General features: G+C 39.2%; 4 protein-coding genes and 1 long non-coding RNA gene across 14 annotated transcripts; 3 read left to right on the forward strand and 2 right to left on the reverse strand.

Moving 5' to 3' along the window:
* The first annotated feature begins 3,847 nt into the window (after positions 1 to 3,847).
* Positions 3,848 to 26,974, forward strand: slc1a4 (solute carrier family 1 member 4). Of its 4 annotated transcripts, none has more exons than XM_042432794.1 (9): positions 7,923 to 7,938; positions 13,861 to 14,030; positions 14,196 to 14,238; positions 17,520 to 17,585; positions 22,094 to 22,260; positions 22,413 to 22,646; positions 23,739 to 23,933; positions 24,028 to 24,162; positions 26,571 to 26,974. In XM_042432794.1, exons 2-9 carry the CDS (start codon positions 14,002 to 14,004, stop codon positions 26,800 to 26,802), a joined length of 1,101 nt encoding a protein of 366 aa, XP_042288728.1. In that variant the 5' UTR covers positions 7,923 to 7,938; positions 13,861 to 14,001; the 3' UTR covers positions 26,803 to 26,974. The 4 variants fall into 4 exon arrangements, with proteins under 4 accessions (XP_042288725.1, XP_042288728.1, XP_042288727.1 ...); XM_042432793.1 differs by lacking the exon at positions 7,923 to 7,938 and adding an exon at positions 13,475 to 13,604; XM_042432791.1 differs by lacking the exons at positions 7,923 to 7,938; positions 13,861 to 14,030 and adding an exon at positions 3,848 to 5,459.
* Positions 26,975 to 32,435: 5,461 nt separating this feature from the next.
* On the forward strand, positions 32,436 to 145,015 carry LOC121911388 (stromal membrane-associated protein 1-like). Of its 6 annotated transcripts, none has more exons than XM_042432796.1 (11): positions 32,436 to 32,750; positions 53,303 to 53,436; positions 56,329 to 56,414; positions 63,445 to 63,520; positions 77,743 to 77,811; positions 81,003 to 81,080; positions 106,827 to 106,890; positions 118,342 to 118,463; positions 133,455 to 133,647; positions 136,872 to 137,107; positions 141,481 to 145,015. In XM_042432796.1, the coding sequence occupies exons 1-11, from the start codon at positions 32,633 to 32,635 to the stop codon at positions 141,625 to 141,627; spliced, it is 1,323 nt and encodes a 440-aa protein (XP_042288730.1). In that variant the 5' UTR covers positions 32,436 to 32,632; the 3' UTR covers positions 141,628 to 145,015. The 6 variants fall into 6 exon arrangements, with proteins under 6 accessions (XP_042288730.1, XP_042288732.1, XP_042288731.1 ...); XM_042432798.1 differs by having other exon boundaries at positions 106,830 to 106,890; XM_042432797.1 differs by having other exon boundaries at positions 77,746 to 77,811.
* A 93-nt stretch (positions 145,016 to 145,108) lies between these two features.
* Positions 145,109 to 200,354, reverse strand: b3gat2 (beta-1,3-glucuronyltransferase 2 (glucuronosyltransferase S)). Its single transcript, XM_042432803.1, has 4 exons — positions 199,353 to 200,354; positions 170,960 to 171,104; positions 157,774 to 157,922; positions 145,109 to 147,011 (listed from the first exon to the last, which is right to left on the reverse strand). The coding sequence occupies exons 1-4, from the start codon at positions 199,884 to 199,886 to the stop codon at positions 146,925 to 146,927; spliced, it is 915 nt and encodes a 304-aa protein (XP_042288737.1). The 5' UTR covers positions 199,887 to 200,354; the 3' UTR covers positions 145,109 to 146,924.
* A 29,994-nt stretch (positions 200,355 to 230,348) lies between these two features.
* ogfrl1 (opioid growth factor receptor-like 1) lies at positions 230,349 to 239,423 on the forward strand. The gene is made up of 7 exons (XM_042434409.1): positions 230,349 to 230,692; positions 231,881 to 231,967; positions 232,149 to 232,227; positions 232,540 to 232,618; positions 232,947 to 233,013; positions 234,224 to 234,369; positions 235,360 to 239,423. Exons 1-7 carry the CDS (start codon positions 230,507 to 230,509, stop codon positions 235,910 to 235,912), a joined length of 1,197 nt encoding a protein of 398 aa, XP_042290343.1. The 5' UTR covers positions 230,349 to 230,506; the 3' UTR covers positions 235,913 to 239,423.
* A 3,241-nt stretch (positions 239,424 to 242,664) lies between these two features.
* On the reverse strand, positions 242,665 to 244,630 carry LOC121911274. 2 transcript variants are annotated; one of them, XR_006099808.1, is made up of 3 exons: positions 244,391 to 244,630; positions 243,421 to 243,587; positions 242,665 to 242,825 (listed from the first exon to the last, which is right to left on the reverse strand). It is a non-coding gene; the product is annotated as an uncharacterized LOC121911274 (long non-coding RNA). The 2 variants fall into 2 exon arrangements; XR_006099809.1 differs by having other exon boundaries at positions 243,421 to 243,598.
* Positions 244,631 to 260,028: the final 15,398 nt, after the last annotated feature.

The following is a 260,028-nucleotide window of genomic DNA, read 5'->3' on the forward strand; positions in this document are numbered from 1 at the left end:
TGTTTCTTTCACTATGTTTGAATTTTGGAGTGCTTATTTTTTGTCAATGAAGTTATTTATTCATATTGGGGTTTTTTTTTCTTTTCTGTGTAAATATATTTATTTTTGATGTGAAGTGAACATTTGGATTGTAAATGCGTGTACAGAATGTGTGGTAGGAATGTACTCTGCTCCAGATAGGAATGTATCTGAGTGTGGAAATATGGGTGGAAGCCATTTTTTATATACATAGGTAGTTATATTATCTTGTTTATCTGTTTGTTTGTTGCTTTGTTATTGATTTTTTTTTTGTGGGGGTGGCGGCCACAACTTTTTACATCTTTTGTACTCATTTGTTCATCATTTTCCAGTTGAAGGCGAACAGTTCATGCAGCAATACTCAAAAACACGTCTCCAACCTTCAGATGTCAAGACTCCAAAGCCTGTCATAGACACTTCAATGCCAAAAGTAATGTACATAGTATGAACAACATTCGAACTCCTGAGACTTTTTTCGATCAGTGTTTGTTACCGAATCTGCTTTAGCGCTGTCTGGGTGTGCGGCGGTTTGACTCGCCGGGAAAGAGTGACTGCAGTCGAGGCTGATTTCCTCTATGAAGGCTGTATTTTTCACAGACCTCAGAGCTGTGCCTTTTTCTATGCAATAGAATACACAAACACACAGAGAGAGAAACTATCAGCTGTATTGGGATCCAAATGTGGACTGTAGATAATATATATATATATAGTATATGAGATAAATGGACTGCTGTCTATGAATTTGAAACAGTCTTACTTTTGTAGTTTTATATATATATATAAATATATATATACAATAAACTGTAAAAAGAGCAAATGTCTGTTGTGGTTTCTCTGTAACACTGTGTACAATCTTTTTTTGTGATACACATGAACACACTGACCTTCACATTTATTGATATGATATTGACAAAAAAATCTTACCTCATGGTTCACTTACTAGCTTTTTCCACAGCTTTCAGTCACTTCTCTGGATTGAACACCTGTCATCTCACTGAGTAAACTCCATCTACTGATGAAGACAGTTGAGTTGCAGTCGAAAGCTCTGAATAAATTTAGTTGAGTGGATCTTGATGTTTTTTTTCTTTTACAAACTACAATGTCCAAAGTCAAAAATTAACTTTCACACTCAACAGATACTGATATTACTTATAGCATATTGAGGACATATATAGCTGAATTGATGCAAAGAAATCCCGAAGGTCTAGTGATACTGCTTATGTTTTGTACTTTTGGAAGGGATTATTATACCATCTCACAGAGCATGTGTGGGTAAAATTATGAAGTTATATCTTGAGTGTAACGTTTGCTCTTGAGCTTGGAAACAGCAGTTTGTTAAAAAAAAATTTCTCAACAGAACCTACACTTACTTTAGTATGAACTTAATCTAATTAGATGTGAGGCATTAATGTAAAAATAAACAGTATTTGTGTAACAAGTCTTTAAATGCCATGTAACAAAACCAAAACTTATAACACAGACAACATGTGGATGACATACAGGATTGGGACATATAAAGTAAATATAATAGTGTTAAATAAAATTTTCTGGAAATGTATTTCTCTACCTGAGGGTCTAAATCCCATTTGAAAGCCTTCTGCTTACAGAATTGTCCATTTTATTTTGGCCTAAAGTCTCTGATTTATTACTGGAATTAGTCAGTGTAAATGAAATTCGCTGTACCCAAAACCCCCATATTCCCAGAGAAAACATGGCATGACCTCATTGTCCTCAATATCAGTGACGGCCCTGTCTCCACACACAGGCTGCACTCTTTTACATTCACCACCAAACATACATAAGATGTCTGACTGTCTGATTGTTGGCTTTAATTTCCTGTTCAATTACCCTGCAGCTAAAAAATGATGCACAATTAAGAGAAAATTCTCAGAACAAGCTGATTTGCATTGGAAAAACATGAAATCATCCAATTCTATTCAAGGCCTTTTGCTTGTTTTAAGAAAGATAAGTGACTCTTTCAAAAGGATATTTACAGCGGAGTAATTTAGAGGGAAATGTCCCCAGGCTGAGGGCTGAAACAGCACATTTTACAACTGCCAAATGAATGACAGTAATGATTGGTCTATTATGGAGTCCCAAAACTGACAAAATGTAGTAAAAGGTTATGAGAAAATATAACCAAATACATCATAATATTGTTAGTTAAACAATAATAAGGCAGTGTAACTGCCAGTCCCAGGCTGTTGTAACCTTACTTCTATCGTAATATTGAGATATAATGTCTGTTGTCTTCATCAACAATAAAATAAGTCTTGGACTTCATTGTGCTATGTTTGACATTTTCATATTCTTATAAACAATACTAAACACCTCTAATTAGGCTAATAAAGGAAAGCTAAATAGCTAAATAAAAGAAAAGCATAAGGCTTTGTTTTTATACTCCATTTAATTAACAATTTAATCAACTAACAGTATTATATATTCAACTCCTACAATAATCTTTTAGCCTGCTGCCTTTTGTGAGTTTTATGGCTCCATATTCTACAGCTTTGAGTCTCACTGGCTGTATAGGTAAATAGTAAAATGCATAAAACACATTTGTTGCATTTGATAATAATGTTTTAAGTGTCTTTAGTGCCTCCATGCACTGTCTGTTTTTTTCTTTGCACTGGATCTGGTGTGTGTCTTTGGGTAACAGTTCAATAGTCTCCATTATAAAGCTCAGCCTGTTTTGTTTTTTTCTTCTAGTTGACAGCGGCACAGAGCCAACATTTGCCACTGTTTAACAGCCATGACTCCTGATCCGCAGGCCGGTGGTTATTTCCAGCATTCAGGCCACACAGCTGTGAGGGGAAGGGGGACAGTCTGTCTCTATTGGTGGAGGGAGGGAAAGTTTAGCTCAAGTTAGCAACAGCCCAGCTAAGGTCACTGAGGACAACACAGACCAGTCAGCAACAGAGGGCAGCTTCTCTCTCTGTCTACTTTTGTCTTCTCTCTCATTTCATTGGATTAACATGACTTTTATTGCAGATACTGTAGAAAGGCTACTCATTAAAACATCACGGTCTTTTAAATATGCTTTCATAATATGCTCAGCTGGTTTGAATATCAGTCCTGTTTCAAATGTTACTCCCACCCACCCCACTCCCCACCAAAAAACTTGCAAAAAGAAAGAAAAGAAAGTGGGTGAAAAGCATCAGTGATTTTATTATATTTAGACATACAGTGAATTCATAGAGTGAAATAGTTACAACCCATTAAAGATTCATGTTTTAGGGTGATAATAATAGTACAAAAAACTTTCTTATATAGCACATTTCATACAAAAATGCAATATAAGCAACGAAAAATGGCAAATTCACATAAAAACACACATTAACATAAAAAAGCACATTGGATTTTCTGGAGACAACAATATATGACGTAAAAAGAACAAATAAGGTAAAGAACGCCTGAAATTAATCATTAGGTCTCATGTCTGAGCTCACTGATTGAACTTTGGCTCAATATTTGTTAATAAAAATCCTTCCTAGCAGAGCCAGCAGTTTATGTATTACTGTTTTACTCTTATGCGGCCCACCTTGGTCTGCTGTGCATACTATAGTTGATTAACAGCTTTATTATAGTGCCATCTAGTGGTCAATATTCAGAGGTGCAACGAGGAGTCACATTTAGAAAACGAGGGACACATCTGATGGCCATAATGTGCAATGTACCAGTCCTTACCTCAACACAGGGGAGCACTTATCTGCACGCTCTGCCGTCTAAAATAACCATTAATTCAAGAAATGATCAATCTCCCTTAAATGCTGCTGGTCTGTTCAAATAAATTGCCTAAAAAACAAAGAAACCCCCCCCCAAAAAAACAAAACTACAGCGCCCTCTAGGAGGCACAGAGCGCTGGCCATGGTGCTGACAGCCTGTTTTGGTCTCCATCCATCATCCTCAGTCTGATATGTCACTTACTTTGGGGCCAAATCTCATCTCACATAGATTCTTAAATGCTTACAAAATCTTAAAGTGCAAAGATCTGTAAGGTGAAAATAATGAATAAGGAGCAATGTTGTTAGCAAAAGAAAATGACCAGTATGCCAGTAGTTACTTGTCATGATAATTTATTATAAATGTATTATTATCTGCACTGAATGGGTCTGACAGGTTTGTGAAAGCATTATACTTAATCTCTTTGTCATACCAGACTGCTGAGAAAGAGCAGCCCTGCATTTCAACTGTCAGTCAGTGGATGAATGTCCAATGCTCACACTAGACATTCAGAGAAAAACCTTTAAAATGGTTCTTTTGTCTTGAAAAATAGCATAATCCTTTTGCTTCTGTAAAGAGCAGCGCCTCTACAGAACCATAGGACCTAAGAAGTGTATTTATACAGTTCAGTAGAACCGACAAACACTTGGAAAACCCAGCTTTTATCTATCATTTTGCGCCAAAATTTACGTTTACATTTTAATCTGCCAAACTGCTTCCATTCCAAGGAAAATATTCTCAAAGAGTAGAGGAGATAAAAGGGGTCATAGTGAAGCCTTGTCATCCTTATACAGCTGTATAGGTTTTGTTTTTGTTTTTTTAATGTTATTAATATTTAGAGGAATCCCCGGACAGAGAAGGTGCCAAACATTTTGGAAGCCTTAATCCTTCTGGTGCTCTTACCATAGAAATGTTTCTTATTCAACGCAGGGAAATGTGTCACATTGCCAGAGACCCCGGCAATCTCCCCTGCTCTTGCATCATTTTCTCACAGTATAAAACGCCAGCTTTTGTGCGCATGTTCCACTGGCTTTTTGTGTCGTCGCTCATTCTCCATTGGCTCTCCGTCCGCTCTGCGCTCAGCCTTTACGCCGGGTCCAGCCTTCGCTGTGCAGAGTGCGTGCACCGAACGTGCGAGAGTACATCTAACCCACGCTGCCTGGAACCGGACTGGGCTTCCCACGCTGTTCTGCTGAGGAAAAGATGGAGAACAAGAGCGAGATCAACGGGCACGCCATGCCCGGCTCGGCCTCCACCGACCGGATCCTGGACAAAAGCGGGCAGAAGAGCTGCAGGGAAAAGCTGATGGAGTTTCTGAGCAAGAACCTGCTGGTGATCATGACGGTGTCCGGGGTGCTGGTGGGCGTTGGGCTCGGCATGATGGTCCGCAACATGAACCTGACCAAAGCGCAGATGACCTACTTCGCCTTCCCCGGAGAGATGCTCCTCCGGATGCTGAAGATGATCATCCTGCCCCTGGTCGTTTGCAGCCTCGTATCCGGCGCCGCCAGCCTGGACACCCGCTCCCTGGGCAAGCTGGGGGGCATCGCGGTCGCCTACTTTCTGGTGACTACACTGATCGCCTCGGGGATCGGGGTGGCCCTGGCCTTCATCATCAAACCCGGCGTGGGCGCAGGAGCCCTCAACACCAACAGCCTGGGACTGGAGAGTGTCAGTAGCGACAAGGAGACAGCTGACTCGTTTTTAGATCTGGCCAGGTACAGTAGCAACTCTTTAATCATTTTTGCACAAATTAAACACCCATATGTAGGCCACTGTTGAATATGAAGCAGCCTGATGTGATTTTTGTAGTGGTTCTGAGGGGAATTATGGCACAGCATGCCTCGGGCGCAATGGGAAGGTACACACATGAGCTGGAGACATCCAAGCGTGCGCGCACTCACGCTTGTAAAAGCTGATGGGTGTGGAGATATTTCGGAATATTATTGTTTTAAAACACCCAAAATTAACCTTTGAGGTTGTCAACTTTTTGTGAATTAATGTAATTCTGTAGGTGGATGAAGCATCATCTTTTGGCTAAATGTCATAATGTCATAATGAACTATTTCAACAGTCTAACTGTAGCTGTAGAGCCGGTCAGTGTGGCCTGCAGTTTATCTGATGATAGTGATGTTTGTTTAGTTATAAGCGGTCAGTTAAAGATCTAGACCACTGACAATATAAGCTCTCCTCCCTGTTATGTTATATGTTATGCTATAGAGAATTCGCATAGATGACAATGTCTACCTTATGGTTGCTTTAAAAGTTAACTGTGTCTAACTCCTACAACTGAGACTCCACAAACTGCATGAGCTATAAGTTGCAGGAGTTACACACAGCGTAAAGTGAAGTGATGGATGGAGTTGGATAGACTGCATGAAGGAGCACACTGTCATTCCAGCATTCATCACCTGCAGGAGGTGAACTTTACATGGAAACAGCTACAACCATCTTTTTCCTCCAGATGCATCTCAGTTAGTGGTGGAAAGTACATTTACTCAAGTACTTTACTTAAGTACAATGTTGTGGTGCTTTACTTGAGTGCTTCCACCATGCTTTATACTTCTACTCCACCTCATTTCAAGGGAGAATATAGTACTTTTTACTCCACTATATTTATTTGACAACTGTAGTTACTTTGCTGATTAAAATTTACACACAAAACATATGACAATCTTATGAAATATGATGCATTGTTACAGATTAAATGACACAAAAGTATATAATGTAGTTATAATTAGCTCCACATTGACCAGCTGCAACAGTAAAATACTGCTTACACATTAATGCATCAACAATGATAAGTGCTTTTACTTTCAATACGTTTAAGTGCATTTTGCTGATAATACTTGGAATATGGCATCACTTTTTACTCCAGGATCTGATTACATCCTCCACCACTGAGCTCTGCATGCAGTGGAAGGAAATGCTGAAGTGCTACTTACTTACTCAGTCATGCTTTTGAGATAGATAGATAGATTCTTTATTGTCCTTCAAGGAAATTTGTTGCCACAGTCTGTACAGAGCCTCACATAAATACAGATACATAAATGCAGTACACATCCACAAGATTACTACATGAAAGACATGCATACATACATACATCCACATTCATACACACAGACATAGCACATATACATAAGTTACAGTCATTGGGGTATTTTGTTTAGCAATGCTATGGCAGAGGGGATGAAACTCCTGCCATAACATCTGGCTTTGTCCTTTAAGTGGAAAAGGAAATGTGGGAAAGGAACAGTGAGCTTTTGCAGATGCATGTCTAGATCTTGGGGACTGATTGATATGGATTTTAACTAACTTGTTTCAAGAGTTAAGTCAGTGTTCAAGTGTTTGGTAGGAGCTGGGTAAACCTCATCAGTGCCATTCACAATGTAGCAGGGCCATTATTACATGCATGGCCTGCTATCTGCCATGTTACACATAACTAGTTCTCAGACTGCAGAGTGCGGGCCTCTGGGGGTCCTTGAGGGATTTGTGTTTGATTTACATTTCTAAACGTGAAAACAGTTCACATAAAGTTAAAGAATATAGCTTCTCGCAGCCTCAGCCTATAAATATCAGCATGGTTACCAGCGTTCTGTAACCCATACACATACATGAGATGTCCTAATAATAAATTCTCAGTGTGAGGGAAAGCTGACACCTGTTGAAAGCATGTATTTTGAGGAGCAGCAGCACTGTGGTACAAACTCAACACTGTCTGCTGCTGTCAGCACTTATCTGTCTGCAATTGGCTTTTATTTCTCAGCCTCAGACACTTCTATATAGATTCTACATTTTTACTGGTCACCACATTTCACTACAGATTTTGACAGCTAGTACTGATGGAGTTTTTTTTCTTATTTTTATTCTCATGCTGACAGATTTGGACTTAAGTTGACAGTTTGGAGGATGTTTTAAAGGAGACATATCCTGCGGATTTCCAGGTCTATATTTTTATTCTGGGGCTCTAGTGGAATATCTTTGCATTATTTGTAGTTCAAAAAACTCCTTATTTATCTTATACTGACCCTTTACACAGTCCTTCAGTTCAGCCTGTGTCTGAAACAGGCTGTTTTAGCTCCTGTCTCTTTAAGGCCCCGCCATCCAATGAGCCCACTCTGTACTGATTGGTTAGCTTCTGGAAGCTGCGTCTTGGCTGACTTCCGCTGGCTCCAGAGTCTGCGAAAACACAGCAAGGTAGAAAAAACTGTCCCAAACACATTGTTCAGGCAGGTTGAATACTGGCTTTTGACTTGCAGGGAGCATTTCTACATATGTTAAACTCAAGTTTTGGAACTTTGACCATGTTTAACATAGATATCTGACATTATAACACTATATAAATAACAGAAAACCAGAAAAATCATAATATGTCCCCTTTAAATTTGAGTCTTTATGCTATGCTAAGATAATCTGCTGCTAGCTTCATATTTAGGCTACACACATGTGAGTAGTATCATTCTTCTCATCTAGACTAAGTCTCAACTAGAAAGTGAATATGTCAAACTATTCATTTAAGTCAGGCAGTTGCTAGTCACACTGAACGATGAGCAAAATTCTTCTGCTGGAATGATTTCTCCTGAAAACTTGTAGTCAGTTTATTAAAGCTCTTGTGTTTTTGTTCTCTGCTAGTCTTTAGAGGGAAAATCCTCTTACATAAAGTGATGTGTTCCATGCTTATAGAAACAACATGGAAATAAATACGGAATTATAATACGAAATACGAAATGTGTGAAAGAAACATGAATTCATTAATATTACAGTATGTTGTGCCATACTGCCAACACAAAGAGAGGTGACTAATTAACCACAAGGGTGTTACCAAGTCCAGGAAAGTAATTGCAGATTAATGACATAAGTACTCCACCGATTACTCCAAGTATGAATGAGTAAAAGGTATCAAAATTGATGCTGCAGAACCAGAGACATAGCTGTTTTGATTAAAAGCATTTTTCTTCCTTGTGAAAACCTGATACCGACATTACCCACAATGCAACTCGATCACCGACAGTTCAGCTCAGAGATCAGAGAGAGGTGTGTTATGCTAGTAGTGGCTAATGTAGCCTGGCTAATGTAGCAGAGATGAGAAGCAATTACAGTGGTCTGCTAACCTCACTTTCTTTTAACTCCACTTTTTTTTTTTTGCTAATCTCCCTCTGGAGTCACAAAAGATTTTATACAACTTTTTTTCCCACTTTTTTCATTTACAGTCGCACTCCCCCACGCATGTAAATACACTTTGATTTGTAAAATTGTTGTAAAAGAGTTCCCCTTTAAACATGATTTTGACTGAGCCACAAGTACAAATTTGTAAGTAAGAAGTGACAACCAATACAAGAGACAATACTGATTATATCAAGACCAAAAACACTAAGTATACAATATTACCCTCCTAATATTGTGAGGAGGGTTGTTGGGAGGGCACATGTTTCACTAGATATGTTTATTAGTTTTAATCAACACATTTGATGTATTTCTCCTAACCAAGCTCCATTCGCTCAAAACCACTACTAAACTCATCATCTCACAAAACTAACTATTTTATTAATTTACACAAAATGCAAAACTACACAAAAAAACACTTTTTAAACACTGCCAACAAACTCTCAAACAAAGTCCTGCAAGACGCACATACATGATACTGCCTGCAGTGAACATTTTTAAGCAAATTTCCTCTTCCATTTCAATACCTTATTCAAAATCAAATTTTCCTGAAAACTTTCTAGAAAGTTGTTAGAGATAAAAGGTAGTTTAATGTTTCCAGATTTGCCACACATCGTTATCGTATCATGCCAAAGTCTGTGAACATTTTGCTTACAATGAAGGAAAACATTTCATAAACAAATTAAGGATAAAAGTCAATAAAAGCAAGTCTTGCAGAATGACTATTTCTTTTGTTTTCTTGTTTTGCACAGTAACATAGCCACAAGTATTTGACTCAAAATTTAAGGCCACAAGCCACCAAAAAGACAGAAGCACTCCAGCATCAGCGGAAGAATGGCTGTTTGTGCTGCTTTGAATTGAAAGGATCCTGCATGATGTTTGGCTTCAATGAATTACGAAATCAAGTTGTTATGTAACAACTTTAAAAATCAGTCTACAGAGAGGAGGCAGTGGGGCTCTGGGGAGTCTCTGTGGGAAAAGCCTGCCAGCTCTCAGCTCTGGTTCCCCTGGATTAATCCAGATCCTCGCCTCAGTCATGTGATAGGAGGAAACCTGACCTCATTCGTGGGAAGAAGAAGAGTGTGAGAGAAAAAGAGTTAACCAAACAATTCATTTCTTAGCAGTTTTATAAAGGAAAAGAAATGACCAAGTGAAGACAGCATGGCTACCTGCCAGTGTGACCAGTGGAGCTGACATATTAAACAGCTGAAGCGGCGTTTGACCCTGGACTGAAGGCGCAGTTGATAGGGGTCAGGGGTTTATGGGCTGAATTGCTTGGCTGTGGTCTGGCCATGGGAATAAAAGTGGGCAAAGTTTGTGTTTCTTTGCACAATGTAGTGTGACCCCGAGGATAATGTTACCACAAACACACACTAATACATGGAAAAGGCCTGCAGGCTTCCAGTAATCCTCTGTGTGCTTTACTTACAGTAGTGAAAATAAACTCCGTATGGTGCCTATACAGACTGAAGGAAAAAGTTTTCATAATGGATTTATAGTAGTGGCCAAAGAGATGATGCACCAGCTATATGTGAGATGAATAATGAACTTTCTTCAAGGCTGAATGTTATCATTTTTTCCATTTTGTAGGAGCAAAACATTTTAGGGTTTTCTCCACAGGAAGTAGTATGGTCACCATGCATAGAAATCCCACATAATTTTATTTATGAGTTTCAGCTTTAGTGAATAATAGTTTGTTCTGCAAGCCTTTAATAAAATATGAAATTCCATTTGTGTTACAAATGTGTTTATGGATACGTTTTTCGGATAGTTGCTATTGTTTTTTAAATGTTTGAATCTTTACACATTTCTTTGCTCTTATACATTGCACATCATTTCTCTTAAATGTTTTTGATTTTGTCTCTTAGTTATAAAGTTTAGTTTGTGACAAAACATCATTGATGTATACTTTTTTGATATTCACAGCATATATTAATAACTGGAGTTTATATTTGTCTGATATCCCACTGTTTTAAGTGGAGAGATGTAATTTTTGTTTGCTAGAAGTATAGTCAAGTAATGTGCAAACAACTAACAGAAGTTATGGACAAAGTACAGCATAAGTGATGAATTAACTAAATCAAGACAGTGTACAACAGCAAAGTAATGTGCAAATAAATACGGAAACCTTGAAAACAGGATGTGTCAAAATATACAATGTTGATAACTTGCTATTTTAAACCCCTAAAAACACATTTAATTTAAAAATGATTATAATTTAGTTAAGGTAGAATTTTTAAACCATTTGAGGTGTAATAAATTGTCTTAAAGCAAATACTTTACTATGCTGCACCCTGACAGGCAAACAACAGCAGCTCATGTAATTCAAATGAGGTGAACCAGTCAACTGGATGCTTTCCAGTTCAAATGCAAACTGGCCGGATTAGAAGGATTTCAATCATTCTTAAGTAAGGGAATCCAGTTCAGTTCAGTTGTGATGCCTTTACAGCTCTAACCAGTTCCCGAAAATACATTTTACTATACAAAAGTTCTTTAATGTCTTTTATTTGTATGTATTGGAACATTTTAATTCCTATAATGTGGTTCCTTTGATGCACACTGCAGAGTTTTTGCAGATTTGGAGTATCAACATTCAATGAATGAGCCAAACCAAATGTTGTACATCTTATTCATGGACATATCAACCTGGGCCTGTACAGCCAGGCAAATAATACCCCCATTTTTGTTTTGTTGATGATAAATAATATTCACTGCAACCTTAAACCTCCAGATTATGACTTTAACTCTTCATCTAAACCCATCCTTACTCTTACCTAAACTTCAGTTCTACACCTGAAGTAAGCCTGTGGGAAGAGAGGACCAGTCAAAATGCCCATAGCTGTAGGCCCACTGCTTAGATGTCAAACTGGTTTGGATAAAGAGAAAAGAACAAGGGCAAACATGCACAAATGAGGCTTTATTAACCAGTGACAGTGCCATGACACTAAACATGCTGTTTACACTCATGCATGATTGGCTCAGGTATCTACAAACAACAGAGGACAGTTGTAGACACAGTAAACAGGGTCCAGATGAATGTTTGACCCATACAGCCTTCCTTGTTAATTTTGACCTGTGGTTAACTCTGAGCTTTGGTAGAGTCCAACCTGAAGGGAAGCAAGTGGTTCTTGCTTGACATCCTACCAACACTGTTTCATGTCATTTTAATAATTAATTACATGACCTATTATTTGTTATAGGGTTAAGTATGTTTGTATTAAACCTCTGTAGTTAGCTATAGACAATGACGCAAAATCTGCCCAAAATTTACAGATTAGATTACTCCCTATTTTTATCTAAAGAGGGATAATAAATTATATTTTCAAAGGGAATTCTTTATCCTGCAACAAAATGCAAACACAGTCACATTTATGTTTTTTCTGGTTGCAAATGGAGTCACAGAAAGTAATTTAAATTCTGCTAGGTTCTCCTATCATTTATTTTCATCCTTCAAAATGAAAATCCAATTTTTGGCGGATCGTTCCACTGGCTAATTTTCGTCCTTGAATAATGAGAAAGACTTTTTTCCATGTATGGAAAGCAAGTTACTAGCTTCTCCATACTAACATGTTAGCTTACACTACATTTGGAAACATGCATAATTGTTTGTTTTCTTTCTTGTTCAAGAAATAGTTACAGCATGCAACTCCCCCTTATAAACCACAAATTGTCTTTTTGACATTTATATTTGTGCATGGATTATGTATGTATGTATGTATGGTGCTGGTAGGTGTATTTTTTACCTTTGGAGAGAGCCAGGTTAGCTGCTCTCTTGCTATGCTAAGCTAGGCTAACCGCCTCCTCTGCCGCCTCCTCTGTAGCCCCATATCTAACGGACAAATATGAATGTTATCGATCTTCTCACCTAACTCCTGGTAAGAAAGGGAATAAGCATATTTCCCAAAATATTCTTTAAATGTACCATGGCATTAGATGACTGGTAAAGAGAGTAAAATGAAAACTTCAAACTAAGGTCAATCAATCAATAAATCAATCAATTTTTATTTATATAGCGCCAAATCACAATAAGAGTCATATCAGGGCACTTTTCACATAGAGCAGGTCTAGACCGTACTCTTTAGGTATGACAAATAATACAAGTTGTCATACCAAGATGGCAAAACAGACTCATATGAGTGTTTTTTGAGCTGCTGACCAAAACAGTTTTGTTTTACATATATCATGTATGTATTATTTATATACCTGGTGATCTTGGTTAAAAAGTAATGATTAAGGAACGTTAGGTTGAAAAGGGAACGCCAGTGATTTCATGCGGTCTATTTACAGATTTTGGGGAGTACTCTAGTATATATAAAGTAGTATAAAGCTTTTTGTGTCTTTAGAGGGAGCTGTAAGCATCTGATATTGCCTCAAGTGATGTCATTTGAGTCAGCGTTGGTTGGGGCTGAAGACTACAAGTTTGAAAATGAAACAAATCTCGGGGTGTGGAGTTAGAAATCAGTGAGGTTTCCAGACCTCTGTAGCTGCTCCTCATCTCTACTGGAGGCTAGCAGCTCCAGGCTACATTAGCCGCTACTAGCATAATACAGCTGAATTGTAGGCGTCAGGTTTTGACAAGGGAGAAGAAAACATAGAGTCCAACAATGTTATAGGAGTGCAATGTTAAATCAGTCGAAAACTCTTTTAAGCAATGAAAACTACCAAACTACTAAACCAAAAGAGTTTTTGGAAGAGCTTTTGTAAGCATGTCATACTTCCTCTATGTCTGAAGCTGAATGTGAACAAAGGTTGTTTTTAGCTGATTGAACAAGGAACCAATGCAGTCTTAGTGTAGATGACTGACTACGGGGAAACAAACTAAACCTGTGTGTCATCTTTGTCATTTTACTGAATGCCTCTTGACAAGGAATTAAATAAGGGAAAAATGAAGTGTAAATGAAAGGTCCAGGAATACATAATCCTTGTTAAAACCTTGCTGATTTGTTTTAATAAAAGATGAACCAGACAGTAGATTGGTGCCAGAACAACTGCTCTGTCAGGGAGTTTTTTTGGAGCAGTGGACTTGATGGAGGATCCAGGGAGAAGAGCCAAAGTGCAGGCAGTGTGTGATCACAAACCTGCCCTGTGAACAATTCAATGTTCAGATGGGTTCACCACATCGCTCAGTAAGGCTTGTCAACTTCTGAGGATAGTGTTGAGCTGTTGTGATTTTTTTTAACAAACCACTGGCTTAAACATTAACAGAACATTTGGTCATTTTCTTGAAATAAAATAGCAGTAGGATGGTTGTAATTTGTGAATCTAACTCTTTTTTTTTCTTCCTCCCTCAGGAATTTATTCCCAGCGAACTTGGTGGCTGCTGCTTTCCGTTCTGTGAGTGCCAGCACCTCACTACACCACACTGTTTTGTCCTCACTTTTTCATCAACTCACCCTTTTCTTATCACCACTTTCTGTCTGTTTATCCTTACCACCTGTGTCCTGTGCGGATTGTTCATCAGAATTTATTTCACCAACCACGCGGATGCCACTCCATGTTCATTTACAGCGGCTGTAAATCCTGGCTGGAGCGCTGAGAGCTTCATAATGCCTCTTAATGAGACCTTCAGAATAGAGACTGCTTCTCTCCCCTGCTTGCCCAAACGCCTCTTTTCCTTGTCCCTTACCAGCCGTTACCATGGTGAAACCATTCCATTCCAGCAAGCCTAGCAACCCACCTCGCCTCGCTGCTCTTGAACACGGCCTGCTCCTCTTCCTAGAATTATGATCGTGTCTGTTAAGGTTAAATAAGAATCAGGAAAGTTCAATATTTGGGAACACAGAGATACAAAATAGGTATGCACACACACAAAAAGGAAGGCGTTCACAAACTTGCACGCACACCTGGACACACAAACTCACATAATCAGACCAATTGCCTTGATAAACTGGCTGTAACCAGGCTAATGAACTATAAACTCACAAACAAGTTAGCGACTTCTCTCAGGGAGAGTAAATGGAGTTTCAAAGTGCAGCCAGGTTACGGAGTTCAATATTCACTCCCCCCCGACCAGCCTGCCTATACTGTGGTAGAGCCCCTGTGGAATGGGTCCAACTGTGGATTAAACCAAGATAGCAGAGGAGAGGGGAGATTTACACAAAATGACAAGCAGATAGGTGTTTAAACAGACATTTAAATTGATGAAATGTAAGATTTAGTTCACGGAGGAGGCTGACCATAGTCACATGTCTCTGCATGTCCAAGTCTGTTTCAGTTTTTACAGAATCTATTAAAGCTGTTGGGAACCTTGATCCTATAGGGCTATTTAAAGAAAGGGAAAGCATAGTAGCAGCTCTGGTTACTGAAAAGACTCTGTCTGAACTTGAATGGACAGTGTTAAACTGGACCCCAATTTCACACACATGCTCACTGCATTCCAATATAAGAGCATGACCATTTCCTAACACTGAAAACTCTGCCTCACAAAATAAAAAAGCACTGATAAGCAAAACAGATATACATCTGTCAGATTATAACTATATTTGTAAATGATTTATGAACACAATACAAAATTATCTTAACCATGAAAGAACCCTTTTATCCATCTACTCAATAGTGACAACATTTAAGATTAAATGGTTTAAGTATAATAATAATAATAATAATAATAATTTTATATGTATAGCACCTTTCATACAAGAAATGCAGCTTTACAGCAAAAGAAATTACAGGCACCAAGTGCTTCACATGAAAAGGTCATAAAAAGATCATAAAAGCATGTAAAAAAACATTAATGTAACATAAGATGGAAAATAAAACCCACTTGATAACATTAATAAAAAATAAGATAAAATAAAAAGAAAATACAATACATAGAACGCGTACTTGGGTGGTGGAAATTTGAGACTTAATAAGCGAAAACTCATAAAGTAGTTCGCCATGTGTACAAAATCTGTAAATCGGTGCCTAGGTCTCTGAAGCCAGAAGCAAACAGAACCTCGCTTTTCCCAACGGACACAGACTGACCACTGGTCTTGATTAACCGAAATAAGCCTCTTTCAGCTTACCCCAGAATGTCTTCCCACAGGTTTAACCTCACTGTGGGTCTTATCTGTGTCAGGCGCAACCCAAAGCTGCCCCAGAAAGAAACCACCCTTAGTGGTGCTGTGGGAGTTAAAAAGACACAACACAGTCTTTTCTCAATTTTACACTCTACTTAGTATCCTGGTCCTGAGTCCTAACATGGTTGGGATATGACATTTATATGGAACATAAAGAAACTTAGTTATTCAGTTCCTTATATACATGATTCAAACAAGGGCTGCAACAATCATTTGATTAATTAATTAGTCCATCAACAGAAAAATAAGCAGCGACTGTCTGGATAATCAATTAAGTCATTTAAAGTAGAAATCCAAACATTTTCTTGTTTAAGCTTCTGAAATGAGAAAATGTGCTGCTTTTCCTTGTCTGAACATTGTAGTACATTGAATATCTTTGGGGTTTTGGACTGTTGGTCCAACAAAATAAGACTTTCAATGACATCACCTTGGGCTCTAGGAAGTTGTCATGGTATTTTTTTTTACTGTTTTCTGATGTTATATTGGCCAATTGATTAATTGATTGATTTAATCGTTAGAGGCAGCAAATCCTCACATTTTAGAATGTGATTTTAATCCATCACATTTTAGACGCTGGAAGCAAAGAATATTTTTGCTTGATAATTGACTTAAATGATTAACTGATTCTCAAAATTGTTGCTGATTAATAATTAATTTTCTGTTTGTCTTTGGCTGCATTTATTGCTTGACTCAGATTCTCTGTATGATTTTCATTAAAAAACTAGCAACAAGTGCCACAGAGGGCTTATCCTCTATAGATTACCATTTCAGAGTTATAATTTTATTTTAGGGCATGAATCATCACTGCATGATTTATCATATTTTTTTGTGTTACTGACTAACTACGACTAATGACAGCTGAAGACATACTTTCACAGATAGGAATCATAAACCTGGATACATGCCACAGTGTGCCAGTGTCTGTCAATGAAAGATAGGGTAGATCAGTATGTGACATGCCTTCCCATTCATTTGAATGAGAAAATGAATGAGAAAGTGTGTCCAAACTTTTGACTGGTACTGTACATGAATGTAATGAATTGATAATAAAGACAAAAAATATGGACACTATGGACTATATTGTAGGTTAATGAAATGATTAAAGTTAGTGTTTGTGAGTAGTTTTTGTTTTGATTATTTGTCTGTACACTGTTCTGTACAATTCTCTTACTAGAGATTCTTTTTATTTGTTCACATAGCAAAATCATTAAAATATGAATAAGCTGGACCTCTGAAACCAGGATATGATGTGTCCAAACAAATAACTGCAGAACTCCAGAAAAACTTATCCAAATAACCAAGATGCAAGTGTGCACATGAACACACTCATTTACTTAAAACTTTCATTAACATGACCTGAAATGCAACATCAGTGGCCTCTGGTTTGAAATTAAGACGTTGTAACCAGGATACAGCACAGGAATTTGCAAATGTTTACATGTCACATAACCAACGTAACATAACCACACATTTCAGCACTAGAATAAGAATTTGTGAATAACCAGCATGAAACAATTAACTACAACAAGTTTTTTCTCGCCCTCTCTGTTGCAGTATGCCACTGACTACAAGATGGTTGCTGTAGGGAATGACACCAACGGGACCACCCTCTATCAAAAGGTAGGAACAGGAATCCTCTCATGCATACAGTGACACACATAACACACACACAACCACATACAAGTACAGGAGTATTAAAATCAAAAAGCAACATGGGAAGAGTTTAAATGTTGAAACACTAACTGTGCCAACAGCAGTCTTTACAGTGGTCTCCTGTGCTCTAATACTAGATATAAAGTATACCAGGGTATCTAATGCCAGACACTGGAAAAAATGCTATGATGCACCTTTAAAAAGGAAAAGAAAGTTAAAAAAAAGATGGTGCTCTCATCTGTGTTGAAATAAGTCAAACAGTTATCTAGGCCATATAAGAGGAGGTAAGGTTACTATTGATCCCTGGATAACATGTTTGCTTTGTGTGTGTGTGTGTGTGTGTGTGTGTGTGTGTGTGTGTGTGAGAGAGAGAGAGAGAGAGAGTCACCCATGGGTACAAACCATACTCACTGAACAAGCACAGCTGGGACTAATGGAAGACTTGGTTTAGGGAGAATGGGTTCAAAGTTGATAATGAAATGCTGACATTTTTAAGAGTGAACTTGGTGATGTGAGCGTCATTTTGTCTTATTGGGCTGTGCTTGTGTTTCAGACTCAGCTCATTGTTCTTTATTTAAAGATTATAAACTCAGGGCACCGAAAAAACATGAGAAGAAACTCAAACTTGCTCACCCAATCATTTTATATAAACCAGTGAAGATACAGCACTGAAGCTTTACTACAAAGGGGGAAAAGGCTTTTATCTACTCTGCTCTTGTGTGCAAAGATGAAAAAGCAGCAGATGAGGTCTTATGTAGCCTGTAAATTTCAATAATCAAACAGTCTATTTGCCATACTTTATTTACATTGAAAGAGTTATTGGTCCCTGTGATCATTCCTCCTCTCCATAGCCAACTGGCTGTTTGTTCAACAACTATGATGTAAAAATCAGGTACAAACTGTTCTCGTTCTTTCAAAAAATGCACTCTAAATTTCAGCCAAAGCTAATATGATGCGTCAGTATTCTGAGTCAGCCTGGTGGTTGTTTGTTGGTTCATTGTCAGTGTTTGGTTGTTCCCTGTAATAAACGTAAAGGTGACTGCCAGAACTTATCTCTACCTTATTGCTCAACAAGGAGATGCTGTCCAGGAAAACCAAATTACAGAGTTTTGTGTTAAAAAGACTGACACTCAGGAAGTTACCCACTTGATTTGGCTGACTCAGACTGCTGAAGCCTCATATTAGCATCAGCAGCATCACGCAATGTTTTCCATGCTACAGATCGTGTTCAGGGGTTCAGAAAGGTTGAGTGCTGTGCTTCTTGGAATGCAGTCACAATCAGACTCAACTTTTTGTGGTATTGTCTATGTGACCGGCAAGACTGAAGGATAAGGTACTAATGGGTAATAAGCCACACATCAACCTGGGTTAAGCCAAGACTAGCGTCTATGTACAGGTCAGCTATACAGATAAGTGTAAAGAAAATTAGACTTTGACTGCAATTGTAGAGGTTTTGCTTATGTAGTCATTAAATGTTCTACATGTAAAATTGTGAAGCAATTTACATGTATTAATGTTTTTTTTATTGCCAATGAGTGAATGGGTAGTAATGTAACGTGAAAAATGAAACCTTCCCAGACTTTCTCGTTGTCTGTCACAGCCTCTGGACTGATTTCTATGTGAAGGACCCGAGCTGGATTTTTTGAAAAAATCCAATGGAAGTGATATTTTTTTGCGCCCCAGAGTACCTTGCCTCTCTCCTGCTAACGTCAACAAATAACCACCATAACTACACAACAACACAACAAAAACGGTGCTATCCGACTAGAAACACCCTGCGTATTAGCTCTCCAGCTAATGAGACAGCTAGCTGCCTCCGTCAACCGCTACACATTTCACAGCAAAGCACCCCAAAGTCACCCATTCCCGAGCACACACAGCTAAAACAACAAACAACATGTCCTTAGCAACGGAGCAGAAAACAAGCTCCAGAGCGATAGCAGAACATAGCGTACCCCTTTTATTTTTCCCGTTGTAATCCAAAGGTCATAATAAGTACACATTTCACAACAAAAGTGCAGTGTGTTGCTCCACAGCGACAGCTCACTGAACCTACTGGTGTTTAGTAAATATGATTAAAAAAAAGTTGGTGGTGTGGATTGGCTCTCACCGGCCAACAGCCACAGCGTAGCAGAAGCCTCTGTGTGTGTCTTTGTGTGTGAGCGTGTGAGAGATGCTTTCCTGAAACACGGTGCAAAACACAACGTTAGAGATCTTTTATGTAATTATGTGAATTGTTTGTGAGGAAAAAGACATTACCTGCAATAGTCTCATGCCGCGAGCATGCAAGTGCGAGCACCAGGATTTTGCCTGCAGCTCATTTAATGGCCACAGATGTCACTAATAAGAAGGAATTTCTGATTCCTACATACAGAACCAAAAGTCACACTAATAAATATTTTTATATTCAAAATTTAAGAAGTGACTATGTGTTATGTGAAAGGTGTCAGTCGTAGAGACAAATCCTCAGAGAATTATCACACAACTCTGATGTTCTTTTCAGCTCTATGGGGCATTTTAGTGTCTTTTAGCTCTTTGTTTTGGTTCACTCTCACTGCTACTACCTACTGTGGTTGCACCAAATGGCAGACAGACAAAGTTACCGACTAGCTGGTGAACACAATGGAGCAGATACTTTCCCTCAGGAGTCAGTGAAGAAAAAACAAACAGCTAAAGAGAGACTGAATAATGGACATTCATCAGGTGGACACAGACACCACTCCAAATCAATGCTAATGTTGCTCCATGTCTGCTGGATTTATGAATAGACAACTATTTGCTAACATGTTTGCCATAGTAACTTTATAAGGTGATAATACGTCAGTGTTCACAGCTTGTTGTGCTATCCCCAAGTGGCCAATTAATCAATTAATGTAGATTTAAAGTGTCTCTTTATGATGTTCTTCTGGATTCACAGATTCTTGAAGTTCTCTGTGTGTGAGCGCTTCAGAAATCATGGTTGGGCAAACATTGTACACCTTGCTGGTCAAGGAAACAGTTTTGGACTTAGCTGTAAACTCTTGATTTGTCACTTCCTATGTACATATTTCACACTAGTAACTGAACCAACACATGACTTCATTTGTAGCCAAATAGAGTTAGAGTCACATTTATATGGCCCTTTGCAGTGTAGCTTCAAAACAAGAGTGGTTAGCTTGACCACAAAACATATCTTTTCAGTTTCTGTAGTGTTATGAGCTTTCAGTCAGTCAGAGTGTTGGCCATTTGACAGGTCAGCTTTAGCCACCAGATAACCACTGGTCGTGTGAGGAAAATAATGTGTTGGTCTAAACAGGAAACAAACACAGCCTGGCAGAGGGCTGCAGGTTACAGATTTCCACTGGGCCTTTGTTAGATGTAGTGGATGTTGGATCAGAGATAAATGCATAATGAGTATGGCCCTTGCTTGCTACTATTGACCCAGTATGGCAGAACAGTTGGAGGATCTGATCTTGGCATCAGCCCACGGTATTTTTCTGTTATGGGTCATGGTGGATCCTCCCCCAAGTGTCAGAGGATGAAGCTGGTAGAGCTGTGGGAGAGCTCAGGACAATGGGAGAGGATTGAGCTCAGGATTTGTCCCTGTCCTTTTTCGTTATCCATCATCCAGTTCACTGAATCCCTAAACTGCCACCAGACCTACGCACCCACACACACTCTGTAACAAGAGGTGTTGTATAAACTACTGAGGGAATATCAACACTATTGTTTAATAAGCTTAGCTCTCCATAATGTCATCTTTTCATGACAGGCTACTAATGAGGTCCCAGTTTTAGTCCACTCTTATGCATACATTTCAGAGCAAATGTGTGAAAGTGTTTCACGATCTAAGAAAACAAAATTTTGTTGTAAGTATGAACACCATGTAGTTTTGGCCACATTAGTTGGTTGGTTAGTCAATTAAGATTGAAATATGTCAACGAACAGTGGATAGATTACTGTGAAATTTTGTACAGAGGCTCATGGTTTCCAGAGGATGAATCCTGATGATTATGTTGATCCCCTGACTTTTCCTCTAGCACCAGCAGGTAGATACTTTTGGTAACGCAAATTAGCAGTGTTTACTGCAAATTAGCAGTGTTTACTGCTAATTAGCATGCTAACACCTTAAACTAAGATGTGAACAAGGTTAGCATTGTGCCTGCTAAACATCAGCATGATAATATTTTCATTGTGAGCATGCTGCCAAGTACAGCCTCACAAAGCTGCTCGCAGGGCTGTAGATTCTCAGTCTTCGAACCAACTTTTGCAAGGCTTTCGTAAGTCTAAGGATGGTTGTTTTTCAAAGTGAGTGAAAAGTGAGTAAACTCTTCATCTCACACAGATATGTAACCTGGCTTATTAAACCTGGAGTCCTGGAGGACCCTTTCCATTAGTCTCATTCCCCATTTTCATCATCACCAACATCATCACAGCCAGCTCTCCTCCCCATAATCTCTTCACCAGTCTCCTACAGACTCTCCTGTGTCTTTTAGGTGCCTGTTGGTACAGAAACAGATGGCATGAACATCCTGGGTCTGGTGTTATTCGCCATGGTGTTTGGCGTGGCGCTGAGGAAACTGGGAGACGAGGGGGAGGAACTCATTCGTTTCTTCAATGCTTTCAACGAGGCCACCATGGTGCTGGTATCCTGGATCATGTGGTGAGTAGAATTGGATGCATATGGGGTTTTAAAGGGGTATTTATAGCATACATTTGGACTGAATTTGATTACAATTGTGATAATGTTCCAGTCAAACTTTTTTCCCTCTGCATTTTCTTCCTTGGTAAACTCTGTCCTCTTGTCTCTCTCAGGTATATCCCTTTTGGCATCATGTTCCTGGTTGGCAGTAAGATTGTGGAGATGGAAGATGTGGTTCTTCTGGTGACTAGTCTGGGAAAATATATCTTTGCTTCGATCCTGGGCCACATTATCCACGGAGGCATCGTCCTGCCCCTCATCTACTTCGGTTTCACACGCAAGAACCCTTTCAGTTTCCTTTCGGGCCTCATCACGCCCTTCACCACCGCCTTTGCTACCTGCTCCAGGTATAGTGTCACATCACAGGGTCCCTAATAAACTGTTGACTGTACCAAGATTTTTGAACACTTTCACCCTTTTCAGCTTTTACCTTTAGATTTAATCTTGACACACTGATTGTTTCTCTAGATCCACTACCAGGTGAAAATTTACATTTATACACAAGAAAGTCAAAATCTGGCAGGTTGCCTTTAAATTTACTGAGCATATTCCTTCTCTGCAGAGGACACACCCTTTTCATTGCATAAGCTTTCCTCTTGTTCCACACTCAAGAAAAATGTCAACTTTTCATAATTAGTTTTTCAAAATAACTTTACATGATCAAATAAAAATATTTATAAAATATAATATTTGGCCCAAACAATATTCCATGCACAATACAATTCTGTCAACCCATTCATAAAATTACCCAACAACATGGTCAAGAATCAATGATTTTTGTGCAGTGTAGCATAATCTAATCTAAAGAGGCCCTTATAGTCTCTGAGATGACATTCAATAGTTCTTTGCCAGGAAGCAGCACATTCATTGTTTTGAACTTCAAAGGAGGGCCATACATACCTTTTCAATGAACATTTCAGTTCATCAGTTGGATTTTGTAATACCATATTTTCATTTTGATAGCAGGAAAACCATTTTGCTCAGGCAGGTAAAATGTGCACATAATGTGCACAAAGTTGTAAAACTGTCTTTGCAAACTACAGAAACCGGAAAAGCTGTTGTGACCTGGAGCCTGTTTCACCAAATTTGCAACCTAAGACAAATTCCTTTCCCCTTTTGATATGTTTATCGAATCAACAGAAACATCGTACATGCAACCCATGCATGAGCGTGTGAGAGCCCTGTAGGACTCGGAAATTGCTGATAGATATGCAAGTCTAACCCTGACAATCTTGCAATTGTGAAATGGGCCACTGGTTAACTGATCCTAACATTGTCATAATCCAATTAGGGCAATATGGACATTCTTATGGCTTATTTGGCATTAGTTTCATCTCAATGGCTGATAAAGATTCAATATTTATATACTGTATATATTCTGCTTCCAAAAATGTAAATATACACCAATAGAAAAATATTCTTTGTCTTTTTCTCACCAGTTCAGCAACTCTTCCCTCTATGATAAAGTGTGTCGAGGAGAACAACGGTGTAGACAAACGAATCAGCCGCTTCATCCTTCCCATCGGGGCCACAGTTAACATGGACGGGGCAGCCATATTTCAGTGTATTGCTGCAGTCTTCATAGCTCAGCTCAACAATGCTGAGCTAAACGCCGGACAGATCTTCACAATCCTGTGAGTTCAGGCGATAAGACAACATTTCTGTTGCTTCTCTTATAGTGGTGTCAGTAGCAGTTGATCATTCATATGATAATTGCATTGTTTCTAGGGTTACAGCCACAGCCTCCAGTGTCGGTGCAGCAGGCATCCCAGCTGGCGGCATCATCACCATTGCCATCATCCTGGAGGCTATCGGCCTACCAACCAACGACCTGTCCCTCATGCTGGCTGTTGACTGGATTGTGTGAGTAAAGCCTGTGAACTCACTGACACTAAAACCTAGAAATACCGCCTTGTGGTTGTATGCCTCCGCCAACCAGTCAAGTTACATCCATGTCTGTCCAGACTCATATAATATTTGTGGTGAAGACGTGAAGGTATTTAATAAAAGGTATTAAATGTGTAAAATGGAAGTTATCACTATATTGACATGTATGGTCCCAGTGAATAATTTCCAGTGAGAAACATGCTGTCTTCACTCAAAGACTATTTTTACAGAGGCATGCAGAGGACTGGTAGAGAGCTTCATCACATGGTGCAACAATAATCACCTGAAACTCATTATCAGCAAAACCAGCTGAGCCTGTAGTGGACTACCAGAGGAACAGGAGGCCCCCTGTTCTGGTTGTCATCCATGGAGAGGAAGTGAAGAGGCTGGACTCATACAAATACCTTGAGAAAGCAAAGTGCAAAGAAGCTACAAATTCTAAAATGTGGATGCTTCACACAAATCTTCAACCCAGCAGCACAGAAGATCTATACAATCACCAGTTTCAAGGTGGGCACCCAAGATTAGTGTCACCAATAATATGGTCACAATCTCCCCTTCTCTTCCTGAGTTATGGTGCTGAATAATGGCTAGAGAAGTGTTTTTGCAGAACATTATGATGTCACAGTGAAGTTGACCTTTGACCTTTGGGATATAAAATGTCATCATTTTATCCTATTAGACATTTGTATGAAACGTTGTTATAATAAGTGTATCAATTCTTGAGTTATGGGCAAAAATGTGTTTCGTGAGGTCACAGTGACCTTTGACCTTTGACTACCAAATTCTAATCAGTTCATCCTTGAGTTCAAGTGGATGTTTGTGCCAGATGTAATGAAATTCCGTCCAGGCATTCCTGAAATATCGCCTTCACACTGCCTCTGACCACGGCTGTCCCCAGCGCAGAGGCATAAAAACAAAACAAAACAACATCTGATCACGTATGCACACACATTACCAACATCACTGCAAGCAAAACTAGATCAGTGTTTCCCAACTGGAGGGGCAACAGGGGAGAAACAAAAGGTAAAGAGTAAAAAAATCACTAATGTCAGACCAAACACACAAACACATACACACACACACACACACACACACACACACACACACACACACACACACACACACACACAACAGCAGGTTAAACATGAACAAGCTGAAATCCATGACTGCTTTCTATCTGAAACAACGATCCTGCTTCATGTGACCCCATTTGGTGTAAAAGTCTGGCTTTTAAAACTCATTCCAGGGCTTCAACAAGTTCTCCAGTTTTGGAACATAAACATCTGAGTTTTGAAGATAAGACACTTGGCATTAAGCAGAGGGAGTCCTGTCACTATTGCTGCAAGTTCATGTCTATGCTGGTCAGGGCTGATAAGGAGTATGTTGTGCTCTTTTTTTATATTAGTTTAGCTTTTATGCCTCTGCACCAGTGATAGCTCGTCCCCTTCTCGTGAAGGCGATATCTCAGGAACACCTTCAGGAAATTATTTCAAATTTGGCACAAATGTTCACTTGGACTCAAGGGTGAACTGATTAGGGTTTGGTCATCAGAGGTCAAAGGTCAAGGTCACTGTGACCTCTCAAAACACATTTTGGGCCATAACTCAAGAATTTATACACTAATTATGACAAAGTTTTACACAAATGTCTAATATTATAAAATGATGAAGTGATGGCATTTTATATCTAAAAGGTCAAAGGTCAGCTTCACTGTGACATCATAATGTTCTGCAAAAACACTTGTCTAGCCATTACTTAAATCCCTAACTCAGGAACAGAAGGAGAGATTGTGATCATATTTCACATTTGGTCGAATACTGAATTGGTGACACTAATCTTGGGTGCCCACCTTGAAACTGTGGTGATTGTATAGATCTTCTGTGCTGCCAGGATATGTGTGATATATGTGAAGTATCCACATTTTAGAATTTGTAGCTTCTTTGCAGCAACATCCATATCTGAAGCTTTGCCTGCTGTCATGGCTACAACTTTTTTTTTACTCAGAATCAGCGTCTTTGGCCAAGCATGTGGACACATACAGTACAAGGAATTTGACTCTGTTTTTTGTTTCTCTCAATGAACTTACACACTAATACACATATGTAAACTGCAACTTGACTGGTTGGCGGAGGCATACAAACGCAAGGCAATATTTCTAGTCTTAATGAAGAAATACTGCACATATGATTCCAAATAAGAGACTATTCTTGTGGATAAAATGCAGGTGAAATGCTCAAAATTCTCAGGTGAAAGTTGATCAATCTTAGGACTTTAAAGGTTAGGAGTTATTTTAACCATGAAATACATTTTGACATGTCTGCTAAAAGTAGACCAATGGTTGTCTGTCTCTTCTGTCCACTTTGATTTATCTCTTTGTACAGGGATCGTACCACCACAGTGGTGAACGTGGAGGGCGACGCTCTAGGCGCTGGAATCCTTCACCACATCAACCAGCAGGAGATGAAGAAGCAGCCAGAGCAGCAAGAGGAGCTGGCGGAGGTCCGGGTGGAGGCGGTGGCCAATGTCCAGGCAGAGGAGGAGACCTCGCCGCTTGTCACGCACCAAGCCAAAGCCTTAGCGGCCATGCCGGAAGCCATAGAGTCAGTCCTGTGAACTCAAGGAGACTTTTTTTCTTGCCCACTGACCTTCCGACACATCTATACTTCTGACGTTGCTGCTGATGGGACACCAACCTGACTTAATGTCCGTTCAAAAAAATGAGGCCACTGATGGTTTCACCTGTGAAGAAAAACAAAGTGCGATAGTTCTAGTCTGTCTAGAGCAATGACAGTCTACAGTGCACCTTGTGCTGCTGATGTGCTTTTGAAATTCAGTCACTTCAGGCCAATTTCTCAATAGCTGGGTTTCCATCCAAGCATCTTAAAGTGGATTAGGATTAATTAATTAATTAGTGAATTAATTACTGAAATTTGATAATTATTCATTTTGCAAACAATATTGCAATTTTTTGTATTTTTTTAATCTTGATTTAAACATTTTGTGATAAACAGAGGTAGAAACACACTATGTGTAAAACATCTGTAAAACATTCCCGTGAATTCTGTTTGTCTCGCGTGTGAGATTCTCCAGGCCATTAGTTTATATGTTCATACATCATGAAGTACATTTGTTTATATCTTCAGACAGCAAATACAATTACCATCATTAACTATGGACCTCTAACAACTGACGAAATGCTGGACAGTGTCTGCCAAACTTAATTACATTTTAATTACACGTTTAGGATGCCTGTGCAGTCACTTCAGCTTAGCCAGTGGAAATGTTTGTATTTGCATTTCATTTGTTCAGCTCATTTGCTTTACAGCATATCAGCTGGATGGAAACAACAACTATATCTTTCAAAGTCAAATAAAGGGATGTTTAGTACCAGGTTTAAAATTGTTTATGCCATAATCCAGAGGGATGTTAAAAAGTTGTGCCCAGACTTGTGTTTGTTGACCGTCAGCAAACATTGTCAAACATTAATCCTTCAAATGACAAGTTAGGACATTGACCTATTTTGTACCAGCCTCTGGCAACCTATTTAACTAGTGACTCATTGGCCTATTATGGTAAAGCATGTCCAGTGTTGGACCATGTGACCATTGTGTTAACATGCATACATTGCCATTATGGCTTTACGTGGGAAAGACCACTATATCTCCCATCTTCCCACTGATCCTATTTATCCCTGAGTAAACAGAACTTTGTGTTATTTACATAACCGTGGTTCTCAGTTAACTGCAAACAGAATAATGTGCATTATGTTTCCTGTCTTAGTTTCTGAGCTGATATCTGCATTTTCCAAGCCTCTAATTTTGTAAAGGCAGCAGTCCATAATTACATTGGAAATTTGCTCCTGGAATCTGTGGTCAGGCGGCCACTTTCAACTAACTCTCAAAAATTGCATATATGCATCAGCCCTTTTTGAATTATACCCCTTAGTGCCACACATTTGTTCATGTTGGCATCATTCTTACTTATTTGTTACAAATACGTTAAGCCTAAACACTAATGTTCCCATAAAAGTAGCTAGTAGCTTTGTTGCTAAACACTTCTGAGGAATATGTCACCAGGGAGAGTGAAGTCTGTTTTGGGCTTTCTTTGCTAGCTAATAAGCCTAATAAGCTAATTATACGAAGCGATGATAACATGCAGCTACCAGTTAGCTACTACTGGTGCTATTTAGATTAAATTATGGTTAGCTAATCTGATGATGCAGCTAGCTAGCTACTGTACTGTAAGAAACTAAACACAAAGTCAAAAAGATTTATTTTATGATATAAAGATCAGTTCACTGTCAAAAACAGAACAGAAATGCCCTTATCTGTTCATCCTGTTGAGATAGCAAAGTAGTAGCTGTGAAAATACAACTCACTAATGTTGCTTGACAGTCAACATGGCCACCAGAGGATGAATTGCATTGTTTGAAGGCTTCTTGGTGAACTAATGGGATACTGTTAAGACATAATTACTAGCTGTAATTACAGTTCATAGAACATTAGTGTGCAAGTACTGTAAACACACTTGTTTGCTTGACATCATGAAAACACTCCAGTCTCCTATTTACTAAAGAACAGACAGTTGACAGCAGGGTCAGTAGTTTCAGATGGTTTTGTTCTCAGCAAATCCATAAGGAATTCACTTAAAAAACAAAGATTCATAAAATGTTTACAGACAAATACTGGACCAAAATGCACAATGAGTTGACATCATATACTATATGTCATTATTTTGTGAATCCATCCTTTGATTTCGGAGAGATTTTTCTCAGTGGTGTGTCAGAGGCTTGCATCAAGAAATTAGCCTTCAGTGGAGGTTATGTGATGTTTGCTATTTGTATTTTAATTGTTTTCTGCATCTGAGGTGATGGCTCAGTGCATACCATGCTACAGTGCCTGAATCTTACCACCTCTAAGACCTCTGAATTTTTTGTTATTTTGGTCAAATTTAAGGGTAGATATTAGCTCAGTAACTGATGACTTACAGCATACGTTTATGCAGTCAGTGTGATAAATTATCAGCTTTGTGGTTGCAGGATTATTTCAAAGGGAACATTGGTTGGTGCCATAATCATTGGCTCAATTGGTCAACTACTCCAAATTACTGCCTTGTGTTTTTAATTGATCTTTGCTTTACATTATTTCGATAGGAACAGTAAGACTGGACTTGCACCGTGCCATAGTTGTTGTCCATGCTATATGATATAGTCTTTGACATGAAGGAAGCTGTGCCAAAGTGTTTGTGGTTTCCCCTTGTAGGACGGACAGGATGAGCCTGTGCTGTCCTCTAGTGGTGACAGGCATTAATGTGAAGGTTTAAAGGGCGATAGCATCTCAGAGCTTGGGTGAAACATTTTTCTGTGTGTCTGAAACACTTGTAAGTTCTCAGCTGGCTTTGTTGAATGATAAGTGTGGTAATATTTCCTATTTATTTGATCTACTATTTAGCATTCATAGGGAACAAAACGTAATGAGACTGCTCCAGTCTTGTGAGGCATGTGAAAGGAATTGAATTCATGTTGCTGTCACCTGATGTCTAAGATGCTCATAATGATGTGCTGGTTCTTTAGTGTATGCAGTGTTGGATCATGGTGTGCATGTTGAGACTGTCTGCTATAAGCAGGAAGTAAACTAGTGTGTTTGAAAATTTCTTACTCAACAACATCATCAGAGATTTCACAAGATGTCTTTTCTAAGCTAACAACTGCTCTAAAAACCTAAAGCAGAGTTTTATGACTAGAGTTTTGTTGAGTATATCTGGTACAATCACATGTAATTACAGGTAATGTGGTACATGTACTATATACATATATATATATATTTGATATTCATTTATTATAATTATTTTAACCTTTCTGTATTATTTGTATTTTCTTCTCTTAACACTTTCCCTCAGTGTCAAAATTTTTATTGTTATGATACACTTTTTAAATGAATTCTTACGCCAATGTTTCTGATAATCTGTTGTTAGAAATGTACTTTAATTTTTAGTGTGTGTATGTTGGTTGTTTTTGGAATAGCTGCTACCTTTCCTGTGCCATGTCACTGTCTAACACTGTACAGCTGCGTCTTTGCTGTTGATCCCACTGTCTGTCAACATTATATAAATTTTTCATGCAACCCAAATGAGAACACCACTGGGTTTTTTCTTCCTTATTGTTAGGTCATAGTATTACTCAGGGCATTATGGAGGAAGGTCCATCTTTGTCCTCACTTGTCAACAAAATCATCACTGAGCTTCATTGACAGTGAACGAAAAGGTGGAGTCAGTCAGGTGTGTTCGATGAACAGGATTTAATCTCTTTACCCTGAAGAAATCAAACAGTACCTCCCATCCAGTACATAGCACTATGACAGTTAAATCAATTGAATAACTTTATTCTGTATATAAAAAGCTGAATTTAGCAGGATTTATCCACAGCTACATCCTTGATACATGAAGCTACAGGGTTATAGTAAAACAAATCTCTTCAACAGCATCTTCTCAGTTATCACTTGAACACTGATCGCAGGCAGGTGAATGAAAAAGGGGAAGCTTTGTTTATCTTAAAGGAGTTCAAAAGCAAAATAAGGGTGTACTGTCCTTTAAAGGGTTTTGTAGAACCAGGCCCACAGTAATATTTGATGTTACACTATTAAAAAGGTAATCATTTTTCTGACATGTCTTACACATCAGTGTGGGGCTGATAAGGTTGTTGTCAGTGATTACTTGGTCTAGTGCTGACGTTTCTGGATTTTTAAAATTATTTTTGCCTGAATTTTGAGCATTTTTCCTTATGTAGCAACTCAAACTTGCCAATGACAAATCTTACATAATTATTATTATTGATCATCATCATCTTCATACATTTTTTTAAAGGAATCTTCTGAAAGTAGATTATAAAAGCATAATTTAATTGATATTACTGTGGTTGCACATAGGCATGAAACATCCTCAGAAAGCACAGATTGGTTAGCATGAAAGACACAGTGTTATAATTTAGACCTCTATGTTGCACAAGCAACACAGGTCAAAATGTCTGCTGTGAGTTTAGTTTGGATGTTACAAGGTGCACAGTTGTTCTGAATGCAGTATAATCTCTGTGTCTGGCTTCAAGGCTTAATGAGGTTTTGACTTGAGGTGCACTTCAATTAAGTGCAGAAGGGCTTAAGCCTCACTGACTGCAAAAAGAGTGAATTTTAAAACAGGGGTTTCTCAGCCCTCTTGTCAGCCCATCTGCATATCAAGTGACCCCTGAAGACGTCCTAAACCCGAGGCTGAGAAATACTGATGTAAGTGTTCTGATGGGAACCTTTGGAGCCTTCCACGTGGATTATAAGGCAAAAACACTCCAGTCTTCAGAACATGAGAAAGGGTGGTGCCATTCATCTGATCAGCAGAAAATGTACATTTTAGAATATTGTTCTTTTCCATTTTCCACATTTAAGTTGTTGAGAAGGTAGTCTAAATTAGTTAGTCTATTTGTAACATATGCATACAAGTATGAATACTGAAATGTTGTTGTGTCAAACTCCCAGGCAGTGCACAATACAAGTACAAGAAATAAATAAAGCTTGGTTAATATTTACAAAAACTATACCTGTATCTGTGAATGGAAGCTCCACCAATAAAACAATAAAAAAAAAAAAACTATTGATGAAGAGCAAAAGTGTAAAGATGGTTGTAAAGTGAACAGTAGATAAGCTGACAACAGTATTTAAATAGCAGTTGTGCAAAATATAGAAGTGATTAGAGCAAAATGATAGAGGAGTAAACATTGTTATAAAGTGAACAGTGAAGGTAAGGAGGCAACAGTATTTAAATGGCAGTAGTGCAAAATGTGCATAGTACAGTGTGGCGTCTGGTTTTAATAACTATGTATTATTATTATTATTATTATTATTATTATTATTATTATTATTATTTATTTATTTATTTTTAATGATTATTATTTTATTTATAGAGCACTTTTTAAAATTCAAGTTGCAAAGTGCTTCACATAGGCAGCAAAATAAAACAGACGAGTCAAAAAAAGGTTTTAAAAAAACAGGTAAAAGAAACACTTTTGTGTATTAAAACCAATTCAGTGTAGGAAAAGGCAAGAATAGAAAAAAAAAAAACATCTCAAGTAAAATAAGGAAAAGCTCTAAGATAAAAGTGTGTTTTCAGAGAGTTTGACATAAGAGACACAAATAATAACTGCTAAAAGGACATTTTTCGGCCACACAGTCATTTTCACACTTCTCCTGCGTTCATATACTGCTGTAAAAATTCCGATAGTCCTGAAGGCAGCACGGATGATGCTGCCTTGGATCCATGTTACCTTGCTAGCAGGTTGCAAGCTAACTGAAGACAGGCTGGGCTACTCGGGGATGTCCCACCCTTTCTAATCCAACCTGAGGACTCTTCGGCTTTTACCGGCTCTACACAAGGCAGGACTACACTTCCAAACTGTAGCGAGATGACGACACGGTCGGAGAGAGAAAAAGCCCAGAAACTGAATGAGCAGCATCAGGCCATTCTGTCTAAACTGCTGAGAGAGGACGACAACAAGTACTGTGCTGACTGTGAGGCAAAAGGTGAGCTCTGTCGTGAACCTGCGTGTGAGAAACCTGACTGTGAAATGATAACATGATGTGTGAACCCGGCTTGCCAAAGACAGCAGCATAGAGACGTTATTCTGAAGGGAGTTACTCATGTGTGGCTGTGCTTCCATCTTTTTAGCTTAGTTTGCTAATACCTAACGTTAAATGTCTGACGTGAATTCAGCTATTCTTTTCATTCAGTATCTATACGTTGTGCAATGCAAACGTGCTAAGTTGTGGCTTGTACAGTCACAATTAATTTAAAATGAATCATATTGAGCGACATTTGTCCAAGTAACCACAAAATACACTCAACTTCCGCTTAGCACTTTCAAAGTAAAACTATCATCGAGCGCTTGTATTGTAACATGGTGGTGATGATGATGGTGTTGGTGATAATGATGATGATGGCGATGGTGGTGATGATGATTGCGGTGATGGTGGTGGTGGTGGTGGTGATGATGATGATGATGGCGATGGTGGTGGTGATGATGGTGGTGATGATGAAGATGATGATGTGGTGGTGATGATGATGTGGTAGTTATGGCGCTAATAATGATAATAATAAATATAATAATGAAAATAAATACATTTTAAGGCCACAAAAAGCAACAGGTAATTAAGTGTATATAAATGATATAAAGAGATCACAGTATGTGAACAATTGTGATGTATCAGTGTAACAGTGTTGATGATGTGGTGATGTAATTAACACTGTAATGTGATGATTCATGTCTGGTGTCTTTATATATCTTTGACAAATTAAATGCTGATCAGCATTAGGATTTATATGTAACATTTAATGTTTGATTGACTGTTTGATTATTCTGTGTATGGCATTTAAGGCACATTTGTCTTGCTCACTGTGTATGAAACTTTGTGCTTTTAGAACTTTTAAAAGGAATTAATTCCAGTTCATTTTTAGGAATACTGAGACGCTTTAACTTTGAAATCAGGTGGCCTCTAACTCCGGTTTTGTATTGTACAACTGTGAACAGCTTGACGCAGATTTTGCTCGACAGTATCGATGTCATGTCCTTGACTGGTTTATTTATGAGCGGAAAACGTGCGTGTCCTGTGTGGGCAATGTTAAATTAGAGGTGTAGGTTGCATTCTGGATGTAGAGAAACATCAGATACTGGAGGTTTGATGCAGCCAGAAGCCTGCAGCCAACACCTCACCTCTGACCAAACACACCCACCAAATCCCATTCAAAAATCAGGACGTTTAATCCTCCCTTGCACACAATCAAATATATCGTTTGTTTGAAGAGTTTTTATAAATCCTTAGAAACCACTCTTAAATTCGGCATTGATCCAATACATCAAACAGCAATGTAGACCAATTAAACGTAAACTTTTTGCTTTTTGCTTTATGTTTCATCCACCAGAATTCCCGGCGGTATCAACTTAAAAATGCTATATTAATGTAAAATGTTTTGCACAACTGATCCAGCAAAAATGTCACGTAACTCTTACCTAAGCGTCTCAACTGATGTGTATGTTTGCCTGTAAGAATGGAAGCATAAAATCCCACTTTTGAGTGGAGTTTGAACGGCTCGTATCGGGGCTACCTATGACTGAGATTAAATGCCTTTGACGTCATCACCATGCCTGTGTTGCCCTCTCATAGCTGTAATCTGTAGTACCAGACCTCCCTCACTCCCTGTCACTTTTTAGTGTTAATGCTCTTTGTTTTTTCCATTCCATCTAAATCTGAACTGTTTCAGCACCTCTTTTTTTGACACTCATCCCTGATCTAGATATTCATGATCCTAGCTTGATGTTAGCTCTCAGCAGGCATACAGTGAAAGATAAACCCCTATTTCCCATTTTTGTGTTTGTAAAATCCGCCACTCGTTCAGGCCAAAATACATCTTGTAGTACTAATACTATATTTGTAATAACTGGGTGTAATATACTAGTTCTCTTAGTTGAATTTACACTACACACATTACACACTGTCAACCTCTGTTGGTGGTGATTAGATTGACATGGCACACCATCAAGCTTTTCTGTCAATATGAATTTCTTATTTGAAATGATCATTTCTTAATGAAAGCATCCTTGTGGGTGCTTTAAATAATGACAGTGTTCGCTGTTCTGCATTGTTAAATTTCAGGTATTTAGTTTGCACAGGAACATCAGTCTTAATGTGAATGAATTTACAGCATTTGTAAAGCACTGTTTCTGTAAATCCACCATTTGTGGTGCCTGCTTGTTTGCTCTGGGTCTTCAGTCCTACGTTTCCTCTCTGTCCTCTGCTGGTTTTTGGTTTCTGAGCATAACCTCACCGACTTTAACACATTTTCAGTGCCCACACCACCATGCAGGTGGTTGTGCTAATCTTCCATTTGAGCCAGTGCATCAGACAGATGTGTGAGGCGTACAATTAACCGTGGTAATTTTTAAGTCAGAAAGAAATTCACAGTGTTGTCTTTTAGGGCACAACATCCCAAAATATTGATTTGGGATGAAAATACCCATAAAGATAGTTTCTTTCCAGCTACTCAAATGTGAGGATTTGTTGATTTTCTCAGTTTTATATCATTGTAAACTAAACATCTTTGAGTTGTGGACAGATGTTTGGACAAAACAAGTCATTTCAAGACATCATATGGAACTGAAGACATTTTAGAGAGTAAATAATCAATCAATTGATCACTCAATCAATCAATCAATCAATCAATCAATCAATCAACAAAACATTGTTAGTTGCAGCCCTAAGTTGGACACATATATGAATAATAAAGTGTATTGAATCATATAAATGTAACAGAAATCACAGTATTTCCCATCTGGCATCTTTTCTGATCCTCTCAGGAATGTGATCATGTTGTGTTCTGTGTTGTTATTTAATGTCACTGTGGTTCTAATGAACTGATCTCCAGCAACACACAGTCCAGTGTTCAGTCAGAGCTGTCAGCTGACCACTTCATTCATAACCACTTCACCATGTCATCATCTGGGTAACCTGCGTCCCAGTCACTGACAGCAGCCTGCTGCAGCTCTAGGATGCTACTGGGAACAATGGTTATTGGTCAGTGCTCCAGTAAATTAGTGAAGCAGGAAAATATGACCAGTTGATGTCATAGTAGTCATCAGATAGGGGGATGAAAAGCAACTGCTGTATGTATGATGACTTGGTTTGAACTTTGGTAGGGACATTCTTATCAGACAGCCAAATAATTGTGTTCTTGCTCTTTATCACTCTTGCCTCTGTTATAGGCTCTATTTTCTCTATTTTTACATTTTATTTTGTTGATAGACTACTTGACTATAAATCTGAGACCAAAATGAATATTTAAAAATAACATATAGACTGTCACAATAAATGTTACAATAAAATATATGTATGGAATCCTTTAGGTAATGTGCTGCTCTGTAACTCACTGCTGGAAGGTTTTCAAACCTCACCTGAGATTCTTCTTCTTCTTTCAACTGTTACTGACACTTTGCTTCTTCTTTAAAAAGGACCAGATGTCTTCATTTGATTTTGGGAGGAATTTTCACCAACAGTAATAAAGTTGTTTAATTAACAGCACGTCTAACACCTGAAATTAAATATAATATCACATGATCTTAGTTTTGTTCAGTGATTTCAGTTCTGTTACATTCAGAAGGTTTAAACTATAAATATTAACTGCTTCAGATTCTCCACCTCACTGACTCCACTACTGCTGCTGCTGCTGGTCAACCATACGTTCAGCTTGAAGTTGAGGGTTGCCAGATCAGCAGGTCAAGTATCCCCCATATCCTGATCTTTCACTCTTTATCATAATAGCACACTTTTTTGCAGAAAACACACAAACCTGGCAACCCTGCAGAGATCTTACTGTTAACATTACGTGGAGTTAGTGGCTAGATAGTTTTAAATTGGTAAAAACATTGGTAGACAATCCAGCAAAACCTTGTTATTAGGATGGACATGTCCCCACCATCCATACCCAGATCTACACCCATGACTGCTGACTTCATACAATCATAGCATCAGATGATTTTTAACGATTAGCAGCATGAAAACAATTAAACTGTGTTTTCTTCTTTAAAGTTTATGTTCTTGCTCACATGCATTTTGCTCACATGCAACTATGATAAAATAAGATGACCTAGTTAACACAATCATGAGTCACTGTAGATAAACAGACAACTAGCGCACAGTAAGTAGGCCAATGTTAGCAGCATCTTTTGACTATTAATCAAATGCAGAATGATGACGCACATAATTAAAAACTATTTTGCCAAATGATATCCCAACATTTCTGATGTCTGACAAATGTATATTATCTGATGGTATATAATATATAAAACTGCCATCAATTGTCTCTGAGTCTCTGAAATTTTTGACGTAGAATTTTGTAACTTATGCTTCAGATCCCACAGAAGTTGTTCTGAGACTGACACAACTTGTTTTTTGATTCAGTGACACACAACCACAGCTGGGAGACACACTGTGACCCGATGAATGTAGAAGTAAAAGACTTTTATTGTTCAAAATGTATTTTTAATGAGGTCAAGTCAAATCTCAAGTGCCCATCTCTCCTGCACAAGTACATATTTTTTCCCCACAAAGACACAATATGTTCTTATTCAGAGTCTATTATATTATATCAATTGATTAAGTAAACATCTGTTTTAGTGAACGGCAGTAAAATCTGATCTTCTGATTGGTGTTTTCTCCATCAGTGAGTGAAACTGCTGCCTAAGGCTTGTTTACTTACGTTAGTCATAAAGCAGCATCATGCAGTCTTGCCCTATGACTCATATTTGCTTTGTGGCAGCTATTTATATCCAAACAATAAGGAACTCACTGTAAGGAAATGACTGTCTGAAAAGTTTAGGAATCTTTCACCAAATGTGTCCAACATGGCCCTTATCAAATGTCAGTGGCTGTCAGCTTTGATCTGTTTTTGTGCTTCCTTATTCCCTCACAAATATGAATGTATTTAATGAAAAACTCTTCATAATGGGAAGGAAAATGATGAAGAGGCTGCTGCTACCCAGAGAAAAAAAGTCTCAAAAGTGATGCAACAGCTGTGAAGGAACTATTGGATCTATCAATGGGGTTTAATGTATATATCTTCTGTTTATTATCAGTTAATCATTCCCTAAATCACCCTCAAAATACAATCAAATAAAATAAAACGACCAAAACAAAAGACACACTGCTTGTTAACAGTCCTTCAGGTCTGTTGTAGTTGTCTTTGCTGGTTGCTCGGCACCTGGAGAGGGTGTTTCCTGACTTTGGCCTCCTTTTTCCCAGTAAATAAACATTGTCCGTAAGATTTTGTTCAACCTACTTTCTTAAAGTAACAAAACTGTTCCTGAATCTCAGGTGGAGAAAGGTGGCTGTGTTCAGTATCAGCTGCAGGTGCCTGTCCTCGTATCTTTGTCTGGGACCTCCTCCGATATTTTCTTTACGTTGACATTTTAGGTTGCTGTCACTTTCCTCAGCTGTCAAAGCAGCTAGACAGCTCTCCAGACACACAGTCCATATCCAGACCCTTGTTAACGGCTAGGTGCAGGTTGTCCCCAAAGCCAGGGGGACCCATGTGAAGTCCTGCTGAAATGCTTTCTGCATACGTGTTATCAGTGGTGATACCAGCCATATTTGACATGTACCATCTTCCATGTTTCATGTACCATCTCCTCCAAAGTCTCCCTCAAGCTGTCCCCAGTGTGTTCAGCTCAATACAAGCCAAACAGCAGCTCTGCGAGTCCCAGGGTTCTGATATAAATTGCGGAGTTACTGCCGTGAATGTGGATGTGGCTCTGCTGCTCCATAGGTCAGCGGTGCATGAAAAGATTCTCCATGATAATATCTTTTGTTTCATTGTATAGGGCAGGCACTTCAGTGTGCATGAAATAATTCTGTGAAGAAAGGGCAAAGCTGTTATTTAACTGTTCAAGAACTTGTCTGAACCCAGATTTCTCCACAGTATACACACTGATCCATGCATACTGCATACGTGCTCTGCCTCAGCTCTGTTCAGTTTGTGTGAGCGTGTTGTTTTCACTGCAGGTCGATTCACCTCAGCTTCTCTCTGGTACTATAAGAGAAATATCACACTCTTCCTTTAGATCAGGCCTTTAAAACTAACTAAACTATCTAATTAAGTAATCTTATAAATGAAGTAAAGTCTGTCTGCTAAGAACAACAACATCTAAGTATTTTGCTATCAAGTGAAACTCAGCTGTCTGAGATTCCTCAGGCTCTGAGGGGATTAGTTTAGCTTTCAGAATTACAAACGGCTGTTGGGCCAACAACAGGTCAACAACAGTTTACTGGGACATATTGGTTAATGCTTGAGTGATATTGAAATGGAAGCTTTCACCAACCTCTCGAAATTCTTTATAGAGGTCAGCGTGTCAGTCCTTCAGTTGCTTTGCTAAATTTGTTGTGTTAGCATCTTTCATTGGCTTTGCTCTGCAGCATCACTTGCATATGGGATTGATTGTATAATAAATATAATACAACTACCGGAGCCAATGAGATGAGTGCGTGAGAGGAGGCGGGGCAATGCGGACACTGCAGCGGTGTGTCAAATCACTGTCAGAGAGGAGAGAGAAAGTGCAACTGGTACCAGTGGATAGTGCAGAAAATGAGTATTGAAACCGTTCCAAACATTAAGAATCAATATGTATCAAAAAATTGATGATTAAATTGATTATAGTATCCAAAGTAGTCACAATTAGCCCTACCTCTAACAGCTGCAACATTAAAGTGATGCTTACACATTCATTCATCAGTAATTATAGTCCAGTAATATAATATTAATTATACAAAAGTGGACCATTCCACACAATGAATGCTTTTACTTTTAGTACTTTCAGTATATTTTAATGCTAATACTTATGTATGTACTTTCATTTAAGTAAAATTGTACTTCCACTGAAGTAAAAGTCCTCCACTCAAAAATGTGTTTTGCTTATTGTTACTTGAGTTTGATGTTTGAGCTTCACCATACAGAAGGATGTACAGTATGTGTAGAGTGATATATGTGACACTAGAAGGCTGTTTTCATATTCGTCTGCTGAAAGGAAGGAAAGTTTCTTTGTGCTCATTTCGAATGTACCTAGGAGCAGGAATTGTGACATCACAACCAGTTTGGAACCAATCGTGTTCCAGTATCTAACTTACATAAGTCTGATGTGGAAACTTTAAGCCTTCAGTGCACATACAGTATATTTGGAAGGAGAGGCTGTTGGCGTGTGGAGTGGTGAGTGGTAAGCTTTTCACCTCAGAAGCTCAACAACAACCAGCTCCATCAGTTCATGATTCTTCTCATGAAACAAGATAAGTTTGTAATAATATGCTTGGTAGTTGTACCATGTAAACCATATATAACATAACAACAATTTAAATTAACAGAGCAAAGCAACAGTGGTCAGAAAACTGTCAATTTCAGAACTTAAATTCTAAAATCTTTAGTCTCTGAGCTTGAACATGATCATCTCCACTGGATGCAGTTCACTGCAAACACAGTGGAGACAGTGTATTAGCTTTTATTGATTTTTTTTTTTTTTTTTTTTTTTTTAAAACAAGCAACCACTCCATGGCTGATTGACCACTCAGAGCACAGAGCTCCGGTTTGATTGATCAGTTTGTTTTAGGGTTTGCCCCGAGAGATACTAGAGATACTCCGTCCTCCACGCTCTCCGCTGCAGTCGGCATGTCTGGGTGTGGCGGCCCGGCTATGACCACTGCTGCAGTGTGGTGACTCACCTTAGCCTCTCAGCTGTAATACCACCCTCACTCCTGCCTCCTGTCTACCTCTCCTATCTACACACATTGCCCTACCTTTGCTATGTGTGTGTGTGTGTATGAGAGAGAGAGATAGAGTCCTTATTGATTGCAATCCCATTTTCCTGTCTTCTTCTGGCATCTCAGTCCATCCACCACTTAGAATCCAGGCTATAATTTTCACCTTTGGTTTTGACACCTATCACCACGGTCACTCAGATGCTATACCAAGCACACACACATACATACACAGTGGCAGAGCTGTGATTTGTGGGTGGGGGGGTTGCTCTGAGCTGGCACATGCTCTCCTCTTTGCTGGCACAGCAGATCTTGGCGAGTACCTGCAGGACACTCAGTGCTTTGACGACCTGTCCTTGGTACCTCTGTGCTGTCGTGCCCATAAAATACTGGCACAGGCACACACACTCACACTTATTTGGGCCCGCACACCTGCAATTGTACACCTTTCAAAGCTGTGAAGGACAGGTTAGATTTACAGTGTGGTCACATTACTCATACTGCATACAGTGTTCAAACGGTCAAGTGGATTGTAAGCAAGCTAGGTGTGGTTTTGTTGTCTATGTTGAAGTATTTATAGTTTCTGGACGAGGGCAGATTTCCATCAGTTAGTGGAAGGAGGCTTCCAAGAATTGATGTGTTGTTATTGTTTGAGTGAATGTCAGCTGTGAATCATACTGATATAAAGACATGTACTTCAGCGTTCTCACTCAACAGCTAACGGCCATGAAACCGCAACAATGACATCGTCTCTGGCTGTAGAGGACGGATTCTGAACATATGAATCTAAAGCCACTTTTAAGTCTCACTCCACTCAAAAAGTTTTTCTTCTTCTTGTTACTACTCTTGGATGTTTGCAGAATGATGTACGTGCAGAGTTTGTTTTCACATTCAATCTGCTGAAGGTAGAAAAGTTTCTCTGAGCTCACCTTAAATCTCAGTTTAAGACGAGTGTGTTTTGTGACATCACGACTAGTTGGGAGCCAATCACTGTCCAGTATTTATGGAAACTTGAAGCCTCCAGTGCACAAACACGGACTTTACAATGACGTAGGAGCAACAAGTCCTCCAAATTAAACATCCAAATACGTTGTTTGACCATGTGACTCCACAATGACACATAGGTTTTCTAATCTAGCACCCTTATCAGAGTCAGCAGTAATCAGCAGGACAACATCATTTGTCTTTGATTTCTAAAACAAAAAATGATTATGTTCATGATGGTGAAGGTCTGGTTAGGTTTAGGGGAAAGATCATGGTTTGAGTTAAAATGATGGCTTTGTTAAGGTTAGAGAAACATGGTGTGGGTTAAAGTTACTACTTCCTTAAGGGTTCCTAAAACATGGAAACACTGTGTCATCGTCCCTGTAGCAAAAAGTCATGAACGAGCTTAGACCAGTTGTTCTCACCTCCTTGGTGATGAAAAGCTTTGAGAAACTGGTCAAACAAGAGATACTCAGGCAAGTGGAAGTGTAAGTTCTTGACAAAGATGTGTGATCCTCCACCGGCTCTCCTCAGGGACGTGTCCTGTCTCCTGTTCTGTTTATCTTGTACACAAACTACCGCAGAAGCACTCATGATCACGTCTCTTAAACGATTACGAGTCTGCACATGGACCGGTTGTTGATGATTTTGTGACTCGGGTGTAACAACTAATCATTAATTTTAGAAGAACACAGCCCAGTATTACTTACACAAGCATTCAGGATGCAGACATTGATATTGTTCCTGAGCAGCGTCATCGATAACAAGCTTTGTTTCGAGTTGAATACTGATGCCGTCTGTAAAAAGGTTCAACAACGTTTGTTCTTTCCAAGGAAGAGGATTTCTTCTCAGGTGTGCAGTGCTCTTATGACTTTACTCTATCAGTGTTTTATTGAATCTCTTCTTCTTTATTGTATTGTGGTTTGGTTTGGCAGCCTCAGTCTGATAGATAAAAATAGGCTGGCTAAGCTGGTCAAGGTGGCAAGCAAGGTGACCGGGGTGCAGCAAGCTCAGCTTAAAGGTGTTTATTGTAAAGGGGTTATCAGAGAGGCTCAACTGATTCTTAACTGCCCTGATCACACTTCTTCCTTTACACCGTTGCTACACGATGCTCAAAACCCCCCCAAAAAAACTAGACTAGCACACCTGCACTTAATCATACCAGGAACTGCTTTTTATTTGGCTTCATATTTGGCGTTGGTCCTGATCTTCCACTTTTTATATACAGGATGGGAGGGTTTCTGTCTTCAATGATCTCAACTTGCGGTTGGAAATGTGACACTCGTGGTTAGAAACGGGAAACTCTGTCGGGTTAATGCAAACTTAATGGCTTTATGTCCTAATGTAACAGTAGTGTATGATGGCATTAAAGAGTCATGTTGACGTTCTCTTTTGTTTAGGCACATTGATAAATTGAGCAAACCTGCCAATTTACTGTGCATCTACTGTAGATTGTTTGAGTGCTGGGGAGGTTTAATTCAAATTCTAACCCTGCTCTCTGTTCATCAGTCAGACTTCTTCTATGGGTGGCGACGCAGTATTGATGAGATAAAACTACCAGTGTTGGGTCGTTAATACTTTTATTTCTTTGGCAATTTGGTGGAAAACCCCCCCAAAGATATTCAGTTTACTGTCACATAAGACAGAGAAAAGACAAGCTGGAACAGAAAATGTCATTTTTGCGCAATAAGTGACTTAAACAATGAATCAGTCATGAAAACGGTTGGTTATTTTTCTGCCAATCAACAAACAGATTAACAGACTAATTATCTTAGATGTCACATCAAGAACACTAGTTTCAAACTGGCCATGGCTGAGTCCACTACACTGCCTTTTATCACCAGCAGATGGAATCCCATCCTCACTGCATCCATCCATCCATTACTTCACATTAAAATGCTTAACAGACAGGCCAAAAGACTCCAAATCCTGTGTCATCACTGTCCTGTAGCAAACAAAGAAACAAACCACATGCCAGAGTTGTTATTTCACCTCCCGTGTGTGTGTGTGTGTGTATCCCTGTGTCTGCTTCACTCTTTTATTACCTCTGAAAATGTTTTTATGTAGAATCCATCTGTGGTGATTTACAGTCTGTCTGGAGCTCAACGTTCCCGCATTTGTTCCGGAACAGTCAATAAGAGCAGATGATGATTTTTTATGAGGTTTTTCTGTTGTAATAATAAAAAGGAGACGCTGCGTCGGAGAGGGAAACATTCCTCCTGGTAGAAGAAGTCTATTCACTCCTCCTCATTACTGCTGACAGTGAATCACAGTAATGGACCAGCAGGGAGCAGCACAGAGCTTTTTTATCTCCCCCTCAGCGTCCTGCCCGTCACTCTCTGAGTCTCCATTCTCCTGAAGATTTTGGCAACCTTCGGGTGATTTACTAAGAGGACATTCTATTAATTAGGAAATGGAGGCTGCTGTAACCTTTTTTTTTTTTTTTTTTTTTTTTTTAAAGGAGAATACCACTGAATTTCAGCTGAGGGATGCTTTATTTCCTCGCTTATAGCTTTTGTTCCTCACAGCAAGAGCTATAAAGGAGAAGAATGAAATTGGTTTCATAAAACAAAACATGTTTTAAAGAAGTTATAAATATTCTATGTAGAGCTCTGGTATAGCTGAGCCTTCTGTGTGTTTTATAAGAGGATATTAAGACAAGTAGTACAATTTAAAAGACGATATAAAACCTAAAGAGCAATTAGAGTAACAATGAAAAGATGATTCATATAGAAAAAGGTGGGGAGCGTGTCTGTGACAGTAGCCAGCAGTTCAGAACAGATAGAGACCGCTGTATTATTAGTCCCACAGGATTTGTATGAGTCAAATCTGACATGGTTTAAGTCCACAAAAGTCTGCTTCTTTCAGCCTTAGAGCTTTAAACTTTGTATCTTTATTCAGTCCCTGAAGTAGGAGCCGGCCCCGCTTCTCTCTGCCGCAGACTTTTGTTCTGGCTCATAAATATTGATCGAATAAGCTCGCAGGAATTACATCAGTAAATTCAGATGTTTCATATTTTATTTTTTCTCACTTGTTGTTTGCCGCTTCGAATTTTTCACTCAAAGTCCGTCCACGGCGTGTATTCTGCAGGATTAAAAAGGAGATCACAGATTCATCTCCACGGAAGAGAGCAACACCCCACCTGACATCTGTGGTCGCTGTCGCTAACTTACAGCCACCGTCACACGCATTTACACCACACACACACACACACACACACACACACACACGTCAGTTGGTGTCCTGACTGTCCTCAGGTTGACAGTTGGAGCTTTAATTTCATGCTCGGCTGACTCCCCCCCCCCCCACCGCCCCCTCCCTCCCTGTTGGAAAGTTCCACTGTCACTCATCGAGCTCCAGGGTGTGTGTCTCTCAGCTGGGATGACTCTGTTTGTCTGACTGTGCACATGTCAGTGTGTGTGTGTGTGTGTGTGCATGTTTATGAAAGTGCATGCCAGTGCACAGGGGTGTGTCTCCTTGTGTCAGTGTACTTGTATGGCTTGTATATTGGGTTGTATTAGTATGTGTGCATGCATGCATGTATGCAGGCTTTGTTCTGCTTGACGTTTCAGTGTTTATGTGTGTGTGTGTGTGTGTGTGTGTGTGTGTGTGTGTGTGTGTGCTCTTTTTAATGGCTTTATTCATAATATGCATGAATTTACCTGCATGAAAGTGTGTGAGTGTATGAGAAGAGCTCATTTGTCTCTAATCAGGTCAGCAGTCTACAAATTAGCACTGGTGTGTTTGTATTGAGTGTGTGTGTGTGTGTGTGTGTGTGTGTGTGTGTGTGTGTGTGTGTGTGTGTGTGTGTGTGTGTGTGTGTAGGGACTGCAGGGCTCATGTCTTCTGAGAGAACTCAATTCAGCTGTCTATTTTTGACTTCAATGCAGAGCAAGTGTAATGATGAATTGCATAATAAACTGTTATTGAATCTCAATTATCCACATGAGACAGATTAATAGAAGCAACCTCGCTGCTTTATCCATGCACCGCTGCATTCAAAGACAAAAGGTTATTTTTATTTTTATTATTAGACAGATTATTTTAAAGTTTGAACAACCAATATATATTTTTTTGCATTTTTCTAGAGAGGCCAGACTCATATATTTCGATTGACATGGTTATATTGCCTTTTAATATTTTAATTTTAACTCTGTCAACTGTAAATTATTGATGGGTTCTGAGAAACAACAGTTAGTGATTCAGAAAAGGTTGGTAGATACAAACAACTAATTCAGCATACAGTAGATTAACAGATACAGACCAATGTGTAGATCAGTGCTCAGGTCAGGCTTCTCTTTTAAACATTGCTGTTAAATTGCACCTGTCACAAAAGATCAGCATTACACCAAAGTGAATGTAATTCAAGCCTGGATAAAGATAACTTGTGTTGCTCATCCAAGCAGAAGTATTTGTCAGTTTAGACCCATCTCTTCCTCCAAACTCATCGTCCTCATTTTTCAAGTTTCACTTTTGTTACTGATGTTAATGAACAGACTAAAACCACTGAAGTTTTAATGATTGGTTAAAAACTAACTTGAACTTGTCGCATATTGTGGCTTTTGGCACATTGTTGGGTTTAGATATGTCACAGACATTAACTGGAAGTGTGGTTAAAAAATGACAAATATGAAAATGAATGACAGTGTTGTTATTATAAATAGGCCCTGCACACCCACACAGGTGATTTCTATTGTGGCTGATTAGACCTCTGCTCAGGTTGAAGTTGGGCAGAGCTTTGCTGGAAATAACATACAAACCAGATAAGGTGTAAGTTCAACAAAACTAACAGGACTGTATTTCAGACTACAAAATTACATATTTGTTTTGCAAATAAGTGTTTTTTTGAATTTTGAATGAAATATTCTTCTTTTACTGATTGGTCTAGATTTAAACCATTTAGGGGACGACATGTTCGTACCCTGCTGTGTATGTTTTTAGCTATTTTTACCTCAATTTAGAGTTAAGTTAAATTGGTCTACTTGGCTCTTAAGAAGCATTTGTTGTGGTGCTCAACAAGGACTCTGTAGCACCATCTTTGACCCTAATACCAAAATGAAAAGTGAAAATTGACTTTTGAAATGATCAGACATGTTAGCCAATGGCCGGACAGTGACTCCATTAGAGCTGCAACGATTAATCGATTTATTGATTAGTTGCCAACTATTTTGATACTCAATTTATCATTTTGAGTCATTTTTTTAAAGAAAAAATGTACAAATTCTCTGATTCAAGCTCCTCAAATGTGAATATTTTCTGATTTATTTTGTCTGGTATGATGATAAACTGAATATCTTTGGGTTGTGGACTGCTGGTTGGGACAAAAGAAGACATTTGGGGACATCACCTTGGGTTTTGAGTAACAGTGATGGACATTTTTAACAATTTTTTGACATTTTATAGACCAAGCAACCAATTGATTTATCAAGAAAATAATTAAAAGACTAATAATAATCAATAATGAATATAATGCACACAAGAGACCAGATTAATGTGAGAAATCAGAATAAAGCAAGAAACCTGATAGCACAAGTCCAAATGTGCAAAGCCAGTTTATATCAAGTTGGTTTTGTTGCTATGTTGTAGCGTATCGGCATATAACTGTATTTAATTGACAGCAATGTTTAAAGAAACCAGTTTAGTGGTGTATTTCTGCCACTTGGGAAGTTATTTAAATGTTCTGACCACCAAAAGGGTGACACAGGAAGAGGACAGCTTTTGTAGGACAGTAGTACACTGTAAGTTAAGTTTAAAGGACCAGTATGTAGGATTTAGTGGCATCTAGCGCTGAGGTTTCAGATTGCAACCAACTGAATACCCCTCCCCCTCTCCCCCACCTTCCAAGCGTGTAGGAGAACCTACTCTCGAAAAACGTGGAAAGCCCTCTCTAGAGCCAGTGTTTGGTTTGTCCGTTCCGTGGGTTTCTGGGTTATAGCTGTGCCTCAATTCCGGGGGCCGCATCCTTCAAAGGCTGCATTTGAAGACTGAATGCATCACAGCGGCGTGACCGAGGCTGTCCCATTTCAAAGACTCTTTCAAATTGCAGCTGAGAAATGTAGCCTTCTTTTCCTGAATTTGGAGGATCCAATGGATGGATCCTTCACAGCCCAACCTATCCCAAACCATTTAGATTCCCAATATGTGGTCAGTTTATCCGAATAACGCCTGTTTGTAAATCTGCTGTGACATTTGGGGAGATGTGAGGAGCCGCTGGCCAGGTGAGACCAACAGCCCGACTCCTGCCTCGTCATCCCGGGGAGAAAATGATCTGATGAGCTGATCTGTGCAGCTCTTTGATGATTTACTGCTGGCTCTAATGTCTCCGCAGCATTTTGGTATATTATATAATTCCTTTTGGAAGATAGATGTTGGTCTCACAGATGAAATCTAATAATTTTAGTTGCCACATTAGTTTGTCTGAATGTAAAGTGAAGCTTCATATTTTTACTGGACAGAACAGCGCTGCCTCTGGAGGTCTATATGTACAGATATCAGCACATCTCAATAAACATAAATGTATTAAAATGAACAGATCAGTCTATATTCAATTTTGTTTTATTTTATTAAGCTGCATAACAGTTTGGATTTTTATTATAGCAACATTACAGACTGAATATCATTTACTGCATCTCTCTGTAAATGAGGTTTGTGAGATAAAAAGTGTTAGTGGAGCTTTGAGTTGAGATTATTTTGTCACAGTACAGTCAGGTAGGTGTGTTAAAGCTGAGCTGCTGCTGTCAGCAAGAACGCTGCTGTTCCAACTGCAGAATGACCGTACTGTGTCCTCCTGTCCTCGTAAGCCAGAGCCACTTAAGAGAGAGAGAGAGAGAGAGAGAGAGAGAGAGAGAGAGAGAGAGAGAGAGAGAGAGGCTGAGCTTCTTCAGATCATGAAGGAAGACATGAGGTTGCAGAGAGAGGCAGAGGGGAGGATTGAGAGAATGGAATACTCAAGAGATTAGTTGAAAAATAAAAAATATTTAATGAATGAATTAAAATTAAGTAATTGTTAAATACATTTACAGCGGTCTTTACAACTATTTACAGCATAAATAAAGTATATAAGAAGTGGAATATCAGGGTGTCTGCAGGTCCTTAAAAAGTCTTGAATTCAGTTTTATAAATATTCAGCCTTAGAAAATGTGTTTATGCATATTTTGGTTGAGCTGAGCAGAGAGTCCCTGGTAGTGCTGCTGGACCTGGATGCTGCCACAATAATAAAAAGTTAAAAGTAAAAAGTAAAAAGTTCTGGCTCCATTTCTACTAGCTGTGTCCCGATTGTCAACTGCAACTGTCAGGGTTGCTAGGTGACAGGAGTGGCACTTAGCGACGCAAGGGTAAGGGTGGGAACAGCTGGTGACGCAAATAGGATATCCTCCATAGAGCAGACCGTCTCATTTAACAACGCTCTGTTCGGCCATTGTGGTCTACGAAGGACCCACCTTTGTAAACCACGTCCTTTGAAGGATGCGGCCCCTGAACTGGGAAAGTTGATCAATCTCAGAGAAAAATGTGATTGGCTGGTTGAAATACGCAGCACAGCTTAGCATGTAACACACATATTAAAGCTTATATTTTTACAACAGAGTGCTTTTTATTTAGAGTGTAATTAGTGTGAGCCATTCACTTTTCTATATACAATCAGACACTGCTGAACTGCCCAATCGATTTTCTTAATAGAAATACTCAGAAAGCCAATGAGATTCCATTATGAAACCTACTCTTTAGAAAATTCCAGTGTACCTGAATGCTCTGCAGCGTACCAGAAATTGATTTCCAGCCGCTGCAGGCATGCCGTGATGCGGGTATGCATGTATGCACACACACATGCATATATGGCTTGCTGTCAAAAGACTGAGGTTAATGGACTGTTTGCTGTACGTTGATGGGATTTTCACACATCATGTGAACAAATTAAGAAGCCCAGTATGTCACTGTATGTAGATGTAGATGAGACTTTTTGATGCATTTATTTTGGGGCATCTTTTAAAAAGGGGCTATCTGAGAGCAGACCAAAGTGAAGTCCAATCCATACTGATAGATATCCAGCAGATAGAGTCCAGCTTACAATGGCTGAGCTGGTTGATTTAGGCTTAACACTCAGTCATCCCTGCTTTAATGCTCCTTTAGGCTGTCTAGCGCATTAGTGCCACTGCATTAACACACTGATGCTCTTACCCGAGACCAGCAAGCCCACTGCACGGCGTGCTCTGCCGCTGCATTCAACAGAGCCCCTTGCACCACCATTATGTCGCCTGGATCCATAAAAGTTGATCCTTTGCACTTGCTGTGTTCAAAGTTGCTTTCAATCATCAAATTGACAGATAGTAAGCCGCATGGTCTGGATGAGGACGCTGAGGGACTGTCGCCACTAGCCCATTAAAATTATCTGACTGTCATTTCCGTGCCATCTCCTATTCATCCCCATGGAGATTTGGCAGAGTGAGAGTTGTTTTGTGCCACTTTATATTTGACGGATGATGCATTTGGTTGACAGCTTTCTATTAGATGCTCTTAACCTGAAGATATTTTTAACAGATTCCACAAGTGTGCATGAGTGTGAGTGGGTTTCTGTTAGTTTTGTGGCTTAAGACTATCAGACAAGCACTTTGTTTGAAACATACTAACAGTGTCTGAAACCTCCCTTAAATGTGGTGAAAATGGGAAGAGCTGCATCTGATAATTTTTGTAATTTTCTGGAGCACGCAATCTGTCAGTCAAGCCCATTTACTGACTTAAGGGGCTGGTATGCTTCAACAGACGTACCTGTTGGATGGTCCAACAGCTTTGTGGAAACCCCTCCTCCTGACACGCTCCAGGATTTAAATTTGGCGGGGCTGCTTACAGCAATTTCTGCAACTTTCAACAATACCAACAATCTGACATTCAAACCCACTTCAGGCAGTGATTGGCCAGGTGTAGGCAGAGTTTGAACTTTTCTACTAAAGCCCCACTTCCACTCAAAAATGTGTTCTTCTTCTTGTTCCTCCAGTTGAATTTTTGAGCTTCACTGTGCAGAATGATGTATGTACAGAGTTTGACACTAGAAGACTAGAAGTTTCTCTGTGCTCATTGAAAATCTGATTTTTGGGAGTGGGCCTACAAAAGCATGATTGGTGACATCACAGTTAGTTTGGAACCTATCGTGGTCCAATACTCAACTTACACAAGTGTGATGTGGAACCTTGAAGCCTCCAGTGCACAAACACTGAGAAAGGACTTTGCAGTGAAATAGGAGATATCTTGTGTCCAGCAGTTAAACTTTTGAAATCAACAATATTTACATATTCAGAGATTCTTAAATTTTTAATGAGGGAGAAGGAGTAAATGTCATTTTAGGGATTTTAAAGTGGTAATTATACTTTTTTGTGGAAAAACCATATGAGACACACATTATTGTTCTAAGCAAAGTATTTCTACGTGTCTTAGTACTTGTCTGGAGGCGATCTCTAAGGTCTGTATTCATTCTTCACAAAACTACCTCTGTCATTTTTCATATGTACAAACAAGTGCAACACCAAGAATGCTTTCGAGGCGAGACTGTGTGTGCACTGTTATTTCACTTGTACCATTTATTGCTATGAGTCTGCAGAAAGGCTATGATGACCGATGTGGCCTTTCGGAACACTTTGACCTTCAGATGTGGTCAAACAACACATCGTACAAACGCAGTAGTTGGTACAGTATCTTATGCTGATGAGGTAAAGGTCATAGAGTACTTTGAAGATGTTAAATGTTGTCTCATGATACTTGTTCTATGAAGGATGCTCATGGCCTTTTTTCTTCTTCTCTATCGGCTTGTATATAACCCCATAACAACCCCATGTTTGTTGTTTCTGCAGTGTTCTCTGTCTAACAAGAAAAGATACAAAATCCAACAGATTTAGTTGGTTTCATCTCTGTGAAACTTTGTACTGCACTCAGAAAGAACAGGATTAGATCTGCAGTTGCCATGCTGCATGTAATGGATAATTTGGATATTTTCCTGTTTTAATTTTGGTTAAAAATCTATGACCCTTGAGTTAATAGAAGCTTTTCAAACCCAGGTTGTTAAACTCAAAACGCCTTTTATTGAGCTATAAAAGCCTTTTTTCGTAATACCTTTCATTTTTGGAAATAAGGTTTTAGTGAGAGTGACATTTTATTAAAGCTATTAATCACTAAAGGAAAGTAATTGAGAACACATGCAATGAAAATGCTTGGATTTTATAAGTCTCTAGTTTAAAGACTTGATATAAAATTATATTAAAAAAGTCTGTAACAGTTTAAAAAAAACAACTTTCTGATTTGGAATGAATTAAATACACAATATGTCATTTCTGCTGCTAGGGCTCTCTCAGTCAAAACAATAACAAAAGATGGAGTTTAATGACGTTGTGAATTAGTTTGGGGTCATGGCAGTTCTTGTCTTGCTAATGTTAAACAACCACCATTGCTGTCATTACAATCAGCTTCTCCCAGTTAGGATTCCTTCAGGGTTCATTGTTCAGGAGGTTTTTATCAGGAGGCAAATGATCCGCAGAGGTCTCCTCCTCCTCCTCCTCCTCCTCTTCCTCATGTTAAAAATCAGTGTTTCTCCAATGCTGTTTGGCAGACACAGGACGTTGAGTTGGGCTGTAAGCCAAGCTGCTGCTAACGTTTGCTCAGCTTGTTTCTCTGACAACTTCAAGATGATCCAGATGTCTGATGACTAAAATCTTTCATCTGGTTAAAAGATATACTTAAAAAAGACCAAGATCCAAAAAGTTTATTGTAATGTGGCTTAAAACTGAATAAAAGTCCATTTAAAGTCCAGTTTGTGGTGGACAACCACAACACTGATGTATTATCTTGTATGCAGATACTCTTTGGTAGACTCCATTGTGGCAAACAACCACCACTTCGATGCATGCACACAGGATGATTATCATCCTGTACGTGTATACTCTAAATGAAACGGACCGTTACCTTGATTAAAATTACAGATTTTTCTGGGTTTGAACATTGTTGGAAACAATTGGGATAATCTAAGGATAATCTTGTAAATATATACAAGAAATACAAGATATGTATGCTCCTTTCCTTTTGCTTCAAAATGACATGATAACTGAAGCATGCTTCTGCTCTTAGAGAGTAGAATATATTTTTTTAAACCACAAGAACTGTGATCAAATGATATCCATAAATGATACAAACTGCACTATGCTGTATTGTGAAATCCCATTAAGATGTATTGAAGGGATTTGAGATTCTACTTCCCGAGCAATATTGATAAGCGTGTCTTCAAAACGTCTCACGATAACCTCAAGTAGAAGCGTGACGTACACAACGGTTTTTCCAGGTGAGACAATATCACTAAAGTAAGTAAAGGCTTTAAATGTTTGGACTTGATCTTTTTATATTGGCTTCTTGGATTTCTGTTCAATTCTGAGAGTACTGTACCTGAATGCAGCTGCTCTATAGAAATCCCTTGTCAGTCAAACAGTTTGCCTCTTAACTTGAGTTCCTGTGAATGGATCCTTGTTCTTAAGACCTACTAGTATCTCAAAGCGCTTATGCAGTGAATGTAGGATGAGATGCAGAAGCAAAACGGGATGTTAGGTATCAAAGTATTTGAAAACTGTATGTAGCTTCTGCAAGTGGCAGTTGGAGCCACCTTTTGAATTTTTGAAGCAGATTTGTGAAGGACTGTTCTCAATTGGTGGGGACGGTATACTCTTCTCTGCAACAGAGTCGAACTGATAACACGGCAGGGTTTTTGGCATAAAATGTTCACCAGTGCAGCTTTAAAACAGAAATATCTTTCTCTCTCTCTTTCTCTTCAGGTCCTCGATGGGCGTCATGGAACCTCGGGGTGTTCATGTGCATCCGCTGTGCCGGCATCCACCGCAACCTGGGCGTCCACATCTCCAGAGTCAAGTCTGTCAATCTGGACCAATGGACCCCAGAGCAGATCCAGGTACACACACACACACACACACACACACACACACACACACTTTGAACACAAAACAGAATAGAAATGCAAGAGTGACAACTTGAATATTAATGTGAAGAATCCACTATAAATGATAATTCACAAGTTGTTACTGTTTCCACTAATCCTAATTACTGTAGCACTGTTTTAATTTGTAAATTTAAAGTAGTCTCTGAAGAACATCACATAAGAGAAAAGTTATAACTGTTATACTGATTATATCTGTAATTTATATCTGATTCTTATCGAGGTCTACAGGCCAATAGAATCATACATTCCTTTATCAAGCTGTTACTGGATGTTCCCATTAAGATTATTTCAAACGGTTTTAACTTTTACATTTGAAATTATATACATTGGGAAATAAACGGCTGGGTTTCTTTATCTCTGTTATGACTGTGAAGGCCATGATGGTCAGATAGGGAACTATGATTTTGAAAATGGGGAACTATGATTTTGAAACTAAAAGCCAAGTCAAGTGACTCGCAGATGAAAAATCAGCATTTTGTGTTTCATGATAACTGAAACTGTCTGCTACTGTTAACAACAATTACTAATGTATAAGGCCCGCTAAAAGCTTAGGAAAACAATCATGCCAATGTAGTTATTGTGTAGTGTTAATCCCTGTATTGAAAGATCTGTCAGTCATTTTATAGTAGGTTTCAGTCTTGTGTTATTGGATCATTTTGTTTACATATAGATTACAGACTGTGCCTTTAAAACCAGTACAGTTATTCTACATGCAGCTGTAAGTTAGACCTCACCTGTTTTTCTGCCTTCTCAGAATTTGTACATCTCTATCCATGACTTGTCTCTTTTTATTCTTCACTTCTTCTTTTAATCTTGAATTAGTTGCACTTTTTTTTTTTTCACTTCCTCCATATTTCTGTCTCCTCTGTTGCGTCCTGCATGTCTGCCTTATCTCTTTCCTCTCTCCTCATCCTTTCATTCACTCTCTAGAAATATGAAAAGTCTCCGTTTTAAAATTCTGACAGTGCACAAAGCACTTCACAAACTTGTAAGGTGTTAAATTAAGCAGCTCTGGAGTCACAGAAGTCTGTGTGGATGTGTAAGCTGTGTCGTTAACAACCAAGCTAACGGGAACTATCAAGTTACGGTCCTGATTTAATGTTTTTTTGACTAATGTTAAAATAAAAAAAATAAAAAAAAAGAAAGAAAGAAAGAAAAAGTCAAAATCTGCTTTTACTTTTTTTTTTTTTTTTTTTTTTTTTTTACATAAAAACTGTCCTAGAACATCTGTGGTACCACTAACATGTCAAGTGATGACCCTACTGAGCCCTGTGATGTCATTGTTTTCAAGACACGTGACCGATAGATCGCAACATGTGTGGAGAAGGTGAAATGCATTATGGGATGCTTTGTTGATGCCTTATTTTTTTCAGCACTCTTAGCCCGTCTTAGCCTCAGGTGGTTACGAGGTTACTTAGGTTTTAGAATGTTTTTTTAGAGGGCGCCCGAGGTCATAATGGGTTAAATGAAAGGAGTGAAAACTCAGCAAAACCAGCCCTGGATTCAAAGGTTCACATTTCAGTGTTATAGAAATACTGCAACATAAATGCAGAATTCAGTATGTATTCCAGTGGACAGTACACGTACGTGCGTAGAGAAGATAGACAGCTGTAATTAGCAGGGGTGTAACTGCACATGTATTCTCCCTGAACCATCACGGTACGGACGTTACAGTTTGGTACATGCAGTCGTACGATGAATAGGCTTTGTGACCTAAACGATTTCATCTCCTCATCCCCCTGCCTCTCTGCGATGGTCGGCTTTCACTCTGCATTTGAGTAAAGCTGTTCAGAACATAAACACATTTGATTTCTGACGTTGTCAGACAAACACGTTGTAAGAACCAGCTCTGAGAGAGAACAATATAGTTGAAGTATTGCAGTAAAAGTAGTGATTTAGTCCCTCTGACTGATATATTATTATATATGACATCATTAGGTTATTAATACTGAAGCATCAGTGTTAGAGCAGCATGTTACTGTTGTAGCTGCTGGAGGTGGAGCTAGTTTCAACTAATTTATGTACAGTTAGACCCTAAATCAGCATAAAACATCTGTCAGCAGGTGTCCCGACTCCCTGCAACTAACAGAAAGGTAGTTTTCTTTTTCCACTGCAGCACTACTAAACTGTTTCAGTAATCGTTATGACCAATTAATTCAAAATAAAAGACCGAAATGTTATTTTCTTCCTTTCTTTTTTTTCCTGCTCTACTGAAATCATACTGAAGCGTGACTTTTGTGTACCATTACGCCCCTAGTAATTAGTCTGTATATATAGGTGTGTGTTTTGTGGATAAGTAGCATGTCACATTGATTACATTACACACAGTACATCAGGAAGAGATATGTGTGTCTGAAACTCACCTCAGCATGCCAGTAATCTATTTAATCATCTAGCAGTTAATACATCCAATTGTTGTGTGTGTGAGTGTGTGTGTGTGTTTCTTCAAGGCAGTGCCTATCCATCAGCTGAGTGTGAGTAGAAAGAGTCTCACTCTGAATGTTAATCACTGTTTTCAATGACTAATTAATTCTGGATGGCTGATTATTCCGACTCCGTCTCCTCCACTTTGCCTATCATCACCCCATTTATCACCCTCCTTTTAATTTAGCCTTGACACATACGGCCAGTGTGTCTTTCACTCCGCGTGTTTGTGTGTGTGAGTGTGTGCATGGAGACGAGTCGAGTCGGGCAAATCGAGTTGAATGCAGATGTATTGTATGAAAGAACTCGCTGTGTGTGTTTGTGAGACACGCTCTCTCAAGTGTTTTACCAATTGCCTTCCATGTATTAAGGACACATTTCTTTCTCTTTTTCTCTTCCTTTTCTTTCCTCTCCTTGCAGAGTATGGTGGACATGGGCAACAACAAGGCAAGGCAGCTGTATGAAGCCCACCTACCAGAGAACTTCAGACGGCCACAGACCGACCAGTATCCTCCTCCTGCCTGCTTTCTGTCATTTGCTCTCACACACTGTGTATTTATTGGTCCCAGCATTCATTCAACTTCATATTCATTTACATAAAAACTTGGTTTCTCACCATAAACCCCTTGTTACTGAACACTTGCCTATAAACCCCTGCTGGCATCGTACATGTGCATAAAATCTGCCTGTCACCATGCATGAATGTAAAGCCCTCCATGTCATCTAGTATGTCACTATATATTTGCATAAGAACACACTATATCACCATATATATGTCATTATATATTTACAAAAAACCTTGAAAGCTCCCCGTGTCGCCATATATTTGCATACAAACTTCATATGTCACCATACATTTGCATGAAAATGACTTTTGTCACCATACTTGGGTCACATATAGATCTTTGACAAATGCAATGAAAAAACAACGTGAAGTTTTTCCCTTTATGCTTCCTTTCTTTTGTCACTCATATTAGTAAAGTTCTTTATTTCACCACGAGCCACCAAAACAGCTTCAGTGCTCCATGGTGAAACCTCTACAAGCGGGATGAACACGATTCTTCCAAAACATATTCCCTCATTTAGTGTTTTGATGATTGTGAGAGCGCTGTCATACCTGTTGCTCCAAAATGTCCCATGGGTGTTCGGTTAGGTTGAGATCAGGGATGGGTTGCACCAACTGATCTTTAATAAGCCTAGTCCTAACTGCTAAGTCGCTCTTTGTTAAGACCAGTCTTTAGAATGGACTTTACGTCAGTTGCACCAACCAAACCTAAGCTTAGTCTTAACTACACCCGGTCTTAGCAATGCCCGTCCATGTGAATGCCCACGCGACTATGGCTATTGGCCAACAGCGTGCGTTGCTAGGATCCATTGTTAACAATCTCCTGCTGTCTTGCTAATTTGTAGCTAATAATTTCTAATTTGCGGCAACAATATGGAGGATCAAAGAAAAAGAAAAGGCAATTTCACGGACATTGAGATAAGAAAATTAATAGAGCTGTACAGCCAGCGCAAGCAAACGCTGACTGCCAAGCAGTCCAATGTAATACCAAATAAGAAGAAGCAGTCGACTTGGAGAGAAATAATATCAATGATTGCTCAGACTTGGGCTCAGAAAATGTTGTACGGAAAAAGTGGAAAGACCTCCTGAGCAAGGCAAAGATTTGAACTTTACGCCTGCTCCTGACTAGGTGTAAGATTTACTCCCAGTCTTAGTGAGTAGAAGGCTTAAGCCTGACTATTAGGTTGGACTTAGAACACCAAGTTAACACCAACTTAGCTTAAGACCAGACGTGAGCCCTGTTGGTGCAAATGGCCCCTGGTGACTGTGAAGGCCACAGCATATGAGTCACATCATTTTCATACTCATCAAATCATTCAGTAAGTCCTCGTAACCTTTGGACGGGGCATCGTCATCCTGAAAGATACCACTCCCATCAGGGTAGAAATGTTTTATCTTAGGATAAACTCACTTTGATCTGGATCCAGAGACAAAGTCAACTGGGCATGCTCAGCATTTTTGTGCATGTCACAGAGCACAATAGAATGTAAATTACTTGATCTTACAATACACCTGTATCTGTTATGTTTCACCACTCATTTATTGAGTTTTTGTCTTTAATTTGTCATCTACCTAGAATACTACATTTTACTCTACATTTATATGAAACTTCTTATGTCACCATTCACTGGCATAAAAGCTAAATTTCTGATCGATCATCAGCCAGCATAGGATAAGGCTGCTGTTATATATTTTTCCCGTTGTCAACAAATCCCAGGAAAGGAAATATCTCAAAATATTTTGACTTCAGCATGTCTGTTGCTCTCAGTCCCAAACTCATTCATGCTGAAGACGTGAATCTTGGAAAAATGTGTCAAAAGTGTATATAGATTTTATCTTTTTTAACTAGGCTCAATAATTTCCTAAAACAAAGGGCAACTGTAGTTTTTAGTAAACCTTACTCCATCGGGAGTAAACAGTGCATTTGCTGAGTTTTCAGCTGCAGAGTTAGCTATTGAGTGTTTACTGCAGCAGGACGGTGTATGTGATAATGACTCTAAATAAACTACAGCGGCTGTATTCATTGTAATGAAGCAACATGTCACCCGGTGCGACAGTGTGTCGAATTGATGTGTTTTTAGCTGTTCTCTGTGGATGGCAATAACAGCCAGTAGGTCCACCACTTTAACCAGACTTAAATATCTCATTAACTATTTGATGGATTACCATGAAGTTGTGTACAGACATTTGTGTTTCGTAGAGGATGGATTCTCCTGGCTTTGGTATTTCCCTGACTCTTTCTGTAGTGCTAGCAGCAGGTTGACATCTTTGGCTTTTAGTGAACTGTCTTGAAAACTATTGGATAGATTTCCATGAAAAGTGGTACACATATTCATGGTCCCCAGCTGATGAACCCTACTGACTTTGGTGACTTTTCCTCTAGCTACAATGAGATTGATATTTTGCTTGTTTAGTCAAGTGTGTTGACAACTATTGAATGGATTCTCATAAAATTTGGTACAAACATTCGATGAATTCCAATAACTTTGGTGATCACCTGACTTTTCATCATCAAAGTATCCTTTACTTTGGTTTATAACTGAACACAACGCAAAAATAATCACATTGCCCCTCAGCCTTAACTGTACTCTCTGTGTTTAGTGATAATTAGCAAGAGTTAGCTATCAGCATTAGCATCGTCATTGTGAGCATGACGGCATGTTGTATGGCTGTAGACACGTATTCTTGTTAATGGTGTTTGGACAACAATGGAGCTCTATGACCATATCAGGGTTTTGATACATAAATAAAATGTGAGATGAAAGTAAAATATAAATGCTGACAAACTGTTTTCATATAGCTGTGATCAGAGTGTGAACTCATCATATAAGATGTGAATGATGCTGACTGCCTAATATCCTTAATTCAGTATAAATATCAGCTGACACTGTAAATTACAACTTGAGCGAGCTTAGTATCAAGACGGAGAAATTACAGCATCCAATCTAACTCATCGCCATCAAACTTCTGCTTCATCGGCACATCCGCAATCATTTCCAGCACCAAATAGGACGTGACAGGCTCGCCACGTCAGCGTCATTCCACACATTTAACCAGGACACCTCCAGCGGTCTGTCTATCCATCGGTGTAACAGCGGTTTCCAGTTTGCCCTTTTCTGCTACACAAGACAAGACAGCTGTGTGGTTAACACAGCAGCATATGTTCATATTTCCACCACCAGACTGAAATAAATAATCTCCCTGTTTGAAATGCTGCTCTAATACCCTATCTTGTATCTGGCAGGCCCATTTGTGCGGGTGGTCATCATTCTTCACTCTTTTGAAGTCCATTAGTCGTTCTGACAGCAGCGCCGCTGGCTGAAAACAGCAGATAACAGACCCAGGATTAGGAGCGCAATGGCCTGAGTGTGTGTGTGAGCGGTTCCTATGTGTGCTTCTGTGTTTTTGTACTCACACATCATTTTGGCCGTGTTATTTACTGTGGTTATATATGTAAATGAGAAGGTGCAGTTTGATTCCCTCTATTTGTTTTTTCGTGTTTCAGCCTCCTACATTGGTGTGTTTGTGTGTATTGGAATGTTTTTACACAAGTGCAGACATGTTTTCTTGGAGTATTTACACTTATTACTGACATTAATGCAGACTAGAATTACTTATTGTAATTCTAATATGGGAATGGGAATATGCTCTTAAAACTATGGGTTTTAAGGACAGTGCAATTTTTATGTTTGGAAAAATTCAACTGACTACTTCTACTTGTAGTACTAAGCTGTAAAAATATCTTTAATTTAGTCTAAAAAGGCATGCTGTTTGTCCAATGTTTATACCAGAATTGCAACTCAAAAGATTATGTGACACTAAAGCTGAATTTTTACTTGATGCAAGCGGTCAACAGCGGTCCAGCTGCAGACGCTGCACCTACGACGTAGATTTTGATTTATAGCTCTGCGTCAGATGTCTCCTGTTGATAGCACCGCTGCAACACTAGATGGATGCATTTACATTATTTCAATTACTTTGTGATACAGAACAACAACGGGCTACGCATGTACACATAGAACCGCAGTTATATCCAGGTAACTTCTGTTTTGCCTTTTTCTCTTTACTGGTTTAGGAGTATTTCTATTGCTGTACCATTGCAGTGTTTACATAGTTTTATTCACTGAGAGAGTAAAAAAGAAAGCAGATTCCTGAGCCTTTCAGCCCCCAGCTTCTCCTGCCCACATGTTGAAGGGTCTTTGATAGTAGTGTCTAGCATTGTGGAAATTTTTATTTCACATGAAACTAGCTGCCTGCAGTATTAATACATCTGAATGCTAGCAGAACCAAGAATAGCTTGTTTTTTGCTCACCAGTATGGCAGCAACTGCAAAACCTGAATAGAAATAATAAAACATATCAGCACACTCAGCTCAGGTCTTCCCGCTGATACCATTGACTTGTTTTACAGTCTAATAAATATGTCATAAGTTGAAGTGTATGACATCATCACAGCTGTCCAGCACTGACTAGACCAGATATGACTGATGTCAGAGGTCAGCAGTGGGCTCATACATCACTCTCTATGGTGTGTGTTTTGCAGATCTTTCATTGGTGTTGCATCTACCTTCGTCTAACGCCCATTTGTAGTCATATATACATAACCACTTTGTCATTTCCCACACATTTATTCACAATAGCCCTCGCCGCTGTGCTGAGTATCGTAATGCAGCATCCTATCCGCTCTGCTGTTTCTAGTCAGCAGTACAGAAATAAATAAGGCGCCGTGTTTGAGATGCAGCCCCAGCAGCAGCCTGCCTCTTCCAGCCTATCTCGTAGCTCGACTCGAACGGGTGGTCATCATTTTTCAATCTTTTGAAGTCTATTACTCGATCTGACAGAAACGTTGCCGCTGAAATAGGGAGATAAGAGAGTCGAGATTAGCGCTGATGTAGCGCCTGGGTGTGATGGTGTTTTGGACTGTGTGAGTTGGAGTTCATGAGTGTGAGGTTCAGTGTGGAATCCTAATGTAAACACCACAACCACACATAACCGCTGTTATTGATAGACTGATGGAATTAAGTTAACTGACTTTGATTGGACAATATTAATAATGTCAGTGCGGTTAGTTAAGGAGATACAGATCTGATGGCTTTTAACGGGGTTCTCAGTAATCATGACATTTTGAGAGAAGCATTGCACAGCCTTGCAAAAAAAAATAAATCAGGAAATACTCTGAGAAAGGCAAAATCAGAGTATTCAACTTGAATATACAAAGGGGGTGGTTTCAGGAATATACTGCTCTTCTTCAAATTCATTTTCACACGTTTTAATTTGGTTTTCAGCTGAACATTAACATTTTTAGGTCTTGGGGGCACAGACTGTGTGATCGTCTCCAAGCGCACCTACAGTGCATAACAACAATGAGTCATCAAACCAATCGGCTTCTCCAGAAAATCATTTAGTTATCTGAGCAGCATGACATGAACACACAATGACAATAGAAATAAAGATGTAAAATAAAAAAAAAGGTTTGGTGAAGCTGTTTATATGATCATGTCAATCCAACGCTGATTCAGCATTAATCCTACTTTATCCCAGGCATGTTGTAAATGGTCACATCATATTGTAAAATGTAGAATAAAACAAGAATAAGACATGATATGCTTTTGCTTAGAAAAAAGCAGGATTGATGAGCTCTGGTAAACTGATGTCTCCCTCAAAAACAGGCAGAATATATAGTTATAACCGTCCAATCTGATGTATGATACAGTATATCAGAAAAATGAATGTAAACACAGTGAATGACCGTCCGTAATGACACTGCGCTCTGACGCGGCGCTTCTCAAATTGGAGGCTACAGATTTATCAACATATCTGATCTCCTGCCTTCAGATGCTGCAGGGATTTAATGAATCGAAGTATACAATATAAAGCAGCTGTGGACAACAGATATTGTAAGAATCACCCTTAATTCTTAATAAATAAATGCAGCTCTTGTTGATGCAATCACCAAATCATGACGTTGAGCCTGAAATGGACGTGGTTCATCTACGATCCACAAAAATAGCAGAAACTCACTTTAATCTGCCTCATTTGAAAAAACCTCTTACCTGTGCACTCTGTGCTCTTTGCTGGGCACCAAAATACTATACAGATGGGCAAAGCGAACTTCAAGGTCAGGAAAATACTAAACTGTCAGAGTGCTGCATTTGCCTGCTGTTGTGCCTCCACAAATATAGGGCCCAAGGGCGCGTTAAGACTTTTTTAATGGACTGTTTGCTTCTCTGCTACTGTTGTGTGCTTGCATGCAGCATTATTCAGGATAATTCACAAAATAAACATTCTGTACCATTTAAAAAGTGACCTGTGTTTGAACATGCATTTCATCTGGTAATTAACAGAGAACAGCAAAAAGAAACATATTGGTAGCAGAAGGGCTGGGCAGTATGAAACTAGATATCATCTTAGATTTTGGATAATATCATGATATGGAATAAGTGTTGTCTTTTCTTGCTTTTAAAGGCTGCATTACAGTAAAATGATGTCATCTTCTGAACGTACCAGACTGTTCTAGCTGTTCTATTATTTGCCTTTCCTCAGTTAGTCATTATATCCACATTACTGATGATCATTTATCAAAAATCTCAGTGTGTAAATATTTAGTTAAAGCACCACTAATCATCCCTACAATACTGTCACAATATTAATGTTGAGGTATTTGGTCAAAAATATTGTGATATTTGATTTTGTCCATATTGCCCAGGTAGCGGTGAGACTGGCCCTGGTCTTAATGTACTTTATTAATTGGGTTGCAAGCAAATATTTTTGGTATTGCGTACCCCTATTATCCATCTACCCAGCCTTATGTCAGGTATCTATACATATATAGGTATCTAGATATCTACAGTATCACACACTAAAATTATGAGGTTGTTTTCAGTGATTTTATTACATGTATGTGCATGATGGATATACTACAGTATATTGTTATTCCTGTGCAGTATTTCAGTCCTTAACTCTAACCTTCAGAGCAGTGGAGGTCTTCATCCGGGACAAGTATGAGAGGAAAAAGTACTATGACAAGGAGGCTCTGGATGCTGCTCCTGTGAGTATCAGCAGTTACATTTTTATATTTTGAGGATTTTGCTCTGCCTGTACATGTTATTGTAACAGTGTGCACACAGCCGCCGCAGTTGGAGGCCATTTCATATAACCTGTACATCTGTGGTTGTTTGTTTCATAGGTTTGATGTAAAGCTGTTTGATGCTAGTATCTGTTAAACACAGAAACCAACTTAAATTGAAAATGACAGCTTTTCAATCCTTTTAACTTAATGAAATTTTTTTTTTGTTGAAAGGCTGCCCAGTGTTTTTTCTTATCACCTAAAAAAAAATTACAAAATCTACACACACGCACTTTTCTTTTAGGAAACTTCATATTTATGATTGAATATGAATGATGTCCCATTGCTTGCCCTTTGGCTAAAAACTATATCAAGGAGTGTTTGCATGGTTTTGGCTGCTGTTGTGTAAAAAGTTGAGTCATGCTACTTCATATTTCTTACACATTTAAATGAGTTCCAGTACTGACTTTTCAGTGCCAAGGGCTCTTGGTTGGCTTCCAGCATCCTTGTCTTTCACTCATCAAACCTGTAAAGTTTGTATTTTTACAGCTACGACCTTTCCTGCACTCTAATCTATCACACTGCTGGCTGTTAAGCTTAAATGTGTGAAAAAACAGTGAAATCCTTTTCATCCCTGAAAACAACAGCCTTGTTGTATCTGATCTCAAGAGTTGGTACACACAGTTAGTATAACCTTTCAAAAACACTGTCATCTTCTGATACCAGTCTTTCTCAGTAAGTAGAGATGTCTGTGTGTGTGTGTGTGTGTGTGTGTGTGTCAGAGTCAAGAATCAATCTCCTTTTTCTGTGGATGAAGGAAGAGAAAGGATGTGATTGTGTGGGTGTGTGTGTGTGGTCGGGTGGGTGCATATCTCCCTTTCTTGTTTCCAGAGAGATTATCTATGTAAGTTGTGTGTGTTTTTGAGTGTTTCAGTGAGTTACTCTCATACTGTGAGTTATGCAGGGTTTTGTGAATGCTCATGAAAATATGTGTGATGCAATCTTAGTGTGTAAATTCAATCGCCTGTGTTTCCCATAAAAAACTACGGGCCGTTACATTCGCCTGCATTTTGACTCAGCTGTCCTGGATGTGTGTAAGAAGATACGTCGACACAGGTATCTATTTTCAAAATTTCTGACCATTATTGGGATTAGGATTCAAATTAGGATTATTATTTTATATTTTAAGCCTGTTTTGGATGTCTACAGAGTATTAAACATGGGAAAAGAAATCTGTCTAATTAATGCAGTTGCTTGTTGTTGAAGGTTAGTGAGGTCTTCCTTTGATTTGTCAACTTCTAAGTAAACCAAGCTAGTTTTATATAGACTAAAGCTGGTTTATGGTCGATCAGAACTACTTCACCAGAAACCAGAAGTGTTTATAGTTGTTTGGAATGAGCACACTGGAAGACAGAGTGCAAGGACGGCTGTCATAGAGGAAGGGGAGACGTAATAATGTTTAAATACAGCGATAACGGCGCATATTTCAGACAGTCTCTCCTTGAAGGCTTTCATAGCGTTTCACTCGGTTGTTCACTTGAAAAGTGACTGAAATAGTTGTGTGAAGAAGAGAGCTGCAGAGAGAAGTTCAGAGATCAGCAAACAAAACAAAGCACAGCCCACTCTCTATCTCTCCAAACATCAAAATGAAATGTTTCCTGTGGGACAACACTAACTTTGGCGGAGTGTAAATAATAGTTTAGCCCACTCATGTAATTAATGTAAATTAGCTACAGCTGACTGTGCCAAACGCACCACTGACACTTTCAGCATTTTAACGCTAGCTGATTTTTACTGCACAGTTAAATTTGTGATTTTGATTTAAAATGATTACAGATTTTGCCCGAATGTAAGAGATCAAAGTTATAAAGTACACACCGACACCAACTGAACAGCGTTTAAAAAAAAAAAAAAAAAAAAGTTGCAGAGAAAGGAAAACACTCTGAAGCATAAACACCAAACACATTACATTAATGCGAAATGTCTTGTTCACAGCAGTCTCGCGCATCTTTATCCCTCTTCCTCTCATTGTGTCTCTTTTTGTTTCCCTCATCCTCTCCTTCTTTCTCTCTCTCTCTCTCTCTCTCTCTCTCTCTCTCCTGCCTCACTCCCTGTTTTTTCTCTGGCTTTCTCTGAAGCAATGCCAGCAGCCAGACTGTGATCTAGGATCTGTTTCTGCCACCCACACAGACGGCTCGGCTTTTATATGCAAATTAATTATTAAAAACAACTCATTATCACTTTAAGCAGTTTTCCTGCAAATGAAGAAGGAGAGGCAGGCTACAGTAACCCTGAGCTATATAGTTTGTGTGTGAGAGCGAGGGATGTGTCGGTGTGGCTTATTTGTTGAGAGCTTATAGATGAACAGTCTCTGCGTGCTTCTTCACTGGAGTTACATCATCATACTGGTTTTTATGTATTTACCAGTAGCTCAGGCTATTTACCCTCAGTTGAAAACTGGATTTGTTCAGTGTTGATACTGTAACATGATGAATATTATGATGCAGTTGGATCATCGTTGGTTGCATAACAAATTGCAACATTTTCAAAGTGCTGAATGAATGAAGTGATTTGAAAGTTGTCAAGTTACTGGAAGATGCTCCCATTCTTAGTCTATGATGAGATGTTGCCTAATTTTTACACAGTTTTGGGTCTTTTTATTGTATTTTATATAGACAAAGTTCTATATAAAAGGTAACATGAAACACTACTTGATGTGAGAACTTTGTTTTTTGTTACTATTGCTGAAGTGTTTCTCATATTATAATGGCGTGATGAATTTCACTTCATTTCCCAAGATTATCTTGAGTCTGTTGAGTTAAACTGCATTAGTTGTGATTATTTTGCTACTTGGAGCCAAACAATAAGCTGTAAATACAATATGGTCTCAAACGGTTCCTTATTTACATATCAAGCAGATACAGAGCAACATTATAATTTAGTTGAAGTTATGTTTGTGTCCACCTTGCAAATGTAAATCCATGTTTTTGTCTCAACTAACACATTCATGGGTTCGTCATCACGAGCAGCTCCTTTTATATTTTTGAACCGTTGTTAATGGAGAAATATTGATTAGTGCAGCTTTAAAAACATCATTATTACAGTAGGTGACCGGACTGAGTGAGTGGAATGTGATCACAAGCAGGACACACAAATATAATCTGGTTTTCCTGTTTAATATTATCTGTGACATAATAAAAACAGGAAGCTTTCACACAAGTACTGTAGAGCCATGAAGTCAGCAAACTGGCTCAGTAATGTCAGTTAAACAGCCGTATCTAAGATTTGTTAATGTTAGCTACTATAAGCTAATGCTTAATAAAGAGAAAATAAGACTGTAGCAGCAAAACCCCTGAATGTGTTGAATTGAATTGAATTGAGCTTTTTATTTGTGAGAGGAAGACTGCCTTATTCCTTCTTTCAAAAGTTATGTAGTTTTGCTTTAAATGTTTTTGTAAAAAAAACAAGTTTATATTCACTAAAGGAAAGTATTGAAAAAAAGCATTGCTCTGATATCAATACTCATCCTCAGATTTTACTCTGACACTGACATGAAAACATTTCAAATGATGCTTGATGTTTCATATGCTGTTTGGACATTTTAGCATTTCACTTCTGACACTTGCTTGGAATGAGTTATTTATTGTTAGAAGCTTCAAACCAAATTTATGGCATTCAGAAAGCTTTATTGGTACAAACACTGACTGCAAATTCTTGTGCATGCAAGAGTTTTTTGTGTGTGTGTGTGTGTGTGTGAGAGAGTGAGAGAGATGGCGAATGTGGGAGAGGGACTGTGTTCTTTTGTAACAGGCAGCTTGCAGTACTTTGTTCACAGTGGAGTACATGAGTGCAGCCACTCCATTTCCATTGCCCATGCAGCATGAGCTTATTGTTCTGCCATGAGTGAATCAGTGGTACTGTGTGTGTGTATCAGTATATGGACCACAAATTCACAATGTTATTGGAATCAACAAGGCATCAGAGCTTTGCTTCCTGCAAACCCTCTGTGATGAACCCAGTGATTGGCCTAAAAATGTCACAAGAGAGCAACACAGTCACCCTGGAGGAAGCCTTTGCTGATTTTCACCCTTATTTGCCTGTGTTAGTCATGAGGATGTCCTGTCTGCAGTGTCCACAGAGCTCGCCAGTGTTCTATGAGTTCCTGCAGCCAACTGTGGCAGTTTAGTTAACTTCTGCTATCCGCTGACATATTGTATTCTGACATCAGAGCTGCAGGGAGAGTGTAGCTGAGGTCGTTTGTCTTTTTGTTGAACGGGAAAACTCAGACTCTCTCTGTCAGAGTTCACAGTTAGCACAGACTTGATCTTTTTTCATAATACTTCTGCTGTCAATTTTCATTGTCTCAGCCTGTAGCTAAGTTTACAAGAATTTACCAAATTTTAAGATTCATGTCAAACTAAGATGAACAGTTAGGCTACATACAGACAGCTTTCGTTTTAGCTTGTTCGTAACAGTTTGCTATTAGCTTAACAAGCTGTGGTTGTGTAAAACACACCAGGAGACTGCGGACAGAGCAGGTGGAAATATGGCTTTCCTACATGCTCATGCTTGTTGAACAGGTGGTTTGATAAAGTACATATTGCACTTAGAGTAACAAGCATAGTTCTCGTCAACTCGTATAACTCTTGTGTGTATGTGTGTCACACACAAAGAGGAGAGGACAGAAGCAGCATGATTAGGGTTATGGTTAGGGTTATGGTTAGGGTAAGGGTTAGAGGGTTAGGGTAAGGGTTGGGGGTTAGGGTTAGGGTTAGGTAAATGACAGCATAACGCGGTCTGTAAATGACAGCAAAATGCGGTAGAGACTCTGTTCACTCAGCTTAGGCACTGCGCCTGAGTCTTATAATGGTAGGGAAAACCCTGATTACCTTGACTTTGTGTATGAGCCTCCATGTAAAACGGTGATATATGTTTCTGTGTGACTGGTGGAGGCTGTGCAGCCATCAGCCACTATCGGAGCTAAGTTCTGCCTATTCCGATTGTTTGTAAAACGTCCTATTGGCGCTGATTAATCAGCCAAACTGATTACTTGGTCTATCTGTAGTACACATATTTATGTCCCCCTCAGAATGAACTGTAATCACTTTTCACTAATGCCAACATCGGGTCAAAATGTCAATTTGTCCGATGCTTACACAATACAATACAAAATACTGTGCCTGCAAAACTATTGACATTCTCATTGGCCTTGATTACTTTGTGTTTGGGGAAGTTTAGTGACGTTAAAATGTGGATGTTAGCATTTAGCTTAAAGTACTGCCTGACTAAACCCAAACAGAGTTGTTGTCAGGGCTGTAGACTTTGCTTAAAGTTTAACTTTTAGCAAAGTCAGAAAGACAGAAATGGGCCGTTAGCGTAAGATCCATGTTGTATCTCTTGTTGTCATTAAGTTGTATAAGTACACCCATTTGTCATTGCAAGGAGATTTATGATACTTAATGCAACCGTGCCACAAAACATGACTCAAGGTCATTCAGTTGGCTTAATATTCTATGAGAAGACTGCTGAGTTATATTACAGTTATATTAAACCCATCCCTCAGCCTTCCTAATTCTTGTTTTATTAGTCTCTGTACAACGATTCGACTTTGCTTCAGCGAGTGTCCTCTGCAAGAGTACAAATGAAGCTGTTAAAGGTCTACCCAGCAGACAAGTTTCTGTTAAGATGTTAACCATCTTTCTCTTTCACTATCAGTACTCGCCACGGTGGAGAGCCAGCACTTCTATCTCTAAGTCCTAATATCTATTCAACCTCTGTTCATCCTCTTTCACCCAGCTCGCACTGCTCCTCTCCCTCTTACCCTCCAGCATCTTTTCTCTTTATCTTCATTATCAGTCCATCTGTGCCTGTTTAGTGCTGTGTCGACATCTCCGGCAGCATCAAAGTCGGAAGAGGAGGAAGTTTTGAGAGAGAGAGAGAGAGAGAGAAAAAAAAACCAAAAGACATCAACAGAATAAGTAGGGGGCTAGGAAATGGTCTGAATTCACATCTCAGCTGCGCTCTTTTCACCACCACAGGCAACAAGAGCAAGCAGTCGTTTGATGCCTTAACAGTTGAGGAGGGAGGGAAAAAGATGGAAATGTAGAAAGCATTCATCTGTTCTGCCCTAAGAAAGACACAGCCAGTGTTAGTTTGTAACCTAAGGTAGTTTAGAGAGCCAAAAGGAGCAGGGAAAGAAGGTGGTGAGGAAGGAAAGGAGGAAGGCATGGTATGAAGGAGGTGAGGAGGGGTTGATGTTAGTAATGTAATCTCTTTCTGAGAATTCATTTTTCTTTGGCTGGCTTTAAGAGTTAGCTAAGGAATGCTTGGTGTATTTTATCAGCCATCCAAAACAGGGCTGTAATACAGTTCCATTACAGATTTGCATTGCTTACTTTCATTTAAGCTTCAGACAGAAGCAAATGCAGCAGAGTGTGCAGAGTTATAATGGTGTAACATCCTCTACTACTGGAACTCTGCAGCCTGGCTCCAGGCCAAGCGGCAACTATCAAGGCTTAAGGTTGAAGCCAATGTGGAAGTACACGAAATTCTAATGCTAAATGCTAAATTGAGGCCCTCTAATAAGTGTGCTGGTGGTCATTTTGGAAATTATTGCTCTGTTAATAAGATTTGAAGACTTATAGTAGCTTTGATGTCTGCCGTGTGGGCGTTGATTGACAGCTGTGATTGACAGTTGGCTCACCTGCTGCTCTCCCCGCCTCCGGGACTTGCACTGAGCCAGACTATTGTCGCAATATTTCAGTAAGTTTAATGTTACTTGACTGCAGTAGCTGCCCTGTTAGCACAACTTAGCTAAAGTAGCACCACTCAGTGTTCCCAGTAAGCTAGTGTTTGCTTCAGTCTGAGATAATGTTGTGTTTCCAGAGCATTAAAGGCAACACCTGCACTCCTTATTTGAAACATCCTAGCTCCAACTCTGGGATTCAAACAGCTCCAATGTAAACCAATGAGTGATGTCACACCTTGCTACGTTCATCTTGTATACAGTCTATGTTCCAGACCCTCAAACTGACGAGACACATTTCCAATTTTTTTAGCAATTTAAATAGTAATAATGAGTAATGAAGTAAAAACAAAATTCAAAAACATTGGAGCTTTGGCAACAATGCAGATGAACAACACATACATAATGTCTCCATGAAGAATTGGATCACTAGTTCAGATTTTTGGATGTACAGTACTATGGTATGAGATGATGCTGGGACATTAGTTCAAGTGGTGAGTCTTGTGTTCAAAGATCTTCCAAGCTGGTGGCTTGGACCAGTAATTAAGAATGTTCAACAATACTGATGTTCAGTATATCAGTCAGTGTGAAAAGCTGTTGTTGACATCTCTAAAGTTAGAAAGTATTTCACAATTATAAAAAAAGAACATTTTTAGACCAGTGACTAGAAGGTAATTTAAATCCATCTGCTATGTCTGTGGATTTAAATAATTATTGAATGTATTGTATCTACTGTGTACCAGATCTGAGTGAAATACACAGGAGTTTGCAGAGGTCTGTGTGCACCTCTGTTAATGAGCTGTTCTGAGCAGTTGAAAACACAAACAAATACTATCCAAAGACAACTTTGCGAGTTCTGTGGTTTGGCCTCCATAATCTGCAAGTGTCACTGTTTTTTTTGTTGTTGTTTTTTTTAATATTTAACATTTATTTTTGTCTCAGACTGTTGTGTGCTCCCACCATTCCTGCTACCCCAACTTTTGCCTTTACTACACATGCTAGCAGCCACCACCGAGCCTGTTTGATTACAGGTGCGGGTCAGGTTGTAGGTCTTGCTTTAACAGGTCGGGTCGGTTTGGAATTTATTTAGAGATACAGTAATGAGTAAGCAGGTAATGGGTTGGTTACAGGTTTGCAATACTGGACTCATGCAGGACACCTGAGCCCATGTGTGATTCACACTGCAGAGAGCTACTGAAGTTGGCAATGGAGCTTAATGAAGACTTCCATCAGAATCGTTTTTTCTCTTGGCACTCTTAATCCATTTCAACAAGGACATTGTCACCTTTGTTGTCATTTTCAGTCAGAGACTTGTGCATACCAGCTTCACCATTAGAGGTGATGATAGCCAGTGTGAAGTAGGAGATTTTGTGCGGCCGGTGTCGTGTACCCATGAGCACCATTTTTAACTACCCCTTGAACTACTGTGTATTGGAGAGGTGTAGTTCTTTGATTCCTGTACATTGTATTCAAAATTGTCCTCACAGTTTTTACAGACTTAAGTTCGAAACATATTTTCTGTTTTTGCGTAGCCATTAGGGTTAAGTGACGTAAATTTAGCTCAAAATTTGTGACTGTACCTGGCGTCTATCCTGAACACTGTTTCACCACCATAATAAACTGCAAAGAAAACATACATATTTCAAGTTTTAAAATGACTTCATTACATTCACCATTTTTTGGAATGATCCAATTTGTTCTGCTGTTGCGTTAAGAGGCATAAAGTGAAGACGAGGCACAAATCTCAAGGGAGATATCTGAAGCTGTGGCGCATGTAGAAAGGCAGCAAACAGCCAGATGGCAAAGAATAAACAAGGAAATGATAAAGACGAGGCCAAGGTAGCATCACAATTGTTTAGTTAAATCTGTTGACTAGCATGTCTCATTGCAGCCAGGAAAGATTAAACAATTTCTGTGGTGAAACAGCTGATGGGATATTTATCAGGTTTGATTGGGGTAATTCTGAAAACAGATTGACAATGGCAGTAATTAGTATAGACAGTGTGTGAAGTGTGTGTTCATTGTTTGTTCAGAGACTGCTTTAATGACAGACTTTGTGTATGCCAAGCTGTGGCAAGCACCAGACAGGCTTTTGACCATCTTAAAGAAACAACTTACTTTAAATTCTCTCGAGTCTCCTGAACATGAAAGTAGTAGTAAGCCATGCATGCAAATGTGGTGTTGGGAATGATCTTTTCTTGACCTTATCTTTTTATATCTCCCTCCCGTCCCCATCTTTCCGTCTTTGTGTTTCTGTCCATCTGACACTGTGATAATCTCTGTCTGTGGAGAAATAATAGCTGTCCGTGTGGATAACGACACCACCATCCCATGGTCCTGCTCCGTCACCACTGTAGCTCTTGAGGCTGCCCCTGGCCAGCCTGAAGATCCCTGGATCCTCTTGGGAGCTAAACCCAAAACTCCGGCCAGCTCTACCCCCTATACTGAGCCTGCAGAAGGTTGGTCTGTCATTGGTGGAGGTAAACAAGGTGGCAAGCGGTCTTAACGCTCTCAACAACCTCAGGAGATCCAGCTTGAAAATAAATTCAACAGTGCCGGTGACAGGCTTCTCTGTCACCTCCCCATCTAATGCCAAACTGCTCTTGGGCCTTCCATTAGGGGAGGGTTGTAGCTCTGCTGCCTTCTTTTTGCTGCCTTGGGCCGCAGGCTGGTGCAGCACACAACAAGCACGGTGCTGGGTCCAGCTCCACTGGTCAGGGAGAGCAGCCAGCAGTGACTCACCTGGCTGCTGCAGACCGCCAGGATGCTGCTGCTGATTGCCATGCTGCTGCTAATGCCACCTCTCCACAACATCCCCATAAGCCTCCGACAACGCTAATAATCAGAGACTTGATTATCAGAAACGTGAGAGTTGGAAAGGCACATACTTTCTGTTTCCCTGGCGCCAAAGTGCTTGACATTTCAGACAAAGTTCCAGACATAATAAAATCCCACCCTGAAGTAGAAAAAAAAATCTGCACAAATGACATTCCCAAGCAGCAGTCTGAACTGTTAAAGTGTTATTTCACTCACCTGTTTAACATCCTCAAATTATTCAAAGGTAAAATCCATATTTCTGAACCAAACCCCACATATGGCTATGGAATGGGGTGTTTCAGCAGGCCGATTAGCATGAGCACCTGGCTGTCCTCTGCTTGTGACACTTTCGGTGTGGATTTTATCAATAATTTTAACGTCTTCTGGGAAATTGTTTGGTCCAGATGGTCTCTACCCGAACAAAGCTGGAGTTTGGATGCTATTTGCCACTTAAGCATATGGAATCCTCCGTTCAGGCGCTCCTCACAGAAACCAACCATGTCATCCCGCAACTTTCGAAATGACCGGTCTGTCAGTGGTTCCACATTTAACAATTGTAACCCTTCCATTGGACTTGGACCAGACAGACATTTTCATCATCAACGCCCTATGAGATTTGCAGTCAAACAATCTGGTGCATGCCCCAGGAACTTCATTTCTGTTAATGTTCAGCCTCAAAATCGCCTAAAGCCAGTGCTTTCACTTGACTACTTCTGGGTCTTCTCGTCATTTCCAACGCTAATTTAAATGATTTAAATGATCCTCAGATTTTCAAGACTAGAAGTGGTTTTGGTTTCTTACATCTAAATATGCGTAGTTTACTAAGTCATAACTAATATGATCACTAAAGCATCCTATTAACTCAAACTCATCTGGATGTTATGATTTGAAAAGACTTGGCTGAAGAAAGAGATTAATTATCAGATTGTTTCTTTCAGTGGTTTTAATATTTTAAGAGCAGATAGAGCTGGCAAAGGAGGTGGTGTGGCAGTATATGTAAAGTCATCTCTCTCTGTACTTGAGCTGACAATTCGTAAATATTTGAATTTATCTCCTTGAAAATTGATGTGAGGCATAATAATTTGAAGGAGTAATTGGGGTCTACAGACCTCCTTCTGCCCCCTGCCCTAGAAAAATTTGGTGAATTAATTGCACCATTGATTGATCAAGAGGTGATTATCCTTGGTGATCTCAATTTAGACTGGCTTATCTCAGCATCCAATAATCTTAAAGAACTTTTTTACAATCTTAATTTTACACACACTCGCCCACACCTGAAGGATTCCTCTAAGTCAAGCTTAATTATTATATTAACAAACAGACAGATTGTTTGCATTAGAAATGTGAAACAGAGGAATACTAATTCACACATAGTGGTCAGAAGAAACTTAAAAAATTTTAATGACCAGGCCTTTCTGCATGTTCTGCATGGCCTTTACAGGTCTGCCTGGTCATTAAAAAAGTTTTTTTTAACTCAGTTTTAGAGAAGCATGCACCTTTTAAAAAGAACAAAATGTAGCTCTACTCCCTGGTTCCCTGCTGAGCTTTCCACCTTATTTTATTCAAAGCAACAAAGAAAAAAAAGCATTGGCTCTGGCTAGGCACACCAAAGACCCTTGTCATTGGCTTGCCTTTAGACAGTTGAAGAATAAGTGCACTGCTGCTGTCAGAAATGCCAAAACTGACCATGATCTGCACTCTTTTACTAATTCCTCTTATAACCCCAGTAAATTCTAGAAAATAGTCAAATCTAAAAATTCTAACACTTCTCTACCTGCCTATGTTGTTAATGGCTTTACTCAGATAACTGATAGCTATGAAATTTGTGCTGCTTTTAACAATCATTTTGCTGCATCTTGTCAGGTATTTGACAGTCTTAGGGTTGGTCCTAGTGAATGTGTGGAATAACATAAGTCATCCTTCCTTAATACTACTGCTGAAGTAAACCACTCCTTTATCTTATCTCCTGTCTCCAGTAGGATGGTAGTTGATGCCTTATGCAATATTGATGCGCAAAAATCAACGAATGATGACAAACTGGAACCATTTGCTGTGAGATCCTCAGCACAGCTAATTTCTGAATAACTCATATTTTCAATCTTAGCTCTACATCATTCCTACAGTTTGACTGAAGATTGCATATGGCCTTCCTCTCCATAAAGGTGGTCGCAAATCTGAATTAAATTTAATTTAAATTAAATTGTCCAATCTCAAAACTATCTTGTCTTGCAAAAATACTTGAGTCACTTGTTAATGAACAGTTGAAATCATTTTTATCCACACATTCCATACTAACTCCATTTCAGTCTGGATTCAGGCCTAAGCATAGCACTATTTCTGCAACTCTTATAGTTATTAACAATATAATCTCAGCATTAGATAAGAAAAAACACTGTAACTGCTGTATTTATCGTTTTAATGAGAGCTTTTGACACAGTTGTCCACTCTCTGCTTTTACAGTGACTTTCTTCTTTGGGTTTTGACAATGCTAGCTGCCTGTGGTTTCAGAATTATCTCTCTGATAGATTACAGCATGTCAAGATAGGTAATATCCAGTCCTCTTTTCTCCCCATTACAAAGGGAGTTCCCCAAGGTTCTGTCCTTGGACCAGTTTTATTCACTATTTATATAAACAATATTATGTCTTCATTGTACAATTGTAATTTCCATCTATACGTGGATGATACAGTCTTTATTCCTGTGCAGATTCTATTCATGCTGTCACTCAAAATCTATAGCTATCATTTAACCTCTTTCAAAAACACCTTCATAATTTGAAACTGGTCCTAAACTGTACAAAGACAAAATGGATGTTGTTTTCGAATGCAAGAAATATTGACTATGGTAGTTTTGAAATTTGTTTTGTTAATAACACCATAATAGCATGTGAGTCAATAAAAAAAAAAAACTAAGTAAAAACTTACTTGTTGTTATCAAGGCTGAGATTGAAATTGGGTTTCTTTTTAGAAATAAATCTTGCTTTCCTTATTTACGAGAATTGTTGAAGCAGTTCTCCTCTCTGTTTTGGACAACAGGGATGTTATTTATGGGTGGGCGGCCAGTTCCACTCTCAAACCTTTAGATGTAATATATCACTCCACATTAAGATTCATCATTGGAAATAGTTATGGGACAGACCATTTCCTACTATATCAAAAACTGGCCTGTCTGCTCTATCAGTGAGGAGGGATCAGCATTTGTTTTTATTTATTTATAAGTACCAAAAATTCATACAGAGTTAGGAAGATCTGCTTTCTGTTACTGTGCCCCACATCCTTAGAATATACTTAAAAAAAAACTTCAAGTTGACTTCATTGATACTGTTGAGTCAATTACAAGGTTTAATTGCTAATTTTATTGATTGTAACTATCATTGCTTTTAATTTCTTAATTGTTCTTATTCTTTGCTTTCTTCGAGGTTTAAATAAATAAAATGATGACGATGATGATGATGTTGATGAAAAACATTTTGAGCTTGGCTGCCTTACTGTACATCTGACACAAGGGAAATGTCTATGCACTTTAAATACAAAGGAAATTCCACTTGTAAAGCTGTACTAATCTATATTTTTATATTAACAACTGATTAAATGAGGTCTGTAATTTTATAGATATTACTATAAATATTAAATATTACTATAAACTATAAATATAACTTCTATTAACAAACCCACTGAGAATCTGCATTTCCCCTAAGCTTTACTCATCTTTTTAACCTCTCATAGCTCATTGTTTGGTTTTGTGGCCCATTGCTTTACTGATTTGATTTAGTCTCACTACTCTTATCAGCGTAGGCTCCAGCCACAGCAGGCAGCTGCTTTTAGCTACCCAAACAGCAGACGAAGTTAGCGGCTATCTGGTAAAGTCAGACCTTTTTCATTTGATGGTAATTTTGGAACCTGTTGTGTGTTGTGAGTGTAGAGTAACAGGTAACTCACTGATTGGACAGTTTATTGTATATCAGCATCATCAGCATTTCATGGACCTGCAGGGCAAAATAAAATTCTGGTGGCCAAAACAATCAATGATGCATCTTTAAAGTAAGGAAAAAAGAAATGACTGTGCATTCACCTTTCTTACCGTTCACATTTGTCTAACTTGTTCCACAATGGTCGCAGGGTCATAGGTTTGCCATCACCCTGATAGATCACCGTTTCCCACTCTACAAAACACTGATGAGCAGGGAAATAAAAAATGGCCTGTGAAAACAACCAGCTACTGTTGCTGGTTGACTGCAGAGTTCAATTCAAGCCCTGCTCTCATTCTTTCTCACAGGTCAACGGCAGATTAATAGAGGTCTTCTGCACACGCTATAACTGTGTGTGTGTGTGTGTGTGTGTATGTGTGTGTGTGTTTGTGTGACCTTATTTTGACACCATTCTTCCTGTGCGGCTTTAAGGTTGAATATAACCTTGGCTTGCAGCATCTACTGAAGCGAAGAGTTCTCTGCTGTAGTGGAGAAAATCCTCCTCCATTCCTTCTAATTAACTGGGCTCTCTCTCTGCTTCACTTTCCTCCCCCTGCGATGCTCTCTCTTCCCTCTCTGTTCTTCTTGTTCCTTCTGTCTTTATTTATTTGTCTCTTCTTCTCTTAGTCCCTCGTCTCTGTCTCGCCCTCTGTCTGAAATTCTCTTGTCTTCCAGCAGAAGTCATCTGAAGCTGCTTCTCTCTCCACCTCACCGTCCTCCCAGGCTGACAGGAGCAGACAGGAGGTGCAGGTCTTCTCTGTGTTCTGTGGTGTGCTGGTGACTTGCTGTGGTTTTCTTCTGTTGCTTTGTTGTGGTGTTGTCATGTAGATCTGTTGTGGTGTTGTTGTCATGTCCTGTGTAAGTGTTTTTGTTTAAAACTCAGAGATTACTGAACCTCATAAAATGTTGACATCATGACAATTTTTTTTCTCTTGCTGTCAGCTGGCCGGAGTTTTTGTTTAAAGGCTTTATTCAGACATATTGTATCTTGTCACATGTGGGTAAATGTTGCTCAGTTTAAAGATGTAACAAGAAGAAAGAAGATGAAACATCTTTTTCATTTCTCTTTGTTCTCAAGCAATTTCGTGTTGTACTTCCACAAAGTTGTGACTCGTGAGAGACAGATTAAAGGTGCCCTGTGGAGTTTTTGACTACCACGTATTAGTGCTTTATCACATTACACACACACACACATTACTGCTGACGGACTCACACTGTTCTGCTGATTGACAGTTGATAGTGGTAAGGTCCAAGTAAGTGTAACAATGTGCCCGCAAAGTCAGTGAAGAAGACCGCAAGCGAGCAAACAAGGATGTAAACAATGCAGCTTTGCAAATGTTTTATGGAAAAAAAATGTATTCAACTTATTTATAAGACCTCAAGAATGCACAGAATGCGTTACGTCGACAGGCAGTGAATGTAAACATATCTCTGTTTGCAGGAAAACTCCACAGGGCACCTTTAAAAACAGAAATGTCAAAATTGAAGCAGCTGAGGCTCAGATATCCTGACTTTCTTTCCTTAGTAATGGTCAGGCCTCAAAATGTCGGATCCTACATTTCCCATAATGCAGCCGGTAGCATCTTTTGTTAGACCTCCCCAGGTCTCCCCACTAACTCTGTGCCTCAGTCAGTAATGAAGCCCTTCCATTAAAATTCGTAGCCTTCAAGCCCAAGATGATGTCACTGTGACATCATCAGGGTTATTTTCCATAGTGAGCAGTAACTTGAAACACTGTCATTTGCATCATCGCTAACAGCTGTAGTATCACATTCATTAATTTATAATTTTTGCATCTATAAAATGTGACACATTGCATTGTGGGATTGTTAGCAGAAAGTAGTCCGTGCCATGGTGGATTTTTTTGAGGGCACGGTATATTGCATATATTTCACACTATATTTCACAGAATCCAGACAGTAAAATAAAATGATACAGTACATATGATACACTATATAAGAAATAGAGAGTGATTTCATACATGTGGTGTTTAGAAGTGTGTTGTACATCTCTGCTGCACATGATTATTTGCGCCTTTGCACAGGATCAGTGCTCCTTTAAGTTTGCACTGGCAGTGTAGACATGAAGTGATTAAATAACCAAAGTTAGAAACATAGCCAACATGATATGTGTAGGAGGATCCCATCTGTAATTAGCTGTGTTTTATTAGTGATGATCAGATGGAAGTATAACAGCCTGCTAATGCTGTTGGAGCAAATTGGTCAATGCTAGCCTCATTAGCTCATAGTACATAGAGCCAGAAACTTGTTGCCTCAAAGATTATATACACAACTTTCTGATGGATATATTCACAAATATGCAGCCAAAATATAGCTCACCAGCTGTTTGTATGCAAGAATATTAAGTCAGAAGTCATTGTAGTCATGACCAGTTTAACCAGAATAGAAGCCAGTGTCTTGTAATTCTGTTCCTATGTCAACAGTAGCCATTGTTACCTTCATTCTCCTGTCATAAAATCTTAAGAAATTAAAATTCAAGCATAAAGGAAACTTTTTTCCTCCTTCGCTTGCCTTGACATTTGACCGAAGCCTTATGTGTGTGACTGTTTTTATAATATGCTCTGTTTGATTTTTTAATATTTATAGTCTTAAGTCCAAAAACTTCTGACCCTAAGCATGCTCACAAAAGAGCATAGAAGATAGTGACTCTAGAATAATAATTCACTGCATGTTCTCCATTTTAATTCTGTTTTGCATTATTTGAAATATCGATGATTATGCACTATTGTTTATCATGTTCTCAAGACAAATAACCATCTCAGCATAAATAACAATAAACAAGCCAATAAAGTAATTGTGTTGTGAATTGAGACAGAGGGAGACGCATAGAAAAACAGACTGTTATTGTTACTGTAATGGCTTGATAGTAGGCTTCACCCACTAAGCTAAAGCTTTTCTCTCTGGCGTCCTGACAGTCATTAGCTAAAGCCTGTTGGTGGCTGGCATCAGCGCTGGCTCATTTACATATAACAAAGCAAGACAGATCCATCAACCTGAAAAAACTACATCAACTCTCCGCACGCTAATAATGTCTGCACATTAAATCTGCATCGCGAGCACATTAAAATCACATTAAGGAATGAGATCTAATTGTCTTCAACCTGCTATGAGGTACAGCCAATCTTTACCATCAGGAAGCATGTTTCCTCCCACTAAAGGCTCCTTTCTGCATGCTTAAGCATTATGCTAGTTATGGTATTGCAGGACAGGAACATGTCATTTATTAGTGTGACATACTGCATCTATACTGTATCAGCCTGTTGAAGAAGAGATGTCAGTTATTTCATAGCGAGCAATGCTATTAAACTGTTTCATTTGTTTATTCATTTACACATTTTTTAATGTTTAAAGTGAAATAAATAAATTAGGCTATAAGAACTTGATTCCAACAAAAATACATGTGTGCTGCCTGACTCATTAATCCAACAAATCCATATTTTAGCCCGATATTATATGTTGGCAATTGAAATAGGACACAATTCAAATCTTGCATCATATGCAGCTTTTATTATCATTTATTGATTTTTAAATGCTCAGAAAATATGCTCCCACGAGTCTGTTGTATTTGACTGCATGTTCATGTGATCGAAATCATTACTGAAACTCATGCTAATGGATTTTCTGATTGCCAGATAGTCCATATGAAAAAAAAAGGAATGAATAGTCAAATCTTTGTATTGATCAGCCTAATCCGATTCAGCTGACAAAATTCTGAGTTGGGTACGGCCTTAGTGTTGATTATATCTTCATTGTTTATTAAGAGATTACATATGAATAGGCTGCATTATTATTGCTAATGTTACCCTTAACATTAAATGCTCAACATAGAGGCTCCACAGTAACTCTGCCAAGAATAGAATATTGAAGAGACTGACGGGATCTTACATCCTTTTCTTTCTTTTTATTTCTCCACAGAAGGAACGTGAGAAGAAAAAAGAGGAGAAGAAGAAAGAGAAGGATGCTGATAAAGTGGAGAGACACAACAACACAAAGGTATAAGCACTGTTAATAATTACATTACAGTTAATATTGAACTGACATCATTTAAGTAAATAAACTAAACACATAGTAGAGCTGAGGATCAGAGTGTGTTAGTTAAAGGTTTGCTAATCAGTTTATAATCTATAACAATTGTTCCAATAACTGTATATTATGTGAAAGTCATAACTCATAGTTTCAAAGCTCTCAGCTTTACAGAGCATTTTAGCATCTTTCAGCTCATTGTTTTGGTTTTCCAGCTGGTAAACCTCATTTGAAAAAGCTCTGATAAACCCACTGGACTTAGTGGAAACCAAACAAGAGCTAAAAAGATGCTGATAGTGAAAATAGGCAACTGTCATGTCCCTCCACTTAAACACAACTACACACAGATAGACACAGTGTTGCACCGTGGTTGGGATCTGATGTCACTTCACACTGCATACAGGTTGTTCAAGGCTTTATCTGCCATATATGCTGTGATTTTAAATGCTCAATGAGTTGGAGGAAAAACTAATTATATGTAGTCACACAATTCCACAACTCCATAGTTAGTCATCATATGCCAGATGTTATGTTTTAATCTTGCTCCGCTGCCACATGTGTCCATAAAACCCAGATATTGGATTGAATTTATGGAGGTGCTTTCAGTAATAGCTGCTGTTTTTATCTTTAAGAGCTCTCACGTTCAGTTTTGGCCATGAAAAACTGACACATCAGAGCGTCTACAGTAAAAAGAAAAGTAGTAAAGGAGAATATGAATGAAGTGGAGCGAGTTTAGAGAAATATTGTCCAGCGACACTTATCATGCTTCATGTACGTTGTTGTGGTTTTTGTCATGAAGGCTTGAATGAGGAGGACGAGAAGCCTCGCTCGTATTTGTGTGTGTCTGTGTGGTGTTATGAATGCATGATGTGTGACAACAGAGAGGCTGTGCAGTCGCTCCACCTCTGTGGTGCAGGAACCGAATCCTCAAGGGAAACTCCTCATAAACATTCATGTTGCTCACAGATGCTTTGGTTTACCTCTGTGATCATTTCTCATTCATGCACAGAGATGTAAACATGTGAAGAAAAACTGTTAGAAAAAGGGAAAAGTGTTGTTGTGGTAATAAACTCACTGGAACTTGACCCACAGCTGCAACAAACCAATTAGCTTTACCAACATAACTGTAATAACCGTTACCCTCACAACACTCTGCTTCTTGTCCTTCAAAAAAAAGGCCTTCTGTCACCCAGTGTGATGAGTGAAGCCCTTGCTGCTGGCAGATCTAGCTAAATTTAGCTTTTTAAAAAAGTAGACTGTTAACGCTCACTGCACCAGACAAAGATGCCCTAACATCACAAAGGACAACTCGCATAACGTTGTGATTCAGAAGAATATCTGGAAAGTGATGGAAAGCCTGAACATTGGCGGAATGACTGCTATTAACCAAGATAGTGCAGGTTTGACTTGCATGTAATTCCAGCTCTTCCCGACGTGAGAATGAGCTGCAATTACCGATGTCTGTTACAGAGGTTAGTGTGTGTGTGTGTGTGTGTGTGTGACATGAATACTTTTTCAGTGGAAGACAGAACGTGTGTGTATGTGCAGGCATTGGCTTTGTACTTAGTGTAGTGTGTTCATCCATATCTACTGTATAGTGTGTGTGTGTTCTTGTATTTGTGAGTGAGTGGTGGGGTGGTGGTGGTGGGGGGAGGAGGGGGGAGGAGGGGGGAGGCAGCACAGAAGCAGTGAATGTGTGTGTTTCTGGGTCATGGTTAGTAAATTCATAGTATTTCCATGGCCTGGGAAGCGATGAGGGAATAATGTAGCTCTCAGCGGTGCGGTGCCGCTGTATGCGTGTGTGGTAGTGTGTATTCAGATGCTCTACAGGGAACAGAAATGTAGGCTGTGGGCAACTGTACCCACTCAGAGTGAAATGTAACAACACAGGGGTCTTCACTCTGTGGCATTAACGTTGCTTACTCTACCTCTGTCTTTTCACATACCGAACTCTGCAGCCTGTTTATTACCTTTATATTGTCATCTTTCTTTTCTGTTGCAAGATTTCTGTCCTGACTTCCATCAAAGAACTGATCTACCAAGCTGTTTCCATTTCAAACTCAAAAAATAGCTTCATTTCCACTCACCAAAAACATAAAATACTGCAAAAACGTTTTAACGCTCGGCCGAGGCAGAAAATGTCAATGTATTGATAAAAGCTAAATGCGACAAACTGCAATGGAAACAGACTTAGACAAATAAATGATGATGTATGGGACATGAACATCCAGCAGCAGACAAAAACATCAGACCTGTGTGGAGCGATGAGGAGAAATATCACGTTTCCACCACGTTTTCTACATCGTTTTTCCATCGTTTGAGGTTTGACTGCTGCTCGTTGCGCCTGCTTCTTCTGCGATGGTTTAATGGCCCCCGACCGGATGATAAGTGCTACCAGCTGTTTATCTTGATGAAGCAACTCCAAATATTTGTATAATTGCAGTGGATTGAAATGTGCATCAAATCAAACTTTCTTTTTTGTGATTTTTCTGGAAATTCGGTTGAAATTTGTGCTACATTTGCATGGAAATATAAAAAAACTATTGTGAGTAGCAGTCTGAAGCACCTCTTGAATAATAACAACCTCTCCACTGAGGAGGACATATGATGATTGTGGTTTATAATGCATTACACTGGATTCTATAAGGTTCACACAATTTTCAAAGGTTACTGTAGACTTTCTGTGGAAGATTCTCTGCCTGTAAAGCGCGGGTGAAAATTTCCATGGGTTATTAAACAATTATTGTGTCTACGGTGCGGTTTCTACACTGCCTTTTCTACTCTGCTTATCCTGTGCAGGATCACTGGGAGCCGGAGCCCATCCCAGTACACGCTGGACAATGGTCTATCACCAGGCTAACACTATAGACAGACTCAAGTTCACACCTAGAGGCTACGACGTTTGTCAGACTTCTGTAGAATAAAGTTTCTCATGTTCTTCCAGCTGTATGAATCCTTCATGATGTTTGTTATATTATAAAACAGGTCAAATGTAGTTGGAAGATGATCAGAAGAAGCTGATGTCAATATTCACAATGCAATATATCCATACTTCCAGTGCAGACAGGAAGTTGAAAGACAAAATTAAGGAGTTTGGGCACTACCTTGTCGCTCAAACACATAAGATCAATACAGAGTGAAATGATGTCTTTGGTTTTGAGTCTCAGATGTTGTATTTATTCCTTTAATATCTCTGGATGCATCAAGCCTTTGTGGGCAATGTTGCAAATCAATGCAGGACTGCTCTCTAGCAATATTGCATTTATTTATTATTATATGATTTCTGCATCATTGTGATGAAGATCCTCAATTTGATGTTTTGAATATTTACTATATTATTACTTTCATGTATATGACATTGTTAAAACTGGAATCACAGTCTTAAATCATAATTAATATCATATTATTATCTTTGCAGTTTGTACAACAGTGTGTGAAAATGTCTGTACCTGCTGTTCATCTCAAGTCTTATTTTTAGTGGAGCTTTGAAATCATTCGTGTCGGTGGATTCAAAGCTGATCTGAAGAAAACTGTAGTGCTGTAAAGAATTTGCTGCAGTGTTCTGAGAAAATTGAATGTTGAAAAGAAATGTTGCACTTTGCTTTTGATGTCATAAAAAATAATCAGCATATAATTATTCCCGATTGCTGAAAATGCTATTTCTTACACACTTTTTGAATATTGTTACACTTCCTGTCTTCACATGTAAACCCACAAATTCACTTCAAAAGGTCACAATGGACGGATTCAGCTTGAGTCTTATTTGGCCTCATAGAAAAAACGGATCCGTAATCAAATAGAGCGTTTGATTATTCTCACTAATTCACTTAAAACTTGGAAACTGAATTGAAATTGAAATACAAAGGATGTAAATATAAAAAAAAACAATCAATATACAAATGAATCAGTGTGCGTAAGTGAATTATCTCACTTAAAAAAGAGTGATTTTCTCATAAAGTAATGCAGGTTATTGTGGTGTTGCATTTATTCATTTATGTTCAATGTATATATTATATTTATATTCATTCATCTGTTCAAGTTGTTTCAAAACATTGTTACAGAGAAATTATGTACATTAACCGAGTAAATCCTAGTTTATCCACTATATACCTTAAATTGCTAGGACATTTTTAAAAAAGTACAATTTTCTGATGACATTTTCCAAATGTAGTCGTCCTTGTATGAACTGAGGTTACATAAGAAAAAGAGCAGACAATATCATGTAAGTGCAGAGCTCCTCTTCTACCTGCAGCTCCTGTTCAGCCTGCATGTGCCACCTGTTGGGAGGAAAAGTACAGCGGCGGCAGTTCAGACTAAAGACGGAGAGAACAGTCGAATAAAAGAATGTACGGCTCCCTCTTGTATCTGTCTTGTCTTAGAAGGGCTCATTTACTCTCCTGGTCATGTGGCTTGTGGTCGGTATAGTTTCTCATATATTTTAACTGAGCGTGAAAAATCATTTTTGACCCTAGAAACAGTAGTTCATCAAAATAATGTTGACTCACAGTCAGTTTACAACCACAGCTCATGTTCTGAGAGATGCTGTGTGGGTTTTTTTTTTCTTTTTTAAGCTCAAAGGACAGCGTCTTAACTGTTACTCTAGCCTAGACCAATGCATTTGACTTGACTGCTAACCTGACACTTTTATTGTCAGCTCGTGTGTGTGTGTGTGTGGGAGAGAGAGAGAGAGAGAGAGAGAGAGAGAGAGAGAGAGAGAGAGAGAGAGAGAGAGAGAGAGAGAGAGAGAGAGAGAGAGAGAGAGAGAGAGAGAGAGAGAGAGAGAGAGAGAGAGAGAGAGAGAAAGGAAGACCTTGCCTTGAATCAGAAATTAGGTTGCAGCTTCTCGGTTGATGTATGTGTGTGTTTGCGTACTGCTCTGTGTGTGTGTGTGTGTGTGTGTGAGCAGAGATATGTGGCCTTGTTCATCTCCTTTTCTTCCTCCTTATCAGCTGTGCTCCTGCTGTCGATGAGCCCCAGTGTCAAGGAGATGTTTGAGGACATTTCTGGTGTGTGTGTGTGTGTGTGTGTGTGTGTGTTAGAGAGAGAGAGACTTGTTAGCCTAAGTGTATGCTGACGTGCCGAAAGCTGTTTAATCTCCACTATAGCAGGAAACGTGCTGACAAACATGTTTCTCACTGTCTCCCTGTCTCTCTTCTCACTCTTTTCCCTTGTCTCTCACTCACTTTGTCTTTTTTTCCCCCTCCCTCTCTCACTCTCTCCTTGTCTCACTCTTTCTCCTCCTGTTCTCCCCCTCCAGTCTGATGTGTGCCCTCCTCTCTCTCTCTCTCATACAAAGAAACACTTTATCATGCAGCGGCACCTCTTTCATCTTTCCATGCAGATAATATACTGTACATATCTGTAGAGGAGACACACACACACACACACACACACACACACACACACACACACACACACACACACACACACACACACTTAGTGTGGAACAGTCCGACCTTTAATCAGCAGAAATATTTCATTTCCTTTCACTTCACTTCATTTCCTTTCCTCTTCAGAGAGTTTTACATAAGTAGCACTTTGGCTATTCTTTCCTCTTATTAAAATCGACACAAAAACAAAAAACGAGTGTAAAATACACTGAATGCAGCACCTACTGAATTAATTTACAGTGCAATACAATAATATGGATTTTTCAAGGCTGATTCCAGTATTGTTGGATTGCAGCTGCTAAGAGACAGCATTTTGTGCTTTTAATTTGACAATTAATTTTTGTAGCAGAAAATAACCAAAATATTACAAGAATCCTCACAGAACTGTATGTGTGTTGAGTCAGATGAAACTATGATTAGTTCAGGTTGAGGGTTTCAGACACTGCAGTATTGATCAATTCAATTAGCTAATGATGACTAAATATTGTCAATTAAAGCACACTGTCTTTTAAAGGGGTGCTCAGTTTAGTACTGGGGGGACTCACAACAGACAGATTGGTCAAAACTGAAGCAGCAGATATGTTAACTTCAAGTCTCTGGGACTCCTACATCCTGGATACTGCACCGCCTGGTAAATGCTCACATCATTCAAACTCCACATTATCAGTTTGTAACACAGACTTTCTGCTATAAATTCTTAATCTCCTCCAGAGCCACATAAGGCATTACAGCACAGTTTTCACAAGCTTAAAGCTTTTTCACAAACTGAAAGGTGCCTTGTGGATTTTTATTGCAAACAAAGTTTCTGTTTACCTTCATTGTTGCTCACCAAAACACATTGTTTGTATGCTTGAGGCCTCAAAAAACATGTTGAATCCATTTCCTTCCTCACAAAACATTTGCGGAGACATACTGCACTATAAAGTACTAATACACATAAACTAAGACATCTTCCAAGAGGGCATCGGTGTAGCTCGGGAGCCTGTCTCGCCACTGAATTAAAACAGATGATCAGTCAAAAGAAAAAGCATCATAAAGTAAGTGATGCACCTTAAAACAAGGCAATAAAATCTACACTGTCTCCTACGAATTATTTTAACCTACAAATTTGTTTTCCCATTCATGTTGTCCAAATAAATGTTATTGCTTGCTTAATTTTGTTACCTGGCAACCTCTTTTTCAAGTAGAGGAAGCATTATATTGCTTATAGTACTTGTATTACTAATATATCACTGTTCACATCCTCTGTGTTTAGGCGACAAAAGCACTTTGATTAACAGTAGGGAAAAAATAGTGGTTTTAATAGAATGTCAATACAGTACAGACGTCATATGTCGTGCCTAAACATGACCATAAAGAGTGCTTTCATTATGCTTTGGTTACTATCATGTATTGTGCTGTATTAATGGAAACTGCGGGAAAATAAATGAAATATGTTATCAGTGATTGTGCTGATGCCTTCTGTATCCACGTTGTGTGACATGGAAAAAAAGATGTTAATTAACAGCTTTCACTGACTTAATAGAAAATGTAACTCCGGCAGCATTATAATTCCTTCAAAATGTATCTGCTGTTGCAAATTATATATCAATGTAATGAAATCTTTAAAAACACAAATTATAACAACCATACATATGAAATAAAACCTAGAAAATTCATTTCATAAAAACAACCACAGTATCACCAAAAACTAGCAAATATACCATGACATTCATAAGTGTCAGAACTGTGGAGACTTTATAACTGTTCTGTGGAGCATCTGTAACTGCTACCTTAAAAATAAACTTGATTAGTATTAATTAAATGACACCAATATGGCGGTTGAACTTTGCTGTTCTCTCCTCCTTTCCTTTGTGTTCTGAATAATAAAGAGAAGCAATAAAACAAAGGGATAATAAAAAGTTTTTATGTCCTCAGAGATATTTACTCTAGCGCGTGTTGCACTTGAACCTCTCATTTACTGAACTCCTTGGAGCGTTGTATGTGCTCGAGCAGAGGTAATATTCATAAAATACCATGAAATAATTTAAAAGTAAATTTTGTTGCTGTAGCACTCAGCCGGCTCTGCTTCATAAGACTTTTAATTCAGAAGATGATTGAAGCGTTGGTTATTCCCCTGCAGTTTTTTGCAGAAGTGTTGGTGGGGGGTTATTTGGGTTTTGATTGCTCGTCCTTTTCTGTTTTGATTCAATTTAATTTTGGTTTTGGTGAAATTTGTGTTTGGATAATTGATTATTAAAATTTGGGCTAGTTCTTTTGTACTTTTTGTGTTATTTGAGGACGAGAGAATAAACTGCTGCGGGGAACAGTGGAGTCAAGCATTAGTCAAACTCGTCTACAACACGTCATAGGTTGAATTGCACTTCAGGCCCAAATGAAAGGCTGTGCAGAAGTCAGTTGAGTTCAATAGTTCAGTCTTGCAGTATTCATTCACTTCATCTGTAGAAGTTCATCAATCTGATCCAGAACCTTCACCTGCTTGCTTTTATTCTGGATTATCAGCAGTAAATCTTAAATATAAGATCTAGCTCTTGTTCTAAAGTTTGCAACTATTGAATCCCTTTTCACTTTTCAGATTATGAATTATTCAGTAAGAATTCATTTCACCTCATTAGTTCAGTAGAGTCTGCCTTATTTTTCTGTTGTCTGTGTACCCATACAGCAGTCATCAGCACTGATATAAACTGAATATAAATCGACACGTTGAGGTTTTCGGATGCTGACCTCTCGGATTTTCTTGAATCCTAAACATTTACTGCAGAAAGTCTTACTAATGAGGCCGACTAAAACACACAGCACTGTGAGCTGTACAGTTACATTGATCAGCATATTGCAGAACTATCTCAAAATGAAGGCTATATTAGCCCAAACATGCTGGTTATATAAATGATGCTGTCTTCTTTACTTCTTAAATCAAGCATACAAAATTGTTGATTTTTCCCCTAGTGTACCGTAACACAGGTGTTCAGACAGATGTCGTCCCTTCACGACACGTCACTGTGACAGTGATTGAAACTTGCATGCTGTACCTCGGCGTATTGGTCTCCCAACAGTAGCTTCACTTGTGCGTTCATCTTAACAGCTCTCATTGTATTGTAATGATACAGTAGCTCTGCTTTTATGGCCCATAGTTCAGCTGCCTCCACCAGATAAGGTGGAGCGGGACTAAAGGGGAATCATAGATCTAGAAAGATACAGAGACACATCAAGTCACATGATGTAGATGTGAGATATGACCTAATCAATAATGCAGAATGTGAGAAATGAGGAACTACAACTCCCTGAATATTTATATTAAAATCTATCGCCTGAATGACACTTGCATGTTCTTTTCCATTCTTAGAATTCATTCAAATTGTAAATACTTGTACTTACTATAAAAATGTCTGAATGAATTTTATTGTATTGTGTATTGTGTGATAATGTCATAAAACTGCACATAACTGGCTTGTGACACGTCATACCAAAGGTACAAGACAGACAGCAGATTAAATGTTGATGAGTCCAGTTTTCTCTTGATGAAGAGCTCCTTTGTTGATCCTTCATCAAAAGTCACAGTTGTATTTTGTTACAGTTTCACTTCTTCATCTTTGTGGTTGAAGAAGTGTCCAAACATGACATCACATTCAGTCCTCAGATCTGCACATCCCAGCTGCTGTGCTTTGACTATATTCCTTGTGTCCGTATCGATTGACACAACACTATGTGACGCTGCTGGTGTGTGTTGCACTTGCTCTCAGGCCAGTTGGCAAATGCGATGCTCCCAGTGAATTCCTACACCCGCCTTAAGGCTGAAACATGCTTCTCCGGGCTGCACACTGGCAAACATGCTCAGGGGTCTTTCGGAGAGTCCAGTCAGAAATTTGTTCAACCAACCAGCTTATTTGATGCTCAGATTTGCTTGATGCATCATTGAGATTTGGAAGATGTGCACGTCTGCTCCTCCTACAGTTTGCTATATCATCCTTCACTGGTTTGCAGAGACACTTAGATGCGTACGCTTACTGTACTTAAATACAATTTTGAGGTATTTTTCCATTAGATGCTACTTTATACTTCGACTCCACTACATTTCAGAGGGAAATATTGTACTTTCTACTCCACTACATTTATTTGACAGCTTTAGTGACTTTACCTCTTACAAAAAAGCAGTCTGGTTGGGGCTCCTTGTTAGTTTCAGATGTCTATGAGTTGTTAGCAGCTCCACCAAATAGTGATTTCCACTCTAACCTTCTCATGGTTATCACACTACATATTTTGTTTTTGATACATATATACTTTTACGTAAGTAGTATTTACATGCAGGACTTTTACTTATAATTAAGTATTTTTGCATTGCTGTGTTGGTACTTTTACTTAAGTAAAGGATCTGAATACTTCTTCCACCACTGCGTGCATCTTCTTAAAAGCATAATTCCAGTTTTAGGGTCCCTTCTCAGTCTGTTGTGCCTGGAAATCCTGCTAATGGAATCAGCCAGAGGGCAAGTGAAAGGTGCAATGGTTTAATATCCTTCCAAATATTGAAGCCTCTCCAAATTACTAGACTCCTTACTCTGTCACCCAGATTGAATGCCAGCCACCCTGCAAGAAACTTCATTTTGGTCAGATGTATCCGCAGTTCCTTTGATGAGGTTTGGAATGAAGATTTTTGCTTTGTTGCTCATCCATGTTTTGTACAAGTGCTGAGTCCTTGAGGTCTAGAGGTGGTTATCCTTTCTCTACATCAATGAACTGTTTAATGTAATATATTTTGCCATTGCAGAAGATGTTTGAATGAGTTCCAGCAGAGCATATGGCCTCTAAATCTACTTTAATAGTCTTCTATTCATTGCAGAACAGTGATACATATGAGAGACACTGATGGATTTCTCCTTAAGTTTGTAATATTTTTGCACCACTACTCATTATTTTCACCTGGCCTTTTTACATGCCCTGTTGTATTTGCTTGTCAGGAAGAAATCTCTCAAACAGTGTTTTGACCTTCAAAATCCACTCAAATTCTCTCCTCACAGACTAAATAAATTCTTTACAGTATGTTTTGCAGCTCAAGGGCAGGCAGGGTGATGTATCTATTCACTGACAGGAGGAACGCTGGGATATGTTAGGCATTTAAATGAAAAATTAACAAGAAGCACTGACCTTTCTGCCCAGCCATCTTAAATTAAATAGTAATAACATATTCACCAGCTGTGGTCATACAGAAATCTCCATATCAGAGGTGAACGTCGAGAGAACATAAAATTAAATATACAGCACGATACTTGAGGCAAAGGTATACATGATATGGATAAAAACTGCATACATACATGAATTGATTTAATTGTAGACAGTCATGCACAGACATTCAGCCTGACACACACACCGGAATATCAAGTAGTCATTTCTCTGCATTCATAGGAACCGTTTTTATTCATACCAGCTTGATTGGGGTTGTCAAAGCTCAACTTTGTCTCCTTTTTCTCACTTCCTGTGCCATGCCTGCCTGTAGGCACCAATTAAACTACAATGTTGATTGGACGCTGGCATCTGAGTATGTGTGTGCTACGTACTTGTGTGGTCACACTGATAGAAAGCCAAAGAGCTCCACCAAAATGATGTTTTGCTTCACTTTGCTTCCTGAGGAGTCTTCATTCAGGTTTAAATGTTAAGAAAAGGACTAGGTGTAGATGATGGTACCAGCAATGGTAAGACATGTAGAGATGTTTAATCATGACTGACTGTCAGACTGTCAATCTCTGTCAGACTGTGATTGTATTGTTTTTTTTTTTGTTTTAATTTGGAGCACTTCTTGGGTATTCTCTAATAGATGTGATATAATAATGTGATACGATAATAATGAGCACAATTGAAATGATTTCCCTAGGAATGATGATAAAAATGTATTGCCGCTCTATCTGACAGCGTCAGCTCCTTGATTGATGGCCTATCATACTGCTCAAATACATTTTGGATTGGCTGTAATCATCCTTCGGTCTTTTCAGATCCAGTCTGACTGTCCTTGGGTGCCTTTCAGATCAGGCCTCTTTTAAAATAAAATTATTTATGCATGTCAGGTTCAGATCATCCATTTCAGACGGGTCCAACCTGTGAAGACCTGTGCTCTGAGGCTTTTTAGCCAATGCCAAATTATAGGAGGTGGTTTGGAAGTGGTACAAAACACATTCCCTGACTCACTATATATCATAAAATGGAAGGCCTCCTAGAGCCTACATAAACACTGTCATTCTCAATTGAAGCCCATATGCTAATAGTACCTGATCAAAATGTATGGTTTAGATTCAGGGTAATTCAAGGGTTTCTCACAGCTGACAGCGCTGATCAATTGTATATAGATAAAACATAAATTCAACAATTTGCATCATATGTAACATTATAGAGATGAGCAACAGACTGATTTAAAAGGCCAGCTTTAATGGTGGTGTAACTCCTGATTGAGTAAGTGGGATGATTTGTGTAATATGGAGATTTTTGGATCAGTATTGGGTTGAACCGTATTCTAATTTCAAACAATTTTCCAAGCTGGGTTTGAAAACAACAAACCAAACTAAAGGAAAACCCATTCTTAGTAATTGAAACAGGTCTGAAAATACTCAGACACTGAAATGATGAGTCGATTAAAGGTTTAGCCAATCAACAGAAAATTAATCAGCAATTAATTTGATAATCAATTCATTATTTCAGCTGTTTTTTAGGCAGAAATGCCAAACATTCAAAGTGAGGACTTGCTGCTGTTCTTTGTCATACAGGTAACTGAATATCTTTTGATTTTGAGCTGTCAGTCGGACTAAACAAGATGTCGCCTTTAACTCTGGAAAATGACAATAGGCTTTTTTCATTATTTTCCAACCTTTTAAAAACAGAATGATAAATTGAGAAATTAATCAGCAGATTAATTGATAGTGAGAATAATTGTTAGTCGCAGCTCTGAACGCTGAGATGCTGAAAAGCATTTTAAAACTGACACAGTCTATTTTTTACTGTAGCATTCCCTGCTACCATAATAACCTAAAATAATGTTTGAACTTCATTCATCCAGTCAAAGTCATATTTCCTCCACCTCCCCGCTCCATGTGAATACAGCTAAACATTTACATGCAGAACTACTCGCTAACAGCCGACGGAGCAGGTGAGGATGATACTTCATACGGTTCTGTTCTTCTGGAGGTTTGTGAAGCTTATGGCGATGACAGACGGTGGACGGAGTAAAAAAAAAAAAGTTTATACTCTTCAGTGAAGCAAAACTGAAAAAGCTAGTGGCACTAAAAGCAATGGTGAAGAAGTCTTAACTTCAAGTAACACATGCATTAATGACTGCATGAAACAGAGGCATCTCCTTCATGGTTTCATTAGACCAAGATATGAATCAATTTGACAGTGATGATATCGACAGTTCTGGTAAAATCAGACTGACTGACGCATTTGTGTCCAGGCTTTGACACAAATCTATGATTGACAATAAATCTGCGGTGTGATATATATCACAAAGCTTTGAGCTGTGTAAATGCCAACCAGCTCAGTGGACATGGCTCACTCTGTTTTGAGAGGTAAGCTGGGATATAAGCGTCTCAGTGGCACATAGGCTCTGCTGCATCACAGTGGGGGAGATGTGGTTGTGTGTGTGTGTGCGGGATGGGAGGGGGGATGTTTGTGTGTGTATTTGTGCATCTGTGCATTTATAGAGGGGGAGGGTGGATGTCTTTGTGTGTGTGTGTGTGTGTGTGTGTGTGTGTGTGTGTGTGTGTGTGTGTTTTCTTGGGAAGCAGGCTTGAATCTCTTCCTCCAGCAGTGCAAATCCAGCTTATTGATTAGCCTCATTGTGGCTACGCTATCGATCCTTTGACTGCTAGACCTCAGAGAGCACTGCTGTCCATGTGTGTGGCGTGTGTGTGTGTGTTTGTGTGTGTGTGTGTGTATGTGTGTGACGTTATTAGTCACAGAACGCTGCTCCTTTGGCTGCCCTTCACACCATCCGCTCAAACTAACTCCAATCGACCACAGATATGCTTTTAGCTGCTGCTTCTACTGTGTGTGTGTGTGTGTGTGTGTCTGTGTGTTTATGTGTGTGTGTGTGTGTGTGTGTGTGTGTGTGTGTGTGTGTGTCACATCCAATATCGGGAACCTTCGAGAGCCCAACACAGTCCAGATGTACGGAGCACCTAGCGATAACACACTCCCCAAATCCCTGCACTGAATGAACAAAGATACACACAAACACAACTACACACACACACACACACACACACACACACACACACACTCCTTCATTTCTGTCTCCAACAAAGGCACGTGCCAGTGTTTTCCATGAAGGAAAGCAGCCTCTTGTTCTCTTTGATAATTTATTCATTTATTCATGGGCTGAAAAGAAAAAGACAACATACACCAGCAGTCCAACGGGACGACAGTGATTTAGTGTTTGTAGAGAGAGCGACAGACATGCGGAGAGCTAGAAAGAGAGAGGAGGAGAGAGAGAGAGAGAGAGGGAGGGACAAATGAAGGAGAGATGGAGATGAATGGAGGTGAGGAGAGGGTGAAAAAAACCAGAGAGATAATGAAGTCACCTCTTTTCTAAAAAGCACTTTAGTTCTTTTGTAGTCCATGAGCTCGGAGTACACACTGTCCTTTCTCATCATGTTCCTTAACCTTTATGTGTTTACCCAATGTGGGATAAAATTCCATTTTTTATCAGAGATACAGTAAAAACATAGTTCCTAGTTTTCTCCGGACTCTTTCTTTTTTGTCTTTGGTTTCCATACCAGAAAACATGGAGAAACACCTTGGAGTAGTGTAGTTACTGAACATAGAAACACAAGACTGACCCAGATAATGTAACGATCATATAGGTTTGAATAATGGCCACAAGTTTGAATTATTTCAACATAGTTTCTGAAAAATCATGTTTTTTTCATCAGTTTGGTGGCAGGGACATTGGAACTATTTTCTGGGATAGAGTGCTGTAAATATGTTTGTAATTTTAATCAAGGTAACGGTCCGTTTCATTTGGTCGCCTGTCAATGGCATCTTACCCCTCTACCAAATAGTACACGCACACAAAATGATAATCATCCTGTGTGCATTGTGGGTGTTGTGGTTGTTTGTTGCAATGGTGTCTACCAACAAGATAAAGATAATATGTTGGCGTTGGTTGTCCGCCAGAAACTGTCATTAACTTTTATTCAATTTTAAGCCACATTTTTACAATAAACTTTTTAGATCTTGGTCGTTTTTAAGTATGTCTTAAAAAGTTTAATGAAAAGTGCAAAATCTTAAGTCATCAGGCAAATCATCGGCCTTTGAAGGTACAAATACTACTGAATGAAGGCTGGCTATTCCCTATAGTCATATATCTCAAAAATAAATTGCGTGAAACAGAACATGAGGCCAAATGAAAATAGGCGGAAATAGAAAAATAGGTACCTGCAGGTAGCTCAACTGGTGCATTGAACCTTCAGCATACGTTGAATTAAACTTTATTAACATGGGTCAACAGTTTGTCTTGCTATGTTGCTAAGAAGCCCTTCTTAGCTAAAGATGATGCGACCCGCACTGGCCTGGCTGTTTACATAGTTAAATACGCATGAAGTGCTTTGAGCAGGAGACAGGCTTATCATTTCTGACAATCACATCACTAGGGTATGAAAGCATGTATTCTTTATGTAAGGAAATATGAAAGTCAGACAAATGTAAGCTCTAAAATGTTTGTTGCAGTAAAGAGAAGCTGTCGAAACTGTCACACCCCCCCCCCCCCCCCCCGCACCCTCTACTTCCAACGTCTCTGTTTGACAGATGGCTGAAAATATTGCAATACCCATGAGTGTCAGCTGCCATTCTTATGGAGGAAAAGACAATCAGAGGAGCAAATCAGAAAAAATGAATTCAAAACATTGAGAACAAAACATAACCCTGTAGTTGCTGAATTCATCCACAATCGACCAAAAATTCTAAAGTGAATTGATTTAAGCTCCAGATTGTCCTTTCAATTTTCTCAACATCATCATTAGCTGCACACGTAACACGATTTTAAGTTCGGTGATTGGATGTTTCTTGCCGAACTGCACCTTGGGAGTCAAAATTAACTTCTACCTCAAAGTTTTTATGTACACAGACTTGTACGTTTAACTTTTTATCAAAGAACCATGGCTCCAACATGTACGGATGTATTTAAGAAGCTGACATTTCGAGTATCGAACGGGAAAAAGTAATGAGTTAAATAATGAAGCTTTTGAACTGTAAATCATGCAGATATTCCAAGAGCCCCAGATTAAAGATATATACTTATAAATGTGCATAATATGTCCTCTTTAAAATAGTTACCTCACTGGTTTTAAATGCAGGGAATAAAAAAATTAAATACATACAACAGAGATTCCGGGTTTGTGCTAAAGTCATCTTTCCAACACTGCAACTTTTTCATTTACACTCAAGAGCACAGTGTCGCAAACATACACACGATCACAAGCTCATTCAGGTTGAATGCTGATTCACACATCTAACAGATCAGATGCAAAAACTGTTACTAAAACACCAACTATCTCACAAACACGTCGCTAACACACACATTCAGGCAATTACACTCCTCTCACTTTCTATATTTTAGACACACAAACTAGAGAGTTGTACGTGTGGGGTTATCTGTGCAGTAAAGTTAGGACACCATTCAGTATGTAAAACACTATAAACCCAATTACTTTATGCAAAACGCTGCAGGTGGGTTTCACAGCAACAACATGAGGTCCAATCCTGTTTCTTCTCTGCTGGAACATGAGATGCTATGAGGGAAAAGACTCTTGCAAAAGTAGCCTTAACTAAGCTGTAAAACACTCTCACAGAAAGTTATTAAAACACCAAAAACAACAGAAAAAGTCAGTAGATTGTTGCTCTAGTATTCCATGTTAGCACCAACATGCTAATCCAGCACGTCGTGTGTGTCCCTCCCCCAAATCTGTGTGTGTGTGTCCATGTCTGAGTGTGTGCATACCTCACATCCAGTCTGTCAAGTGTGTGCTTCCCAAATTCAACCCCAAGTGGGTCCCATAAGACTAGCTGTGTGTACTCTGAATCAAAGCGGCCGTTCAGTAAGTGTGTGTGTGTGTGTGTGCGCGTGTCCCTAAAGCCAACAAACAAATTCTAACCTGAAGCTGGCTGCCATTTTCTCAAAATCACAGCCTAACAAGAGTGTAGATGCTCTGGAAGCTCTCCTGTTTAGTGACAAATAAGAAACACTTCTGAAAATACCCTGTTTAAATTAGTGTGTGGGTGTGTGTGTGTGGGTGTGTGTGTGTGTGTGTGTGTGTAGCCAGTGTTTTGATTTGATTAGGTATTCTTTCCCTGAACGGCGCCGTCACGCATCAGCCGTCAGACCACACCGTGACCTTCCTCAAACACTCGAGAGTGTGTGTGTGTGTGTGTGTGTGTGTGTGTGTGTGTGTGTGTGTTGTTTGTGTCTCTGTGGGTGCATACATTTCAAGTGAGCGCCTGTGTAACAATGTGTGTGAGTTCATGCTGTGTGTGGATGCATATTGGCATTATTTCTTGAGTTCGAGTGTTTGTTGTTACCTTTATTTGCATGAGTGTGTGTCCTTTTTACCTGTGTGTGTGTGTGTGTGTGTGTGTGTGTGTGTGTGTGTGTGTGTTAAAGTGCAATGGGTTTTCCATGACTGTCAGATGAGTGTAACTGGGTGGAAGAGATGGTTGCGTGTGGCAGCTTAAGATCTCCCCTCTGTGACAAAACCTTTTTAGATTGTGTGTGAGTGTGCACGCGCATGTGTGTGCATGTGTGTGTGTGTGTTTGCGTGCGTGCGTGTCGGTCTCTGTGTGTCAGTGCCACCAGCTGAGTGACAGATTGTGTTGAATGGTGCAGAACTGCAGCAGCCGGCACACTTAACAGCCTCTGACTTACTGCGGTGACACACACACACACACACACACGCACACAGAGTCTTGTGTTGTGTGTGTTGTAGAGTTGGGGGGCTGCAGACTTTATGATATGGATGTCTCAGCCTGTATTGATAATGCATTTTCAACACACTTCTCCTCACACCATGCACACTCACACACCTAGCACATAAACACAACACACACACACACACACACATCTGGCCTCCTGCCCACTGTGTCTTTTTATCGCCCTCCTCTTCTTCTCTGTCCATCCTCATCTTCTATTTCTTCCATCATCAGTCTTTATGCCATCTTTCTCCTTCATCCCTGTCCTTCCCTTCATCATCTTCCCCTCCCGTCATTTATCTTCTTTTTGTTACTTTTTCCCCGCTTGTCCTCCCCGTAATTCACATCCTCTTCCTCTCCACCTTCACTGCTTCCTAACCCTCTTCATCTCTGCCTTGCTCCACATTCAACACTCCTCTTCCTCCTCCTAATTGTCCCCCTGCTCTCCGCTGTCTTCATGCCTCCATTTCAGCCCACCCCCCACCCCCACACCCCCGGGGCTGACCTCCATATCCTCCCCTTCCTCTTCGGTGAACTCTCTAGTTCTCCTCTTCTTTCTTCTTCCTCCCTCCACTGCAGCTGTCTGTCTTTGGCCTCACTGGCTCATCCATTCAGTGGCACTTTTATTATTCTCTTTTATGTTGTTAATAAGGCAGCTGTCAGCCACAAGAAGACAATCCACTCCCTGCAGCGCTACCATGACCATTAATGTACTAACTGCTCCCACCATAGCAGCTACCACAACTACCAGTAAAAGCCCATATTCAAAGAATCACCAAATCTCAATGGTAGATTCAGCATTATGTATATTACAGTTCCACAGTGCTAACTTCATCACTATAAATAGTAAAGTCCTAGTCCTAGTTACTGTTTTCAACAGATATGGGGTCTGTTTGTGCGTGGAAGTTCATTGTTGACCTTTTAATGTGAATCATCTGTGCAGGAATGTTGTTTGACTGTGACTTAGCTTAACACCGAACAAAAAAACAGCATGGTAGAAGCTAGAATTATGGAAATTATTGGTAAATAGGAACAATATGACAAAATATTCTCAATTCAGAGTTTGCTTACTAGCCTTTGTGGAGCTTTCAACTGCATCTAACAGGTCTATATCAGCCAATGGAACAGGCTCAGGTGTCACCACTTGACCTAAGTGTGGAACAACGGTCATGTGTTAACAAGTGGTTGTATGTGGATGGGAGGCTGTAACCCCTGTCTCGGTTCAGAGATGGTCTTTGGAGGCTGATGTGAATGTTCTCCTTGATCTTTCTAATCAATGCTGTGACTGTTTTTTGTCAAAGCTCCCAAAAAGCTGGTCAGTGGACCTTGAATTGAGATTATTTCAAGAAAGCTGTTCTTATTCACCAATTTAAGGGTGAGTTATTCATTAGTCTCTTTTCAGGTGTTGGGAGAGTTCTACTGCATATTAGGGGTGTGCCCAAATCCAAATATGTTATTTGGCAAAGCACAAATAGTAGGCTTTTTACAAACATTTATTTCGTGCAAATATTTTAAAAATGATTTGTTTTTGGGAAGAAAAACAACCCATGTCAAATACTAGCGTGCAGGTCGGTTACATCGCTATCTCAATCTCTCTCCTCTGTTCTGCTGTCTCAACATCTACCTGCTACATGAAGCACATTTCCTTATTTGGACATAACTCTCAGAGTTGGGGATGTTCCCCAGAGATAAAGCTGAGCTACTGACACGCAAAGTTCTCTCAAGGGACTCTCCATAACCTGTTGTTCCCTCTCTCCTTTCCACAAAGTTAAGTTGTAAAAAATAGGCAATAAATGAAAAACAGCAAGAATCACCTTTGAAGCTCTTGCCTACATGTTACACACTGTGCTGTCTCTGTGTTATGGGTGCATAGACAGGAAGAGGTCTGTCTGTACCATTGCAATGACCAAAGTTTTATCTCAGTAGTCAGCGCAGTCGTCTATGATCTGGGAGTCTGGTTCCAGACCCGATGTAGTGACCTCCTTTGTAAGATAGTTTATTCATAAACATTTATTTTAACACACTAATATCCTAAAATTAAAAGTGTAATTAAAAACAAAAACAGGATTTTTACGCCCATTTCCACTTTTATCTAAATACAAATACAAATATAAATAATTTTGCTGCCTCAACAAATATAGATACAAATACAAATAATGGGCCCTCTGCATATCCCTACTGCATATATGCAAAAGAGTTGTATAAAGCCTTTAGTGTCTCCAGAGAGAGATGTGTGAAATCTGATAAATCAACCTCTGTAGCTGCTTTTCATCTCTGCTGGAAGCTAGCAGCTCCAGACTACATTAGCCGCTACTAGTATAACACATCAGAATCGAATATGAGTCAAGTTGCATTATGGGTAATGTAGGTATCAGATTTTGACAACGATTTTCAATCCTTTTCTTAAAAACTGTCCATCCATCGACAGCGTTATAGATTGCAATGCTAAATCAATTGAGAACTCTTCCTATTGGTCATTTTTAGTTTCATTGACTTGCTTGACATAGATGGAAAAAACAGCAAAGTAGCTACAACTGGATATGTTTAGTATCTGTTGTACTGATGGATTTAGTGCAGTGGACACGTACGTTGTCCTGAATTTATCAAGACACCTGGTAAAAATGGAGCAAGTGTTGAGTTTGCATTAACAGCAAACTAACAACAGCAAATTAAAACGGAAGACGATCATAACACAGAGAGGTTCCTCACTAAACATGAAGAAATTTAGTTATAAAACCAGGAACATTTAGAAACAAAGGTCTCTATAATAAGCATGTCTCAAATAAAAGCCTGTGTATTTTAAATAAAATCTTTGAAAGATAGATAAAACTGTCTTGGAATTGAAGGTGTGGCTAGCACTGCTGCAGCTTCTGCCACCTCTGCTGCTGGTATAGACTTACTTGTCAGCCGCACTGTCTGCAGCCGTCTGTCTTATGTCTCCCTCAATCATCCTCATGTTTATTCTTCCTCATGCTCTCATTCGTCCTCTATTTCCTGTCCCTCTTGTATCCGTCCTCTGTATTTTTCCTCTCCCCGACGCCCACTCGCTCTCCCCGCTAACCAATTTGCAGCCCTCATCTCCCGCTCCTCTCCCTCCACACTATTTGTTTTTCCTCTCCCTCTTTTAGTGTTGTTTGCACTTTGTTTGTTCCATCGCCCCGCTCTGCCTCTCCTCGGAGAATAAGACGTCTGTTTCATCTGCCTCGTACGTGTGAAGGAGGACAGTGGAATGCTGTGTTGCGTAAGGATGTTGAGTACAGTCTCAATGGGTTGCCAGCTTCCATAAAGAGCGGGAGCTGCAGGTGTTTGTGTATGTGTGCGTGTCTGTGTGTGAGTTTTGTGGGTACCGGGTTTCATCATTTGGTGCAGTGGTAGCTGGTGATGCAGTGCTCGATTTAGCATTGTGCTCCTGTAACATTGTCATTGGACTCCCTATGGAGAGTGCTGCATTGATCTTGAAAAAGATAAATATAGATAAGATTTTTTATTCCATGCATTCTTCTTCTTTGTCAACGCTACCTGCACCTACATTCCACACAATGCAATTTGACCACAGACAGTTCAGTGGGAGATTCAGGTGTGTTATGCTAGTAGCGACTAATGGAGCCTGGAGTACCCCCAGATTTGTTTCATTTTCAAATTTGTAGTCTTCAGCCTCAAAAGACTTTATACTAAATATTTATACTTTTTTCACATAATAATAATAATATAATTTACCCACGGCTACAAACCAACCAGTAGGAATACAGCATTAAATGATGCAGAACTGCATGATACAACATCGTGCATGTTTTTTAAAAAGTTTTTAAAAAGTCATGTGGCTATAGCTTATCAGTTATGATAAGCTTATTGTTTACAGTTAGGCACTGCAGATGGATGATGCAAGTTGATGATGTGTCCTCCCTTGGATTTTTTTTTTCAAAATTGCCCCGTAGCCCCATGATTAAGAAGGCATTTATCACATGGTCTGATATGCATCAAAACCGATATCAAACATACAGACACAGATTGCAACCGAGATTTTATTAGACCTATCCTGCGCAGTGTGTGATGCAATGAACCTGCAAGATCTTTGTTACTGCACAGACCCCTGGGCCACTGTGACACCCCGCTATATGAGTGCTATTTGTATAATTCAAAATATAATGAACGTCACATTAAAGTAGCGCACATGTAATAATACTTTATTTGTACGGCACTTTTCTTAACATAATTGCCAAGTGCTCAAGCAAAGAACGTGAGACACGGTAATAAGTTTATACAGTGAAAAATAAAACCAGATCAAATTAAATAAATATTATATAAATAAATCAAACAGCATAATGTGTAGAGATATAAATTTATACAAGTCCATTAAAAGACGAGTACATTTAGCTGATGAAAATAGAGAAGTAGTGGTGCAGGTTGTGAACTGTAGTCATTCCACAGTTTAGTTATAGCAGATGCACTCTCACCCAATCTTGATTTAGGAAGAGTTCTTTTCTGCAGACCTTCCTGTGCTGTCTTGTGCCTATGAGTTTAGTAGGTCAGAGATATAGCTTGGAGCCAATCCATTTAATGCTAAGCAGTAAGCAGCATTTTTGAAGCAACTGGAAGCTAATGAAGGCATATTATGATTGGGGTAATGTGTTCTCTTCTCTTAAAGCCGAGCAGCTGCATTTTGGACCCAACTGCAGACTTTCAGCATGTTGTTTTTTTTTTACTGTGTGTTAAATATAGAGCAATACAACAATAAAGACGGGATGAAATGAAAGCATAAACAGCTTCCTCCAGGTCAGCAGCTGACAGAAATGGTTTGATTTTAGAGATACTTCTCTAAGACTGATAACCCTTGAACTCAGTATTTACTGTGAAGTTCAGATTTGACAAAGCAAAGTGCAGACCTGTGGAAGTGTAAGTAAATGAAGTTCTTTATCCAGCTGTTTCAAAATTTAAGCTCTTTACCTGTAGATTTTGACAGATTTTTTTGAGATTACATTCACTGTTTTGTGTCATATTTATTGAAGATATCTCTTAAAGATCATCTGTTGTTTCAGACTGAGTTGGGGGATGATTCCTGTCTGAGAAACATGCCCTTTTAAATTTCACTATGAAAAGCACATTATGTGCTCATTATTTTATTGTTATTCACCGGCCCTGACAGCAGCCTTCTTTCATGTATTTTGACCTGTTGTTGTGCAGGTGCCGGAGGTGGTAGAGATCTACAAAAACTAAATGTCATGCCATAGTGTGCATGTTCAGTCTGCTGTTTTTGCTTTTAAGATGTCAGCCTGTGCTGTCCTCTTAATATAAGCAGCAAGCTGAAGTAAAAATTCCAGATACACAAGCTGCTGTCTGCTTTCAAACTGCTGCTTATCTGCTCATCAAGCACTTTTTATAATAGCATTATCTCATGCTTTGATGTAATTAGGATGCCACAGGTACCCGGGGGATCTTAGGTCCAGTTTCTTGTACTTAATGAATATTTATATACAGTATTACCATTTCTGGCAGCTTGCTTCCCCGTCTTGATTATTCTAGTCCCTTGGTGTTTGTTTCCGAGTTGACTGTCACATGAATTAATACATTTTTCAAAAAAAAACAACAACAACTGATGAACTCATGGTTTTTGTAATATTAGGTGTTGAGTCTTTGTCATAGTGATTATTGTATGATAAAAGAAGAAAAATGGGATTCACTGTCACTTGTCTTGGCTTCAGCAGAAGCCGTCGTGTACATCAGGGTTGAACTTACAGCAGACTTTGCCCCCGTTCAGACATTCAGCGTGACAGATGTCAGCACATGTGTTTGTCTGGCGTGTATTCTGATGATAGTGATCTGATGTGACAGCAGTCATCAGAGGGGTTTGCTCAGTGGTTTTTCATTCAAACTGGCATGCATCACCATCAACTGAGGACTCTATTCACCTGTTGGATGGGGGGGGTTGGTTATTGATTTGTAGCCTCCCCTCCAATTCCACTTTTTCTCTCTCTCTTCAAACAGAACTGACCCTGACAGCCAATCACAGTCTGTCGCTGGCTGTCTGTCAGTTGCATCATTCAGTGTCACCCCAGATAACTAATTACATGGGATGTCCATTCCTCAATAACCAGTTTGGAAGCAGGCAAATCCAACATGTCTGTCAGAGTTTAGAGATGGATTTTGGCAGCACGTCTGTTGAAATCCTTCTGAACATACAACGGGGAACTTAAGCGTTTTATGCACAGTGATATTTCTTTCTTTCTTCTCTGTCCCACAGCAGCTGTGTGGGATGTTGCATTGAAAGGCTTTTTAATCTGAATTTTGTGTGCGAGAGTCTGAAATGTCTGAAATCAAATGGACATGCTACAACAATTTTTTTTTTTTTCTTGTTGCACTTTACATGCCAACACTCTTAATGGAGGTGTGCGCTTTTCTGTGGAGGATTTTTCAGATTAGTGTTTGACAAATACGAGAGCTTTTTCTTCTTCGGTTTTGTTTTGTTTTCAGGATTTGTAGGCAGCATTTTGCATTTATTCTAGTGCTTTATCCTCCTATCCAGGAGAGAGAGGGAGAGGGAGGGAGGGAGGGAGGGGTATAAATCTTGCTGTGGACATGGCAGTTATATGTTATCTGCCTTAACCTTTAGGCAACGGATGCCTTGACCAATGAGTTTGGTTTAGGATCAAACATATATGTATTTTGCATTTGTATTGTATCAGCTGCAAGATTTTTAGAAGACAACTTTTAGATTTATAGCTTTTCATGACAGTTTTATTTTCCCCAAAAACTTTTTTTGCTGTGACAAGCAGCTCGATAGCTTGCTGTCTGTTGGTTCCCCACACTTTGTAGACCACAGTTTTCATCTTAGGAGGCTGAAATTTGGCATGAAAGTCATGTGTGTGTGTGAAGGTGTGTGTTTGTGTTCATGCCAATTGGCTAAAAGAGGGCGTGGCAATGAGAGTGGCTTATTGCAAAAAGGCAAATAACTTCCAAATGTATTCACAGACTTGCAAGAGATTTTGTGGAAAGGTTGGTCGTGAGCAGAAGGACAGCTGATTAACTGTTCATGCCAACTGGCAGTGGGAGTGGCAACACTGTAGCAACTTTCTATCTATGAGGCTGAAATTTGTGGTGCAGGTAAAGTGTTGGTGAGGTTGTGTGTGTGTGAATGCATGAACTCGTGGATGCATGTGCATACATGATCGCAGCTATTGCGAATTTGCACTTTTTCTTGTTTCAGTAAGTACAAAAAATCTCTAAACCAGCACTGAAGAATCTCATGCAACACAATGCATTGCTTTGAAAAGAGTACCACTGGGGTTATTGAACAGTTAAATTGATTGAATCTTGTAGTTTAATAGCACAAAAACCGCAACAAGGTCACAGGTTCAGTTTTTGTATCATATAGGCAAAGACACCGTGGTTTTATTAGTGCTTTCCCTATCATTCCTGTTATTATAGACTCCTGTATAGCTGCACTTCACTGTCGGTCAATAGAAATGCACAGCACAGACCAACCTTTTGCTGCTGTACATAAACGACCAAAGCCTTGCTGCAGTCCCAACACACATCAATTCGCAGCCAATGCATTCTTGATTAGGCATGGACACTGTAATTGTTTTCATTGCCTTGGATTGGAACGACATTGAATCTAATGTGGTCCATCGATCTTTTGTTGGGGGGAAATTGGGTTTGTTGCCAGCGTTGTAGATCTCTTGTGGCCCACGTGTTAGCCTTTTATACTCTCTCTCCCTCACTACGTTTTTCTCTCCAATCTCACTTTATATCTATCTATCTATCCCCCTTCCTCCCTTCTTCATTCCTGTCCCATCTTTGTCATTTCATCTCTTCCTCTCTCTCTCTCTCTCTCTCTATCTATTTCTTTCTGCTTTTTTTTTCTCCCTTGCTTTCCTCCTTCCTCATAGAACGTTTTCAAAGGATTTTCTTTCCACACTTTTGCTGGTGCATTGCTCTTTTGTTGTTTGTTTTTCATGTGTTACCGCCACCAATTGTTGATTAGTGGAATCATACAGAAATGTCAGCAGGGTTGTGTGACATTAATGCCTTCATTCATAGAACAAGAGATACAAATAAAAACAAGGGCCTGGTCATTAAAACGTTGCTCCATAGAGCCACTGCTGATCAGAAAATCCACAGGGTACCTGATAAATTAATATCTATATTTATCATCTGTAACTGTGCCAAGGCAGGAACCTTCATCATTATGGCTAGTGGGCTAGTTTTTAATAAAGGTCAGTATTGGTTTGCTGTATAAAAACTTTAATTGGCAGGTCAAATCATTGTATATAACTGCCCGTCTCTATAATAATGTGAAATTAAGAACACATCAATGTGAGCTGAGGTAAATTGGACATTATACTAAATAATTTCCTCTCACCTTTCTCTTTGTCTGTCTTTTTCTCAGCAGTCAGAGTGCAGAGCCAGTCCCAAGAAAGGCACAGAGGCGGCCGTGGACCTGCTGGGCCTTGGTAAGACATGCGCAACCCTCTACCAACTTACAATATAATAACTTGTCAAACTGTATTTAAATGTCTGCCTAATGTGTCAGATATGTAAATGAAAGCAGTTATGCCGGGTGATGTAATCACATTTTAAAATTGATATTGTAATTATTTCAGGTTAAATAACGTCTGACATTATCAGGGGAAAAGTTGAATGCTGCCAGGCTTTATTTAAGTCATGAACAGAGACCTTTTGTTACGTTTGATGACTTATTATATCATCTGGCAGTGAATACATCATTAGTGGCTTCAGACCGCCATGCCTGACATTACTGTGAGCAGACTACAGTTAAATCTACCCAACAGTCCAGTCACGTAATGGAATATCTAAGTATGATTTGAGGTGTATTTCAAAAAGGGAAAGAATTTTGTTCTGGGGGAATTGGGGAATATCTGTGAATTATATAAATGAATCATTTTACTGGAACCTAGCAGGATATTATATTTTACACTCAGTATCACTCATTTTAGTAGAAGCTATACTAATTGGTAGAAAAATCAAGTGCAACAAATTAGTTATGAAACATCTCATGGGATTTTACTGGGTCTTTGTTGGGATATTTGTCTTCAGCTGATTAGTCATAAATCAAAGCAGTGAGAGAGCTGGCGAGGACAATTAAACTCTAATAGGTCTATTATTATGATTCTAACAAGATGTTAGTTTACAGATAGTTGTTTGCTAGCTAAACTGTTATAGTGTTGTTCTTATTCTGGCATTTTTTGGCAGTTATCAAATTCAGATGCATTACAACCACCCTCTGAACTGGAGTGGGGCTGACTCTGATTTGCTTCTATCAGATTTTTTATCTGACCAACGGATGTGACTAAGTGTAAATGAGAATGTTATAAATCTTGTCTGGATTGTATCGGAATATGCCTTAGAGATGGTGCAAATGGACTGACCGTCAGAGACATGATTTTGTGTTTAATTGACCCTTTGAACCTGGTTGAGCTTTTTTGTGTCAAAGGTCACCCTCCTCCTTCTTAGTCACAACTCAGCAGTGTTAATTTTGTCAACAAAAATTACCAAAAATATGAATTTATGACCTTTATTCACAATGAAAACAAGACTGAGGGCCATCTTGTAATCATCAATAAGTGCAAAGTGGTAGGTCTGTCACACATGAACAGTGTGGGTGTCTCCTAGCACACCTGCTATTTTGTTTCATATCAGAGCAGCAGCACCTTGTTGTCTGTATGTGTGCGGAGCATCACGACATGAACACACAGAACAACAAACCTATAGCCACAGGCTGTTTGCGTGGGTTTTATAGTACAATGATGATAGGAAAAAACATATTGGTGAAGCTGCTTATTTAGGTTTTAATTCCACTTTATTTGACGTTATAAATGGTCACAATGTGTTATACCTGATGTGACAGCAGCGTTTACACTGTGATGCATTGATGAAATAAAACATGAGTTACCACTTTTGCTAAAAATAAAGTTGGCAATGAGGCAATGATGCATAGGATTGATGAGCCTTGGTAATCCCACATAATCAGGCAGAATACGGTGTTTAACCGACCAGTCTGATGTGTGCAGAGGTGTGTGTGTGGTGAGGCTTGTGTGGTGAATGTGCTCTGGTACAGCACTTCTCAGAGGCTGCAGATTTATCAACATATCAGTCCTGCTGCCTTCAGATGCTGCAGGTATGTAATGAATTGACGGAGCTTTTCATACAGTATAAAGCAGCTGTGGACAACAGATACTGTAAAAAATAAACCATTTTATATATTCATTTATAGATAAATGCAGACTGCTTCACCGGTGTTCCTACTGTGACCACATTAGACTTCATTTTTTGATGTCAATTTTAAACATATCTACTGAATGGAGAATTTTTAGTTAAAATACCCTCACTGACCACTTTATTAGGTACACCTGTACAATCTAGTGCAATTATATGGCAGTTCACTGTGTTTACCTTCATTAAACCACCTGAAAATGACACCAGGCTGGTACAGAATAACCACACACACCTCTACACACATCAGACCGGTTGGTTATAACTCGATATTCTGCCTGTTCATGAGAGAGACATCGTTTTTTTAGGATTCATCATAGCCTCTTTTCCAACTTTCATTTTAGCTGAAGTAGCTATTCTTGAAATACATTGCGTGCAAGCGCTGTTGTGTAAAATGAATTATTAAACTATGTGACCATGTACGAGGTGAGATACATGAGAATTGTGACTGAAATAGCGCAGGTCTGATGCAATCATAGAAACGGCTTTACCAAATTTCTTTATTTTTATTTCTATTATTATAGTATTGTGACTAACTGATGAAAAAACTGCTCCGTCTGTGTTTTGGTGCAAATTTGTGGTAATTTGTGTTGCTGCATGCTGTGATGCTCTGAACCATCCAGACATTTCCTGAAGTAAAGTTTTCTGTTTGTTGAGCTGTCTTCATGCTTAACTGTGGTTGGCACAAGTGTTTCAGAGCTATGAGAGCAGTGATGTGACTGGCTGAAAGAGTATTTAATAATCACCACACCTGCTGATCTCTATTCACCTTCATCCAGCCCTTTTGCACGTTGCGCTGCTGCACATACATGAACCAAAATACATTACAAATATATTCATTTAGAGGCAGAACTGATCGTGTCTCATTTATCTACTGCATGCATGCATTTTAATAGGATTTCAGCTTTATTGAAAAACATAACAGAGTCGCTGGAACGATAGAAAGCACCAAGGATATGGCATTCAACAAAGGTCACAAGCTGTATTCAAACCTGTGACATTTTGAGTACATGACATGTGCCTTGGCCCGCTAACCACCAGAATATTGCCCCGTGCTCGTTGACCCGAATCCTTAGTGAAAAAACAAAGCAGAAAAAGGGAAGAGGTGGGTTGAGGGTTTTCACCATAAATTGCATAAAGGTGATTGCATAAATATGCAATCACCTGGTGTTGTTCCAGTGCAAGGCTGTGTTGTGTTAGATGCTAGCCGAGGGTAAGCTGCACCGACAGAAGAAAGAGATGGTGGACACAGCATTGATCAAAAATTCCCGACCACAGCATGGAAGAGTGAGAGTGGATGCCCCGCTATAAATAACCAATGCTACGCACCTTGCAGCCATGTCGAGTGGATGAGATTTCACACATAATCAATAAGTCAAATACGTGGCAGTATGCCTTCAGCACTCACATCCCCCTTCATTCCTCCATCCATCCCTCTGTGTCTCTGGTTACCTCACTCTGCAGCCGTCAAACAGACACTTTCTCCCTTTGCTGCTGTGTCTGTGTGTATGTGTGTGTTCTTCTGTCAGTTTCTTTGTTCAGTTTAATTCAGTTTAGCAGGCTGTGTTGGAATAAAAGTACAAACAACATGGTGAGATGATCCAGATAAGCATTTCTACATGAAATTTCTGTTAGTCCTTGCACCCAAAAATCTGGCCAGTATTAACTTTTCATTAAATATCTAATGTGAGCCAGTTTCATGTAGGTTTCTTTTGACTACAGCAATACAAAATTTCATATTTGATGTATTTATTTCAGGTTGTGTTGGATACTGTAGGTTTGGTGTCCCATAAGCATAAATGCTGTTACAAAGATGTTCCGTTCGTCTCTCCAGAGACTACCAAATCAATTTTAAAAACTTTTACTGATGGATCAATACATTTTCTGTTTCTGCCTGTCTCTCACTGCTACCTCCTTCCCTCTCTGCTGTAATAGTCCTGATACACTGAATTGACACTGGTTTCCAGAGAGGTGCAGAATAAACAGGATCCTATCTTCATGTTGTCTCCTCAAATCTTACTCCAGCAGCAGTGTTCACAGTCAGACCTGGCAGCACGACTGTCCTTGTTTTGGTCCCAGCTGTATTTCTAGTAGAAATGTTAAGACCTCACTTGTTTTAGTAGTTTTAATTTGTGAGAAACATACATTTTGTTGTTGTTAACAGGGATGGAGCAGGCAGGCAGTTCCAATTTAATTAGAGTTTTTCGCTCAGTTGTTGTTTTTCATCCGTTAAATGTTAGATCACATTGTTCCTAAATGCATGATCAAACATATTGATTTTTTGACAAACATCTCCAGCCTCTTTACTCCAGAGAGAGAGCGAGAGAAAGGTGTATTGTGTAGCTCCTCTGAGACATGCATCACACTATGTAAATGTGATCAGAATATTTCATGTCAGTCTCATGTTTAAGTGCGTGTGTCACTTTCAGGTAAAAGTCACAACAGAAATCTTACCAGGTCGTACCTTCAGCATGGCACAAGTCTGAACTGAACGCTGAAAGTTACAGAGCAATTCATTGCATGTCCTGTTCTACCTTCTAAGATTTCTGTTAGATGTCAGATGTTTCACTAAAAATGAGTTTTTCCCCTCACTGATTCAAAAAAAGGACCAAAATAAATGGCCAAACTCCAACTTAACCAAAATAATAATCAGACCAGCTGGGTCCCTCTATCAGGTTTCAATTTGCATCCATGCCAAGTGCATGAACAGCAGAATTCTCTTTCTAATAAATGATGATGTCATGAAAAAAATGATAAGGGAAATAACTACTCAGTATCGGGTCATTAATTAAGACTTTAATGGCAAAATAAGTTCCCTCATGGGATTCCTTTCCAACTCACCGCTTTTCTCCATCAGTAAGTGACACAACTCCTTCTCGTGGGCCGGATTCCAAATATCTTGCAAGCATTTTGTCCCATTCTGTAACTGTCATCTCATGTCTGAATAAAGCTGAATGAATGTATGACAAAAAACTATTAGATAGATGAATCCAGCAATGTTACACATTTCATGCATGACAAAGACTTCAGTGTAAATATGGGAGAAGATGTATGAAGCAAGGTCCTCCAAAACCATGAAGATCAATATCAAGTTAAAAAAAACATACAACAGACTGAAGGGACTATTGCCAGGCTTCTGTCTGATCCAACTTTGTATTAACATACTTAAACTGTGTGCAAATGATCCACCATTGCTGTCCAGTGGCTTGATTGCAGGCAACATCGACATTTGGTTACATAACTTGTGGAAATGCAGGTTGTTTTTCCATAGCATGGACTCCTTCTGAAAAAAACATAAATAATATTTGGCAGAGGTTTCATCAAAACACCATCAGACCATAACGACTAGATTTTTATGTGCACCATTTCTTATTAATGCACATTCGGGAGCACTGCAAAAAGCAGAAGGTGGTTTCTTACTTCCTTTATCACCTGTAAACAAACATACTGTAGCATTAGCAGGTCATTATGTGTCCATTTTCCACACTTCCCTCTCTATAATGACTCTTCCTGCCAGCAGTTAATGGCTGCAGTCACCAACTGGGCCTGTGTTCCCTTTTCTGGACTCTCCTGTTCCCAGAGCCACTCACAGGGGAGCGGGCAACCTTCATTTCATGCCCTAGTTGTGACTTGTGTTTTGTTGGGGGGAAAAGTGGGCTGAATTAACATATCTTTTGGTTTATGGCTGTATCAATACTTCAAAGACCAATAACCAATGAATTTTTATCATGGACAGGATGGAAAAGCATTTTGACCACTGGGACAACTCTCAGTAGAAACCATGGATAATAATCATAGAACACGTTCACATATATTTGTGTGAAATGTTTGAATTAGTGTGACCAATTAGAATCAGTTCAGAGTTGAATCAGCTCAGTTATTTTACCCCTTGTGGTGATAGTCAAATCCTGAATGTGACAGTCTCCCACTGCTCAATGAGGCTGCTGTATTCATTGCGTTGTCACTTGGAAATTGTGTGTGTGTGTGTGTGTGTGTTCGGGATGATTATAAAAGACACCCCCAGCCTGAACTATTGGTCTGTTTCCATGGTGAAGTTGAGAGTGCTCTCAAGAAGCGGCCCCATCCCATAATAAAGGGATGGTGGGCACATTGCCCGACATGGCAGTGATGATGATGATGATGATGGGCCCTTTTCTCCCTCCGGCTCATTTCCATGGCGATGGGTGAATGAGTTTTTGGTAAGAGGGGGGGATTAGAGTGATAGGAGGGTAATTTATGCACATGAAATCCTATTTTTCTCTTTTTCCAGTTCAATATGTTACAATGTGACTCACACCTGTCATTCTTGTCAGTCCCTTAAAGAGCTAATCATAATCATCACAGCCTTTATTCTGTGAGCACTTTTTAACAGCAATTTACAAAGTGATTTTACAATCAAAATAAAAGCCAAGCTCATAAATGACATGAAGACATCACAGGATGGATGGAGGGAAAAAATCAATAGTTTAAATATTGGGATGGAGGACGCCACAGTCAAAGTAATTCTTGGAAAATGAGTTTTATTAAGTGGTTTAAAAGGATGTCGAGTGGTCTTTCTCGCCGTCTCACAGTAAATGATTTTCGTTGTACCCTGCTGTCTGGCTAAAGGAGCTCAGTCCTGTTCACACTTTAAAAGGGCTAAATTATGGATGTTTCATCACTGTGGTTATATAAATGACCTCCACTGCTCGCTCGCTCTCAAACACACAGTTTACTCCCTTTTCCCTTTCACTTACTACACCTCCCCTCCCCCTCTCTGCCCCTCCCTCACGGTCTTCCTCTCTGTGTGTCTCATACAGTATGACTGTACATTGTGTACTGGGGGTTTCTTTTTCAGCCCCATGGGAACAGATTTCTCTCTCAGGACAACACAGTCTTTCCATAATGATGCTGTACTTTAAACAACCTAAGGATCAGCTTGAATATTACCATATTTTTAATTTAGCTCTCGTGTTAGGTGAAGAAAAGACAATTTACCCATCAGAGATGACAAGAGGCTTAAATTTGACTTTGGCTGCTAAAGTTTTCCTCTGTCTTCTTGGGCAGTAAGCTTCAAATAAGAATGGTAACAAGAGATTCACCATTTAGGCTGCAGTTTACAGTATTCTAAAGGACTAGTTGAACTTTTCCTGGAAATCTGATTATTTTCTGTCTTTTAGCCTAGTTCAAGTACACACTTTTGTTTGTATATTTTGAAGTAATGTCTAGTGTTCATTTGCACATATTCATTAGTTATTATAGTTATTGTGTTTTGGCATCCATCATGTGTAATAAGGATTTAGCCAGCTATCATATATATTTAATTCATGTGTTATTCAGTTAGGTTTGTTCAGGTCAGTGTGCTCAGTTCTGTTGCAGTTCAGTTTCAGTATTTTGCATTCAGCTTTGTTTTGCTGTTGTTTTCTATTATGGGCCTAATTTAATTAATATTTACTTCTGCATTGTACTTTCTCATTTTTTGGGTAAACAAACCCACATTTTTATGCCTTCAGATTAAACAAACGAGATCATGTTAATTGGTGAGCTCAGTGGCATATTTTTGACTTTTGTAGAGAGCCAGACTCACTGTTTCTTCTTGCTAACCATGTCCTGACCCCATCTCTGAGGTACTGTGTACTTAATGCACAGACATGAGTGGTATTCATCTCCTTCATGTCACTCTCAGAAAGAAAGTGAACAAGAGTGTTTCCCAGAATGTTAAACTATTCCTTCAACTTTAAAAATCACCATAATATTTACTGATGATTTATGATTTACCATGGGTAAACCATAAGGGGAACAAGCACTTAAATGAACAAACAGCAGTTTAAGACTAAAATTTACTAAATTTAACTTGTGAAGATTAAAAAAAGAACATAAGCTCTGTTTTACAAATCAAGAGGTAGATAAACAGAGGTTAGACTTGTTTTACCTACACAAAATCACTGATTACTAGTTATTCACAGACTGGAATATAAATGTAAAAATGATGATGTTTTTGTCTCGGGTGCCATTAATTTGAGCAGTCCAGTGTCATGTCATTTTCTGTGATTCGGAAAGTTAAAGGTGCAGTGTGTAGAATTTAGTGGCATCTAGTGGAACAGACTTGGCATAAATGGAATAAAATATTCATAAGTCTGTTTTAATTAGTGTATATTAACCTGAAAATAAGAATCGTTGTGTTTTCATTACCTTAGAATGAGCCCTTTATATCTACATAGAGAGCAGGTCGTCTTCCACAGAGTCCGCCATGTTGCACCGCGATGTTTCTACAGTAGCCCAGAACGGACAAACCAAACATTGACTCTATAGAGGGCCTTTCAGGTTTTTCGTGAGTTTCACAGCCATAGTAGGTTCTCCTACATGTTTGGAAGGGGAGGGGCATTCAGTTTGTTGCAATCTGCAACTTTGCCGCTATATGCCACTAAATCCTACACACTGCACCTTTAACATCTGACTTATTCACCGCAGACATTTGAACTCGTCAGAGCAGGAAACAAACAGCTTAGCTTATTAACAATAATGATGGCTCTGTTCCATCTAGATGCACCATGTCAGAGAGTCAGCATACACCGGGGGCCTGCATCTAGTACGCCTCAATGGACTGCAGCCAAGGGCTTAACTTTGGGTTGAACATCTCTACCCATGTAAGGGGGGCAGGAGACATGCCCCCCTAGGACATTTTTTTGCAAATAGGCTGTTAAATGGCTGTTCCACATTAATTTTAAGGGGAAGAGACATATCAAAACAACATGCTCTACATATCCAAACTAGTGCAGTTGAATAGCATAAAATCACTCACTTTGTATAAAAGCACCAAATTTGTAACGTATCAGTTTGTTGTTCCAGTATAAGCAAAATGGATATTTATCACTTCCTGAACATATCTTCAGATATTTGGTAGGTATACCACAGTTTAACTGTACTTAATCCCTATTATTCTGTGATCGTTACTGCAGCATTGTTGGCTGTCAAGACCCTGGCAGCTGTCAAACACTCAGTTACTTTGCACTGTTTTGTATCCATGTAAAAAACAATCTCAAAGCCTTAAAGATTTGATCAACTGTATTGACATGGCAACTACACAAGCCTAGTAAGCACAACATTCATTAGGCTACATTACAACACAATACATTTCATTATGATTCAAATTAACATACAGGATGGTAGACTGGAATGAACAGGCTTCCAATTATAGGTCAGTCCCTCTCCAAAGACAGACTCAGTGACAGGTCAGCATGATGGAACTTTCCCTTAACCATCAAAGATTAATATTAGAGTGACATCTCATACAGTGAGTGAGAGTGACATTGGGGGATCTAGCAAGAGATGCCACTTTTCCTTCAAAATGTGACCTCAAATGATTTCAGTCCCCTGCTACAGACATGACAAGAAACCTTGCGTTACATACAAAATAACTATCTATAAAATAACTGCAAATGCATTTCTAATTTTAAACCACATTTGACTGATAAATAAATGAATAAAAAAAATCACATTTAGGTAACTTTCCTGACTGTTTGGATTTGTGTTTTCATAACTGTGTCCTTGCCAGAGCGTTTATGTTCTCACCTGCTCATCTGAAACACCCCTGCCTGCCGGACCGCTGCCCTCACCCCGTCTCTCACTGTGAGGAAACCACAAACTAGAAAAAAACAGCCACAGCATTTTAACTTTTTGACCTCATTACCTGGTCACCTGTGCCTCCTTCCCCTCTCTGGTCACCCTGCCTGCCCCGCTGCTACATTCACCTTCTTGGATCTGATGAAATATAAGATACAACTTAGAAATAAGAACCACAGCAGTAGCATACTTCCTGTTGGGAAGAGATTTTTCTCTTTATGTTGCTGATCAACCAACAGCTTAGAATTGTTAGTTGGTCTTTTGTCGCTCTTCTTTTCATTTTGTATGCCGGCTTGCTATTTCTCACACCTGCAGTTCCTGCTGCTGGGAGGATGGGTTGGGTGCAAACCAAGTCTCACTTGCAGCACTTAGAGCTGTTGGTTTTCTAGTGTCATTCTGGCACTAGAAAACCACCTAACACTGTCTCTTGGCTTGTCAAATTCACCTACAGTTTTTTTCTGCTGTGGCCACTGTGCACAGTGTTCTAACTTGTTGGACACAAAGTACTTTACACATCCACATACTGGTAAAAAAAATACTCCATTAAATCCTTCATTAACTGCAACAGCACACATGTTGTCGATATGCTGAAATGTCACTGTGGTCTGGTTTATGTCGGACAAAGAAAAAGAGCTTCAAAGATTTGCACATCTGAACAAAGAACTGCAATCCCTGCACAAAACATAGATTATGCTATTGCTCGACATTATACACAGGCTAACCACGGCTCTGCAGCATCATTAAAGTTCTGGGGAACATAAAAAAATTTCACCCTCTCCTAGAGAGGGAGACATCATCAACTCACTGCTCCACAGAGAGCCCTGTTGGATTCACACTCTGAACACAGTGGAGCCCTTTGGCATAAATGAAGAATTGAATTTGTCATGTTTCCTCTAATTTGTCACACTTGACAGATGTTTGTACTTGTACTTTTTGTGCTTTTATCTTTTCTTTCTGACATGGTGTTAGGGTTGTGGCACTTGGACACCGACTATGGCAACTCCCACCCTTTGATTCATTATCCAATAGACTTGTAACCCTGTTCATCCAATTATCCAATGACATTTGTTCACCTGTTCTAGGTTGACTATATATGTTATTTGCCTCATATCTTTGTCCACTTTGACTCTGATGAAGGCACAGTAGTGTTGAAACGTTAGTCCGTTTGCACAATTAAAAGGCTGTGAATTAATTGGTCCGCTTTTTCTTCTGGAAGTTTGCTGTCCTCGAGCTAAGGAGCACTCGATTCAGCTGCATTTAGCTGGAAGATGCACAGAGAACCCTGTTTCAACATGCTGAAAAGCTTTTCAAAGCTTTTTTTTAAACTTTATGACAGACAGAAAGTGCCTTTTTAGAGTTTTACAATATTAGAATCCTGTTAATCCAACTGAACTTTAATGAAAACGCCCCAAATTAAACCAGCACTGTGTCACAATGTCAAATATACTATGTGTGCAAATACAGGCAATTAATTAGTAAGAAATATTCTGAGGGCAAAAAGTGGAGCATAAATGATGTAATTTCTCAACTTCTGAACGAGTGTAGTCATCAGAATTCTCTTGAGGATGTTTCCATTAACAAGCGTGGTAATTGTAAATTAAACTGTGCGGGCGTTTTGGAAATATGTGTGAATACATTATAATAAATGCAGTTTGCATGTGTTTGTACTGTAAAGGTCATATTTTATAATTTCTCTTTGTGTCAGTTCTTCACTTTTACTGTTTTTCTGTGTATTAATCTGCTTTTATATCTCTCATTAATTCTCTCTCTCACTCTTTGAATTTATCTGACACTGTGTCTGTCAGTCACAAAATGTACAGAAGGTTATTTACAACATTTGAATGTATAGCTCAAGAGCACATAAATAATCACCTGCCAACTTAGAAAAAGGATTACAGAGATTATAGCAGGTGTCATAAATATGCAAAATTTACAACATCTCTTTAAATTGAATGAAACTCCTATTTGATTTCCTTGGTGAAGGAAATAAATATACAGATGATGAGTTCAAGAATAAAAGTCAGGAAATACCAGAGTTTTCAGCAATAATAAAACATTCTCTCTCTCAGATGCTCCAGAAGCCGGTGGGAAGGGCTCAGGCAGTGCTGCACCAATCAGCGATGAACTGGACATCTTTGGACCAATGGTCTCCAACCCTCTCCCCTCCTCCAACAACACACAGCAGGCTCAGGTAACACACACAAACACACACACAGGCTGTCATCATCTGCTTATCACTGCAGGCAGGCTGCAACACAGGGAGTCTGTAGAGACTCCTGTGATGTAAACACACACACACACACATGGACATATTCACAGACACTCCAGATACACACACTCCGAGGATCATATCAAAGCAAACTGTCATAGATTCTCCTTTATTAAATTAATTTGACCCACGTCCTTTTAAGAGAGAGAGTAGGTCTAAAGTATCTGACAGAGAGAGGAAGATTTGTGAACTGTACAGTCAAGCAGCCGGGAGACATAGAACTCTAGTAATAACAGTAATACTTGTATTACATTTTTAGAATATAGTTATATTGTAATTCACTGTTATTTGTCTGGTATAACTTTAAGATTAGATAAGAAATAAAAAATATTTAAGTTTAAAAAAAAAAGTTGTTTAAATGTAATGCAGCTGACCAAATATCACACAAGTAAACAGTGTGTGGAAATATGCAGAAGGATGACTTTCGCATACACTCACCAGCCACTTTATTAGGAACACCTGTGCAATCTCATGCAATCCAATACAACAGCTCTGCCATAAATTCTACATTTATGAAGCTTATACATTTTCAGTTTTTGTTGACATTGTCGGAAAGGTGATAATTCTACTTTCCCCCTCATGTATATTGATGGAGTGGACAAAATATTAGGAACACTTTTCAATATAATGAAATCCAGTACAGCACCACCACCCACTACGACCTCAATAATAAACATAAAGTAGAATTATCATCTTTCTGACAATGTGAACAAAAACTGAATATGTATAAGCTTCATAAATGTAGAATTTATGGCAGAGCTGTTGTATTGGATTATATCAGATTGCACAGGTGTTCTTAGTGAAGTGGCCACTGAGTGTATGTTCATGTTAAAGAGAGATAAATGTTTTTGTGTATATTTGCTTTTATAAAATGAAAACAAGAGAAGAGAAGGAAAGATTGACAAAGAATGAAGCTAAACAAGGACAGGAAAAGAATAATGAAAAAAGAAAAATGAGAATAACTGAGGGAGAGAGAGAATAAAATGGTGCGAGCTAGGCCTGAAAGATGAATGGATTTTATATCAAAATTGTGATTTAAACATGCAGTTGACAAATTGCAAAGACAGTGATATTAATTATATCTTGCGATACTAAGAATAACATCTTAACAATCTGTAACAGGTAAGTAAGTATTAGTCAACACACTTTAACACAACCACAGTTTGACTTCCACGGTCACAGCTGAGCGACGCTGAAAGCTGCGCCGCTGCTATGTAGCACTTTCTTAGCAGGTCGAGTTAAATACAAATCCAAACACTCAGAGAAGCAACTTTGTTTATATAGTATGTTATTAGGACTAAGTAAAAACACTTATCATGAAAACAGAATTTAACAATTTTTAAAGTGATCCAATCTCAAATATTTGAGGGGGCACGTGCCGTCATTATCAGGAAGGTAGCTTACAGCTAGCTCATTAGTAGGTGGTTGTAAATGACTAACAGCTGTTGGAAAGTCAACCGTATTCAGAATCTCCTACACTTTTGAATATATTGTTTAGTACAGATAATTACTTTTATACTTATTATCTTAATACTGTAGCTCTAACTGTGGGCCTCAGCTAGCTTAGCTAAACTAACGTTAGCGTAGTGTAACGATATGTATTTGTTTCCAAACTACTTGATACAAGGCTGGGTTTGTGTGTGATCCACCCTGACAGGTTTAGCAGTTGTTTGTTGACTATGCTAGTTGGGTTGTTATTAGCTAACTACATGGTTAAACATCACTCACCAAAAGCAAGTTATTATTACCATAAATAGACAATTACAGTATGTAGTTGCTTTTCAGTGCCAGCACTACATCTGAAAATATTTTTTAATGTCAAGTATATAATATACTGTATAATATATTTCTTAATGTGAGTTAATTTGGGCAATTTTTCACTTATAAATTGACTTTTCTCTGATTGGTTTGAAAAAAAAAACAGCTAGAAAAGCAAGGGAAAAAAATTCTCACATCATTCAGCTCTTGCGAAAGTATTTTGCCACATTTTTGAGAAAATATTGAGGTCAGGGGTGATGATTGAGGACAAAGTGGAGTAAAAGAAAGTGACAGAAGCTGATGGAGAGGAGCGGAGATGGAGCTGAGTGTATCCAGTGAGTCTCTGTGACCATTACGGATGGTCTTTTCAGGGTAAACAAAGCAGAACAGGGTGTTGGTATGAATGAGAAGAGAGAGAAACACTGGAAGAACAAAAACAAAAAAGAAGACATGATGATGCACTTGACTGTATTTTCCTCACTCAGTTTTCCTTCCTTCCTCTCTCACTCCTTCACTGACTAGTTTCAGGGTGACGAGTGAGGTCAGTTGAATTAAGCATTTTCAAGAAGCAGCGTTGACTTTGAAATGCTGTTGTGGTCCCTCAAGTGTGGCCTTTGACCTGCAGCTCAGCTGGAAATGAGGACACATACATTCATACAGACACACACACACACACACATATATAAATATACATTCACCAGCCACTTCATTAGGAACACCTGTGCAATCTAATGCAATCCAATTCAACAGCTCTGCCATAAATTCTACATTTATGAAGCTTATACATACATTTACATGTTCTTAATATTTTCTCCAATCCATCCACACTTTTCAATATAATGCACTCCAGTACACCACCAGCACCCACTATTACCTCAATAATAAACATAAAGTAGAATTATCACCTTTCTGACAATGTCAACAAATACTGAAAATGTATAAGCTTTATAAAAGTAGAAATTATGGCAGAACTGTTGTATTGGATTGCATCTGATTGCACAGGTGTTCCTAATGAAGTGGCTGGTGAGTGTATGTACTCTTTTTGTTTGAGACACATACACTCAGAAGATACATGCATGCATTCCTACAGCAGGTGGTGGAATCAATATAATACATACAGAAAACACACAGGTGACATTATATGCATTCAAATTCATTCTTTCACTCTCTGACCTGTTCTCAGGTTTCAGATTGTGTATTTCACTCTATCACATACGCACACACACACATCTCCAAGCCTCCTGGGACTAGACCAGGCAGTGACTCGCTGGAGACCCAGGCATGAAGAACAATTACAGGCTGCTCTAACTGCAAGCTCCCCCTCTGCCACTACCAGCCTCATACTTACCCTCTAATCTCCCCTCTGCGTTCACCTCGTCTGTGACTCCATCTACTCTATTCCATCTGCAGCTCTGTGTCTACCTCACACCTCCTCTCATCTCCATATCCATTACTCCTAAAGTCTCCTCCTTTTTCTCTTCTCTGTTAAGCCCCAGAGTGGCTACTGGTGATACAAGGTAACATTAAACATGCAGTCCTCCTTTTGGCCAGTCAGTTGGAGCGTGTCAATGACAGTAGGTTCTGACCTGTAGATGAAGCACCGATTGTTTAAAAATGAACTTGTCAGCCAAATTTATTCATTTTCTGCAGGGTTTGTGACTGATCTCACCAGAAAGTGTCATAGTAAGCTTGGTGACTGGTGCAGTGGCTACCAGTGGTTGTGGCATTTTTGTTCATGGCAAAATGGATATTGGTTTTCCTTCTCATTATGCAGAACAGGGTTACATAAATTTGGATGGTGTGACACACTAATAGCTTCTTCCATTTTGGACCCTCTGGTTCTCTGTTTCCGCAAAGGTCAACACAATCAAGTTTTTGGACCGACTCCTCTCCCAGACAGAGAATATCCAATCATAGCTTAGCAACCATAATTAGGCACAAGTTTAGGCACAGGCGGAGTAGCTCGAGCAGCAAGTTAGCAGAGCAGCAGTGTCTACACAGGAGGCATTCAGGCGCAGTATTGTGTGTAGGTCATCCATGTTTTGGAGGCACCGAGAGCCCAACAATCCCTGTAGTTATATGCATAAAAACAGAAAGCAGACTTAAAATGTAAAATTACCTTTTGGGTGTCTGTTCAATCAGATTCACATGAGACGGATGACTGAAAAATGCGACTGAAAGACTTTGTGTCGACAGTTTGTTTTCTCCAATGTGAGGCTCTGGATCTGTTTCAACATAATAGCAGATAAAGCAGGAATTTAATTTGTGTAGCTTACCCAAGTAACTTATTATGAGGGCTGACTAGCTTTACCATGCACCCAATATTGAAGTTCATAAAGAAGCTTTTTGTTAAATTTTGTTTTATCTATATTAATGCTAACAACAACAGTTAGTATCTGCTTGCTACAGTAGCTGTATTAAAGCATTGAACAGTGTAATGTTGTAAAAGGCAATGCAAAAGCAATGAAAGCTCCATGATTTACTAGTTTGACACATTGTAGCTGCAAGCCAGTGCTCAGCTTTAACTGAAGGTTCATGAGAGTCGCCTCTTATTGATGTATCATTCAAGTGGCGTAGTGTGTGAGATACATCATTTCTAGAAGGTCTGTAAGTTAGTTTTACACAAGTAATACAAGTTATTAATAATGCTACGCCATAGTTTCTTTTCCCTACCTTTCATGGATTACACTCCCTGCCTGCACCTGATACCTTTCTTCACCTTTTCCGCAGTGTTTTTACGCTCCATTATTCCCATATATGTTTTCTTCCCTCTCCTCTGCTTTCTTGTTCTTTCTTTCTTTGTCTTTACTGTCACTCTCCTTTCATTCACTCACAAGAATATTTTTTTTCCCTGAATCTACACATACAGCGCTGTATGTTCCTCTCCTTGTTGCCCTTCATATGTCCTCTTCCTCCTCTCTTATACGCTCCTTTCCTTCTTGGCTTATCATCACAATGCTCTCCCTTAGATCTGTTCTTACCTACATTTTAGGTTTATTCAAATATATGCATAAATCAGACGTACTGTACAAGTATATCTGAGGAAAGAGTGTTATTTATGAGCTCGGACTTATGCTTAGATGTGCATAAATTCAAACGCAGCCGAAACCATGTAGATCAGTTCAGTTCATTTCAGTCTCTTTATTATTATTCCAGATGGGAAACTTGACTTACAGTCAGGGGCATAAGATAAAAAAAACAACACAAGTACAAAAACAAAAAGTACAAAAATGTTTCCTGTACATACAATATACAGAACACAAAAATACAACAAAATGAAGAATTAATGCACTCTTGTTGAGGAAAGACTGAAAATATTTTTTACAAAAATATGTTAGTTGCAATAGTATACAGTTGCTGAGATAACAAGAGCATGTAAACAATCAAAATTTTGTATCATAATCTGCCTAATTTATGCCTCTTTCTACATAAAATTGTAATGAAAAAGCTTAAAATATATATTTTTTCTAATTTGACATCTATTGGGTTTCTGACACCACTGGACAAAGAGACAGGACTGGAATCTCACATCTATCATAAGCTGCTTTGAACCATAATTTCAAATAGGCGAATAGTTTCCCTACAGTGCTGCACAACACGCAGCAAAATCCTTACCTTTAATTACTACAGGTGTACCATCATCCAGCAGATAAAATGATTTTAACACATACATGTGATCTGTATTCAGCTGTGGTAAATGTCATCTCTAAATGGTCAAGAGTGACTCACAACTCACTCGTAGAAAAGACCTCAGTCAGTCACCAGACAGTAGCCTTTGTGATATTCTGATGTTCCTAGGTAGAATAGATAAATTATTAGATTGAGTGTTATTATTTATCAATGCAGTAGAGCTGGGCTCTGTTAAAACCTTGGACAAGTTACACAACACTTCATAGCCTGCAAGTGATTGTTCAATAGCGGCTGTTTGAAAGCAGACAGGCAGCTCTCACATGGCCGTCCGCCTGTGGCAGCACCGCCTGTCTTGCAGACTGTATTATTTGAATGTCAAACAGTGCTTTTTATTTCTGCCACAGTCCACAGTCTATTCAACAGACAGGGTGTACTGCAGATTTCAGGCACAGACAGACCTTTTTTTATTCTCTTTTAATTATCTACCACCAAGGACCAAAGAAGTTCTTTATGGTTTACCTTCAGACTCAATTGAAAGTTCTGTTTTTGTATCCGGGAAAAGATCTTTGCTTCTCTTTGTTTCGGCCACGTCGAATGGAAGGTAGCTGACATTAACTGACATTTCCAGTAGCATTTAAAGAAAAGGTAGTTAGTTACCTGACAGTATGTGGATGATAATTGCCTCTGCCTTGGTGTGAAGGTTAGCCTGTGATGGCCTCTTTGTGTTTTTTGTCTGCAACCAACAAATCTGACAAACTAACAGCCTGTGTATGTTCCTGTTTCCCAGAGGAGGAAACCAGTTTGGATTTTGGTGACCTTTTGGCCTTTCGTCTGTTGCCACCATCAGTACAAACTCTCAGTTGCATAACGAGTGTTTCTCCTGATCCCTGACTCACCCAGACAGAAAGTTAGTGTGCAGATTCATGCTCCCAGGAGGAAACTCCATGAGCTTACTTTACCTGCAGCATCACCATTGTAGTGTCAGCTGTTCCATTTTTAGATAACTTTCCTCTCCTATACATACAAGCAGTACACACAAGGAAATCGTTTCGACAATCAATACACATCCACCCACTCTTACACACACACACACACACACCGAGGGCTGAATTTGGGATTCAGCAGGCGGATATTGCTTTACAGCTGTGATTAGCTGGGTGCGTGAAGAAAGAGGAAGCCGGCAGCCTGCTGATTCGTGCAGCTATTAACCGGCATCGGGGAGCGCTCACCTATCTGCGCATACGTCAATTATAAAAATGCGATTACAGCCTTGTAGGAGGGGAAGGATTTGTGTTATCCCCAGCTTTTCTTCTCTCTCTCTCTCTCTCATACACAGACACACACACTTTCCCTCCATGTCTTGTCCTCTGTCTCTCATTCACCCCACCCTGAGTGAGGAAAAGACTGTTTTTAAATAGGTTTTTTACAAAGAAAACACAAAAGAATGGGGGGTGGGAGCATTAAGAAAGCAATAAACATTTAACCTGAAGTGGAGGGGAGAAAGAGAGAAGGGAGGGATGAAACAAGTAGGGGGAGAAAAATGATTCAAAGTGATACGTGCATGGAAAGAGGGCCGAGTGGGTGGAGAACAGGTTAGGAGAGGAATGAATGAATAAATGAAGGTAGAGGCTGAGGCCACAAAGGACGTGGAGCGTGAAGTACCACTTGTTCTAAGAGGATGAGCACGACACACCAGAAGCACCAACTTAAATCATCACTGCTTACCCTGTTTCTGTCTTTGCCTAAAGCTACTGGGTTCACACAGGTTACCCTGGTTTGTGAGTAACCAGTGTTGTTCTTTAAAAAGGAAAATGGTTATTAGCATCATTCCACAATCACTAACTATTGTCACGTTGTGTTTTATACAGTATTTTATTTAGATGTTACAGATTTATGCTCATAGTTCACAGTTTCCATTGTTTTTGGTCTTTGAACAACCAGATCTAGATATTGACGGAGTCAGTATGGTCCTCTAGGCGTAAATGTCACAGTTGCTAGGGCTTTTAGGATGAAAGACTTATCAAAGCATCAAAATTTTTTTCCAGTTGTCTGTAATGATGTAATGAGGAGGTTTAATGAAGCAGTAGGGGACTAAATTGATCTCCTGAGTGCTGCAAAACTACCCTAGCACCAAATTGCAGCTAAATTGAAAGTTCCTAAACGGGCAGTGCAACAAACGCTGAACAGATTTTCATTTTTAATCTAAAGCAAGACCAGCAGACATCAAGTCAGCATACCTTTTGAATATCAGTATATCAAGGCAACATGTTTTTGAGACATCTGCACCCTAAACACAAAAACAACTGATCAAAGAGCGCACTAGTGAAGTGAAAGTACAATCAGAAGATTGGCAGAGTGCTTCTGCAAAGACAACAAAGCAAAGTCTAATCATCAAATAATATAAAATATCACCGGAGACTAGATGAGAACTCATCTCTGCTAGGAAACACACAATGGAGGTTAATGCAACTCTACATAAAACATAAAGTGTTTTACCTGTTTCAGTGTTTGTTACTTGCATAAGATTAACAGCAAAAAATGCATCTCCATTATTTATTGCTTGTTTTTGGCCAAACACAACATTTATATTGAGTCATATTTCTGGCCATCTGATATATGTATGTCCAATATTCTCTCTCCTTTCAGCTCTGTTTTGGTCTCCACCAACTTCTCAGGTTCTTAATATTTGCATCTTCAGCTGTTAAATGCTCACCTGTTTTCAGCCAATAGCATATAGTTTATTTATAAGGGCTTTGCTGAAAACAGCTGTCAGTTGCTTGGTGAGACTGAACCAAAACAATAAAAATAAAAGATGTGGGCCATCAATCCAAAACAATGAGCTTAAAGAAGCTAAAACACCTTTGCAGAGCTGAGGAGGGTCATAATTCTCTGTGGGTTTATTACCAAAAGCGACATCTTTCACATTACACTTTCCCCCCACTATTCATATAAAATTATTAATTTGTGCAGCTTTAAAGTTATGAGGGGGAGTAATTTTCCTAATGTAGCAGCTAAGTCCTGAACATGCATCTATGCTGTAACCATTGTTGAGGTCCAAGAACAAGGAATCTGCATGGCTTTCAGTCCAGTCCAGAAGAAAATACCCAAGACCCTAAAAGTGTCCACATGCTGCAAATGTTGTGGACAATAAGTGGAAGCAGAGGCTGTTATGCAAGTGCTCTATGTGTCTGTGTTTCTGCACGAAACAGGATGAAAGAGAAAAGAGGAACAAGAAATGACTGAGAGAGGATGAAAGTGAGGGATGAGAGTGAAACAGGAGAGTAAGGAACAAGTGAAGGAAAGGAGAAGGAAATGAAGGCAGTGGTGTGAGACAGGAGAAAGAAAAGAAAGGAAGGGCATGCAATTAATTGCTGAGGGGATGTAAGAGTTGAATGCAGTTTGTTGAGAGCAGAGGGAAAGGCTGAGGGAACAGAGACCAGCGAAGAACTGGCGACCGGCAATTGATTTTTTTTTTTCTTTCATTCTTCCTTCGATTTCTCCTTTTGTTCTTTCTTTCTCGTTTCTTTATGGCGCACTCTTTTCTCTAATTCACATTTCCAAGGAAAGTGTTGCTTTCATTTTCAGTAAATTAGCACAAATCCTTCAGCACAAACACACAGAGCCTAGTGTGGTTTTAAAGCCGCAGATGGTCTATCAGAGGGGAGTGTATGAGTATTTCAAGCAATGATGGAAAACGGTAGGGAGAAAGATGTCTCTAGTGTGTGTGTGTGTGTGTGTGTGTGTCTGTTTGTGTGTGTGTGTGTGTGTGGGCTGTAGAGGTCTATCAATAGCGACAGTGAGGAAAAGGCTGTCAGAATGGTAATTCAGAGCTCTGGCTGCACCCATCAACACCAACATTGGGTGAGAAGAATGGAGCCTTGTTGAAGAGGCTTTCTATTACACAATGTGCTGCTAGGAGCCCCGCTACACATCACACACTATGTGGACGTTATGTATGTGTGTGTGTGTGTGTGTGTGTGGCAGGGTATTAATGTCTGTGTGGCTGAGAAAGACAAAGAAAAGAAGAGATGCACATGTAATATACTCTCCTTGAATTTCTCTACCGTTAGATGTGAGGTTAGACTGTACCACTGCATTTCACATTGTATGCCACCTGTTTGTCTTTGGCATGGATTCTGTTGGATTGCTTCACATTTCTTTCAGTGCAAATAGAGCTAATGCTGCTGGAGTGTTTGGCAATCACAGAAGGTAGAAGAAGGGAAAGGGTGATGGAAAATGTTTGGTCTTCTCAGTAAAGCTGAGGCAGAATGCATCTTGCAGAATGCAAGAGGCTGTGATTTTAAGAAACACACGGTGAGGTCATCATCTTTACTGTCATTTGCTAACACTTCATTTCACAATTATATGTTACATTTTAAAAGACTAAACATTTACTTCTGATAATGCAGTTTGATTGACCACATATTGTAGCTCAGGTGGTACGCTGGGTCGGCCATTAATTCTCACATACTGAACCCCAAACTGCTCCTGATTAGTGTGGATGTTTATTATGATCCAAACCTTATATTGGTTTCCTGATATCATGACACAATAAATGTCGTTTCATTTGTATATTTTCTATTACAGCTGTTACTTTTTCAAAAAGTTCAAACAAATTCAAACCAACATACTTTTTCAAATTAAATTATACACAATCCACATCACCTGTCCTAAACTGTCCTACATTGTGACTGCGCTCACACAGAATTTCACCATTCATGTCTTTGAGGAATGGGGTGATTGTCAACTTTGTGGAATGCTGCTGTTAGCACAATAGCCGTGATAGCATCCACAGTTTATGCTTACAACCCTGCCTAAGCTCATTCAGCTTCAACACCTTAGTCAGTCTCACCTGGCAAAATTCGGCTTCACCGCCTTCAATTCATTTATGGCGCCTCAGCAGCCTCACAGTGACAGACCAATGTTACCAGAGAGTACTGTGTTTTGATTGCTGGAGTACAAGTGTTGTGCTTTGCACTATTTTGAATTTGAACAGAGTGAATTTTTAATTTTCTCACGTTTGAACAGTAGTTTGAATTTTGAATAAAAACTGACAGCCCTAATCTGTATACTTTGATTTGCCCTGTTGTTGGGCCTTAACATTAAAAATGATAGTAAGACTTGCAGTCAGCTTAAAGGATGACTCTTTATTGCAACTTTGTTATTTGGTTATTTTCTTGCAGTGTTCCCACATCTCATTAATTACTGTACTTTGTTATCATAGCTGATAGAAATAATGGCCAGAAATTAGACCAAAGTTGTACTAAACCATTCCATCGTAATTAAAGCTGTACACAGTGAAAAGTTAATCACCATATCTCAGTGTTAACTTAATGAAACTACCTCCAAGCGGTTTCATCATACATGCTCCACGTGTTGCTGCTCCCTTCCTACATCATCCTCGGTGATGGTTTTATCACACAACTTCAGAGCCGGGAGACTCTGTGTGAGTCACGGCGTCCATTCTACAAACATGTGGAGGACGGAAGCCGAATGGATAACGATTAGTGCAGTTTGGGGAATTTGAAGTCTGTTAAATGTGTTTTTCATCTTGGCGAACAAGCTTAACAGCAAATAGGCTTAACTCCTTGATGGAGTCATGTTATATAGCTCGCTGACACCAGACGGATCAGATGAGGACAGTTTTGTTGCTTGTTCTCACCTTCCATTCAACTGCTCTGTTCAGGAGCCAGTATCATGCTAATGTGCTGCAGCTATTAATAGGAAGCTCCATCCTGCCTCCGTGAACACCTGACTCACCTTAACTGGCTTCACTTGAGAGAAAATGGACCCTGTGTGTGTGTGTGTGTGTGTGTGTGTGTGTGTGTGTGTGTTGGCATGATTAGCCATCCATCTTTTCTCCTCGGCTCTGTTTACTCCTTCATCTACCCCTGCCTCCTCTCAGCTCAAATTGCTCTTTTTTTCTGTTTGTCGTCCCTACCTTCCTCATTCTCTTCTTCCCTTACTTCCTTTTTCAGCCTTTTATCACTCTCTCCATCCTCTTTCTTTTTCCTTTTTCCCTAACTCTCTCTCCTCCTCTTCCTTCCTCTTCTTGCATCCTTCCCCCTTCTTTTCCCTCTCCCCTCACTATCCTCTGTCTCACTTCCTCCATCCCTCCTCTTCTTCTCCAGCCGTGCCTCCGCTCTCCCTCCTCCCTCCTTTTCACCCATCTTCCCCTATCTCTTCCTTCGCCTTCCTCCCTCATCTCCCCCCGCCCCCTCCCCTTCTCCAGTCAAAGAAAGTCAGCAGAGAGAGACAGAGGGGAGCGGCGCTGCCTGCTAAGCAGTTGAGCGCAACACATTCTCAAAGCTTTTTGTGTGTGTGTGCAGGGGCATGCACACTTGAGTATTAAGTTTGTGTTTGTGCGTGACTGAGAGAATGTATAATTTGTGTGTATACCAGTGTGGATGAAGTGTACTCGTGACATTGAATGCAGGGTGTTTATTCACCAGAGAGAGAGAGAGAGAGAGAGAGAGTGTTGCACTGTTTATCACACTGTCTCTACTTATCTTATTCATGAAGTCCAGCTGACTATCGCCTCCCTACTCCCTCTCTCCATTCCCTGTCCCCTCTCACTTCCCTCAGACTCTCTTACACACACACACACACACACACACACACATACACACCATGGGGGTGGAAAGAGTCCTGGAGGATACGTACATACACTTGTGTGATCATTTACTAAAAGTCCCACATGTGCGTACGTACATCTGTGTGTGTGATTCGTACAAGTTAGCCATGCACGTGTGACTCCTAACACACAGGCGTGCCTGTGTACATACGTCTGCATCAGAAAACAAGTAGGCTTCGTACGAAATTATGAACAAATATACTTATGCATCTTGTCCTCCATGACCCTTTCCACCCCCCACACACACTCACACACACACACACATGCACATACTTGTACTGAGCTCTTAAGCAGGTGTTACTTTTTTGTCAGCTCCATCCATTAGACATAATGGGTGTGCTCCTGAAAGGTTTTTTTTTTTTTTTAATAAAAAGGTGTATATGAGCGAGACTGTGTGTGTGTGTGTGTGTGTGTGTGTGTGTGTGTGTGTGTGTGTGTGTGTGAGAGTCCTGTCTGCAATTGTTCATCTCTACCTCTCTTTGCAGCAGCCTAATTAATGTCATCTGTCTCACTTACAGCAACAATGCTTCTCTTCTATTTTCTCCTCTTTTCTTTTCTCTCCTTTATTCACATCTTGCTCTTCTCCCCTTTTATTTTTATCTTCTCTCTCTCTAGCGCTCTCCTCACTCCTGTTTTCTTGTCTTGTCTTTCCTCACCCTTATATATACTCACTGTAGGAGTAGAGCTGCCGTGGTATTGATTTCTTCCTTACCGCGCAAGTTAGTGAAGCCGTTCAAACCGTTGCGGTAATAAAAAATAATAATTTAAACCTCAGATGTTATAAAATAATTGGTTCCTAAATACCGTATCGGCCCAAATATAAGGCGACCCTGATTATACCCCTTTTCCAACTCTTGTTTTTGGAAAACTACTTTTTGAATATAACTTACATCATAGTATAGTTACATACTCACACGCTCTCCTACCAGGCTTTTGGAAGCAGTCACAAATAATTTTCTCCAGCAGTTAGTTAGTTATAAGACTGTTTGAGCTCCTTCTCATCTGGGACAGTGGTATTTGGCAGCTTGACATATTCCGTCACTGCAGCAGAGACGTCGGAAGACACTTACCATGAATTGATTTCCTCCGTGGCAGAAAAACACTTTACACGAGCCTTCAGAGACTCCCGCAGCTTAAACTGGACTAACGAAACACTTTTAGTGCTGACTGACTATAAACAGACTTTAAGACACTCACTAGCCTAGCAGCATTAAGGCTACAAACAACCCATACTGCAACACGCACTAATCCATTCAAAAAGAAGATCTGATGTTGAAGACCCCGAATATAAGACGACCCCACTTTTTCAGACATAGTTCCAGGGAAAAAAACCTGTCTCATATTCGGACCAATACAGTAAACTTTTCGAATGCATTTATTCCCGTAGTAGTCTACTCTTCACAGCTTCTATAGTCTAAATATCTATGTCTTATGTCTCGACATGTCTTATTCTCTTAGCCTGAGAGAATAACTAATGTCCCATCACTTGAGCCGCTCACTCAGCGGTGAAGTGATGATCAGCTTGACTGAGGTGGGTGTCATGTGATTGCGTTACTACGGTAACCGAGGCAGCTCTATAGCTCTATGTATGAGAGAATGTATTTTCATATTTCCAGTCTATCTGCAGGTTTTTGTGTTACGTATCTAGACTTAAGGCAAATATGGTGAGCTGTCAAATAAAGCTAATGGGTGTTTTTGGAACTCTAAACGACTATGTATATTTATATAATATAATATAATTCATTGTTAGGGCAGCCCTGTTAAAGGACAATATACTTTTTTGGCACAGACTGAAATGTGTCTGTAGCCTCAAGTGAATTGAAACCAATTGAAAGCTTCTTCTTTGAACAGAATAAATGCTAGTCAGTTGCCATTTTTTGATTGGTTTCATTTAGTCAGAGTTCTTGTGTGAATGCTTGTGTCAAGGCAACATTTAACATTTAAGAAGTTTGGCTTTTTTAGTTAAATGAGAAAAGTTTTCTTTTGTTAAATATGTTTATACCGCAAGTTCTCCAAAAAAACGTATTCAAATAATCTAGTCTAGTCATCTAGCATAGCCTCTAGTCTGCTGGGTTTTTTTCTCACTAATTGATTCTATTCATTCTTTCAATCAGTGTTAAGCACCATCAGTTAAACTCAACACTTCCTGCAGTTTCACATGAAATTAAATAGCCCTGCGTTGGTGGGAGCGTGTTGGTTCCAGTATCTGGGAGATACAATGAAGGAAGTCCAGCTTGAGTAACAGATCTGTGAATCTGAGAGCGGTTTATAATACTCAAAGACAGGATCTTACAACTGTGGAAATTTATCACGGTGCAACTATTTTATCTTTCATCACAGTGATCATGTGGTAAACAGTAGAAAGAGCGTTCATGTTACAAAGTAATCTACTAGAACTGTGTGCTTGCATGTATGTGATTGGTCAACGCAGCACCTTACTGGATGACGTCATGTTGCGACAAAAGTTGAGCCTGGTTTAACTTTTTTGCTGAACGACCCTGTGTTTTCTTGCCAGAGCCGCCAGACTGCCCCCATTAATAAATGAGAGGGCAGTTGTTGGGTCTGAACGCGGTCCCATACCCTTGGAGTCACTGTAAGGTTTTTAATGTCAAACATGTCTCTAATATAAACCTTTTCAAAAGTTTTACCAGAATATACAGTATTTCTGAAAGTGGATTATCAAAAAAAAGGATTGTTTTGGTATAATAAAAAAACTGAGGTATTGCATCCACACTGGTAGCACACTGATCCAGCCCTGCACTGTATTATACTGTATGCACATACGTAAGGTTACTCAATGCAAGTCATATATAACACACTGTAAGATCCAAAATACACTTGGTGAAACCATCAAATTGATGGCATTTCTCATCCTTCTGTCTCCCTGACAGTCTGGTTCCGGTACAGCACCTCCGCAGTCGGACCCCTCCACCTCCTCCTCTTCTTCCTCCTCTACCTCCACCACTACCACCACGAGGGCGGAGGAAAAGAAGCTTTTATCTAAAGACTCCATTCTGTCTCTGTATGCCAGCAGCTCAGTGGGCAGTCAGCCGCAGAGCCAGCAACAGCCGGCTCCAGGACAAGGTAACACAAAGGCACACAACACATTTATTAAGCCTTCATCATCCGGTTAAGAGCCTGAACGGGTCATTCAAAAACTCCACATATTTACATTTAGAAACCAATAAGCAAACATGTTCAAAGCAAACATGTCAAGCACGTCGTTCGCTGCGGTTTATTTGAGCTGTGCAGCATTTACTCATTCATTTGAGCTCTTTTAGAGCTATGTCGTTTGAACATGTATGACACTAAAGAACCATGTCTGAAAACACAAGTCTGTGTACACAGCAAACTGTGAACATATTGTGTTACTACAGGAACTAACCACTGTGTGCAAAGTATTATGATTATAATGGTGCAGAAATAACCTTTTAACCTCAAAGCTGTCACAGTTGGCAGCTAGAGAGTATAACAAGCCTCATCCCAACACCAGGTACCAGCTTACCTGTATACAGGTAACAGTATACAGTCAGCTCTGTATTGATTCTAAGCTTTTTCATCTCCTCCAAACTGACTACTGAGGCCATATTATTCCGAAAATGTGCAACTATTCCTTTAAAATAAATCAATTTGTACGTGCAACTGTTGTTGTCACAGATTTCTTATGTTTATTAGCTGTGACATGTTTGGGGAGTGATATTCTCTCACCAGGTTGTTTCATTGAAATACATTTAATATGGAACAGATTAAACTATCAAGAATTTCAAAATCTTGGATAGTTTTAGTTTTTCAGAAAAGCAAAGATTAGAGACAAATCAGAATAATAAACACATTTTGTACAGCAGATATATGGTATGTTTTCTCTTCTCATGACCTCCCAGATTCATCTTGTGACCCCACCCAAGTTGTGAACCAGTGATGTGACATACATCCTATTGACTGTTTAAATATATAAAAAAGGTATATTAATGGCAGTAGTTGAGATATGATAAAGGAGTGTTTTTCAGAGGCTGGATCTGAATGCACAGACTGGCAGGTCAAAGGACTCGATGTGTTGTATCTGTTGAATGTAAACAAACTACTATACCTGTAGAGTGTCACATAGGTGGGGAAAATGTATAGGAGCACGAAGGTGCTCACACTCACAAATAGGTGTTCGTACACAAACAGAAACACACACCCACACACTTTCACACGCGCATCAGAGCGAAGATGCATCATAAAAATGGAGCAGAGTGAAGGCAGATGGAAGGTCAGCATGCTGAAAAGCAGGCAGGTCCACTCCACGCTGCATTTACCAGAGTCCCACTGCAGGCAGTAAAAATAGAGAAGTGAGAGCAGATTCACACTCATCTCACAGTTATTATGTGTAAAGACTGAGGTGCCAGAACTGTTTATATGTGCATGTAGGCGGCGGTTCATACATACAGACATATAAACCTGAGCATGTTTAGAGTGTGTGGGTAAGAATTAGAGTTACATGTTGTGTGAACGGTTGAGAATAGCAGGCAGCAGATTAGTGCAGCAGGCACATGTGCATATTGATTATATTGCTGCATGATCATGCTGATGTGTATAGAGGATTAGGATGGAAATCAGGATGAAGAGCTTTCTGCTGCCTTATTGTCCTCTCTGAATCCAAATAAATGCTGATGGAGATCAAAGCCAAAAGAACCTTACCAGGCTAATGTCCTAAATCGCTGACTTCCATCCTCTGAGTGTGTGTATGTGTGTATGTGTGTGTGTCTATATTGTAACAACGGATGTGGCTCTAAGTGCAACTAATAACAAAATGATCCAAATTTCAGAATACTCTGAAAGTACAAAATATTAAGGACAGTCCCTCTTTTCATGACATACATTATAAAGTGAATCCATGGATCCTTCACTGATCCTTTGTTGATGTCCATTTTTACCAGTTGAGTACATGTAGCATAGATACAGAGAAGGATTTTAAAACATTGTCACTCAATATCAGGTGGAAGTTGCTAACATTTTGTCCATGTACAAGACTAATATTAAAGGTTGTTTTAATTTAAATTTCAAATCTCGCAGCTCCTTGAGGTCTCTCCACTCAGTAAAAAATACTGATAAATTTGTGTTTTATTTTGCCACTTATCACTTTCCCACAGCACAGTCTCATGCAGTGCTGATGGGCGAACGGGCTGATGGTTGATATATGTTGATAAAAATATGACTGCCGCTTCAGATAAATCTTTAGAAGCAGTAATTAAAAAAAAAGTGTAGCTGCTTTTTGGTGTGTTGGAATTCTCCAACAGTAGTCGAGCAAACTTCTAATGTGGTTTGTCAAAGATTTTCGTTTCCACATTTATGTTGGTTATAAAATTTTTCTCGTATTACTTCAAGCTGACTGTAAAGTAGTTTTTAAAAATATGCCTGGACTCGCTAAACATCAATGAATCTCACTATTTATAGTGTGTTTTTTTGCTGGTGACTTAATCATTTTATAAAAATAGTCAAAGACCAATTGTTTTCCAAATGAAGGGAAGTAGAGTACAGAAATAGCAAACACAAAGTTGATGTATTATAACTTTATGAAATCATAATGGCAAACATGGAAGCAAGCAGTAGTCAATTTACATGTGCAGATGACATGGAACAACATTAACATTCATTTTGAGTCATGCTTCTGTCCACCTCATCAGTCTAATATTCACTTTTGTCAGTTTGCTCTCTACCAACTCCTGAGGGAAATATCTGTCTCTTTAGCTGCTAAATGCTCCACTATGTTCACCAGCTAACACTAACATTGTCTGCTGTTTGGTAGCAGGTAGCGTACAGCTTTTAGAGCTTTGTTTAAATAGGGTGCATCATTAATAAATGGCACAAAAATGTGAAAAATGAGTTGTTGAAAGTATTTACATCTACTGTGAAGCAAAGTTAAGACAGTTCCCCGCTCTTTGTAGGCTCTGTAGTTTTAGCATGAAAAAACTACATTTTGTTTTGTCTTGTATGTGTATTTTGTTTCCTACAATGAAGTCTTTAAATGACATGAATGAAGCTTTATATACATTTTACATGAACTTTAGTTTTTAATGTTTTTAAAGTGTCTTAAACCAGCTTGGTTGTGTGGAAGTTTGGCTCTCCAACACATTTTTTATTTGGTCTTTAAATAAATCACTTCTCTATATTTTCTTATATTGAATCAAAGCTACACTGCATTCATCGCAGTTTGTAAGGAAACCTTTTTATTTACTTTCACCCTGCTCGCCTCTCTTTTATGTTTAGTTGAAAGTATCCACAGTGAAAGTTATTAACTCTGTGTGTGTGTTTGCTCTGTGCTCCAGCAGGTATGTACATGGGCCAGCCTCAGATGCAGTTTGTTCAGCAGGGCTTCACCCCAGGCATGGGCGGTGCTATCCCACCCACCACCATGATGGGCGGAGGGGCCATGGTGTCCGGCATGGCTCTGCCCAACGGCGGCTACATGGGCATGCAGCAGGGTGCGATGCCAGCCAACCAAGGACAGAACATGTACAACATGCAGCAAGGACAGCAGCAAGGACAGTGGAACATGAACCAGGTAACTCACAAAAACATATATTATCCATCTAAAGCACACCCTGAACGGTGGTGATTAATTTTAATGTGTTTCAATACATTTTAATGGTAATGATTCATACATTTTAGCATGTAGCTCATTGCAATTCTAATCCGGTTTCTCTGCATATAAATCTTGTAGGAAGCACTTAGCTGTGTTTCTAGTAACCTAAAGAACAGTCTCATAAATAGTGCACTTTTCTCCTACACCACCTGTGAAAGTGTCACAGTCCTAAAAGTTAATTTATGGTCTAACACAATCTCCTGCTCCCTAATTCTGTGCACACCCCTTTATCAGTAATGACCTCACCTCTCCAAGAAGAGCAGGTTTAATCAACTATTCAATCTTTTTAATAACCAAGGTTATTGTACAATAATATTTAAAAATTCTGTCGTGTCACTCCCGTTTGTCCCTTGTCCCATGAAATGATTAGCAAGTGTATAATGAACTCAGCGCCATTAGGGAGTGGTGGCAAAGTCATTTAAAAACTTGGAACCAGCTTGGGCGGGCACATAACAAGGTAGTGTAAAATAATAGTGTTAGTTAACAAGAAGCAGTGTCATTCAACATGTGATTTAGTTTATTATTATTATCATTATTAACTCTGTTCAGCTCATCAGTTTTGCAGCCAGCGATTAAGCATGTGATTATAGCCAGCAGGGTTGGAACAACATACAGTATGCAGCCAATACTGGCCCTCTAGTTAAAGTCCAGTCTGCTCCAGTCAGTGCTGCCCAGCTGTAATATGACAGATGCGATGCAGTTTGATCGATTTGAAACAAACAGAACCAAGGACTGCAGCTCAGCTCCAAAGTGCTCACCTCCCTTATTCCCTGTTGGACTCAACAGCAACAAGCTGAGTAACAAACAGTAGCTGCAGAGTGTATTTACAATTGAAACTAGCTGAGAACTGGAGTAGCTCTGTTAGCAGGTCAGTCTGTTCTGTGTCATTGTCTTATATTCATGAACTGTCTCCTCTATCTGGTATTAACATGTGTATGTATGTAGATAATGATGTCTGACCACTGGCCTCTGCATTTGCATCTGGTATTAATAAGCTTTCTTATTATCACAGTTCTGCACTGTGACAGGATGTCAATATGCAAATGAGGGAGGCGGATCTGGCAGACAAACACGGTGCATTCCAGGTCAAGGGAGTGATGCTGCTGTAAAGGCACTACTTATTAGTGTTCATTTTGGGACCCGGTTTTGATTTAGTTTTAGTCGTTTGATGAAAATGTACATTGGTTTTACTCCAATTGTTGTCATTAGATGTTTTTTTATGTTTTTATGACATTATAGTCTAGTGTTTGTCTCCTTTTTAGTCTCATTTTTTTCATGCACTTGACATTTTTATGTCCTCTAAGCATTTTGAGACAACAGCTGTCTCCATCTTTGTTGTGTACAGTTACCACGGTCACAGGTGTCATTCTTGTCTATTGCGAGGCTTGTGGAAAAAGTGCTGTTAACTTGTTCACACACACAGTGTCCATGTCACTCTGCTCTGCAGAAACAGAGTGACATGTTTGAGCAGAAGTGCTCTCTCCACTGCAGAGCAGCTGTTCATTCAGAAGCTGGATTCAGTCCCCTCTTCACTAAAATACTGCTCGATGTCTGTGTTTACCTTGAGAGGACAATCTACAACATTAGACAACATTAACTATGTGACATTTTTAGTGAACATGTAGAGGAAGATTTAAATGGTGACTGCTGACATTAATCTAGGAACTGACTAATTCCCTCTGATAGCAACAGGAAAGATAGCCGACTGAACATATTACAACATATTGAACAACATTAATGTTACATCTGCATCCACAGCACTTGATAATATTACAATAACTCACCTTTTTATAAATGTGGCTGCCGGCATCTCATTTGTCCAGCTGTATTGTTGCTGCTTCTTGTCTAATTCTCAGTGGATTGTAGATGAATTTAGTCCATAAATCTGTTTCTTCCAGGAAGTGGATAATCTTACTGACAGAGACAGAACATTACTGAATGCAAGATGCTTTTTATTAACGGTGGTGCAACAGGTCACATCAACTTCTGAACTGAAGATATTTCTAGGTGGTGGAAGTGACTGTGTTACTGATCAAGAGCTACAGTGAGTGAGTAAACAGATGCATGCAGGTTGTTGAAGAAGACTTTGAATTACAACAGCAAATAATTTGTTGGTCCATTTGTCCATCACATTATTCTTTTTATTCCTTGATGAAAGATGGAATACATTTCATCATAGTTCTTGTTTTCAATAGTTAATTTTTATTTAGTTTTAGTCTCATTTTCATGAAAAAAAGGTCAACAAATATTTTTTTATTTCATAATTTTGGTTGCCGAAATCAACACTGCTACTTTTTTCTTCCTTTACTGTGGAAGGAGTGGTCTGTAGATAGCAGAAGGAGCTGGAGATAGGTGACCTTTCAACTGGTTGGGTGGATTGTTTCAGTAGGAATGTGGCCAAACTGTGCAGATTGTGATGCAGTCACAATGTAAGCCAGACCAAAACCAGATGGTCTGGTTCAAATGTCCGACTGCAATATGTTCATTGTCCGTCTCCAGATAAGATATCCATATACGGACCACTGATGTTAACACCAAGTTTATATCTGCTCTTACTTCAGACTTTTCATTTCAATCCAGTAATTGAACCAAACTGACCTGGAATGTTTACAGTTAGTTTACAAAATGAAGCTGTGCTGCAAATTAGAGATGTAATTAAACAAGACGCTGATTATCAGCCCAAGTGGAACCACGACTCTGTTAATAAGAACATCAGCTTCTCTAGATTCATGCTAAACAATACAACTAGTTTGTTAGTTAGCATGAAAGGAGGAAACTTTCACTTATAATGCGTGGCATATTCAATTCTATTCAATTCCATTTTATTTATACAGCGCCAAATCACCACAAAAGTCATCTCAGGGTACTTTTCACATAGAGCAGGTTTAGACTGTACTCTTTAATTTATAGAGAACCAACAATTCCCCCATGAGCAGCACTTGTTCTTGTGCAACCAAGAATATCTTCATATTCATCATCTAAAAATCATGTAGCAGCACTTTATATTCTCATTCAAAAAGGCAAAAGGGAGAAATAAATAAAAAATACAAATAGTGAAAAGTTGTGAACATGACTAAACTCACCCGCACAGTGACATGAAGCACATACAGCTGTATCCATAGTGGATCAATGCTGGAATGTCAGTCAACACATCTGTCTAAGCTTCCCCTTCATAACACACACACACACACACACACACACACAGCTTATATACAATCCCTATTGTGTGTGTGTGTGTGTATGTGTGGTTGCACTCAGAACTGTTGTCAGTGTCTTGACAACTAGGGAGGTTAATAAGAAATCATAAATCACCACTGAAGTGCGCACACACACACACACACACACACACACACACACACACACACACACACACACACACGTACATCACTGCCTTTGAACAGTCAAGGTGGGAGGTGGATGAAGAGTGTGTGTGTCTGTGTGTGTATGAAAATACATTCACTCACACAGCGAGTATATATCAGGGTGAGAAAAGACAAGACAAGAAAACAGGAGTGAGGAGAGCGCTAGGGAGAGAGAAGATAAAAATAAAAGGGGAGAAGAGCAAGATGTGAATAAAGGAAAGAAAAGAAAAGAGGAGAAAATAGAGGAGAAGCATTGTCGCTGTAAGTGAGACAGATGACATTAATTAGGCTGCTGCAAAGAGAGGTAGAGATGAACAATTGCAGACAGGACACTCCCACACACACACACACACACACACGTGCACACAGTCTCGCTCACATACACCTTTTTATTTAAAAAAAAAACCTTTCAGGAGCACACCCATTATGTCTAATGGATGGAGCTGACAAAAAAGTAACACCTGCTTAAGAGCTCAGTACAAGTGTGTGTGTGTGTGTGATTATGCATGTGTGTCTGCCAGGACAGGACATACATGCAACCAAGCACTTGTTCATCAACTCACTATTCCATCACATCTTTGTGCACAATGTTTGCACGCACACACACACAGAGCTCTTAGATGAGCAGATAAGCGAGGAGCGCTGCACCAAGGCACATTTATAATGGATAAGACAGAATGGAAGGAGGAGGGCGAGCAGGGGAGCAGAGGAGGTGGATGGGGGATGGAGGGGCAGGTGATGAAGAGTTAGAGCAGAGGAGTGGGTAAAAAGCGAGGGATGCAGGTTAGGGAGTGGAGCTAAAGGATGGTGAGCCCCACCCCACCCTCTCTTGATGTCTATTTTTGCTCTGATGAATTCTAACAGTCTGTCCTGATCTTTCTGTCTTACCCTCTGTCTTTCTTTTTGTCTCTCTTTTCTTTTCTCACTCAGATGACCCAGCAGATGTCAGGTATGGCTATGAGTGGTGGAGGGCCAACGCCAGGCACTTTTAGCCAGCCAGGCGCTCCCGCTGCTCCCGGTTGGCCCGCAGCTCCAGCGGCTTCCGGCCAGACCCTCAGCACTCAACTGTGGAAGTGACGAGGAGGACGTCCAGAGGATGAGTGGAGGGTGAAACAGAGGGAGGTCACATGGCAACAAAACAGCCAAATGTGCTCCCATAAATCCATCTCCACAAATCTCCAGCGGACAGAACGCACAGCAGGGGCAGTTTGACTGCCCTCCCAAACCCAATTCCCCATTCACCATGGTTCCTTTAAAAAGCCAAGATGACATCTCATTGGACAAAATCTCTCGCTGGAAAAAAAAGAAAGATCGGCAGCTGTCGTGTCCCGTCTTTATTCAGTTTCTTTTTTGATTTCCTTTGGTTGTTGTTGTCTGTAGAGTAAGACAAAAACAGCATAATAGACAAAAAAGAAAGCTGCTGGACCAATAACAAGTGTCTATTATAGTAATGTTACAATTATATCATTACCCAAATGGATAGTTAGTGAATAGTCTTTCAGTACCTGCAGTAGATATGGCTATCTTGTGGTTGGTCTATGCTACCCTGTCCCCACCCCTCTCTCTGCTGTGTATATTGTAACCCCCTCCTCCCCTCCTCTCCTCTCTGTAGGCGAGCAGAGCCTCGTAGCAGATAATCGTCTGAGCAGTACTGTATTTATGTGAATATGATGTGAACCTCCCTCTTTATCAGAGCCATAGGAGAGCAGTCGATGTTTCGACTCTCAGCAACTTTTGTTTGGTTTTAGTTCTCTCCATCGTGTGACACTCCACGGGGGGAAATTATTTGGAGACGAGGTTCTCCAGTTTACTTAAAAGTATCCTGTGAAGTTTAGCTTTGCTAAATAGGGTTTGACTGACATGGGTTTAAAGCTGCTTATACAATAAACGTTATTTTGCACTGATAGTCATTGTCATGAAACTCTCCTAGAAAGAATATTCAGAGTATTACGTCAAACAGTGTCTCACAATAAGCAGTTTTTTCCCCTCAGCTACCAGGTGATATTAATTTTGCCTGACTTTTCTTTAATCTTTGCTTTTTTATTGTGATATATTGGAGAGATTTACCTCTCAGTCCTCAATTAAACAATTTAATTAAACAGTGTGAAAAGAGGGCATCTCTCACTGTTTGAATCCCTCCCAAGACATGAATAAAAAACATATACATGACATACAGATGCATGCACATGCAACCTGGGAGAAAAGGCTTGCAGGTAGGGCCCGGCAATTATGGTCAAAAACTACAATTTGTTTTTATCTGCAGTTCTTGAGAAATCTGAAGCACTGAATTCAGTTTCCTAAAAGAAAGATCTGTATTAAAAAGTCTACAATTTCTTACATATTTTGTTTGAAACACCTATATTATAAGGCCTGCTTGTGAAAAACATAACTATGTGAGCAGAAATAACAAAAGAACTACACCACATGCAGGGCTTAACTTGAACTTTGGAGAGAGCCAGGCTAGCGGTTCCCCCCTGCTTCCAAGTATTTATGCTAAACTAATCATCTCTTGGCTCTAGCTCCACCTGGCACACAGATATTAGTGGTATCAATCTTCTCAGTAATGTTTTTCATCACATTTTATTCAAAGTCTACTCACTAATTTATCTGCCTCTGCAGTTTGTGTTTCTTGCTATCAATATGATAGCTGCAGGTAGCTTCTAGCTAGTGTAGCTACCTGACTAGCTAGACTGAAAAAAGTAACATTTGTACTCTGTTCAGTCCACTCCCATGGCTTTATCTCGTCAACAAACACAAACGGAGAGTGCAGATCAGTGTGTAGAATATGTTTTCAGTCTAGCCCTTGTGTAGATGTTTGCCAGATTTGCTACAAGATAGCTAGACCCAGCTAGCCACCCTGAGTTGCAACAGTCCTGAAAGCCAGCTGTCACCTAAGTTACTCTTTAACTGAAAGTAACCTTTTGTGCACATTGTAGTAATTCTGTTTTTACAATGCAGACATTTTAAACATGCTTTTAAAGCAAAAACGGCAACTAAGGTTTTGCTTTTCTATTCTAATATTCATTTATAGGATGAGTTTTTAAACATCTGTCCAAGGACTACAGATGGAAAATAGCCCCTTGGCTACTTGGTGCATTTACAGCAATGTTTATTAATGTGCACTGTCCCTGTTAAATAAACCAATAATTACATAAAATTTGATTTATCACCCAGCCTTAGTACCAAGTAGACATTATTTTGCTTAGAAGGGTCAAGGACCAAAAAAGGTATGAAAACACCACCTGGCCAGTTAAAAATATTGTTATATTGTATCAGCAGACATGTATGTATTTATCGGTCCAACCCTGTTTCTCAAACTGCTCGATGGTTAAAAACAACCCCAGACTCCAAATGTCAAGGATTCCCTTTAAGTCTCAGTAATTGCTGGGCGGCCCTCCGGTCCCTTGGGTGTCTTTGGTCGCCACTCTGTGGTATTTTGAAGTCTTTTAAAACCAAACGAGCTGGGTTCACTGGAAACTGGGCTCCGACCCAGTTAACACATTCCTTGTTGTTGGAAATGAGCTGTTTCCCCCGCGCACCCCGAGGCAAATTAAAGCACCACTGGAATCACAGCGGTTTGTCTTACTGCACTTTAAATAGCAGAGCAGGTACTGTATCTCTCGCTGTGATGCAGTTTCGTCTCTCAGATCGTTGTCGGGGAACAGCAGAGATAAGTGAGCTGTCACTTCACTTCCAACTGCAGGGTATATCCACCAAACTTTTTTTTTTTTGTTAAATTATTTTCAAAACTGGACCATTGTGACACCCAAAATGTTGCCCCCTTCATATACGATGCTGTAACTGTATGTTCTGCCATCTGCCATCTTTATTGTGGTGTTTTGTTGTGTGCAGTACAAGAGAAGCACAGTTAGTCTGAAGCAAATAAACCTGGACGACCAATCAGAGGGCTAGACTGGCAGGTAGAGGATGATGATGAGGAGGAACAAGATTGGACAATGCTTGCAAAAAAGGGACCTGTATGAAAATGCTGGATGGGTCCCGTCATCACTGTCCAGTCCTTGTTTATTGCATCTAGAAGAGAGAATGATGGACAGTGGAGCAAGAGTAGAAATGAACAAAACACGCACACAGAGCTACAATCACACTGCCGAACGCCGGTGCAGAGATTCATGTCCATATGTACAGGGTCCCTCTGCCATGCAATAACTGTAGCGCTCTGTTACTCACGTGGTTAGTGTGAAAGACACAAACATATTCAATAAAGCTAATGTCCTCCAGGTTTATTTCCAATGTGTTTACATTTTCTGGTGCCTAGTACAGAGAAAAAAGTGGTTTCCATGCATTAAATAGCCAGGAATTTTTCTGTGTTCACCTTTGTCCAATGACTCTTTTAACTGTAAAAGTACTGTTTAATCTTTTGGGAATTTTATTAGTTTGCTCCTTTTTTTTCTGTTCTAAGTTTTACCAGAGGGTCATTTGGAATAAAGGCTGTTGAATCCTGGAATGAATTCTGTTTTTATTTCCTGTGTTTACATCATTCATGCCCCATGTAACCTTCAATGTTCAAGCCAATACTGGCGTTAAAACACAGTGATGAAAACGGTTCTCTACAGATTTGAGCTTTGAAACTAGCGGCCTAACTCATGTGGTACTCAGTACTCAGTTCATTCCTTTTCATTCCTCTGCTGGCAGGCGTTTTCATTTGAGGTGAGTTTTCTTTGTTGTCGGCCCACAGGCTACATTATTGATGGAAGCTTGTCAGGAGAGATGTTACTTGTTACTTCAAGTCGACCGTTTTCAAACCCGATCACATACATAGAGGAAGGCAAAGGTTGCTCCAGTTCATTATATATGATCAGTTCAGGCTGATTTAAAGGAGAATTATGTAGCATTTAGGCATCAATAAATCATTACCACGTTAAGCTTGACACATTAATGTGATTCATTTAAACAAAGAAAACCAGTGCTGGGAAATGTAGCTGCTTCTGTCGGCCTCTGATTGGAATCTTACATGTGTGAGCCACCATGAAAACATGAAGAGGGTACTGTTTTTCCAGAACAAATACAGCAAAACTTTTAGCAGATCATAAAAGAAGTGAAAAATTTCCTTCCAACATTTTAGTTAGCTCAGTAAAAGAGGTGTGGTCTTCTTAAATGCTTTCTATATGGATATCATATCTGTGCAATAAGTATGGAGCTGGAATTGGGACATTTTAGCCTAGCTTAGCATAAAGACTGGAAATTGGGGGAAAGAAATAGCTTGATTTTAATGTCCAAAGTGTAAAAATATGTCCATTAAACACCCCTAAAGATAACTAACAAACTCGTTCTATCCTATTTGTTCACATTCACAAAATGTAAAGATGATGATGTTTGGGGATTATGTGTTGAAACTACTTTTTAATGAACAGTTTATCCATCACACTACTGTGCTGCATCTACAGCAGGTTGCCAGGTACAACCATTGAACACAGGTTTTGGTTTTTGGTGTCTGTACAGACATGATGTTACCAAACCTGGCAAACTCACTGTGACGCCAAGACATTGGGATATTGTGCATAGTCACTGCGTCTGGCTATTGTTAGCCAAGAAAAAGTTACTGCACGGAACTCCCCCTAAAACAACACATTTTACATTTCTGTTTATGTACATATAAACAAATGAGACATTATGTGTTACCAAGTCAGTTTTAGAGGTGTTGGTAGGCATATCTTTAACCTTTGGAGAGAGCCACACTAGCTGTTTCCTCGTGCTTCTAGTCTTTTTGCTAAGCTAGGTCAACATGTCCAGCTCTGTACTTAACGCAACCACATGAGAATGGTATCAATCTTCACATCTCACTCTTGAAAGGAAAGCAAATACGTGTATTTCCCAGAAGGTTGAAAAATCCTTTAACATAGAGAAATTCCAGCATTACAATACCACTTTCATAAGCTATAGGCAGTTATCAATTAATGTATCTGGACCAGGCGCCTTGTTTGTTTATGGTAATTATGTCACAGTATCACAGTTTGACAATGATGTATGAATTATTCAAAATTACATTAATGATGCAAAATGACTGACATGGTGCATTTAAATTCAGCAACATGATTTTTTTATATATATATATTTTCTACATCAATATTTCACTTTTTTTACACCAGCAAGCTGTGGATGGAGGAAATGAGAAGTCCAAGTCGTCTCAGTTTGTAAAATGAACATATTCAGTGCTGTCCATTTCTCACAAAGCATGTCTGACAGACAGCCAGAAGTCTTGAATCATGCAACTTCTCAGAGGCTCTGTCCATCGTGAACAGATTGTATTAATCCGATAAGGAGGGAAAGCAGGGTGCTGTCATCAGTTCCGGCCATGAGATGATGAGCAGCCAGACCCAGCTTCTGGTTTTGGATCTGCTCCTCATCTCGTCCTCTCACACCTCGATGACTACAGTGTCCTTCCGATGTTTGGGCTCATTTGCGAGGTGTGGTTTCTCTGTGCGAGTGTGCCAAACCAGCACCTGAAAAAGAGACAAAGAAGGGGATGAAGATGAATTAGAGAATCTGCTGACAGTGGAAAAGCTGGGTACTAAAAAAAGACTGAACAGGCCGTGTGCTTGGATAAATACGGCAAAGATGCAGGTGGATGGCAGTTTTAGTGATACAGTGGAAGACTCAAGATTTAAGTTGGTATCTTCTGGATTTAGGCTTCTGACACCAGATATTGTGTGGCACAGATTTTTTGTGTGTGTCAGTGAAGAAAAATGCCTGAAAAGGCTTTTAGGGAAATCATGATATATTAAAGCTCTAAGTCAGATTATTCAGTGGCTCTTAAAGGCTCAAAAACCTATTTTCTCAAACAGCTTCTTACTCTGAGCGATGGGGTCATGAATACAAAGGTTTCTGCTAAGGTTTTGGTTTGGTTTGAAGTAGGTGAGGCTTTGTTAGAGAAAAGGTGATGTCACTTGCCTCAATGCAATCAGGGCTTAAAATGTGGACTAAAATGTGCTGACGGTTGTGGGGTTGTTTACCTGTGTTTCCACCATTAATGGCCATTGACATGAATTCTGATCAAACCACACCCACACAGCACTAATACTTTTTTGTTGTTGTTTGTTGTTGCTTGATGGATAATTCCAGTATATTACAACTATTGTTTTGTTCTTCAAGTTAAAGGTCATGTCTTCATAAGCAGGTTCCCATTTTGTTTGTATTTTACACTTGCTCACAAGGACTCACAAACACAGGTATGTATGCCCTTGAGTGATACAAACTTCTGCCAATGTTTTTACACTATTCAACTGATTGATGGTGGTGATAGCTTGTTAAGAAATGTAGCAAAACACCAGCAGAAGGTGCAGAAAAAGAAGACTGCTGGCTAGAAAGCATGGATGTAAACAATGTACAATGTATTTTTAAAAATAACCTTTGCAAATGATTTATACATAAAGAAAATGCATTCAACTCATTTGTTAGACTTCAAGAATACACATAATGCATTTTGGTGAGAAAAAGTGAATGTAAATGTAACTACACAGGGTTCCTTTGATTGCTGTGATCTAGGAACGCAGCAGTGTTCAAGGGAAAGGGATGCAATCAGGCCAACCACCTTGTTAGTTAGTTAAATTATTACCCAAACTGTGCATCATACATGTCCTCCACAGTTGACCAACTTGACGTGATTAGACTGAATATCATTTGGACCAGCATGACTAGGACCTGGATTTTGATTGGTAACAGTATAAGTTACAGTATGAGAATGTGACCCAAGTTGTAATAAACTGTATCCTTCAAGACAAACTTCAGAGCAGGCCTGAAGTTGAAAAAAGAGAGTACATCCATAGTGAGCAACACTTCCCTCGTTGAAAAACACTTTCTGAAAATAAAAAAGGTTTCATTCCTTGATGATTCTCTGATGAAATATCTGTCAAATGAAAGACTGCTGTACTCTGAAGCTGCTTTGAAACAGATATTGCTTTGTATCGTCCTGCTGTTGAATGTGATGCTCACCAGTCTGCCAGGAGGGATTCCACTCACAAGAAACAGTCTGACACCTCCAGAAATGGATCAAATCAAAAGCAGCACGCACATCACTGCAGCTGTTTGTCTTGTGTTTGCAGCCAATTTCACAGCAATATATTGGTGAGAAAACACTGCAACAGATGCAAAGATTGATATTTTCCTAGAGCGAGGGACGGATTTCATTTCTCACAGATTCAAGTGAGGTTTTGAGTAAGGATGTGGTTTTTTTAGCCTATAGTTAATGAGCCTATAATTCAGGTGTATGACATTTCTGTGTCCAAAGCAATACACACACACACACACACACACATACACACACACAGAATCGCGGTGGCATGATTTATTGCTGGCTGTGAATACTGCTGCTGTCTCTGGGCTTCTTCAGGTGGAACATGTCACTTCCTGCACGCTGTGCTGCTAATTGGCCCACTTTGCATATCTAACGAGGCTAATGTAGCAGCCACTAAAGCATCACTCCAGAGCTGTGGGGAAAATGGTTCTGTATGTGTGTGAATGTGTGCCCGTGTGTGTGTGTGCACGCACCAATTATACAGTCAGAGTTCCCTCCCTGTTCCCCTGGACTCACACTCCTCTCTGCCTCCTTCTGCACCAGTCTCTTTCTCCCAGTTTGCTCTCGAATTTTTTCACATTCATCACATAACACTTTTTCTCTTATGGCTTTGCTCTTGTTTTTTACCTCTCAGTGGTCTCTCCTGCTCTCTCTTTCTCTCTCTCTGTTCCTCCCTGAGGCAACTTGGAGAGAAATTGCTTTACCAGGTTATAGTTTTTTTTCCCCCTTAATAGCGTAAGAAGACAGCCTTGTTTCTCCCCATCAGAAGGAGGAATTTGAGGAGAAGCAATGAAAGGACAATTGGTGGAAGAAGCAAGTACCAATACAGCAATGTAAAAATACTCCATTCCAAGTAAAAGTCCTGCATGAACATTAAAATACAGTATTAGCAGCAAAATGTACTTAAAGTAAATATATTCATGTGGTATATGATATTATTAGATTAGCAGCATGTTACTGTTGTAGCTGTGGGAAGTGGTGCTAGTTTGAGCCACTTTATATGCAGTTAGCTAGTTAAGTCCAGTGGCTCCAAACCTGGGGATCAGGCCCCTCAAGGGTCACCAGATAAATCTTAGGGGTCGTGAGATGATAACTGGGAGAGGAAAAGAGAAAAACAAATATGTATTCTTTTTTTGGACTGAATTGTTGCTTTGTTTAGAAAAATATTGGGTGATTTTACATCTTTGGGCCTCAAACAGTCATTTATATGAAACCATGTGAGAAGTTTAGAAGGGAAATGTCTATTTAATGGAACTATAGACATCTGAAACATGACATGGTGACACAACTATACATCGATTTTTTGTAAGAGGTAACGAAAAAACGGTTGGACACCACTGATTTAATCTTTAACAATGGGTTGTATTTTCTAAACTTACCATATCTTTCCTATTTTTCTTTCTTTCTCTCTAAATAGTAACTATAGCTGTCAAATAAAGGTAGTTGGGTAAAAAGTAGAATACTTAAGCACAGTGCCTGAGTAAATGTATTCAGTTATTCCACCAGTGATAATCAGGTAGCAACAGTTTCCAGTTTTGTCTAGAAATGAACACAGATCTTGGGTGAGTGCACTTTAATTGCAGTTTATTGTAACTTGGATCTTATTTTCATAGCTTTGGCCCTGGATCTCCTCTTAGTTATTTAGAACCATGAAGACTACAGTAAAACTGTGCACATGTATAGTAGGTCAAAGTTTAAGAAAAGAAGTTGGCTTGTAAACCGTTGAACGTTTACAACACTATGCCTTCTACTATGTCTGCCTTCCACAACTGTTTGGCTTACCTGGTGGTTGGTTTAAGACCTGTCTGATCATCTGACCGCTTATGTTTCTTGCATGTGTTTTTAGAGATGTCCAAGATCTCAGCAAGGGACTTGGTGAGTACAGTGTTATTATTACCAGAAATACAGGTCACTCTGATCTTTCTCTTGCTCTATCAAGTAAACAAAGCTATTACTGTTCTCTTTGCTAATAAAAAAACAGAGGAAACTGCTGAATTCATGTTTAACAAATTGAACAACTTGTGAACAAACTTTTAAACTTTCCTTAAAAAAAGTGACAGCACCTAAGAGATATGGTGTCCAAAATTACAAAAATAACACCCAAGTTGACAAAAACAATCTCACCACTAGGTCCATTAGTAGCTGTTCTGGAGCTTTCGATCATATCACACAATCATCCTCAGCAGATCAGCAGATAGAGTTTTCCCAGTTGTCACAGAATATTAGATGTTCAAATTTCTGTATTTCTGAGCACTTTAAGGTAACTTGAGACTTCTTTTGTCAACTGTTGTTTCCAGGTTCAGGTTTGAACTTTCAATCTCAAGATCCAAGTTGAAATAAAGTGCAATTATCCTTTAATGGGACAGACAGAAAAAAATGCATCACATTTGTAAATCCACTCAAAATGCATTGTGGATCAGATCACACAAAACCAGACCTAGTAGTGGTCAGAAATGCATTCAGCCACATTAATGAAATAATAATTACATTTTGCAGGAACCTGAGAGCCAATGCAAATGGAATAGACAGCAGGATAGTTTTTCAGTCCATGGCAGCAGACCTCCTTGTGTCCCTTTCCCTCTGTGTCATTTGGTCTGTCTTCTTTTTTAATCTCCACCTTCAATCAATCCATCTATCTCTCCCTTTTTTCACTACACAGGCTCTTACTCTCCCTCCTCTCCTCCTCCTCTTCTCTGTCTCCTTTTCCTCCTGTGCTATCATCTGTCTCCATCTGTTCCTGCCTCCCCCTCCTTTCTTGTCCTGTCACTGCTGTCTGTTGCCATTACTCTCCTGCTCTAACTACATTACAGCTCCTGTCAGTCGTCTCCAGATACTGACCAGGCCATCTGATGGGCATTTCTGCCCTCCATTGTCAAGGTCGGTATTAAGGGTCTGTGATCTGATCCTAGATACCTTCCTCAAAGCAGACAGAGCCTGGAGTTAGGGTGTGTCACAGCTGCTGGAAAGGGCATCAATATTAAATCATTTCCATCACAACTGTGCAGACCAGCCTGAATCAACCAGAAGATGTTTGGATATATCAAGGTGACATATTATGCTTTTCTGTGATTTTCTATCACTTTCATACTATTATAATGTTGGATATCTATGATAAACAGGGTCAAAATTTCAAAACTTGAGGTGGAAGTACATAAAGGTGCTCCCTGCAAGTCAAAAGCCAAGGTTTCAACACAATGTTAACGCTTCATTTGTAAAGTTACCTCTGCTTCCTACTCATAATGACATCAGATTGTTTGCACATTTTTGCATATTTCGGATTCGAGCTCAAACATGTACGGATGTATTTGAGAAGCTGGAATTTTGAGTAAAGATATAGAAAAAGTTGTGAAATCCTACTCCTATAATTTGTTTTCGTAGCCTCCCGAGCTCCTGAGAACAGAGCGGGCTCCTCGGGAGGGGGGCCTTAAAGAGACAGGAGCTTAAACAGCCTGTTTCAGACAGAGGCTGAACTGAGGGGCTGCATATATAGTTGTATAAGAAGGAGTTTTTTGAACTGTAAATCATGCAAAGATATTCCAGTAGGGTCCCAGAATATAGATATAGAGCTGGAAGTGTGCATGATATGTCCACTTTAAATCTGTCGAGCACAAGATGGAGAAGCTGTGATATTTACAATTTTGTGGGGATTTAGCTAACCGATCAACAAAACAATTTGGTTTATTTACATGTATGTACTGTATCTTTTGTCTGCACAGGAGAAAATGTCACCACACAATGATTTATTAGTGGTCTGTCTGGACAGTCACTGGTTGTGATTCATTCCCTGGTTAGAGAAGTTCCCAATTGACTGGAAAGAGTAGTTTGACATTTTGAGAAATACGCATCTTCCCTTTCTTGCAGAGAATTAGATAAGAAGACTGATAGCACTCCCACCACTGTACGGTAAATATGTAGCAGCCAGTTAGCTTAGCTTAGAATTACGAGGGAAACAGGGGAAACAAAAGCAGTTTACCAGCACCTCTAAAGGTCAAAATTAACACATTATATCTAGTTTGTTCAATCTGCACAGAAATCAAAATGTAAAAATGACACGTTGTGGTTTTACAGGTAGGGAGGTGTATTTCCCAAAATGTCAAACTACTCCTCAAGTTGTACTAAAGCTTGATTTAGGCTACTCTTAGTACAACTCAACTTTGCATAAGGGATTTTTAGTTTTTTTATTAGTTTTACTTGATTATATTTTATTCCATTTTATATTAAATTGCCTGTATAGTTGTTTTTTGTATTGTTTTTTTTTTTTGGAATAATTTCACTTTCTGTACACCCAAATCACTAATCAGTGATGATGTCATCTCTAACTGCACAAGCACATTTCCTGATGTCATCACATTTTCTCTCTGGGTGATCTAAACCCCAGTATGTTACAAGTCACAAGAGTTATGATGTCACATCTCACACTTTCTCACTGCAACTACATAAATGATGATCAGTGATATCATAGCTTCATCCTGCATACACTGTCTGTCACATCTTCTGACTACACAACAGTGGCCTTATGAGTGATGATGTCACATCCCGCTGCTTTTTTAACTGTGACGTGATAAATGCTAATATCACATCCTCTTGTCTGTGTGGCACTGGGTGATGACTGATGATGTCACACCCTGTTAATGGCCTGTATTAATATCAGTGGCGAGGCAGCTCCATTATGGTAATGGGGCTGATAATGATGATGATAGTTTCAACACAGAGCTGTCTGCAGCGGCAGCAGCAGCCAGTTATAAATGATGATCCAGCAACACAGGAGGGTCTTTATCCTGTTCCCTGCAGGAAATGTTTACCCATAACCCACCAGGGACTTACAGTGTGACCTGCATATGCTAACCAGTGAAATTAGATTTTTTATTTGTTGATTCCAGGTGAAGCAGCAGCCTCCTGTACTCTTCTCCACAAAGAATGGAAATACTATTTGCAATGTTATGAAAGATTAGTTCATGCAGTCTATTGGCCTGAATATTTATCAAAAGAACTAAAAGCCTATGAAGCCTTGCCAGCGCCCCCTACATGCTGCAATGTTCATCACACCCTACAGCATGATATTACTGGACCAAACAAACAACATCCTCACAGTTGGGTGTTCTTAGAGCTTCACCATCAGCAGCAGTATAGCACGAAACTAAAGCCCTGACCATCTGCTGCCTCATTGGACCCCCTTCATCTCTTAATACATCCACTCTCATGTACACGTAACTAATTCAACAACTTATCATATGCATCCGTGTTCAGCAAAACACACACATTTAAGCAAATATTACAAAATAAACCAATCTGCCAAGTATGTTTTTTAGTAACAATCTGAATTCTCACTATATTTCATCTCTCCACATACTGTATAACTGCAGTGAAACATTATGACTATGGGTTTAGCTTGGAGAGAACATCATTTTAGAGTTGAAATGATTAGTTGATTGATAGTTTAGTGGATTGACAGAAAATTAATTTGCAACTATTTTGTTCATTAATTAATGGTTTGAGTCATTCTTTCTTGCTCCTGTCTTTCTTTTTTCTTCTTGTAGCCTCACTTTTTTGGAAAGACATGATTGGCTGAATGATCCATCAACATAAGTACGATTACCTCATCTGAAGACAGATTACTTTTGTCCAACCCATCTCCAGGAGTGGACTAAACCATGTGCACTTTTGGGAGGGCAGAAGCTAGCTGACAGGCTCTACTGTTGACACAAACAATTGTCTGTCAACAATAATGATTACTTATAATGCTAATAGCAGAAAAATAGCAGAAAAAAACACTCTTAATTATTTGTGTCTTGAGAGCCGTACTTATGTTTGAGCCCTTGGTAGTTAGTTCCACTATTCCCTCCACTGTGATGCCCCTGAGCACAAGTGGGAGCATGCAAGTGTTCAGCAGTTTCATGGCGATCTGCATATACTCATAACAAATCCTGAGTATAAATTGACGTTTTGGCCACAGGTTGAAGCAACTGTCATGTAAATCAGTGGCAATCAGTTTTTGAGATAGCTTGTCATGAATCAGTTTTGACCTGAGGGTGGTGCTATGTAAATGTCATTGAGTCACCAAAATCACTCAGAATCAGCCTCTAGGTGCTGAGAATTTCATAGCAATATGGCCAGTAATTGTTGATGGATTTGGTCTGGATTTAAGTGTCTGACAGACCTAACCTAGTTCTGGACCTCTGAATCACTGCCCACATCACATTGCCTGGGTGGATACGTTAAACACTGTTGATTGGTTAGAACAAATTAACATCTCCTCCCAAACAGAAAATGGCTTAAATGTGAGCTGAAATGATTAGTCGATTGATAGTTTAGTGGATTGACAGAAAATTAATTTGCAACTATTTTGTTTATTAATTAATGGTTTGAGTCATTCTTTCTTGCTCCTGTCTTTCTTTTTTCTTTTTGTAGCCTTTTTTTGGAAAGACATGATTGGCTGAATGATCCATCAACATTAGTACAATTACCTCATCTGAAGACAGATTACTTTTGTACCCAACCCAACTCTCGTAGCAATGTGGCCAGTAACTGTTGATGGATTTGGTCTGGATTAAAGTGTTTAATTGACCTAACCTAGTTCTAGACCTCTGAAAATGGCTTTAATGTGAGCAGGATGTCAAGCTAAAGAGTGAAGTAAAACAAAATGCCAATTCAGTCTGAATCTCAGTCTTTGATGGACCAACAACACAATCACCAATATAGCCAAAAACACGATCATGAAAGGAATTTACAAAGCAGTTTTTAAAATAACCCTTAAACACCTGTAAATGGATTGAGACTTGTAGACTTGGTGCTTGTTTGGAACATCTGGGGACGTGACACTTTTAGCTCACGTACGCCTTGAAAGATAAAAAAAGAAGTAATAGAATCCATTTCTCACAAAAGTCCTTTATGGCGGCTCTGTGATGGTTGTCAAGAGGATGAGTGGCTTCATAAAACCAAGTGCCAACAGGGGCTGTGGTGATTTGAGATGAGCTGCATCGATCTAAGCTGTCTAAGCACAGAACTAGAATTGATAGCGTTATAACACCATTTCTATCCAATTCAAGCTGTGTGTGTCTAAGTTTAGACTACGCCACGAGCTTAAAGCATTCATGCTGCCAATAGCAGGGAGAGATGCCCCATGGTTAGTTACTGCTGTGATGGTAGCCTTTATTATGACTGCAGTTTAATATCTCCCCCACACACTCACACACACACAATAGATTAAGACTGATAAATTGTGCTTTTATTAAACCCCAGTCTGTGTCATCCATCTCCAATATGCAGGTCAGAGCAATTTGATTACATACTTATTATATAACTGATCACCCCCGCCCTTTGTAATCAAACCACATATTTCCTTGTTGTTTAAATGAAATGTAGACATGACTGTCAGCACTTAAAAAACAAGTGTGAGGGCACGAGTATGCATGAATTTAGGGGTGTAAGGCAAAGCTACTCTCTGAATATAATAAAAATAAAATATCTGTATTTGAATTTATAGTGGAGCTTAAACTGGAGGTTTTTAGAAATTGTTTTTCAAATTGTGTACACTGCTTAATTTTCTTTGTAAAATGGTTTTCTACTGGCATTTATACTCCTCATAAGTGTATGAATAAATTTAAATACCAAATAACATATCATTTTAACCATGTACCTAAATTTATCAAATAATACAGTATGATTTGTATTTGAACCCTGCCTTCAGAAGAAGAAAGAAAGTCAATCTAAACTCTAAATCTCAGCAGTATAACTGTTGAGGATCTGGGCAGAAATGAATAATTGAAATAGAACAGGAAGTTTTAAAAGCGAGAGTACAGTCAGAATTGCATTGGGCCAAAATAGCTCATGTAAGTAAGGCCACATGTAAATTGTGTATGCGCTATGTTTTGGTTTGAAGTGCACATTCTACACAAAATCCTACACTGACCAACTAATCTGGTGAAAACTGATGAAAAGTTATTGAGGATGAACTGAATATCAAAGTTAAAGGACAGGTTCACAATTCTTCAAGTGTGTCTTAAAACAACAGTAAGGTGCCTACATGAACAATGAAAGAAGTTTTCCTCACTGTAATCATTCCTCCTGTTCATACTGACTATTTAAAGATCCTCTTCAAATGTGCTTTCAATGTAACTGATGGGGGCCAAAATCCACAGTGTGTCTACACAGTCATTTTGTCCAAAAATGTATTTAAAGGTTTATCTGAAGCTTATATGATGCTTCAGCAGTCTGAGTTAGTCATATCAAGTGGATATCTGCCACATTTACAGACTTTTTAGTATCAAATTCCCTCTTTGTGTTTCCCTGTTGAGCTGTGGTGGAGGTATAGTAACAAAAAGAGGGACTTTGGCACTAAAAAGACTGTAACATTGAAAGATATTTACTTGATTTGACTCATTTGGAATCTGAAGCTTCACATTAGCTTCAGATAAACTTTTAAATATGTTTTTGCACAGATGGAGGACTGTGGATTTTGTCCCCCATCACTTACACTGTAAGTGCATTATGAAGTGATCTTCTAATGATCAGTATGAACAGGAGGGATGATTAAAGCAAGAAGAACCTGTTTCAATGATCATTTGGGCTCTTGCCTATTACTTTGAGACAGATTTGAAAAATTGTCCTTCCTTTAAAACTGTCTACACCTTTGTGTTTTCAGCCTATAGCATATTTATATAAATTTTCACACACCTGCATCAGGGAAAATCACACTGCTTTCCATGACCTATCAGTTCCTGTTTACACTTTATAGACATCAATCACCTGGACTACTTTGATACTTAAGAAAAAATCTGAATCTGATGACACTGAGCCAAGATCTTAAGATCCTGTCACCACTGTCGAGAATGATTTATCAATGTGTGTATGATGTCAGTGTGTTGAGATTTGACTGAGTTATGACTCTGAGAAGAAGTGTGATGTTGATGCCAAACTGTGTACATCAGGTCAGTGGAGGAAAACAAAAATATAACTGCAAAAGTTCCAATGCTGTATGTATTCATATTTGTTTACAGCCCTATAAGAGACCAAGACTGGCATTATATGAAACAAATGGCAAATGTCCTTGACTTCAGCATGAAGCTGTGAGCTACTTTCATGATGGCACAGATGCTCGCTCATGTAAAATGAGGCCCTTGACCCACATTGTTGCATAGTTAAGAGTATACTCAATCTGTTACCACGGTAACAGTGGTACCTTAGTTACTAACCCGGGTGCAATTGTTGGCCTTGGGCTCCAACTCAGTGACCTTGGTGATCTGCTTTAGGAAGTCGGACTCCTGCATCCCCGGCTGGGAGCCACGCCGCTTGAACTGTGCCCTCGGGTTTGCCAGGATCACCTGGAGGTTCACCGCGAAACCTGAGGGAGAGGACGCAGGGAGGAAGAAGAGGAAGGGAGGGGACAAAGGCAGAGAAAGGGTGAGGAGGTTAGCCAGCATGCATTAAAAGCACATTATGAGACTATTATAATCACACCAGAAAATGATGGAGTGCGTTAATGTATCTAATGACTATGATATGGCTGATATGAAATTCATTTACCACAGGGGTCTACCATTCCCCTGTGATAATTGCACTGTAGATGAGAAGGAAGGGTTTAGAAAAGCATGAGAGGGAAGTCAGAGGGAAGTCAAAATGCTCATGATTCCAAAGCAGAGGTGGGTTTAATGGTTGGTCTGCACTCACATTTAATCAATCTGATTAGAACAATTGGTAACTGTGGGGGATAACTGGCTATCTGACACTACCTAATTACTTTGGAAGCAAAAAGTACTCTAATGGTCTGAGAACCATTAATATGTTTGAAGGTTGAAAAGTAATTCTGATTGTGAGATTCGGAAAAAAACAAAAAACAGTTCTATTGCTGCAATTAATGACCCAAATCATGTGTTTGCATTGGAAAATCAAAGATGACTACACAAAAGCTAAAGCTAAACCCTGCTGCTGTACTTTAACCTTGTCCTCATCAATGTGTGTGTGTGACGAACACATCATTCACACATCCGATGTGTTGTCTGACCCCAGGGCAGAACTGTGGAGGTGACACATGATGAGTCTCTTTTACATCTTTTTGCCCCCACCTCTGGCTGACTCTTACTGATGGAGCAAACTGTTCAGAGACAGAGCTGTGAATAATGCTGGAAAAAAACAAAGAATTGAAGGGACAAAATACAGAAACACCTCATCGATGAACACTGAGTAAATATTCTGTCCCTCTTTGTCTGGTCTCTATTCTTCTGCCAACAGTCGGCAGTTTGTCTGTGTGGCATGATTGTTGTTGCCACATTAAGTCATTTTGCATTTTTATTGACTGATGCTCGTAAAATTTAGGACTCTGGCCTCTGTGGATCTCTATAAGCCATCGGTTTTGAAAACATAAAACTAGTGATTGTCAGACCTCTTTCAAAGCTGACTAATGCTGGTAATTGGCCCACAGCTCAGTGTGATTGACCTTTTTATAACATTTGTTGTTCAGTTAGTCGGCAGACATTTTTCATGTGGTGCTCCTGAGAGTATGTCCTCCACCCAAGAGGCAACTACCACGGCTTGAGGCTAAAGCCAATGTGGGAGTCCCTTAAAGTGCAATGTCACTGACGGCCGCTAGATGCTCCAACTGACCCCCATTCAAAAAGCCTCAACCTCTCTCTAGAAATACTAAGTCAACTACAGCAGTATACAGCCATGCTAGCAGCTATGTGAGTCTGTACTTAGATGTAACGCTGCTTTGAGCTAAATTCTCACGTCGGCAGCTAACATGCTCATATACTTAAAATATTAACGTGCTTTGCTTTAGTATAATATTATACTATAATGTTTACCAAGCTCATCATCTTAGTTTAATGTGTTAGCATGCTAACATTTTTGTAGTAAACAAAAAGAAAAGCTGGCATGAATGTCAATTGTATAGCACAAATTAAACTTCTGACCAGATGATCCACCAAATATTTGTCAGGATATTTCACTCTGGACCAGCAGACATTGTGCCTGGTCGCTATGGCATGGCTAAAAATCTCTTTGTATGCATGTAGACTAGTCTCTGATTCTCAGTACTGTGAATACCCTTATAACCAAAGGATAAATTGTTGGAGAACTAAAAGTTAGAGAGCTTACTAATTATCGTTACTGGTCTAAAGTGAGTTTTGGCTGTTTTAACTTCCAGTCAACATTCAGCATGTTGAAGGTGTTCCTGTTCACAAATATTCACTAGATGGTTCAGATATACTCTGCATAGTCTGTATGATTTCTTGTCCTGTGTGGCATTTCCCTTTAAGACCCCACACTGCAGCCTCAGGACACCCCCACTGGGATGAAAACAAATCCCATCAGCACTTTCTCTCTTTCATTCTGCCTGCTGTGTAACTCTCTCAGCCTTCCTGCTGAGTCAGTAGACAGGAAAAGGAATAGAGAAATAGACCTGCATTCACATAAATTTAACTTGAAATTAATTACTTGGGAGATGAACTCTGCACCATTGAAACATTCAGGAGTCCATTTTGAAATTCACACTTCTGCTATGTGGTTTGTATTTTACAGTAAAATTATATCAAAAGCTCTCTCTGTCAATCAACAAAACATAAGAAAACCAGTTGTCACAGTGGGTCAGTGTTCACTGCCTTGTTGTAAACATGTCTTTGCTCACAAGTTAAACCTTGAGGCTTATACAGTGTAATATTAATGTAACATCAGTTGCTTAGCTAAATTGGCCAGGCTAGTGAGCAAGCTAACAATGCTTAACAACCTTTTATTAACTGAGCTCAATTTCACAATCTAGTATACAACTTTTACAACACACTGCTTTGTGGAGAAAATGAATCTCCTCATCTCCTAATTGCATATTTGAGCTCTGTTTGTTAGAGGAGAAGTTAGATTATAGATCAATACCACTCTTGTGTCAGAGTGTTAAGTGCAAAGTTAGAACTGAGAGGTGATTAGCATAGCTTAGCATAAAGACCGGAAAAAGGGGGAAACAGCTAGCCTAACTCTGTACAAAGTTAAACAATCTGCCTACCAGCACTTGTAAAGCTTACTAATTAACATGGTATATATGATGTCCTTCAGTGGCCTAGTTAAGATGCATACCACATTACTGCATGTCATTACCCATCTCTCTCTCCTCATTTCCTGTCATCTCTCTCTACTGTCCCTATCTAATAAAGGCATAAAATGCCCAAAAATATATTTAAAAAAAACATGATTTATTTAATTCGTACACAAACAGAAATGTAAAAATAAATGTGTCCTTTTTGGGGGAGTTACAAGTGGAAACTTCCTGGACTCTTGTTATCACAGTGAGTAAGGAATCTGGGAGTTATCTTTGATCAGGATATGTCCTTTAACTCCCACATAAATCAAATCTCAAGGACTGCCTTTTTTCACTTACGTAATATCACAAAAATCAGGCACATCCTGTCCCTAAAAGATGCAGAAAAACTAGTTCACGCATTTGTTACTTCTAGGCTGGATTATTGCAATTCCTTATTATCAGGCTGCCCTAACAAGTCTCTAAAGACTCTCCAACTGGTCCAGAATGCAGCTGCACGTGTACTAACAAAAACTAGAAAAAGAGATCACATTTCTCCCATTTTAGCTTCACTACATTGGCTTCCTGTAAAATTTAGAATAGAATTTAAAATCCTTCTCCTAACTTACAAAGCCCTTAATGGTCAGGCACCATCATATCTTGAAGAGCTCATAATACCGTATTATCCCACTAGAACACTGCGCTCCCAGTATGCAGGCTTACTGGTGGTCCCTACAGTCTAAAAGTAGAATGGGAGGCAGAGCCTTCAGCTATCTATGGAACCATCTACCGGATTCAGTCCGGGGTGCAGACACCCTCTCTATGTTTAAGAGTAGGCTTAAAACTTTCCTTTTTGATAAAGCTTATAGTTAGGGCCGACCAGGCTCGCCTTGGATCAGTCCTTAGTTATGCTGCTATAGGCCTAGACTGCTGGGGGACTTCCCATGATGCACTGAGCTCCTCTCTCCTCCTCTTCCTCTCCATCTGTATGCATTCATGTAACATCAATGCATGTCACTAACTTTGCTTCTTCCCCGGAGTTTTTTTGTGCTTTCTCATCTCACAGGAAAACCTGAGTCCCGGGCCGAACCTTCGCGGTCCTTCACAGTCCTGATGGCATCCTTCCCTGGCTGTTGCTGCTCGTGCTTGTTGTTGTTGTTGTTGTGATTTTTTTCTTCTGTCCCCCCTCCCCCTTTCCCTCTCTCTTTCTCTCTCTCAACCCAACCGGTCAAAGCAGATGGCCGGCCACCAAGAGCCGGGGTCTGCTTGAGGTTTCTACTCGTTAAAGGGGAGTTTTTCCTTACCGCTGTCGCCAAGTGCTTGCTCATGGGGGAATTGTTGGGTCTCTGTATATTAAAGAGTACGGTCTTGACCTGCTCTATGTGAAAAGTGCCTTGAGATGACTTCTGTTGTGATATGGCGCTATATAAATAAAAATTGATTGATTGATTGATTGATTGAGTGAGGTTACTAGTTAAACGGAAATGCTGGGCGGATGGATACAATCAGGTGTCTCTGCAAGTTGATTTCCATACAAACTGAAATCGGTGTCTGGATGGCAGGAACAACATATTGAAAAATCTCAATACCAGTGGTGTAATTTATCTGTAATTTGTAATAAATTGGCTAAGACATATAAAAACACAGAGTATAGTCCTTAAATGCCCAATCAAGAAAGCAAAAATGAAAGTGTGGGTGCAGTTAGTAGAACAGAATTTCACTGAGGGAGCAGTAGAGACATTAAAGTTTCTAGTTTTGAGCATTACAGGAGGATATTTTCAGAAATGGTTGCGATCCTCCATGCGCAAGTTCTCTGCATAATTACTGAATATTTATTTATGCAAATCGTTAGTGGGTGGCACGCCTTGGCAATCAATGTGTTAGTGTGGGAATTCAACCCCAGTAATTCACCATCCTCACCTCCTCTATTTTCCCTCTCCCCCTGGCTAAGCAGCATTTTCTATGCTGCAGCTATGCTGAGGTACTGACACATGGCTAGCAGACCGCAGTCCTCTGAGTAATGTGAGAGTCAGCGCGGGTCACAAAGAGAGAAAATGTAGACATGCAAATGGATTTGGCTTATCATCCCCTTATAGTGGTTAAGTTTTCTACATTTTAGGCCAGGTCAGCCATCACAGACACACCCACCCTCTTCATCCTGTTCTCACCTTCACACATACAGACACAAATATACACACCAGATTGACTTATACAGAAACGATGTTTATAGATTGGAGGTTATACTGATGTCCACTACATTTTAATTTGACCATTTTTTGTGACATTTTAGGGTATAATTGTCTGTGAAACTAATTGAAACACTAAAGGAGTTACAAAAACCATACAGAGAACTTTACAGAATACCTATACAGTTATTAGGTTACGCTGATATCCAGCTTATTACTGCTCTGTGTGCGATACTGCAGGCTAATCACAGATATAAATGCAGCTCAGGTGGTGGAGCAAATAGATATGAGAGCAATTACTAGATATACATCTGCTGACCTGCAGCTAGCCTCAGTGATATGGAGATCACAGCTGAAATAAAGCCATGTTTACCCAAGACGCTACTGTCCAGACTCTGCACTAACTTGTCCCACTTTACTCCTGACCCTCTCTAGCTGACCTATATGACTGCATGTATCTATTGCATGCGGAGCTCATCCTCAAAATACTACATTGCCATTTTGGAGAAAAATATCTACCTGTAGTTGCATAGAATTTTAAATGTTTTTACAACTCCCTTGATCCGCATTAATGGCTAGTCAGACCCCATTTACGTCTGGTAATAGCATGCAAGATGCATCTGGTTACTTTATACGTTGAGTATGGGGCCTTTGCATTCACACCTGGTATGACTAAGCATTCTCGCTTCTTGATTCAGCCTGCATTTTGATCGAATATCAATATGAAAACTAGGTAGGCGTAGCTGGCAGACTTGTTAACAAACATGGTGTGACCCAGGTCCAGAGAAGTGATGCAGGATAGTCTTGAGGGAGCAGTTCAACACTGTAGACAGGATTTTTGAAATACTGAGGTCATGTTTCCCTCCAACACCACTCTCAGAAAATTTTGACCAGAAACTAAAAAACAAAATGAAGGTCTGAAGCCTTCTCCATGTACTGAAGGCACTGCTGAAGACTTTATTTATTATTTTGTTGGCCTAAAAGTATTCTAATTTAAAGCGGCTATAATAAATATTTTTCTAATAACAATGTGTGTAATGTGTTGTGTGTGGCTCTTAGTGATGAACCTACAGATAATTATCAGTGACTCTGCAGCTCCCCTCAGCTTTATGGAGCTTTATAACAAGTTTTAGCTCATTGTTTAGCTGTGTGGCTGCAACTTTACTGTTGTGGTGTATTCTCAGTGCTCTCATGGTGTCATTTTTGCCTGCAGCAGGCACCTGTTTTCAAAGAAAAAGCTCTAAAAGCTATACACTACCTGCTCAGCACCAAACTGCAAACAGACACAGTTAGTGACTATCTGGTGAACATAGTGGACACAGCATTAATATGTTCTATTCCTTATCCAGATATCGATCCAAGATATCGAGATCCTGATTGCATGTTAATACCAGGTGTACATGGGGTATTTTGATGCCACATACTGTACACTGTTCATGCTTTTTCATGTATGTAAGCTTTAAGTTTACAGTCAAGTCTTTGTCCTGCTATCCTGCAGGCCTGCAGTTGCTGATGACAGAGAGTCAGTTGTCAAAGTTGGATATCCATAGTTCCTAGTTCCATAGTTCCACCCGGTGAAAATTTCCCATTGACCAGCACTTTAATCCATGACAACTGATCTCAAAAATCTCAATAATCTCAATAATGTTTTTAGGGATCCCCCTGACTTTTCCTCTGGTAACATCACCAGCACCAGAAAGATCAAAATTTGATGAGCAAGTTGTCATGAAATTTACTGGGTACCTAGGAGATCACCATGTTTTTGAGATAAAAGAGATGAAGGAGAGGAGATAAACATTTTAGATATACAGTACCAGTCAAAAGTTTAGACACACTTTCTCATTCAAGGAATGGGAAGATGTGTCAGACATGATATGAAACATACAGTACATGATGCAGTTTGAAGAGGAATAAATTTTAAAAAATGAAATGAGATTGAAAACACTGCCTGGTTAACTCTGCTTTATTGATTTATTTTACTCTAGTGTAACCTGAAGCTTTGATAGCCTGAGGGCACCATGTGATGTACTGTTGTCCTCTAGGGTTACATGTGAGCATGCAGCCAATTTAATTTGGTTTCCTCCCTCTATACTTCCTTTCTGTCGCTGTTGCTGCCCATTGCTCTGTTATTCATTTTCAGTTCAGAGGGTGATGCGAAATAGAAGAGTTAACTGCCAAGGCAAAAAAAAGAAGTGAGCACACTTAGCAGCCGTCACACGTGGAATTAAATGATACACGTAAACTAAATGAACTGTTTGGTAACCTCTATCAACAGTGGGATCCACTCCAGATGTTTAGCAGATCCTCCAACAGACAGGCTTCTTGTTTGTTTTGAATAAAGACAAGGACAACTGAAAACTCAAGGAGCGAGGTGTCACAGTGCCACCCACACAGTTTGATTGACGGGTGACCACTTGTTTGTTTTGAATAAAGACAAGGACAACTGAAAACTCAAGGAGCGAGGTGTCACAGTGCCACCCACACAGTTTGATTGACGGGTGACCACTGGGACGTACGGTGGAAAAACACCATGGCAACGAGCACCTGGAACCAATGACTGAGACAAAATCAAACAGGAACTACCACCTCGGAGTAGTGAAGCCAATGTCCATCTAATGGCCACTAGGCTATAGGTCCAATAAACCACTTGTGTATTGAAATCTATTCAAAAACCATCCCAACTTCTCTCTGAAGACATTTATTTTTTCCACTCAAAGGGTCCCCTTCTTTAAATGTGTCTGTGTGTTGATTCCAAAGAACTTTTGCTCCTTTCAGGGTTACGTATATTTAGGGTATGTTTGATGGATTTACAGGTATTCACAGTCAGCCATAGTGGTTGCTGCTCACTTGTCCCTTCTTAGCTCCACACGGATTCTGGATTTTCTAGCTCCAAGATGGCCACAAGTAGTAAAACATAATTCCAGGCCTCCAAAACAATGTCCCTTCAGAAACCCATGGGTGACATGACAGACACTACCTCTTTGTTTTTCTACAGTCTACTAGGGGAATGTAAAATGAGGGACGCACAGATTTTTACAGATTTGATTCAAATATCTCAAGATCTTGTTCAAAAGTGAGGGTAAGACTGAATGTGAGATCGACAGGTGGATTGGTGCAGCATCAGCAGTAATGCAGGCATTGTACCGGACTGTCGAACTGAATTAACAGGTGATCTATGCTCCAACCCTCACCTATGCTCATGAGTTTTGAGTAGTGGCCAAAAGAATGACATTGCAGATAAAAGCAGCCACAATGAGTTTCCTTTGCAGGGCGGCTGGGATCACTGTTAGAGATCTGGAGGAAGCTCAGGGTAGAACCGCTGCTCTTTTGTATCAAAAGAAGCCAGTTGAAGTGGATTGGGTATCTAATAAGGACCTCCTGGGTGCCTACTTTTAGAGGTTTTGCAGGCATGTCTGACTGGGAAGAGACGCCAGGAAGACCCGAACAAGCTGAAATAAATACATATCTCATTTGGTCCTGGAACATCTTGAGACCTTTCAAGAGGAGCTGGAGGACGTGGGTGGGGATTAGGACATCTGCCTTGCTTAGCCCACTACCACTGTGATTCAGACCCAGATGAGTGATGGAAAATGTATGAAATTGATATATGGAAGTACAGATTACTCCATCAACAAAAAAATGAAGCCTTGCGATAGTTCAAACAAGCACGGAGAACCAATCAACTATAGATATTGGTGACTTATCTCTAACATGAGGTGCTTCATATAAATCTAAATTTGAAGGTTCATTCTTGACCTTAGATATAGTAGTTTGTTCTTAACTCAGGTAAACTTAGTAGACTTTTTCTATAGCACTTAGCTACATCTCAACGTTCTATACTTCAGTCACTGATAAAGACCACGAGATGTGGCTGAAAGCTCTGGAAGAAATGTAGTAATGTAACGAGTTAAGAATGAACATTTGGTGCATACACCAACGCTGATCTCTACATTCTTGCTGCTTCACCACAGCTTGCTTTCAGCATTAACTCCCTCCGCCTCCTCCTACATTTAGTTGTTTGTAAATTTTGAAGGTTTCTGTCCATATGTGTTTTTGTGAACTCAGGGACAGTCTGTGTCAAGCATGCTTAGATTTGTTCCAGAGCATCACATGAACACAGCAAGAATGACAAAATGTGAGTTATTGTTGCAATAAACACTGAAGCCCTTGACATGAGTGTTTTGACTGAATTGTACTAATATTTTCCAAGGACTTATGATCTACAATTTTTAGTTCTCTGTTCAGTTCATCTTACGTGCTTAGCTGAACTGAGCTTACTACAGTACCTCAGTGCAGGATGATGGGTATTTGCTTTGTCTTTAACTGCTCCTGCACACTGTCTCTATTCTCCTCTTCTCTCTCGCTCTCATCTCACCATCTCAGGAGCAGGGTATAAACACTGGGGTTACTGGGGGTTAAACACTTTCATGTCCCCTTCTCAGGAATACTCCCAAGGTACAAGTACCACTTCAAGGTACAACCATCTTTGTGTTGGTGTGTCTTTTGTGTGTGCATTTTTGTGTATATTGAGTGTGTTGCCCTGTTTTGCAGAGATGCTGCTCTAATGTGCATTTGGAAAACTGCATGTATGCATGTGTGTCCGTGTCTGGGAACATGTATGCCTGTCCACTTGTATCAATTCAAATGCTGGCAGGTGTGTTCCTGCGTGTCTTTCCAATAGATGCATGATGAAATTGTGTGTGTGTGTGTGGGTGTGCACATGTGTATAATCACAGACACACACACACTGAGGTGAATAGTACTCCACACCATCATTGTCCAGGCTCCATTGTGTCTGGCTAAATGAGACAGAGCAGTAGATGGGAGGCTTTAGTGGTCTGCTAACAATACAGCGCTGTATAACACAATACTATTAGGACACGCACTGGCACTCACTCAGCACTCTGCAGACACCCCATTGTAAATCCTATGAATAATAATTTAAGAGTGAATAAAGTTTGGGCCGTTTGCACAGTGCAGCCATTGTTGTTTTTACAGAATTTAAAGCAAAAAATGCTGCGTAATACAGCCGTGGCAGTAAATCTTAGTGGTGCAAATTGACAGTGTAATTATATAGCGCAGTGTAAAAGTAAGGCTGATAATTACAGTGTGTATGTGTATGTGTGTGTTTGTCTGTGTGAGTGAGAGAGGGAGATTAGGTGGAATGGGATGGTTGGGGGGAGGATGTAGGGATGAGATCTTGCCCGTGGTGGAGCAGGAAAGGTGGAGGAAAGAAATAGAGAAGCTAACTCTTGATATCACGGTTTAATTAACAATAATCCCAAGGGCAGACCTGTGCATGTGTGTGAGAGAGTGTGTGTGCATGTGTGCTCTGCGGCAGTGCCCCCGGCTGTTTCGACATATGTGTTTGGAAAGATATACAGTAGGCATCCAATCATCATTTGTATCTATGGTAAAACCCTCTGAAATGCAACACTTCTACATTTAGAATTATTTACCAACAAAAACAGGCTTCATCAGAGTCTGAATGCAGTATATGTGTGGGTGAAGTGGAATAATGAGAGCTGACTGACAGGGTATTATTATTTGGTCAGTGTGATGAATTGTTTTCTCTCAGGTCAGAGGGAACATTGGTGCTCAGTGCTCCTCTGATTGGATTTTTACACTGGAGATGTGGAGATGTAAATAGATTTATGATGATGTTTGCTTAGTCTTCACTCTCCATTAGGACAATAATAACTACAAGAAAAACTTGGACTCCATCTAAAAATTGGCTTACCTAACCAAATGCATTCATATCCCTGCAGTATTGTTGTGGAGTTTGATTTTAGATTGACCCCGTCCTAAAGGTTGATCGCTCCTTGTAGCAATTTGGTTTTGTTTGAGCATGAGCATCTTTTGTTTGAGTGTGTAAGATTAAACTAACAACAACTAACAACTAAAACCACTTGTTTAAACCAGCATTAATAGATTTTTGGCCACATGGGGGTTGTGCAAGCTGTAAATACTGTACAACACTGACATATTGTCACAGTTGAAAATTGTTATGGTGGACAAACATTTTCCTATGTTGGTCAGTCCACTACTTTGGTTCAGATGGAAAATTTCAACAACTATTGGATGGATTGGAACAAAATTTGTATTTTGTACAGGCATTCATGATACCACACAATGAATCCTTATGACTTTGGTGATCCCCTGAATTTTCCTCTAGTACCATCATGAGGTAGATATTTGTGGTTTTTCAGTGAAATGTCTCAATAACTACTGGATGGATTGTTATGAAATTTCATGTGCCTTTATCAGGTCAAAATTTTTATTGGTCCAATTCTTTGACCAAATACCTCCAGAGCTAATGACACTCACATCAACCTCAGCTGTACTTTGTGTTAAGTGCAAATTAGCAATTGTTAGCATGCTAATGTGCTAATATTGTGAGCATGGTAAACATTATACATGCTTGCATCACCTTGTTAGCATTGTCATTGTGAACATGTGACGTAAGCATTCATGCTGATGTTAGCATGGATGCTAACATCATGCCTCACACAGCCACTAACGTGGATGGCATGTTTTTTTTTTTTTTTACCTTAACTTAGTTTAAATATTTAGGTTGATGCTTAGATGCCTGCTTCACGTCTTAGTGTCAATTCAAAATGTGTATATAATACAATGGATAGAAATATAAGTAGTATAATGTACTTCCCATGTTAATGTGATAAAATGATGGGAAAAAATCACCATGTATAAAACTTTCCTTGATTAGGTCGAATTGTCCAGTCAGACAATGTAAAAGCCTTTGGGTTTTGAATTTCATAAAAAATAAGTTGCAACATTGTGAACACTACAGTTATTTTAGAAAGCAAAAGCACTAACAGCAAGGCAAGAAAAAATGAAATGAAGCCATCATAGGAGGTTCAAGATCATTAATAAGTCTGAAAAATGAAATAATTTTAAAGATGATTCTAAGCCTCTCAGTATAGATAGAATCCACTGTTGTATGTACTGAACTGGTTTAAGAGTGCAGGGCAGACTTGTTGGGCTTTATATTGAGGCCTGGGGAGTCTTTCTGAGACAACGGGCTGTATTCAGAACACATAAAGTGTTCAGTTTCCTGATGTCTCAGGCTTTCATTTTAAGGCCGCAGGGTTCCTTAAACTCTGATTCCGTCTAATGTGTCGCCTCTCAGCACAGTTTTGCTCAACGAGACTGCAACCCTGCTTTGTGATTTATATCAGGAATAAACAATCAAGCAAAGTAGCACAGGAGCTCCTGTGTGGAGGAGTAACAGAACATTAAATTGGAAAGATCATATCTCATTTTATGGCAAATTAATCCATGAAAAAACAAAAGCTCAATAGAAAAGCTGTCTGATCTCTTCAGGTAAACTCATAGAAAGAAAGAGCACTGCTTATTGTTTTCTGTTTGTTCTCTAGTCTGATGAAAGCCAACAGACCAAAACAGTCAAGTTGACTTTAACCGTTCACTAATCAATGACCTGATCAATAAAGGCTTTTTGAGGTTTATACAAAGCACTGGGAACAAAAACGGGGAACAAGATTTCATTCACACCATTATTTCCTAAACAGCTAATCTGCAGTATAACAACAGAACCAGAGTAACTACAATAAACTCTCTACAAACGCCTTCTTTTTCAAACAAACCACTCCTTTCTCACTGTTTCACCCACTGTGTTTGAACCTCCAGATAACAACTGATCCATTTGAAGGATTTTATTCCAGCTTTTAATGAAAAGAAACAAGAGGTTGTGCAGGCTGAGTAAAACAATTTCATTTGTTTCCAATACTAATCAATTCCTCTAAAGCATTGTCTTGAATTAGCTTGAGATGCCCTGCAAGATACGTTATGATGTCTTGCCTTTTGAGTTTTGAAGTGTTGAATAGAGGAAGGATAACAGCCGTCATTGCCATCTTTGAAGGACTAGTTTGACATTTTGGGAAATAGATGAGAAGATCAATAACACTCATGTCTGTGAGAGTGGTATCGACTTTCACATCAAACTCTGCAAAAAAAGAACATAATTGTATTTCCCAAAATGTCTAACTACACTTTTAAGCACTGCCTCTAGGACTGACAAAAATATTTTCAACACATGGATTGTGTGTAAGGTGATTTGGATTATGAACATTCTGGTTGTTTTGGTAGAACGAAAAAGAAAATCTACAATCAGTTTTATTAACAAAATGGTGTTTTTTGTGTTGCTCATACCTGCCATGTCGGTGGCGAAAGGGCGGTCCGGTCTCCAGCCGGTGTACCAGCCCACAACTTTTCCCCCCGACACCAGGGGGCGTTCATACGCTCTGCCACCCACAAATCCAACAGGCCACACAGACACACCTCGAGTGCTCCGCATCTGCAAAGAGGAGGGAGGAAAATGGTTAGTTCAGTTAAACATCTGCATTCATCCAAGCTGATGTACAAATACAGTACACACACGGCTGGGTGATATATTGAATTTTTGTTTGTGTGTGATGTGGAAATTGTCTACATTGTAAAAACTGAATTATTACAAAAAGGGTTAATTTTAGTCAGGAAGAAAGGTAGATCATAGCTGGCTACATTAGCCGTCTTGAGTCATGACAGTAAACTAACAGTTACACTACAGTTTATGAGACCGTTGTGCCTCCAGGTGGCCAGCCGGCTCAGGCTGTGAATTGAACTGTTGCTTCTACAAGAGAAATAAACTAAAAAAAAGATGAGGTATCATCTCTGGTTAAGAGAGGTCAAGCCACGGGAGTCAGCGGGACAGAGTGCAGGTTCTACTTGGTTCAGTTTGTCTCTACCTGCTGGTTAGCTAACACTGGCTAGCAGCAGTCCACAGATATCAGGCTGATGTCAAGAAACAAAAACAGCAGGTGCAAATGAATTAATGGGTTCTGCTCTGTCTGTGCTGACACGCGCTATTAAAAAGGATGTCCATGCTATACTTATTTAAAGTAATAGCAGTCCATGGGATAACCTGTGTTTTTTGAATATGCTTTTTGGCCATATCGCCCAGCACTAAGTAAACACATAATTTCGTACAGTATTTAAAGTTGGCTGGTCATCCCACATGCAACTGAGAGGTAGGCAATAAGCTGTCCAAAGACCCCTGAAATTCAGTTGTAGAAGTAAAAGTCCATCAGACTTTTCATTTCATTTTCAACGCAGCCTCCTGTGTAATGAAGTGAAACCTGACCAAAGACCAAAGGCATTTGACAGTAGTGTCAGTTTTCTGGTTAATCACAACACAATTTCTGCAGACGCAAACCGGACGTGATGTCCGAGCGAGGTGGGAGTGGACACCATCAAATCAACGACCCCAGAAAGTCAGCACTGGTGATGTTGGTGACGAAATGAATTACTTCTGTGTCAGTTTGCATGAATGATTAGAGATCTTTAATTTCATCTGAAATGTGGGTGAGAGCAGCATACATGGACTCTGTGGCTAACTGAATGTAAGACTAAATGAAACTGTGCGGCGTGGAGCTGCCTTCCATTTTCACAGTGAATGAATTTGCACACAGCCGGAAGCAGTGCGACAAGAAATGAGACGGAGAGAGGGCGAGATAAAAGACAGAGAGATTGGGGGGGGGGGGGGATGGAATGAGTGAGGACCGCAGAGTTTTGTGTTGGGAGTATGAGACATCTGTATCTTGTCTTTGTGTGTAGATGCATATATGTGTGTGTGTACATGCTTGTGAATCTGTTTTCCAACCCTGGCCACCCTGAAGCCCATTCATTCAGACACTGCTCCTCATCGCTCACTTAAACAGCCTCCAGCCAGTCGCTCATGACAGAACAACAGAACAAAACCAAATCAGTAGGCAGCACTGCATTACTGCATCCAGACATCACTGAGTTCTAGCTTTTAAAGCCACGGGAAACCAAGTATATATACTGTATATATATGGCACTATATATGGAGATGATTTACACTTCTGTTGCAAACTTCCAAGCAACCATTCAGTTCAATTCAAAATACTTTATTCTTCCTTCAAGGACGGAGGTATACTGGAGACCTGGATGTGTGCACAGAAAGGCTGAATGCATTAGTTACCCCAAAACAGAAACAGAGAGCCTAGAAATGTAATTATTGGTCCATATTTCTTTTCACATTTCTGCCTGTCTTTCCAGTTTAATGAATGTAAGCAAAGCCTAATGGCAGCCCAGTGAGCGGTGTGTTTGCCCATACAGATACAGAAAGGGTTCATGTTGATGTAACAGTGATGAGGAGAACTGTCAATCTGCCATTGACAACCTAATTAAATGATACTGCCTCCAGCAAAATGCATATTGAGTCTTGTCAGAGATCAATGAAGAAGCAGAACTGTAGACTGCACATAGCAGGCTAGCAAATGTAAAAGATTGCTGATATGAACGTGCAGCTGCAAATTATTTGTGTAGTAAAAGTTTTTAGTAGATATCTTTACTGATGTGCAAATGTAGAAGAAAGTGACCAAAATGATTAGTAAGGATGTAAGATGTTAAAGGGAGGGAAGAAATCATGCAAACTGTCAGCACTGAGTTCGTTACAGACACAAAGTTTCAGCCATGAACATTTGTCAGGCATTAAAATTCATAATGTGAAACAACACATTTTTTGGCTGTAAAATCAAATCTAAAAGGTGAACCAAATCTCAAACCCCTGAAACAATTATTCCATCAACAACATTTTGATGTGAGATTAGGTCCCCCTGTTGTTTCACATTATGAATTTGATGCCTGATGAAAGTCCATGACTGAAACATTTTGTCTTTAATGACCTCAGTGCTTTTTCCGCCGCAATTTCATTTTCCTGCATACATATCCACCTTCAGTTACCTTCACCAGCTTCAGTGGGTAACATGTTGAAATTTTCCAAATCTAAACTATTTTATTTTTCAGTGGAAAATATATTTTGGTCAAATCAGTGAGGATAATAAACATATTTATTTCATTCTTCTGATGCAGATTAGTCCCAATTTTAGAAACACAGTCAGCTTCTTACAGCTACTGTGACTGGAGACATATACAGTATAGTATACTTCAAATATGGCAGCCAAAGTGTATGTTGCATCATTAAGGGTCCATGTTGTAGTATGCTCTATCAGACCTGATAACAATATCCAGCGTTGCCCATTTTGCCCTTTGTGCGATCAATAATGCCACAAATTCCATACTGTACGATAATTTGATCATTTTGCGACACTTAGTATTTGTAATCAGTCTAGGCCATCTCATTTTAATTCATTTCTCAGGATAGTAAAATATGGATCCTACATCTGTATTTATGCATCTCTTGTCACGTGATGTCTTTCCAGCCAATCATGCTTGCTGTGATGATGAATGTGACTCATGATCACGACATGAGAGATAGCTTACTGCTGTAAAAAAGTAAAGAAAAGGAGTGCTGATAAAGTAAGCATGTTATTTATTTAATTTCCATGTAGATGCTGAACAGGCTACAACTCATGCTGTTATAGTTTTCCATTATAGCCTTTAGTTTATTGAACAGCTATGCTTTTGTTTTCAGTGTTGGGACATTTTTATTTGAGTGAGTCCTGAAAAACTACCCCCTTCCACGCACCATATAACTACATCAACAAGTTTCAATTTTTTTAGTCGTTCATCTCAATAAATATGTGTTTTCTGAAATTACACATTTACACCCATGTGTTCTCTTGGTTATGACTCTCATACAATAATTTTCCTCAAAATTTGATCATTTTAAGCCTCTTGTACGATACTTTTCCATTTTCCATCTGGCAGCACTGACAATATCAGATGATATCCTGTTTCTCTTATTGTAGATGTTGAACATCAAATACTAGTTGTGTTCAACCCAGGTTTTACAAAATGAGAAAATTGCATTATAACACTATATAACTATATAACTCTATACATATACAGTACTGTGCAAAAGTTTTAGGCACTTTAGATGTTTAGTTTCTTAATCATTATGCAGTACCATCAGACAGGCATCTGATCAGTCCCAAATTCAGTCTGCAGCATGACAATGACCCCGAACATCCAGCCAGAGTCATAAAAAACTATCTTCAGCAACAAGAAGAACAAGGAATCCTGCAACAGATGTATGCCCCCCCACAGAGCTCTGATCTTAACATCATGGAGTCAGTCTGGGATTACTTGAAGAGACAGAAGCAGCTGTGACACCAAAATTCACAGAAGAACTGTGGCAACTTCTCCAAGATGCAGGAACAACCAACCTGCCAAGTACCTCGAAATACCGTGTGCAGGTATACTGAGGAGAACTGCTGCTATTTAAAGGCAAAGCTGCTCACAGAAAATATTGATTTTCTGTTTACTGAACTTGAAGTTCAGTAAACAGAAACAACCTGAAGTTAATAGATAAATAAAAACTATTCATGACATTATTTTTGCAAGCATCCTCACTTTACTTTTAATGCCTAAATTGTACACACTACTGTTCATACACTAAATTTCACCACTTGTGTATCTCTGGAACAAGATCTCAAATGAAGGATTTCTTGGTACTTAATATCATGGAGACAACCACCAACACCTCTACACACAAGTTTGTTGTTTCTTCTCTGTTCATCTTGGTAGCTATGTTTTTCACCCTGTTCCTGGTCTTTATGCTAAGCTAAGCTAACCACATCCTTGCTCCAGCTCTACACAGACATAAGATTTATATCAATCTTTAATATAAAACTCCTGAATTATAAAAAGAAAAGGAAATGTCTTGCAAATTCCGGACAAACTGTCAATGTAAAACACATCACTTCTTGTATATCAGAGCAAAAAGGTTACAGGGAGTTTTAACCAGCACATGTAAAACATAATGTGGAAAAACAACAGTGACAGAGAGTCACTGTTGTTATGGCAGTGGGTTAAAGAATAGGAAATTGACATTTATTTATATAAAGCTGTCAGAGATGATAACTGTAATGAAGAGCATGAAGTGCAAGGACTTTATCTTTAGATCCTGCAGAAGGAAAGGAATTAGATAAACTGAACATTGAGTTAAGAGTCCTCACTTCCACCTCAAGAAGAATGATGAGCATCTTCTCCTTTCTTTCACCTCTCGCTTCCCTTTCATTTCTCTTCCTCTTTCTGCCTATTTTACCCCACACCCCAGCACCTCTCTCCTGGCCGGGCCCCTGAGCGACGCCAGCAGCTTTGAAGCCCTTTCCCCGTTAATACTGTGGCCCCTTGAGTTCACCCATGTGACGCTAAAACCCTTCCCCCTCGTTTCTCTTTTGCTGTTGTCTGCCTTCCACTCTCAGGTCATTTTTCAAAGACTCTGGCTCCACTGCTTTGTAAAAACACAGATTAAAAGAAAACAAGAGGAAGAGGAAGAAAAGAGAGACTGACTCTATGTGCTGGTCGTTCCCAGATCATTCCTGGAGTACGATCGTTATTTTGGCTTAGCGTTTAAGACCTAGTTTGACTGCTAATGATCCTCTGGTTTGAATGCTGCGCCTCAAAGCTCAGCGCATTCTGACACATTATTAGAGAGAGTTAGAATGGAAACAGTCCATGCAAACATATTCGGAAACTGTGGCTGGACTTACAAGGGGCCCAATTTTCAACAGTTAGAAGACCAACATTTGATTTGGGCTTTGGAATATTTTTTTTCCTCTGCTTAGTCTGTCTTTAGAAACTAGAGTTGCACTATAGAAGGCTGAAAATTCATACAATTTCCTGCTTAAATGCATTACGGTAACAGTTATCTTTGCTGTCTTCAGAGGTTTTCACAAGTCATTTTCAAGCACTTTCAAAGTGTTTACAAGCATGTTGCAGTTTCCTGAAGTATCATCCAAGTCAAAATATTCATATTTTTTTATATGTTTCTCTGCAGTGAAGAAAATAAATGATTGTTTGTTTATATCCTCTCAAAGGTCATGTCTTCCTATAGATGAAATTGCCTTAAACATCTCCACAAGAAAACCACCATAAAGATTAAAAGGGATTCAGAGAACGCCAGCAGAATGTAACTTTCTACTGAATCTTTATCGTCATGTCACACACTGTACTGAGTTGGGAATGAGCAGCAAACGCCATAGAAAAGAAGTAATATTGTATTTTTTTAATGCAAGTTTGGTTGTCTCATTTGATAAACCCTGAGTTATTCTCATGAGTTCATATAAAGCTTCACACAAATTTCAGCTTTTACACTATTACATGCTCTCATGACGGTATAATGTAATCCTAATACACGACAATTTTACTGTTCATTTACACCTAATGAAATCTGCCTTGACATGTTTCTGTCTTATTGTTTAATGTCAACCTGTCTATTAAAATGACAGATTAACAAATAACACCTAATGACAAACATCTTAAACAGACATGATTCAATATAAATGTTCTGTCAGATATGTTGAAGACAAACATTCACTGTGAATCAACCAAGCTCTATCAGAAATTATGTTGGACCAATCAGAGAGTGATCTGTAATGTAAAATGCACAATACATAATTTTCTGCCGGTAACAAAAGACAGAGTTTGATGATATTGTGAAGTAGCGTGGGATCATGGGAGTTGTTGTCTTCATTGTTTAACACCCACCATTGCTGTACGGCATCTCCCAGTTAGGATTCCTTCAGTGTTCATCATTCAAGAGATTTTTACTGGGAGCCAAATTATCCAAGGAGGTCTCCTCCACTCCAAAACACTGACTAAAGCAGTTTCATGTAAAAAAACAGTGTTTCTCCAATGCTGTTTAGCGGACAGAGGACGTTCAGTGTTTTGGTTTAACGAGTGACCGTGTTAACTGGTGACTCTCAGCTGGGTGCTTGTAGTGACGGCAGCTGGCTCCTCAAAGCCTTACCAAATTTATGTTAATCAATATATATCTTTGTTTATTATCTACACAAACCATTTACGTAAGTTAAACTGTGCTCAGCAAGAAGCATTCACCTCATACCATTTCTTATAATGTGGGAAACAAAATGTAGCTATAAGTTCGCAGTGCAGCTATAGTCTATCTGGATTTCATACAGTTATCCTCAACTGGAAAGTGGCTCATATTCAACCAATTAACCTGCTTTGTCATTGTGTACACACAATATGTTCAGGTAAATATTGTGTAAATTGTGTGGTCCCCCGGTTTGACCAGCCTACCGTCTGTTTAACTTGTGACCATCAGTTTGGATACTATAATACTACTACTCATAATAATATACTGCAACAACGTTCAGCATTTCCTCTAACTACTCTTGACAAGCTAACATTTAACATTAAGAAATATTCTTATTGGTGACACATTCAATTAACATAATGTTAGACAAAGAGGGCAAGATGAATATATACTGTACTGAACATTCATTTTAAGATAATATAAGGCATTTAAGAAGATAACTACATGTTCTGTTCGTGACTCCATCACTGTGACAACCATGGCGCATCCAGCTGAAAGTCAGTTAACATGGTCACTTGTTAAACCGAAACACCGGAGGGGCTGCGAGCTGACCTGCTGCTAACATTTGATCAGCTTGTTTCTCTGATAACTTAAGATCCAGACATCTGATGACTAAAATCCTTCATCTGGTTTAAAGATATAGTTAAAAACAACCAAGATCTAAAAATGTATTGTAAAAATGTGGCTTAAAACTGAATAAAAAGTGAATTTATGACAGAGCTTCTGGCGGATATGGCGCCACTGACAGGTGACCAAATGAAATGGACCTTGATTAAAATTACGGATTTCTCTGGGCTTGAAAATTGTTGGAAACATTTGGGAGAATGTAAGTACAGAACTCAACAAAATATATAATATAGGTCTAGGTGTTTTCAGACATCTTAATGTGGAAAGGAGACATTTTGGGCCATATAGATGATGTCATGACTCACCACTGTTTTTTTTCTTTTTTTTGGCCATTTAGAAGCTAGCTTATATTATGGTCTAAAGACTAATGTCTTTGCCAACAGTTCCTCCTATTTGTTTGTGTTTTCCTAAATGTTTTCAGAGCTTGTATGTTTAGTTAGCTGCAGGCTGTAAAACTAAAACAATGAGCTGAGAAATGCTTAAAAGCTCCACAGAGGTGAGGAAAACTGCAGATATTACACACAGTCATTTTACTCATTGGTTATGCAAAAATATTGATGAGGGCAGCTTTAAATTAGCTATTTTTGTAAACTGATCTTGGATTTGCCATTTTCGGCTCCAAATGAGTCAGAAACTTTGGTGATTAGTGTAGGAGAAATCATTTCCACATGAGACAAATGGCAGCTATGCGAGTTGTGCATTCGACTAATCAGGTGGAGGAAGGGTACATCATGCAAATGTCTGATTAAAAGTGAGAGCTGTCAATTGCTTTAGCATTCAATTCGTGAGCTGAAAACTGTGGGTGAAGTAACAGGCTACCCTATTACTGCTTTCCCTCTTGTTGTCTTCAAAGCTATCATTTAGTCATTATGACTGGACTGTGTCCAGGTTATGTAGTTATCTGTGTGCAATGTGAGTCTGGCCAACTAGGGTTGAGGTGTCATGAGATTACAGAACCAGCAAAATCACACCCAGATCTAGATCTCTGTTACTGAATCTGAGGAAAAATCTGAGGAAAATCACATTAAAATGACAAGAGTAATCTTTGACTCAGCATACAGAGCAACATTTGACAGGCAGAGATGATCAGGAGGTGTCCAAACTCAGTTCATTGATTTAATCAAGTTCAACTCTTTAATAAAATGATATCATAGCATGATAAAAAGTTTTATTACATCAGCTTTGTAGGCAGTTTGGAGCTGATATCAGAAAGATACAGTATTTTGGTCCTGATGCAGGTAGCATGACTACAGATGTTGTCTCAATTTTCATTTTCAATGTCATTGCAGGCCGTCTTATCAACAACTCAATGTCAGAATGTTTGCTGGGAGCCATACAAAGCCGTGGGGGTGACAGTGCTTAAACAGATGGTACATTATTCTGCTCGGTGGCGACTACTTTATACATGCTGTTTTTTGTGCCACCATCTGCAGAGTACTGCTGGCACAGGAAAAGTTTGCAGCACAAACTTCTAGTTATACCTTTATTCATATAGGGAAGGTTGCCTGAGTATATAGTACAAGCTGTTATACAGCAATGCCCTGTTGGCAGTTACAATGAAAAATAAATCAAATAATGGTTTGGTGCGGATGTGCTGACATGCTGCGGTAAGCGTATTGTCTTATTTCAGTTCTGTGCTATGTTACTGATAGCGTTTTTGCTGCTCTCAAGTCAGTTAATTTTACTATATTCTTCACTACCTGCTGTACATTTAAACTTACACTAGTTCTGCTAAAGCACTCTTAGCTCTCTCCTTCTTTTAGTGACTTTCTTGCTAATCCCATAGTTGGTTACACGCTATTCAGATCTGCTAGCTGCTTTAGCTTAGCAGTTAGTGATGGCTTCTCTCTCTCCTTCTCACTCTGCACTCTCTTCCTTGGTGTGTCATATGTTGAGCTATTCCTCTGCCTCCTTTAGTGATAATGGTACATGTAAAAAAATTAGTTTATTTGCAGTGTTGGAGGCGAGGCTCAGTGAATTGGAAGCTTGGCTCCGTACCATGGAAAATCGGTCATTGCCTACTGTGGTTAGCCAGCCCTCAGTAGCCAGTGCAGGCCGACCTAGCGTAGCTTCTACTCCCCTGGTAGTTCCTGAGCTGCCGGGAAGCCAGGCTGGCTGGGTGACTGTCTGAAGAAAGCAAAGCCCTAAACAAAAGCCCAAGGTTCACCACCAACCAGTTCACATGTCTAAGAGGTTCTCCCCACTCAGCATCATAGTAGCTGAAACCAATTGTGATTACTGGCAGCTTCATAGTGAGAAATGTGAAGTTAGCAAAACCGACAACCATAGTCAAATGTGTTCCTGGGGCCAGAGCGGGCGACACAGAATCCCACTTAAAGCTGCTGGCTAAGGATAAGTGTAAATATGGTAAAATTACGTCAGAAGTAACGTCTCCTAATTATGCCAAGCGGAGGTCACTAAAATTAATGTTGTATGTGTGTACATATGCAAAGACAATGTCGGACTCTGTAGTTTTCTCTGGGCCCCTGCCAAACCTGACCTGACATGGGCTTTCTGGGGAAGACCTGGTCTGATTAGGAGATACAGCATACATCCCACTTTCGATGGAACTGCTCTCATAACCAGAAATATGGCTGAGTCTATTAGTAGGTGAAAACCATGACAACCCAGAGTTGAGACCAGGAGGCAGAGCCGCAGTCCTACACGCTTCTCTGCGCTTCTATTAGGACAGTTATCCACCCAAAACCCCATGGAAACTGCTCCCTGAACACTCAAATCAACAAAATCTAAAGTAAACAGAGGAGGAGTCATACATAAAAATCGAATAAAAATTAACACCACCACTGCAATAGTACAACAAAGTAGGAGAATTAAATGAGGACTCTTAAACATTATATCTCTGTCATCTAAAACTGTATTAATAAACAATCTAATATCAGATTATCATGCTAACTTTAGTCCCTGATAATCTTGTTGATAGTGCCGCAGGCATTAAGGAACTGCATTAAGCTGGTTTAAGTCCTATTTATCAGATCGATTTCAGTTTTGTACACACTATGGATGAATCCTCCATGCACACAAAAGTTAGATACAGAGTTCCACAAGGTTCTGTGCTTAGACCAATACTATTCACCTTATATATGCTTCTTTAAGGTAATATTAGGGAACACTCCATACATTTTCATTGTTATGCAGATGATACCCAATTATATTTATCAATGAAGCTTGATGAAACCAATCAGTTAACTAATCTCCAAGCATGCCTCAAGGACATAAGACCTGGATGACCTGCAATTTTCTGCTACTAAACTCAGACAAAACTGAAGTTATTGTGCTTGGCCCTAAACACCTTAGAAACACATTATTTAATGATATAACTACTCTAGATGTCATTGCCCTGGCCTCCAGCACCACTGAAAGGAATCTGGGAGTTATCTTTGATCAGAATATGACCTTTAACTCCCACAAAATTTCAAGGACTGCCCTTTTTTCACTTACGTAACATTGCAAAAATCAAGCACATCCTGTCTCAAAAAGATGCAGAAAAACTAGTCCATGCATTTGTTACTTCAAGGCTGGATTATTGCAATTCCTTATTATCAGGCTGCCCCAACAAGTCTCTAAAAATTCTCTAGCTTGTCCAGAATGCAGCTGCATGTGTACTGACACAAAACTAGAAAAAGAGATCATATTTTTCTCGGAACAGCAGAGTTTCACCAGCTCCCTGTAAAATCCAGAATAAAATCCCAGGCTTACTTGTGGTTCCTAGAATCTCCAAAAGTAGAATGGGAGGCAGAGCCTTCGGCTATCAGGCTCCTCTCCTGTGGAACCATCTTTCAGTTTTGGTTCAAGATGCAGACACTCTCTCTACACTTAAGAGTAGGCTTAAAGCTTTCCTTTTTGATAAAGCTTATAGTTAGGGCTGGCCCAGGCTTGCCTTGGACCTAGCTTTGGCCTTGGATCTTCCCCATAGTTTTGTGCTTTCTCCTCTTGCAGGAAACCTTTGACTGCGAACCGCCTGCTGTCCACCGTGGTCCAACTTGACGCCCACTGCTGCTGCTATTATTATTAGTCATATTTGCCCACTGCTACTGCTATTAGTAGTCATATTTCTATTATTATTATTGTTGTTATTGTTATTGTTGTTGTTGCTGTGCTTGTCTGTGTCTCTCTCTTCCCTCTCTCCCTCGCTCTTTCTCTCTCAACCCAACCGGTCAAGGCAGATGGCCACCCACCTAGAGCCCAGTTCTGCTTGAGGTCTACCTAGAGCCCAGTTCTGCTTGAGGTCTAGACCTGTTCTATATGAAAAGTGCCCTGAGATAAGTTCTGTTGTGATTTGGCACTATATAAATTAAATTGACGACTAGAATTGACTTAATGTGACAACAACAGACACATAGAAAATAACAAAGAGAGAATGGAAGCTCAGTAAGAGGCAGGACGGCATTGTTATTGAGAATAGGCTGCAATGGTTTTTTGGGAGGATTTCAGATGATTCCACAGGAGTGGTTCGTTAATAGTAAAAGCAGACTTTCCTAAATCAGGTCTGGTATAGTGTTCATAAAGCATCAACTAGAGTTCAGTATAGAGCAGCATAAATGAGATAGATATAAGATGGCAATTTTCAGACATTAGGGCTTTTATAATACCAATGGTTATTACATTTGCACGCAACAGTGAGTGTAATTATCTCCAGTAATGAACCTAAGAGTTCAATTGTAAAGAGAATCTAAAAGTGAAGGCAGCAGCATGTCTATAAGCGTCGTCTAAAAAATACATAACTAAGAGGAAAACTGCTTCAAAAAGCTTCTTTTGCAGGTTGTCTATAAGATATTTAAATGTACATCTCTCATAGCGCCACATGTCAAGATATTTATATTCTCTGACCCTGTCGCAATAGTGATATGCAAATTAATTTAGAACAGAATGAATTTTACTTTATTGGCATTAAGTGCCAATTTAAATTTAATAAGAACATGCTGCATTACCTTTATGGAGTTTTAATTTATCCATGGTTAATTTAACAGATTCTGCTGCACAGTACAAAATAATATAATTCCTTTAAATATAAATAATTGGCCTCATGCAAGAAATGCTCATACAAACAGATTTATTCTTATATGGTACATACAAGTGTTTTAAGAGAACTTGTCTCATTCACAGATTTTCTCTTTTTCTGAATTTTATCTCAGGTATCAACAAAATTCACAAGTTGCCTGGTCTGTCATGTGAGCCATAGTTTCCCCCTCTAAAATACTATAATTACAAGACATACATATACATGCAAAATGTATATTCTGTTCACCATATCATCAAAGCTTGCCAGTTTACTAAGAATTTCAACAATGTCTCTATCTCTGTGACCAGGGGTTAAATTGGGCCGGGGCTATCCAGGGCTCAGCCCCCACACATAGGCCTACATAGGCATATATATATATATATATATATATATATATATATATATAATACCACTGCTGACACTGCTAAATTTGTTATGTTTTTGTCTGATGATTTCAGACAGTCGGACTTTGTCGATCTGAAAGCCTTCTTTTTCACTCTTGAGTAACATTTTTGTGAGAGAAACTTGGGGTGGCAGGCATTGCCTTTTTTTTTTTTGCAATTTAGGGATGTTGATTAAGCTAATGACCAAATCTCATGAACACACACCTACTCGTGAACAGGTGGCATTTATCAAATTGAAATGTTGCAGTTTAAAGACTTGGAACACTCATACTAGCAAGCCTCACAGTAAAAAATAAGAGATTTAGGATAAGAACACAAAAATGATCTTGCATGACCATATAAATGGTAAGCAGCACAGGCCCCAAAACGGTTCCATGTGGCACGCGATTAGTAGCAATTCAGACTGGGCCATTTCAACCCTCACACACTGATGAAAATCATCTAAAACAAATTTAACAGCGAAGAGGTTGCTGAGGTTGGTATGGACATAGGTGGGCGTCCAATAGAGTGAATGCCTCCATTTGATTACTGATAAGCAATTCCAGGAATCTGACAGGCAAGACAACTTGGAAAATGGATGATTTTTATTAAGATAACAGCCATCTTATGAAGACGGACCACTTTTTTTCTGGTAAGCATGCAAGACAACATCAACAACATTTGCAATGAATGACCTAACAGAGGTATTTTTTAGGAGAGACCTTGTGTGAACCAGTGGCAGTAAAATGTTGAAAGCTGATTACAGATTATTCTGGATTAATGATAAAGAACTATCAGATTTCACATCAGTATATAACGATTTACTTGTCTTCCAGAATTTAGCAGGTCTGAGTAGAAACTAGAAAGTAGTATTCTGACTTGGCAGCTCTAACTGTAAATGTGCATTCATTCCTTTAACACCTAAATACTAACCAGTAGGCTGGTTCCTCTGCCTCTGGCCCTTACCCAGGCTTTCTTTACTGCCAATTCAGGTGTAAACCAGGAGCCCAGTCTATCTTTTATCCATTGATTTTAACATCATCTTGTTTTTAACACTCACCAGACCAATTTCTAAACAGATATAGCTACTTTGATTTTTTTACTGTTAGGGCATATTATATTGCAGAGAAAAATGTTATTGTTTTGAAGTCCTATTTAGGTTTTACAGTATCAGAACAGCAGAGTTTCAAACACTCTCCAACACTGCAACAATCTTGGGAAAGTATTGAGTCGAGCAAAAGAAAAAATCAATAAAGCCTCGAATGTAATCCTCTGCACAGAAAGGCCTCTATTTTGGGAAATGTGTGCATGTGAGTGTGTGATTTTTAATGCTTATTGTGTCACTGGAAATTTAGTAAAAATCCATATTTTCTCAACAACATACAAATATTCGTTACAGTGGGAAGGAAAGTGCACAGCCCATCTTTTTAGGCTGGCATACAGCTCCATGAAATCAATATAGTGTATTCATCACAGCAAACTGATTATGTTGTGTGAAGAAAGGATTTTAAAGGGAAGAAAACAAATATAAGAACAAAGAATGTCAACTTTTCTGAAAACATATCACATTTTTTAAAATATATTTGCGATTGCTAGCTGCCCTGCGTGATCTCAGTCTCATTCTATGCAGCCACAGAGCAGAAGCAAGTCCTACATTTTATTCCTACAGTCCGCAGTAAATCCAGTCCATATCTGAGAACACGAACAACTCTCAGGAGGCTAGAAACCCCACATCTCAACCTTGTGATCAAGTTTGTCATCAAGAACAAACTGCAGCTTCAGGGACTGACTTGGGGAAGAAAAATAGTAAAGGTTGCAGCGAGAGTACACAGTGGGATTTTGTGGAGATAAAATGTCTAGTTCAGGAGTGCCACTACTCCACAAGAATAACTCTGTGGGTCCACAACAATCAGGCTCATAGTCACACTGAAGAAGAACATACAGTCATCGGACACAGTAAATTTAACCTTGTCTGCTTTCACACTCTGTTTTGTAGAGGTTTGCAGCAACAGTATGCTGAAAAATGTCTGACAACTTGGCTACAGGAAACATTGAATATATCGATGTCATTGGCCTGAACGTATCATATGTATCATACAACAATGTTGGTTAGGGCTTTATACTCCTGGCTGTAGACAGATCTTATATAGAAGGGACTTCCTTTAGATTGTCAGAATACTGCATGATACATTTTGATATACCGATTGCCTGCCATTCTCCAAGCACTTGTCGATAAATACTTATTGAACCTTCAGTCACTCTCCAGTCATCTTTGTATCGCCTCCATCCTGGGTAAAGAAGGAGGAATCATTTTTAACTATCAGTTTCCAATATAGTGTATGAATTTAGTCCTCAACTGTTGTCTATCTAAAGGAGACTCTCTGCAGCAGGCACATCAGCCCTGTACTCTTTATCTGGGTGTCAGTTTGACCAGGTTTCTCAAAAGAGAACAAAATAATCTGTTCAACAAAATGAAGAAATCTATCAGACCACATTCTGTGACAGTAACATACAATTAATTCACTTCTTCTTAAATCTTAAAATCCACAATTCATAAATGCACATCCTTTGTTCTGATGCTGCTTTGAATAGGGCCTTTGAATATCCATCATTGTTTATTTTCAAAATTTAAAGGACCATCTGGACATTTTCCATGTAGATTCAGCACATCACGCAAAATCATGTGATAGTGATAACATATACTACAAATAACATAATATATCTTTAGTTTTGCCCATGTAAAAAGTATTCCATTCAGATAACGGCATAACTTCATGCAGCTTGAAAACAAGATTCAGTGAACATCAAAGTTGCATATCACCTCATCTGTGGCAAGACAATTCATGGACGTTTTCAATTTTAGATTTAAAGTCGTAAATTTAAAACTCATTGATGTTGAAAAAATAAAAATGAGTCAAATGTAGAAAAATCTCTATTGTAAAGAGAATGATTTTGGATACCCTTAAAACTTTACACTTTAATGATCTGAATGAAGAACACAATGAGTTTTTCTGTATAGTATTCACTGTTAAATGAACGGCTCCTTGCTTGATGTCCACAGTGTGTACACTGTACCAGTTCTCTTCATATTTTCATGTAGACACTGAGAGATACTGCTTTAAGTGTTCTTCTTTTTATGATTAGAATGTGTATTAAAGGTCCAATATATGACATTGAGCCTCACTGGATGTCCAGCAAACAACTATTTGCTATGTAAAGATATAGTGGAGTAATGGCGACCTGAGCAGTGAATGAAGTCACACTCCCTCTATGTGTGTTGTTATCTGAGCTTCTCTGCTCTTTGTTTTGGTAGCTGCACCGGCCGTGCATGCTTGTTAGTGTGTGTGAGCATGCATGTTAGTGCATATGAGTCCCTCTGTGTCTTCCATGTCTCTTTCCAAGATGGTGGCTACATCACAAACTTTTTCAAATTACAGCAAAAAAGTACACCAAAATATGTTTCTGAAAGCATTTGAAAAATAAGCAATGCAGTAACAGAAATTTGATCTATATTTGATCAACACTGCCTAGATTGACAGTTTGATCTGAGTTTCATGAGTTGTCACTTTCTTTCTATTTTTTCCCAACTTTATTGAGTAAACGACACACATTTGTTATGGTGTGAGATGTTGGTGCTATAGTGCGACATCTAGTGGCTGAATGTCATGTATTGCAACTTTAACATTTGATATATGAGAAAATTTCATGGATGAGTCAGTGGTGGATTTTGCTCACATTTCCAGTTTCCACCTTCTTCCTTGTTCCAATGAATGCTCATTGATTGTTGTGTTATGTATCTGATTACCTTGCCAGGTGCCAAGTATCTTAAAGTGACTCACCTGCATGTTTCCTATTTAAGAGGCATTTATTTTGTGTGGTTTTGACATTGATGAAGGAAAATGTTTTGTGTATTTGTCTTCTGTAAATACAATGACTCCTTGTCGCTGAGTGCGACCCCCCTCTGTCATCATTAGTCATCATTATAAGGATTTTTTTTCTGAGCGCAGTGACTCAAACATACCTCCAGTAGTGGCAGTTAGTGACTTGACACCAAGAGAGACACTCACACCAACAGCTACTAAAAGCAACTAGTTGCCTTTGACTTTGCTGCTGCTGGGATGAAGTTAGAGAATACAAACTAGGTGGGACCAAAACCATCTACAGTAGAATAATGAATATTTACATTATACAAGCACCAAAGATAAAACCCAGAAGAAGAATAAATTTTTCCATAAATACAGATTCCTATAAATAACTAAATGCCACACAGCAATCAGTCTACTTACTAGTCTTACTTACATTTGTGCAATTCTTCCAACATACATTCTGTTGTGCTAATCGTTCAATTCTTCAATTATAGTATGTTTTGCTATTTTTTATTGCCACACAACAACATTTTTTCTAACCTCCCTTAGTATCCCTGATTTTCACTGTTGTCACCTGGTGTTCTCCCTAGATTTGGGTGTTGTCGTGATTCAACAATGGGAATGATTCCCATCTTCTTCTGCTTCAACTTTTCTGACTGGATCACAGCAGGCTCTCTATTCTGACCCTCCACAGTTTCTTTGCTTCACTGATAAAGCTGTAAAGGCTGTTCTGTACTGTACATTAGTTTAGGGTGTATAGTATGGAGCCCACAGTAGACACTGTTATACATTAAAAACTCTCTGTAGCTACTGTCTCATTATCAATATGGATATCTTCACTAGAGGGCAGACGCTGCACTGAGATAACAAATAATTCATCTTTGCCGCACATGAAAAATAATTTCAGATGCAGCCGACTGCACGACAACCTGTAAGTCCTGACAAATGATAGCACCGGCAGCTCAGTCAGTAAACGCATGCTATTTACAAGTAAACAAAAGAAAAGCTGGGGGTGAAAAATACAGCGCTGAGAGGAATCACATTTCATTTGACTCGTAGCCAGGACACTGTCTCGGAGCAGTGCGGCTCAGTCGGGTAATCAACTCTGTCTCCCTTCCCTGCAAACAAATAGGTGAGAAGTGAATTGTGTGTACACACAAAGAGACTCTTAATGATGAAGTATATGAAATCCATTATGGATGTTCTAGTTTCCTGCCACCTGCCCCGGAGAAAGAACCATCATTGTGTTGTTTGCACACCAGGATGAGTGTTCAGGTGGCTGGGCTGGGTGTGATTTTAATCAAGCGTATTTTTATCTGTGCATTATTAATATGCATGGCAGAGGCAATCTGAGAAAGGGAGGAAAGAAATGAGCTGGGAGAAAATGAATGAATCAAATTAGGGGGGCTGGGGACGGGCTATGAAACTGTGATGCAATGGTGCATGATATGTGCGCAGGTTGAATGCTTTATGGGTTTATGTGGAGAAAAAAAATTAAAGAGATGAAGGTGCTTGCATATTGAGTATGTAGATGTGTGTGTGGAGGTGCATGAGTATAAATGAGTGATTTTGGTGAGAATGCCCACAAACCTGAACACATACTGTACTATAATGTCGCAATGTTTCTTGTCTTGCCAACTGTGTTTGTGTTTGTATACTGTACGTGCATTTGTTTGTGTGTATATATTCTGTATGTACAATGTAATTTTATGCAGAAACAAAAATATTTATAATGAAATCCTGCAGTCTTGTCACCCAATTTACAAAGTGTTGCAGTAACAGGAAGTGCAAGACCTAGAAGAGCCTCTAACTCTCGTGAGTTACAGTTATTTTGATTTTTTGCATTATGTGGTGCATTAAATAGTTGTTAAGTTAATAATAGTTTGCCAGTTTTGGAAATATGCTTAGCGTATTTCCTCAAATAAAAGACGGTAGTCAATTAAACCCAGGTCTCCAATAATGGCCGGGGCGTGGTTGACACGAACAAATAAAGGCTGGCCCTAAAAACAGGCCTGGGAAAAAACAAGGGTGGATAAACTCCTGGTGCCTGTTATAAAATGTGCATACCAGTTAAGCATAAATAGTAGTTATCTGGATGTAACTCCAGTTTTATGAGTACATGCGTTGCCCTCTAGCTGACTGTTACAGAGAGAGGAGGGGAATGGAGGAGAAGCGATATCGTTTAAATACGGGGATAACGTCAGCAACACTATGGGCATGGCAAATCAGGGTAACTTGGCTAAGTTGGTGAGCATAGATCTATGAGCATGCCACCCGCATGCTACAGCTAAGTAGTGCACTTCCAAAATGTTCTGGGTGGAAGTCAAGTGCTAGAATTATTGTTCCACTTGTCGGAGTAAGGGGACTACCGGTGATGTAGTAACAAACATGTAAGAGAGCAAACGGAAGCAGATCAGAAAACAATGAGGCTTCGTACTAAAAGATGAGCAAATATACTTATCAAACAGACTGGATGCATAGGAAAACAGCTACCAACTAAAGCTAAAGAGACTTTTAATGATGAATAGTCCCTAACATTCATTCATCAACATTTCTGAAAATGTTGCTGCCTTTGTTAGCCACCCTGCTACTTTTCAACTGTAGCCCTTTTGTCAAAATGTTCTAAAACCAAGAAAGTGACATTGTGTGACAAGCTACATTGTGTAAATTAGACAGCCTTCGAGTTGTATGTATATTTTTTCACTTCGGACAGTGCCAGGCTGGCTGCCTCCACTCTCTATGCTAAGCTAGACTAATCCCATCCTGACTAAATTTCCATATATAAAACAGACATGAGACCAATATTAAAGTGTACTTCCCAAAATGTTAAATTATTAATTCAAATCTCCCTTTAATGTTGCACACATCCTAAGTCAACATGAGTAATGGCCAGTGATCTATATGTTGAAATCAAACAAAATTCATCAAATAGCAATAATAAAAGGATACCACAAACCTCCATCATTACTACAGCATCCATATTCAGCCCATGCCGAAAAACCCTAGTTACGGGTCCTAAAAAAGCTTATAAATTATTCCTTGGCCCAAGGTAAATCTGTGCACCAGAATTCATGGGAATTGAAATTTCCTAAATAAAATAATAAATAAATAACCTCCTTGGTAGGAGTAATACACTGTAAGAACAGGTAAACTGACAACACAGGTAAAAGACATATTTTGTCACATAGCCCTCATCAGAGCCTGTCACAAGGCCTTTTGACAAAAATGCCAATTTTATTTCAATTAGTTTCAGTGACTATGAGCTTCTTTTAAATGTGTCCCAGTCACCGTTGGACACAGTGGTGGATGAGGGAAAAAGGGGATTTGATGAGGGAGTAGAAAGCACAGGAAAGGTGTTCAGTCAAACTGCAAATTCAGAAAAAAGATGGCTGTGGAAATAAGTGGAGAACTGGTGCATAACACCTTTTTACATTTACATTGGCCCTTAAAAGCCTTCAACCTTTCCGTCACCTTCCTCTCTCCTCCATCCTTATCCTCCCACCAGCCCGACCACAGACAATTTCTCTCAGCAAGGTTCGTCTCCTTTCTGCTTCGCTTCCCTGACATTACAACCCCACCCCCCCTCGCTTCTCCCACTACACTATGTAATTATGATAATTGCTCATAGGGGTTTGAGGAAATTGAATTTCCCATTTCGCTTTGGTTCCTTTATCCCACCAGTTTCTCTTTGTGCTGCCTCCCCATCATCCTGCAATTCACTCCAGGCCTGGACTCTGCTAGTTGGACACTTGATCAAATACATCCTTAATGTTTGCATGTCTGTCTTTGGACCATTTCCTCTAAAAATAGAAAGTCTTTTACCCAATCCCCTACTACCAGCTGACTCCTCACTGAGATGTATAACATGGTGAGAAGGAAATATCCACACCATGAAAGTATAATGAAATTCAAAATTAATTGCAAAGATGAATTATCAAATAAATTGAATGTAAGCACACAGTCTTAAAGTTTCTGTGGCGTCTGATTTGAAATTGAAAAGATCTTAGCTGCATTTCAGCAATGCAGTGGATTTCCACCACTATTATACAATCTGAGAAGCCATCGCACCATATCAAAAGTAATAAATGAACACTAGACCAAGTATGGCAGCCTTCGAGAAAGGTATCCTGAGTCACACTTCAGCATAGAGCATTTGCCACAGTACCTGCTCCCTAAAATAGTCAATGTGACTGATGTGGAGCTCTCAGGGCCGGGGGGAGTTCAATTATTCAAAAAAGGTCTGACGAAAGTCTTGCCGGCTGACAGGCTGCTGCAGCTGAATCAAACAGCTCTGCCATGCTGCCGTCAGCTAAAAAACCCTCCATCCCCAGAGTCAGCTTTTCAGGAATGAGAAGGGGAAAAAAGCACAACTTAATTTCCTGATTGCTTGTTACCCCACCGAGTCTGAATGGGTTCCTCGGCTGTGAAAGTGACCCAAAACAGAGTTGGAGTCAAAACAATGAACTCAGACTTGCAGAACTAGTGTCTTTCTTTAAATCGCTTCTACAACACATTTCTTTCAAAACGCTTTTCAAAAATCTCTTTTAAATGTTTTATTCAAAAAATGGTTTATTATTATTATTTCGCTTTGGAAAATGTGTTTTTACCTTATTCCCTCAATTTTGGAGAATTTGTCTGCATGTGTTTGTTGTTGTAAAGCACTTTGTAATCTCTGGTTTTGAAAAATGCTATATAAATAAATATTATTATTATTATTAAATATTCTCAGATTCGCCATTTATACATCAACAAAGAGGCATTTCATGAGTTCTTTTGAAGGATGTCTGCTTTATTGCAACTTGAATCAAATTTATTTTTTTCCTGTGGCTGCCTGAAACATATGAATCTATATATTTTGAAACTACATACTAGTGACAAAGTAATGATATCGACCAAGGACACAGCTTCAATTTTGAGATGACTCACCAGAGGTATTGACTGGAAGCCATTGCTGCTGTCACTTACTGTAACTGTTCATTGCAAGTTTTTTCAGCTGCTACTGGTTTCTGTTTTGCTGTTGATTAAAACAAGTTATTTTTAAAAAGGTGGACAGGTTGTGTTTAACGTGTCATCTTGAGTTACTGTGCACTTGTTTATCATACATTCCCCCAGAACCAGTTAGGCTGGTTCAAAAAGTAATGCAAAATGACACCTTTTATATCACTGGTGAAGAGGTAAAAACCTGTAGGGCATTTTCCGACAACCCCAAGTAACTTAAATGTAGGAATAAAAAAAATTTAGCTTCTTCTTGAATGTTACCATTCATCCGATATGGTCACCTCACAGTATGATTTCCCATGGGGGCCAAAGCTTCCCAGCAACCACATAATTGGTGCCCATAGTTATGATAACTTGCACTCATCAAAGTGATAGCTGAGATCTGGGAATACAGTGACATTGCTGCAGAGAATTTTGATGGGGTAAGAAACAGATGGTCAGTTTAGCCAGATTATTTTAAGTGTGCACCCAAACTGTGATAATCCCTTGTTGTGTACAAAAACTGTATGTGCTCAACTACACTAAGAACAGTACAGGTCAAAGTTGTGATGGACAGTGATGGGCAGTTTGGGTAATAATTTTACCGTTTGCCTTATGGGGATTTGTTTAAAACCTGTTGGATCATCTGACTGCTGATCCAACAGTTAATCCCTGCTGCTGAAATACTCATCCACGCCTTAATTTCCTCCCGTCTTGACTATTGCAACTCCCTCCTCTACGGCATCAACTACAAAATCCTGGTCATCACCTACAAAGCCCTTCACCAACTGGCCCCCCCATATCTCACAGACCTCCTCTACCCCCACCAACCCTCTCTGTCCCTCAGATCCACCTCTGCTGGCCTTCTCTCCACCCCCGAGTCCAATCTTCCCAGTTTTGGGGACAGAGCCTTGTCTAGGGCAGCTCCCAGGCTCTGGAACTCCCTCTCCAAAGACATCAGAGACTCAGAGTCCCTTACTGTTTACCAATCCCGCCTCAAGACCCATCTCTTCTCCATGGCCATCTCTTAGTGCCCCTCTACCCCCCTCCATCCTTGTGCGTCAGTGTTATATTTGTCTACTGTTTGTCTCACTAACGCTGCTTCTTAGGAGCTCCCATGATGGGAGCACACTCACTCCTGAGGGCAGAAATGCAAAATGAGTATAAGAAACCAACAGGAAGCAGTATGTGTTAAAGGGCAATCAAGGTGTAATTGCATGGAGGACATTAAATGAGCAGTCTTGCATTTTCTGACACCTTATTGACTGCTGGGAGGTGACTCAGCCGGAACGTGAATAATAAACCAGGCCAAACTGAGACCTGACTAACCTGCGGAAACGGAGCACACACCCCTTAAGTCTTATCTTGATGCAAAACGCCTTTCCGCCTGACTTCTCTGCTGCTCGACAGTAAGAGGAACGTAGGGAGGCTTGTTAAACATTTGCTACGTACCAATGTTTTTTTCATAAGGGGGATGCAGGGGGTGGTAGTTCGTCGCCCACTCTTGAAGCAAAACAGCCTGGGCTACATCATGTAATCAACAACCCAGAGTCAAGAATGAGGCTGATTTTGTCCCAGCTGGGGTACCTCATTTCTTAATTGGGCGACTGCAGGTCAGAAATGCCTTGTCTTTTGTTCTATAGTAGCTAATAGAATATTAAAATTGGTTAAACTCAAAATATTGAATGAAAAATCATTCTTTTGGGTAGTTAAATCAACATGGCTATGAGTCATAATTCATACCTGTGCTCATTTCTAAATATACAGTACATGAATTACCAGTTACATAATTCAAATGAAAGAAATGAGGGGGAACATGTTATAATTATCTCTACTCTGCTAAATCGGCGCATAAGCTGGGGGTTTAAGAAGCAGAATCCAACAATAATAACATATATTTCTATATTTGAGTTAGCCAGATCAGTTGGGTATCTTCCAATGTTACATTTTTTTTAGTTCAAAAAACCCATCTTCGTCTGTTCACCAACAGTGTTTACTTGCTGAGCTGTGGTGAAGGGAAACTTCCTGGTGGTCGCATTTAGGTTTGATGCCAGCACAGAACACCAGCAATAAACCCACACACAGCTGCCAGGAGGAACATATACTTGATTTGGCTAACTTAAAGGTACCCTGTGGAGTTTCTAACCCCTAGAAGCACTATGGGGCAGAATTTTTATGAGTGGGTCGCTGTTTCGTTTGTATTGTGCACATGCAACAACAATCAACAATGCAGGATTTAAAATACTTTTTTACTCTTCATGGAACAGATAGCTTCCATTTTATCAAATATAAAGGCTTGTCTACACACAGGACGTGTTTCAGCATAACTCAACCTGAAGCTGTTTTTATATATTTAAATCTGTTTACCACTGTTCTTTTACATGTATAACTACAAGGATTGTGTATTATGCTGCCAAAATGTAGTGATCTGCAGTTCTTTAGTTAGTTTTTTTTAATGGTCCAAGTTTTTTTTCTCTGCTGCGCTTAGTTAAGAGAAATTGGGATATAAAACAGGACATGACTGTGAGATTTGTGTAGTCATGCTATGAAGGTATTGCTTCACAGCCCCGGAGAAACTTTTGTTTATATGAACTTATGGCAGTATTGTATTAAAAAAAATCTGAACCTAACCTTTTAATGAATAAACCTATCCTGTTCCTACAAAACCATTGCTGGCATGGTATGAAAAACCCACAATGGATTACTGTAGAAATATTATTACAAAAGGTCCCATTAAAATAATATTTGAGCTGCTTGAATCCTACTTCAATAATTTTTCTTCCCAGAATGATATGAAGGTTTCTCATATGAAGCTGCCACCCACTATAAGCACAGTAACTGCCATCAGTCTAAAGCCTGCAGACAGTTTCTGCAGGTTATTACTGCCGTATGACAGCCTATTATCTCTCTATGACAGGCCATTACCTGCACAGAGGAGCTAGGTAATGAAATAGGCAGGAGGACAGAGAGAAGACAGTGTGCTATCAACAAATCGAACAGATGCTCTTTACACTGAGCCGCAGGCATGGAATCTAACACTGAGACTCTACGTCAGAGTAGAATCGACTACAGCACACTCGCATCACAATGCTGAGTATTTATACCCGAGTGTTGCTTTCAGGGTTGCATGGAGGGATATGCCATCGAAAGACAGCATAAGGTTCAGGATAAAGCTGGATTTCTTTAGCCCGAAACAATGTGAACATTTTAACTTCAGCTGCATTTGTTTTGGTTTTTTTTTGATTCATGCAGCCAAATCCTAGGCAAGTTATCATGATATTGGAATTATATGGTTCTATCTACAATGTGAGAGATTTCCATATACTGAGGTTAAAAGTTTTTATATGCTAGATAGCAAAATTGATATACAGTAAAGTTCTCTTTTTCTGGTCTTTTTCAGCCTCTGTGTGAAAGAGGCAGTTTTAGCTCCTGTCTCTTTAAGGCCCCCTCCCGATGAGCCCACTCTCTTCTGATCGGTTAGCTTCCAGAAGCTGCATCTCGTCCAACTTCCATGTAAACAAACTATAGTGGTAAGATTTCACTTTTTTTTCTCTTTACTCAAAATGTTAACTTCTCAAATCCATCCGTACATGTTTGAGCCGAAATCCGAAATATGACAGTGAACAACACAAACAATACATGGAAAACAACCTGTAGCTTAAGAATCAAAGGCTACTGAACGGACAGCTATTTATGGGCATGTGTTACGAGCCGACATCATCTCATCTGCATTGCAGAAAAAAACATCACAAACCGAGCAGAGCTGGATGATGCCTTGTCTTTTGATATGCAGCGAGCATTTCTACATACATTAACCTCAAGTTTTTTAACTTTGACCATGTTTAACATAGATATCTGACATCATAACAGTATATAAATAACAGAGAACCACTCTAGCTAACTATGATGGATTTGCCTTCTCTTTGCCATAAACAACAATATCAATAAAAAATAACAATATCTTGTTGTCAAGAAATGAAGAAAACGCTTCACATTAAAACCAACCCAAACTGCAGTTTGTACTCAGTTCATTTTAGTGTTAAACCTTAACACTGGCTACTTTTTTCATAAGAGACACTCTTTCTACTAATGAACAGCACCAGGCTTCTCTGGTCCAACACTCACATTTTCAGTCGCCAGGCTTTGTTCTTTTTTATCCAAACAAGCAAAAAGAAGGAAAGCTGCAGAGCTCAAATAAAGTGCATCAATCACGCTTAATCTAAACGTACCCTCGGTTTAACCTGCTGTTTTCAGAACATACTTTAGATGCAGGTGGAAGACGCATTCATAGACAGAAGGAAAAGGCCTCCTCAAATTAACATGCTGCAATGCAAACATACAATTTTCATTCTGTAAAGGGCCAGTAAAATACTCAAGTAGAGGAGAGAAAAACATTTTTGAATGGACTCATCATCATTTTTTTGGTACTACATGTAAAACAAACTCTCCAACAATCAAAACTATATTCTTTTAGTTTTTACTACATTCTTCAGTGCAGAGTTCTTAGCTAATTTATATTAAAAAAAAATCTCAATATTTTATTTTTCCAGAAAATTATAGCAATTTCAGATGTGTGGCCAGCTATCTTTCAATGGCAGTAATCAGAGTGAGCAATCAGCAATCAGAGTAGCATGTGTTCACAATGTTTTTGTGCATTTATGTAGAATGAGAGGATTGCTTTGTTGCCTCTGTTGCCGCTGCTGCTGTTGCTATTGACTCGTCTTTCTTCAATACCTGGAAATCTCGAGCGCAGTGGAGTGACGACAATGTAGTTTTAACATAAATGGTAACAGAGATGTACAAAGAGATCCTTCTTATGCATTAACATACACACTCTCAGACATAGACTTGGCTTACGGTACATGGACGTATCAGCTTTCCATTATTCAAGGTTGTTACTGGCATGTCATCCAGTCTGTTGTTTAGCTCAGGTTTGCAGACTACAGCCAGTCGATATGTTTTTATCAGTAGTTTATATCAGAAGTCCTTCAGTGTCTCATATTGGTCTAAATGCTTCAGAGGCTTTAACTAAAGATAAGAATTTCAGGGCATGAAAAGGGTCAAACTGGACATTGTTGAAAATAAGAAAAAAAATAATTCATTTTAATCCAAAAAAGACAAACGTCTTTATCAAACCATATCAATCCTACCCTTCTATAAACTCACACACACAAATACATACACAGTACAAGGTCAGCGAGCAACAGCAAACAAAATAATCACACCCACACAATCCTGATTATTAATTATGAGCTGGAAAGTGGATCATTAGAAAATTGAACAATGGTGCTGCTGACAAAAAGATTTGAAACTGGAGACCTTCGTGCACCAAAACACCCTGAGCACCATCACTGCCACATCCATCTCTCATCTCTCTGTCTGTCAGTCAGTCACTTCTCTCTCATACACACACACTCCTCTCTTCATCTGTTTTTTTCTCTCACTTCGCTTTCACTCAACTCCCACTCTCTGTCTTTCTCTCTCTCACACACAAAGACTTACTCCTTTAACACCAAATGTCCATGCAGTTTTACCAGTTTCACTACTAGAATACATTGGTTTAATAAAGACCCCTCAGGTGAGACAAGGTGTTCTCAAACCAGGGTCTGGAGCCTCCCTGGGGTTCCAGTGGGATCCCATCAACATGAATCTTTGAATTTCTGTGTTTCAGTTCCTTTGAAATTATCCCATTTGGGGAATGCCTGCGAATGACTTTTCCTGTGCAGCTTAATGGTTAGAGCACGGCACAAATATAGTCAGAAAAGGGGAAAATAGACCCTTTACCCTCATAGTGTTGATGCTATGATGAAGGTGCTCAAATAGCACATGCTATAACATCAATACCTAAATCTGTAAGTTCTGTCTTTACTTAAATACAATTTTCAGGTACTTGTATTTAATTTGATTGTTTCCATTTTGTGCTACTTTATACTTCCTCTCCACTACATTTGTCTGACAGCTACAAATTAATATTTTATATACAAAACATATAATCAACAAATAAGATATTGTTATGGATAAAACATCCCAACAGTATGTGAAGCAGTTTAACTCCATGCACATCAGCATATCAGCTACGACATTACAATGCTGTTGGCATGTTGATGCATTAATATTCATCATTAGGCTATATAATTATATGACTTTGATAGCGGCCATTCTGCATAATAAGTATTTTTATTTCTGAGTTTAAAGCGAGCCTATGTAACTTTTGATGAAAGGCAGCCACTGTGACCACAAGTGACAATTATGAGACAATGATAAATTCTAAAAACAGTGGCACAAGTAGAGAAAAGTCCTAAAATCAGTGAACTGAGTCAGTATTGGCTGCTGCACAACACTAGATTACCATAAGCTATTGGTCATACCAGAGCATCTAAGGTTGTTGCAGCAAAACTGATTGTTTCATTCCTTTTTTTTTTTTTTTAACTTTTTATTTGTAAAATAATGTTTTTGATATTTCTTCTTTCTGACGTACATAGTGTTACTATATTTTGCTCATAGTAGGCTACGTAAGTTAAATTCTCATTTCAGGACTGTAACTTGTAATTGGACATTTAGCCTTTACTGTATTACTTTTAAGTCAAGGCTCTTAGTACTTAACAACCGTTAATTTTAACTGTTTTTGACCAAAACAAAGCTATACCGAGCAATGAAGGAACTCAGTTTCTTAATAAACCTCATGTTTTTCAAACAAACGCACTTATAATTAATGTGTTTTAATTACTTATTGGTTTATTGTAACTTTAAGAATACTGTCAGTTAAAGGTGAATTCTACCTCTTGATGTTATTGGTCAGCTGTAAGGTGATGAAGACCGATTAGGACAGTAGTCTAATAACACATAATAACTGTCGGGTTACCTCTTCAAACAGCTCCAGGCTGTACGTGTTGTCGTCATCCGCGAAGAAAACCACCCCGGCGTCCCGTCTGGTCCGGTGCTGCCGGAGCCACGCGAGAGCCACATTCCTCTGTTCGGTGGCGCGTGGCATCCCGGCGCGCTTGAACCTGCGGGGTGTGAACACATGCAGGTGCGTGTATGGCACGCCGCACCGGGCCAGGAAGCGCGCCACCAGCTCCGTGCGCGCCGTCGAGTCCTCCACTACGATCCAGTGGAGTCGGGGCACCTGGCGGAAGGCGTGGGCCAGCCGGGTCAGCTCCGCTTTCTGCACTGGACGGGTGTAAGTCGGAGTGATGGCGTAGATAACCGGCAGGGCGGACTGGTTCTGGGTGCCACCTACCCCCGGTGCGCCAGTTCGGGCCGCCCGCTGCGCCCTGCTGGTCCGACCGGCGGCCGGAACCCGGATCGTCCTTTTACTGTCGATATCGATCATGATGATGACAATAAGGACCCAGGGCAGCAGGATGAAGAAGCGGCTGAAAAACACTGATTTCATGGCGAGACTGAAGTTACCGTGCGCCCTCTCTTTCACTCCATCGCAAACGGAAAGGCGCTGATCGCAACTCCTGGAACCCCTGCTTTCAAATCCTCTGGTTTTATATTTTTTATTCACGACCAAACAACAAAAAACAGGACGTTGAGTCAATTTCAAACTATGTAAAGCACAAAACCATCCGTTGTGGTCCCCCGTCCCGGCGGGACTGTTTCCCCGGAGTCCCCCTCCTCCTCCTCCTCCTCTTCTCTCGGATGGGACTTGAGCGCTTCTTCACCGTCCTATCCTCCTCCAGCTCACTCTCACCAGCCCCGTTAAATTCCCATCTCCAGTCGTCCGTCAGTGCGTGTTTCCAGAGGAGAAAAACAAGCCGGAGAGGTCCTCCCTGCAGCGGGCGGTGATAACCCACCGATGTGCGCCGCCGAGGAGCATCACTTGGCGAGGACGGAGCGCTGCTCTGAGTCTGAGGATAATAAGGCAGGAGGGGAGGAGCAGGTGCAGAGCAGAGGAGGGGAGACGGGATAGAGGAGAGGACCTGGGGAGGGAGAGAGACATAGACAGAGAGGACAGAGAGAGAGTAGGAGAGAGAGAGCACAAGAGGAGAGGGGGAGAGAGAGAGAAGGGGGGGAGAGAGGGGAAGAGAGAAAGGCCTTGTTATGTTGTGCGCATCAGTGTCCGCTGAGAATAAAACCAGCTGATAGAAAAGCATACACACACACACACACACACACACACACACACAGAGGGAGAGGGAGAGAGAGAGAAGCCGGAGTTGCCAAAGCTCATGCTGTGTTTGTCAAGAATAAATTATTGAATAAAAAAATAGGCGGACTTGATATGAGGACTCAGGGGACCCAGATTTCTCCAGGCGTCCTTGAGTGGGGTTCCAGGGGTCTGCATACTGATAAAATAAAGAATAATTTAGTCTGAGAAATACATGAATTGTTTACATGTATTTCACTTTTATCTTTTCACATTAAGTTTCGGTTATGCTACACTGTAAAAACACCTAAAAGGACAACAAAACATTTTTAAAAATTGGGACAAAAGTATAAGAAATGGGCCATTGGGCATAATATGTATCCTGTATGCACTCATCTAATATATAATGTGGGTTTTTTGTGGCTTTATTGTATATTTCACAGTGTAGAGGGAGGGGTATTACATGCAACATACTGTACATTAGGTTATAGGGGAATATTGAATTTGGAATTTGTGGTAATATAGCATGAATCCTAAACCACAATAAGCTACAAGGATAATGCTGAAACAATTAGCTGTTTAATTGTGTGGCAGAAAATTCTTCTGTAACAATTTCAATATTTTGATTAACCATTCATGTAATTTTAAAAATATTGGGAAAAAATTGCTGGATCCAGCCTCTAAAATGTGGAGATTTCCTTGTTTTCTCAGTCCTTCATGATAGTACAGAACAGAATATCTTTGGGTTTAAAACTGTTGTTTAGACAAAACGAGCATAAAGACTTTGGGCTACAAGAACTTGTGATATGCTTTTCTCAATCTTTGCTGACATTTTATCAAATTATGAATCGATAAAGTGACAAAATATTTGGCAGATTACTTGATAATAAACATAATATTATGTAAACTGGGACCTGTGGACCTCAAGGACACAGTTCTCACCTTGATTTTTTTATTTATTATATAGATATATACATACATATATACATATACATACATATATACACATATATATGTGTGTGTGTGTATATATATATATACTTATATATGTACTTTCCACATTGTAAGACAGGGAGGAAATGTACAATGGGACTACAGAACAGAACATAATGGCCCAACTGAACAACATGTCTTGTTGTTGTGTACAACATTGTGTGCAACAATTTTATTTGTATCCATTTTATCTCTTGTAGTGTGCCACAATGGAAGACTGACTGAAGAAGCATTGGGACACGTCACAGCGTTCCAACAAAAAGACTAGTATGACAGAATGTTAACGCCTTCTCTCATCTATTTTGACAATTTCTACAATGTGCTTTGTGATGTTGACCAAAAGAGCACAGAGCGCTCCTCCATGCACAACTGTAAACATGCTGAAGCAAAAGATTTGCAAAATAATGCTGTTGGTCCCGTCAAGTCTAACTTGGCAAGAATGAATGATTCTACTATCACCTGATATGACACTCTGACCATCTCAAAAGACAAAAACATTGTGTAGTCTGATCCTGTCATAAGAATAACTGATGATAATAATATAGTTACCCATCTCCCTGACTGTACAATAAAAGAGCTGATTCTCAGATGGGGTTCATCTGAATGGACTTGGATCAAACAGGGGTCAGTCGTCTCCTGTGGATTCATTTAAGGGTCCTTCCATTTAAGCTTCCTCCTGGCTCACTAGTGTTCTCCACTTCAGCTGAGAAGCCAATCATTGATGGCTAATTATGCACGCAACACGGATCAAGAGATCTGTCGGGAGGAAAAAGAAGAGAAATCACTGAGGCACGCTAATAGAGTTGGTTCACACCAAACTAATTGCAAGCAAACAAGCTCATAATTTAACAGGATGAAAGCACCTTTGATTGTTTTGAGGCGGTTGTGGCTCAGGAGGAAGAGTGGGTCCTCACCACCTGCAGGGTTATGGTTCGATTCCTCAGCTCTCTCTGTCCAATTGTCAAAGTGTCCTTGAGCAAGACAAGTTGCTTCCCCGGGCACCCACCATGGCTACCCACTGCTCCCAGTGTATAGGATGGGTCAAATTTCGTTTCAATGTATGTAAGTGTTGAGAAATGATAATGAAGGCTGGAGCCCTCTTCTTCTTCTTCTTGGATTGGGTGGTGCCTTGGGAATGCTGATATTTAGGGAGGGAGAAGGAGGAAGGGAGGGAGAGAAGGAGGTGGTGGGGGTGGGAGTAAAAACCAATCGTACTTTTTAGCACTCTAATGTTTGGCTCTTTGAGAGTTATTGGGTATTACGTTGTCCTCAAACAAAATGACTTTTGGAGGCTTAATCAATCTCACGCTCTGTGATTTGAGTGAAAACCACATAATGGGCTTACCAATGATAAATCACTTTTAAGAGACTGATGTGATGACAGTAAATGGTTTAATAGGCTCTATTGCAATATTAAATTGTCATGCATTATCAACCTTGATTGCATGTTCGTCCATCTGTTCACACACAATGAGCAATTTGGAAGTTAAGATGACTCATCAAGCAAAATGCAATTTTAAATTAGATCATTTTGATTGAAATTGCTTCAGATATTATTAGTAGCTAACATGGAGGAAGGACAGCATTTTCATTTCATGTAGGACCTTGAAAACAGGATGGAAAACCTCAAGAGGCTTGCCATCCTGAAATGGAAATCTTGGATTATCTTTTCAATTTATGTGTATGACCAGTAATGAAAAAAAGAGAAGTGTTTCGAGATATGTTTCTTTTTAATTTGCCTGGGTGGAGCATGTTGAGAGTAAGATGTAATGTTTGAGTAATTAGTATCGATCAGCAACTCTATAAACTTCTTCCATTTTATACCATGGTATAAGAACAATCATACTGCTCCTTTAAATCCTGCTGTCAAAGGTTGCACTCATCATCTCATTCCAATGTCAAGTCATGACACGCTACCTGAGACAAAAATCTTTGTAAAATCTTCTCCCATCTCCGCCTCCTGTCATACTGTCATACCTGTCAATCAGCTGTCATGCTGCCCCATCAGTCACCTTGCTCCAAATCATAAATGCTGTTTTGTTCATGGGAAGTGTGTGTGCCTGAGTGTGTGTACATATGTAAATGAAAGACATCTGAAAGGACAATTTGGCCAAAAATAGATATAATATGATATAATATGTTCAAGTTTACATAATTGTAACTTTCTGTACAAAAACAATCCTGCTGCAGATACTATATGTTCCGACAGCTCTGCAATGTAAAGCACGAGGCACTGAACAATAGCTATACCTCAATGGAATTACCTCAGCATGAAGTTAATTCTCACAGCTAAGGAATCATTTTCCAAATTAAATGATAATTTACAAAAACAAAACATTGTGAAAAACAAAAGATTTGTCAGTGGCAGAACTGCTGTGGAGACCGAAATAGACAGAAAAAAGAGTAGAGATAGTAGACAGAAGCCCAGTAAACCATTCACACTAGCTGAAAGCTGGTTATTTGCAAACTAACTGACCCACAAAGATCAATAATGTCATGTTTATGAATGAATTAAGATGTTATTGTCTCTTATATTTCTTGAGATACATTAATTTATTTATTTTTGGCCACTTGAGGGCAGCAGAAAGAGCTAACACATTACTGACACATCACAATACAAAATTGTTATACCAAATGTCAGCTAGCAGTTGCAATGGAGCAGTTCACTCCATTAACATACATGGGAGGGGCAAAATATTAGGAACACTTTTCAATATAATGCACTCCAGTACACCACCACTGCCCACTATGACCTCAATAATAAACATAAAGTACAATTATCACCTTTCTGACAATGGGTCAATAAAGTAATATCTATCTATCTATCTATCTATCTATCTATCTATCTATCTATCTATCTATGTCAACAAAAACTGAAAAAACCTCATAAAAGTAGAATTAATGGCAGAGCTATTAGATTGCATTAAATTGCACAGATGTTCCTAATAAAGTGCTTGCAGAGTGTATGTATATATATAGTGCATTTTGTACAATATATGACATACTCCATGCTTCAAGAGATTACACTGAGATACTTCCCAGATTACACTGAAACCCACTTTACACTGATTAAAATGAAAATACTGATTAGTAGTTTGAACTTGCAGTATATGTATACCAGGTTCATTTGCCATTAATATTTGCCAGTTTGCAAATTTGTGCCTGTTCCTTGTGTTATGAAAAAGCTGTTAAGGTTTATACCAGCCAGTGTTTTTTTCTATTTCAGCCCCCAGAGCAGGCCAGAGAATTGTTTGTACAGCTAAAACTCCAATCTGCCCAGCATTACTTGAGCAGTTTGTCAAAGTATGGTTCACGCAGTAAAAAACAAAAGCAAAGTTCCTTTTTCAAGAAATCCAGTCCATTAAACGTTCACTCTCTCAGTGCATACCGCAGCCCTGGCCGGCTCTCATGTACCAGTAATTAAGCTGATCCCAGTAAAGTCAGCCTGGATGATGTGTTTTCCAGCAATATTACCTTTGACACAGACTTGAGTCAGCTTCCTGTTACCAGTGTAGGGTTAGATTTGGAGATGCTGTTGATTTGACCCTGAAGGCTTGGCTATTACGTGAGATCATGTCAAATGTCAGGAATCTGTGTGATTGAGGGCAGCCAGGGACACGCAGTGAGGTGACACACAGTGATGTGGATGGCTGAGGACTCGGCTGCTCGTGGCAGAGCGCTGCTAGAGGACGGAGAGCATTGTCTATGGAGGAGACAGCGCGCCACTATCAGAGACAAACTGAGGGACTGACATCAATGCACAAAAGTATAGGTACACAAATGTACCTTTATTTTCATGTGAGAATTTTCATATCTATGCTGATATGAAATCAGTCCTGGCGAAAAAACACTGGGTCCTTTTAATATTTTTGATACAAAAATGGTCTGATTTCAAGATCCATATCTGTTGATGCCCTGCACATATGTAAACACAGGCACACACATACACAGTACAGTATATATTGTATTGTATTGGAAAGATGATACACTGAAGCATATAGAAAAAAGTGATGGACAGAGAATATGTCAATGGCATGTGCTGGAATAGACAAAATAACAATGACAGAGAGTGTGTGTGTGTGCGTCTTCCTGCTATGAAGGAGGCAGAGCTACTATATAACCCTGAGGGTACCTCACTGTCATCCCTTCAAATACAGCTGAGACAGATGACGGAAGATGGAAAGTATAAAGGAGCGGGTGAAAGCATCGCCAGCAGAACTGGAAAGAAGAAAAAAAAACAAAGAATGAAAGAATGAAAGCAAGGAGGACAGAAAGAAAAAAAGAACAAATGAATGAAAAATGAAAGCAAGAGCAGAAAGGGGGGCAAGGAAAAAGATTGATGTTTACTGGGAGAGAAACATCCTGCAGTGTTTGGAGTCAGACCAGCTGCAGAAATGCCACGACCAATTAACTGGAGCACACCGGTCCTGATGTGCACATAAATCACGCCTGAAAATGTAATTATATGATAATTCACAGTACAATTCAATTCAGGGGGACAATTCAAATCTGCTCAAAAATGGCAACCAGATCACAACACATTTGTCAACACCATTAGCATAGAAATAAGTTTCTGTCCAGCACTTCTACAGATTGGTGGGTGACCTGATACATTCTGCGCCGGGATGAAATTCATCGGCGCCGCTTGACATTTGATGGCATCAGCACTATAAAAGTCAGGAGTGTAATACTCCATTAGGTGTTAAAGGGGTCGGGCTGACTCCTGACATTCTCTTAAATAAAAAAGAAAACAATAGATGTAGATTTAAAATGTATTTACCAAAGCTCTTGGTTTACAAGGCTGACAAAATAATGGTTTGACTTAATAACAATTTTGAATGTCATATACAGAAAAGCACAGATAAGATACTGATAATTAACATCGTTACATCTAACCACATGTATCAGATGCAAAACTGACTATTTATTGTGCTTAATGAAACAATAAAAAAAAAAAAAAAAAAAAAAAGAATCTTGCCATGTTTATTTATTTCTGTCTTGACTTGCATCATCTACTGATTCTACAGCAACACAGCGCTGCCACATGTGACAAAATAACTCAAGCAAGAATTCTCAAACTGTGGGCAGGGCCAACCATGCAGACATAGAGACTTTTTGTGCTACATACATACTAAGGCAAAAAAAGTGAAAAAGTGAATGTCTTTAATGTACACACAAAAAACAACAAAAAAGTATACTTTCATGCTAGCAAAGTTTAAGTTCTCAAGATTTTTCAGACAAGAAAACAACATGTTTAAGGAAAACAGTTCATTTCAACTTTTTTTTTTGTAACTCTGACATGAGAATCAGACAGGTTGTATATAAACCAACGGCATAGCTATTCAGAAGAGAAGATGAAGGTAACAGTAAAATCCCTATCTAGATTATTCATTGTAAATATCTGTCATAGTTTCTTAGTACATCTTTTACCTACAGTACTTGACATATAGTTGTGTTCATGTAATGAGGGATTATTAGCAATATTATGGGTGTGCTCACTATCAGTTTTACATCCTAATAAAGAGGTTTAGCTAATTTGGCCTAGCTGCTGGCCTGTTATAGCCTGATGTCGCCACACTTTGAGATCTCAGCCATTACTTTGGTGAGTACCATGTTAGAAATGATGCCTGGAGCCACAAAAGGGAAACCCAAGTTGTAAGACACTGTAGCTTTCCTTACGAGATGGACAGATTTCTGACAGGCCTGTCTCGCTCTCGGGTTAACTGTCAATGTAACCGGGCCGCCTTGTGCCTTTCAGATGAAAATCTCTGGCAGCTCAGGTGGTGTTAAATGTGTATTGAGATAATGGTATTTCCATAAAGTAACATTTATTATTGGCTCATTTTGATACTAATTCATAATGGTAGAAAAAAATTAAACTGGTTTACAAAAAATGTAAGAACCACTGTTACGTACTTACAGTATATTGTTGTAATGGGAAGTTTCTTGTTAAAATGATAAGGTACATGTAATCAACAAGAGAAAATGTGGATTTCTTTGCTTCATTATAGTGAGAAGCTTTTATCATGACACTTATCAATAGTTATAATGACAACTGGATCTTAGACACTACACTGACAGCTGAAGTTATTGACAGAGAAACAACAGGGTTTCCTTTAATAAGAAGACACTTATGTCACAATAATAACATAGTCATCAATTACAGTAATTAATTACATAGACAAATTTGCCATCATTGACGTTCAATCTAAGCTTTCAACTTTCAGATTTGCATGGACAAGCTCGGCCACTTTGTGATGCTTTTCTGCTTGATTCTGAAAATTTAAGTGTTTTCAAATGTTTCTTTGTGTCAACTTGACAGTCAGATTCCACAAAAAAATGTCACTTGGACCCAATAGATTGAGTCTTTCAGGATTGCAGGATTAAATTGTGACCTTGAGAGACTGGCTGAAGAAAGTACTTCTGGGTTTTTCTGATTGTCTTGTGTGCTTCCCTGCAAAGTCTGGAACACATTTCAGCTGCAAATGTCTGCAGTTACCTAAATATCCATCCAGCGTTGTAGATGTGTTACTTTCCATTTATTATATCTTACTGTGACTGACTAGAAAAGTAGAAGCCCCTGTACATTGTGATGCAAGTTGTTGTTGCAGCTCTATAGGAATTAAACAGTAGTTTGTGGAGGTGGTGTTGTATGTAACTGTATTACATTGAAAGTTCCAAGTTTAGGTTGAATTTATAACAGGACTTTTGTATCGGATTGCATTACAATGTTTTTTATGTAGTGTAGGTATTGTTTCTGTGCTTTATACACTGAGTACATTTAATGACAAATAATGTGGTAATACATCAGCTAGCTGAGGGAACATGACTTGTATATAATACGTTTCATGATTTGTCAGGTGTTTCATGTGACAGCCATTTGATTTTAGAGCTTGCCAGGTATGTTAATGACTCCACTACAGTATTTACTGTGATCCTTTATATTGTCAAATCCAATTCTCATACAGTATGTATTAAAAACAGGGAGCCAGCTACAGTCTATGATGTGTGCATCTGTAATCTGTGTGGGGCTGGAGCACTGTTAAAAGCCAAGCCAATAATGGTGTTGAGAAAGGGCATGACCAGTTGTCAGTAATAACACCACCACCATCTAAAACATTTACACCATGATCAGTGTGCTTCAAACCAAGTGCAGCATCTGAAACCTCCTTTCTAATGGCGGAATCGATCAAGGAGGGTAACTTTATGTAACAGACAATCCAACAATCATGTCCACTTTCTGCAGAGATTCAGCAGCTGGCCAAATTGCAGGTGTCTAAAGGCAGGGTTTGAACCTCTCTTGCAAGCTGTCTTTACTCATTTTTTCAAACCTACTTTCCACAAGGTCCTCCAACTAAATCCACAAAATAGGTTGTTGGTCCATTCACTCCAGAATGACACATACAAGCATTTTCTTTTTCTTCTTTTATATCTTTTTTTCAAAAGAGACACAATACAAACATAGAACATGAGATCCAGAGGAGTCACAGCACATGTAATAATACTTAGATTTACACTACACACTATACTTATATTACTAGTAGAGTAGGGCATTTGCAAAAATGGGCTAAAAAAAACCTGTCTATTTTCTCCAGTTTTTCCACTTTTTCTTTTTGTAGCCTCAAATTATAGGTCGGCTACTCCATCCGATGTAACTGATTCACTATATTTATAAAAGTGTCCACCTGAGAGCAGCATTTTGCCAGCATTTTGTAACAGTTTTCTTGTTGGTTGCCATAAAGATCTTTAGGAGGTTCACTTTTATTTAAATCCTTTGGGGTAAATCCATACAGACATTAAACCCAGTGTTTTTGACACCTCCCCCCAAAATGGCTTGATAAGGGGACAAGTCCAGAATATATGTGAGTGGTCCACCATTGTCCCGCATTCTCTCCAACATGGCAGTGGAGGCCCCGTTTGTTTGGATTTCTGTTTAGGGGTGAGAAGAAATGAATCATGTTCTTCCAGCAAAAGTCTCTCCAGGATTAAGAGTTTGTGGAGGAGAGTTAGGTTTCCCAGGCATCAGTCCACATCTCTTCTGTTATTTCTATTCGCATTTCCTTTTCCCACATTTGTTTTACTCTGTTGAGTGTTTGTTAAGGGATAAGATGACAGAATATAAGCTGCTTATAATACCCTTGTTACTCCCTGATTTATAGGCGTCAATAAATATTTTGGTAAGTATTGATGGTTCTTTTGGATTAAGGCCTTTTATCTCTTTCCAAAAATAGCTATGAAACTGTAAGTATCTATAGAAATCCGTCCTACCTAACTCATATATCTGGCATAGATTCTGAAAGCTATCTAGCTCCCAGTGTGTAACAGTTCTGCATAGAGCTGCAATTCCATATTGAGACCATTGCCTGTATCTAGAGTATTGGGAATCTGGATCATATGCTGGCCAACTGACATTCTCTTAACTTGATCTCTCTTTGAATCTGAAATCTCTTAACTGCCTCCCTCCACACTCTAAGTGAGGAATTAATCCATGGGTTTGAACTCGATGCCAACTCCTCTTTCTCTTTAGGGCAGCCAAGTAGTGACTGTATTGGTGTGTCTATATTTCAGTACTCTTCCATTTAGCCAACTAAGTGGGATTTAACCAGTTTACTAAAGGTCTCAGCTGGGCTGACAGATAATAATCCCTTAAACAGGGAAGGGCCAGGCCCCCCTTCTCTTTTTGTAGCTGAAGTGTTGACTTTTTCACCCTGGGTTTCTTGTTATTCCAAATAAAACGTAATAAATGCTTATTCCACTCTCTGAATTGTTTGAGAGGGATCTCTACTAGGAGGGATAGGAATACATACAACACTTGTGGCAGGATGTTCATTTTAACTGCTCTTAACTGCTCTGATTCTGCTGCCAAAGTCAAGGGGAGAGAGCTCCATCTAATGAGATCATCATATGTATATTATTTTGTTGATATATTAATAATTAATGACATTTTTGGTATATATAACTAAATACTTGATATGTGATGAATACCAGTTGAAGTTATATCTATCTATGAGTTCTTGTTTTTGAGTATAATTAAATATCAAAGCCTGTGTTTTGTGCATATTAATGACATATCCATAGTGCCCATATATTTTCAGAATGTTCATCAGCTGTGGTACACTGGAGCTGGGTTCCTTGACTGTGATCAGCATACAATGATATTTTATATTCTATCACTCCTATATATACAGTATACCCCCCAAGGTTGCTTCTTGCCTGACTACCTGGGCCATTGGTTATATGAAGAGGTTGAAAAGGAGAGGGCGAGCCGGAAAGCCCTGTCTACAGCCACATTATATGACTATGGGATCTGATAAACTACCATTGACTTTGGTTCTTGCTGTAGAGGATGTGTAGAGTGATAGCACTGAGCGTATGAAATCCTTACTGAATCTGAATCTATTTATAGCTAAAAATAAAAATTCCCACCCCACTGAATCGAAAGCCTTTTCGGCATCTAAACTGAGTAAAACTGAACATTTTTTTTCTTACTGAATTTGTTGGACAGTGTGAAAGGTTTTATGGGTTTTCTTGTATTTTATGAAACCTGTCTGATCTTTGTCAATTGAGAGAGGCATCACAGCTTCCAATCTTTTAGACAGTACGGAGGCGTTATGTTTGCAGTGTGTTCAAAACACCGATAGGCCTATATCCTGGATAATCAGTCCTATCTTTACCCTCTTTCAGGACGACCAATATAAAAGCTTCCCTCTGGGTTGGGGGTGCAGTGCCCTCTTTCAAAATATAATTAAAACAGGTGTCAAGCAGGGGTAGCAGTTTTTTTTCTCATAGCCTTGTACCATTCAGACGGGAACACATTGGTACCAGGTGATTTGTTAGTATTAAGACTTACAATTGCTTTTTCAATTTCTACTAATGTGATTCTGGAGGTAAGTGCCTTGTTTTGTTCCACACCAAGTGAGGGGAAATCTGACGAATCTAGAAAGTTTTCAGTTGTATACCAATTGGTTTTGTCTGATCATGTATATAAGGATTTGTTATAGGTCTCAAAGGCTCTCTGGATTACATCCAAAGTGTTAGTTATCTTATTGGTAACAGGGTCTCTAATTCTATAGATTGCTCTTGGCTCTGGTAATTTTGCCGCTTTTGAGCTTGCTTCATGGAACCTCTGCTTCATAAACCTTTTTTTTCCCCTTACTTCTTCACACATATTTTTATATTTCCTGTCTAACTGGTTTTCAATCAATCAATCAAGCAAGCAATCAATCAATTTTTACTTATATAGCATCAAATCACAACAAAAGTAATCTCAGGGCACTTTTCACATAGAGCAGGTCTAGACCGTACTCTTTAATTTACAGAGACCCAACAATTCCCCCATGAGCAAGCACTTGGCAACAGGAAAAACTAAGTAAGGAAAAACTCCCCTTTAACGGATAGAAACATCAAGCAGAACCCGGATCTTGGTGGGCGGCCATCTGCCTTGACCGGTTGGGTTGAGAGAAAGAAAGAAAGATGGGATAGGGAGAGGGGAGGAGGGGGGACAGAATAACAACAATCATAACAATAACAGGGGGAAACCGGGGAAGGACACCAACAGGACTGCGAAGGACTACGAAGGCTCGGCCTGCAACCCAGGGTTTCCTGCGAGATGAGAAAGCACAAAAAACTCTGGGGAAGAAGCCAAGTTTTATTTTCAGTAAGACGGTAGAGTCCTTACTTGTACTGTGTGTCTGTTCCAAATTCCTAAGCTGTTCTTGTAAATCCAATAGCTTCTTGTTCTTTTGTTTCTTTTGGAGTGATTTCTTAGCTATAATGGATCCTCTAAGAACTGCCTTGGCTGTGTCCCAGAGTATGGGTGGGTTTATGTTGCCCTTATCATTTTCCGGTATATATAAGTTCAAATATGTGGCCATTTCAGTTATGAATATTTGATCATTTAACATGCTGGTATTTATCCTCCATACTGTGTTTTTCTGTTTATTTTCTAAATGTTTTGTAAAGTACACTCAAGTGGTCTGAGACATCCCTCTGGCCTATTCTACAGTTCTTTACTCTGCACAGATCTCTATTATACATGAAGAAATAATCAACGCTGGAGGAAGCAGCATGCCAGTTTTAATAAAAAGTGTATTCCAATTCAGATCTATGTATGTCTCACCACACATCTATTAATCTGAGGTCCTGAAGTATCTTGGTGACCCGTTTCTCTGCAGAGCTCTTTTTTCTAGTCTGATTAGTTGTATCTTGTATAGGACTAAGAAGCAGGTTGAAGTCTCAGCAAAATGCTATCAAGTCAAACACCTTTTTTTTTAGAAAAACTATATTGTTTCCAGGAGGGGGGGGGGGGGCATACACATTAAATAAAGATATCTCTTTATGTTCAAGTTCACCCTTGACAAGAACAAATCTGCCATCTTTACCTTTTATTTCTGAAATAAGTTCAAAATTAAGAGAATTTAAAATCAATATGGCAACTCCCCTCTTTTTTATCATTTTTGTAGGAAGAGAAAGTATTTTTAAAACCCATTAGTTTCTCATGTTCAGAGGCAAATGTGTTTCTTGCCAGAATGCAATATCTATCTTCTCCTTTTTCATTTTTGCTATCATTTTGCTCCTCTTAATTGGATTATATAGCCCATTTACATTAAATGAAAATATTTTATAGTACAGACTGTGCATTTATCTCACTCTAAGAACATACTGTTGACACCCCGATCCTGACCTCAACAAACAGGGCACATAATAAACTACGAGAACTGTGATACAATACACAAACAGTATCAAATAGTACTTCCAATATAAAAGGTGACATATCACCTTTGGTAAGAAGGGGAACAGGCCACAATCTGGAGCCCACAAAAAAGGTAGGAAAAAAAGGGGGTAAAGGGGGAAAAAAACGTTGTGACTGACCTTCCGCGCTAGCATTTGCCTTGTTAAGGCTAAAACATAGTCAATTAGAAGAGGTTAGTGTTTTCCTTATGTTAAAAGATGTTAATTGGTTAGGTTCAACTCACAACACCGAATTAACTACAGGGAATAATATGACTTACTCCAGTCCCATTAGTGAGGAGGAAAAATATTTTCATTCATCCATTCTTGCGAGTTGCCCAGTGGAATCCTCTGAGCTTCTCTTGAATTTGTTCCTGGTGATCTTTCCTGCTCTCGCATCTGTTTGCTCTTACTGTATTCTATGGCATAAGTTTATGCAAGGTTTCTTCTGTTATGTCCCAAGTCTTATTCTGGTGGAAGGGCTCATCAAAGATTAAGCCCCATTTTCTTAAGTCCTCTGCCACTTTTGCTGCACTGTGGTAGGTGACTGTGCTGGTACTAAAGTGAACGATCATCCTGGTCCGTGGAGTTTGAAAGTGAATGCCTTTTTCCTTCAGCTTCTTTTAAATTGGGATGTATTCCCTTCTCTTTTTCAGCACATCCCCCACGTAGTTGTGATTGAAGTACACTCGCTTGTTCTGGACGTGAATCTCTTTCTTCCAGGCTGCGTTGAGGATTTCCTCTTTGACTGTGAATTGTACAAAGCGGACTGCAATGGAGTGAGGTGGTTTTCCTGTGGGAGGATGCAGGGAGAGTGATCGGTGAGTACGTTCAATACCCAAGTGGTCCATTTGTCCGAAGCTGAGTGTTTCTCCTAGCTCAGTCTTTAGTAGGTTTTCGACCAATTTGGCAATTTACGAGGAGCTTTGCATTTTCTGGCACCCCATAAGTTTGAACGTTATCATGCCTTGAGCACCCTTCCAAGTCAGTGATTGGGGAGTGAATTAAGGGATTTTGCTAGGCCAATGCCGGAGCTAACCAGCTATTTGGCCATAACCTGACTTGCGCCACTGGAAGTCCCACATTACAAGCTTTTCTGATCATCATGGTTGGAATGACCACAGTGTGGTTAAGGTTAGGGGCCGATCGTGGTCACGGTTTTTAAAAAACATGTTGACTTGTGGTTGGAAATGGGAAATGAAGTCTAAAATTTTGCTGACCCATTCATCCACCCCAACCTCCCCCTTACGTGGACACAGTCGCTCTATAATAACGTCTCCTGATTTCCTTCTTTATTCTTATCATAATTACTACAGCCGTTAGGGGGTTTCTGTCACTTGAATGTAAATCGGTCGTTTTGGGGCACTTGCTTAAACGACTGATCCTGTCATATTTCTTGGTATGACTGTCACTTCTGTCACTTTTTGTGTGTACAACTAAGTGCAGTACCATGAATGCCTTTGAGGAGAAACTGACTGAAGGTGTGGGCTCTTACTTCCATTTAGACAACCGAGCACATTGAGACAACAAATACAGTTATTGAAGTTGTGGAATGGCAGGCTTTTTCACCCCACCTTGGAGTGTGACCATTACGGAACAAGTATAAACACTTTGGCCTTCATACACATTGAGACAACACAGTATACAACCAGGTTCACTTGAGTTCAGAGTGAACCCAACCAGTGTATTATTGATACATCATTAAATTTGTAGTCAATCATTCATGGGCAGTACTAAATGTCCAACCGTGGACAAAATATTGACGTTATGGTACACCAGCTGCTTCTGGACTGATTTTGAAATCGAAATTTCTCAATTTCTTTTTTGGGTTTCAGTAGACTGAATCACTGCTGATTTTGCCACTATCCATGAACAAAATACATTTATTGGTTTGAGACGGTCTGGTTTTTGGTTCTAATGATACCTTTGACCATTTATTCAAAAGCTGAACAATATTAGACCATGTGAGATAGGCCCTAAAGAGTAAAATTGCCTGTGTACTACTACTTGCAGTGTACTGAATTTATTCTCTGCTTCTAAAACCAAATCTCCAAAAGAATAACCCTGTTTTTGTGCATCCTTTCTCACCAGACAAACTGGATGAAAATGCAATAAAGATTTTCTCTCACTGTCTTCCCTGTTTATCAATTTTCTCTCCCTTTCTGTATCTCTTTTTCCTCCTTGTGCCTTTTTTAGGCTCATCTTTTTTCAACCTCCCATTCCATCTCATTCTCTCTCTCTTTTCTTATTTCATTTGGTATTAATCTCTCTTTCTCGCTCTCTCTTTCTGAGAGCGCTGAAGCAATCTAAGCTGATTTGTCTGAGAAAACAGTGCAGTCTGAGGAGACAGTACAGCGCAGAGGTTTGGGAAACACAGTCACACACACACAGTCATTTAAAACTCATCCAAAAAGGGAGCTGTGAAGACATCGATTTGGGCGACTGACATTGACAGAATGTCTATCAGGAGCCTTCAAGTGTACATACTTGAAGGTGGCAAAATCTCTCCCTCGATTTGTCTCACACACATGCACACACCCAGCTTATACACTCCATACTTTTGCCTGTGACTACATTCTCTGCTGGCTCACCGCCTGGCTTTTTCTTTGTGTACAACCCAAGGCTGGACTGGGAAACAAATGCTCTACCTCGTGCTGTCTGTGCAATGACATTGATGGCTGTAGCTCTGCCAGCATGTTGTCGAGCCAGCACAGGAAAGTCTGTAGAGCGTGCCCAGCAACCAAACAATCTGCTGTTTGACTAACCTTGAATCACTGGCAATATCTGCCCTCATGAGCATAACAGAGGAGACCTTCCCTTTAGAAATGCAGCGTCAATGTAAACTCTGTGCGCAGTGCGTGCATGCGATGTTAACTACATGTTGGGTGATGGGAGAGTGAAAAAGTGTTGTTTGGTATAAGTTGAATGTGATTGTTTTAAATCTTCTTTTCAGTCAGTTAGCAACCCATTGAGGTTTAGTATTTTGTTTAAGGACACTTTGACTATCTCTTTCTAGTTGTGGGACAAGGAAAGAAGACGCTTAAGTGTGTGTATTTCAGTGGTTGTAAATAATATATGCCTCTCAACATACACTGTAGGTGCTGTTAATTGAGCTGGTATGCTTAAATGATTTAAAGCCCCTCTGTATAGGATTTGAAACATTCTGACTCTGGAAACTCCCAGTGGTAGTATCAAAAGTCAGACAAAAGAAGAATGAACTCATCCTACTAACAACTAACATGTGTATCCAAAGCGTGCTATATCTTATTCCTCTGTGCTGTAGACCTCCATTGTTGTCCAGACACTATTAAAAACATGTCAATGAGCCACACCACTGTAGTCAGTGACATGTTCCTTCATCCCTGAAGAGAATTGTTACCGTAGCTTGTTAAGAAATGGCTCCAAAGTGTAAAAATCACAATAAGGTAGTAACTTGCCACTGCGCATGACTGGAAACGCAGTTTCTGAGCTTACAGAGCTTGGAGTTCTTTGAGAAATTAATAATTTAGTAAGTCAGGAGGTTGTGTTAAGTAGCACAACAAGCTACCGAAGCTGTAAACGGAACCACGTTTCCGTGCATACACAGTGGTGTCTGCCATACTAGGAACCTCACTCACTTACTATCTCATTGATGTTTTTAGTCTTTGGAGCCATTTCTAAACAAGCTATGGTAACCATAGGGACAAAAGAACATGTCATCCAGTGCAGCGCTGTGAGTCATTGACAAAGGTCTACAGCACAGATGAACACAATATATCAGGCTTTGGATTCACACACAATACTTGTAAGTAGGATTAGTTCATTGTTGGTTTGGCTCTGCACATGAGATTTGTTGACACTGAGAAAAACAGAAAAAAGCCAGCCTTATCCTGTAATCAATCAAACTTTATTTGTCTTACTCTTTTTGTTCAACTTTACTTCTCACAACATAGTGCAATTCAAAATAAAATGCTTCACAGATGACAGACAAGCAGGTAATAGAACAGAGCAAAAAACTGTAAAACAATTTGAGACTAATGCCCACAGTAAATAAAAATGATGTAGTACTAAAACCAATAGAAAAGGTTAATTAATTAAAATAAAATAAAAAACTAAATAAAAGACAGACAATGACAAAAAAAATCAATAAGTTTGAATAGAACATTTTAAAACATGAATACAATAAAACAAATGATTAAGTAAAATAGATAATGTCCATAAGATATTCTGATCAAAAGCCAGGCTGAAGAGTTAGGTTTAAAGTTCATGTTTAACGATATCAACACTTCCAGCTGCTCTCAGTTCCTCAGATAGACAGTCCCAACTGCTAGGAGCGCAGTAGCTAAAAGCTGCCTCACTTTGGAACAAGTAAAAGACTCATGCCAGGGGACCTGAAGGGTTGTACTGGTTCATACCTTACAAGCATGTCAGACATGTAGGCTGGTGCAAGACCATGAAGTGTTTTAAAAACAGTAAATAAATGTGAAAATCCATACAGAAACTGACAGGCAACTAGTATACGGACTTTAAAACAAGGGTAATGTATTCTTTCCTTCTGGTCTCGGTCAGCACCTCGGCATCAGAGTCCTGAATCAGTTGTAAATGATGTATAACTTTTTTGAGTAGACCAGATAGGAGAGTATTACAGTAGTGTAGTCTGCTGGATACAAAGGCATGCATTAGTCTCTCCATGCCACTAAGAGAGAGAAATGGTCACACTTCAGCTATATTTCAGAGATGATGGAAAACAGATATGGTGACATTCAGTTAAATCAGGACAGGTAAGTCCCAGGTCAAGTCCAAGTCCTAAACTTTGTTTTTTAGTCTTGAGTCATTGTTCATCCTTCATCAAATTTCAAATTTTTTAAAAGTTAATAGAGTAGATTTACAAAATTAATGAGTGCTTTTTAAATTTTGTATTTATTACTTTGAACTATGCATTTAAAAGCAAACTGGACAGGTGTGCCTTGGTACGTTCTTCCTGTGACACAATTACAATCTTTTATCATTTTTGAGCCTTCTGTTTGGATGTTTCCATCTGTTTTTGTTTTTCTGTGTGTGTGTGTGTGTGTGTGTGTGGGTGTGGTGTGTGTGTGTGTGTGTGTGTGTGTGTGTGTGTGTGTGTGTGTGTGTGTGTGTGTGTGTGTTTTCTGTTGACCACCACTTTACATCTGAATGTGACAATCTGAGGTATCATCTGTTGTCTGTCTTCTGATCTCTGCTGCAAAATGAGCTGTAGCTGCAAATGAAGAGTTGAACTGTGCTTTTAGAACATAATTTTTATTTGGCTTGGGCAGGATATACATAAAGTACAGCAAGTAAAAGATTAAATTCCATGTGAAGTCATGAATAATTGGTGTTAAAGTCGAGTTCCTAGTCTCTTCTAACTTTGTCAAGCGAATGATCACATTCATTACATCAGTCTTACACGAGTCCAAGATGTGATTCAAGTTCACAATGTCCTTACTGACATTTATGTCCTTGAGTGAGAGTGGTTGGGAATGGGAAGTTGAGATTTCTTTAGAGCTAGCATCTTGTGGCCTTGAGTTTTACTGCATTTTAAAACACTTGGTGCAAAAGTGGCCCATTGAAATTTACCTGGCCAAAGAATAAAAAACTCTTAATGATATCATGCCAGACAAAAGATACCAGATTAGCCAGTAAGACATTATAGAGTACGGTGATTTTATGATAACTGTGCAGGTTCATCTTAATCATCCAGAGGTAACAATTAATGGAGGAAGTACAATTCACTGCCCTATCTAGAATGCACCAAGCAGAAATTAAATGATGGGTTCCACCACCCCGCTACATAGTAAACACTGCTGTTGTATGAGGGTGTTTGAATATAATTCTGTTATTCTTAAAGCAGCAGCCTTTTTGTTTGTAATTGTATGTGAAGAAAAACAACTTCTCTGTTGTCCCTAACTTGTAATCTACATTTGATGGGATTCATTTGATTAATTTATTAGTTGATGTATTGATTTGGCAACATTTGGAGCTAGTGGCTGATGTTCATTTTCCACCGGTTCATCTTTTAGCCATTGTGGATGCATAATTTATCATGGGCAGCATTCACGCCTGTAGCCTTTAGTGTCTGTAAACAGGTCAGTGTAGACAGCAGCCTCATCTGTTACACTGACACTTAGTCGTTAGCCATGAGCCCGACTGTCTGGCTGAGAGATTAGCTGCTTGCGCACTGCTACTTAAAAGCTCTGGGGGAATAGAAAATGGAGGTGAAATTCAACAAAATATATTTGGATGCGACATGGAACAGTTAGAAGAGAGTCTGCAGTAGTGTTTGGATTGCGTTTGACAGATTTTCTAAGCATTATTTAGTGGAGGAAGTTTTTCAACAGAGCTTTGCTTCACACACACACAGCTGACTTGAGATGGGCTAGAGGTCCTAATTACCAAAGCGGAGATAGTGATTTTTTCATGAGCTGTAATCTGTGCTGATTGCTGATTGTTAATCCTAAATGACTTGACACAGCGCTCTGAGATTGTGACAATCATTTGTGTCTGTTCTGCATGATGATAATAGATCAGGTGTCGTTAACTAGAGCAAAGACTATTTCCCTCTTTACATTCCCAAAGCCATTCTTCCTGTGGTTTTCAGCATCACATAGTTACAAGTTGAACCTTCTAAAAAGTATTCTATGCTCTGAACTAAGAAAAATGATTTGTACCATAAAAAAAGAGAATTCTGAGACGAATAAGTCAGTAAAAGGTGAGGCTGTCATTTACTTTTACTCCACCACCATCTTATTGATAATGGTCACTAAATTCAGTTGCTACACTGGTCTATATTTTTACTATGTCCTAATAATGGGTCACTTGACAATTTGTAAAGTGAAGGGGGGCACTTTACAGAGCATGTTAGCATGTTTTAGCTCATTGTTTTGGTTTTCCGACCTGCAACTGTTATGTTTTGGATCAGACTCACAATTCCTATCAACTTTATTTCAGATGCGGCAGGCAGCTGTTTTCAGTGGAAAAGCTCTAATAAACCCGTAGAATGCTACCTCCTTATTAGCGACTAGCTAGTGGAGCATTTAGTGGCTTAAGAGTCAGAGTTTGTGGAGACCAAAAAAAAACTAAAAGGAGAATGAACATTGAACACAGTGACTGTCCATTAGCAGTATCTGACACACTGGCTGGCCTATTGTATGTCCCATGCCCACACACTTTGTAAAGGCAGGGAATGAGGTTTGTTCCAAACCAACAAGGTCTTGCAGTAGCCATTATATTTCAGGGTACATAATCCAGAGTATGTTTGGCCTGTGAATGAGTGGGCGGAAGAACAAAGCAACGGGCTAGATGCTGGAAGAGCTTCTGTCCACCCAAAGTGGGAGGTTGATTTATTTGAAATAGTACACACAACTGCAGACTGTGGAGTGTCTAGAGAATGATCCTTTTCACCATTCATGTTATGATCTTTTGAATATCTGCCTGATGTCCGGTAAGCCTTGGCTGGAAAAATACTTATGATGTGAATGAGAAGGTTAAGATGATGTCACAGCACTAACACTTTAAATTGCCAGCATCGAGGTTGATGTAACCGCTGCTACCCTAAACTCCCTCCACACGTAACAGCAGCCCTGTCAGGAGGAGCTCCACTCAGCAGGCAGCAATGTCATCGGAGTCCCTCATGCCAGCAAGGACTTAGCCCCATCTCTGAGTGAATCCACAGGTCTTATTTCTGCAAGCAAGAAAAACAGCAGCACTGCAGCACTCATTGAACCAGCTCAAAAGGCCACTCCTGAATTAGCTGGGTGATTGAATTCCTGTGTTAAGATGGACAGAAACACATTTGTCTCTGTGACATCAATACAATGATAACCTTGCTGAGGACATCTAAGAACATAATCAAATAACTAAACTGTTATACGAACAGTGACTTACAGTGTTGTATTGACTATTTCGTTTGCCATTCAGTTACTCAAGCGCAGCATCTTACGGAGCCCCCCTGGGGTCAGTTTAAAGTCTGTCTGCACAGTTTATAATCCATGCCCTGAAATTACAAATCCATGCCCTCGGATTTGCAATCTATGCACTCACATGTCTTTTGGAGGTTTCACAGCTTTCAGTGTGTAACTTTGTGTTTATTGTGCTTTTCACTGCAAAACCAACCCAGGGTTTGATATAACTCATGGCGGGGCTAGTAAAGGTTTATGCAGAGCAAGTTGAGAGTCTGCAATGAGAGCACTTTTTAGGAGATGTTATCATTTTCAAGACACATGACCTATGAACTGCATTGTGAATCACTGAAGTACACATGGCTGCACTCTTGGCCTGCTAGCTTCTTACCAGTGAATGTGATGGGTCGCCAAATACGGTGTAACACTAGTGCTTGAAAAAAATGTCAGTGAAAGAAACTAATGAGGCCACAAAAAGAAAGAGGGGCTTTCTACTGTCATGGAAGCAATAATACTTCTGGGTGAGCAACAGTGAAATGTCTTGTACAGTCTGTCAGCTAACTCGCTAGCCGGTTAGCATCCTCACTGCATAGTTATGTGCATGTCTTCTGTGTGACTTTGACAGCAGCAGCCTCTGCAGGAGACACAGCTCTCTGTTTAAGTGTTAATCACCAAGGTTTATACACAACAACATATGCAGTTTCATGAAAGTCAACAAAATGCCAGGTCATCATGACTGTTTTTTATGACATTATTGACATTATCTCATTACTGCCAGCTTTGTCAACATCTGCCACAGAAATCTCTCCTAAAGTTCAGATACTACAGCTGTTGCTCTCTCTGTTTGTTTAACTGTGGTTAATAAAGGTTTAAACCTGAAGTAACAAACCTGAGTGAACACAAACAAATGCCATCATGTTCTTTCTCACACTGTTCACTGTTAGTACATTTCTGCAGATCTCTCAGCATTATTTAATCGTTAATGTTGATGTTGTTAATTGAGTTTATTATGAAGGTTACCCATACTCTCTGAAATGTTATTATCATAAACTCTGTTCTCTTCTCCCTATATGTTCCATACTATATGGCTTTACACAAAATATGGAGAAACCTTTATACAACATTCATTTACTGATCCAGTATGTGCCTAATTTTATATTTGGCATATTTGTGTAATATATCAACATTATATATCCATAACTAAAGGAAAACAACCAAAGGTTACTAAAGGGAACTCCACTATTGTACATGTTATGTATAATAAATCACCACAATTGTGGAAAAAAAGTTATTTTCATTGAAAATATTTCCAGTGAAAATATACAAGGGGCCAGTAAAACTCTGATCTACTGGCCAAGTGGGCCAGTGAGGAAAAAATGTTATGTTGAATCCTGCAACCTTTCAGTTTGAGGCAGCTAATGTTAGCTTCCCAGGCTAACGTGTTAGCCAAACTTTGTGTCAGTGACAGTGTGAGAGACTTCCATTTATGGTGAGATTGCTTCTGGAGCATCAAACAGGGTGAAGACAATTTTGAAATTATATGTTTTTTTTAATTTTTAAATCATTTTTAAATTAATAATAGTATCATAATATTTAAACATAATTTTAAATTTTTAGGGCACGGTTTACAAATCTGTGTACATGGATTCGTAATTCAAGGGCACGGTTTATAAGCCATGTACACAGATTTCTAAACCGAGATTACAGATTTACACATGGATCTTTTTTTTCTCTCAGCTGACCCCAGGGGAGTTCCGTAGCATCTGCCCTGTTCTCTGCCAGAATCATTTAATGCCACACTTCCTGGTTTTTGTTTCCCTGGGAAGGTGTTTAAAGAGCATAACTGTAAACATGATTTCTCTTTCCATTCATTTAATTCTCTGAGTGTGGGTTGGATTTTCACATCATTAGTGGACCAAACTTATGTTTAATTTGCATGTTTAGAGGCAACGGTGCTCTGTTATACTTCAAAATCCCTCTAATGGGATTTATTCATGATTAATGCTTGATTTGAATATTAATAGAGTGGGCTATGGACCAAAATCTGATAGTGTGCTTTGTAGGTTTACTATTAAGACAAACAGGCTTCCATATGTTAAAATGCACGGCAAAGGCAGTTACAAAATGTAAGATAGTATTATTCTACTTTTCTCACATTCTTAATCTTCTGTACTATAGCAGTTTGTGAGCATTTGTGCTGTTCTCTTAATCTCTCTATCTCTCTCACACACACACATGCATGCACAAACACACACATACACCAGCTGAATACTGTGGGCAGTTATTGCCACCATGGCACCTACAGAAACTTCATCAACAGAAAATCACTGATGTCACATTGCTGGACTGAACCCTCTTAATTGACAGGTGATCTCTGGGAAACCCAGTGACAAAAACAATCAGGAAAAGAGTTCTCAAAAAAGCAGCTCACAGATTACCACTTAAAGACAGTAAACTATGTTTGGCTCTGTTTCTCATCTCATTTAGACGCACTTAAACTTGACAGCAGAGAAAGTACCTTTTCTTCAATCTGTCCTTGACCTCGCCATCTTTTCACTCTATCACTTTATTCTGCTGTCACGGAGAGACAGCTGCTTACACACACACACGGGTATGGTCATTACGGTTGATGGTTGGTTTCTCAGCATCAGCTCAGGTAACTAACATGCTGTTAATGGCAGCGACACATCCAAAGTCAGTCCCTGGAGAAACATAAATGGTAAATGGACTGTACTTGTATAGCGCCTTTCTAGTCTCCCGAACACTCAAAGCACTTTTACAGTACGAATCACATTCATCCATTCACACACATTCATACGCTGAATGGGTACAGGGGCTACCATTCAAGGTCCCAACCTGCCCATCAGAGGAAATCTAATCATTCATACACATTCACACACTGATGGCACAGCCATGAGGAGCAATTCTGGGTTAAGTATCTTGCCCAAGGACACATCGACATGCGGACTGGAGGAGCCGGGAATCTTCCGATTAGTGGACGACCCGCTCTACCTCCTGAGTCTCAGCTTTTAACACACAAAGTGCTCGATAGGAAGGGAATATTGAGATGTCCATTTCACTTAGAGGTCTTTTCTTAGCACGATGCATGCTGCTTCTGTGCAGTCAGCTACAGCTCAGAGTACTTAAGCATTAGCCCCATGTGTGTATGTGTGTGTATGTGCACAAGCTTGTCTCTATACATCGTCAACCTTTCTCCTCTTCTGGTTATTTGGTCACAAGCACAAAGAGCTACAATACACACATGGACATTCAAACACATTGAGGATGGTGCTGGTGCTGAGACACTCGGTATTACATAGAAAACACTGCCCTCTGGTGGTGAATATAAGCATGTGAATCCCACATCTTCTAAAACACATTTGAACTTTGACATCCATATGAAAGTTTCTGTTTCGAAACGTTTTTTTTTTTCTTGAACTGTTGCAGATCACAGTTTTGTACAGATGCAGCCATGTTTAATGTCTCATGCTACCACTAGACACACAGGCAATCATTTCTCAGGAAAATCATTATAATAAATGAATGCATTATATTACGGTATTTCCACATGTGAAGTATAATGGTTCACAATATGAATCAGCCTTGTTATTATAATTATTTGTCTACAGCTGCAACGAATGGTCAATTAATTGATTAGCTGATCAACAAAAAATAAACTGACAACTATTTTGACAACTTTTTAAGAAGAAACGATCACATTCTCTCTTTTGAGCTCCTGAATGTGAATATTTTCTTGTTTCTTTATTCTTTTATGACAATAAACTGAATATCTTTGAGTTGTGGACAGTTGATTGAGACAAAACAAGACATTTTAGGTTGCATCTTGGGCTTTAGGAAACACATTTCCTGGCATTTTATAGACAGAATGACGATGAATCGATAAATAATCAACAGATTAATCAATATTGACAATAATGGTTCATTGCAGACCTAGATGTGTCAGATGTGAATATCTCGCACTTTTTCACATACGTTGAGTGAATGTGCTTTATATATATGAAATACCTGAAAATAGCATGTGCCTATACAGTATGATGTGAATTTATCACAACAATGTGTTTCATATGTGTTACCTTTCTCTTTTGTAACATTAAAGCTGCATTAATCAGGGCGGAACAAACAACAAACTGAACATCACAAACACCTTATAAATAAAGTTTACATTATTAACATGTTAGCAAACAGTTACTCATCCAACGTTAGCATTCAATTGGAGTCATTCTTCTGACCACCTGATGAAAGTAAGTAAGTCCAAAATTCACTCTCCTGTTGGCTCTGTTTTATGTCCACCAACTCCTGAGAAACAACATCTGGCTACTTTAACTGCTAAATGCTCCATAATGTTCACCAGTAAGTCACTAACCAGCTAGTAGCTTGGGTGATAATTCTGTGAGGATTTGTCACTACAAACGACCCCTTTCACATTACGCATAGTCATTTGAGACATTGTTCATGTACAAATTTTGATTAGTGCAGCTTTAATTACCCTCCTTACATAAATGTCCTTGTGGAGCCTGATGTTAAGAATTAAAAGATGCAAAAAAATCAGATAAACAACATCAACACACATAGGAGAATATAAACTAATTAAGAGAATCAGCATAAATGAGAGAAACGTTTTAAAAAAAAAACTGCTATGGAACAAAGACATATACAGTTCGTGCTTATCACGACTTCACAACAACAGATGAGCCTAAACATCATAAAGGACTATAAAAATATACAATTAATTTTTGCTGCTCTGCTTTAATTGCATTCATGATTGGCTTATTTTTTGCTTCTCTGGATGCATCTTATATGTATTGTGTGTCCATGCCAATTCAGCTTAGGCCAGTGCTACTTTATTCTCTATCTCGCTCTCAGTTCAACATTGCAATGTTTTTTGTTACCTTCTGCATCTTATAGTCTCCTGGAGTTACATATTTGTTTGTAATGTATTTGACTTGTACAGCATATACTGTATAAAGAGATTTCTATTCTCACAAAACATACATCCTCTGATTTTATTTCATTTGAATAAAATGGTACTTAAGTTTATTTTGCTGGTGCCCCAATTTATGCCACTGATGAAGTGCTCTGGTATAAATGTCACTTCCATTGAGCGTGTTATTTTCTGAACAAGTCTCTACTAAAATAAAAGCAAGGTTGACCACTATGCTAAATGCAACAGAGGCAACTATAGCATATTTATAAAATGTTAACATCTTAGCTTTTTGTGCCATTAATATAAAGCTCAGATTTAATTAATATAATTAATTGATTAGTCTAAATTAATCTGCCATTATTTTAATAATTCATTAATCATTCAAATCATTTTTCAAGCAAAAATTCAAAATATTCTCTAGTTCCACCTTTGCATTTGTGGATTTTCTGCTTTTCTTTTGACTGTAAACTGAAAGTCTTTGGTTTTCGTCTTGTCATTCAGACAAAACAAGTGATTTGAAGTTGGGCTTAAAAAAAATTGTAACAGTTAAAATTGGTGATTTTCACTATTTTCTGACATCTTACAGACCAAACAATGAATTGATTGATTGAGAAAAAATATCTTAGTTGCAGCCCTACATTAATGCTTGGTTCTTACACTGTGTAGCAGTGAGAGTATACGCTGTCACTATACAGCATGAGGGTCATTATTTCCCAACAGGATTACGCATAGCATTGCCAGAACACATTAGAGGAAACAGGCCAGGGTGAAAGCAATAAAATACTTACTGGCAGAAAACTCCTTTGTGACTGACACAATATTGGAGCAATGAAATGATAAGAGTATGTAAAGGCAGTGTCGCTCTGTTATTTTGTGCCTTAGCATAAGGCTCATATTTAGATGAAATGTTTACATACTTGGAGCCTCACAGGCTGTTTCTCAATCCTCAGATTAGGAAAAGATCAACTTTAAGTCAGCTCTGTTCACCTCTACAACAAAGTTGTTATCGCTGACTGTGTGACTGTCACTGTTCACTCGTAAACAGATTTTCTAAGAAGTTGCAAATACATTTCCCTGAACATCTCTGTAGTTCAGTTGATTGAATTTTAGTAGTCATCTGATCTGGAATTTCCACCATTAACAGAAATTGATTTATGGCAGTCAGAAATCTCCTGCAGTCATGTGGTGCTTGGGAAATCAAACATTCACAACCTCCAACTGCACTCACTTTCATAGAGAAATCTATCATGCACACACTCATATCGAAAGGCATACATATAACAGCTGTCACTAAAAATACTATAAAAGCATCACTTCCGTTCCTCTATTTGCTGACAAGACGAGACTACTGTGCTATTGACTCACAGGTGTCTCAATCTCCAGTTTCACTTGACATTTCAACATTTCACAGATCTTCTTTCCAACTAGAAAAAAGACTTTTACACTGACCTCTGCAGCAGCGGCCCCAGCTGGAGGGCTGAATGCACTTTATAATCAGAGTCACATCGATGTCACAGGTGTTGTTCATGTTGGCTTGTTGTTCTGAAGCCTCCCCTCCAGGTGAGTCTTCTTCCCAGTGTAAGGTACAGGCGGATACTGATTTTATTTGGGGTGAAGTCATTTTTAACTTGTTATATTTTGGTAGAATTTAATTTTGAAGAAAAGGACACCTAAACTGTGAACTAAAAAGCCAGGATGATACTAAAATACTAATATACAAACACTAATATCAATATTAAAGTCAACTTAATGATACAGTAAAAAAAAATGTATGCATTACTATTAAAGATCCCAATTAATAATGAAAAAACTTAATAAATGGCTAATATTAGCCCCATACTGGTAGTTACTGGTTTCCTTTATCTTGGGTCTGAGGATTACCTAGTATAGACGTCATCACACCTTGTTGTGAGAAAGACTGAACTAAACTACTTTTTCCTGAAATTCTGAACTGAGAGTAAATTAGAATAAAATAGAATACAATATACTTTAATGTCCTCATGGGGAAATTTGTCTTGGACCCCGCACTGCAGTTCTGTTCCCAGAACAATAAATCCAAAAAGAAATTAGAGCAATAACTGGCCATTTCATTGTCTGACTTTCCACAAAATGTTTATGGTTAGTACTGATTTGAAATGACAATTAAAATGCAAACAAACTGTACATTTGCGGGGTGGTTTCCTAACAAGAGAAGTACTGTATACTAACAATGATTCTGTAGCTGCTGTGTTGTGAGAAAAAAGGACAGGCGCAAGTATGAAACCCAACACAAGTCTATGTGTTTGATGCATTTGTTGCTAATAACTATGACAGAAGGTCACAGAGCGGTTTGGCTTTAAAAGTTCCTCATACAAACTCTGAACCGGGGAAGACTGGTTTCAGGTACTATGCACCTTACTACTGGAATACTACAACGCAGCTTAAAGCCAGAGACACTTGTTCCCCTGAGGGCCTTTACAAGCTGTTATTCTTCATAATGTTTATGATTGTTTTAAGTAGTGTGTCTGAGTGTGTATGATGTTTGTTGATGTGAATGAACCGTCTTATTGTGTATCCAGTGTATACGTATGTAACCTGTTCTCAGGTCTCTCTTGTAAAAGATGATCTTGATCTCAATGAGATTTCCTGAATAAATAAAGCTTGATAATAATAATAATAATAATAATAATAATAATAATAATAATAATAATAATAATAATAATATTTTTTCACAGAAAGGCTTTTAAGTAATTTTTTTGCCATGCATGGTAGGAATATGATCAAGCATTATAGGTGGCCTCAATTACTAGATTTTGACAAGCAGTAAAGCCATAAATTTGAGTGAAAAGACCAGAATTTTCATATACCTTCTTTTTAGTTAAAAGTTAATATCTTAAAATTACAGCTGAGACTGTCCTAAATGTGAGCCTTCTCCCTTTGTTCCTGGTGTGACATTGATAATCTCAGGAGGGGGTACCATAACCTCCTCCTGTCCCAGTGTCACGTGACGCAGCTCTGGTCCTGATGCTGCTACTACTGTTCTGTATAGGGAGTGATTAATGCCACACAGTAGCCGGGTGAGGAAAAAGCAAAGGGTCTGTCAGCAGCATTATGGAATATAAAACCATGGGTTGAACATAGCATCACCTTCTTGAGGAATAAATTACAATAGAAAATATATATTTTATAAGCATTTTATTTAAAAAAAGTAATGCAAGGAAATATATACAAACAAAAATGTATAAACAATTATTGCATGGTTAAATGTGTTGTGAATTAATGGGACTTTTAGGATTGTACATTATGATTTGGTATGATCATAAAATACATTTGAGACACAATGGACACACTCTTTCTGTATTCCACTACACATATATTTGATGTACTATGTAAACAACAGATTTTACAAAAAACAAAAATAAAGAGAAAAGGAAAAGTCCAACAGCCATACTGTATGAAAAAAAACATCGTTCTTGTTCTGCATCACATGTAGCTGAATGGAAAATTAGTTTTCATAAATTATGGCACATGGCAAAGACTTTGAAAGGGTAATGTTAGCTGTAAGAGCTCTGGTAACTTTAAAGTTACCAGAGAATATAACATTACGTTAGTGAACTAACCTTAACGTATTGAAGAACTTTCCATTAATTACTTCTGTAACATTACAACTGATGATACTTTGATAGTGGCTCCACTTAATACCGGTTTGCTCTCTTCTCTTTCTCTCTTGGGTTTTGAACGAAAGTACTTTTTTCTGCTCAAAATATTTCTTGGTGGAATGCAATATCTCAGGAGAACACAAAAGTACCTCAGGATGGACGCAAATTTCCATTTTCGTTATCTTCACCACTATCTTGACCGTAGGGAGCCAAGAGGGACAACTGAGTAAGAATTATATCTTCTTTGTTTGGGAGGGGAGAGCGAGGTGAGACTATAATATACAAAAACACTTGATTAAAAACTTTGCATATATCTATATAAGAAAACTTATACATGGTAGAGATCTGCACTCTACTGAATCCACCGTTCTAGTTAGTTGTTTAATTAGTTTAACATATACTAACACTATCAGAGGTCATCTGATAATATTTTTTTAGCAGCTATCGAGACAATCAATACGTATTTAGTTCACAATTCATTGTTTGCGGCTTTAAGACTTCTTCCCATTCCTCTGCGGCACTAACCACCTCTCATACAGAAACACGCATCATCGTTGCTGATCTGGAAATTCCCTTTTCTGCCATTTAAAAGCTCAGCTGAGGGCAGTGTGAGCCCAGCGCTCTGCAAACCAAAAAACGAGGTTGTGTGCAAAATTATGTAGTATTTTGTGCAAAGAAGAGAATAATAAAAGAGAGCAGGTGTTGCATGTTTTTTAAATGGGAAATCTGTTGGGCAGCTGGCGTTTCAAGGAGCCGAGCACCGTTGAGGAATGCGACTCGACGTGGGGGTCGGACTCAGAGAGCGACGAGCCGGCGGCTGAAGATGACAGCGGCATCTCCGAGACCGTCAGCCCGGCGGAGAGCGACCGGGCCGCGGGAGACCCCGGAGACACGTCGCCGCAGGTACAGTGAGGGTTATGTTTGATGCATTTGTTGGTACAATGACATGTGTATCACCGGCAGCGAATAATATTGACAAGGCCAGGACATAGAAAGGGCAACCGAGCAGCCCCGAGACATGCCACTGTTTTGCTTGGAGAGCATGCAGTTAAAGCCAAACTTAATTCAAAAATATGTCAATTTTACATAATCCTGGTTATAGGCAAACATATATACTGTCATGTTGTGAACTTTACTGGTTCGCTTCAACGTGGCATTAAATTCACCAAACAGTGCTTCATTTAAATGGTTAATGACTCTCAAATTTGAGATGAATTGACATAAATTGATATAACCATACAGACTTAAATAACATGTTGCTTCTAAAGGGCTGCAAAAAGTAAACTATATTATTATTATGTACTGTATGGTGTGGTGATGTTATGTTTGCAAACATGGCATTATAGACGAGCTGCATACATTATTTTCTTGGTTAAAGATAGTTGGTTTTTCCCAATATTGCTTTTCCATTTGAAGTTACTGTCTCTGCCTGCTGGTTTATGTAGGAAATAAAAGCACTTCATCAATGATAGACTCAAGATTATGATCCCTGTGACATAATTTATGATAATAGCGAACTGGATGGTTGTTATTAGACTATTTCACACTGTTTTAGAATATTAAAATCAGCAGGTTGTATCAGGCTGTAGGACTATTTGAGAAAAGATGGAAAAATTAAGAAATCTCATGCAGTGTATAGCTCTAGGTTGTTTTTTTTTTAACAGTGGCAGTATGATACTGTATAATTCATACACTGTGCAGTATACAGTGTAGATGTATTATATATAACAGGATTAGGCCCAGTGTAACACTGTGAGCCTTTCTGACCAGCGTAAGTTAGCATGACCCAGATTTTTTATTTGAGAATCAGATCTAGTTTCCAGCGTTCTTTTGTAACAATTGCACGGCAGCGCTGATGTGAATTGTCCTCCTTTGCTAGAAAGAAATGGATGATGACAGCCCTCGACCTCAAAGCAAAGTCAGTGCTTTCAATGCAGCTGAATGGCAGATGAGTGCTTCACTGCATCTGTGAAAACACTGGATGTTTTATTTTCAGGCTCACATTTGAGCAGAATTTCTTGCTTTGTCTTTTTCTCTTTTTTTAAAATTTCTTTCCTCCTTCATTCTTTCATTCCTTCCTTTCTCCCTCAGCTGACTGACTCCCCAGAGTCTGTTCCAAAGATGAAGAGGAGTTTCTACGCTGCCAGGGACCTCTACAAATACCGTCACAGCTACCCGGTACATGCAGACACACACATACATGCACTGTAACAGGAAAATCATGTAATTGTGGTGCCATTTATAGCCAAAAATGTAGACACACAATGCACACGGCTGTTTTTTCACACACACACACACACACACTAATGTAGACAACCTGTGTGATGTCTTTCATCTGTCTGTGTGTGTGTGTGAGTAGAACTTCAGAAAGTCCCGGCTACCCAATGAGTACCGTAACCTGCGCTTCTACCTGAACAAGATCCCTCTAGTACCTGATGGTGAGATCCCCTACACACACACACACACACCACACACACACACACACACACACACACACACACACACCACACACACACACACACACACACACACACACACACACACACTATGCATGCAGACCTACTGACTGTGTGGAGAGAGGCAGTGTTGGCTTTGGGATTAGGGAGTTTTGTTTGGCTAAAGGTCATGTTTGACTGTGAAAGACCAGCAGATTAGTGAATTGATCCAATGTTTAAACACGCTTGCTTACCCACACACACACACTATAATGCATGTGTGGGAGCTAATTATTCCCTGTCATCTTTTCTCAGGTATCTATATAGAGGAGATTCTGACAAAGTGGAGAGGCGACTATGACAAACTGGAGCACAATCACACCTACATTCAGTGGTGAGACATGTCATCAGTCTATTTTGATTTTGATATACCTTACATGTGACTGCTTAAACTCTTAATGAACTGGATTGATAATTGCATGGTATAAGCCACAGTAATTGACTCGTCAAAGCTGCTTTTTCAATCAACTCGTCTAAAAACCTGAAAAACCGAAAAATCGGCTGCAGATCCTGAATGTAAATGTAGGTCTTAGCAGAAACATCTAAAGACAGTTTTTAACTGTCAAACATGTTATTTAGCTTTTTTAAAAGTGTTTTCATTACAGTCAGGAAATCCATTTTAATTTGTTCGTGTGGTGTTCTATTCATTTTCTGTGTGGCAGGCTGTTCCCGTTAAGAGAACAAGGGCTCAACTTCTACGCACATGAACTGACTCAGGACGAGATCAAAGTAAGACACATGCAAGCGGACATGCACATAGAAACTCTACACACATTGTTTGTATCCTGACATCATTTTTAATTGCGTATGTTACTATCGGAGCTGCTAACTGATTTGTTTGCACTTCCTCATTGCACAAGTGTTCACCATGGTTGAGTGATAGAGTGCATCCTCTGTTTGCCCCATAAATGAAAACAGTCCTTTTATTAGATGGGATATTTTGCATGTTTAAAGATGGGTTCATAATTTTTTTTTTTTTTTTTTTGTAGTCAAAAGCCCAAAGGAACATTGAAACAGGTTTTTCTTGCTGTAAACATTCCTCCTGTTCATGAAAGCACATTTGAAGGGGTTAATATCCAGTATGAACAGGAGGAATGATTAAAGCGAGGAAAACCTCTTTCACTGTTCATATGGACACCTGACTGTTATCTTAATACATACTTGAAAAATTGTGAATCTGTCCTTTAAATGAAAGTGTACTGAAAGTCGTTGCAGTCAAGAAAAAAGTATGAGTAATAAAAATCAGCTTGTGGTGTGACCTAAATGGTAAATGGACTGCATTTATATAGCGCTTCTAGTCTACCAGCCACTCAAAGCAATTGACATCATATGTCAACATTCACACACTGATGGCAGAAGCTGCCATGCAAGGTGCCAACCTGCTCATCAGGAGTGATACAGCACTTTACAATGTTTCTAATGCTCACTCATGCACAAAGCAATTTGGGATTCAGTACCTTACTCACGGACACTTCAACATACAGACTGTAGGAGCCGGGGATTGAACCACTGACCTTCTGATTAGTGGAAGATCCGCTCTACCTCCTGAGCCGCAGCCACCCAGCCAAGCTATGTTTAGGCATAGCTGCCATCCTTGGCATAGACTCTTAAGTGGGAACTCTACTGGAGGGATGAACACCAGTCTTCCCAAAGATTTCCCTCATTTGGTAGTTAATGATGGTTACTAACAGTTAATTTTTCTATGGTTGCATCAATTGGAATTTACACTCCCTTGTTATTTGTGCAAACTTGTCTTTGACCAAATTGACATGTGGTTTTGGTGATCCAATCTTAAATTTGACAAGAAAGCATTTACAGATTTATTTTATGTCCATGTGCTCCATCATGTGATCACCCCAAATGCAGTGTTAATGCCAAACAGAGAGGTGGTCTTGTACCTGTCAGTGGGTTTCTGATCTGCTGTGTCGAATCCTCTCAGGAATTCCAAAGCACTCGGGAAGCCAAGCGGAGATTCCTGGCAGCCTATTCCCTGATGTTGGACTTCTACGGCCTCAAGCTGCTGGATAAGAGCGGGAATGTTGCTCGGGCTCCCAACTGGCAGGAGCGCTTCCAGCACCTTAATGAGTAAGCACACACACACACACACACACACACACACACACACACACACACACACACACACACACACACATACACATAAACACATTATGCAGCAGCTTAGGGGTATAAAGCTGCAGCCAGGATTTGTGTGAACTTATCGCTCGGTTGCCAATCGCTGCTTTTTTGTCCCTTAGCAAGGCAATTATTCGAAATCCTGTTCAACTTAATTGTTTCCTCTATCACCAGCCAAATGTGAAACAACATGTTTTAAGTCCACAAACAGATGGTTAAAGGGTAGTTTAAAGGGGGGATAGTTTTTTGTCTTTCACATCTTATTTCTATGGTTCCACGGCCTGAGAGAAGTCACTGCGTTTTGTTATCAAGGAAGCTCCTGAATGTCACATGTTAGGGGTTTTTACTTTGAAGTATATTTTTCTCCTTCTACCCAGCATAGTCTCACTGCTGTTACAATACCTCCTCAAATAACAACCCCCCTCTAAACCCTACCATCTGATGCTAATTGTTGCCATTATCTCAACCGCATGAAAAACAACAAATTCTTTTCCATAAAGCAGCTGCCCATTAGGGTTTTATTCCCTTCTCTTGCTCTTAATATCCCATCAAATATGCACAACGACTTTTGCATCTGGTTTCTAGATTCCTCTCAGGCCAAACAACCATCAGAAACAAACAAACCCATCCACCTTATCCCTAGCCCCTTTTGTAATTATGGGTATGACCTCCAGTTGTTCCCTTTACTGAACTGGCCTCTGTGAGAGTTAGCGGTATGCTAACTTCCCTCTTCTTTTTGGGCAAAATAAATAACTTGGGCACACAACCCTTCACTCTCTGGGGTCTAAAGGCCAGTTTAGATTAAAGATTTGCAACGAGACAAAACTGTTTTAGAATGTTGCAGAGAAAAGTTTCAGAGGTGTAAACTGGCCCGTCTCAGCTTGACTCAAGCTGGCTGGTGGTGTCACCCACGACTCAGGCTTCTGCTTTGTTTTTTTGAAGGTCCCAGCACAACTACCTGCGGATCACCCGCATCCTGAAGTCCCTGGGCGAGCTCGGCTATGAGGCCTTCAAGGCCCCGCTGGTTCGCCTGTTCTTGGAGGAGTCGCTGTGCCACAACACCCTTCCCAACATGCAGCACAGTGTGTTGGAGTACTACGTCTACACCATCCGCCTGCCAGCCACCCGCAGGCGCCTGCTACGCTATGCCCGCCAGCACTACAGGCCTGCCCACGCCTTCCTCTGGGGTCCGCCACCTAAGAGACGTGGTGGTGCTGGTACTGGAGGTGGCATGGGGGCTGGAAGTAGTGGAATCAGAGCGCCTGCTCCAACACCAGAAGAACAAAGGAGGGGGGAGGAGAGCATCACCTCCACTTCTGCAAGTAGTGGGATTTTTATGTCTTCTCATGATGCCATGGCATGCCAAGACCTGGCAGGAGGAGGGCTGAAGGGCTGCGCAGGACTCAGCTCCAGCATGGCTGGGCTGGATGGAACGTTGATGATGATGGGAGTTAGAGGAGAGAGGAACGAGTACAATGAGATTGTTCCTTTGTAGGGAGCCAGTGTGTTGAATAGGGTTTGATTAATACTTGGTTTTGAACACAGAAACAGCTGTTTTTAAAAAGGAACCAATTCAATTGTCAAGGGAAAAAAACAACAATTCATTGTTTATGCCAGAACTTAGCAGGGTTATAAAGCTTCTGGAAGACCCTGTAGGACACTGAAACCCAGGGTCATGACAATAATAGTAAAACATATTCATAGATCTTTAGAATCTGATAAACATGTTATTAGAATCTCTTCAGGTTAAGGGCTTACCATAACGGCTATGACATTATTTCTTTGCCGAAAGGGATGGTGCGGTGGAAGGTCATATTTTGAGCCAAGCTAAGGAAACTCGCCTTGGATGGAATCCCAAAACCATCTTAAACAGTTGAGACCCAAATGTGTCTTGCAAGGCTTTTCCTCACCAGGGCTATAAACACAACTTAGACAGAAAATTGCCTTATTTAATGTCGTGGGCTAGAACTCTGGCAAATGTGAAATGTGGTTTCTGACACTGAAGACCATTTTAAAACCAAAGGTGTCTGCTGATTGGCATGTTGGTCTTAGGGAGGAATAGTTCTGCTTACTCATCAAACACTGAAGCTACAGCTCCACTGAGCCACAAGCTGGACTGAGCTCACTTTACACAAGCACTGTAAAGTAAATATTATAATGTGAAGAGGGAGATCAGGGAGATTATTTTTCTTAATTTTTCAAATTCTGTGAAAAACATAAGGGACAGAAAAGACAAAGAGAATGACTTAAAAGGGCAGGGGTGGGCCAGTTTGTAATAGCAATACTTTTAAATCCTATTTTCTGAGATTGACTGGAAGTTTTGTTGTTAATCTCTGATAGTTTTAGCAGGCACAATGTAATATTTATCTATTCTGCAATTTTATTTTACTCTAAAAGTTGATAGTAGCTGCTCCCTTTGAAAGTTGTACAAAACTGTAGAGCAAAAAAAACAAAAAAACAAAATTTAATGACTTGTTATCAATAAAGACAAAGTTAAGAATAGATAGGCTTTTTAGTGACATCACTACTTTCCTGTCAAGTGCGACTGGCACCATGGAGGAACGTTGATGATGGCCAAATGTAGTTTGTAACAACAGATCAAGGAAAAAGATTTCTGCTGTTGTTTAAGGCAAAAGAAGCAGTGTAGAAAGATCTGTTTCAAAATGTAGCTTACTGTGACACAGTAATCTGTCTTTCATAGCCCTGTTGACTCCACAAAAATAATATCAAACTGTCAGCTTCACAACTAGCCTAGTTTCTGCAAGATACATTTTCTAGTGATAATGTAGCTACATTAGTTAGCTAGTGTTAACAGAGATGTGGTTAATTAACCACTGGTTTAAAGCTGTCACTATTTCAAGAAAGTCAGGTTTGAACATGTAAGAACTATTATGTAATTTGCTCCAATTAAGTTGAATGTTTTCAGCGCTAGCCAAAATTGTTAACGTTGCAGATAGCAGTTCCTTTCGATTTTGGTGCTTCACTGAGTGACAAGCCAACAGGTGACTTTAGATTGGTTGTTGTGTAACGTTACTGTAAGAAAGTTGCATTTTTAAAAGGCTGCAAGCAGCCTCGCTTTTATCAACATTTTTTCCATCTATTGTGTTGAATCCAAAATGCTTCCAAAAAGCTTTTTTCTCGGGCGGTTTGGTGTCATTATCTTTTCAGCACAGCTAGCTAGTTTCTTTCATTTTGCGGTAAGGAAGCTAATTAATTGAGTTTACTGATAGGGCTACAGGTCATGCATTAGATCAGTGACATTGCATTTTACCAGCAGGTGCAACCTGCTGTGCTTATAGACTGAGTATTGAATTGGGACAGATCATTACAGATTGAATATAAAAAAAGTTCCACGTTCAAATGGTAGTTTGAATTTCAAATAAAAGATGACAGCTCTACTATGGTTTCATAGCTTATGTTGATGCTTTACATAGAATCCACAATCCTTCATGTATAACATTGGTGAAATGTTGGATTGTTAGTTAAAAACAGCACAGAACCATCATGCTGTTCACAGCTGTTATTGGCCAAGAGCAGAATATGGACTTTCAGTGTGGCTGCCACTGGGTGTGATGTGTCACCTGAATGTCCTCTATTCTTAACTGAACAAGATGACTGGATGTGGTCTGTGACTAATGTTATGAAAGCAGACAGGTGATGTGTGTTGCACTTTTTTGACAATCTGTGTCTTCCTGTTGAAAGTGCTGTAGGTTTCTCCAAATCGCTGAAAACAAACCTACATTTTCAGGAACTTGCTGCTTCATGAACATGATTGATTGGACTCATATTGTCTCACCTTGCAATATTTTGGCTAAGTGATATGTGAAATTAAACAAACACCCATATTCCATGATATACTATATATACATAGTAGGTGGTGATACTGTTGACTTTATCCCTCTGAATCTGTCGGTTCAAAGCTTCTAGGTGTAAATGCACAGTATTTTTGTTAGATATTAACTGCTGTAAAATTGTTCATTTACCTGTCAAAAATTGGTCTACAGAAATAATGTTTCCCATAGAACTGTACTCCTATGAGTGTGCAGTAGTCTCTAAATTAGCATGCATTAATCCACTGAATTAACTCTCCACTGAAAGGCAGGGTTACTGTAGCAGCTGTCAAGGCAGTGTGAAGCAGGTTTTACTGCAAGATTTTACACTCACCTGGGAAGCTGTCAAGTATTATCATATCCTCCTCAGAAGTTGACAGCATTACCTTTTTGTGTTAAGTTTTTAATAAAAGGCCAATGTTAGCCTGATATCAGGAAGCATGTATTGGTCTGTCCAGTCAGCCAGTAGGGACAGACATTTGCATTCCTGGTTGCAATAGAAAGATATCTGTGAAATTAAAAGCCATGCAAGGTGTAAGACAGCAATGGTGCATATGAGCAGGATTTAAACATTTTTCCTGACTTTGTCAGCTGTTCTTCCTATCGAGTAAGACCTTGATTATCATTAGTTGACAAGGTCTTTACATTTCTCCCCAGCCAAGTATATCTGATATAATTGTAAAAAAATAACTTTTCAGGTGAATTGTGTGATAACATGGACTTAATATTGAATTTGTAGTATATTGTAAGTATATATACATATAAATATGTATGTGTGTGTGTGAGTGTGTATGCGTATGTATCTGATATTCTTAAGTGCCTCTTTTGTATTTTTTATGTTTATCTGTATGCTGTATCTTTCCCAACTAATTTCCTGTACATCCTGTTTTTTGTACAGCATTTTGATATTTACATTATTGTTTGCATTATGGTCATATACGGTATGAGTATTAATGTACAGTAATAGCAGGAATAAATTCCATTAGAATTGGTTAAGAGGGGAGGTTAATAATATATAACACTTGAAAATGGTTTGTATCTGGCTTATTTTAAAAAAAAATGTGATTGTTCCACAGATGAATATTCACTATGCTTGCTGGTATTGTTCAGCACATTTGCCACCCTTATGCCCTACAATGTGAAATTTGCCACGATTAACTCAAATAAAAATGGGGATGTGGATTAAGAAATTTGTCATGTGGAAGTGTTTAAACAAAGTGAGCACTGTATGAAGCTCTGTGTATCGCATAAAGTTCTCTCCTGGAAGCAGAAATAATCCCATCAATTGAAGTAACTCTAAGTGGTTGGAGCCAAAAACCAAGTTTGTGTGTTAAATGCTGAACAGATACCACAAATGAGCTCACAGTTGAGGATTAGACATGCAAAGAGATTCACTTTCTAATACTGAATATAACTAAGATTATCTCTGACTTCTGAAACATCAGTTAAGTCAGAACCTCTAATCTGACTGGAACTAATGCAGTATTAATATGCGCATCGATGGCACATGCAATAGTAATGCGCACCGCAAAACAAAGAAAAAATGCTCCCTCAGGAAAAGAGCAAATGACAGATAACTGCTTATGTAAGACAGAAGTTCAAAGAAAAAATAGAAAGCACAACTGCTAGCAAACATATGAAAAGCTAGCACTGTTGGTATGGACTGGTTAGCCATATTAAAGCTGGAAACACAATTGAGGATTGTTGAAACCTAGAAAGACACAAAATGACCAACTTCCTCCAGTATACACAGATTGTTCAGTTTTAACAGTTAGAAAAGGAGCATACTGATACAGTACAGTGACAAACTACACCTTACCAACAGGAAGACTATGATTACACCTCTGACAGGAAACCTCTCCAGCCCACCACTGTACCCAAACAGCAGTGGGCATCCATTTAACCCTGATTTTGGACGATCACTACAGATCGCAGCCCTTGGAGGCAACTTGATTAAACATAATTACATTGTTATTGATGACATTAATAAAATGGTAGACACTGTGAAGAATTCAATTGTATGCTTTCTGTCAAGTACAGCATAGTTATTTGCTCCTTAAATTAAATGTTCAGTGCTCCTTTGAAAGAAAATCTGTATCTAACAGGAAAAAAAATCATGACGGTGGCCCCTGTCTGTGCATTAATCACTTATATGTGCCACTGTTTGCCAAAAGGCTATTTTTATCTGTAGTCCCTGGACAGATGTTACAAAGTCACCCTAAAAAAGAATATAGAAATTTCCCTCGGAACTTATATATATATTGTCATTCAAATAATTTCATTTTAAACTATATTTGCATAAAGCAGTAGAACAGTGATTTGACTGATTTAAACAGCCTACCATGATACGCAAAAGAGCCACGAACTTGAACAACAACCCACATTAGCTTTCTGGCTGATGTCTCCTTATCTACAAATAAAGACATGTCTTGCACTTTGGCTTTTTGAATAAGCTACCAAACAAACACTCACTTAGGGGAAGGTGACTAGGCAGCTAATTACCTAGTCAGGTGTAGCACGGCTTATACAGTGAACATCTTAAAGTGTATCTGCAAATGTCAACATTGATCAGTTCAGATGCTAAATGGTATAGTTCTTATTCTCTAATACCACTGCTAACAAAACAGTCTGTCCTTACAGACTGCCAGTGCAAGTTTGCTTACTTTGTCTCTCTGTGCATCTGCTGCTTCAGCTCATTCCAACACATACACTGTTGTGCCCACTCAGAGGCTTAGAGAGTAAAGGAGTGTTTCTGATTCATTCGAAGACTTTTTTTCCCTCCCTTCTGTAATGAAAAAAATTAGTACTCATGTAAAAATCATTCTGAATTTGATTTTTGACTGAAGGAAGGGACGACTAATTCTCAGCTGGACTTTAATCCACAATATTTCAACCAGTAAGGTAAACATGAATGTATATTGATGATCATGTACAGTATGTGACGTATGGTTTTTAATACTGAATATTATAGGATACTAATTAGATATTAAAAAATGACAGTTGTTTTCAGTTATCATTTATCTTTCACTAGTTAATTAATTTGGAAGAGCACATCAACTCTCTGGGGATGCTTGCTCTCACATTTACACTCCAAACATACAGTTTACCCAACATATTCAATGAACCTGCAACAAGCCCTCCTGCTGAGTACATCTTTTGTCTCATGGTTTTTCTCTTTTTCATTCTAACGTTGACATTATGTAGTGTGAATAAATGATAGCAGTGATTTAACACCTCAGTTTAAATGTACCTGACAGCCTGAAGTGAGAATCAGCACTCAGTGTTCTCAGTATTTTTTTTTTTCTTTCTTTTTTCACACAACCACACACACAAATTAACATATGGAACATTCATTCGAAGTCTGTATCTGAGGATGATAATTTGAGCACTGTTGTAGACCCTTTAGTTTGTTTCTATGAGAGCACATTTCATTTCCGAAGTTGATAGTGAAGCACAGGCATAGTTCTGCTACAGGACGATATGATGTCCAGGGGTTTGCACTAGGAACTAAACCTGGTACAGTCTGAGTTGGCAGCTGATGTGGGTACAAATCTTTCAATCTTAGTCATCAGAAATGCCCTTTTCTCCTTGACTGCTTTGCTACTGACACACCCTCAACCACAACCTTTCTCTCACTTCAGCACAGTCAGTTTCACAGCAAGTCACTGAACAGACACAGGTGAGGATAAAAAGATAACGTGCTCCTGACAAAAATGTCAAGTTTCTGGGGAAAAGTCTTACCATGTGTCCTTAGAAAAAAGTCCAGAGTTTAGAGTAAGTGGAACCTATGTAAACTACACCTCAAGTTAGTTTTTTAAAATCCCTCATTAACACTGAAATAATCGATTTGGCTAATTAAGAACAGAGCTATACTGCTTGTTTGTATCTGGCCTTACTTGTTTTCTATGATAGATATGTAACAAAAATAGCTAAATTTAACCTATTTATATAGTCTGACTTCAAGGCTAGCAATGTGGGTAACCATCTTAGAAGGACACAAAAACTCTCTCCCAAGACAGAATAATGTAAGGTTTTCCTGTTTTCCCCTTTTACCAACATTACATGAATGCAGCATGAGGCACAATGACAGTACACTGGAAGGCTTCTGTAATGTTAGCCAACTATACCAAAAAAACACAGGCTAGCTAGATTAGGTTGCTAAAATTAGCTACATTCTTACCTGTCCAATAAATTTAATGTTGATTCTGTAACACTAGCTACGTTTCTTTAGAGTCTGAAGCTCCCTGTGCTGTTAAAATGATGCATTCTTGGTTACTCGGGTTTGGAAGAAAGTAAACCAAGTGCAGAGCATATGGTGGGTATCATCTTGAAGGGATCAATGTACTTTGCAGTGTTTTGGATAAGCTTGACAATGGTGATAATGAGACCAGAAAAACACAAAATAACAATGGCCATGTTTATTTCTGGTATTTCCAGTTAATAGCCTCATATCATGCACTGTGTGCTGTAGCCTAAAGTCACCAGCTTCTGTTACACTTGGTTGAAAAGAGTCATCAGGATCCATAACTGTAGGGTAATTTCATGTTTCAATTGTGGTCACAGCAGTTAAGAGTTTTGCTTGGAAACTTGCATTAAGGAACATTAGGGATGTTATTTGCATAAAACTTATTTAATTTATCATCTTTCTTCATAAGACAGTTATACTGTTATTTTCAGTCATGTCCAGAAAAGAGATATGTTACCCTGTTGGCAGGCATAAAACATCAATGCACATTCATGTGGGGTTACATTACACTGTGGCAGCTAAAGAGACAGCAGATAATTGGCCGGTAAATGTATTCACTAAAATTACATATTACAAAGGTCTTCATTTGTCAGAAAGCTTGACAACCTTTATTTAAATTCATAATATAGTTTGGGGGTATTGCTAACCATTCATTAACTACATGGCCAGTTCTGAAGCTTCTTACAGTCATGTGATGCCTGTGCCTTCCAGAGCCAAGACAAGAAAGAAATACACTCTGAATCTCCAGTATAAAGGACACATCTGTTGCAGCAGATCTGCCAGCTGAATAATAGGATTAAAGTTCTCAGTAAAGAGAGCTGGAGAGGCACTATAGGAGTCTTACATTATACGAATAGCAAACCGACTGAAGAACTCTCGAACAAGTGTTTTCTCCACAATGAAGTTGGATGATAATAAGAAGGATACGATTAGAAAGCTCCCCGCCGCCAGGAGAGGGCTTAAGCAGAAAGATGTGACGGCCGGAGTCTTCAAAGAACATGAGCTCTGCTGTGGTGCGACTCATCTCATTCCTACTGAACCTTTCTTCTTTTTCCCATCAGTGACAGAGTCGATCCTTCCACTCGTCTTTGCTGCTGTTGATGAGCTTTGATGAGATGCGAGTGTCACGGGAGCAGCTAACACACTTCTGAATGTCACTACCACCGTAGGTATGATCAAAACATGATGCATTTTGTAAACATATTTAAAATGACAAAAATAATAAAAGATGAAAGAGTGAAAAGTGAAAAATATGTTTACTTTTATGGCCTGTCACCTGGTCTGATATAGCTTTGGTTGAACAGCTAGTCAGATCTGGTTGTCACAAAATGAACATGTTAAGAGTAGGTTTGTCAAGGTGCTGTGCCTTCCAACAAATCATTAAAAATAGGCTATATAGCTGGGAAAATAACAAGCGCCTTTGGAAATGAACTACTGTTTGTTATTTAATGCCTTAAGAACTGTGATTTGAGTGAAATTTATTGTCTTTTCAGCAGAGAAACAGAAAAATCCAAGGTTACAGCTCTTTTTGCCATGCGAAAAAAGTCAGGCTTACGCTGTTGCTGTAGTAATGATTGATATTTTTGTGGCGTGTCCTTTTGTGGAGCGTATTTAGAGTGGCTAAAAAACACATGGTACTATTTCATTTTGTTTAAAAAATTTCTTGTACTGTAGCTGTGTGTGAGGCCTGGTCCCACCATAAAATGGTACAGCGAAGTATTAGCTTGCGAGCTAACTGCTAACATGCTAGCCAGCTGGGAACATGCTAGCACTAATCAGCTTGCAGAAAAAACAAAAAAACAAAAAACATAACAAGGTACATACCACCTCATTTGAGGACAAATAAAAGAAAACTTTAACATTATAACAATATTATGTAGGAAATATTATTTCTTACTATGGCCGTTCTGTCACCGTAGGTTTAAGTGTTGCTGAGGAATTACATGTTTCTTTGCCAATAAACTTTCAAAATCTGACACTGTTTAATGTTATGTTCTTCAGCACATGAAGGTTAGTCTCCATAAATATTTGGTATGTTACTATAATACAATTTGTACTACAGTTCTAGCAGCTCCACAGTAGCACTAAGTAGCACAAAGTTTCTCCACAACCTCAAAAGCCACTGAAATGGCAGAGTCTTTAGACTGTAATTACACCCATTGGCATAGTGACTAAGAGTTATAAAGTCAGTTAGCTAAAAGTTATTAATTCAGCTAGTTAACTTTTCAACAAAAAACAAGTAGCACACCAACATATAATGATTTTCAATACTTGGCTCACTATGTGGTCTAGGCTACTGAGTCCAATCAACAAAACCATCCCATCTCTACAGTTCAACCTGAGAAATCAAGATTTGGATTTTGGAAATTGATGGAAATAAATAACACTTTGAAAATAGCAATGATACCACACTATGGCATATATAATTACACATTAGTGTTTGTATATGTGTATCTCCTATACATGTATTGTATATGTATCCATATTGTGTGCTCAGGCAGAAAAAGTGACTTAGTGTGTGCTGAGGAGGTGTAGAACCACTTCTCTGCTCATTATAGAGTGTGAAATGTGTTTGGTTGAGTGTGAAAGATGTCATAAAGCTCGGCAGAGCTGAGAGGAACTGCAGAGTCAGGTGATAATTCTCTGTGGGTTCATCACTATCAGTGACCCCTTTCACATTACACATAATTATTTGATCCAGTGTTAATATAAAAATATTGATTCCTGCAGCTTTATTTTTTAAAAGTAGTTTTGAATTTCAGAGCATACATTTTCTAAGAATAAATGTAAAAATTATTGTGTAGTATTGTATTTTTTGTGTTTTTATGTCATGACCGTCCCTCCCCGGAAATGTCAAATGATGATGATGTCAGCCTCCCCACTCACTCACTCATTTAAATATTTGTTTCCCATGTTAGCTGTTGACACTAAATTATTGAAGCAAGACACCAGCAAAATGCTGCATGTGTGACTTTAAAGGGGAACTCCACCAATTTTACACATCAAAGTCTGTTTACAGGTGTTGGGGAGTACTAATGCATATATGGAAAGAATTGTATTTAGTCTTTTGTGGCTCTAGAAAAAGCGGCGCAAAATTGTCCCAAGTGATTTCACTTGTGTCAGTGTCAGTTAGAGCTGAGGATATGTTTGGAAATGAAAACAATTTGGGCCTCTGTAGCCCGCTCCTCATCTCTTCTTGAGGCTAACAGGCAACTACTAGCATAACATACCCAAATCTCCGACTTAAGAAGTTGCATTGTGAGTAATGTAGGTGGCAGGTTTTGACAAGGAGGAAGAATGTGTGGAGAAAAAAAAGAGATGATATCAGAATATGATATATCTGGTTCTTCTGCATTTATTTTGATACTTCTAAAAAATGCAAGATGTTGACTTTTGTACATACAGTATTGCACGTTATAGTGATCTGTTTTATGCTCATTTGTGTGACAGTAAGCTTAAGCATCCTTTTCAGTTGAATATGTGCTCACTTATTGGAGTCTGTTTGTGCTTGCCAATTTCTTTATGTCATATGTGTGTATGTGTGTGTCTCCAGTTTGGCACTTTTTTTCTGCTTTGTTGCCCAACAACAGATGGCGTTCTCCATGTGCTTCCTGTCCTCTCGTCTTCCATTTCCTCGCAGTATGTTCTGCAGCATACCACTGTGCACTTTTAAAGAGATATTTCACAATATTCTCTCACTGTCATCCTTAAGGGGAGATTATGAGAGTTCAGACACTGATAGAGACTGGTAATCACCTACACTCACTTATTTTCCCAACAGTATGTCTAAAAGCCATATCTGTAATACAGCAGACTGCACCACAGTGGTACTTGATGTCTTCAAGTTTTCGACAAGAACTGATCTTTTGCAAACCAGAACTGATTGCACTGAACAACTGGAGAAGGAAGTTTGCAATATCTGCCTATGTCCAATAACTCAATTAAACACTTACACTAAACATTAAAACCCTGGAAATTATTTATATATTTTTTGTTATGGATGCTCCATTACTACATTCACCTCAAGATGTTTTGTGCCTCAAATTCCCCCAAATTCAGCCTGGAGTGTTTGAAATCTGTGATATCTTTGGAAACTTTGACTAGAATTTCATTTAAACCTCTGTTTCTTTAAACAATGCTTGGCCACAAAATATGTGTTTGTAATGATGGACAGAGTTGAAGAGCATCCAACACTTACTCTAAATGTAAAATATACATATGGAACTCACACAAATGCATGGAGAGAACGCACATTTCTGTTATGTGCATTGCATTAAGGAAGTAACACATCCTTGAGAGAGTAAAAACAAATGTAATCTACGTCAGTGGGCCTTTCACTGTTCCTTAATGTCAGCTAAGATGGCTATGGTTCTTGCTTCAATGTCACCAAACATGGTATACTGTACTGAACAAGTGGAGCAATTAGCTACAGACTACAAATATTTCTATAAAACTGCCATGATTTCGAAGATTAATGAAAGTTAATTCCTGTGAAAGCAGAGACTGGGTGTGTTTTAACCAAGCAGGTAGTTCCAGGTTTGAAAAGTGAAGCCAATGTGGAGGTGCCTTAAACCTGCATTCTCTGACTCCACTGGCTGCAAAAAGAAGTCCGATAGTTTAGAAGTCTATAAGGAAATGACCCTACTTCTCACTTGATTTATTACCTCAATAAACACTTTCCTAATGAGTTTATGGTCTCAAGCTAGATTCAAGTCTTCTTCAATACAGCATGATGTTCATTTTGTAAATTATGGTCCCATTTAATTTAAATTGACGATAAAGCAGGGTATGCTTTAGGGCAAGGCTACGTTGTGACTACCATGGCGACAACATTGGTTAGGTAACATAACCATGGTGTAACCCCAGATTCACAGAGTAAAGGTGTAGCTGCTGCTATTTCAGTGTATTTTCAGTTCATCAAAGTTAATTCTACCATTTTGGTCTCCTAAAAAAGTCTTGTTCAGCATTTAGTCATACTAAAAGACCCTTTAAGTAGTTGGATGTTCATTTTTTCCGTTGAGTACATTTTGTTTTAATGGTTTTAAGCCTGTTTTTTTGCTAATGAAAATTAGCATTAGCATTGGCAGTGAGACTGAAGCAAAACAGTGAAGTTGCGGCTGTAAAACCAAAACAATGAACTGAAAGACACTAAAAAGCTCCATAGAGCTGAGGGGATCTGCAGTCTCGTGACTGTCTCTGAAAGCTTTTCACTGCATGCAACACCTTTCACATGAATGTAGGTGTTTTATTCACTGCTAATATAAAAGATATTGATTATAATAGCTTTAAGGTTTCAGTGTGTTCTCTTAATGGCTGTTCTGTCAAATTCCATGACTTCATGTTTGAATGCAGGCATTTCTATTGTTCAAAATCTGTTTACCTTGGTCTCTGACCATGAACAGCCTGGTTTCAGTCGTTAACCTGCAAAATAAATTCTACAAGTGAATGAAAAGGTTTATCATAATGCTCAGACATTTCTGCCAAAATGCATCACAAACTGCAACTTTTAAATGTTCATCTGTCACTGAATTTAACATGACTGTCAAAATTAACACACTGTTTTCTTTTAGGGTGGGCTGTAAATAGCTAGTTGCATCACTGCAACGCAACACAGAAAAAAAAATTAGGACATGGTTATATTTTCCAGCCGCAAGCATCAAAGCCAAATGTCAAAACTGGCTGAGTTTTGTAAAGTGAAGCTGTGCAGCAAGTGTGTTTTTGGAATCACAGCTGAGTCTTTGACAGTCTTGCAAAGGGTTAATGTATGTGTTGTTTGTCCATTGTTGACTCTGAGGTAATTTCAGTCAATTCCGCTTGGATAACCCTTACACCGATTGTATCTGTCATTGTGTAATCTTTCAAAAGACACAGTGACATATTATATATAGTCCTGCCTCAGCAGTAGTCTCTGTGACTAGGCACTGGCCGAAACTGTGGTTAGTCTTAGTTTCGGGGGCTTTCCCTGCTCTCCGCCTTGTGGTAGAAACTCGAGCGGAGTTAGAGGCCACTTCTGCTTTCTGATGTGCAGAAAACAGGAACTTCATATTATTTTTCACAATGTGCTACTGGCTACTGGGTCTGACCCGGAAAAACATTCTGCTGCCAGAGAGAATGTACATCCCCGAGGTGCAGATTATCAACACCCTGCTTTTACACATGCATGAACACACACACTTGTTCACAGTGCCAATCGGAAACAGATTTCTTAGAGACACAGAGATATGCAATAACCAGTCCAGCAATATCTTGATATCTTTTATTCAGCCTTGAGTTCAGCCGAACAGAATAACACTTACAGGTTGGTTGTTGAACCGGTACAGTAGTGATATATTACTGTGACACTATAACGCCATCTGACTGTATGGACTGCACATTTTACATCATTCTCTCTTGTAAGCAACATGTATAAGATGACAGCAGAAGTACAAGCACAAGATTTATATTTCATGTTTACAGTTCTGCAAATGTTTTGTTTTTTCAGTACAGTAATAATTTGCTATTGTGAATAGTGCAATTGGTTGATTTAACAAAAAGGTACATTGTACATGAAACCTTGTTATATGCTATACCTTAAATATGTGCAATGATCAAACACAGTAGGTGACTGAGAGGAAACTGGATGATTGGAGCAGTAAATCTTAATAGGATGCAGCAAACAGAAACATAATATAAACACATAAACATAAAATGACAAAATAACAGCAGAACATACAGTCAGCAGAGAACTGCATTCAATATTATACTATAACAGCTTAAAATATAGTGTAATATGTATGATGTGCAAAATGTGAATCATATCCACTTGACAGAAACAGTTACAGTAATATATATATAAAGAGAGAGACAACATAGTGAATAGACAAACGCTCAAGTATAAAAAAGTTTTAATGTGCTCAAATAGGCAATGTTCAGTCTCCATCTCCCTAAAAATACTTTAAAAATGTACGCATACCTAGAGTATAAATCCTACCAACAGCTGGATGGAGGAAGCAATTGTATTTATACAGAGACAAATGTTATGTAGAAGGAAGTGTGTGATACCACAGACTGACATAGTGCTGATGGTTAACAGTGCTGTTCATAAAACTAGCATAAGGCAGGACTGACATGACCTCTAGTGTCCACGAGGAGAAATCACATCCTTTTAAACGTCAGCCTCTGAATACTTTTCATCATGTTCGGGTGTAGTGAGATCAACGGTGTACACTGGCCAAACAGATTTCACAGTCATTCCACTTTCAAAGAGCCACATCCTCCCTGCGTACATATTTATTACAGATTGTATATTTTTAGTTCTAAAATAGCAGACTCGCGTGTACACACAAACACACACTGACCCCACCCGCTGCTTCTGCTTCCTCTGGGCGTCTTTCCTCCTACTGCCACTTAAGATGACGAGGAGGGCTTACACACACACACACACACACACACACACACACACACACGTTGCCCACATATATGTATTAGTGTGGGTTTTTAAGAGGGTTATTTTTCTTTCTTGTTGATCTTCAGCTTTTAGAAGAACATCCTTCATGCACTTTCATGTTACTTTGTATATAATAGGTTTAATTTCCCATCATGTTACCCCCATTTACTCCACTGTTTCCTTTCCCTGGACTTCTGCTCTCTGGACTCTGTCACATACTCTGATGTGTGTGTGTGTGTGTGTGTGTTCCAGCCCCAGTGGGACAGCCATGACCGAGGTCGCTGGGTCAGGGAAACCAGCCAATCAGAGATGGCCGCTCCCTATTTCCTGTCCAGTATGGCAAGCATTCCTAAGCAGTCCCACCAAGGATGTCACAAGAATTGCACAGACCCTTCAGTTGATACTTAATAGCTCTTTATTTAAACAAGCAGCCAGACACTTTTTTTTTCATTTTACACTGTTGATGTCCTTTAAAATGACATACAGAGAATGAGGACACAACACAACAAACAACAATTTGAAAAACTTTGACACTGTAAGAAACTATAGGTCTACAGTAATGTACTGTGTGGCCAGGCTGGTTCATCTGAAGGGAAACATTTTTTAATTGAAAAACTTCAATTACTCCGATTAGACAATACATTTTAAGACATTAGAATTATTTTCAGGACTTGTTAAAAGACAGAAGACTTTAAAGTCAAATGTTCAGCTTCATTGTTCATTGTTGATCTGGTTTCTGCAGGGTTCACCAAGTTAAAATTAAGACTTTTAAAGAACTTTTTAATACACAGGAAGCAATTTAATACCTGAAAATGGATTGATTCATTAATCAATTTATGTTTTTGCTAAGATCGACAACAGTAGTGACAGTGTTTGGTGCAGGTCTGATGGTGCTGACTGGAACTCCACAAAAAGGATCTGCATGCACAATCCCATTTTTAGTTTATAGGTGTGTGATGGATTTGAAATGGAAGACTAGTAACTTAGGTTATTAGGTAAGTAAAAATGTACCAGCTCCATAGAATATCCTTGTGTTTTTATTCGTTCACACCTCCCAATGATTCTTGCAACCAGCTGTGTGTCAATGGTTAAATCTATAGATATATGGAAGATTAAAGTCACAGTAAATTGTATTATGTATGTATAAGTATGATTTTTGCATTCTGCACTGAAATGAACAGACAGATAAATACAATGTAAGGACAGTGCTGTGCAGTAGTTGAGTTCCTGAGCCAGGCAGTGCAAACAGTCCCACTCCCGGCCACCAGGGGGCGGACGCCGAGAGTGTAGGATGTTTACACTTCCTGGAGCTCAGAGGTCAATAAATATATTGTACTTCAATGGTCAGTTGAACCAAATTGTGGAAAAAGCCATACAATACTTTCTAAACATACTTCAGAGGTAGTTTCAGTTTTATTTGCCAAGATTTTGAAATATCCCCCCCTTTTTTTTTTTTGTTACGTCAACAAATTAATTGTTGCATCATCTAGAAATTGCTTGGTTTCACTGATTCCCTCCATTTAGAGGAGCTTTTGTGAGTTGAACTGTCTATTTCCTGGGTTTTCCAGCACCAAGGAAGGAACGCAGAGACTGTTTAGACAGAAACTGCGAAAAGCACAGCATGTTTTCATTCATGGTATGATGAATGTGGGGGTGGGGGAGCCTGTAATATTAGAATGCTTCCTTCCTTCCTTCCTTCCTTTCCTGTCTGTGGTCCTGTAGTGTATGTTACACCCACATCCCCTCAGCTCCGACTGATGAGGGGGGAGAGGAATCTAAACCAAACCATTCAGCAATGATAATTTTTGTCTCAGCTTCCTCTCAAAGTTCACCTCACCTCATCTCCCAGCTCACATTTTCTTTCTTCCCATCTTGCTCCTCTTTCCCTTTATCCTTCTTGCTTATCTCTTTGTCTTTATGGATCTTCTCCCCTTTTCCTTCCCCTCCTCCCCTGTTCTCAGCTCTCAGGGGAGGATGAAGCCGCTCCCATCCACTGGGAACCAAATGGCCCGAATGGAGACGGCTATCACTGTGAGCCATTTCTCCCTGGACTCACACCACTTTCCTTCCCTCCAGCATTTCTGTGATTTATGCTTTGTCCTGGTGGTACATATATAGTTTTGCAATGAACTGAGTCATCCCCCATTACTAGACAAAGTTTTAGTCACTTACAGTCATGCAACTTGTGTCTTTTCTCACATTATTAAATGTGAGCAAAAACAATTCAAACTGACTTTATTGAGACTGTGATTGGGGCAATGAACGTCACCTTTCACAGCCAAAAAGGTTGGGGAAAGGTTTAAGCCCTTGATGTTCAAAATTCTGAGTAAATGTAAGTATCAGGGACGCCAAGTGTTTAGAGACTTTTAAAAGAAAACTGCTGTTTAATACAACATGACTTTCATTTTTGCAGTTTGGGCCAACGGTTGAATCTGTAACAATTAATGTGGAAATGGAAATTGAGATGTTGTGGCTTAACAAGGAGCTAGCCTACAGTTTGGGCGTATTTGCTGGCCATCAACAGCTAGTTTAACGTTAGCGCCAGTGACTGCATGAAGTCTCGCCTCTCAGGGAAGCTGCATCGTTCTCACAGCCTCCAATTCTGAACTAAACCAGCTGATTCTTGAATGCAGCCTTAGCAGTGGCTAACATTAGCAAGCCAGCTAAGAGGACACAACACAACTTTGAAGTTACTGGGAGTTGCTTTTCCTCTCTTCTGGTAGCAGCTAAGCGTGTCCCCTTCACCTACAGCCTCCACACCAAGCTAGCACATACAGAACCAGTCTGTCCACTGAACGCACTGACACCAAACTGATATCAACCCTCCTTCAAACCACCTGTAAGACTGCAAACAAGTCGACCCCCACTTTGTCAAGGTAACAGGATTAGCTTTGTAACCACAATTTAAGTACTGAACTTCAAATTGTAATCCCATACACTCCTCGTTCATAACAGTTAACTACTTCACTACTCGTTACTCAGAAAAGCATCACATTACTTACTGTCCAACACTCATTGTGATGATATTGTACTCAAGTAAGTAATTGCTGAGATCTCGGAGTGTGGCGTTATCGCTAAAAATAAGTCCAATGGGGAAAATAAAAACAAGTGGTCAGACAATCAGACATAAGCCAGAAGTTTACTTATTTGGAAGAGAAAATGAAGGTGAAGGGTAAAATTATTGCCCAAACTGTCTGACTGACTGTTGTAAACATCCACAAAAGATTACAACCCAACTGCCTTCAACTTTGACCCACTGTATTCACCGTAGTAATGTGCACTCATGGCTCTCTTGTTCAATGAGGGATTATTAGTGCTTGCTTTCGGTTTTACTTTGTATTTTTTGATAAGCATTCTTTGAATCAGATGTCACTATACTTCCAATGTGTGTCAGTTTCCTCTGTGAAATTCACACACATCATATGACAGCATGAAGTAGGTGAAGTCTAGCGATGGTACTAGCAGTTGGCTGCTGCAAACATCCGACTGAAAGCCCCAGAACCTAACACCAGCTTCCAGTCAAGGATGTTTACAGTAGCCCTGACTGCCAACCGGCCTGGAAAGGATGAAGTTCCTATGAACTCTCACTCTCACTCACACACACATACCTATCTCTACAACACACTAGAAAAATGTCAAATTTTAACATTATATTTAGTCAATACAGAACATCGCAATCTGGTTTTCAAGACAAGTAAATATTACCTTTGAGGATATTTGAAAGAAGTGACATCTTGAAGTAAGGCAGGACACTTGTAATTATATTAATAAAAGAATACATCAATGGGATTTGCATTGAACACAAGGGAAATAAACTCTAATTGGTGGATTTCTTTCACCTGTACTTACAAATATTTGATTATGACAGTGTGAAGTTAAATCATGTTAATATGGATATTTCTTGGAGTCTGAGTATCATCTGAGTATCTTAACAAAAACACCTGAATGGATACAATGTGAGTGAACTGTATTACAGAACTCTACTGGAAAAATTTTTGCCTTTGTCCCTCTGCCAACTTGGAACTCAAAGAAACAGCAGTGACTTTCCTCTACAGCTGACACCTCCTGTCTGTATCACTTCCATTCCTTCTACTGCCTATTCTTATTCTCAAACTTGCAGACACCCGCTCCTTGTCTGAGAGACATAATCCATCATCACACAAAGGAACAGGATGGATGTAAAATTATACTGGTGCTGTCCTTTACAAATCTAAAGGAAGTGTGCCTTTATAATGTGAGGCTATACATCTGTCTGTTTCAGTACCATAATTCATATCTTTTCAGAGCGATGTGCGTCACTGCACTTAGTCATAAACTTTCCATTAGTCCTTAACCCAGACCCTTTTTCCCATGTTAACAGTGCTCTCAGCTGACAACCAATGTATTTTCATTAACATGTCCAATTTGAAACTATAAATTTAGCAAGCAGCTAGGCAAGGAGTGACATGTTAATGTTTGCTAGCTAGCTAACATTTTGTCTGGTCATGGTTGGAGCTAAAGTGATGAGGACTAGGAATTAGCTAGGCTATGGAGCTAAGGAGCTGGTGCTTTAACATACACTGTAGAATATCAATGATGTAGTATTTTTTGTCGTCATCCGTAGGGTTCAATCTTGGTCAAACTTTGGTTACAAAGGAGAAAGCCTTGATGGAGCTGAGGTGAAAAAGGCAAGCACCAATATCCACAGTTGTGATACCTGTCAATCAAGCAATTTTAAAATACACTTCCTTTAAGCATGAATACCTCCTTAATGGAACGCTGATTCTCAAAACTGCCACCAAGGTACAAATAAGAAGAAGTGAAATTAAATATTATTGAGAATTTTGACCTGTCTTCACTACTCCACTTGGTTAAGTTTCTTCTATATTTTTGAAATAACATTGAATCTACATTTTTTTTAACTTTGTCAAAACAATATCAGACCTTAAAAATGAATTAAATCCTCAGGTTTATTCTATTATGCATATACAAAACAATTATTTTGATTATTTTGAGTTTTTTTTCTCATTTAAGAAAAGGCTTAAAAGCTGAACTCAATGTTAGCTATGACAGATACATGACAGTATCACAAGATGCGTTTCCATCCACCTGTTTTTTTTTGCATTTTCAAGTTACGAATTAAAAAAAAAAAGCTCCTTAAATTAATATATGAAACAAACATATATACTAGCCACTATTGAGTTGTGCTTTTGCTTCATATGGCAACTTTTTTTTTTTCAATTTTTTTTTTTTTTTTTACAAGTAAGAGAAACATACATACATTGGAATGGGCAAGGTTTCTGCAGATGAATTAATAAACATATAACAATACATATAACCAATCCACACAATTCAATTTTTAACCTAACTGCAAAGGAAAAGTCTCCGAAAACTACAACTGAAAAACCGAAAATTGCACTGTTCACATACACTACAGAGTTAGGAGGCCGCTTCATTCTTTCTGTTTTACAGTAAAGACTAGTGCTGGGCAGTGACCAGCATAGTTAATGGTTTCCACTATGTTTTCTTTCACCGGCTTTGTTGTCCAGTAAGCATTCTATCAGCATGTGACATTCCACAACCTTAACTCCCAACCCACACACACACATACACACATATTTATCATGTAAACACAACTCAGCCTTTCTGTTTAGCCATCATACACACTCCCACAGCTCAGCATACGTACACACACACACACACAAATCTAATTACTTCTTCACACGCAAATGAATGTGGAGGACTCCCATAGTGCCCTTTCTGACCCTGCTCTCCCAGCCCAAACGCTCACTTCCTGTTTCTTCCTCTCTCTCTCTCTCTGTCTCTCCACATTTCTCATTTACTCTTTTGCTGTACACACACACACACACACACACAAACACACTTACACAAAGAGAAACTGCAGTGCCCATCTCTGTATATAGTACAAACTCTCCTTCACGCACCTTTGACTTCCATGCTGTGACTAATTTGAATGGGCCCCACAAGTCGGTCATGATAACATATTGTGTGTGTGTGTGTGTGTGTGTGTGTGTGTGTATGTGTGTCTGAAAGAGAAAAGAGTGAGATTTAGAAAGCCAGCACGGCACATGTGTTTGTGTAAGAGTTTGCATGTCTTTGTGAGCACGAGCATGAATGTGCCTTTGTGTGTGTGTGTGTGTGTGTGTGTGTGTGTGTGCGTAAGCGAGAGAGTGGGTCAGAGTGTGTGTGTGATAGAGTTGGAGAATGAAAGAGCAAGAGAGCATGTAATCACATGTGTGTACTGTGCTGAGATAAAGACAGGAATGCCATTTCTCCCCCCCTTCCCTCCTTCTCCTTCAATAACAAAGAGCTGAAGTGTCAAGCTACTGTAAAGCAAACAGAGCTTTTTAACCAACATGTGCTAAAAGTGAATTCAATGGCAATTTTGACCTCCTGACATTTGCCACTACACAAGATCTGATGTCTCTTCTTACACACCAAAGACGTAACTTTCAGGTGTCTTCTTTCTTCCGAAATTAGCGTTTGACAGTTGTATTAAATGACGTTGTGAGATCGAGCCTGAGTTGTTTCTCAACCTAATCCTCATCCTATTTTGTGAATTATCTGAATCATCCCCACAGGTTGAAATCACCCGAACGCTGTCAGATGAAGGTGATATATAATGAAGATTTAGCAGTCCTGTAAACAAATTATCCTAGCTCAAACACACTACCAGTTGGTGAAACTCACCATGTGAACCCAACACATTAATCTTTTTTTGTTAAACAGCACAAATAACAAAATATTGCTGCTACTAGAGCTCAGAGACAAGTTGCGTGTAAAGAAAACAAAAATAGAACACGCAAAAACGTACGATTTCATTTCGTGCACAAATTATTAGCATCATAATTCTGGTTCAGATTCAGTGTGTGACAGCAGCTGCTTTAAACCAGCTACATTTATAACATGTCTTATTTCCCTATTTTGGTCTTCACACAGTCGCCACATCAACCAAAAACGACACTTTTCAAAAAAGCTCTTTCAAGTAGATAAATCTGGAAACATTGGCCTCACATTTAAGTGCAAACAAGAAAAATGGAGCCACTGGAAAACACCGACATATTCCTGCCCAGCTGACTGTGTAGGTGTTTCAGTGTGAATGGTTACATTTATGAAAACAACCGGAAAATTCTATGTTTTATATGTAAATGGAATTTTCAGATTTCACAAGCAAAACTTTATTTTTAACTGTTTACTGTTTTAACTGTTTACTGTATGTGGACTTTTTTCGTATTGTATCATTTGCTTCACCTCTGTGTCTAAATTGGTCAATATGATTTCATTTAACTCCAGTAAAGACCATACAAAGAGGCAGAGGATCTCAATGAGTTATGATGTTAGGATATAGTTAAGATATGAACAAACAAATTACAAATCACTGCTATGTCTTTTGAGTAATTCCTGGGAGCTTTGAGATCCCTTGACTTTTGGTTCCAGATTTCCTGAATGATCTTAACTCCAGGAAGTTCATTGTGTAAAGACTAATGGATGGTTTGACAATGCAGGGCAAAGATAATGCTTCAGGAATGCTACTAATCCCACAGTACATGTTATTTAGGTCTAACTGTATGATCTGTATGCATAATGCACAGCACAGTGCATACTCTTAAATTTACAGTCTGTCTACACACTTCAGTGTCTTTTTCAAGAATAACAAGATGCTCATGTGCAAGCATGCATGTCTATGGACTGTGTGTGTGTGTGTGTGTGTGTGTGTGTGTGTGTGTGTGTGTGTGTGTGTGTGTGCGCGCGCGCGTGTGCGTGCGTGCGTGCGTGCGTGCGTGCGTGTGCACGGAGACTTATGGGTACCACTCTCTCTCTCCGTTTCTCTCTCTCACTCAGGTCACTTGGGGAACAAAGCAAACTTTATCAGAACATTGCAATCCTGCATTCCCCAGATTCTTGGCAACCAGCTAACACAGAGTGAAGAGGGAGAGAGAGAGAGAGAGGGAGGAAGAGAGAGAGAGAGAGAGAGAGAGAGAGAGAGAGAGAGAGAGAAAGAGAGAGAGAGAAGGAAGAGGAGGAAGGCAAGAGAAAGGCAGAAGAAAGAGAAGGAGGGCAGGAGAAATAAGAGCAGGTGTATGTACTAACCTCTGGTCATTTCCACACACCGTCTGCTAGAAGTTTGAATACAATCTACAGTATTGCTTAATAGACGCGTTGTGTGTATGAGAGAAAGAAAGAATGTTTGAGTTGTGTGCTTTGGCTGTACAGAAATTTGATAGAAAAAGTCCTGTTCTATTTTGCTAATCGATTTGCACAAATTTAGGTTTGTTCCCTAAAACCCAGGCTATGACAAAATGCAAACATCCAAAATCATTTACAACCAAAACCTCCACATTATTAACATAAATAGACTTATTTTCTGGAGAAAAACAGCAAAAGAAATGATTTGGTCTTGCCACAAAGCTATCAGCTTCAAGGGAATATTGGTAGGCATAAGCACTGACATTGTACCTTACAAAATGCATAAAAAGTGGTTACGTCTTTACATTCTGTACAGTTTGCTGCTTTTCAGTCAGTTGAATTGTCATAATGTTCTCTATTGTACGCTGAGAATGTCAAAGCCAAATGAAATTTAACAATCTGAGGCATTTAATGGAGCATGGCGTATCAGCATAAGTAGATACCTGGTAGTGCATGACTAAGGGGCACTTTTTCAGTTTGGCTTCCATGCAATCCAGCCAGCAGCTCTTACTCTGATAAAATCTCAACTCTTGACACTACTCGCTGCCAAAATGCAAGTGACATTTTGGTTGGAGAAAAATGTTGGGAATAACAGGTGATTATCAAAAATAAATGAAATTGAAATAAATTGAAATTTTCTTGCAGTGTGCCTTCTAAAAAGAGTCCTAAACACAACATCCTGTGGCATTTGTTCTTTCTCTGAAACATATGGCTCCAGAAATGGCAAAGCCAAAGTGCCATTAAATTAGGTTCACGCGTTCATGTTCCCCTCTGTATGAATTGTAAAAACAAGATATTAATCTGTCCAATATTTTGGCTTATGACTAAATACCTGCTAAACTAATGAACTTCACATCAGCCTCTGCTGCAGTGCTTTGTGTTTAGTGCTTATTGGCAAAAGTTAGTGTATCAACATGCTCATCTTAGATGGTGAACATGGCTAACATTATATCTGCTAAACATAAGTGTGTTAGCAATGTAATTGTGAGCATGCATGTTTTTGTGGAAGTTTTCAGGCTTTGTGGCAATGAAATATCATACTTTAAAGGAACTGAAAGTTAAAGTTGAACTGAAATTCAAATGAATTGTGGGTGAGAACTAAAAATAGTTTCCTTTATCACTTCAATTTCAACAGCCACACAGTCAGTTAACCAGCTGGGGGGCAATGTTTTTAGCTGTTACTTAGTCCCATTGTGATTTGAGGGCATCTGATGGTACTCAGTGAATCAGTAAGTTATTCTGTGCCATTATTCAAATTAACCAAAAAAAAGTTAATGCAGTTAATACAGAGTGCTGAGTTCACGGAACTACTTTCAGTTTTGACATTGTGGACAGCTGATGCTAGTTAGACCCCCTCTGTATTATGTCAGAAAGGACAAGATGAAAAGTAATGCGAGTGAGAATCAGTGCCACCATTATTAAGTTAGGCGCACGAGCTTCCATTTTCCGATTGAAATACAAACCTAAAGCACAGTCAGGTGGCCATTTAACACTGAAAGAGGTTTTCCTCACTGTAATCATTCCTTCTGTTCTGGCTTTCTGGGCTCTTGCGTTGCGCTCTTTTGTGGCGCCAGTGGGGGATCCTGAGACAATGTGGGGATGAGCTATTGCCCCCATCCCTCCTCCCATCCAGACACACACACACTGGACAGCATAGTGGCTCAGTGGTTAGCACTGTTGCCTCATAGCAAGAAGGTCCTTGGTATTCCAGTGTTTGCGTGGGTTTCCACAGGGTGCTCCTGTTTACTTCTACCATCAAGGACATGTATATTAGGGTTAATGCTCCTGTCAGTGCCCCAAATGGAGCCAAAATCCACAGTGTGTCCACACAGTCATTTTGTGCAAAAATGCATTTAAAAGTTGATGTGAAGCTTATATGGGGCTTCAGCAGTCTGAGTTAGTCATAGCAAGTGGATATCTGC

This window comes from Thunnus maccoyii, chromosome 14 (assembly GCF_910596095.1).
Source record: "Thunnus maccoyii chromosome 14, fThuMac1.1, whole genome shotgun sequence".
NCBI classification, from domain to species: Eukaryota; Metazoa; Chordata; class Actinopteri; order Scombriformes; family Scombridae; genus Thunnus; species Thunnus maccoyii.

Excerpts from the sequence above, each read along its gene's own strand:
- slc1a4 (XM_042432791.1), top strand. The coding sequence starts at position 4,945 with ATGGAGAACAAGAGCGAGATCAACGGGCACGCCATGCCCGGCTCGGCC. Across the intron at positions 5,460-14,195 it reads TCGTTTTTAGATCTGGCCAG|GAATTTATTCCCAGCGAACT; the intron begins GTACAGTAGCAA and ends TTCCTCCCTCAG. Across the intron at positions 24,163-26,570 it reads CTGGCTGTTGACTGGATTGT|GGATCGTACCACCACAGTGG; the intron begins GTGAGTAAAGCC and ends CTCTTTGTACAG.
- LOC121911388 (XM_042432796.1), top strand. The coding sequence starts at position 32,633 with ATGACGACACGGTCGGAGAGAGAAAAAGCCCAGAAACTGAATGAGCAG. Across the intron at positions 77,812-81,002 it reads CTGACAGGAGCAGACAGGAG|AAGGAACGTGAGAAGAAAAA; the intron begins GTGCAGGTCTTC and ends ATTTCTCCACAG. Across the intron at positions 106,891-118,341 it reads CGTGGACCTGCTGGGCCTTG|ATGCTCCAGAAGCCGGTGGG; the intron begins GTAAGACATGCG and ends TCTCTCTCTCAG.
- b3gat2 (XM_042432803.1), bottom strand. The coding sequence starts at position 199,886 with ATGAAATCAGTGTTTTTCAGCCGCTTCTTCATCCTGCTGCCCTGGGTC. Across the intron at positions 171,105-199,352 it reads GCCTGGAGCTGTTTGAAGAG|ATGCGGAGCACTCGAGGTGT; the intron begins GTAACCCGACAG and ends TCCTCTTTGCAG. Across the intron at positions 147,012-157,773 it reads AGGCCAACAATTGCACCCGG|GTGCTGGTTTGGCACACTCG; the intron begins GTTAGTAACTAA and ends TCTCTTTTTCAG.
- ogfrl1 (XM_042434409.1), top strand. The coding sequence starts at position 230,507 with ATGGGAAATCTGTTGGGCAGCTGGCGTTTCAAGGAGCCGAGCACCGTT. Across the intron at positions 232,228-232,539 it reads GATCCCTCTAGTACCTGATG|GTATCTATATAGAGGAGATT; the intron begins GTGAGATCCCCT and ends ATCTTTTCTCAG. Across the intron at positions 234,370-235,359 it reads CGCTTCCAGCACCTTAATGA|GTCCCAGCACAACTACCTGC; the intron begins GTAAGCACACAC and ends GTTTTTTTGAAG.